This window comes from Amyelois transitella, chromosome 27 (genome assembly GCF_032362555.1).
Source record: "Amyelois transitella isolate CPQ chromosome 27, ilAmyTran1.1, whole genome shotgun sequence".
In the NCBI taxonomy this organism is placed as follows: Eukaryota; Metazoa; Arthropoda; class Insecta; order Lepidoptera; family Pyralidae; genus Amyelois; species Amyelois transitella.
Window position 1 is genome coordinate 845612 of NC_083530.1, and position 288358 is coordinate 1133969.

At 36.8% G+C, this 288358-nt stretch overlaps 1 protein-coding gene across 1 annotated transcript; it reads left to right on the forward strand.

The window, feature by feature from the left end:
* The first annotated feature begins 24207 nt into the window (after positions 1–24207).
* Positions 24208–224465, forward strand: LOC106138984 (nephrin). Its single transcript, XM_060951941.1, has 28 exons — positions 24208–24422; positions 38232–38387; positions 45966–46145; positions 119206–119364; positions 134214–134289; positions 140302–140417; positions 153768–153921; positions 171746–171882; positions 183162–183329; positions 184191–184322; positions 198947–199083; positions 199827–199980; positions 200727–200864; positions 201743–201907; positions 202606–202761; positions 203861–203992; positions 204202–204282; positions 204647–204926; positions 205671–205909; positions 206680–206788; positions 207556–207725; positions 209561–209737; positions 210259–210455; positions 210915–211083; positions 211766–211887; positions 220324–220459; positions 221632–221738; positions 222180–224465. The coding sequence occupies exons 1-28, from the start codon at positions 24383–24385 to the stop codon at positions 222423–222425; spliced, it is 4233 nt and encodes a 1410-aa protein (XP_060807924.1). The 5' UTR covers positions 24208–24382; the 3' UTR covers positions 222426–224465.
* Positions 224466–288358: the final 63893 nt, after the last annotated feature.

Here is a 288358-nt window from a genome sequence, read left to right on the forward strand (position 1 = left end):
AAGATAATTATTATCTATACTAATATTATGAAGCTGAAGAGTTGGTTTGTTTGTTAGTTTGAACGCGATAATCTCAGGAACTACTGATTCGAATTGAAAAATTATTTTTGTGTTGATTAGATTATTTATCGAGGAAAGCTTAGGCTTTATAAAATCACGCTGCAACTTAACATTTTCCATTATTTCTTCGCTCCTTATAGTTGCAGCGTAATGTAACATAATCTAAAGCCTACCACGATAAATGGTCTATTCAACACAATTTAAATTTTTCAGTTCGATCCAGTAGTTCCTGAGATTAGCGCGTTCAAACAAACAAACAAACTCTTCAGCTTTATAATATAAGTATAGATTCCTCTGTCTATCCCACAAGGGAAGTCGAGAATATCTGTTTCTATGTGTAACATTAACTTTTTATTGGCCTACCATATACAATTACCAGAGACGGGTCATTATTTCTGCCCGACAGTGTACCTACGCCCTATTGTTCACACCTGCTCCCGCCTGCTTCGGCCGTTACCCGACTTATTATTTAGTTTTTAATTGATGCCCCATTAATTTTTGGGCTTGCACACGTCTAATCGCGTCTCTATCCCTTGCGGGGTAGAGAGAGTCTTGAAAAGTATCATTGGCCACGTTTAGCGGTATGGCCTAGTGATGAAATGAGTTAAAAAAGTTCAAAATTTTTGTTCATTATTATAGGATACTATCATATCGCTTAATAATTGTCAAATCTTTTGGTTTCACAACATTGGTTGACGTCAAATAAATAACTTAAAACTTAAGTTTACTGCCGCTTCCAAGGCGTCAACAGAACAACGCTGTAGAAGCGGTAACAAACTGCACTGCAGCATTTTCTTCAACATTCAACATTCAAATACTTAATAATTCTTTAGCTATATATATTATTTTCAGACTGAAATCGCTCGCGACTCCGCTCGCGTGATAAGTACCTTATGTTCTTCTCAATAGTAACAGACCGCGCTATATTTATGCCGTATGGTATACGGCACTTTTGAATAGAACCACACCATATCTTTCTTATGGCTGTCGTAAAAGGCGACGAAGGGATAGCCTTATAAACATGGGATTCCTCTTGTAGGCGATGTGCTAGAAACCTATTTGAATCCCAATTCTATCATGAAACCTTTCAGGTGACCGTGGCATGCAGTCTTTTTGAGGCTGTTGGCTCTGTTTACCCCGCAAGGGATATAGACGTGACTATATGTATGTTTGTTTATGTATGCAAATTTCATAGAGGTCGGTTCAGTATTTACGGAGATCAAACTTTACAAACAAACAAACAATAGGATTTACAAACTTTAGTCAGTACAGATATAATTCCGAATCCTATGATTCTATTTGATATAACAGCGACTCTCAGTTCTTATCAAAAAACAATCTTTATGAAAAAAGTTTTGACACACAGAAGATTTATTGAGACGATAAAATTAGGGACTCTCAGTTCGTCTGTCTGCTGATTTCTCATATCTAAAGAGCGTTATCTTCCAAGTTATTCGTGGAATATAGGAATTTTTATATCCATCTTTCTAGTAAAGTTCGAAATTGATAATATTCCATAGAGATAGATAGAAATCTATTATATTCTATTCTAGATACATGCAAAGCAAATGGAAAAGGCGACTAAGGGATAGGCTTATAATATAGGGATTCTTCTTTTAGGCGATGGGTTAGCAACCTGTCACTATTTGAATCTCAATTCTATCTTAAAGCCAAATAGCTGAACGTGGCGTGGCCCATCAATCTTTTCAAGACTGTTGGCTCCGTCTACCCCGCAAGGGATATAGACGTGATTAAATGTATGCAAATGGAAAAATAGATGTAAAGGATCAGGTCAAGAGTACCCGAAACCGCCGAGCTTGCATGTAGAGAGTTATGAATGTGGATGAAGTGAAGGAAGTATGCAAAGATCATGGCAAGTGGAAAGATGTAGTCTCTGCCTACCCCTCCGGGTAATGATATAATTGATACCTACTCAAATAGTGACAGGTTGCTAGCCCATCGCCTCACAAAAGAATCCTAAGTTTTTAAGCCTATTGCAACAGCATTTTGTTACAATACATACATATAGTCACGTCTATATCCCTTGCGAGGTAGACAAGAGCCATCAGTCTTGAAAGAGTGAAAGGCCACGTTCAGCTGCTAGCCTTAATGATGGAATTGAGATTTTAATAGCTACAGGTTGCTAGCCCATCGCCTAAAATAAAAATGCCAAGTTTATAAGCCCTTTATATACCTTAGTCGCCTTTTACGACATCCATGGGAAAGAGATGGAGCGGTCCTATTCTCTTTTATATTGGTGCCGAGAACCACACGGCACATTTTGTTACAATAAGGAAGTCAATTTAAAAATGGGATTAAAAATTCCCACAGGATCGCATAATAAGACAGTAACTAATAAGACATAGAGTGACCTAGGAAGTCTGTCCATTGAAATTGAAATGTGTAGTAGGAACACTAGTTATTATGGGCTACGGGCACTTTGATAGAGCATGCAAAGCCGGGGCGGGTCACCTAGTCTATAATTCCCGCCGGATTCTTTCCGCATTCCTCAAGAATGAAGGGAAAAGATGAAACTTACAATTTTATAGTTAGATATTAATTACGTGCCGCGTGGTTCCCGGCGCCAATAGCTAAAAGAATAGGACCACTCCATCTTTTTATCATGGATGTCGTAAAAGGCGACTAAGGGATAGGTTTATATACTTGGGATTCTTCTCTTAGGCGATGGGTTAGCAACCTGTCACTATTTGAATCTCAATTCTATCATTAAGCCAAATAGCTGAACGTGGCAATTCAGTCTATTCGAGACTGTTGGCTCTGTCTACCCCGCAAGGGATATAGACGTGACCATATGTATGTATGTATGTATGAGTCTTTACAAGACTGTTGCCTCTGTCTACCTCGCATAGGATATAGACATGATCATATGTATGTATGTATCAACACAATGACATATTATGACAAACTTTCACATTTACAATATACTCACCGTAACTCAGTCAGTTAGTCAAATTAAAATTAATTTTTTTTATTTATTATTATAGGATTCTTCATATCGCTTAATAATTGTCATATCTTTTGGTTTCACAACATTGGTTGACGTCAAATAAATTACTTAAAACTAAAATTACTGCCGCATCCAAAGGGTCACTGCAGAAGATGCGGTAACAAACTGCACTGCAGCATTATCTTCAACAACGTCAATTTCACATTCATACATACATAAAATCACGCCTCTTTCCCGGAGGAGTAGGCAGAGACTACATCTTTCTACTTGCCACGATCTCTGCATACTTCCTTCGCTTCATCCACATTCATAACTCTCTTCATGCAAGCTCGGCGGTCAATTTCACAATTACATAAAATATATTAGCGTATAAATTATTCAACTAACAATAACAAGTACTTATAATTCATTTGTATTTATTTATTTTTTGCATAAAAATTGATCTGAAAGGTCGCAAAAGCCGTTTATACTTAAACATTCATTAACTATTCAATGTTCTTGCAGAATGCAAAACGATTATTTAAATATGTAACTTACGATGCATTATGTTGTTTTTTCCATGTTACAATTTACAATTGTATATTAGTTGACTAGTTTTCGTACGCGGTTTCTCTTGCTTGTGTGTGACTTAGTAGTACACTGTTCTAAGTACATACATACATACATTTAATCACGTCTATATCCCTTGCGGGGTAGACAGAGCCAACAGTCTTGTAAAGACTAATAGGCCACGTTCAGCTGTTTGGCTTTAAGATGGAATTGAGATTCAAATAGTGACAGGTTGCTAGTCCATCGCCTAAAAGAAGAATACTAAGTTTATAAGCTTATCCCTTAGTCTTTTACGACATCCATGGGAAAGAGATGGAGTGGTCCTATTCTATTTTCTATTCGTGCCGGGAACCACACGGCAACGGCACTGTTCTAAGTATAAACTATATATAAGTACATATATATAAACTAACTAATATAAGTAAACTATATAAACTAAGAAAGTTTCATCCTATAATATTCAACAGATTTTTAGTTAAAATGTGCTAATAGCATATAAAAATATAACAGTGCGAATAGAACCACTCCATATCTTTCCTATGGATGTCATAAAGGACTAAGGGATTCTTCTTTTAGGCGATGGGCTAGCAACCTGTCACTATTTGAATCTCAATTTCTATCATTAAGCCAAACAGCTGACCGTGGCCTATCAGACTTTTTAAGACTTGATTCTACCCCGCAAGCGATATAGACGTGATATGTATGTACACTATTTCACGTCTTTGTCCTTTACGGGGTAGACAGAGCCAAAATTCTCGAAAAGATTGAGACTCAAATAGTGACAGGTTACTAGCCTACGAGAAGAATCCCAACTTACCGAAAAAGTTGACTACTTACAAAATGATGAAATAGCTCCCAAAAACAGCGTTCGGATTCGAACCCATTACGAATGAACAATAGTTGGTGTCTCCCACGGTAGTCACAAGACCACTGACCCATGGCTTTGAGTCATCGTCACGGTTCGTAGCTCCTTGTAAGCGGTATAATCTTGAGGGTGAAGTTCTTGGCTAGTGGTACATACATATAAACATACATACATATGGTCACGTCTCCCTTGCGGGGTAGACAGAGCCAACAGTGTCGAAAATGATAGGCCGCGTTGAGATTTAAATAGTGACAGATCACCTAAATGAAGAATCCTGAGTTTATAAGCCTATACCTTAGTCGCCTTTTACGACATCATTAAGGTATTACATTTTATGGTGCAATGATTTAACTACGTTTATATCTACGATCAGATGTATGGCTTCACGATGGAATTGAGATTAAATGTTGACAGGTTGCTAGCCCATCGTCTAAATGAATAATCCCGAGTTTATAAGCCTATCCCTCAATCGCCTTTTACGACATCCATGGGAACGAGACGACGAGTGGTCCTGAAACAAATGGCATAATTCATTTTAATATTCCACATTATCTTGTAAAATAGTGTTAGTATTCTAAATCATTCCTCAGACGATCAACTCTCGGTTTTGTTCCCATTCCCACGGGAGTATTCTAATTAAAACATTAATTACAAGCATCATTTGTTTCCGAGTTCAAAACGCAATAAACAATCTTACTATTTGTAGTCATTTGCAAATTTATTTATTTTTTAAAGAAAAATTTCTTTGTCCTCCGTATATATTTTATTTCATACATAAGTATTATCACGTTTATATCCCTTGCGGGGTAGACAGAGCCAACATTCGTAAAAAGACTAATAGGCCACGTTCAGCTGTTTGGCGTAGTGATAGAATTGGGATTCAAATAGTGACAGGTTGCTAGCCCATCGCCTAATAGAGGAATCCCAAGTTTATAAGCCTATCCCTTAGTCGCGTTTTACGACATCCATGGGAAAGAGATGGAGTGGTCCTACTCTTTTTTGTAATGGTGCCGGGAACCACACGGCATATATTTTATTTTTTGACAATATTTCAAGCGCTATAAATTTGAGATTCAAATATAGTAAAAAGCCGCCCATTGCGTAAAAGAAGGATTTTAAGTGAACCATTTCCTTTAATCGACTCTTACGATTTGAGCGAGGAGAGAAGTAGTAATGACTATGGAAATGAGATACAATTACTTGCCAAAACCTGCCTTCATAAGGGCTGCACCAATATTTTTTCACAGACAATGACAAATTATACCCTTCACGACATAGATTATAGTTTCTGACCAGAGATGTAGATTTCGCTAGATACGGCAAGAATTAACTTACTTATATAAATACAAAATATGTCAAGTTCTTCCGTTTATCAATAAATCACGCCTCTTTCCCGGAGGGGTAGGCAGAGACTAAATTTTTCCACTTGCCACGATCCCTGCACACTTCTTTCGCTTCATCCACATTCTCTTCACGCAAGCTCGTCGGTTTCGGGTTATCTTGACTTGACCTTTTGCTAGAACGACTCCGATTTGATTAAGGTACTTACTACAAGGTTTACAAGGCGTTATTTGAGATGAGCGTCTGTGATAAAACGGATAAAATACCCGATTTAAACTGAATGATGACCGTGGTGACACAGGTTCAATTACTTAGGTGTTATGTCCCAATTTTAGAAGCCTATCCCTTGGTCGCCTTTTACGACATCCATGGGAAAGAGATGGATTGGTCCTATTTTTTGTTGTATTGGCGCCGGGAACCACAACGGATTTACAAAATTTAAAAGTATAACATTTAAGTTAACAACATTTAAAAGTAGTCTTTACAAGGATTCGTCTACCTTATAAGTAATAAAAACGTGATTAAATATACAAATATATGTATGTTTACTACATCCACAGATAGATAAGGATTTACTTTGTTTGAAACAAAATAGCTGTTAACACGGTCTACATAATTGTATGTCTATGATTCTGTCTGAATGGACATCGGACTAGGTCAAATTACATGTTACCGTATCCTCCTGGTAATCTGTTTCGGATGTTAAACTAGTATTGAGTATTGAATACATCTTGTAAGATAACATATAAGCGAGGATTCCGTAGAAAAAATATATGTATACGGACTATGACTGTGCCGTGTGGTTCCCGGCACCAGTATAAAAAAAAGAATAGGACCACTCCACCTCTCTCCCATGGATAACGTAAAAGGCGACTAAGGGATAGGCTTACAAACTTGGGATTCTTTTTCAGGTCATGGGCTAGCAACCTGTCACTGTTTGAATCTCAATTCTATCATTAACCCAAATAGCTGAGCGCGGCCTATCAGTCTTTTCAAGACTGTTGTCTCTGTCTACCCCGCAAGGGATATAGACGTGACCATATGTATGTATGTGTGTATACGGACTAATTTTTATAACTCAGATAAAATGTATGAGGACTTCTTTTTACTTCACGCTTTAGTCCCGGTTGCATCCTCACCGCTCTGGAGAGGAGCCCGGGGTATGCCTTTGACCATGGATCCTGGATTGGGTGAGTCAGGTTTTCAGATGAAGCGACTCCCATCTGGTCTCCGCAACCTTCTGCTGGGGAATCTTAACCTGTATTGAATCATGATTACACTTCCAGTTGCCTGATTGTATAGATTTTCTCATATTTTATTTTCTACGCGTAAAAGCGGTATTCTACATACATACATACATACATAACCACGCCTATATCCCTTGCGGGGAAGACAGAGCCAACAGTCTGGAAAAGACTGATAGGCCAGGTTCAGCTGTTTGATTTAGTGATATAATTGAGATTTTAATAATGACAGTTACTAATTTATAAGTCTATCCCTTAGACATCCACGAGAAAGAGATGGAGTGGTCCTATTCCTTTTACCTATTGGTGCCGGGAACCACACGGCTTTCGTGTAAATCTCGTAAATAATTTAAACCTATACCCCTGTCATACCTTTGTCTTACATTCAAAATGAACTATAAATTTTCCCTTCAAATTGAGTACCAAAATCATTATCTTTAATCGTCCACCATTTTCTTACAAAGGAACCCCAAATAATGATTCGCTTGGGACAGAGACAGAAGTAAATCCGTCTCTTTCGCTCACCGGAACTGAAAAAGCCATACTTGAGACGTTTTGCGCAAAATGTTGTATTATGTTTATTTAACCGATGTAAAAAATGGAGGGTATTGGCGAGTCTTTTGATACCTAGTCTAGCTAAAAATAATGTGTTTAACATAGGTGCACATCATTATTCATGACGGGCCAGACAGAGCTAATAGTTTCTCAAATAAGCCGAAGTCAACATTTGGTAAAATAAATAAAATATTGATTTATGATTGTATTTAGATTCAAATGCTATTATTATCCCAAGTTTATAAAGGTTTCCCTTGATTGTTTTTACAATATGCGCGGGAAGAGAAGCGGAAGAGAAGAAGACATGTTAGCGCACCATACCTACGAAGAATCACGTCAATATTAATTACGGGGTAGACAGAGCCAACAGTCTTAAAAAGACAGATAGGCCACGTTCGTTCAGCTGTTCGGCTTGATGATAGAATTGAGATTCAAATAGTAACAGGTTGCTATCCGGTCGCTTAAGAAGAATCCCAAGTTCATAAGCCTATACCTTAGTCGCCTTTTACGACATCCACGGGGAAAGAGCTGGAACACACCATATGTATTTATATATTTAAAGATATGGGTAATTAAGTCACACAAGTGATTCGTAATTAAATTCTAGTTCACAAATGAATCATAACGGAACTACTTTTAAAATAACTTACGATTAGTGATTGTCTTAAAAGCAAAAGTAATTGTGGACCGTTCGAATCCGGCAACGCACCTGCGCAAGCGCATGTATTGCCAGAGACATACATTTAGCTAGACCGAGCATTTTTAACTCTGCCGTGTGGTTCCTAATACTATATACGGAAAAGATATGTAGTGGTCACATAAAGAATGTGACCATTACATGGATGTCGTAAAAGACGACTAAGGGAATGGCTAATAAACTTGAGATTCCTTCTTGTAGGCGATGGCCTAGCACTAAGACAAACAGCTGAATGTGGCCTGTAGCGACATCGTCGTACATACAATCAGCACATAACCAGATAAGGCACACTATAAGATAAAGTTTAGAGATTAAGTTAGATAGCAAAACGCACGTCCTTTATTAGTATATAAGCAACCGATATATGTAAAATAGATACACTTAAAACCATTACGTGTTTCACTACATCTCCTTGCCGGACCATCGGCAAATGGCCTATCAGTCTTTTTAAGGCTGTCAGGCCTGTCTACCCCGCAAGGGATATAGACTTGATTACATGTATGTATGTAGATTAAATTTAATGAATTTCCACGGAAGTGAAGTCGGTCGCGCTCGTAATTTTTGTAAAGAACTTAAACGGCATCATACATACATACATATCATCACGTCTATATCCCTTACGGGGTTGACAGAGCCAACAGTCTTGAAAAGACTGAAAGGCCACTATTATTAATTAGCAATTGATATTCAAATAGTGACAGGTTGCTAGCCCATCGCCAAAAGGAAGAATCCCAAGTTTATAAACCAATCCCTTAGTCGCCTTTTACGACATCCGTGGGGAAGAGTAGTCCTATTCTTTTTTTCTATTGGTGCCGGAAACCACACGGCACAAGTTCGGCAACGGCACCAAAAGCAGCAAAATCTTAACACGCTTGTTTCTCATACGAGATAAGACTTGCGGTATCTAACTTGATCTATGTCTGTGACACCAGCGCATATGCCAGTAGGCCGGTGAAGGGTTAAGTGACATTTTGTCTGTCCTTGTGACGATGAGTCGTCGCTTCGAAACGAAAGTTGTTCGTTTTATTTAATGTGAGGATTATGTTTTAGTCTAAGTTAACTCCTAAACAGAATGAGCTAGCCAAAGTAAGACCTAGGTCTTGTTATAAGATACTAACGTCAACAGTTAACGCCGTGTGGTTCCCGGCACTAATAGGAAAAAAGAATAGGACCTATCCATGTACTTCCCATAAATGTCGTTAATGGTTACTAAAGGATAGGCTTATAAACTTGTGAATCTTGTTTTAGGCGATGGGCTAGCAACCTGTCACTATATGAATTTCAATTCTATCATTAAGCCAAACAGCTGAACGTGGCCCATCAGTTTTTTAAGACTGTTGGCTCTGTCTACCCCGCAAGGGATATAAACGTAATTATGTATATGTGTGTGTACTAACTCAATGAGACAACGAAACATATATAAAAATGAAAAAAATTAATCCCGTGGGAATTACGGGAATTCTCTTTTTGTGCATCTGTAGGAATCGAACCTAAGTAGGTACATGTCGATTGTACATCACTAGACCACATGTTAAACCTTTTTATCAAATTTCCAGATCCATTGATTTGCACGATTTACCAGAGAACCACATGTGCAATCCAGCTCCCAACAACACCCCTCTTTTAAGACGTAGTCACTAAAAGTTTAACCCGAAAATGCATTTGTTTACTTCCAAACTACTGATAAATTACATCCCAATGTAGAAAAAAAAATCGGTAGCCCATAACCCAATTTTTTGTTCACACGATACTTTTTTTGATAACCATTTTTTGATACCCGATACAAACTTTTTGCTGTCACGAAAACGAGTTGTTGCACCTTAATAAATTAACTTTAAGATCGAATTTCGTATGATTTCGAGTTGGGTTATTGAAACATAAGTTGGTACAGACGTTTTCAAGTATATATACTTGTTTGGATGTTGTTTTTTTTTTGTTTGAGACAGGTGTTTTGTGTTCATCTGTCTTTGCCTCGTGGTTTTGGTATACTGAGTGAATTTCAATTTATTCATTATCATTTTCTATTTAACTCCATCTTTTTCCAATGGTTCTCGTAAAAAGCGGTTAACGTAGAGGCTTATAAACTTGGAATTCCTCTTTTAGGCGATGGGCTAGCAACTTGTCACTTTTTGAATCTCAATTCTATCATTTAGCCAAACAGCTGAACGTGGCCGATTAGTGTTTTCAAGACTTTTGGCTCTGTCTACCACGCAAGGTATATAGATAGATGTGATTACATAGGTATATATATGTATTTTCTATTTAACTATAAGGCGAAAGTTTAAGTCAAGAAGTGCCCTTAACTGATGAGTTTGCATGAAAAGATTGATGAGTGTAAATGAAACAAAAGAAACAGCTGAACTTAGTTAGTCTTTAAAAGAATGTTGGCTTTGTCTACCCCGCAAGGGATAAAAACGTGATTGTACGTATTTATGAAGCGACGGAAGTAGGTACTACATATCATGGTCGTGGCACATGAAAAGATGTATTCTCTGCCTACCCCTCCTGGAAAAATGGCGTAATTTTATGTGTTATCCTTCTATCGACCCGGTTGTGCCTTATGGAGAGGACGCCCAAGGTTCTACTAGATTATAAAAAAATATTCCCTTGGTGCCCTCTTACGATGTCGACAAGATAGTTGGTTGTGTGATAGTTTTATTACGAAGTGTTACATGCCAATAGCCTTTAAAAATACCTTAATATTTAACAAATTATTAGAATAAGCATGTTTAATGTTAAGACTCATCCCTTGGCGTAAATTAAGGGACCTAGGTTAACTAAGCCTGTCGGTCTTTCTATACTGCTGGCTCTGTCTACCCCGCAAGGGATATTACACGTGATTAAGTATATGAATAAATTAAAGGTTAAGTAAAAAGGTCAGAATGATCAAGTGAAGGATGACTTTAGTGAATACTAATAGGTTAATTAAGTTGAGTAGGTACGCAAGAAATATCCACCTGATAAATTATCGATATTCTATCCCAACCATAAAAAAGTTATCGTTAAAAAAAAAACAAATTCCATAGAGACAAAGTACCAGAAAAGTAAATGAAGGGTTAACCTGTATCGCATTCCAAATAGCTGGCCGGCAAAAAAGAAAAAAAAAAGAAAATTCGAGCGTTCGAATTTCAAACGCGGCGACGCAACCCTCGCCTCGCCACGCTCACGCAAGTTCTGGGGAACCGGGAATCGCTGTAGTGATCAGGCCCTCCGCGCAGCCTCTACCCCTCCACCACACCCTGTCAGATCGCTCGTGGCATCCGCGCTGTGTAGACGTGCGTCGCGCTACTAAACCCACACACCTGTGGCATTTTCGCCCCGCGAAAAGGACAGCCTCTGTGCGTATCACGCTGTCCCGTTCCAATTCGTGCGTTCGATTTTTGTTTTTGTTTTTTCGCAATTGACAGGATTACAGTGGGATAGTGATGTGCTAGTGAGTGTTTGTTTTTTTTTTTTTGGTTTTTTGGTTTTTTATGAATGAAAACCTGTTTGCGCCGGACGCGCTCTGAATCGTGGAACCAGTCGCCAAAATAACCGATTTCCTCCGATACCCGTTTCGTGGGATTATTTTCACATCCGTTGATCTTTTAATGAGAGCTGGATAAGGTTTGCTACCGTTTTTTTTTATGATGCAAAGGAACCATAATATTTCTAACACCCGTTTCCATTTTTACGAGTGTAAGATAAATTTTCCCGTGACAATAGAATAGGTTGATATTGCGCGATGAAAAATATTATTCCAAACTAACGTTTGCCCGCTAATTTCTTATGTGAAGTATTTTTTTTTTTTGGTAGTTAGTTACCTACATGAATAAATAGTGCCGCAGGACAAAGCATTATAAGGGTTAAAAAACTAGCAGATTTTTAATTTGAATCAAAAATTAATAAAATTTCAAATTTTTAGTTTTTGCATAAAATGAAAAAAAGCACAGTCTTTATCCCTTACGGGGCAGACAGTGCCTTTTTACACAGTGACATTAATCTGGATGGCATAATAATTAAAGGAGTTGTGATTCAGACAGACAAACATGTGGACAGAACAAAATACTAATAATAATTTTACCCTTAGGGCATTTTTCTTTCAAAAGGCACCAATATTGTTTTTGTTCATATCCTTAATGCCTACAAAAGACACACTCATTACATTTTTTTCTATGGAAAAATCTGCAATGCAGTAATTTTTACGCGTGTAACTAATTAGGTGTTTTGAAAATTTCATTTTTCTACAAGAAACTTATCATATTTAATTTTATGTGTGCACCCGTATGTGAGGGCTAGTCGCTTCTCCCGCGCATCGTAAAAGTCAATAAAGGGATTTCCAATGATTTACTTAAAATATATAAGCGTTTTTTGTTCTAAATTTGGGATTTGACTTTAACGCCATGAATAACCAACCCGTTCGTAAAATCTTAACTTATTTTCAGGCTCTGTCAATGCCGTTCCTAATTTGAAGACGTTCACTTTACCGTAAGCTTCACAAAATTTAGGAAAACGTTATAATTATATCACCTTGTAGGTACCTACATTATGACTTAAAGATCCATAAATTAAATACAAAAAAAATTGACTACGCAGCTATTCTACTGCTATTTAAAAAGAAGAAATCTAGCTTTGTCCCTTGCTCGACTTACACGATCTTGCGCGGGAAAAGCTATTTTAGCGCTGAGTGTTCTTTTTTCGCTCCCACATCAAAGTGCAATTGTTTTAAACGCACATGTAACGTCTTTATCCCTTACGGGGTAGACAAAGTGGCAAAATTTACGTTGTTTATGTAAGTTTCATACATATCACAATTCCATCATTAAGCCATCCAGTTGAACGCCTTCGAATCATATAACTATAAGAGTCCATCTACACCGTTATTAATAAAGATGTCTCAAAAAAGAAAACCTGCATAAATTATATAGTTAAGGCAACAAGGTTTATATCCCTTGTGGGGTAGACAGAGCCAACGGTCTTGTAAAGACTGATACGCCACGTTCAGCTATTTACCTTAAGATAGAATTGAGATTCAAATAGTGACAGGTTGCTAGCCCAACGCCTAAAAGAAGAATCTCAAGTTTATAAAAGCCTATCCCTTTTACGACGTCCATGGGAGAGAGATGCGAGTGGTCCTATTCTTTTTTCTATTGGTGCCGGGAACCACACGGCACTTACCTTACTCAATACTTACCTAATAAATTTTATAAATTCGATGAGGGTAGTTTTAATTTTAATCGCTGGCGTTGCATTATACTTTTTATAAATTGATCGAATGACCAGGGCATGATGAGATTCATATAATGGACAGGTTGCTAGCCGGTCGCCTACAAGATGAATCCCAAATTTATAAACCTATACCTTAGTCGCATTTTACGACAAGAAATGAAGTCGTCCTGTTCTCCTTTTTCTATCGGTGCCGAGAACCACACGGCAATAAAAGTTTTTTTTTTCCAAAATCTCTTTAATTTTCATTCACTGTTAATGATGATGCATGCATTTATTTATTAATTTTACTGAAACTTGTAAAAGGAAGGTAATGTTCTATGAAGTAAAACTGCACTTATTCTTAATAATCACTGCACTTATATATTTGGACTTATTGACATATAATATGTTGTATACATTACAAAATACGGACTTAAACATTTGTACTCAGCTGTATTTAAAAAACGTAGTTCCCGCGTCATTCTCTTTCTTTTTTGTTTAATTTATTTTTTTATAGGTGGCCAGTTTTAACCTATTTTAATCTATTGCTTATTCAAAGAGGTTGCGTTATTGTATTTTCACACACTTACTCAACTTACTATAAGGTGTTATCACCATCAAAATATTATATATACACTAGAGGCCGCCCGCGACTTCGTCCGCATGGAAACCCTATCAATCCCGCGGGAACTCTGGGATAAAAATAGCCTATGTGTTATTCTGGGTCTTCAGCTACCTACATACCAAATTTCATGGTAATCGGTTCAGTAGTTTTTGCGTGAAAGAGTAACAAACATCCATACAAACTTTCGCCTTTATAATAGTAGTAGGATATATTATACTCGCAAACCCATTCATGGTATGGCCATTGGCCATTCACACGGCCAAGTCGAGTCTGACCGGTCGAAGCGGTACAAATGCAGCATCCGGTGTAAATCTATACAGGTTATATTCTCAGCTTCGAAATAATGGCATTGAATATTGAAGGTATTGAACGAACTAGCTTTTGACCGTTTTTCCACATACATCTCGTCTATATCCCTTGCGGGGTAGATAAAGTCGACGTTGTTAAAAAGACTGATAGGCACGCTCAGCTGTTTGGCTTAATGATAGAATTGGGATTATGTGTTTTTCCCGGCACCAATAGAAAAAAGAATAGGACCGCTCCATTTCATTTGTCGTAAAAAGCGAGTAAGGGATAAGCTTTTTTTATTTTTTCACATACATATACACAATCACGTCGTTATGCCTTGCGGGGTAGACAAAGTCAACATTATTGAAATGGACCACGTTCAGCTGTATGGCTTTATGATGGAATTGAGATTCAAGTAGTGACAGGTTGCTAGCCCATCGCCTAAAAGAAGAATTCCATGTCAATAAGCCTATCCCTTAGTCGTCATTATTTTGAAGCAAACACAGGACAGTTTAGAAAAAAACGTGAAACTGTCCCTAATCGGTTACGTCTGCCGAAAAATATTTAAATTCCGGATGTCTGTCGTGAAAATGATACCTACAGGAATCTTTTATCTGTCACAGTGACAATTTTAGAAAACACAAATGTGAAACCTGTCAATATTTGAATTTCAATTCTATTATCAAGCTAATCCGCTATACGTGGCCTTCAGTATTTTCAAGACTGTTTGCTCTGTCTATCCCGCAATGTATAAAGACGTGATTATAAGTATATGTATGTATGTTGTAGAAGTTGTTGCAAAAGTAGTTGCATGCAAAAGCTAGTTATCTATACTAATATTATAAAGTTGAAGAGTCTGTTTGTTTGTATGAAAGCGCTAATCTCAGAAACTACTGGTTCGAATTGAAAAAATCTTTTTGTGATGAAAAGACCATTTATCGAGGAAGGCTTTAGTGTTTATGACATCACGCTGCAACTATAAGGAGCCCGAGAAATAATGGAAAATGGGGAAAATTATTCATCCTTGAAGGCTTCAATGATGCCCATAATAACTATTCCACGCGGACGAAGTCGCGGGCACAGCTAGTAGAATAAATGTATTCGACGATTCCATCCTGATAAAATTTCCAATACGTGGGCGTATACTTTATCTCCAAACATTTGTTTTATACCAAATGTAGGTACGTCTCACTATCAAATTACGGAGACATCACGATTTTAGTCAAATTTCATTACATTGTTTATTGGACAAATTACACAGATTGAGTTAGCCTCGAAGTGAGTTCGAGACATGTGTTACGAGATACTAACTCAACGATACTATATTTTATAATAAATACTTATATAGATAAACATCCAAGACCCAGGCCAATCCGAAAAAGTTCTTTTCTCATCATGCCCTGGCTGAGATTCGAATTCGGGACCTCCGGTGTCACAGACAAGCGTACTACAAAATTGACCACGCCATTACTTTCCCATGGATGTCGTTAAAGGCGACTAAGTGATAGGCTTATAAAAGGATTCTTATATGGGCGATAGGCCAGCAATCTGTCTCTATTTATTTGAATCTCATTCTATTATTAAGCCAAACAGCTGAACATGACCTATTAGTACTTTCGACACTGTTGGCTCTGTCTACCCCGTCAAGGATATAGACGTGATTATATGTATGTATGTACATATACAGACAAAATCATAACCTCCTTTGCGCTTCGTCGTAGTCGGGTAAGCAAAATAGATAATTTTTAAGCGTGTCATCGAGTGAATCTAGATTCTAAGTGGCGTTTTATTTTAGGATATAAAGACCAACGGACGAACATATAAATAAACAGCGCGTGGTACCGAAAATCGGGACTAAGTTCAATAACTTAATTACGTATGTCATTTAATATTATAAAGTTTCCATATTTTCTCTATACTTATATGTAAATGTATGTCTGAATGTATGCGCTAATCACGGAAAATTGTAGACGGATTTTGTTCCTGAAATGAAAAGAGGATTTATTAGGATTTTTTTTATTATATCCATAAATTCTAAATATAAATATCTTTATTTAGGATAAAAATTTAGCATTTAGAAATATTATTTCTTATTAGTGCCGTGTGGTTCCCTGCACCAATACAAAAAAGAATAGGACCACTCCATTTCGTCCCCATGGATGTCGTAAAAGGCGACTAAGGGATAGGCTTAAAAACTTGGGATTCTAATTTTAGGCGGTGGGCTAGCAACCTTTCACAATTTGAACCACAATTCTATTATAAAACCAAACAGCTGAACGTGGCCTATCAGTCTTTTTAAAGCTGTTGGCTCTGTCTAACCCACAAGACGTGATTGTATGTATGTATGTAGAAATATTAGAAAGACCTGTATACAATACACAAGCCAAGACGTGTTTAAAGCCATTTGAAACGCCCTGTATTTTGATACCCCACGTAGAAACAATATGTCGTGCATATACCCAACAGATGGCGGTATTTATAATATACTTTTTGTTTATGATTTTGCGAATAACATTAGTGTGAAAGTCGCAATAATATAACAGTAGAAATGTCATATTCTGTAAGCGTCGTAGGTCGAATGTGTAAAGTGCCTGGTTAAAATGCGTGTTGGGTATTAAAGAACAGGTTCAAATCCCACCTGGGCGATATACCAATGACTATTTCGAAGTTATGTACATTAGTTTGAATACTAACCGATGCCCTTATACGTACATACATATAATAACGTCTATATCCCTTGCGCGGTAGACAGAGCCAACAGTCTTGAAAAGACTGAAAGGCCACGCACAGCTATTTGGCTTAATGATAGAATTGAGATTCAAATAGTGACAGGTCGCTAGCCCATCGCCAAAAAAAGAATCTCAAGTTTGTAATTCTATCCCTTAGTCGCCTTTTACGACATCCATGGGAAAGAGACGGAGTGATCCTATTCTTTTTTGTAATGGTGCCGGGAACTACACGGCACTGCCGGGAACCACACGCAACAAAAACTAACTTCAACGTTCCTATTTTATAAGGGAGAAAGCGAGAAAAGGCTTTAATGAGAAACTGACGGACAGACAACGCACAGTCTTTAATAAATAAATAAATAAATAAATAAATAAATATATACGGGACAAATTACACTGATTGAGTTAGCCTCGAAGTAAGTTCGAAACTTGTGTTACGAGATACTAACTCAACGATACTATATTTTATAATAAATACTTATATAGATAAACATCCAAGACCCAGGCCAATCAGAAAAAGTTCTTTTCTCATCATGCCCTGACCGGGATTCGAACCCGGGACCTCCGGTGTCGCAGACAAGCGTGCTACCGCTGAGCCACAGAGGCCGTTTAAATAAACATACATACATAAAATCACGCTTTTTCTCGGAGAGGTAGGGTAGAGACTACATCTTTCCACTTGCCATGATCACTGCATACTTCTTTCGCTTCGTCCACATTCAAAACTCTTGACTGTCGGGTACTCTTGACCTGACCTTTGACAATCGTACATATCTGTCTAACAATTAGCTTCGTCTACCCCGCAAAGCATTAGGACGTCATAATATGTGTATGTTTGTTCAGTAATTTTTTTTTTCGAAATGCAATAATGTTCGTTTTGCTCAGTAAAAATAATCATAAAACCACATCTGTCGCACATATGTTATGTTTCTCACGCGTCGGTTATTTATGTTTGTTTGTCTGTATGGTTCATGGGCGGTTCGCGACACATACACACACATAAAATCACGCCTCTCTCCCGGCGGGGTAGACAGAGCCAACAGTCGTAAAAAGACTGATAGGCCACGTTCAGCTGTTTGGCTTAATGATAGAATTGAGATTCAAATAGTGACAGGTTGCTAGCCCATCGCCTAAAAGAAGAATCACAAGTTTATAAGCCTATCCCTTAGTCGCCTTTTACGACATCCATGAGGAAGAGATGGAGTGGCCCTATTCTTTTTTCTAATGGTGCCGGGAACCACACACACACAATAAAATCACGCCTCTTTCCCGGCGGGGTAGACAGAGCCAACAGTATCAAAAAGAATGGCTTTGCGATAAAATTGAGATATGAAAGGCGACTTAAGGTTGGGCTTATAAACTTGGGATTCTTCTTTTAGGCGATGGGCTAGCGACCTGTCACTATTTGAATCTCAATTCTACCATTAAGCCAAACAGCCGAACGTGAATTGTCAGTGTTTTCAAGACTGTTGGCTCTGTCTTCCCCGCAAGGGTATATATATGATTGATAAAATATGTCAGACTAAGTTTTATTTTATTCGTCAGTTGTCAGACAATAATTCAGTAACACAAAAATGTACATAAAATCATTCTCTCTTTCCGGAGAGGTAGGCAGAGGTTAAAAAATTCCATTTGTCATTACATTGCATAATTCTTTCGCTTCATCCACTTCCATTTCCCTTTTCATACATACATACATATAGTTACATCTATATCCCTTGCGAGGTAGACAGAGCCTTGAGAAACTGAAAGACCACGGTCAGCTGTTCTCTCATGCAAGCTCGTAGGCTAATGCAAACTAAAAATAAAAATTGTATGAAACCCCATAGCTATACTAATATTATAAAGCTGAAGAGTTTGTTTGTTAGTTTGAACGCGCTAATCTCAGGAATTACTGGTTCGAATTGAATAATTATTTTTGTGTTGAATAGACCATTCATCGAGGAAGGCTTTAGGCTATATAACATCACGCTGCAACTATAAGGAGAAAAAAACGAGGAAAATTATTCATCCTTGAGGGCTTCAATGATGCCCAAAATAACTATTTCACCCGGACGAAGTCGCGGGCACAGCTAGTATGATATAAAACCGTTATTTTCACATAAATATTTTATTTACACACATATAATTTTATACATCTCATAAATTAAACATCCCGTGACAATTCATACTATGTTTTTATTAACATATAAAGTTATTATGTTACGGTTTACTGCCAAATTATAGTTATATGACATTGGTTTTGGCGTTAGTATAGATTATTTTTATACTTAGTAATAAAATCATAACAGATTGATTGTTGATGACCACTTTTGTGCTGGAAAAAATGCTATTTACTAAAATAAATAGCGGGAGCGATGACTCGGCTCGACCGCCATTAAGATATGCTAGCAACCTGTCACTATTTGAATCTCAATTCCATCAAATTCAAATTCAACATTTTTATTCATTATTATAGGATACTTCATATCACTTAATAATTGTCAAAACGTATGGTTTAACAACATTAGTTGACGTCAAATAAATTACTTAAAACTAAGTTTACTGCCGCTTCCAAGGCGTCAGTGCAGAAGAAGCGGTAACAAACTGCACTGCAGCATTTTCTTCAACAACGTAAACTTCACAATATCAATTAAACTTAGAATAGAATGTGGACGAGAGAATACACTGTCATCATACCTTTCACATCTTGAAGCCGTACAGCTGAACGTGGCATATCAGTCTTTTCACGACTTTGCCTGCCTTTGCCTGCCTAAATCAATACTAATATTATAAAGCTGAAGAGTTTGTTTGAACGCGCTAATCTCAGGAACTACAGGTTCGAATTGAAAAATTCTTTTTGCGTCGAATAGACCATTTATCGAGGATGGCTTTAGGCTATATAACATCACGCTGCAACTATAAGGAGCAAAGGAATAATGGAAAATGTGAAAAAAAAAAAGGGGAAAATTATTCATCCTTGAGGGCATCAATGATGCCCTAAATAACTATTCCACGCTGATGAAGTCGCGGGCACAGCTAGAAGGCTTATAAAATTGGATTGGATGTATGTATGTATGTTTTAGCATTAATTAAGAGAAACCAGTTCTACATTCATTCATATTTTTTAAAGAAGACAATGTGAATTCGTCCATGATTTAGATTTAAGAGATCTATATTTGTTAATTGCCGTCCGATGAAAATGCTGCAGTTTAGTTTGTTCCGCCGCTTCTTCTACACATGCGCTTTGGCAGCGGCAGTAGTTATAATTAGATTTAAGTTATGTGACGTCAATAAGTGATACCTTGTATCAAATTTTGAAAATATATCTATTGTATACCTACTACTCTAGCATCACTCCATATCTTTCCCAAGGATGTCGTAAAAGGCGGCTAAAGGATAGGCTTACAAATTTGGGATTATTTTTTAAGCGATGGGCTAGCTACCTGTCTCTAGTTGAATCTCAATTCTATCGTTAAGCCAAATAGCTGAACATGGCCATTCAGTGTTTTCAAGACTGTTGGCTCTGTCTACCCCGCAAGGGATATGTATGCTATACTATTCTAGTACCCACCTACGCCCGTCAACGGATATCCGAAGTTGAAATTTGAAGTAGCCAAAGCCCACTCAGTAGTCATTAAGTTTCTTTTAAACTTGATTTATTGCAACATACTTACTATATCTTTATATCCCACGCATAACCTAGTTTAGTGCCAGTTTTATGGTACAAATAATGAGCTGTTCAGATTATTGCGTATATCATCGTATTTTTCGTGCCGTGTGGTTCCCGGCACTAATGCAAATAAGAATAGGATCACTCCATCTCTTTCCCATGGATGTCGTAAAGAGCGACTAAGGGATAGGCTTACAAACTTGGGATTCTTTTTTTAGGCGATGGGCTAGCAACCTGTCAATATTTGGATCTCAATTCTATCATTAAGCCAAATAGCAGAACGTGGCCTATCAGTCTTTCCAAGATTGTTGGCTCTGTCTACCCCGCAAGGGATATCGACGTGGACATATGTATGTATGGATCACGTTTTTTTTATACATACATACACATTATCACGTCTATATCCCTTGCGGGGTAGACAGAGCCAACAGTCTTGATAATACTGAAAGGCCACGTTCAGCTGTTTGACTTACTGATAGAATTGAGATTCATATAAAGTGACAGGTTGCTAGCCCATCGCCTAAAAAAGAATCCCAAGTTTGTAAGCCCTTGTATCCCTTAGTCGCCTTTTACGACATCCATGGGAAAGAGATGGAGTAGACATATTCTTTTTTGTATTGGTGCCAGGAACCACACGGCACCACGCATAGAATTGAGATTCATATAAAGTGACATGTTGCTAGCCCCTCGCCGAAAGGAAGAATTCCAAGTTTACAAGCCTATCTCTTTGACGCCTTTTATGACATACAAACGAACGAGATGGAGTGATCCTATTCTTTTTTTTTATTTTATCGGAGCCGGGAACCACACGGCACAATAAAGTCTGTTCAAAAACAATTTTTTTTTTGGATACTAACTACTTCTAATTTCCATTTTTATTTTAATTCGCTTATGTTTTGTACCACACACCAAATGATATGTAGGCGTCAGGTTGAAGGCAATTATTTCGTCTCTCTGTCTGTCCGTTTGTGATCTTTGTTTTTCTATATTTTGGCTTTGAGTCATATATACATAAAGCCATATTCTATCATGAAGCCAAACAGCTGAACGTGGCCTATCAGTCTTTCCACGACTGTTGGCTCTGTTTACGCCGCAAGGGATATGACGGGATTTTATGTATGTATATATGTTTGTATGTGTGTCATATATAATAGTGTTAAAATATTCTTTTGTTAAACTTAGTTTCTTATTCACCTTAATCATTGTTTACGATCTACACGAGATCTAAACTCAATAAAAAACCTGTCTGTTTTACTCCCTTGATCATCAGTTAATGGATAAATAATAATTAAATACGTACATATAATCACGGCTATATCCCTTGCGGGGTAGACAGAGCCAACAGTCTTGAATAGACTGATAGGCCACGTTCAGCTGTTTGGTTTAATGATAGAATTAAGACTCAAATAGTGACAGGTTGCTGGCCCATCGTCTTAAAGAATAATCCTAAGTCTATTAACGTATCCCTTAGTCGTCTTTCACAACATCAATTGAAAGATGGAGTGGTCCTATTCTCTTTTTAATTGGTGCCGGGAACCACACGGCAGAATAAAACAAAACTAATATGCGATGAAAATGTACCTACTGAAAAAGTGTAAAAATTCAGAAGCTTAAAATACCATTTCAGTTGACATAAAAAACTTTTAATTTCATCTCGGAATCAAAAAGATACGAAGCCAATTTTTTTTGAGAACATAAAAAGACACATTAATTTAGTAGATAAAACCAGTATTACGAGTGTGAAATAAATTGTGTAACAGAAGTGTAACCGGTTCCGTAGTCTGGTCAAAATCAACATTTTCAAAACAAGAAAAATAATTTAAATGAATGAATAAATACATTATCAAAAAAAAAATATGAATGAATGAAAAAAGTTAATCATGAAAAATTTAAAGTTGCAGGCTCTGCCTACCCGTAGATATATCTGTGTATGTTTTTTTTATTAACTCGATATGTACGGGTACGACAAAAATATATACGGGACATATTACACCTGTCACTAATTGAATCTCAATTCTTTCATTAAGCCAAACAGCTGAACGTGGCCTATCAGTATTTTCAAGACTGTTGCCTCTGTCTACCCCGCAAGGGATAAAGACGTGATGATATCTATGTATTGTATATAACAACAAAATAATGCAGGCACAAGTTGGCGAAATTAAATAATTAATTAAAGTTAACTGTTTGTACTTTTATTAATTTGCTTCACGGGCCCAGTTCTGTAGTAAAAATCGACATAATATGATCCCTCGCTGCGTCGTAAAAAAATTTTACCCTCTTAATAAATACTGAATGGAAATTTTTATATTGTTACAATTTTACGATATTTTATTTATTTTCGTGAAAATTCGAAACAAAATTCTGCCATTTTGGGGTGGTATTAATGTGTAACTAATTATATTGAGCTACTTTTGTAATGTTTTTAATTTTTCATTCATTTTACATTTATGGTTACAATTTTTTTTTATTTTTGTTAATTTCATTGAAATTCACAAAGTGTGCGTGGTTCCCGGCACGACAGGACTTCTGTCTTTCCTAGGGATTTCGTAAAAGGCGACTAATGGATACGCTCATAAACTTGGGATTCTTTTTTTAGGCGATGGGCTAGCAACCTGTCTCTATTTGAATCTCAAGTCTATAATTTACCCAAATAGCCGAACGAAGCCTATCTGTATTTTCAAGACTGTTGGCGCTGTCTACCCCGCAAGGGATATAGACGTCATATTTTCCCTTAATGCTCACTACGGCTTCTATGAAATAATATGTACTTAAATTTTAGCTTCCTACGAGGTGAATGGACTAAGTTCATGAATTTTTTTCTAAAATTGAAGCATGTTGCAGATAATTAAAAAAAATTAGGTATCTTCTTAATTGAAATAAACATTTTAAAACAAAAAATAAATAAATTAAAATATTTATAAAATCATATTTAAACAACAGTTTGAATTAACTGATTAGACTCGGCTAACTGTTATAAATTTTTTTAAGAAAATAAAATTAATTTTTTTATCGTTAAATCATTTTATTTATGGTTCCTATTGTTTAAATTTTAAATTTAAATATCGACTGGTTCCATGGTTTGAACGTGGGTGTTTTATTACAGTTTAGTATTTAATTATAGATAAGATGTTTTGTATTACAAAACATAAAAGTTTGACACAAAATTTTTTATAAATATTATTCTTTCATAACATCAATTAATTTTATTTTTGTTTAATAGAAATTATAAAAATTACGTATTTTGAATTGGTTTTAGCGATGTTGTTCTTAATGATTATTATTTTTAGAAACACAAATTGAAAAAAGATTTTTTACTCTGTGGATGTTTTTTTTTTTTTGGAGAGCTCAAATTTCTACTGCCTGTTTTAACGAATCTGTATTTTTTTTTTCAGATTAACAACGCATCTACAAACGTATCATGATGATAACCTTATCATAGTGCGTGACAAAGTGACGAATACTAACCGGTGTTGTGTGACGAATTATATTTAAAAAAAAAAAAAAAAAAACAAAATGTTTAGGTGATTGTGACGAATTCTAGATTTAAAAAAAATGTTCAGGTGATCAGAATCTGACGGTTATTGAACTATGTGCAGTGTAGTTTTAGTTCGAAATAGTGAAAATGAGTGTCAACATGTGGAATTTAGTCGCTATATTCAATGGTAAGTTTTTTCAAATATTATTTTCAATTAGTCATGCCGTGTGGTTCACGGCACCTATAGAAAAAAAGAATAGGACCAATTTTTGTAGATTTTTTATTAGAATGAATTTGTTTAACCGAAAAAATAAAGGACCACTCCATCTCTTTCCTGATGTGTGTCGTCAAAGGCGACTAAGGGATAGGCTTATTAACTTAAGATTCTACTTTTAGGCGACGGGCTAGCGACCTGTCACTTTATATGAATCTCAATTCTATCAGATAGCCAAACAGCTGAACGTGACCTATCAGTATTTTCAAGACAGTTGGCTCTGTCTACCCCGCAAGGGATGTAGACGTGATTATATGTTTGTATATTATTTTAACCATCTCACACATAGGTGCTTTTGCATTCCTCTCCAGTTTTTAAGTTGGCTAGTGGTTGAATGCAATATAAATTTCAACTAAACCGCTTGACCGATTTTGATGTAATTTCGTATCATCTGAGGTCAAACACAGATAACTTGTTTCCAGAAATTTGGAGTTTGAGTTTGATACGTGCAAAAGAGGAATCCCAAGTTTATAAGCCTACCCCTAAGGCATATTATAACATTATTACGTATACAAATTAACAAGAAGATATTTTATACTTTGATCTATTTATAATCTGAAGCTTGGGAGGAACTCTAATTTTGATCCGTATAACGTTAATCTTAACCCTTTATATGGCAGAAAATATCGCTACAGAAAATTAATTTAATATTAAAAGGGGGAAGCTTATCAAACAAGGAGAAACAATTCACTGGAGAAGTCATGATCGGAATATATTTTTCATTTTGATTTTGTTTATTTTTTAGTTTTAATGTTTTTCGCCGTGTGGTTCCCGACATTTTAAAATAGGATCACCATATATTTTCCATTGATATCGTAAAATGCGACTAAGGTGAATGTAAATTAATGCTTTATTGTTCACTAAAGGAGTACATTACAAATATAAAACAGTAGTACAGTACAATGGCGGACTTATCCGTAAAGAAAGAAAGAAAGGAAGAAAGAAAAATATTTTATTTGATATTACAAACTTAACTATACTAAGTAACAGGATTTTACAATTTGTGCGTTTTTGTGAATATCAAAAAGTAAGTGGGATCCCTTCCAGCCAACCTGACAATAAGAGGCATACTAAATTGAAAGGCTAATAAACCTAACGAAATAGAAAGGCTTTGAACCTATGCCTGTGCACCTTACCTATTCGACAACCGACGTTTTTTTTTACTGCACTCTCCACTGAGTTATATTCTCCGTGACATTACGCTAACGTTGGGCGAGGCAATTATAATTATCCACCTAATTCTGTGACCCTTTGCTAATCAAAGGGAATACCTCTTTGAAAATTTTGCCGGATTTGCCAAATTTTCGAGTTCCGACCAGGCAGATAGAATTTTGAAGTTTAAAAAAGTTGAAAGTGTGCGATATAATGAAGCTTTGAATACGCAGCTATGATATTTGACGTCTTTAAAAGGTTAGTGTTAGAATTGAGATTCAAATAATGACAGGTTGCTAGCCCATCGCCTTCAAGAAGAATCCCAATTTTATCATTAAGTCATCGTCGCCCGCGCCCTTATACGGGGCAGACCAGCAGAAGGATAATTATTTTTTCTTTAATCCACGTTCTTAGATGATCTTTGATAACCAGATATGAACGTGGATTTCTTCTTTGGTAACCAGTTGCGAACGTGGATTTCTTCTTTGGTAACCAGTTACGAAAATGGAATTCACGAGGCGGTTTTGTATGACCGAATTACTTTTGTTAATGAACTTTTCTTATTCCTGGCTATCGCCCCGGTTGCATCCTCGCCGCTCTGGAGAGGAGCCCGGAGTATGCCTTTGACCATGGGTCCTGGATTGGGTGAGTCAGGTTTTTACAGGAAGCGACTTCCATCAGACCTCCGTAACCTTTGCAATGGAACCTGACCCGTATTGGATCGATGGTTACACATCCACTTGCCTGAATGTGCAGGTTTCCTCACGATGTTTTCCCTCACCGTAAGAGCATCGGTTAGTTAACAAACTAATGTACATTACTTCGAAAATAGTCATTGGTATATGGCCGCAGTGGGATTCGAACCGGTGCCTTTATGCGCCACCGCGTTTTGACCAGACACCTTACCTATTCGACCATCGACGCTCTTGAAAATGAACTTTTCTGATAAACAATTGTTTTCAAGTCAATTAATTAATGTCTTCCTGATTGTTTTATATACAAAATTTAATTAACAGTTCCGATTGAGTTTAAACATTGAATGTTTTTGAATTAAATTTATGATTAATTAAGATAGATCAAGTTTCGTCTTTGGTATTCTAAATGATTCTTACTCAGCTGACTTCCGAGTGCCGTGTGGATACGGGCATTTTAAAATAAGACCACTACATCTATTTTCCGTGGACGTCGTGAAAGGCGACTGAGGGAAAGGCTTATATACTTGGGATTCTTGTTTTAGGCGATGTGCTAGCAACCTGTCACTATTTGAATCTCAATTCTATAATTAAGCCAAACAGCTGAACGTGGCCTATCAGTCTTTTCAAGACTGTTGGCTCTGTCTACCCCGCGAGGGATATATACTTGATTATATGTATGTATATGTTGCAGTCAAAACTCTTAACCAGTCAAAAGTACTTTTGACTAGCAACAAAAAAGCTTTTTGGGTGGTTTACAAAAAAAATACCTAACACTCGAAGGGTGATCGCTCGCTGCGCTCGCGATCACCCTTCGAACCTATCACATGCATGTCGCGTCTGAGAACAATGTCCGAAAAGAATACGACTACTTATTTGTTAGTAAGAGCGCGTACCTGCTTCATGCAGCAACGGTCAAAAGTACTTTTAACTGATTTTGCTAGTCAATAGTACTTTTGACTGGTTAAGTGCTAGTCAATAGTACTTTTGACTGGTTAAGAGTTTTGACTGTGACATATATACTTTAATATCGACATTTCAGTACTATAGTAATACTTTAAGAAGGGAAAGAGGCGTGATTTTATGTATGTATGTTCGTATGTATGTATGTTTGTATGTATGTATGTATGTATGTAGTAATACTTTATAGACACACCGAGACTCGTACGCGATCAATCACAAAGATTTGGTACACAAACGTGTATTTATCACACGTAATTCTTTTATTAATTCCGTTGCCTCTAACAAATGGAATGACTGATCTTTGGCTCCTACTACGGGCTCTCGTTTGGACGCGAGAAATTCGTTCGAGTTCAGTGGCGCCCTCAATTTTGTATTACATACGTATTTACGTAGTTCTGTGTGGTTCCCGGCATCATTAAAAACCACACCATCTTTTTCCCATAGATGTCGTTAAACGCCATTAAGGGATAGGCTTATAAACTTGGGATTCTTCTTTTAGGCGATAGGCTAGCAACCTGTCACTATTAGAATCTGATTTCTATCATTAATCCAAACAGCTACTCGTATCAAGACGTGGCCTATCAGTCTTTTCAAGACTGTTGGCTCTGTCTACCCCGCATAGGATATTGGCTTGATTATTGTGTATGTATGTTCAGATCTTAGGCTTTATGATAGAATTGAGATTCAAATAGCGACAGGTTGCTAGCCCATCGCCTAAAAGATGAATCCCAAATTTACAAGCCTATCCATTAGTCGCCTTTTACGACATCCATCCATCAGCTTTCGCTTCATCCACATTCATAACTCTCTTCATGCAAGCTCGCCGGTATCGGTGGCCTGAGCTTTAGCCAGAACATCTTTCTCCTTCAAGTTTCACTCGAACGAAACTCGATTCGCGAACCATTAGTACCTACATCCACGTCGCATCCGTCATTTTCGCAAAGCTTGCTAATTGATTGTTATTTTTCTTGTTATTAATCGACCGGCATTTCATCTTAACGGATAACCAGGCTCAGTCGGGCTTAGTTCAGCTCAGTTCTTTTATTAAACGCATGAAAAATTGGGACGTTTTTGGACTAAAGTATCACCCTTAATCTTGTTCTGTCACATGAAGGGACTTTCGTCTAACCTCCATCAAGAAAAGAGGAGTATAACTTAGCTTCTTTTTCGTCTAAGTGTCTGTTTAAGTGTGCCGTATGGTTCCCGGCACTTGGATGGATCATGGTTTTTGCAATACGTGAAAGAACTTGTCTTGCCTTTTGGATAGAGAAGGAACAGTCTATTCTAAATTGGAAGGAACCACACGGCAATAATATTTAACGTTATTAATTAATAATTAACAGTGTTGTTTAAATGAATAATTCCTAATTTAAACATACATACATACATAATTATAATCACGTCTATATCCCTTGCTGGAAGACTGATAGGCCACTTTCAGCAGGTAGACAGAGCCAACAGTCTTGACTGATGGGCCACGTTCAGCTATTTGGCTCAATGATAGAATTGAGATTCAAATAGTGACAGGTTGCTAGCCCATCGCCTAAAAGAAGAATCCCAAGGTTTTCAGCCTATTCTCAGTAGCTTTTGACGACATACTCACAAACTTTCGCATTTATAATATTAAGTAGGATTCTTAGCTATCGACCTGTCTTAAACTTCGTTACCTCGGCTCAATACTAAATCCGAGTTATACTCGTAATCTTACTGAGAGGTACTCTCTCCGTTCATTTTGAGGTTTTGGAGATCACTAAATTAGATTTGTATCGACTGACATCTTGTTTGTTATGCTCATGTTTTGGGTGAAATTTCTATTGACGGCCTCTGTGGCGCAGTAGTAGTACGCTTGTCTGTGACACCGGCGGTCCCGGGTTCGAATCCCGGCCAGGGTATGATGAGAAAAGAACTTTTCTGATCGGCTTGGGTCTTGGATGTTTATCTATATAAGTATTTTTTATAAAATATAGTATCGTTGAGTTAGTATCTCGTAACACAAGTCTCGAACTTACTTCGAGGCTAACTCAATCTGTGTAATTTGTCCCGTAGGTATTTATTTAATGAATTTAGTGAGCTTATGAACTATAGGAAAGGCTTATAAACTTGGTTTCTTCTTGAAGGCGATGGGCTAGCAACCAGTTTCAATTTTTTCTCAAACCTATGTTTATGCCAAACAGCTGAACGTGGCCTATCAGTCCTTTTTGAAACTTTTGGCTCTGTATACCCCGCAAGGGAAATAGACGTGATTATATGTATGTATGTTTATATAAACTAGAGATGATTCATTTAAACAACATCTTCTTTAAAATCATATTTTTTTTTGTAATTGGGATTTGGTATTATTTTTTTTCACGTATGGGTTAACAACCTGTCACTATTTGAATCTCAATTCCATCACTAAACCGTACAACTGAATGAGCCTTTTCAGAATTTACTACTGGCTCTTTCAACCCCTTTAGGGATAACACGGTTCTATGATCATTTAGAAAAAGGCGCAACTGAATTGAACCTGTAAACTTCGTAGCATAACGAACAGACACTCAATGTAATCAAATTTAACTCGCGTTAATAACTTTGTCCCAAGATTTTTGACTAAGAAATGGGAGATTTTGAAACGACAGAATTTTTAAGAACTCTTTTAAAGTCCTTTTAGAAAACGTTTAAGACTATATAGTACTTATCAATAATTGTGTTTTGACAACTTCTTTACATAATTAAGTTAATATTTTTTATTATTATCATATTATTATTAAACTATACTTTTTCATAATAAAAAGCGAAACAGCGATAGTTTTTTGAAAACTAACCGATGCTCTTACGGTGAGGGAAAACATCGTGAGGAAACCTGCACATTCAGGCAAATGGATGTGTAACCATGATCGATCCAATACGGGTTAGGTTCCCCTGCAAAGGTTGCGGAGGTCAGACGGGAGTCGCTTCGTGTAAAAACCTGACTCACCCAATCCAGGGTCCATGGTCAAAGGCGTACCCCGGGCTCCTCTCCAGAGTGGTGAGGATGCAACCGGGACTAAAGCCAGGAGATAGAAGCGATAGTTTTTATTTATCTTATACATTTTTAGCCACAAAGATTCTCTCTTAGATTAAGAAAAGAAATCCTGCAAAAGTTGGAAAATTTCGGCCGCTCCGTAATAAGAACAGAATAAAGAACTTTGAAAAAGTTGGAATACGTAAAAACTTTTGAAGTATTAAGCATTTTGATACGTTAATCGCGAGACTGATTATATGTATATAAGTACCTACCTACATACATTACATAAAATCACGCCTTTCTCCCGGAGGGGTAAGGCAGAGACTACAACTTTCCACTTGCCACGATATCTGCATACTTCTTTCGCTTCATCTACATTCATAACTCTCTTCATGCAAGCTCGGCGGTTTCGGGTACTCTTGACGTGACCCTTTACCAGGACGTCCTTAATTTGATCAAGATACGTTCTTCTTAGCCTTCCCTCTCCGATCTTTCTCTCCACACTCTCCTTGTATACAATTTGATTATATATTAAGATATCAATCCAAATATAACCTAAAACATACACATTATCACGTCTATATCCCTTGCGGGGTAGACAGAGCCAACAGTCTTGATAGGCCACGATCAGCTGTTTAGCTTGCTGATAGAATATTGAGATTTATATAAAGCGACAGGTTGCTAGCCCGTTGCCTAAAGGAAAAATCTCAAGTTTATAAGCCTACCCCTTAGTCGCCTTTTACGACATCCATAGGGAAAAAATGGTGATCCTATTAGTTATAGATGAAACATTAGAATGAAATACCAAGTTATGACGGACATCGGTACAGACTATGAATTTCAATGCATAATGTATGAATATCCTACAAGTAATGGCAGCTCCGACTAACGAGTGCAGATGAAAAAAATAAAACCGGTAATTATGAAAACCCGATCCCGCAGGTTGTCTAGTGATGGGACCGATCCGTCTCAATATCGATAATCCCGAATATAATTTAAAAATAAAATTTTTAAATCAATAATTTTTTTGCGTATAGGTATATAAAGTCACGCCTTTTTCCCGTAGGGGTAGGCGGAGACTACATCTTTCCAATTGCCACGGTCTCTAAATACATCTTTTGCTTCATCCACGTTCATGACTCTCTTCGTGAAAGCTCGGCGGTTTCGGGCACTCTTGATCTGATGTTTTCTCAGCAAATATGAATGATATGACGGCCTCTGTGGCGCAGCGGTAATAAGCTTGTCTGTGTCAGCGGAGGTCCCGGGTTCGAAATCCGGCCAGGGCATGATGAGAAACGAACTTTCTCTGATTGGCCTGGGTCTTGGATGTTTATCTATATAGGTATTTTTATATAATATCGTTGAGTTGGTATCTCGTAACACAAGTCTCGAACTTACTGCGAGGCTAACTCAATCTGTGTAATTTGTCACGTATATATATTTATTTATTTATATATATCCAAGCTTTAAACGGCTATACGCTATGAGAAAACGAAAAGAACTTGATCGTAGGTGGTCGAATCGGTAAAGTGTCCGGTTAAAATGTGTGTGGCGCAAAAAGGCACAGGTTCGAATCCCACCTCGGCCAGTACTATTTTAGAAGTTATGTACATAAGTTTGAATACTAACCGATGCTCTTACGATGAGGGAAAACATCGTGAGGAAACCTGCACATTCAGGCAACTGGATGTGTGACCATGATCGATCCAATACAGGTTAGGTTCCCGTGCAAAGGTTGCGGAGGTCAGATGGGAGTCGCTTAAGGGATAGATTAGGTTAGGTAAAAAAAAAATAAATATATATTTATTTCAAAAATAAGGTCAAATATTTCAAAAAAACAATGTTTACATTTTTCGTAGCGTGCGGCGTAGACAGATAAAAGTTAATTTTCAGCATAAGTAGTATTACAGGATTTCGAATAAAGAAAATAATAAAAAAAAAAAAAAACATTGTTTAACCGATTCATTGCGGATGGCACGCCTGCCGTGCCATTACTTTCTTTTACGTGTGGCGTAGGGCGCGGGAGCCGTGTCATTTTTAAATCGATGATAACTCCTTCAAATTAGGTTTTAGGGAGATCTACCCAGAACAAAATTGTCGCTATTTTTCATCTAAATCAAGGTCGTAGCCTTCGTTTCTGGTAATTGTATGATTTTATTAAAAGCAGGTGTAACCAACCTTTTCAGATGCTTAAAATTGCAATTTAATAATACCTAGGCTACATGACTCAATTTTGTTTTGTTTAAATATGGAAACACCTCTAAAAATAAGCCCACTAGTAAAAGAAATACCATGATTACTGAAGAACTCTTTGACATAAAGTCACACTTTTTTGGCGAGTCCAAAACGTTCCATAGAGAAGGCTACCTAGGTGTGACGTCACTTCTAAATAATATGTATTTCGTAGGACACGTGCGTGAACTTTATATGATAACTATGTAAAATATTGTGTTTATGGTATAGGCCTCTTAATAAAAGTTGCTTTGATTTTAATAAGTTACCTTATGATAATACAATTTTTTGCTTTTTCTATAGTTTTAAAATGGACTTGCCCAACTAACTTCAATTCTGAACGGGAATAGTACAATCAACTTAAGCTTAGACAATGTATAAATTTGAACGCGGGCGAATTGCGGGAAAAAAGCTAGTATTTTTAATAAATATATACCTATTAAGTACTAAATCAAACTTGACAGTTTATCATTACGTAGTGTAAATAAGTTGAAATTTCTTGTGAGCAAAACCAAAACAATAATTACAGAACTAACTTAAAACCTCATTTAGTCAAGCCCACATTCCTATAAAACTATTCAAACCATTAGGACTTAAAAATAAGTTCAAAAGGTTTTGCACACCTTCATTAGAAATGTCACTTACCTTCCATTTTCAAAAATACACTTGTTATGCCACTTATAATCACTTGAAACAACGTTTCTGTATGTTCGCGTTAGATTTCGAATGTCAACTAAAAGTATGTAAGCCTAAAACATGTAAAAACTGGTTGAAATACTGTATTCTTTTCCACATGGCTGAAGACACAGGAGGCGTGTCATGTAATCGTATGGCGCTTGACCCGGCAGCCGTGTCACATAGTTTTTGTTGAACGCCATTAGTAAAAGTTTGCAAAATTAGGCATCGCAATGAATCGGTTAACATCAATGACTTCCTCACTAGGCAAGCCTGTGTCGAGGAAATCAAAATTAACAATAATTAAGAGAGACAAACAATAAAGTTTACCCAGCCAGATAAATTAAGTAATTATTGATGATTACACTTTAAAAGTTTTGCTTAAAAAAAAACAGTAGTCTTATAATTAAAGAATTTGTTAACTTTTTAGGTATAAAATTTCTTCCGTTTCATCATAATTTAATGTAGGTTGGGATTCTTTCTGTTCTCCGATAAAATGTCACTTTATATCAATCTCAATTTTAAGCTGAACAGCTGAACGTGGCCTGTCAGTCTTTTCACGACTGATGTCTCTGTCTGTCTAACCCGCAAGGGATATAGACGTGATCATACTCGTATGTATGTATGTATCAATATTAAACATGATACCGATATCTAGTTAAATATTTACACAGAGTTAAGCAATATCCGTACATTATTGTTGGAAGTTGAGAAATTATTTAGGGATTAATAACTATATCAATGTCTCTGAAATACCGGTTAATACCGTTATAATCCCCACTCATCTCCGCACTACGTCGTTATAGATAGGGTACTCTTCGAGTTACTAACTAGTTTTTGCTTACGGATGTACTTGGAATTCGTTAATATATCGCGTCCTTATAGATAGGCTTATAAACTTGGGTTTCTTCACTAGAAACACTCCGTCTCTTTTCCATGGACGTCGTAAAGGCGATTAAGGGATAGGCTTATAAATTTGGGATTCTTAATTCTTGTAGGCGAGGGGCTAGCAACCTGTGATTTTTTTAATCTCAATTCTTTCATAAAGCCAAATAGCTGAACGTGGCCTATCAATGTTTTCTAAACTATTGGCTCTGTCTACCCCGTAATGGATATAGACTCTATGTATGTATGCATGTACGTATTAGGGATTATATTAAGATATTGATATTTTTTTATTATTAAAACAAAAAAAAGCATAATAAAAATAAAACATAAAAAAATTGGACCAACTTTAAATTGAGTACATTTTTGTGATAAATGTCTAATGATATGCCTTTTATTTCAATTTCTTTATGTAGAAATAAACTTCGGTTACAATTAATTACATATATATATTGAAGATGATGCGCGCATATTGATGATTACCACGCTAATATTCCGACATACAAAATTAGTCTGTAATGTTTGCAGACAAAACTCCTTTTAGAATAACTCATCCTATTTCCTTTAACACACACTAACAAACCTTTATATGCTAAACAATCTTCAGCTTAAATTATAAAGTAATTAAGTTGAAAATCGTTCCCAGCTCTATTAAAAATTCATGTCAAAGTTTACAGTGAAAATTCTACCTTAACTGTAATGCATTAGTGTTGAAATTGCTTTGCGCTCATGTAATAGTGTTGTAGGAATGTCGATGGAAACTGGATCGGGATAACCTCTCATTACTTTTGAATTTAGAACGCTTAGTTGCGGTTTGTAAGGGGTAGTGCAGATAGTATACAACGTCATTCAATGTTACCTTGGAATTGAATAAATCTTTATAATTTAATTTTACACAAAACTAATAATCATAGATAGATAGAAAGACTCTTTATTGCACCAAAAGAAATAGAATAACAGAAAAAAAAACACAGGTAATGAGGTACAAACCTGTATCATACATACATACAAAAATATAATCAAGCCTCTTCCCCGGAGGGAAAGGCAAAGACTACATATTCGAATCCAATTATTTTTTTCATTATTAGAGGATACTTCATATAGCTTTATAATTGTCAAACCTTATGGTTTCACAACATTGGTTGACATCAAATAAATTACTTAAAACTAAGTTTACTGCCGCTTCCAAGGCGTCTGAGCAGAAGAAGCGGTAACAAATTGCACTGCAGTATTTTCTTCAACAACGTCAACTTCTCAACTACAGCTTTCTGCTTCCAACGATCTCTGCATAGATAATTATTTCTCTTCATCCACATTCATAACCCTCTTCGTTCAAACTCATCAGCTTAAGTTAACCATCGTTTTTTGTATAAGTTTTTCGAATTATTTGTTAGTTACCAGATGCTTGACAGGTGGACGTTGCCTTTCTCACCATCGCAAGACTGTGGGCTCTGTCCACCCCGCATGGGATATAGACGTGATTATATGTATATGTATGTATGAATGTATGTATGTACATATGTATGTATGTATCTTTGTTATAGAATGTAGCGACATCTGCGGGTATTTCGCGTCTAACATGCGGTATTAATTTTCACGCACTAAGACTATAGTGTCTGTCAAGCGCCTGTCGTGCCATAATTCATGAGCGGAAGCGTTTTGGAGCTATTTTTTTAGACAGTTATATGAAGTTGTGTGCCGTGTGGTTCCCGGCACCAATACCAAAAAAATAGGACGACTCCACCTCTTTCCTATGGATGTCGTAAAAGGCGACTGAGGGATAGGCTTATAAATTGAGACCTTTTTTTGCCGATGGACTAGCAACCTGCCACTATTTGGATCTCAATTCCATTATTTAGCCGAGCAGCTGAACGTGGCCTCAGTCTTTTGAGAGAGAGAGCTATGAATGTGGATGAAGCGAAAGAAGTATGCAGGGATCGTGGCAATTGTGGACTGTTTGGCTTAACCCTTTACAGGACAGAATACTGAACTCAAATTACACAGGGTGACACTCCGGTTTTTCATACAAAAAATCACCACGTCTATAGCAGTACTTATTAAAATGACTACTAAAATATCAATATACGTCTGTAGCTACGGGCATACCCGCTGTACGGATACAACCGGACTGTTATTATAAATAGAAACTTAAACCAACAAGACGGTTAGTTAGCCTCAAAAGGGTCTGTTTCAGTATTTTCTGATGTATCAAATAAACTATCATCGTCGGTATCTTCCGGGGTCGACACATCCTCCAACAGTTTTTTGATTATTCTCTTCGTCTTTATTCATCTATGACAAAAAGTGAACTTGAGCAAATCACACAAATTGAGCTAGCCCCAAAGTAAGTTCGAGATTTGTGTAATGGCATTAGTATCGATACTATATTTTATAACAACATATGTACATATGAATCTTATAAGAATGAGTAAAATACTTACGTTTTCTGTCACAAATTTTTGCGACACTGACTTGATGTTTCAAAGAATGTTCTAGGCGAACTAAACGGCTATTGCCGTGGTGTCACTATATCAACTACTTTTTTGTGGTTCTACACGATGTAAATATGTATGTATTTTAGTTCTTAGATTTGACAGTAACAATGTTTGAATAACTTGTAGATAGACAGTAAATCTTGTTCTTTACAATGATAGTATGAACGTAGCACGGTGCCCACCGTAGCGCTCTTTACGCTATCTTTTAAAACGACTGCGGTGCCCGGGCTGTCAACCTTCTAAGTTTTTAGCACACTGCTATAACCGTACTGTCCTGTAAAGTGTTAATGATAGAATTGAGATTCAAATAGTGACAAGTTGCTAGCATGTCGCCTAAAAGAAGAATCCCAAGTTTATAAGCCTATACCTCAGTCGCCTTTTACAACATTCATGGGAAAGAGAAGGAGTGATCTTATTCTATGTGTATATTCGTTTTTTTTTTTCACATTTTCCATTATTTCTTCGCTCCTTATAGTTGCAGCGTGATGTTATATGTATAGCCTAAAGCCTTCCTCGATAAATGGTCTATTCAACACAAAGGGAATTTATCAATTCGAACCAGTAGTTCCTGATATTAGCGCGTTCAAACAAACAAACTCTTCAGCTTTAAAATATTTGTATAGATTATTATATTAAATTCACCTAAATCGCTATATCTTGTAACCTGATCTCCACCTGATCGTTCGTTCACCTTGTCGCGTCGCCTTACATGAGGACCACTTACACCCACTACCCGACCGTCGTATTAGCCGATGAGAGTCTCGTTTTTAGGGTTCCACACGCAGATATTTCGTGGTGCCGTGTGGTTCCCGGCACTAAAAAAAAAGGAATAGGACTACTCCATTTCTTCTCCATGGGTGTCGTAAAAGGCGATTAAGGGATAGGATTATAAACTTGGGATTCTTCTTTTAGACGATGGGCTAGCAACTTGTCATGTTTTGAATCTCAATTCTATCATCGAGCCAAACAGCTGAGCGTGGCCTATCAGTCTTTTCCAGACTGTTGGTTCTGTCTACTTTTACGACATCCATGTGAAGGAGTTGGCCACTCCAACTCCTATTCTTTTTTTCATATTGGTGCAGGGAACCACACGGCATTACTCATACTAATTACTTGTACCGTATTTAAAGAACCAAATTGTAAAATTTTAAATGTTCTCATACTGAACCATCGTAACATAAATTACGATCAATTTTTTAATAACAAAATAAATATCCGATACCAAACACAAGTCATTGAAACAATTGATTGAGCGCTTTTAGAAATTGCTTTTTTTGTATCATTTTATGTTAGTCCTTGTTCAAATTGATCAATTGAGTGTTGATTATTTCAAACATACATAATATGATCACGTCTATATCGCTTACGGGGCAGACAGAGCCAACAGTCTTGAAAAGACTGACCGTTCAGCTGTTTGGCTTAATGATAGAAATTGACATTCAAATAGTGACGGGACGGCTAGCCCATCGCCTAAAAGAAGAATCCCAAGTTTATAAGCCTATCCCTTAGTCGCCTTTTACGACATCCATGGGAACGAGATGGAGGGGTCCTATTCTTTTTTATATTGGTGCCGGGAACCGCTCGGCAATATGTATGTATGTACGTACAAATTAATGTTAACAACAATATCATCTTGTTACAGTTCTGGTCTGCGTATCGGCTGCCGGTTTCCAGCAGCAGTACTTCAGGACGATGCCGAAGAGTCTGAAGGTGCATGAAGGCGCTGAAGCGGTGCTGGAGTGCGCTGTGGGCAACCTCGCTGGCCAGGTCCAGTGGGCTAAAGATGGATTTGCACTGGGTAAGCTCATACATCATCACTACATAGTATAAAACAAAGTAGCTATTTTAGTCTGTTCGTCTGTATGCTTAAATCTTTAAAATTACGCAACGGATTTTGATGCGGTTTTTTGCACCCGTGCGAAGCCGGGGCGGGTCGCTAGTACATACATAAAATCACGCCTCTTTCCCGGAGGGGTAGGCAGAGACTACCTCTTTCTACTTGCCACGATCTCTGCATACTTCCCTCGCTTCATCCACATTCATAACTCTCTGGATTTGCACTGGGTAAGCTCATTGCCGTTTTTTTTTATCTTCTTTGTTATAGCTTTAAGTTTTTTTTGTCACTAGTTTCAGTCATAAATACAAAGATAAATATCTTTATTGCACCATAAGAGTAAAACATACAAAACAGCACAAAACAGACAGAGATGGTGTTAAATACGGTAAAGCACTCTATAAAAAGTAAAACTTAGGTATGGAAATAAACTGGGGATGCTCTTGGGATGAAGTAAAACTGCACTTTGGTTTAACTTTAAATATGCACTGTAATAAACAACTGAACTTATTAATACAATAATGTTTCAAAACAATTTGATTTGTACTAGATATTGCATTGTAAAAAAGAATCAAATGCACACTTAAAAATTTTCCTTTTTCTTTTTTTGTAACTGGCCAGTTATGACACATTCTGAATAAAATAGAAAAGATGTTGCACAATACAAATTATATTAAACAGATGGTACAAAGGCGGACTTATAGCTAATGCAATCTCATCCAGTCAACCATTTGAAAACTAAATTCAAATAAGTTTGAACAATCGCTATATCCTTTTAAACTGGACCAATTAACCTGCATGACAATTGATATAGAACAATTTGAATTGACCAACTATTGTACGCAGACGAATGTAATACTGATATCTGACCACATGTGATATTTGGTTATTTGTAATGTATTGTATTGTATTCGCTGTAATAATAGCACTCGTATTCAATTTCACTGGCCCAATTCGAAAGTTGTCTGTTTATGTGAGTTTGGTTTAAAATTGATAACGATTTGAACCTGTCACTATTTGAATCTGAATTCCATTACGGGTGATTGAGGCCTTTTTGTTTTTTCAAGGCTCTGTCTCCCTCATGAGGGACAAAGACTTGATTGTAATGTATATATATTTTATACAAATAAGCCGTGTGATTTCCGACACCGATATAAAACATAATAGGACCTAATACATACATACATTTGGTCACGTCTATATCCCTTTCGGGGTAGACAGAGCCAACAGTCTTGAAAAGACTGATAGGTCACGCTCAGCTGTTTGGCCTAATTATAGAATTGAGATTCAAATAGTGACAGGTTGCTAGCCCATCGCCTTAAAAAAAGAATACCAAGTTTGTAAGCCTATCCCTTAGTCGCCTTTTACGACATCCATGGTTAAGAGATGTGGTCCTATTCATTAGGTATATATTGGTGCCGGGAACCACACGGCACATCATTAAACGTCAACTCTATACAGGAATAAAGTTGTATAGAGTTGACGTCTAGCCGTAATAGTATGTGAATTCATGCATAAAATATCATATAGCTATATCATACATAGAATGTTACAAACAGTAGTAAGAGAAACGATATAACGTAATATACATATATACTCCGAATTTACATGTACGCAATGGTGTGTGGTGTGAAATAAAAGATTAAGCGATGTAATTCTTTCTTTATCTACTCGTATACTAATATTATAAAGTTGAAGAGTTTGTTTGTTTGTTTGAACGCGCTAATCTCAGGAACGACTGGTTCGAATTAATAAATTATTTTTGTGTTTAATAGACCATATATCGAGGAAGGCTTTAGGCTATATAACATCACGCTGCAACTATTAGGAGCGAAGAAATAATGGAAAATGTGAAAAAAATCGGGGGAAAAATTATGCATCCTTGAGGGCTTCAATACCAAACTTTAACTGAATATTCTGTGAAAATTTAAAGCGTTAATTTTTAAGTATTTCTTGGTATAGCGGCAATGTTAATTTTTGAAAATTTCAGCTTTCTAGCTATCACGGTTAATGAGATACAGCCAAACATACAGAAAGACAGCGGGGACTCCGAAACGGCTTGACCGATTCTCATGAAATTTTGTGAGCATATTGAGTTGGTCTAAGAATCAGCCAACATCTACCTACATATATTTCACACCCCTTTCAAAGCGGCAGTATAATTAGTTTTGAGTAATTTATTTGACTCCAACCAATGTTGTGAAACCAATAGATATGACAATTATTAAGTGATATGAAGTGTCCCATAATACATATATACATACATAAAACTTGAGACCGAAATCCGCTTACTCCGATGAATCGCGCCAACCCGCCAATGCTCACAGAAACTCAACATCTGTGAATTCGTTGAACCGTAACATTTGCCGAATTGTTGTGTGCCCTAAGTACACTTAGTGTCGCGTGCCATTTTAATATTGACTAGCTGTGCCCGCGACTTCGTCCGCGTGGAATAGTTATTTCGGGCATCATTGAAGCCCTGAAGGTTATGGAATAGGAATAGTTTTTCCCTTCACATTTTCCATTATTTTTTTTTGCTCCTTAAAGTTGCAGCGTGATGTTATATAGCCTAAAGCCTTCCTCGATAAATGGTTTATTCAACGCAAAAAGAATTTTTCAATTCGAATCAGTAGTTCCTGAAATTAGCGCGTTCAAACAAACAAACTCTTCAGCTTTATAATATTAGTATAGATTATACTTACTTGAGCATGAAAATCTATATTACAGTATGTATATGCCGTGCGGTCATCGTCACCAATAGAAAAAATAATAGGCCTGTCCATAGATGTCGTGAAAGCCGATTGAGGGCTCATAAAGTTGAGAAACTTCGTTTAGGCGATGGGCTACTTGACCTGTCACTATTTGAATCTCAATTCTATCATTAAACCAAACAGCTGAACGTGGCCTATTGGTCTTTTCGAGACTGTTGACTTTGTCTACCCAGTAGAGGATATAAACGTGATCATTTCGTGATGTTTTGAAATAAGTCTCACACATCACATCTCTATTTCTTACGAGATACACAGAGCCAATAGTGACAGAAATAGAAGACCACGTTTAGCTAATGATATAATTGAGATTAGCCTCAAGGGGTTAAGTGTTTAGGTAGATTGTAGCTTTTAGACAAATATTTATATATATGATATATATATATTTAAATTTAATTTATTGAAATTTAAAAGTGCCCGCGAAAGCCTAAGTATCGTCTGAATAAAATATGGATTTATTTTTGATATGAGAAACGCGGTAATCCAATTTTTGTGCCACACAACAGCCTTGTTGGTTTTAGTGTATGTGGGATCGCTTATCAAAACAAAAAAAATTGACAGACTTTTTTTTTATTTTAAGATAAGAAACGTGATAATCATGTTCTTGTACCACACCAAAGCTTTGTTTGTTTCAGTGTCTGTATATTCGGTTTAAAAAAAAATAGTGACTTTGACTTATTTTTTTTTTTATTTTGAGGTGAGAAACGCGATAATCCTGTTCTTGTACCACACGAAAGCCTTGTTGGTTGCAATTTCTATGATTCGGTTTAAAAAAAAAAAATTTACTTTGACTTAATTTTTTTTTAATTTTGAGGTGAGAAACGCGATAATCCTGTTCTTGTACCACACTAAAACTTGTTTTTTTTTAATGTCTTTAAATTTGGTTTTAATAAAGTATTGACTGAATCATTTTTTTTTATTTTGAGATAAGAAACGCGATAATCCTATTCTTGTACCACACCAAAGCCTTGTTGGTTTTAGTGTCTGTGAGTTTGGTAAACTGAAAATATCAAACGGTTTTGTTTTGTCAGTAGTTTTAAACTACAATTCTGCTAGAATAGGTATTAACATTTGTGTCTACTCGTGACCTTTGAAACTTTGTCCAAAAAAAAGTTATGTAATTCAAAGGGGCAATGCTGTCAGATTTAGAAGATAGTTCTACCTATCCGTAGACATTTAATACACACATAATTACGTCTATATCCCTTGCGGGGTAGATAGAGCCATCAGTATTAAAAAGACTGATAGGCCACGTTAAGCTTATTAGCTTGGACTGGATAGAATTGAGATTCAATTAGTGACAGGTTGTTAGCCTGTCGCCTAAAATAAGGATTCCCAAGTTTATAAGACTTTTTAAAAATAAATCTATTCTATTCTATTCAAACTGAGTATACATGGCATATTTTGGAAGAAATTTCTTTAGAAATAAGTAATGCTCTTGTACTTAATTTCTCCTCAGTCTGAGTTCTAGTTGAATTTTCCTTATTGTTCATAAAAATATAAATAAAAATCAAAAATTGTTGAGAATAATAGTATCATGCGGGAAGGTCAAGTCAAGAATGCCCTGAATCGGTGAATTGAAATAAAAAAATTAATCAAAAAAGTGGAATGCTGTAGGGATGTCTTCGTAAAAAAATGACGTGATACGTATAGTGTGTAATTATAACAGTTTAACTCATATCTTTTTCGAAAAGTAAACATACATTCATAAAAGAGACGTGCTCTTTCCCGGAGGGGTAGGCAGAGATTTAATAGGATTTATAATCGCTATCGCTTATAACTCGCGCCGGGACCAATCAAACAATCGTTCAATAGGCTGACGTCACGCTCCTCTGAACTGTTAATTCCATAAATTTCAGCTTTGCTTTCAGTAAACACGCTCTGGAAGTTATATCCTACATGACAAAAAAGAGGTTCAAACTTTCAATTCCATCATTAAGCCAAACGTGGCCTATCTTCAAGATTGTTGGCTCTGTCTACCTCTATCATTAAGCCAAATAGTTGAACGTGGCCTATCAGTCCTTTCAACATTATTGGCTCTGTCTACCCCGCGAGGGATATGGACGTGACGGTTTGTACCTATGTATTAATGAAACTTTTAGTGTATTTATAATCGTCACGTGAAATTACACAGACTGACTCGTGAAATATCGCAATAAGGATTTATTAAAATTAAAATTTTCAACGCAAAATCATTTATTGAAATTAGAGAGTAATAAAATTTAAATTAGTTTAGTAACAAAAGAATTAGGTATTGTTTCTCTTCCCGTGCAAAATGTAAATGTCAATCAAAGAAAAGGATTAGAAACTCAAAATTGGGATACCAACCAACTTGGATGTCGTGAAAGGCGACTAAAGGATAGGCTTATAAACTTTTGGCGTGACTTCAAGATTGTTGGGGTATAGACGTGACTATATGAATATGAATGAATGAATTCGTAGATATGTTATTTATACCGTCGCGCTTATTACTTGGGCCATACACCATGAACAGTCCTATGACCCATGCAATGACACGCCTCGCAGTACTCGCTAACTAAATTTAAGTGACAACACATTTTTGTTGTTCCAACATCGTTTTGTTTGTGTTACCTATGAAAAAAAAATTCCGGTCGGGATTTTTAAATTTTGTTCCTGGAAAATATTGGAAATGTTTCATGTTACAATACCAAAATGGAAAGTTTTTTTTTTTTAATTTTGGAATACGTTTTATTATTTGTAATCAGAGCGTGCTGTGATTGGATTTTTAGATTTTAGACGCAGGATTCAATGTCTGCTAAAAGAGAGGTGTAGAAAATGACCGAGTCAGTCTTATATTTGTTAAAACCTACAGGGTTCATGGTATACCCATTATTAAAGTATTTATGACTATTGTAGTAGTTAGAACTGACATGTGCAAAATGATCAATACGTCTATTATATCTTTACTAATATTATAAAGCTGAAGAGTTTGTTTGTTTGTTTAAACGCGCTAACCTCAGGAACTACTGGTTTGAATTGAAAAATTCAATTTGCGTTGAATAGACCATTTAAGGAGGAAGTTTAAACTATTATGTAAGTGTATTGTATGCATACATACAAATAATCACGTCTATATCCATAGCGGGGTAGACAGAGCCACCAGTTTTGAAAAGACTGATAAGCCACGCTCAGCTGTTTGTTATTCAAATAATTGAGATTCAAATAGTGACAGGTTGCTAGCCCATCGCCTAAGAGAAGAATCCCAAGTTTATAAGCCTATCCCTTAATCGCCTTTTACGACATCTGTGGTAAAGAGATGGAGTGGTCCTAATCTTTTTTTTTATGGTAGTTACCGGGAACCACACGGCACTGCCGAGATCTATACGGCAAGTGTATTGTTACCTATTTTACATATTAATATTATTTTTTATTTAATTTTTATCGCACCAACCGTACATCCATCTCCGTTTAGTCCAAAGGTTCGACTGGCAGAGAATCCTACTACTATTATAAAGGCGAAAGTTTGTATGGATGTTTGTTACTCTTTCACGCAAAAACTACTGAACCGATTACCATGACATTTGGTATGTAGGTAGCTGAAGACCCAGAATAACACATAGGCTACTTTTTATCCCGGAGTTCCCGCGGGATTGATAGGGTTTCCATGCGGACGAAGTCGCGGGCGGCCTCTAGTGCTTTATAAAGTCAACCTGTGTCACATTTCAGGTGCACTAAGTTAAAATAAATGATTAAAAAAATATATAATAATGACAAAAATCAGCAAAACATTTCTTCAGCAATATCCAACGGCAACGGCAATAATTCGAATTTACACCGAAAATCGATTACGAAATCGATGCTCGCCAAATCCAATTTTAATCGAATCGATAAAAGAAATCGTGAATGCAACAGAGCGTAGTAAAATAGCGATTAATTGTTATATGATTGAAATAAAAAAATTTGAAATGCAAATTTTATCATCTGCCTATCACTTTGTATACAAGTATTAATTGTTTAAAATCCTACTAATATTATAAATGTGAAAGTTTGTATGTCAGTACTCATGTTTGTTACTCTTTCAAGCAAAAACTACTGTACCGATTACGATGAAATTTGGTATTTAAGTAGCTGAACACCCAGAATAACATATAGGCTATACTTTTAATCCCGGAGTTCCCGCGGGATTTATTCCACGCGTACGAAGTCGCGGGCGGCCTTTATTACATACATATAGTTACATATATCTACGTCTGTCTAGGTCCGAAAATATCATGGCCGGACGTCGTAAAAGACGATTTGGGAGCCAATGGACTAAATTACGAGGACGCCGAAAACCGGACCAAGTGGAGAGAGAAAAGGCGGACCTCGGGCCCCGAAACACATACATACATACATATAATAACGTCTATATCCCTTGCGGGGTAGACAGAGCCTACAGTCTTGTAAAGACTGATAGGCCACGTTAAGCTATTTGGCTTTAAGATAGGATTGAGATTCAAATAGTGACAGGTTGCTAGCCCAAGGCGTAGGAGGAATCTCAAGTTTATAAGCATATCCCTTAGTCGCCTTTTACGACATTTACGGGAAAGAGATGGAGTGATCCTATTCTTTTTATATTTGTGTAAAAGAGTTATAGAAATAATGAGAAAAGAATGTAAAGTTCTACATCTGAATGTAGCCTTCCAGATTTCCATAATCTGTTGGCTCTGTCTAACCCGCAAGGGATATAGACGTGACCATATGTAATGTTTGTATATATGTCTATTGCTCTTAAAAAAAAAAATCTTTTCTAACACCGTACCCCCTTTTCCAGGCTTCTCATCTGTGATCCCGGGGTACCCTCGTTACACCATGTTTGGTGACCGGCGCCATGGGGTCTACAACCTTAGGATAGTCAACGTGAGTCTGGAAGATGACGCCGAGTACCAATGTCAAGTTGGACCGGCGCAGATGCATAAGGTCATCAGAGCGAACGCTACCCTCACTGTTATATGTAAGTATAATTTTGTTTGTTTATTTGTATTATCTCTAATTAACTCCATTTAACTCTATTTTACTCCATGTAACTCCATTTTACTCCGTTTTACTCCATTTTACTCCGTTTTGCTCCATTTTACTCCATGTAACTCCATTTTACTCCACTTCACTCCGTTTAACTAGAGTTAGATCGAGTAAAGACTCAAAGTCAGGAGTCAGGTTTTGACGAAACGAATCCCATCATACCTCCGAAACCATTTCAGGGGAACCTAATTTTTTTTCATGGTTGTTCATGGAATTTTTTATCACTATATTTATAGGAATACCACTCCGTGATTCTCTTACCAAAGCAACCTAATAAGTTAAATTTGTCCCAAAAATTGTCACTTTCACTACACTCCTAAAAGTAATATTCGGACATTTCATAAAAATGACTATTACATTTTATCACTGACCGTTAGGGCTGAAATAAAATTTTATAATTTTCATACGTCGTTTCATAGGGTCGCCCCTTATAAGAGATCTTATTGGAAACGGAACTAAAAATTTGAATAAAGGGCCCGAATGAAATAGTAGCAGGAGTTAGAGTAACTATATGATTACAGAGCGCGCTAAAACATTGATGAATGGAACAGAACAGATATTTTTATACATACATACATACATATAATCACGTCTATATCCCTTACGGGTTAGACAGACCCAACAGTCTCAAAAAAACTGATAGGCCACGTTCAGCTATTTGGCTTAATGATAGAATTGAGATTCAAATAGTGACAGGTTGCTAGCCCATCGCCTAAAAAAAGAATCTCAAGTTTGTAAGCCTATCCCTTAGTCGCCTTTTACGACATCCAAGGGAAAGAGATGGAGTGGTCCTATTCTTTTTTGTATTAATGCCGGGAACCACACCGGTATGTCGGTATTTTTTTTGGGTATTTATTTATTTATCACATAATTGACGTCACATCACTTAAATCTAATTCCAACTGCTACCGCTTCCAAACCGCATGTGTAGAAGAAGCGGCGGAACAAACTACACTGCAGCATTTTCACCGGACGTCACTTTACATATATAGATCTCTTAAATTTAAATCGTGGAGGAATGCACGCACATTGTCTACATTAAAGAAACATAAAAAAAGATGTAACGGATAGTAAATTAAGGTTACCTATTCAATGAAATGGAGATGCGAGAGTTTTTGTTAAATTGCTAAATGATGATTATATTTCATTTCGTTATTATTGTAAATGAAAAAATAATAAAGAAAAATGTATAAGATTATACATAAAGGTAGAATATTATTTACTTATCATTTTGAATTGAAATGAAAAAAAAATCCCATTTTTCGTAATAAATATATTCTATTTTCCTATTTCCTTCGTTGGGTCAACTCTATCTCTGTGCCAAATTTCGTTCAAATCTAAGGTTTAGGCGTGATAGCGTAACAGACAGACATATTTTGCATATTTTAAGGTTATTTAGTCTCACATGAGCGCGCTCTAATAAACACGAAGGAAGCTTTACCTACTCCGTATAGCAAACCTATTACGCTTTAAGTGATGGGACACATAAACTTAGGATTTTATCGATAAAAATTCCATTTCGGCACTGTCGATGCTTGGGTGTTTTTTATGGTTTACGCTCACCTGATGGTAAGATATTGCAAGGTTTATTTTATGGGTTAAGGTTGATTTTATTAATATATATCGTAAAGTGTGGTTCGCGGCACCAATATACAAAAAGAATAGGACCGCTCCATCTCTTTCCCATGGAAGTCGTAAAAGGCGACTAAGGGATAGGCTTACAAACTTGAGATTCTTCGTATACGCGATGGGCTAGTATCACGACTTGAATCTCAATTCTATCATTAAACCTATTAGCTGAACGTGGCCTGTCCGTTAACTGCCTGATATGCTAATAACGACTATTAATTTGACATTATAATATTTGATGTACCTACTTGCAAATTTATATAATTACCTAAAAAAAAAAAGAAAAAAGCAACTGTTATACTTGATTGCGGTTTTGAAAAAAAAACTTTGTCAATTCTTTATAAATAGAATCACGGCTCAATTTAATTGATACTCGTTACTACCATTAAACCCTGCATCAATGTCGACTTAAATCACAAAGATGTGGGTAGACAAAGATACAATCATTTAGACACAGAATTACATCAAGTGTCAAAACGTCACAATTGAAGATAAACCCTTTGAGTACCCTCGAAACCCGTTTGTAAATTTGTTATGGAATTATGTCAATATTAGCTTTCGTCCGTCGCGTCGGTCCAATATACATACATAAAATCACGCCTTTATCCCGGAGGGGTGGGCAGAGACTACACTCTTTCACTTGCCACGATCTCTGCATACTTCCTTGGCTTCGTCCACATTCATAACTCTCTTCATGCAAGCTCGGCGGTTTCGGGTACTCTCGACCTGACCCTTTGCCAGGACGTCCTTAATTTGATCAAGATACAATCGTCTAGGCCTTATCTTACTTGTCTCCCTGTCTCTCTCTCTTTCCCAATTCATACTGGATCATATAAAAGCAAACCGTTGCCTGAATGTGTTTCCGTCTAAGTAAGCAACCAAACTAATGTATATACATGTGGAATAGAATAAAACTAAGTTCTATCACCACATATTAACTTATAAGCGTCTTGTTCCTTTCGTCCTGGCTCGTCAACTCTCTGTAGAGGATCCTGGATATGGTGAGTCAGGTTTTTACACGACGCGTCTCCTATCTGACCTCCGCAGCATTTGCAGGTAAACCTAATCCCGACACTCTAATCATAATATAAGCGTACGAAGTCCGATATCAGACAGAACGTCACACCTTTAGTCGTCTTGTGCTTACCCCGCGCATTATTTACCCTCATCAGGCCTTAAGAACTGCATGAGTTTCAGAATGTCTGCCACGGCCTCTGTGGCTCAGCGGTAGCACGCTTGTCTGTGACACCGGAGGTCCCGGGTTCGAATCCCGGTCAGGGCATGATGAGAAAAGAACTTTTTCTGATTGGCCTGGGTCTTGGATGTTTATCTATATAAGTATTTATTATAAAATATAGTATCGTTGAGTTAATATCTCGTAACACAAGTTTTGAACTTACTTCGAGGCTAACTCAATCAATGTAATTTGTCCCGTATATATTTATATATTTATTTAATGTCACCTGTTGCGAACTGCTGTGAATCACGCTTTATCGACCTATCGACCGCCTATGCTCAACGATGCCTAACCTTTTATCGATATACTGTTTCGCGTCACTAGTTAACCCTTCGCCGCCTATAAAGCAAGCCCCTCCGACCCAGGGTCGCGTAACGCCAACTTTACGCCCCGATACTAAGACACGAGTATTCGCTTAACCTTATCGGCAAATATAAAATGGTTAGCTCCGAATTTGATTATAAATTTTGTTGGGTATTTTTACGCGATCGATAAAATGACCGTGTGGTTCCCGGCACCAATACAAAAAAGAATAGGACCACTCCATTTCTTTCCCATGGATGTCGTAAAAGGCGATTAAGGGATAGGCTTACAAACTTGAGATTATTTTCAGGCTAGCAACCTGTCACAATTTGAATCTCAATTCTATCATTAGGTAAGCCAAATAGCTAAACGTGGCCATTCAGTCTTCTCGAGACTGTTGGCTCTGTCTACCCCGCAAGGGATATAGACGTGACTATATGTACCTATGTATGTATGACGATAAAATAGAGTGTTATGTATTTTTATGCATTATTTCGCTTGACTTCCTAAATGGATAATCTGTTATGCAGTTGCCTGGACCGTATCGTTAATTTATTATTTCCTTGAATAAATTTATTCACATACATACACATATAATCACGTCTATATCCCTTGCGGGGTAGACAGACCCAACAGTCTTGAAAACTTTGAAAGTTCACATTCAGCTGTATGACTTTACGATGGAATTGAGATTCAAATAGGTTGCTAGCCCATCGCCTGTAAGAGGATTCCCAAGTTTATAAACCAATCCCTTATTCCACTTTTACGATATCTATAGTAAAATATCTATAGTAAAATATGGAGTGGTTCTATTCTGTGCTGGAAACCACACGGCCTTTATTGAAATAGCACGTCAGTTTTATTCTACTGTCACTTTACCTTCGGTTAAAGTTTTTGACAAACACACACACATACACACAAATATCTCTCTCTCCTTTACGGGGTAGACGGAGTATTAGACTCTGTCTACCCCGTAAAGGAAAGAGCGTGACATTCCACCTTCCCAGCAAAAAAGAATAAAATATTACACGAAGTCTAATATTGAATTTTATCAATAAGCCAAACAGCTGAACCTATCAGTCTTTTCAAGACTGGTGACTCTGTCTACCCCGCAAGGGATATATACATGATTATATGTATGTACGAAGTCTCCTGATTATAAATCTATTATATCCTGATTATATGTAAAAGGCTAGAATTCTCCACATTTATATACTCACAAAAGAGCTTTGAATAAAAATTCCTGGATCCTTAAAGTAACATAGAAAATATAACTCGGAGAGTATGAACTACTTAGAAAGTCATATAAAAATCTACGCGGAGACTGGCACAAAGTTACCGCTATTGGCGTTAGTTCTGTGCGAATATAAAATGTTAATAGGACAGAGATCAAGTCACGAACACAGATAATAAGACCATTGCCGTGTGGTTGCTGGAACTCGAGAATAATTCATCTCGTCTGTTCACCACGTGTTTGGATTTACTATTTGGTTGACTGGAAGATATAATATAATTTGTTATCACGTCTATATCCCTTGCGGGGTAGACAGAGCCAACGGTCTTTAAAAGACTGTAAGGCCGCGTTCAGCTGTTTGGCTTAATGATAGAATTGAGAATTCAAATAGCGACAGGTTGCTAGCCCATCGCCTAAAAGAGGAATCCCATGTATGTAACTAGAAGAATTCCTAGTAAGGATAAGTCCGCCAATGTTAATATTCGTTAAAATGCAATCATTTTTGTATGTGTAATGAAAAGTTTACAAACAAACTTGGTACAAACAAACTTGGTAACCTGACATTTTGCATGTAAAAAGATTTATACTAGACTAATTTACTTATTTTCTTAGTCGCCTTTTACGACATCCATAGGAAAGAGATGGAGTGGTCTTATTCTTATTTTATTTTGGTGCCGGGCACCACAGGGCATTTTATTAATTGTTGTTCGATCCTTTAAAGTTGCAAGTTTTATTAAAATTCAAAACTTTTATTCATTATTATGGGACACTTCAATATCACTTAATAATTGTCATATCTTTTGGTTTCACAACATTGGTTTACCTCAAATGAATTGCTTAAAACTGAGTTTACTGCCGCTTCCAAAGCGTCAGTGCTGAAGAAGCGGTAACAAACTGCACTGCAGCGTTTTAAATTTTGAGACTTTGAGAACAGCTTTATATCTTGACTATCTATGTTTCCTACACTACATTCGAGTACCGTGGACTTGAAAACTCATTTGATGTTCCTTGGGGATATTTTTATACTACCACGAAATGAGAAAGAATTTACTTGCAATCAGAAATTGTAATCGGCATAAAAAAATTATATATACGGGACAAATTACACAGATTGAGTTAGCCTGGAAGTAAGTTCGAGACTTGTGTTACGAGATACTAACTCAGCGATACTATATTTTATGATAAATACTTATATAGATAAACATCCAAGACCCAGACCAATCAGAGAAAGTTCGTTTCTCATCATGCCCTGGCCGAGATTCGAACCTGGGACTCCGGTATCACAGACAAGCGCACTACCGCTCGCCACAGAGGCCGTCAAATAAGAATAAATAATTAACGATTAACTTTAAATTCGCTTATAGTTCATATCCATACTACATACATAAACACATACAAGAGGAATCTCAAGTTCCAATCAACCCTTAGTCGTCTTTCACGACATCCATGGGAAAGATTTGCTTTGTTTATTAGTGACAAAGGCTACTCTTTTTTATTTTCTATAGTGGCAAAGTCTTCTGCAAAAACTATTTTATTCATTTGACGCAACATGGTATCGTGTGGTTCCTGGCACCAATGGAAAAACCAATAGGACCACTCTATCTCTTTCACATGGATGTCGTAAAAGACGACTAACGGATAGGCTCATATACTTGAGATTCTTCTTTTAGGCGATGTGCTAGCAACCTGTCACTATTTGAATCTCAATTCTATCATTAAGGCCAAACAGCTGAACGCGGCCTTACAGTTACTTGAAGACTATCGGCTCTGTCTACCCCGAAAGGGATATAGACGTGATCATATATGTTGGCGCAATACGAGCGTATAAAAACACCGTTTCAAGATACGATGTTCAACACATTTTGAAAGTTTTCCAGAAACTGTGTTATATTCTTAACACTACACTCGTAACAGTGATATTTCCATCTCTTTCCCTCTTTGGGTGAATCTTTAATAGCTAGTTTAGACAGGGCGAGCTAGCATGCGAGTCACCCTGCCTCTTATAATACATACATTGGCCATGGTCACGTCTATATCCCTTGCGGGGTAGACAGAGACAACAGTCTTGAAAGACTCAAGACTCTTGGCTCTCTCTCAAGACTAATAAAAGAGTAAAGATTTGTGCCGTGTGGTTCCCGGCATCAATAGAGAAAAGAATAGGAGTACTCCATCTCTTTCCCATGGATGTCGTAAAAGGCGACTAAGGGATTGGCTTGCAAACTTGGGATTCTTCTTTTAGGCGATGGGCTAGCAACCTGTCACTATTTGAATCTCAATTCTATCATTAAGCCAAACAGCTGAACGTGGCATTTCAGTCTTTTCAAGACTGTTGGCTCTGTCTACCCCGCAAGTTATATAGATGTGATGATATGTATGAAAAGATTTGTATTTTTATAATTTATTATTATTTATGTACCTACATCAAGAAAAAAAATCAACTAGAACTAAAGTACAGTAATTGGTTTCAGTAGACCCACGACACATTATTGTATGTTTGTAACGAATTTATTCAAAAACTATTGAATTGAATTTGATGAAATTTGTAACAAGGATAGATAAGATCTTTAGGAACAACATAGGGGTTTTTCTTTTTCTGGTAACCGCTATCCAACGTTATAACGTTTAAAAAATTCCAATCCGTTTTTCCAGCAGTAGCTTGCACTGTTTAAACCAGAATTAAGATTACATCTTCCGTCTCGCTCGCACCGCAGCGCAATCTCGCCGGAATATAAAATTTGCAAACGCGAGAAAAGTTATGTTTTTTTTACGTAAGCCCTTCTGAAATATTGATAGGGCGACCTCTGTAGGGGTGCTTGTAATATTTACTACGAAATAATCGTATCGATATATGTAATTAGTACTACATTCATTCATGTTTTTTAAATCAAGACTTGACGGCCTCTGTGGCGCAGCGGTAGTACGCTTGTCTGTGACACTGGAGGGCCCGGGTTCGAATCTCGGTCAGGGCATGATGAGAAAAGAACTTTTTCTGATTGGCCTGGGTCTTGGATGTTTATCTATATAAGTATTTATTAAAAAATATGGTATCGTTGAGTTAGTATCTCGTAACACAAGACTCGAACTTACTTGGAGGCTAACTCAATCTGTGTAATTTGTCCCGTATATATTTATATATATTTATTTATTTAATGTGCATTCGTCCACGATGTAGTTTTAAAAGATCTACTTTTTTGATTGACGTCCGATGAAAATGCTGCAGTGTAGTTTGTTCCGCCGCTTCTTCTACACATGCGCTTTGGAAGCGATAGTAGTTATATTTAGATTTAAGTGATGTGACGTCAATAAGTGATACCTTGTATCCAATTTTGAAAATAAATCTATTCTATTCTAATATTATTTGTAGGGTTATAATTGCATGTTAATTGCATGTATTTTTTACCACATCAAACTACTTTTAGGGAGTGTGATGATGGGACTGGTCGAAAGGAAGTCGGAATGTCGTGTGGTATTGATTGTAAATCGCCTTAATATATAAAACAATCACGTTAAAAATTACAGCAAGACATCGCCAACCCTACCGCTGCCAATAAAAAAGATGTACATCCCGGCGCAGCGTAGGGTTAAAATCTTTACAAAAAAGTTATTGATAACGCGGTGGGGTCAAATGGGACGTAATAAAACTGAGGAGGGTAACCGTTGACAGGGTTAATTTTTAAGGTTTACACCTTCTTTTTTAAAGGCTTTCTGGTTTTTTTTTCTGTACATCTTTGTAGCTTTTGGTATTATAGATAGATATGTTATTGATTTTATACACATACATATGGTCACGTCTATATTCCTTGCAGGGTAGACAGAGCCAACAGTATTGAAAAGACTGAATGGCCACGTTCAGCTATTTGGCTTAATGAAAGAATTGAGATTCAAATAGTGACAGGTTGCTAGCCCATTGCCTAGAAAAAGAATCCCGGGTTAATAAGCCTGTCCTTTAGTCGCCTTTTACGACATCAATGGGAACGAGATGGAGTGGTCCTATTCTTTTTTTTTTATTGGTGCCGGGAACCACACGGCACCGATGCTTTAAAAGCCTTGGATATTTCCAATCATCTCGCTTTACCTCAAGAAATAACTATTTTTGCAATTATTACCATACCTACATAAAATCACGCCTCTTTCCCGGAGGGGTAGGCAGAGACTACCTCTTTCCACTTGCTACGATCTCTGCGTACTTCCTTCGCTTCATCCACATCCATAACTCTCCTCATGCAAACTCGGCGGTTTCGGGTACTTTTGACCTAACCCTTTACCAGGACGTCCTTAATTTGATCGAGATACGTTCGTCTAGGTCTTTTTTTTCATTATTAACATCAATAATTTCAATAAAACCCATTGTGTATCAATTCGGAAACTTCCCATTTCAACGTTTTTTCCCATTTCTAAATACTTCCATAAAATTCGCCCTAAAAAAGTAGGTAATAATAATAAAAATAAAAATAAAAAAAAAAAACAACGACCGCTGCGTTCCATTTTACGTAGCGACACTAACAATAAATAACTTTACAAGGAAACTAAGATTGGGGTTGAACGGGCGGGACGCACCAAATTATAATAACCAAAGCAATCTTGATTTTGTAGCAATATAACCGTTGCCAAATTTCATTCTAGGACCTAAGAGTAACTGTTATAGTTGTAGAGCGATGCTTGATAAGTGCCGTGTGGTTCCCGGCACCAATACAAAAAATAACAGGACCACTCCGTCTTTTTCCCATGGATGTCGTAAAAGGCGACTAAGGGATAGGCTTACAAACTTGGGATTCTTTTTTAGGGCGATGGGCTGGCAACCTGTCGTCACCATTTGAATGTCAATTCTATCATTAAGCCAAATAGCTGAACGTGACCTCTCCTGAATTCAGTCTTTTCAAGACTATTGGCTCTGTCTACCCCGCAAGGGATATAGACGTGACCATTTGTATGTATGTATGCTAAATAATTTTTAAACGTTAATTTCGCCGTATTGTTAATTTAATCTTCATTTATTTTTAGCTTTTAAATGTATTTTGTAGTAGCCTTAAATTATTTTTTTATTTTTTATATAATTCGATCATGCAACCATACAGCTAAACGTGGATTTTCGGTCTTTTCGAGACTGTTGGCTCTGTCTACCACGTAAGGGGAAAAGACGTGATAATATGTAAGTTTGTATGTTAAAATTAGTAAGCAGTGCAGTTATTTGCACGCGCTCTATAGTATTAAAGACAGCTACACTAACCTAATGATATAAACCTGATGCTAGGGTTGCCAAAAGCAAAAACAATAATTTTTGGAAGATATAGGCAACTTGTTATGTGGAAATAATGTTATGTACGTCTTACTTTTATGGAGTTTTAAATTGTATGACAATTATATCTCTTTTGTTTGTTTGTAAGCTCTATATCGCACCCTAGCTGTCGTGCCCGCGACTTCGTCCGCGTGGAATAGTTATTTTGGGCATCATCATTATTCTCCCTGTTTTTTTTCACATTTTCCATTAATTCTTCGCTCTTCAAAGTTGCAGCGTGATGTTATATAGCCTAAAGCTTTCCTCAATAAATTGTCTATTCAACACAAAAATAATTTTTCAATTCGACCCAGTAGTTCCTGAGATTAGCACGTTCAAACAACCAAACAAACTCTTCAGCTTTATAATATTAGTATAAATAAAAATAAATATAACCAATTACAAAACCGTCATTGGATTTAGAAGAATATGTGCAACGGTGGTCTTATTCCAATTGGGACATCTTCCAGTCAGCCAAAGTAATTAGTTAGTTCCGTGAAATTTTACAAAAAGTTTTTTAGCACGATTATCACTTTGTCATAAATAAATAAATATATACGGGACAAATTACACAGATCGAGTTAGCCTCGAAGTAAGTTCGACACTTGTGTTACGAGATACTAACTCAATGATACTATATTTTATTATAAATACTTATATAGATTAACATCCAAGACCCAGGCCAATCAGAAAAAGTTCTTTTCTCATCATGCCCTGGCCGGGATTCGAACCCGGGACCATAATAGTGTGTCGTAATGTTAAAATTTCAAAAATCAATCAATTCAAAACAGGCAAATATGCAGGGACTGTACAATTTGTAAATTACTATATAAAATTACTAAAACTAAATAAAACTTTTTTAGGAAATAAAAAACATAAAAATCAGAGGATTACTTTCAAAAAAAATATTGTTATATACAATTTAAAAGCTCAAAGAATATCTGACAGGTTAATTTTAACTCGTGCTAAAGTATACAAGCGTGGCTTGTTTCAACTAAGATATAAAAGTCCTCTTTTGAGCATTAAAACTTCGACAAAACCAGTCTACTTTGAAAACTTCTGAAGAGCCTTAAGTTAAAATTAACGAAAGCACAGATGTTTAACCACCCTCTAATTCTTTATTAAGAAAATGCGGAAAGGGATTTGGAAAATGAGTTACACACATAATAAATTACTTAAAACTGAGTTTACTTCCGCTTCTTAAGCGTCAGTGCAGAAGAAGCGGTAACAAACTGCACTGCAGCATTTTCTTCTGTATGTCTGTCTGCTCAGATTTGTACATTTTATTTATAACGGTTTCATATCAATCAAGACAGCTGGCCATGTCTACCCCGCATTGGAAATAAACGTGATTATATGAATGAATTAATATTGATCTGAATGGGAGAGTTTTAGAATTATATAATATAATTCTATCCTTACCTTATTTTTAAATTATCTTGTACAATGTTCGTTTTTTTGTGAATGATTCTTTAAACACCAAAGATGGTTGTAATAAAGAGTCAAACAAAAATTTAAAGAATTCCCTAAAAAGGTGTTATTTTTTATGTTATTAGCTTTGGTGCCGTGTGGTTCCCGGCACCAGTACAAAAAAGAATAGGACCACTCAATCTCTTTCCCATGGATGTCGTTAAAGGCGACTAAGGGATAGGCTTACAAACTTGGGATTCCTCATTTAGGCGACAAGCTAGCAACCTGTCACTATTTGAATCTCAATTCTATCATTAAGCCAAACAGCTGAACGTGGCCTATCAGTCATTTCTAGACTGTTGGCTCTGTCTACCTCGCAAGGGATATAGACGTGATTAAATGTATGTACGTTCTAAGTTGTAACCGTTCCTACTATTTCCAAATTGATTTCGCTTTCCAAAGACTATCGCTCTCCGTCAATTGTTTTTTTATCATTATCCTGTCGAAGATTTACTGTAGTAAAAAAGGGGAATTTAAAACTCTTTGCATTTCAATCTGTTTTAGCCGACTTCGAAAATAGGAGGTTCCGTGTTCTACTAAGTATGTTAACATACATACATACAAAACATATAGTCACGTCTATATCCCTTACGGGGTAGACAGAGCCAATCGTCCCGAAAAGTCTGTGTCTCCCATATATTATACTATTAATCGGAAATAAATCTGACATACATGTATACAGATAATCACGTCTACACCCCTTGCGGGGTAAACAGAGCTAATAGTCTTATAAAATAAAGTAAATAAATCGTAATAACTACAAAATAAAATTACTTTTTAAAAAAACTTTAACCCTTTACAGGACAGAATACTGAACTCAAATTACACAGGGTGACACTCCGGTTTTTCATACAAAAAATCACCACGTCTATAGCAGTACTTATTAAAATGACTACTAAAATATCAATATACGTCTGTAGCTACGGGCATACCCGCTGTACGGATACAACCGGACTGTTATTATAAATAGAAACTTAAACCAACAAGACGGTTAGTTAGCCTCAAAAGGGTCTGTTTCAGTATTTTCTGATGTTTCAAATAAACTATCATCGTCGGTATCTTCCGGGGTCGACACATCCTCCAACAGTTTTTTGATTATTCTCTTCGTCTTTATTCATCTATGACAAAAAGTGAACTTGAGCAAATCACACAAATTGAGCTAGCCCCAAAGTAATTTCGAGATTTGTGTAATGGCATTAGTATCGATACTATATTTTATAACAACATATGTACATATGAATCTTATAAGAATGAGTAAAATACTTACGTTTTCTGTCACAAATTTTTGCGACACTGACTTGATGTTTCAAAGAATGTTCTAGGCGAACTAAACGGCTATTGCCGTGGTGTCACTATATCAACTACTTTTTTGTGGTTCTACACGATGTAAATATGTATGTATTTTAGTTCTTAGATTTGACAGTAATAATGTTTGAATAACTTGAAGATAGACAGTAAATCTTGTTCTTTACAATGATAGTATGAACGTAGCACGGTGCCCACCGTAGCGCTCTTTACGCCATCTTTTAAAACGACTGCGATGCCCGGGCTGTCAACCTTCTAAGTTTTTAGCACACTGCTATAACCGTACTGTCCTGTAAAGTGTTAATTAAATTTATAAATTGTTGAAAAAAAATTCTTTCAGATAGGATAGTAACTCTTGATGAACAGTTGCAAAAAATAAATAAAAGAACGAATAACATTTTACGACTGAACCTTAAGAAATCGGGAAAAACAACATATAACTATGAATTATATGATAGAAATAACAACAAAATATATATTCACGCCCAGGACCCGCTATGATGATAATAACATACTTTATATGAGATATAGGTTATATGTCTCTAAACATAACATATATGAGAACTGGACTTAAGTTTGGGGTACACTAAAGCCATACTATACTATTAATTCATTCATTCATATAGTCACGTCTATATCCCTTGCGGGGTAGAAAAATAATTTTTCAATTCGAACCAAATAGTTCCTGAGATTAGCGCGTTCAAACTAACAAACTCTTCAGCTTTATAATATTAGTATAGATATATAAATAAAGTAAATATAACGGGTTAATTTTTTAAGAGGTATAGGATTTGAATTTCGAATAAAAAAAACACAAAAAATTTGAAAAGTTTGATAAAATCATTATTGGAATCGATATAACGATCAATATAATTTAATGTATTTAACAGCAAGACATAGTGAACTGTACTCGTATTATTATTCAACAACTGTAACTTTGCACCTATGTTTGACAAATAAATTGATTGATTGATTGATGATTTCATGCAAATTCTGGCCGGGGCTCCGGTTTGGATGGGCCATTCAAGGCAAGGCCCAATTTCGGCAAACTCTCTCCAATTTATCGGCCGGTATATCACGAATAAATGCATCAATATTGGCTCCCTGTGCATCAATCGTTGCTGGTTCATCCCCGTAGACATAAGCGTTAACATGACCCCACAAGAAATGGTCCAGAGGCGTTAGATCACACGATCTAGTGTACCAATTGACGGGCCCAAAACGTAAGACAAACTGTTTACCGAAGGCGGCTTTCAATTGGAATATTGTTTCGCGTGGCATGTGGCACCGTCTTCTTGAAAACACATGTCCAATTCTTCCATTTTGGCCAAAAAACACAAATCGCCAATCATCCCACGGTAGCGGTATTGGAAGAAGTGCGCGATGCACTCTCTTAACCGAGCGTGCATTTTTATTGTAAAACTAGAGGCCGCCCGCGACTTCGTCCGCATGGAAACCCTATCAATCCCGCGGGAACTCTGGGATAAAAAGTAGCCTATGTGTTATTCTGGGTCTTCAGCTACCTACATACCAAATTTCATGGTAATCGGTTCAGTAGTTTTTGCGTGAAAGAGTAACAAACATCCATACAAACTTTCGCCTTTATAATAGTAGTAGGATTCAATAATTTGCAAGCGTTTTTCGTTAGTAATTCGATTCATGGTTAAATTATAGACCAAACTTAAGAAGTCAGACAATAACAAGACACGATTCACGCATGATCTGTCAAAAACAGTGTATCCAAAAAAGATACTAGCAAAAATATCACCCGTTATAAACATGTACATATATGTAAATAATAAAAAGTATTTAAAAAATATGTAATACTCTTATTATTTATTTGTGGTGAAAATCACTACCAACATAATGATTTTAAATTCAATATTATAATTTCCATTTTTCCATCTTATTTCATTATTGGTTACACACAACGTTATCAATATTAAAAATTACAGATAATTTCAAAATTATTTTCGGTTAAATGAACATCGGTAAGTAATTTAAAATGTTAATTAATATTTTATATTAACGAAAAAAAAAATATTATGTTAAATTCACGTTGGGTTGAGAGTCCTTTCAGATTATTAACGCTTTGTTTAACTCATAAAATATTTCATGAGTAAAATTGTTGGAAATGTGTCTGTTATTTATTTTTTAAGCAATATTTCGCGCTGAATTATAGGAACAATGTTTATTCTACATATTTTTTTAACGGTGTAAAATATGAATTAGTATGGATGGACAGAAAGATAAATGATTATTTCTCATACATTTATTGTGTCCCCAACCTTATAAGATTAATGTAGTTTGAGATATAGAGATACTAACCTACCTATATTATTTATGTTGTGGCGAAGAAAACATATGAGGTCTTGTGATATCTCCTAGAAATTATCACGTTGGTAATGAATTAGATGACTAAGTCTAGCTTAAGGCTAGATCTTATTTTCTTTTGATATGAACAAAATTCAGTACACTCTGTTCATCAATCTATTTAAAATTCCCAATACGTAAAAGAAATATATTTTTTAATATTTAAATTTCATGTAAGTCAATAAACCACTATATTGTATTCTCTCGTCCACATTTATTTTCTAAGTTTGGATAATTGTGACGCTGACGTTGTTGAAGAAAACGCTACAGTGCAGTTTGTTACCGCTTCTTCTGGACAATATGAATAATATAAATAAAATTGACCAACTCATAATGACACAATGAAATAATATTATACTATAAACAGTGACAAGATACTTGCATATATGATACTTAAAGAAGATTTTTGAGTAGTGATTGCAATTTTTGGGTGACGGACTAGAGCAACATTTCATTATACATACATACGTCACGTCTATATAACTTGTGGGGTAGACAGAGCCAACAGTCTTGAAAAGACTGAATGGCCACGTTCAGCTATTTGGCTTAATGATAATATAATTGAGATTCAAATAGTGACAGGTTGCTAACCCAACGTCAAAAAAAGAATCCCAAGTTTTTAAGCCTATCCCATACTCGCCTATTACGACATCCATGGGAAAGAGATGGAGTGGTCCTATTCTTTTTTGTATTGGTGCCGGGAACCACACGGCACCAATACTAAATGGTAGATAGAAAGATAGATAATTCATTTATTTGATTTGCTACACACAATTTACAATTTCATATGTAATACAAATTAATTAGGGTGTGAGTCGCAGCAATACAAAAAGGTCACAACTCAGCGAATTTATTGCTTTAGAGCAATACGCTGATGATGGTATTATTATGGTACATATTGTCTTTTCTATAAAAAAAAAACACCATGAAAACTAACAATAGGAACATTGGTACCGTAGCATGCATTAACATGTCTCCTAAGATTTCCCTGAAGATCCTGGCTGTCATGCTAGACGTTCCTGGAATAAGGAATGTGGGAATAACTAAGACGTTTTTAGTCTGTTCCGTTTCCCAACGGGCGCCGCAGATTGTATACGAATGAAGTCTTTGTTGAAAGATTCTGTTCGAGATGCAATTTTGAATTTGTGCAATGTTCTGGATTTTGTATGCTTTTTTGACAAACTATATTTGTGGTTTTCGTTTTTATTTTTAGCAAATTCCCAGAAAAAATAAAGCCCTTGTTTGATTTCGGACAATTTGTTCATCCAGACATACTTATAATCACGTCTATATCCCTTACGGAGTAGACAGAGCCGACAGTCTTGAAAGGGCTTGAATGCCACGTTCAGCTGTTAGGCTTAATGATAGAATTGAGATTCAAAAAGTGACAGGTTGTTAGCCCATCGCCGAAAACAGGAATCCCAAGTTTATAAGCCCTATCCCTTAGTCGCCTTTAAAGATATCCATGGGAACTAGATGCAGTGGTCCTTTTCTTTTTTTTATTGGTGCCAGGAACACAGGGCACAAATCTGTTTATCCGTTCAAACAAAAATTGGCGAACATTTAAAATTACAATAAATGGGTATCACTCAGATAGGCATGTAAAATCTTCGTGCATACTTTTGAGGTGAATTGATGGCACTTAACATCTGTTTGATCTCACAAAAAGGATCACTTTCGTTAACAAACAAAAACTATTATTTATATTTATTTTCGGACTTATACTTAACTTCTTAAAAAGTGAATTAATAGATATTTTAAAAAGGTAAAATGAGTATGTTTAGAAATTTACTTTATCCAGCTGCATGATATCGCCCAAGAGAACATAGTGGAACAAACAGTTTATTTTTATTTTGTGCAAATTCGTATTACCGAGGCTAAAACACAAACGTCTTGAATAAGAAATTGGAAACCTAATCTTGATAGTTCTTTTACAAATAGAAATCTAGCTTTTCTCTAGCGACTTAATCTAGATTTTGTCCTTATAAAACATATTGTTGATTTAAAATCTTGACTCGAATCAATAACTCACTAAATATAAATATTAAATTATTTGCTATAACAATGAAGGTAAATTATGTTATAGTCGAAGAAGGATTTTTTTAGAAATTCTTTACATGAAGCTCTGCTCAATTTTAGTAGGTACTATTAGGTTAATTCGAACATTATATCAAACCTTTAATACAAACAAACACTTCTATATTCTTATCACGTAACATTTCTTCAAACTATTCTGTCTTCACATCCTTTTAAACCTCTGAAATCCATTGCAAGCAAAGTTTAAACCTTCCGAACTAATGACTTTTGATAATAGCTAAAACGATAAATTCACGTCGAAGTTTCACAAAGACAAAATTTTCTGACATAGAAATAGCGTTCTATACTATCGTCATGCGAAAATATGGCTGGGAACGGGGTGGAACCCTAGGGAATCTCTTGGGAAGCTTATTCGTATCTTCCCAAACATTAATCTTGTTCATTTTGATGCAATGCGAGTGGCAAGTAAGCAATATTGCGAGATATGTTTAGGGTGTCGCTCAGGGTACAATATTAGGACCGCTCTATTTCTGTTTTTGTATTTGACTGACGTTGAACAATTTACTGTTTTGTGGTGTGGTCGGGTTGTACTTATGTTAAACTAATACTTATCGCTTTTATAAAATAGTTTGAATGGAAGTATGTATGTATGAAAATTTATTTTTTATCCCAGTAAAGCACTTTTTTTATTAATTATATTATTAAATGATGAAATTATATCGGTTTTCGTAATAACTTTTCTTTAATTATTTGTGTGTTTGTTTATAAACTCTCCTTATTAGTCCTTTTCGTCTTTCTATTATATATACAATACAATACGATTAAAGAGTTTGTTGCCCTTTTTTAAATATTATTTAGTAAAATTAATTAATAATTTTGTCCTTCTTTTCCAGGTAAGTCACCGATTTCATTTTTAATCAATACTGGATTGTGGTAAGAAATAAAACTTCAATATCGGATTCAAGCATAAGCAGTTAAAAAAAAAAATAATACCAAAATATTCAAACCCACTACATTCTTAGCTACAAATTTAAATAACCGCAAATTTACGGCGAACGCCACAAACATTTCACCAGTTCCCAAATGACATTTTCCTTAGATTTTTTCTTGTCTTTTTGTTGCTATGTCAATTTGTTTTGTTTCTTTGAAAATCAAGGACATAAAAGGGAAGGGTTCCGTCGTATAAACCCTACACTATGATTGTCAATCGACCGAATGGTCCTTTCCAAGGATATAGTAACACAGGGACATAGATAACCAATCATCGTAGATAATGCGTAGTCGGTTCTTTTTGCCGTGTGGTTCCCGGCATCAATACAAAAAGGAATAGGACCACTCTATTTCTTTCCCATTAATGTGGTAAAAGGCGACTAAGGGATAGGCTTACAAACTTAGGATTCTTTTTTAGGCGGTGGGCTAGCAACCTGTCACTATTCGAATCTCAATTCTATCATTAAGCCAATTAGCTGAACATGGCCATTCAGTCTTTTCAAGACTGTTGGCTCTGTCTACCCCGCAAGTGATATATGTATGTTCTTTTAGAAATTTTCTTTAATTTTAGATGTTTCTCAATTGATTATTGTAACGCATCCTCAATGCTTTTATAATGTGATATATAGGATCAAAAGCCACTTATTAGCTTGATAACTTGATCATCCAATTAAAAGACATGCCTTACTTTGATATTAAAATTGCTTGACACATGCGCATTGAGGATGTGTTAAATTAATTAATTTTTATGTGTTATTTTCTTGATGTTATTATCAAAGAACATTGTGTAAGTGGAAACATGTAGTCGCTGCCTACCCTCCGGGAAAGAAGCATGATTTTATGTATGTATGTTATTTTCAACCCAGGAAATACCAAAGTTCCCGTGGGAGCTGTAATGTTTTGTAGGTGGCACAAACTTTTATAAATATACGCAAAATGACATTTTATCATCAGACAGCTTCACATTTCTAATATTAGTTCTTAAGATCATTTTTTTATACAAAAACAAAGACTAGATAAATGTGAGATCTATCCAATTGTTAGTCTATGATCAGAAACCATTCTATTCAGTCCAGTCTGAACACAACAATACTGAGTTTAGTTTCGTTCCTCTTTGTTTGTGGATTGTGTATTTCAAAAATATTGTAGCTTAAAAATTCTGTGCGATAAAGATTTATTCTACGACTTTGGTTTTCAACTGACTTACATACATATGGTCACGTCTATATCCCTTGCGGGGTAGACAGAGCCAACAGTCTTGAAAAGACTGAAATGGCCACGTTCAGCTATTTGGCTTAATGATAGAATTGAGATTCAAATAGTTTTTTTTTTTTTTTTTTTTTACGGGACAAATTACACAGATTGAGTTGGCCTCGAAGTAAGTTCGAGACTTGTGTTACGAGATGCTAACTCAACGATACTATATTTTATAATAAATACTTATATACATAAACATCCAAGACCCAGGCCAATCAGAAAAAGTTCTTTTCTCATCATGCCCTGGCCGGGATTCGAACCCGGGACCTCCGATGTCACAGACAAGCGTATTACCGCTGCGCCACAGAGGCCGTCATAGTGACAGGTTGCTAACCCATCGCCTTAAAAAAGAATCCCAAGTTTGTAAGCATATCCCTCAGTCGCCTTTTACGACATCCATGGGAAAGTAATAAAGTAGTCTAATTCTTTTTTGTATTGGTGCCGGGAACCACACGACACTGAATTTCAACTGACTTTAAATCATGAAGATTTTGTATAGCATTTTTTTTCGTTTGAAATAATGTTTTATTTAGCTGGTCGGTCGGTAATGAGGTCACGATGATTAGAACTTGGAATTTGGAGAACTTAGGTTATACGTAACATAGACGCTGCCTATCTGTCATTATTTGAATTTCAATTCCATCACTAAGCTCTGAAGCTGAACTTGACCTGTCAGTCTTTCGCTGCTTGCTCTGTCTACCCCGCAAAGAAACAACATGTGATTAAATGAATGACTGAATGACAATGAAAAAAACGCTCATTCAGAGGGAGATAACGAAAGTTCAATCCTAACATTAACAAACCACACGATTAAGACTCTGTCTCCGATAACATACAAAGACGTGAGGTACACGAATGAACTGTCAGAGTTACAAACAACAGTTACGACCACGGGAAATAACAGTTTGTATGAGAAACTGTATAACAATAGAAATTTCTTGTGGGAGCGTTTCTAACATACATACAGACAGACAGACATACTTCTATAGTAATCACATTAATTTACTGACGTTCAAAATGGCTGTAACATTTGGAGAATGCGATGAAAATAACGAGGAAGTAATAAGGTTTTTATATAAATTAAGTATGATAATGGGAATAGATTTACGTTTTTCACTATTTAAAACTCAATTCTATCATAAAACCATACAGTCGGCTCTGTCTACCCCGCAAGGGATGCAGACATGACTAAAAGCGTTAAAGAATTACACTCAAATACATACATTTGGTCACGTCTGTATTCCTTGCGGGGTAGACAGAGCCAACAGTCTTGAAAAGACTGAATGGCCACGTTCAGCTATTTGGCTTAATGATAGAATTGAAATTCAAATAGTGACAGGTTGCTAGCCGATAGTCTAAAAAAGGAATCCTAAGTTTCTAAGCCTATCCCTTAGTCACCCTTTACGACATCTGTGGGAAAGAGATGGGAGTGGTCCTATTCTTTTTTGTATTGGTGCCGGGAACCACACGGCACATTACACTCAAATCACTAACCACGTGAATTGAAAAAAAGAGCGTGCTTATCTTAAACCAAACAAGACCGCTTGTCAGTAACAAAGTTAAAAATAACTAATGAGATTTAACAGTAAACAGAGATCAAAGGAGAAAGAAAGGCTAATTAAAAAAGAAAAAAAAAAGAAAAAACCCTGGAAAATGAAATCTGCGCTTATCCAACCGACTCAAATGAAAGGAATGAGTAAATATTGAACTTGAAAGCGAATTAAAATTTGCCAGGGAAATGCGATATAAATGAAATAAGAATCCCAAGTTTATAAGCCTGTTCGTTAGTCGCCTTTTACGACATCCATGAAAAAGAGATGTAGTGGTCTTATTCCACGTAATAGAAGAATCCCAAGTTTATAAGCCTGTTCTTTAGTCGCCTTTTACGACATCCATTGGAAGGAGATGGAGTGGTCGTTTTCTTTTTCCAATTAGTGGCGGGAACCACACGGCAGTCTAGTAATTTATAGGAAAATTTGATTTCCTAAAGTTATTCATTGAACGAACTTGTATGATTTATATTTCAATCTCGTTGGTTTTATATTTACACTAGAGGCCGCCCGCGACTTCGCCCGCATGGAAACCCTATCAATCCCGCGGGAACTCCTGGATAAAAAGTAGCCTATTTTTTATTCTGGGTCTTCAGCTACCTACGTACCAAATTTCATCGTAATCGGTTCAGTAGTTTTTGCGTGAAAGAGTAACAAACATCCATACTGGCATACTCACATACGTTCGCATTTATAATATTAGTGGGATATACAATATGATTTGTAAACGACGTCGTGGTAAAGGGTCAGGTCAAGAGTACCCCATACCGCCGAGCTTGCATGAAGAGAGTTATGAATGTGGATGAAGCGAAGGAAGTATGCAGAGATCGTGGCAAGTGGAAAGACGTAGTCTCTGCCGTACTCTCTCCGGATAAAAAGCATGATTTTATCTATGTATTTATTCATTGAACGAACTTGTATGTTTTATTTTTCAGTCTCGTTATTTATATATTAACATATAACATACAATATGATTTAACATCAGTTTGGAGGCGTCTTAACTCATATCGCCTCGGAAACGGTATGTTAGCACTATATCATACGAAATTTGCATAGACCAGTCTGTGAAATACGTTTTGAACATATTTATAATTTACTAGCTGTCCCGGCAAAAGAACAGAATAGAATAGATTTATTTTCAAAATTGGATACAATAAGTATATATACACATATATAAGAATACGACCACTCCATCTCTTTCCCATGGATGTTGTAAAAGGCGACTAAGGGATAGGCTTACAAACTTGGGATTCTTTTTTAGGCGATGGGCTAGCAACCTGTCACTATTTGAATCTCAATTCTATCATTAAGCCAAATAGCTGAACGTGGCCATTCAGTCTTTTCAAGACTGTTGGTTCTGTCTACCCAGCAAGGAATAAAGACGTGACCATATGTATGTATGTAAAAAAAACTGTTTTGCCTCATCTCAATTCTTCAATATGTTCATCCAACTAAACCGTTTAGTTTTTTTTTTATTATTGTATGAAAGATCTTACAAAACATTAAGTAGGTATTATCTTAGCATAGCGAAACCACTAAGGTTTGAGTTAGAACCTCGCTTTTACGAATGCGGGTTAAAACATCACGAAAGCACTTAACCGACAGAAATGCTAATGTTTCGAAGACAGTAAGGAACTGTAGGAATAGTTTTGCGTAATTTTATTCTCCTGAATCCGTTTGTTCAAGTTGAATGACTGTTTGTTTGTTTGGTAATATCATTATTGCGTAGAAATAAAGATATTGTTTTGTTTCGTTAAACGGTTGAGTAAGATAAGGACAAATATATCTTCTTCTTGCTCTGTCCCGGTTCCATCTTCACCACTCTGCAGAGGAGCCTGAGTGACGCCTCTTGTGGGCTAGACAGAGCCAAGACTGAATGGCCACGTTCAGCTATTTGGCTTAATGATAGAATTGAGATTCAAATAGTGATAGGTTGCTAGTCCATCGCCTAAAAAAAATTCCAAGTTTGTAAGCCTATCCCTTAGTCGCCTTTTACGACATCCATGGGAAAGAGATGGAGTGGTCCTATTCTTTTTTGTATTGGTGCCGGGAACCACACGGCAAACTAAAACTTAAACTTCATTGCACAAAATACAAATGTATAGCACAATTGGCGGACTTAATGCTGGAAGCATTATCTACCAGTCAACCATTGGGTCTGACAGAGAACTTTATGTGGGGTCAAACTAAATAAATATGATATTTATACCTACACAAAGTATAAAATAAAATAATTATAATATAGTCTGAAGAGTTTGTTTGTTTGAACGCGCTAATCTCAGGAACTTCTGGTTCGAGTTGAAAAATTCTTTTTGTGTTGAATAGACCATTTATCGAGAAAGACTTTAGGCTATATAACATCACGCTGCAACTATTAGGAGCGAAGAAATAATAGAAAATGTTAAAAAAACGGGGGAAATTATTAATTCTTGAGGGCTTCAATGATGCCCAAAATAACTATTCCACGCGGACTAAGTCGCGTAGTACAGAATAAAATGTAATGCTTCGATCCCGGATCAAATAAAAATGAGAACCACCCTTTTCTAGTCGGTCAAACCGCCCCCTGTCATCTTAAAACCTGTCTCATCGAAGAGCAACCCCAAAATTTAATCAAATCTGAGGCGAGCTCAGAAAAATGCTAATTTCGGGATGAATTTATAGATAAATGTCAAGTTTTTTTTTTGTGGAAAGATATTTTGTTTGAGATATTGTAATTTTTAAATGAGAAGTCATATTTTTTTGCATGGCGGTTTTCGAAAATCGATTTCAGTTCAATTTAGGTACCTACCTCAATGGAAATACTATCTTACGGTGAGGGAAAACATCGCGAGGAAACCTGCACATTCAGGCAACTGGATGTGTGACCATGATCGATCCAATACGGGTTAGGTTCCCTTGCAAAGGTTGCGGAGGTCAGACGGGAGTCGCTTCGTGTAAAAACCTGACTCACCCAATCTATGATCCATGGTCCGTGGATTCATGGTCAAAGGCATACACCAGGCTCCTCTCAGAGTGGTGAGGATGCACTTGGGAGTGAAAAACCAGGAGGAAAAAGACCTCAAACAGAAATACGGAATGTTTTACTTCCTTTTCAGTCTATCATTTTGTCAAAAACTCGTAAATTAAACTTGAGATTCTTTTTTTAGGCGATGGCCTAGCAACCTGTCACTATTTGAATCTCAATTACATCATCAAGCCAAAAAGCTGAACGTATCTTATCAGTGTTTTCGAGACTGTTGTCTCTGTCTACCACGCAAGGGATATAGACGTGATTATATATATGTATGTATGTATGTGTGTACTCGTAAAGATATTGAGTCAAAATATGTTAATAAATAAGTACTTAAAGTTTCCAATCATAATAATGTTCATCATAATGGGATTATTCATTTCATTCATTCATACAATCACGTCTATATCCCTTGCGGGTAGACAGAGCCAACAGTCTTGAAAGACCGACAGGCCAAGTTCAGATGTTAGGCTAACGGGGATAACTTAACGGGATTATAAATAAAAAAAATAACGTTTATTTTTAGATTTTACAAGGAAAATTAAATCCAAGCGGGATATTTTCTAAGAACTTTGATCTATTCAAAGTATTATTATCCTTAAAAAAATCCTTAAAAAGTCTTCCATTAGAATAGAGAAGAATAGATTTATTTTCAAAATTGGATACAAGGTACCACTTATTGACGTCACATCACTTCAATCTAATTATAACTACTACCGCTTCCGTAGCGTATGTGTAGAAGAAGCGGCGGAACAAACTACACGGCAGCATTTTCATCGGACGTCAATTTACAAATAAAGATCTTTTAAATCTAAATCGTGGATGAATGAACATTGTCTACATCAAAAAACAGAATGAAATGAATATTTGTGCATACCTTCATATAAAAATAATATCTTTTTTTACTCAATCGATACGCCATTCGAGACCAACCCACGCTTGACAGGAGTTTCATCATTTCAATTATAAATTAAATTTATTTTTCAATACTAATATTATAAATTGGAGTCAGGATTTTACACAAAGCGACACCCATCTGATCTTCGTAATATATATACATTTAATCACGTCTATATCCCTTGCGGGGTAGACAGAGACAACGGTCTTGAAAAGACTGATAGGCCACATTAAGCTATTTGGCTTCATGATAGAATTGAGATTCAAACAGTGACAGGTTGCTAGCCCGTCACCTAAAAGGAGAAAGGATAAAAACGTTATTATGACTTACAGACCGATTAAAGAACATAGAAAAAAAAAGTATGGAACACTCATAATTAATTTTCGTTCAAGTTATTTTTTTTTCATGCGAATTCAATTTGAGACTTTTTGGGGTAAAAATAATCACCATGCCTCATGGGAGAATTTATAGGGATGAATTTCCGGGACCCAGTTTAAAAGGAACCTTTAAAATAAACGGCATTGCCGTGTGGTTCCCGGCATCAATAGGAAAAAGAATAGGACCACTCCATCTCTTTCCTATGGATGTCATTTAAGGCGACTAAGGGGTAGGCTTACTCGTATAAACATGGGATGCTTTTAGGCGATGAGCTAGCAACCTGTCAATATTTGAATCTCAATTCTATCTTAAAGCCAAATAGCTGAACGTGGCCTATCAGTCTTTTCGAGACTGTTAGCTCTGTATACCCCGCAACGGATATAGACGTGATTATATGTATGTATGTATGTTTAAAATATATATAACAACTCCTCTTTTCACAAACGCTACCTCTTTCCACTTGCCACGATCTCTGCACGCTTCTTTCGCTTCATCCACATTCATAACTTTCTTCATGCAAGCTCGGCGGTTTCGGGTACTCTTGACCTGACCTGCCACCAAAAAGTTCTGGACCCGATCAAGGTACCTTCAGACCTACCAACTCGAGTATTCACACTCTTTTTGCATACATACATAAATACAGTCACGCCTATATCCCAGGGTAGACAGAGCCAACAGTCTTGAAAAGACTGAAAGGCCACGTTCAGAAGTATGACTTGATGATGGAATTCTGATAATAATATTTGAATGTCAATTCTATCATAACGTAGGCCATGTTATGATGACAGACAGGTTCCGTCTACTCCGTAAGGGAATAGGACGTGATTGTACGTATGTATGTGAAATGAACATTCACACACTCATAATGCCATCTTGAAACATACAAACACATACTTAAACTTCCGTGTAAGGTTATTTTTTATAGGCGCGAATAAAAGAAAATTGCTCCACCTATATCTCCCTTTATTGTCCTTTACGAGTTCCTGAAATTACATAAGAAATAAAAATGTATTTGGTGATTCTGTATTAAAGTGAAAAAATGAATTGAATTAATATGGTTCCGTAGTAAAAGTTTATTTTAGTAAATCAGGTTTTAAAATCGATTATTTCTTTAGACTACATAAAGTCTCTGACGGCTTCTGTGGCGCAGCGGTAGTGCGCATGTCTGTCACACAGCAGGCCGTAGGATTGAATCCCGGCAAAAGTCACGATGAGAAACGAACTTTTTCTGATTAATTTGCGTCTTGGATATTTATCTATATATTTATATCTCGAACTTTCTTTAAGGTTAACACAAACTGCATCCCGTATACATATATCTTTATAAGTTAAATCGTTTAAACCATACATACACACATAAAATCACGTCATTATCCCTTACGGGGTAGAGAGAGCCGACAGACTTTTAAAGGCTAGATACCACGTTCAACTGTATGGCATAAAGATGGAATCGAGATTCAAATAGTGACACGTTGCTAGCCCATCGCCTAAAAAAGAATCCCAAGTTTGTAAGCCTATCCCTTAGTCGCCTTTTACGACAGCCATGGGAAAAACAGTGGTTCTATTTCAAAGTGCTAGTAACCAAACAACACTGATTTTCGATTCGTTTTAAAAAAACAATGAAATCGTATTTCACCTACGGAACCCCAAAACTAAGGGTTGAAAATGTTTTATTGCCCGATTCAGATTTTTATAAAAGCAGTAATACCGTTTAGCAATAGCACCTGCCACTTCTATTTCAAAAGCGGTTTTATGTCTTTGTCAGTTTGGGATTTTCCAAATTGAAAATGTATTAGTGAATGAAAGCAAGAGAAATATATTTTTCGTGCCGTGTGGTTCCCGGCACCAATACAAAAAAGAATAGGACCACTCTATCTCTTTCCCATGGATGTCGTAAAAGGCGACAACTGGGAATTCTCATTAAAGCAAATCCCTAGGGTAAAAAAAAGTAAAAAAAAAAAGTAAATATAGATCAAATAACATAATTACGCACACAAATTGATGAGGAGCTGTGACCCAATAAATTTCTAATCCTATGCATATAAAATGTGACCATGCTGACATATGTACAGTAAATTAAGAATTAGGTTTGATAAGGGTTAACAAAGAGCTCGTTAATATGCCGAAGGGTTTAACACTTCGGATGCTCGGTTAAAGTCACCGTTTTTTTTAAATGTTATTTTACTTAGTAAAATACCTTATTTCGCTTTTTCCTTCATGTATTTATACATATCATTACGGGGTAGACGATCTCGAAATGACTCAAGGATAACAATGATGTCATTATTATTATAGATGCTATAAACATATTCATTTATATAAACATGTTAAATATTCCATGCGGAGTAGACAGAGCCAACAGTCTTGAAAAGACTGGTAGGTCACGTTCAGATGTTTGAGTTTATGATAGAATTGAGATTTAAATAGTGACAAAAAGAATCGCAAGTCCTTAGTCGTCTTTTACGACATCCATGGGATAGAAATGGAGTGATCCTAAATTAAAACAAATGTCTGTTATTACGAGACGCCTTGAAAGCTTATCTCTAAGAATATTCTTACAAAATAATAAAATTAAACACATAAACGTGTTCATTTGTTATATATATTTATGATATTACATTTCGGCGTGATGTGTATAATTTGTCAGCGTGTGGGGGAGGGGGGGGGGGGGGGGGGGTTGGTACAGGTATTGCAAGGGGTAATAAGGTATGAAATAAGAATATGTGTCAGAGCGTCGGTGTTCAAATCTGTGAGATGTACGGTTAAAATGTGTGACGTGTAGAAAGGCACAAGGTTCAAATCCCACCTCTGCTATGTACCAATGACTATTTTGCAAAGTTACGTACATTAGTTTGAATATAACCGATGTTTTAACGGTTAGGGAGGATATAGTGAGGAAACCTACACGTTCAGGCAATTGGATGTATAAAAATAGATCCAATTCGAGTTAGGTTTACCTGCAAAGGTTGCGGAGGTCAGACGGGAGTCGCTTCGTGTAAAAATCTGACTCACCTAATCCAGGTTCTCAGTCAAAAGTGGACCCCGGGCTTCATTTTAGTGGAACTATGATAAATAAATAAATATATACGGGACAAATAGTTTGACACAGATTGAGTTAGCCTCGAAGTAAGTTCGAGACTTGTGTTACGAGATACTAACTCAACGATACTATATTTTATAATAAATACTTATATAGATAAACATCCAATACACAGGCCAATCAGAGAAAGTTCATTTCTCATCATGCCCTGGCCGGGATTCGAACCCGAGACCTCCGGTGTCACAGACAAGCGCACTACCGCTGCGCCACAGAGGCCGTCATGATGATGATTTAAGACAATAAAAATTCCACAATGATTTCGTAAATCGATAACGCAATAACAGAATAACAATTTCACTTAAATACCGTAAAATTACCGTAAGATTTGTAATCGATTACATGCGATTACCGATTCTGTTTTATTCGATTTCTTGAGAATAGTTTTATGTATGACGTCGTAATACAGAATACCAGCCGTGCCGTGTGGTTCCCGGCACCATTGGAAGAAAGAATACATAGGACCAATCCATCTCTTTCCCGAAATTGTTTAAGGCGACTAAGGGAGAGGCTAATAAACTTGTGTTTCTTCTTTTAGGCGATGGGCTAGCTTACCTGTCACTATTTGAATCTCAATTCTATCATAAAGTAAAACAGCTGTGGCCTTTCAGTCATTTCGAGATTGTGAGCTCTGTCTTCCCCGTTAAGGACAAAGACGTGATCATGTATTTATGATAAGAAAGTCTGAGAGTCAAACATGAATAGTCATATCCATCATCAACACCCTTATCTTCGATAAGGGAGTTAAATGAAAAATCTTCCATTAATCTACTTTAATACTCTCATACACTCTTATGTATTGTGTTCCTGTATAGATTTTTCTTGATAAAAATATTTGTATAGGTACGTATTCAGTCTTTGTAAGAGGCCTTTTGTATGAGAAATAAAGACTCCCGTCCTATTGCGTGCTATTTTTGATGGTGAAACGTACTGATAAGGCCCTTCTCACGCGACGCCGCAAAAACATACATACACACATACATATAGTCGCGTCTATATCCCTTGGGTAGACAGAGCTTTGAAGAAACTGACGGGCCACGTTCAGCTTTTTGGCTCGATGATAGAATTGAGATTCAAATAGTGACAGGTTGCTAGCCCATCGCCTGAAAGAAGAATCCCAAGTTTATAAGCCTAGCCACAAAAAGTTGTTTATTTTTCTTGCTGTTAGAGCATTTAATATTTTTTTTTATTAACATAGTGAATGTAAAAAACATACATATAATTAAATCTGTATCTCTTGCGAGGTAGAGAAAGTCAGGTCTCAGAAAGAGAATAGAAAATACGCATAATTAAATATTCGATTATTTCTCTTCAAAAATAATCTAATATTGAATTTGAAAAAAAGAAAACCTTTATTTCAATATCTTTTACCTTTTTTACCTTAAAAATGGACTATTAACAGAGTTGTGTGACAAAGACCTTATGTATAGATATGGGGAAGCGTAAAAATGCTGTTCTTGGAAATTCTGTTATGTTACATTGATGACATGCCTGCGGATTTTATATTGTTAGAATTTATTCCTTGATGATGTTTTATGTATAAACACATTAAGTGCATTGATCAAATCAGGTATAGGACCTTTTGCCAGACAAAAGGTCAGGTCAAGTGTACCCGAAACCGACGAAATTGAAGAGTCATATGAATGTGGATGAAGCGAAAGAAGTATGCAAAGATAATGGCTAGTGGAAAGATGTAGTCTCTGCCCACCCCTACGGGTAAAAGGCGTGACTTTATTTGAGTACGTATAAAACACTTAAGAATAGATCCACTTCATGTCAATCCCATGAATGCCATAAAGGGCGACTAAGGAAATCTACAACGATAGTGGCAAGTAGAAAGATATAGTCTCTGCCTACCCCTCCGGGTAAAAGTCTTTATCCCTTGCGGGGTAGACAGAGCCAAAATTCTTGAAAGGACTGATAGGCTGATAGGCGGGTTTTTAGCTTGATGATAGAATTGAGATTCAAGTAGTGACAGGTTGCTACCCCATCGCCTAAAAGAAGACGGGAACCACACGGCACAACGTTTTCTTTCAAATATGTATGCGTACTCGTATAAGATATAGGTAGATATATAATACGTTCACCCTTAAACGTATCATACGGCAAGATTCACCAAAATATTGTAATACATAAATGACAGCACTTTTGTTGCCGAATGTACACATGGACGACGCCCCAAATACGGCCATGAGGACAGTCACGAGCGAAAGTGCTTTTGATGTAACTTTTTTAATTTTTATTTACATACCCGCAACGCAAGGGATATAGGCGTGACCACATGTATGTACATACAGATATAGACAGAGCCAACAGTCTTGAAAACACTGAATGGCCACGTTCAGCTTTTTGGCTTAATGGATTCAAATAGTGACAGGTTGTTAGCCCATCCATTCCATTATTTCTTCGCTCCTAATAGTTGCAGCGTGATGTTATGATAGCCTTAAGCCTTCCTCGATAAATGGTCTATATAACACAAAAATAAATTTTTCAATTCGAACCAGTAGTTCCTGAGATTAGCGCGTTCAAACAAACAAACAAATTCTTCAGCTTGATATAATTAAGTATACTTAGATAAAGTAAATAAGTAAAAATTTTGTATTAATAAACAAGCACTTTTCTTCTCGTCTGTACTCAAAAAGACGGCCATTTTGCTTCTAACTCGCAATGGAGGCGATGGCAAGCAATTTTCTTTCTAAGCGTCTTCCTACTACTAAATTTTGATGTTATATGTTACTAGCCATAACCCGCAGCTTCGCCCGCGTAAAATTAGCGCCATCTACAACATAAATACGTAGAATCACGTCTATATCCCTTGCGGGGTAGACAGCAGTCTTAAAAAGACTAATAGGCCACGTTCAGCTGCTTGGCATTATGATAGAATTGTGATTAAAAAAAATGACAGGTTGCTAGCAAATCGCCTAAAAGAAGAATCTCAAGTTTGTAAGCCTATCCCTTAGTCGCCTTTTACGACATCCAAGGGATAGAGATGGATTGATCCTTTTCTATTTACTATTGGTGCCGGGAACCACACGGCCAAAAAAATACGCGTAACAAGATGTCAACGACATTAAATTAAATATCAAATGGTGTGTTTCGTTAACAGTAAAAGGCGACTAAGGGATAGACTCACAAACTTGGGATTCTTTTTTTAGGCGATGGGCTAGCAACCTGTCACTATTTGAATCTCAATTCTATCATTATGCCAAATAGCTGAACGTGGCCTATCAGTTTTTTCAAAACTGTTGGCTCTGTCTACCCCACAACGTGACCATATGTATGTATGTATGTTTCGTTAAATTACACTTTTATTACTGTCCCAGTGAAATTTACGGAACGTCAAGTGTGATAATAAGTTAAAAACTAAGGTTCCGTAGATAATGTGATGACGTAAAACTCTTCCGTCAATGAATGCTATACAGGCGTGTCTAACAGGCAAGTCGCAGGCCTAACCGCTGTGTCTAGAAATCTTTAAATGTAGCATCTAAGTGAAATTGCATACATACATACATACAAAGATACATACATACACACATACATACAACCATACGTACAGACATACATACATACATATAATAACGTCTATATCCCTTGCGGGGTAGATAAAGACAAGAGTCTTGAAATACTGATAAGCATCGTTCATTTGGCTTGATGATATGTAGAATTGAGATTCAAATAGTGACAGGTAGCTAGCCGATCGCCTAAAAGAAGAATCCCAAGTTTATAAGCCTATCCTTTAGTCGCATTTTACGACATCCATGGGAATGAGACGCAGTGGTCCTGTTCTTTTTTTTATTGGTACCGGGAACCACACGGCACATAAGTAGTATGAAGTATTTATCTCATATAGTATATTGAGTTTAATGTAGTTATAAAAATTTACCAAACGCACCCCTAAAATAGTTAAAAAGTGCTGCTTTTACGTGAGCCGAGAATTCCCCTGCCCGCCCAGGCGCGTCTTTTAATCTGCGATATTGCAGACTGACAATTTGAAACTCACATCGTCCGTCTCTTTCACGCTGCGAACGAAAAGTTTGTGCGTCTCGCTCTGTAGTCTGTTTTTTGTTTCGTTAGATATTTATGTTGAAAAGTAGTGTACAATATATGTATAAAATCACGCCTTTTTCCCGGTGGAGTAGGCAGAGACTTCATCTTTCCAATAGTGTACAAATGTGGAGTTTAAAAAAAATACATATAATCATGTCTATATCCCTTGCGGGGTACATTGAGCTAAGGGTCTTGAAAAGACTGAATGGCCACGTTCAGCTGTTTGGCTTAATGATAGAATTGAGATTTAAATAGTGACAGGTTGCTAGCCCATTGCCTTAAAGTTAATAAACCTATCCCTCAATCGCTTGATGGAGTGGTCCTATTCTATTTTCTATTAGCGCCGGGAACCACACTGCACTGAAGTACCTAGTAGGTATTCATGTACATGAAGAAAATTTCTAAATTAATTCTAGTATAATTCGATTATCTATACTAATATTTTAAAGCTGAAGAGTTTGTTTGAATACGCTAATCTCAAGAACTACTGGTTCAAATTGAAAAATTATTTTTGCGTTGAATAGACCATTTATCGAGGAAGGCTTAAGACTTTATAACACCACGCTTCAACTATAAGGAGCAAAGAAATAACGGAAAATGTGAAAAAAAAACGGGGAAAATTATTCAACCTTGAGAGCTTATTATGATGCCCAAAATAACTATTAGACACAGCTAGTCTATTATATGTATATTGAAAACTACTAATACAAATTTTGTCGTATAATCGAACTGAACCGAAAATTTTTCCGAGCCAAAACTTTGACTGAACTAAAAAAAGGGGGTAAGACCTAATCCTGATGCTTGCCAAGTCGAGTTTTCGGAACGACATGTAAATCTCTATTTATTTTACACTAGCATTTAACCGCAGCTTCGCTCGCGTGAATTAAGCGCCACATTTTTTTGTTATCTAAGGGGAACTCCTTTTTACCCGTGAAAGCGACGAATTTGACGCCATGGTTCCTGGCACCAATAAAAAAAGAAATAGGACCATTCCATCTGGTTCCCATGGATGTCGTAAAAGGCGACTAAGGGATAGGCTTATAAAAGGGCTAGCAACTTGTCACTATTTGAATCTCAATTCTATTATCAAGCCAAAAAGCTGAACGTGGCCTTTCAGTCTTTTCAAGACCCTTAGCTCAATGTACCCCGCAAGGGATATAGACGTGATTATACATATTTTTTTTAAACTCCACATTTGTACACTATTGGAAAGATGGAGTCTTTTCAAGACTGTTGGCTCTGTCTACTCCGCAAGGGATATAGACGTGATTATATGTACATATGTATGTATGATTAACGCAAGTTGTGAGCCTATCCCTTATTCGCTTTTTACGACATCAATGGGAAAGAGATGCAGTGGTCCTATTCTTTTTTGTATTGGTGCCGGGAACCACACGGCATGCATATATATATATACGTATATATGTTGTGAAATATTAAACCTACATAATAACAGAATTATCACAACAAAAACATATAAACATTTACGCTTAAATGTATCCCTAGTTACAAGAGAATTTTAACAAATGTTACTACAGCTTAAAAAATGTTTTAATTGTACGTACCTCATAACTTTCAAATGACACCCCGGAGCCTTGTCCACAAACTAACTAACAGTTTAAACCCTTGTTGTCATGAGGGACGATTTAACTAGAACTATAATGTACAAAGTTTAGTTTTTACATTCTGACAATGTAACATAGCTAACGTTTTGTTTTATTACTTTGGCGTTAGTGTAACCGGTTTTTTTTTACGATTTAGGACAAATAGTGTTGTAATTTGTGAGGTTATATGAATAAATAAAAAAAAAAACTAGAAATATGAGAAATTTTGAAAAAAAAAATGTTTAGATAAATGTTTACATACATAGAGTCACGTCTATATCCCTTGCGGGGTAGACAGAGCCAAGAGTCTTCAAAAGGCTGAAACGCCACGTTCAGCTGTTTGGCTAAATGTTATAATTGAGATTCAAATAGTGACTGGTTGCTAGCCAATCGCCTAAAAAGAGAATCCCAAGTTTATAAGCCTATCCCTTAGTCGCTTTTTACGACATCCATGGGAAAGAGATGAAGTGAACAAGAATGAAATTCTTCACGAAAAGATTGACGAATGTAGATGAAATAATATGTAGTATGCAATGGTAGTCTGATTTTAAACTTTTGCGTTGCATTTTACTATTTATAAATAATACAGATAGTAAATGTTCAGCCAAATAGCTGAACGTGGCCTTTCAATCTTTTCAAGACTGTTGGCTCTGTCTACCCCGTAAGGGATATAGACGTGATGATATGTATGTATGTATGTACAGATATTAAACACGCATGTAACGTACCTTTATTTTATTCCGATCGTTTCGAATCAAGTTACAATTATCCGTTGTCACAGAGTGACTGACCGACTTCATTAATTAAGCAAAATAATTGAATGTGTGGTTCCCGGTATCAATATAAAGAATACACTCTATCTCTTTCCCATGGATGTCGTTAAAGGCGACTAAGGGGTAGGCTTATAAATTTGGAATTATTTTTTTAGGTGACAGGCTAGCTACTTGAATCTCAATTCTATCATAAAGCCAAACAGCTGAACGTGGCCTATCAGTCTTCTCAAGACTGTAGGCTCTTTCAACCCCGCAAGGGATATAGACGTGATTAATTATGTATATATATATGTATGTATTTTTGATGTGTATATGTTGTTTTGAAAAAAACACTGTACCATTTGTAATGAACGAAAACGTTCACAAAAGTACATAAAAACGAAAGTTATTAACTAAATGCATGTGTAAGTGATAAAAAACGGAATTACATGCATCATAAAAATAAACGTGTAATTTTCCAAACGCCTGTGCGCTATGGTACTTAGTCAGGCAACGGAGCGAAAAATAACCGGTTAAAGTTAGTTATTAACTAGTTAATACTGTTATAACGTGTTAATCACTAGTTTTGAAAAATGATTTAAGTAATTGATATATTTGGTTTTGAAAGAAATTTTTCTTTGGATATATTATCTATATTTTGTAATTTTTTTATACACTTATAAATAAAATATAATCATTAGTGATAAATTATTGATAAATACAATTAATCTATACTTATATTATAAAGCTGAAGAGTTGTTTGTTTGAACGCTCTAATCTCAGGAACTACTGGTTCGAATTGAAAAATACATTACAAAAAAAAAGTACATAAATAAAAACATACAAGATACATAATATACATTATAAATACATAGAATATCAAATTAGTATGACCCATTATTGATCAGCCGAAGAAAGAACCCCTTCACAGCATGTTTGAACGCAAAACGACTAGGAGCTCTCCTGATAATATCAGGAATCAGGTGATAAGCCTATGTGTTACCCTTAATACATACATAGGTACATACATATAATCACGTCTATATGTGGATGTCGTAAAAGGTGACTAAGGGATATTTAATGCTAATATAAAATTAGGATTTTTGTAGGCAATGGGCTAGCATACATATAATCACATCTATATCCCTCGCGGGGTAGACATAGCCAACAGTCTTGCAAAGACTGATAGGCCACGTTCAGCTATTTGGCTTCAAGATAGAATTGAGATTCAAATAGTGACAGGTTGCTAGCCCATCGTCTAAAACAGAATCCCAAGTTTGTAAGCTTATCCCTAAGTCGCCTTTTACGACATCCATGGGAGAGAGATGGGGTGGTCCTATTCTTTTTTGTATTGGTGCCGGGAACCACACGGCACAGCACGTTACCCTTAATAGAACACTCATCTAGCGTTTTATACATTTCAAACAAAACCAGACAAGGAAGCTAGTATTACTTAGTACATTATTTCACCCGGAACACCCGTCAGGCTGTTATTTATTTATTTAAACTTTATTGCACAAAAAAACAAAAATGTACAAAAGGCGGACTTAATGCCGTTTGGCATTCTCTACCAGTCAACCATCTGACCAAACAGAAAAAAAACTTTTGGTTGGTGGTGCGATAAAGTGCACATGCATACTGACAAAATACATACATTACAAAAAAAAAAATATGCGTAAATACATACAAGATATACATACATAATATACACTATAAATACATATACATACATAAAATATATAATTAGGATGACCCATCATAAATCTGCCGAAGAAAGAACCCCTTCACAGCATGTTTGAACGCAGAGCGACTAGGAGCTCTCCTAATCATTTCAGGAAGAGCATTCCAGAGCCTTATAGCCTGAACCTGGAAAGATTTCTCCAAAAAGTAGACCGGAACAGAGGAGTACGCAGAGTCAGGTTGTCTGAAGAGCGAAGAGAACGGGAATGGGTGGAACTCAGAAGCGGGAATTTAGATTTTAAGTAAAGAGGAGAGTGAGCATCATTGAGTAGAGAGTACAACAAACAAAGAATTCTGGCTTTACGACGTTCAGGAATAGGAAGCCATGATAACTGCGAACGAAAAGAAGAAATATGATCGTATTTACGGATATTAAAAATAAAGCGAATACAGTTGTTGGCTAATCTGTCGAGTTTAATGAGAAGGACTTGAGTAAGATCGCAGTAACACACGTCGGCATAATCAATAGTAGGAATGACTAAGGATTGGACGAGGGAGATTTTGGTTCTCAGAGGAAGGAAGTTCTTTAGTCTATAACTGTTATCAGCCGGAAGATGGTGCTATCAAAATGAAACGTGTTTTTTTTTTTTGGAAATCGCGAATGAGTTTAATATCTTACATAACATTTCTTGGCCAAGAATTACGGCGTGGTTCCCGGCACCAATAAATAAAAGAATAGGACTGCTACATCTCGTAATCGATGTCGTAAAAGGCGACTATGGGATGGGCTTACAAACTTGGGATTCTTCATTTAGGCGATGGGCTAGCCTATTTGCATTATTTGAATCTCAATTCTATTATGAAACCTAACAGCTGAATGAAGTCTAGGATCTATATGTGTCTACGCCGCAAGGGATACAGACGTGATTATATATGTGTATGTATTTATAATATAATATAGCATCGTTGAGTTAGTATCTCGTAACACAAGTCTCGAACTAACTTCAAAGCTATTTATTTATTTATTTAATTAAATACACAGTACGTATATCTATTAAGATTTACATCTTTGACCCTTGAAAGCTTTTGAGCATGTTTTGACTCTGTTTTGATTCTGCAAATTCTGTAACAATGTAAAATTATAATTACAATAGTTATCTGATGAGGTTGGATGAGGAGGGAGGATCTGTTTGTTGGGTAAATCTAAAACGTTATTATTATATAACAATGAAAGGCTTGTCACGCTTAGGACTTTAGCAAATATACTATGTATACATACAATATAATCACGTCTATATCCCTTGCGGGGTAGACAGAGCCAACAGTCTTAAAAAGACTAAAAGGCCACGCTCAGCTGTTTGGCTTAATGATTGAATTGAGATTCAAATAGTGACAAGTTGCTAGGCCGTCGCCTCAAAGTAGAATCCCTAGTCTTAGCCTATCCCTTAGTCGCCGTTTACGACATCCACGGGTAAAGATATGGATCTTCTATTCTTATTTTAATTGGTGCCGTGAACGTGGGGTTACAATTATACATACATACATACATACATAAAATCACGCCTCTTTCCCGGAGGGGTAGGCAGAGACAATTATATAGGAAATATTTTTTTTTTCATAATCAGTTTGTATTTTTGTATGTTTATATCGTCTCGCGATACATAACTATCAAATTAACGCCTAGTGTAGTCTCTCTAATTAATGAAAACATAATTATACGGTAACCGAAGCTCGGTTAAAGTTGAATGGCACACAATTTAATGGCTTGCAATGAATTAGCTATCCTTTGCTTACGGTGCAAGTGATAAAATATAGGCGTTTTTGAATTGAAACTCCTCAGTGTAATATACATATATATAATCACGTTTATTACCCTTTCGGGGTAGACAGAGCCAACAGTCTTGTAAAGACTGATAGGCCACGGTCAGCTCAAATTAAAATTCTAAATTTTTATTCATTATAATAGGATACTTCATATCATGTTAATAAAAGAACCATAAATATGGAAATGAAAGGTTTAAGGAATAGGGGAAGACCGAAAAAGTGATGGATGGACGGCGTAAAGGATAGTATGAGGAGAAAGGGAGTGACCAGTGGGATGGCAATAGACAGAAGTAATTGGAAAAAACTTACATACTGTGCCGACCCCGCGTAGAAAGTGGGAAAAGGTATCGACGAAGAAGAAGATAGGATACTTCATATCGCTTAATAATTGTCAAATCTTTCGGTTTCACAACATTGGTTGACGTCAAACAAATTACTTAAAACTTAAGTTTACTGCCGCTTCCAAGGCGTCAGTGCAGAAGGAGCGGTAACAAACTGCACTGCAGCATTTTCTTCAACAACGTCAAATTTGCAGCTGTTTGGCTTTTAACCTCGTTAAAATTCTACCTACTACCGCTTCCAAAGCGCATGTGTTGAAGAAGCGGCGGAACAAACTACACTGCAGCATTTTCATCGGACGTCATATCTATATATATATATATATATATAGTAATAATATATATATATATAATAACTAGCTGTCCCGGCAAACGTTGTTTTGCCATATAAATAATTTCTAGTTAAAAAAAAATGTTAAGGGTGGACAACCCTTAACACTTAGGGGTATGAAAAATAGATGTTAGCCGATTCTCAGACCTACTGAATATGCATGCAAAATTTGGTTAAAATCGGTAAAGCCGTTTCGGAGGAGTACGGAGACAAACATTGTGACACGAGAATTTTATATATAAGATAGATAATCAGTTAAGCCTAACTCTTTTGACTTGTACCACAGTCCAAGTTATTTAATTATATGAAAACTGATACCAGTGGTTACCACAATGACATGGGTTGGAATAAATTGCAATTAATATGTGTATATGACATTCACTGTTATCAAAGTATATTAAACTAGAGGCCGCCCGCTACTTCGTCCGCGTGGAATACTTATTTTGGGCATCATTGAAGCCCTCAAGGATGAATAATTTTACCCGTTTTTTTTTTTCACATATTCCATTATTTCTTTGCTCCTTATAGTTGCAGCGTAATGTTATATAGCCTAAAGCCTTCCTTAATAAATGGTCTATACATAAAGAATTTTTCAATTCGAACGAGTAGTTCCTGAGATTAGCGCGTTCAAACAAACAAACTCTTCAGCTTTAATATTAGTATAGATTTCAGCCCGCAATTTCGTTCGCGTAGAATGAATAAGTACCATATGCCAATTTGGCGCAGAAATTTTCATTTACAGACGATTTTCATCTTTTTCAAAGGTTCAATGGTCAAATTTTTGAGTTCATGTATTACATGCATTAGCAAATTAGCAAAAAATATATTTTTTAATTTTTAAATGACAAGTTCATGGAGAGAGTTATGAATGTGGATAAAGCGAAAGACGAATGTAGGGAACGTGGCAAGTGGAAAGATTTAATCTCTGCCTACCTCTCGGAAAATATGTTTGTATGTATGTACGGATGTACATACATTCATACACTTTTGTACTTTTGTAAAGAAAATGTTTGAAATGAGTGAGTGGTTTGTTGCTATACATACATACAAACATTTTTATACATACATATGTATGTATGTTTTCACCCACTCATTTCAAACATTTTCTTCACAAAAGCGTTGCCCTTTCTTCGTTCCGTTCTATTTTTGAACACCCCTTATTATTATGTTTACACGTGTTAGGACCCTTAAAAAAATAAAGTATATAAATTCATTATTCACACAGATTATTATTTTGGTGAATTTTGACGTCATTTTCTTTGTAAACGGAACACGTTACACAGATTGAGTCAGCCTTGAAGTAAGTTCTAGACTTTACGAGATACTAACTCAACGATAATATATTATGTATATGAATGAAGCGAAGGAAATATGCAGAGATCGTGGCAAGTGGAAAGAGGTAGTCTCTGCCTACCCCTCCGGGAAAGAGGCGTAATTTTATGTATGTATGTATGTATTATGATAAATTCATATATAGACAGTTTTTAAAATTATACATGCATACAAATACACGTCTTTATCCCTTAAGGGGTAGGCAGTGACTTAAAAAAATATTGACAGGTTTCTAGCTAATTGCCTACAGAAAGATTCACGAGTTTATTTCAATTATTATAATTCAAGTAAATAAAAGGTACCGTGTGGTTTCCAGTCCTTTAAAATAAGACCCTTCAACCATTTCCCATGGATGTCGTAAAAGGCGAGTAAGGAATAGGCTCATTGAAAAAATAAAAAACAAAAACTGTTACAATTTGATCTGTCATTGAGCCATGCAGCTTAACGTGGCCTTCCAGTCTTTATGTAATTGTTAGCTCTGTCTACACCGTATACGAGAAAGACGTATTTATTATATATAAAAAAAACATTTTTTTATTTACTCCACCATAACTTTACGAAAATTCAATTTATTCCTAAATAGACCTCATTCGAAGTTAACAAAACAAGGTGAGCGGGCAACACCTGGCCCAAAAAAAAAAAACAAAAAGAAGCCAATTCCCGCCAATAATCATTATTCACGGAATCACCCAGGGGCGAAAAAGGAAAGTTCTCAAAAACAAACCTAACAGATTGATGGGTTTGTACTAACGTGCATAAAGTTATTGGAGTGATACGGGTGATATGTTTGGCGAGCTGTTGCTCACACATATATATTTTTTATGTTACTTAAACTTGTGCCGTGTGGTTCCCGGCACCTATAGAAAAAGGAATAGAACCACTCCATCTCTTTTCCATGGATGTCGTAAAAGGCGACTTAGGGATTGGCTTATAAACCTGGGATTCTTCTTTTAGGCATTGGGCTAGCAACCTGTCACTATTTGAATCTCAATTCTATCATCAAGCCAAACAGCTGAACGTGGCCTATCAGTTCTTTCAAGACTGTTAGCTCTGTCGACCCCGCAAGAAATGTACTTGTATGTATGGAATGTACTTGAATATTAGTATAACGAGATCGGAGTAAAAGCAATGTTTTTTCAAAATGAAGCATCGTTGGGTATTGTAAATATTTTGTGACATTGACACACTCAGCCAAACACCTAGCCTGGCGAAAGATCTTCCCTTTGGTGGCGGTCGAGCCGAATCATAGCTCCCGCTACAATTTCAAACGAACATGCTCGGTTTCCCAAAATCATTTAGCTCTCCGTTCTACAAGTGCGTGTGTCACAATATCAAAGCATTTGAACAAAGCCAACGGATACTTTGTACTAACAAAGAATTCCGATTTATCAATCAATATCGTCGGCTTACAAGTTTAGTAATTCCGCCATTTGGGCGCGGATCCTTGGCAGAAGTTTTACAAATCTATTTTCGGATATCTATAAGGCGATATCTTCGAGTTAACTAGCTTTTGTCCTGGGGTTTCACTCCCGTGGGATTTTGAAGATGTATACTTACATACATACATATAATCATGTCTATTCCCCTGCGTGGTAGACAGAGCCAACAGTCTTGAAGAAAACTGATAGGCCACGTTCAGCTGTTTGGCTTAATGATAGAATTGAGATTCAAACAGCGACAGGTTGCTAGTCAATAGCCTGAAACAAGAATCCCAGGAAGCGTATCCCTTAGTCGCCTTTTGCGACATCCATGGGAAAGAGATGGATTGATCCTATTCTTCTTCCATTGGTGCCGGGAACCACGCGACACAGAACAGGAACAGAGATACTGAGAGGATTTAAATCAACAGAAATTGAACCTGTGACCTGTCAGTTAACGAAACCTTACCCCAATATTATTGTTAGATGTGATTTATATGATTACAAAAGAGATAGTTTAATACAAAGAACAAAATCGCTTCAGTCATCGAAAAACTTGAAAGCAATCTCATTTATTCCCAAAAGCCGGGTGTGTTCGCTTTGTGACTCATTCGTTCGACCCTAAGCTTTTAATATGTTACGTACATATAGTCACGTTTATATCCCTTGCGGGGTAGAAAGCCTACCTCGTAAGGGACACAGATTATATGTATGTATTTGAACCGTTCGAACTCCGATCCACTTGGGTGACTACGTCATAGATACATACATACATATAGTCAAGTTTATATCTCTCGCGGGGTAGACAGAGCCAACAGTCTTGAAAAGACTGACAGGCCACGTTCAGCTGTTTGGCTCACTGATAGAATTGATATTCAAATAGTGACAGGTTGCTAGCCCATCTTCTACAAGGGGAATTCATTTATTTAAAACTTTATTGTACAAAAACAATGTACAAAAGGCGGACCTAATGCCATTTGGCATTCTCCATCAGTCTATTAGATGACCAAACAGAAAAACTTTAAGTTGGTGGGAACCATAAGTTTATAAGCTTTCATTTTATAACGGTAATAATAACACATATACATATATACATATGGTCACGTCTATATCCTTTGCGGGGTAGACAGAGCCAACAGTCTTGAAAAGACTGATAGGCCACGTTCAGCTGTTTGGCTTTCTGATGGAATTGAGATTCAAATAGTGACAGGTTGCTAGCCCATCGCCTAAAAGGAAAATCTCAAGTTTATAAGCCTATCCCTTAGTCGCCGTTTACGACATCCATGGGAACGAGATGGAGTGGTCCTATTCTTTTTTTTTATTGGTGCCGGGAACCACACGGCACTAATGACACAAGTGAGACAAATATAAAGGAACAATAAGGAACAAAACAAAAGTCGTAATCTAACAATTTCGTGATTGGATTAAATCCATACGAACATAGGGAATGAATCTAAACGGATTGAGTTCTTTGTAAACAGTTTTCAGGTTTCAGCATTTGTACGTAGCGAGTCCATTTTGGGACGATTTATGGAACTTCTAGGTTTTTTTTTTATCTGCGCATCTTCGTCCGCGTGAATTAGGCGCCATGTTGAAAAAGCGACGAATTTGCTGTCATGTGCAAAAAACTAAATATCGCTCCTATTAAAAGAAACGAATTAAGGCCCATCTACTCAAGAATACAAGTTTAACGGGAACTATAGTTTTACCGGGATGAAAGTCCACTCCGTCTTTCGCCATGGACGTCGTAAATGGCGACTAAGGGATAGGCTTATAAACTTGGGATTCTACTTATAGCCATCACAATTTGAATCTCAATTCTATCATCAATCCAAACAGCTGGACGTGGCTTTTCAGTCCGTTTAAGACTGTTAACTCTGTCTACCCCGCAAGGGATATAGCTATATGCATGTTAATTTAATGAACATAAAAGTTTCAGAAGCTCATTATACTTGTCACTCATTAGAGCATATTTTAAATGCTCTCCCTACGTGACTACCGAGAGATAGCTTAATTAACGTCATATCCATAACTGTGCCGTAAGCACTGTGAGTGCCGTGTGGTTCCCGGCACCAATAGAAACAAGAATAGGACCACTCCAACTCTTTCTCATAGATGTCGTAATAGGCGACTAAGGGATAGGCTTATAAACTTGAGATTCTTCATTTAGGCGACGGGCTAGCAACCTGTCACTTTATATGAATCTCAATTCTATCAGTAAGAGAAACAGCTGAACGTGGCCTATCAGTATTTTCAAGACTGTTGGCTCTGTCTACCCCGCAACGGTTGTAGACGTGATTATATGTATGTATGTATGAGTGTGGAGGGAAAGGTCGGAGTGGGAAGACCTAGACGAACGTATCTTGATCAAATTAAGGACGTCCTAGAAGAAGTAAGAAGAGAATTAAATTATGAATGCGGATGAAGCGAAGGAAGTATGCAGAGATCGTGGCAAGTGGAAAGGGGTAGTCTCTGCCTACCCCTCCGGGAAAGAGGAGTATGTATGTATGTACATGACTTGCTTCCATGCTGGTCTTGTAACGAATAAATATACCTTACGGGGTAGACAGAATCATTAATCGGTGCATGCCCCCGGTCTTCATATTTGGACCACTTCAGGGTTTACCAAGTTATTAGCTAGCTCCTCAGGCGGCTTCTAGTGTCTATCGCTAAAACCACGACCTCTTACGACTTTTAAAACTAATTCTAATAAAGAACTGATTAAATAAATCTATACCTACTAATATTACGAGTATAAAGCTGAAGAGTTTGTTTCTTTGTTTGTTTGAACGCGCTAATCTCAGGAACTACTGTTTCAAATTGAAAAATTCTTTTTGCGTTAAATACACCATGTACCGAGGAAGGCTTTAAGCTATATAAAATCACGCTGCAATTATTAGGAGCAAAGAAATAATGGAAAATGTGATAAAAAAATACGGGGAAAATTATTCATCCTTGAGGGCTTCAGACGAAGTTGCGGGCACAGCTAGTATAAATATGTATACGGGACAAATTACACAAATTAAGTTCGAGAATTGTGTTACGAGATACTAACTCAACGATACAATATTTTATAATAAATACTTATATAGATAAACATTCAAGACCCATCAGAAAAAGTTCTTTTTCTCATCATGCTCTGACTGGGATTCGAACCCGGGACCTCCGGTGTCACAGACAAGCGTACTACCACTGCGCCACAGAATCCGTCAAGATTGTCTTTATACTATCAATTTTTTTAATTATCTCACCTCTCTCACGCGCAATGTTGTCAAGTTATAAGCAATAGCATAAAAACGACCTAATTAAATAGTTTTTGAACGACAAAATAAACCGAATTCAACGTGTGTCAGCTCCGAAACTAGTGTGTGAGTGTTATTAAAAAAGTTTCGGCGTCGTTATACAATTTTAGTTCCTCCATTGTGCAATAGGATTTTGATGGATTATAATTCAAATTCAAAATGTTATGGGACATTTCGACATTATATGACAGAGCGTCGGTGTTCGAGTCGGTAAGATGCCGGCTAAATGCGTGTGGCGCAAAAAGGCGCAGGTTCGAATCCCACAAAAACAATTTAACAAAAAATTTAACAAATGAAGGCTATGTGCATTCATACACGGCCTCACTGTCGTGGCCTATCTGTCTTTCAAGGCTGCTGCCTCTGTCTACCCCGCAAAGGATATAGACGTAATTATATGTATGTAATTCCGAGATCAAACATAGATATAAATTTCTTTTTATGATCTAGAAATGCTGTTTGTCTAATTAGGTTAATTAGTTTGTATAATTTTGTTCAATTCAGACGCGATGATTAATAAATTAGAACACGTATATGATAAAAAATATTTAAAAAAAAAACTCCTAATTCATTACGAAATGAGTGAAATTCTAAACGAAAACAAACAAAAAGTTAATTAAAGATTATCATCGGAGGTTGGTGCGTAAATTTTAATGTTTGCCGCTTATAAATTATGTGAATTTCAACCTACGTGCTTTGAGAATAAGTATTATAATTGTACATGTGGTATTGTAGACATAGACCATATAGGTAATTGCTGTTTTCTAGAGATATAGATTCCTAGAATTGCCATACATACTTCATTCATTCATTCATATAATCACGTTTATGTCCCTTGCGGGGAAGACAGAGCCAGCAGTCTACTGATGGGCCACGTTCAACTGTTAGGCTTAACGATAGAATTGAGTAAAAGGGGACTAAGGGATATGCTTATTAACTTGGGATTCTTCTTTTAGGGGATGGGCTAGCAACCTGTCACTATTTGAATCTCAATCCTATTATTGAGCTATACAGCTGAACGTGGCCATTTAGATTTTTCGGAACTGTCGACTCCGTCTACCCCGTAAGCGCCTAGAGACACGATTATATGTACATAAGTCGCTTTTTACGACACTTACCGAAAAGAGAAACAGCCGTTGCAGTTTTTATCGCGCGAAAATATATCGCTGTCCCGTTTCACGTCATAATAAAAAGCGAAACAGAGTTAGTTTATCTCGAAACTACTAGAAAACTTTCATCCTACTAATATTGTTAATGAGAAAGTTTGTGAGCATGTCAGTATGGATGTTTGTTACTCTTTCACGCAAAAACTACTGAACAGATTACGATGAAATTTGTTACGTAGAAAGCTGAAGACCCAGAATAACATATAGGCTACTTTTTATCCCTGAGTTCCCGCGGGATTGATTCCACGCGGACGAAGTCGCGGGCGGCCTCTAGTAAACTTCATAGAGGTCAGCTGTCCTATTGTAAAGCCACTAAACCACACGGCACATCTAGTTCATCACTCTATATCTATGTAACGTTAACAACACTTGTTTATTACGGGCATAATTCTCTAGGCTTAATAAGTACCAACATGAATATACTCAACGGCCCACACATCATCATTACTCAACAAAGAGCAACGATATTGACATACATATAGTCACGTCTATATCCCTTGCGGGATAGACAGAGCCGACAGCCTTGAAAAGACTGGAAGGCCACGCTCGGCTTCTTGGCTAAGTGATAAAATTGAGATTCAAATAGTGACAGGTTGCTATCCCATCGCCTAAAAGATTGGCTTAATGGATAGAATTCAGATTCAAATAGGAATCCCAAGTATATAAGCCTATTCCTTTCTATTACCGCATATATGTACTTGATTATGAGTGCTTTACGAAAATGTCATAACTAGTTGATTATTATGTGTGTTTTTATTAATATTTTTCACATATTTTTTTTTTCTTTTACAGGTAAGTACTCGACAACAACGCATACAGATAACTGGTAATTAATTCAATGTTGTGAAAAATTAAAACAAAAAAAATGATAAAGAACATAGATCTTATGATTGATTATATAAATTAGTACCCGGTTGACCGAGCTTTGCTCGGTCTACCAGAGATGGCGCTGATATAGTTTCTTAAAACGCGGTTTTTAAAATGTTTATATAGGTATCTTGGGAACCGAGCTTTTCTCGAACCTAGGACTTGATAAATCGATTTTTTAAGCCGAAAAGCCATTTCCGAGATCCTGATTGTATATATACAAGAATTGCTCGTTATTATCTATCTAATATATTTATAGTAATATATTTATATTAGATAGATAATAATTTTCTTGGTTACACATCCAAAAAGCTTAATGTGCAGGTTCCCTCACAGTATTTTCGCTCATCGTAAGAACATCTGTTGGTATTCAAACTAATATATGAATAACTAAATATATATGTAAATACAGAACAGATTACACTGATTGAGTAAGCTTCGAAGTAAGTTCTAGACTCGTGTTACGCGATACTATATTTTTAAAAATAAATACTCGTACTTATCTATACTATTATAATAAAGCTGAAGAGTTTGTTTGTTTGAACGCGCTAATCTCAGGAACAACTGGTTCGAAATGAACAATTTTTGTGATTATTAAGTGATAATTTCACGAATGTGTTATTTGCTGTAAAGCTGAATTAATAAACACATAAACAAATATAAATCATCATATATCTATTGTGCTTATTCCCAAAGTCGACTTTTACGACATCCCTTGTAGTTGTCCAATTCCAAAGCGAACACCAACCAACATTGTCACATTGAATAAAAGTCTTTAACCTCAATTATATACTTTCTTACTTGGTATTCTATTCTATCATCCAATACTTCAGATACTCTGAATAACTTGAGGCATGTTTATAGAATATTAAGAGGGTGAATTCCCTCCCCTTTTTGGGTAAAGGTCACAGTACTAAGGTTTAGATACAACGGTATTTATTACCCTAAAAGTAAATTACATACATACACTCCATCTTTGACGTGGATGTCGTAAAAGGCGATTGAGGAATAGGCTTATATACTTGGGATTACTATTTTGGGTGATGGGCTAACCTGTTACTATTTGAATCTTAATTCTATCAGTAAGCATCCAAGCGGGATCTTTTAGTATTTTGATGATTGTCGGCTCTGTCTATCCCGCTAGGTATATATACGTGATTATTTGTATTCCTGTATTACTATAATTAATCAAGATTATGAAATAGTACTTACTTTTTACAGAAGGTAATTAAAAAGTCGTAAAAAAATTAAAAATAAACAGACACATGTTATAAATTTTTAAAAATTATGATTTTTTTGTTCATATTTGCAAAATAACCATCCAGCTCCAATGAAATTTTACATACATACATATGGTCACGTCTATATCCCTTGCGGGGTAGACAGAGCCAACAGTCTTGAAAAGACTGAATGGCCACCTTCAGCTATTCGGCTTAATGATAGAATTGTGATTTAAATAGAGACAGGTTGCTGCCCCACGCCTAAAAAGAATCTCAAGTTTGTAAGCCTATCCCTTAGTCGTCTTTTACGACATCCATAGGAAAGAGATGGAGTGGTCCTATTCTATTTTGTATTGGTGCCGGGAACCACACGGCACAAATGAAATTTTACGAACAAAAATTGTAACTACTTTTTATAAAAAATAAAATTCCGCATTCGGAGCATAAAGTAAGCATACAAATTTAAATACCTACTTGTTAAGAAACAAGACATACTGATAAAATTTCTCATTATTTCAGTTCTAGATCTTGATAGGAATTCCTTCGCCCAAATTTCGGGAACTTACCCCAAATTCAAATTGACTCCATTCTTTACTAGTGACGTACCACGTTATCGATAATGAAAAGATTTTAAAAATCTTGAATCATAATTATTTTATGCGATACTTAAGTTAAAAACTTTGTCGTACACTTGACATTCGGGTGTACGTGTAGGTATTATTTTTCATATACATACATATATATAATAACGTCTATGTCCCTTGCGGGGTAGACAGAGCCATCAGCTCTAAAAAGACTGATAAGCCACGTTCAGCTTTTTGGCTAAACGATGAATTGAGACTCAAATAGTGACAGGTTGTTAGCACATCGCCAAAAAAAAATCCCAATTTTTTTTTTGTTTTAATCGACTATTACCTACTACATCCATGGGGACGACACGGAGTGATCCTATTCTTTTCTTTTATTGGTAGCGGGAACCACACGTCACATTTTTATACTAAGAGGACTCTTTGTAAGAATTGAACTTCCTTATCATCAACACTTATGTTTTGAAAAGCGGCAGCGGTTGACATACGTATTTAGTAATAATACAATATGTATTTTATATTTTCTGTTGTTCTAAGGAAAAACTGAGACAAAAAACCACGACGCGCCTTAAAAGTTCTTAAATTTTACATGTCGATATTTAAACTGTCGACATGATAGTACCCCAACACTACCGCACATCTCCGAACTTCTGATAATATATCTTTGCAGAAAGGTGTTATATATCTTATTAAAGTTAGATACGGGTCGTAATGGAAAGTTTGACCAATATATTATAAAGTCAATCAAAAACTTACACATGCGACGTCTTTATCCGTTACGGAGTAGACAGAGCCAATTCTTACTAAAACCAGGTTTAGAGTTCGCTAAAACGGCGAGTTTGCGAAGCAAAAGAATTACCTATTTCTTGAATTGAATTTTTATTAATTGGTGCCGTGTGGTTCCCGGCATAAATATATACATACATATTTCTAATTTTTAATATCTTAATCCCTTGCCGTGTGGTTCCCGGCACCAATACAAAAAAGAATAGGACCACTCCATCACTTTCCCATGGATGTCGGAAAAGGCGACTCAGAGATAGGCTTACAAACTTGGGATTCTTGTTTAGGCAATGTGTTAGAAACCTGTCACTAATTGAATCTCAATTATATCATTAAGCTAAATAGCTGAACGTGACTTATCAGTCTTTTCAAGACTGTTGGCTCTGTCTACCCGCAAGGGATATAGACGTGACCATATGTATGTATGTTTAATCCCTTTTTTGACCCAACGCATAATCCCTTAACTTCTCCAAATATAATATGTTACAACTGAAAGGTATATCTCTAATTAGTGTGTATATCAACTCGACTTGAGTATAATATATTATATATACTCAAGGGTATAATATCATATAAGGAAACATGTTTTTCTATTTAATTAACTACTAAATATAAGTTCATTCATACATTCATATGATCACGTTTATATCCCTTGCGGGTTAGGCAGAGCCAGCAGTCTTAAAAGAGTGATAGGCCACGTTCAGCCGTTAGACTTAATGACGGAATTGAGATTCAAATAGTGACAGGTTGCTAGCCCATCGTCTCCAAGAAGAATACCAAATTTATTAGCCTATCCCTTAGTCGCCTTTTACGAAATCCGTGGGAAAGAGATGGAGTGGTCCTATTCTTTTTTATATCACACTGTCCTGTCTACCCCGCAAGGGGTATAGACGTGATAGTACGTGTGTAATGTTAATATTATTTTTAACAACGTGTATTATTTTCATTATAAAATACAGCTTATGTTTTTAAATAAATAAAGTGATCGTGGAATCAACCGGCCGTGTAACTTATGACTTTGTACGGAATCTGTGGTTTTCTGCAAATGGTTTACAGGGTAGGCTGTTATTTAAAATAAAAATTAATTGTGCCGTGTGGTTCCCGGCACCAATAGATAAAAAGAATAGGACCACTCCATCTCTCTCCCATGGATGTCGTAAAATGCGACTAAAGGGTAGGCTTAGAAACTTGCGATTCTTTTTTTAGGCGATGGACTAGCAACCTGTCACTATTTGAATCTCAATTCTATTTTAAAGCCAAATATCTGAACGTGGCCATTCAGCCTTTTCAAGACTGTTGGCTCTGTCTACCCCGCAAGGGATATAGACGTGATTATATGTATGTATTAATTGATATAGCAAATCAAATGAATCCTTTTTCGTCATAACATAAAGTAACTAATCCTAAGAACAAACTCGTAGACCGCTAGGCCGATAAAACACATTTATCTAACCACTGCGCCATAAGGAAGTTTAATAACCGAGTTTTACACGTTAATCAAAATAATAAACAAAATAATGAAATAATGTAAAATTTTATCCATTTTTGGATAGGAAATTAAATCTTATGTATAAAATTCTCGTGTCACAATGTTTGTCTCCGTACTCCTCCGAAACGGCTTTACCGATTTTAACCAAATTTTGCATGCATATTCAGTAGGTCTAAGAATCGGCTAACATCTTTTTTTCATATCCCTTAGTGATCTTTTTTTTTCTAGAAATTACTTAAAATTTATTTATATGGCAAAACAACGTTTGACGGGACAGCTAGTCTTATATATAAAATTCTCGTGTCACAATGTTCGTTCACGTAATGCTCCGAAACGGTTTGACCGATTCTCATTAAATTTTGTGAACATATTGAGTCTTAGAATCAGCCATCAATTTTTCATACCACTCAAAGATAAGGGTTGTCCACCCTTAACATTCTTTTTAACTAGAAAATAACTTAAAAATTATATATTATTTAAACAACGTTTGCCGGGACAGCTTTGTTGTCTATAAATTTTTCAAAACTGTTTTCAAACACTGACAACCCTATATCTAACGGGGCGAATGGGCGAAAGGGAGAGAAATCAGTACGTTTTCTTTACCACACCGCCCGTCTAATATATTCAGTGTTCAGTACGTATAAATCAGATGGTTTCGTTTTACCCCTCCGGCTGGTTTGTTCCGTATGGACCTTTGGTTTCGACCCAGCTGTCGTATTTCTTGAGTTAGATTTTCCAAAATGTGTAATAGCTGAACGTGGCCATTCAGTCTTTTCAAATTTGTTGGCTTTGTCAACCCCGCAAGGGATGTAGACGTGACCATATGTATGTATGTGTATATTGAGATGTTAGTACTTTAGTCACCATTAAGGAACAGATTTGAAATTATTGACTAATTTTCCGTACCTAATAGCACCTTTTCCCGTTTTCTTATGATTTAGGAAGATACAGACACTGTTAAACAAAATGCCGTAGTGCAGTTTGTTACCTCTTCTTCTGGATTGACGCTTTGGAAGCGGCAGTAAACTAAGCTTAAAGTAGTTTATTCTACCAATTTTGTGAAATCAAAAGATGTGGCAATTATTATGCAATTATGATGGCCAAAATGTCCTGTAACAAAAAAAAAAAATATATATATTACTGTTAAACAATCTTCAAAGCCTATACAACTTTCTACATTTTCATTCAATCTTTTTCCTCGTTTAAAAATCTAAAAGTCGTACATTTTGAAGATTTTATTTGTACTTGCATTTCATTTCATCTCCATTCGCAAATTCAAAGTCATTAAAAGTCAAGGTTATTTTAAGGGTCTATTGTATAAACGCAAAGAGAACACACCAATTCAGATAATGGCCTGAGGAACCCTGATTTTATTGCCATATACGTTTTTCGTTCAATTATGCGATAGGGAATTGTAACGGGTTATTTGTGAGTATAGCGGCGCCGGCCGATAACGCGGGTTAAGCAACGTTACGAGTAACCAACTCGGGATGGTCGCCGTTTTTCTCCTGTTATTTTTTTCTTCTGATTTTTGCAATAGTCCATATTGAGTAGTGGATTTGGTGGGTCAGGTTTTTACACGAAGCGACTCCCGTCTGACCTCCGTAACTTTGCAGGGAAACCCATACCGACTAATAAAATATAAATTCGAAAGTACTTAAGTCAGATTGTTTTTTGGTCTTATTAAAAATATGGAAGTTTGTTACTCTTTCACGCAAAAACTACTGAACCGATAACGATGAAATTTAGTATGTACATACATAGGTACACATAATATACATACAGAGGTACATACATAGGTATACATAAAATCACGCCTCTTTCCCGGAGGGGTAGGCAGAGACTACCTCTTTCCATTTGCCACGATTTCTGCATACTTCCTTCGCTTCATCCACATTCATAACTCCCTTCATGCAAGCTCGGCGGTTTCGGGTACTTTTGACCTGACCCTTTACCAGGACGTCCTTAATTTAGTATGTAGGTAACTGAAAACCCAAAATAACATATATGCTACTTTTTATCCCGGAGTTCCCGCGGGATTGATAGGGTTTCCATGCGGACGAAGTCGCGGGTGGCCTCTAGTATTCAATAATAACGTGACGTGCTATTTTTATATATATGTATATATATATTTTGGTCGCAGAATAATCAAAGATCTTCTTTGTCAGTCGTAATTCAACTCCGACATTCCCTTTTATCCATAATTTAAGTTGGAGCAGGAAATTGGTTATTTATAAACCAGGAACGAGCGTTTGGAAAATTTATTATTTTCATTAACGACTTCTTACTATTGTCTATCTTATATATAAAAAAATTTCGTGACACAATGTTTGTCTCCGTACTCCTCCGAAACGGCTTTACCGATTTTAACCAAATTTTGCATGCATATTCAGTAGGTCTGAGAATCGGCTAACATCTTATTTTTCATACCCCTAAGTGTCAAGGGTTGTCCACCCTTAACATTTTTTTAACTAGAAATAACTTAAAACTTATTTATATGGCAAAACAACGTTTGCCGGGACAGCTAGTATTATATATATATATCTAAATATTGTGTGACAGACATGGTTAAGTTTTTAGTACCTATTTTTACAACCGCGTTCAAAAGAAAAAGGGGGGGTTCTCAATTAGAACTACATATATGTATGTATGTCTACGATTATCTCGCGTGATGGAACTATATGTATGTATGTTTGTCCGCGATTATATCGCGTTACGTTGAACCGATTTTGATACAGTTTTTGGAGAAAAATTTGTTACATTCAGGAGTTGGTTGTAGTTTAACCGACTTCACAAAAGGAGGTTATTTATTGAACACTGTTCTCTTTTTACAAAGGTAACAGTATTTGGAGGGATTGCACAAAAATCCCGAAGCTTGCATGAAGAGAGTTATGAATTTGGATGAAGCGATAGAAGTATGCAAAGATCGTGGCAAGTGGCTTCCAAAATAACCAGTCACTATTTGAATTTCAATTCTATTATTAATCTGAGCAGTTGAACGTGGCCTTTCGGTATTTTGATGACTGTTGGCTCTGTCCACCCCGCGGGGATGTAGACTTAATTATATGTTATGTTATGTAAAATCTGAACAATCGCTTCTCATATTTCAACCAAAAGTCAAAAGTTCAAACCCATTGGCGAATTCGAATAACTTTTATCACGCAATTTATTATTAACTAACATAATAAACGTTATCTTTATAATTTATACATAATAATAAAATAATAAATTAGATTATTACGGCGACCCCCATAATAATATATAATTTATGATACTGTTCCAATAAAATTCGTGAGATAGCGTTACATTTCGTGCCGTGTGGTTCCCGCCGATTCAGAATTTACTCAAGTAAATATGTAAAAGGTGACTAAGGGAATAGGATCACAACCATCTAGGGCAAGCTATCATGCTGGTCGGGTAGCGAAGAAAAAACGGCGTCTGCCAGCTGCTACGTAAAAGTCTATCAAGGGAAAGGGAATAAAGTTCTTTTAGGCGATGGGCTAGCAACCTGTCACTCTTTGAAACACAATTTCATCATTTAGCCAAACAGTAGGTACAATCTTATGGCGGCCGCCATAATGAGCCGATTTTGCGTTAAAATAACTAAGAACACAAAATAATTAATCAAAAAAATAAGAAAAATACTTAATCGAAAACGTTCACAAGCTACAACGACACAGACTACCACACAATATCAGACATACAAGACAAACTTAGAACATCCCTACAGAAGCAGTATCTATAAAAAATATAAGAAAATGTACTTTTTTTTTAAACAGATTATGTAATGGATTCCAAATAAATTTATATATACGGGACAAATAACACTGATTGAGTTAGCCTCGAAGTAAGTTCGAGACTTGTGTTACGAGATACTAACTCAACGTTACTGTATTTTATATTAAATACTTACCTATATTGATAAACATACAACAGGCCAAACAGAGAAAGTTTATTTCTCATCATGCCCTGGCCGGGATTCGAACCCGGGCCCTCCGGTGTCACAGACAAGCGTACTACCGCTGCGCCACAGAGGCCGTCAAATGAACTTCATATCCATAGATATTACTCTTTTTTGTTCAATTTACAATGTATCTTCATTTCTATTCCTTATAGACTCTATGTTATAGTCAACCGCAGGGTTGACACATTCATTTTCAGAAGATGTCTTCTAAACTCTAAGGAACCTTAAATTAAAGCTGTTTTTATATAACTTCATACATATTTACATACATATGTATATCACGTTTTAATTCCTTGCGGGGTAGACAGAGCCAACTTTCTCGCAAAGAAAGGCCATGTTCAACTGTAGGTATTGCTTAAACATGGATTTGAACCTGTGCCTTTCTTATTAGACCACCCACCTTACTTATTAGATCACCGACGCTTTTTCGTATTCAAAAATTTATGAAAAGAGCTAATTATAGAGCAAGTAAGAACAAAAAGTGCCGTGTGGTTCCCGGCACTAATACCAAAAAAGAATGGGACCACTCCATCTCCTTCCCATGGATGTCGTAAAAGGCGACCAAGGGAAATGATAACAAACTTGGGATTCTATTTTTTAGGCGATGGGCTAGCAACCTGTCACTATTTGAATCTCAATTCTATCATTAAGCCAAATAGCTGAACGTGGCCATTCAGTCTTTCAAGACTGTTGGCTCTGTCTACCCCGCAAGAGACATATAAATGATTATGTGTGTCTACCCCACAAGGAATATAGACGTGACCATATGTATGTATGTAAGTTCAAAAAATTGGGATAGTCTGATCATTTTATAAGCACACGTTACTATCTTTATTTGTATTACTAAATAATTCTTTTTGAGGGCCGGGTAAAAACTTAGTTCACGTAGGATCCATCATCTCGGTGATGTAGTGTTCCCGCGGGAATCGGGCGGACTTGGCCGGGATTGCGGTCCAAATTGAAAGGTATCCCCGGGTCCCGCGGGACCTTGGGAGCGGATCCTCATGTGCGGAATGGATAAGTGTTTTTTGTGGGCTCACAATTTTTATTTAAGATTTCAACTGATATTTTAAATGCGTTAGTAAGTTTTTGTACGCAATCAATAAGCAAATAATTTAATGGTAACATTAATTATATTATATTTAATGGTAATATTAAATCCTACTAATATTATAAATGCGAAAGTTTGCGAGTATGTCAGGATGTCATTATGGATGTTTGTTACACTTTCACGCAAAAACTACTGAACCGATCACGATGAATTCATTCGTCTTCGTGCATTCGTCCACAAATTTGTCAAATCTTTTTTTTAACGAATCGAATTTACTTTTTACACCGTATATTAGTAATCAATTCTGTTGACACGAAAACTAAGAAACTACACAATACTTAAAGCCATACAAACAAGAAAATAAGGTCTATTATTGCTGCAGAATATAAACATAGTGATTTCACATACTAAGATATCATAACAGTGTTGATAATACAAGAAATACCACTTACAGCGGCGGGATCTTTCCTGAATAATATAGCGAATTCTGTATTTGAGGCTGTCGCTCTGTCATAAGCGGAGCGGGCAGCGGTTTGAAAAGAACTCTACTCGTCGATAAATCGAAACAAACGGGCAGCGGTTTCAAATATCCTGTTAAATTCATCGAATATAAAAAAAATACGCTAATAGTAATGATGCTTTTGAAATTAGAACGAAAGGGACATTAGTTTTTTTTTTTGCCAAATGAAAATTACTGGCTTAGTAGAATTGCTTGGCAAGGCACCCCGTGATGTACTTAAATATTCGTTACATGCAAGTAAGGATTATACCTTAGTTGCCTTTATATGACAAGGCTTTCCTTGTTTTGGAATTCCTCTTGTAGGCGACGGGATAGCGTGTTTAAAACCGCTCCGCGCGTGTTTAAAACCGCTCCGCGCGTGACCAAGCCCTGACCTTACGCTACCCCATTCGAAAACATAATAATACGTCATATTTATCTATGCGGTTAGGGAAATTCTTGGCGTTCCATTTTTATTCGAAATATTTGTAGGGCTTTGTTCGCTCAGTAATAACGGAAGACTATTGTGTATGCAACTATAATATTTATATACTAGCTGTCCCGGCAAACATACATACATATGGTCGTGTCTATATCCATTGCGGGGTAGACAGAGCCAAAAGATTTTCTGAAAATTCCCACGGAAGCAGAATTGTGCCGCGTGGTTCCCGGCACCAATACAAAAAATAATAGGACCACTCCATCTCTTTCCCATAAATGGCGCAAAAGGCGACTAAGGGATAGGCTTTCAAACTTGGACCTGTCACTATTTGAATCTCAATTCTATCATTAAGCCAAATAGCTGAACGTGGCCATTCAGTCATTTCAAGACTGTTGGTTCCGTCTTCCCCGTAAGGGATATAGACGTGACCATATGTATGTATGTAAGCAGAATCTTAATCGAAAACTAGTCTCAGTAAATGATTTCGCAAACCCAGCACAGTCCGTAAATAAACTATCTCGGTAATGGTTAAATCAGAAATGAACCTTCCTTAAGAGGTGTGTTTACAAAGGAAGGAAACCAAATAAAGCGTGGTGTACATGTGTGTAAAAGGAGCGTTTACACGCGACGACACGACGTGTATCCTAATACCTACGTACGTAATTCAAATTAATCTGAATTCTATTAATTAAATCTCAATTCTATCATTAAGCCAAATAGCTGAACGTGGCCATTCAGTCTTTTTAAGACTGTTGGCTCTGTCTAGCCCACAAGGGATATAGACGTGACCATATGTAGGTATGTATGTTTTATAAATTAGGTATCTTCAAAAATGTAGCTAGAGCGATGATTCGGGCTCTGATATTTATAAATAGTACTAGCTGTCCCGGAAAACGTTTTGCCATATAAATATTTTTTAAGTAATTTCTAATAAATTTTTTTTAAGTATGGTCAACCTTTATTACTAAGAGTATGAAAAATAGATGTTGGCCGATTCTCAGACCTACTCAATATGCTCACAAAATTTAATGACAGCTTTTTACGACATCGATGGGATGGAGTGGTCCTATTTCTGTTTTAATTGTGTCCGGGAACCACACAGCAAAAATATTAGGTTATAAATTGACGGCTTCTGTGGCGCAGTAGTACGCTTGTCTGTGACCCCGGAGGTCCCGGGTTCGAATCCCGGCCAGGGCATGATGAGGAAAGAACTTTTTCTGATTGGCCTGGGTCTTGGATGTTTATCTATATAGGTAAGTATTTATTATAAAAAAAATAGTATCGTTGAGTTAGTATCTCGTAACACTAGTCTAGAACTTACTTTGTCCCGTATATATTTATTTATTTAATAATTCATCCTTATATTAACATAAGTTTAGGATATTATTAATAATCCAACCCGATCACGTATCGTATAAACCGCCCTCCGAAAACCAAAATAAACATTGATATATTCACTGATGCAGAATATACTATACTATGTTTCGTTGCGTTGCTCTTACTTTATGTGTATGTTTAGGCCATGTTTACTATACATATAGATAGATATATTTACTATATTAATAAATTTATACGTATCGATTAATAAACTTGAGAAGGCCTTGCAACCTGTCGCTATTAGAATCTCTATTCCATTATTCCAGTAAGGCACCGAATCCTCGGGACGCAGCTAGTGATACATACAGTCACGTCTTTATCCCTTACGGGGTAGATAGAGCCAACAGTCACACTTAGACTGAAAGGCTACGTTTTGAAAATGAAAATGACTTCGCCTAAAAGAAAAATCGCAAGATTATTAGCTTATCCACCAATGGCCTTTTACGAATTTAATTATACGATTAGTGATCCCAATATAATGTTCCGGGAATCACGCGGCAGTAATAACAAAAAAAAAAATATGAAAATTCCCACGGGAAGAGAACAAACAGCAATTTTATCTAAGAAAGAATGAAGTAATTAACAGTTTTAATTTTGAAACAGCAATTAAAAAAAAAGGTGGCACGTCAACAAATGAAATTACCTAATTTGAATGAATTAAGGAAGTTTCATTACACTTAAAGCTTATTTTCTTTTCAAATTGTCTGTTTTTCCGTTATTTAATAGATATAGTAATTTTAATATACAAGCTACCCACCCCGGGTTCGCGCGGGTAGCATTTATAGATAAACCTTCCTTAGAAAATCCTCCTTTTAACATTTCAAACGGGAACATAATCGGTCCACAACTTTCCGAGTTCAGCGTTTACATACATACAGACGAAAAAAATACTTTATAATACGCAGTAATTTTCGGAATAAATCTGACTCAAAATTATTGGCAATTTTGACTTAAAAAGTAATGGATTTGGTATTGTTGATTTAAATACATACATACATACATAACATCACATCTCCACCCTTTATGGGATAGACAGAGACAACGAAGTCTTGAAAAGTCTGTAAGGCTATGTTCAACTGTTTGGATTAATGATAGAGTTAAGATTCAAAGAGTTACAGGTTGCTATCACATCGCCTGCAAGAAGAATTCCAAGTTTATTTTTATTAGTTGTCACTATTTGAATCTCAATTCTATCATAAAGCCTAACAGCTGACTTTGGCCTGTCAGTGCTTCAAGACTGCTAGCTCTGTCTACCCCACAAGGGTTATAGACATGACTAGACTATACGAATAAAAAACAACAAACAAACAAACTAATACACAATAAAATCTAATGAAATCAACATAACATCCTATAGTACGTGATGCTTACAATAATTGTTCCTGATGTTTTGAATGAATAAAAATTATTTAAAACAATTGATTTTCAACTCTATCCAATGGTCATTAGGGTTAGGGTGAGTGCAAAGTGGAGTGGCCGTCATCAGACCCCTCGAATGTATTGTGTGTGGTACAAGTTTTAAGAGATTAGCTCATTGATTGTAATTCGGATTTCTATGGTTTAATATTATTTCAGCTTTTACGCGCAGCATCGTCCGTGTAAATTTAACGCCATTCATTAAACAACGACGATACATACATACATATGATCACGTCTATATCCCCTGCGGGGTAGACAGAGCCAACAGTCTTGAAAAGAGTCATCGGCCACGCTCAACTACCTGGCTCAATGATAGAATTGAGATTCATATATAGTGACAGGTTGCTAGCTAGTCGCCTAAAAGAAGAATCCCAAGTGAATAAGCCTATCCCTTAGTCGCTTTTTACGTCATCCATGGCAAAGAGCTGGAGTAATCCCATTCTTTTTTTATACTGGTGCCGGGAACCACACGGCACTTGTTCGGGTTTACTCACCCTTCAATATATATTTCAATAAAACGCTACCGCTCATGACTTGGTACAAAATGATTCCACTGAAATCCCCGATATTCGGCACTCTAATTGCAGAGAACGTGCCTTTAATAGCATTTGCTTATATTAAACTAGCGTCCGCACTCGGTTCCATCCCGCTTAGATTGATTTAGGTTGATATTTGTGAATTTAGTTTATTTGATAAACGTTACATACATATGTATAATCACGTTTATATCCCTTGCGGGGCAGACAGAGCCGACAGTCCTGAAAATCGGCGATCAGTTATTTGGCTTAAAGAAAGAATTAAGATTCAAATAGTGACAGGTTGCTAGCCCATTTATAAGCCTATCCCTTAGTCGCCTTTTACGACATCCATGGGAAAGAGATGGAGTGGTCCTAGCCTTTTTTGTATTGGCGCCGGAAACCACACGGCACATTCATTCATTCATGTGTTTTAATGTAGACCATGTACATTCGTCCAAAATTTAGGTTTAAGAGATCTACTCGTATATTAGTAAATTGACGTGAAAATGCTGCAGTGTAGTTTGTTCCGCCGCTACTTCTACACATGCGGTTTGGAAGCGGTAGTAGTTATAATTAGATTAAAGTGGTATGACGTCAATAAGTGATATATTGTACCTATCCAATTTTTAAAATAAATCTATTCAATTCTATCCTTTTACTTAGTGAACCAACTATGATTCAAGATCGATTAGCTATTTCCATTGACAGTTCCAGATATAGACGTGACCATATGTACATATATATTCTGTATGTATTTTATTATGTTCAAACATTTATTTATCTCGCTCTGCGCCAACGCCGATCTCCTGTTTGGTTTCCTTCCACCCAAAGGTTGACTGGAAGAGATTGCTTTAGCGATAAGTCCGCCTTTGTACCATCTATATATATCTGCTTTGTGTTGTTTTGTATGTTTTACTCTTATGGTGCAATAAAGAGTTTTATCTATCTATCTATCTACATATGTATGTACGATGAATGAATGAAAACTAATCCAGAAATCACACGCTATAGCTTGTCACTTAATCCAAATCCGTGCCATTTGAATCGCGACATTTTCCGCCCTTTAATGGCGCCATACGCGCTCCTAATTGTGCGAACCTAGTTTTAGAGCAACGGGTTAAATTTTAATTCGAAAACAAAGGATCGCTTAACGTTTTAATCGGTAATTGATTTCGTTGCTGGTGTGAAATGTTTGCGTTAGGGTCGTTTTTTGATTCGCTCATTGTTTAACCAGATGTCGTTAATTTGTATGATGGCTGCGACTCGTGAGCTCTGTCTACCTCGCAAGTATCGTATGTATATCGGTCTTAAATGAATTCACTGGTAGCTCAATTTAATCTATACTAATATTATAAAGCTGAAGAATTTGTTTGATTAACGGCGCTAAACTCAGGAACTACAAGTTCGAATTGAAAAATTTGTTTTGCGTTGAATAGACCATTTATCGAGGAAGGCTTTAGACTTTACAACATCACACTGCAACTATGTATAAGGAGCAAAGAAATAATGAAAAATGTGAAATAAAACGGGGAAAATTATTCATCCTTGAGGGCTTCAATGATGTCCAATATAACATTCCACGCGGACGAATTCGCGGGCACAGCTAGTGCTTGTATATGTATGTATGTATGTATGTATCGAACCCTTATGTCTCAGAACACTACTGTACAGATACCGAATTCAATAACGACCAGCCTCATATCTCTCAGTTCTCAAATTAAGCTACTATAAATCAGTTTTGATCGTTCAATTATAAAATGACCGCTGCTACGGACAAGATCCGTATATAAATTATGACGATATCCGCTTGGTTCAAGGCATAAGATGTAGCGGATCATCTTTCACTTTTTTGACACCCATGGTAAATAGAAGTATTGGTCCTATTCGTTTTTCATTGATACCGGTAACCACACGGCAATGCTTACTTACAATCACATCTATATCCCCTACGGGGTAGACAGAGCCGACTATCTCGAAGAGACTGAAATGGCGCGTTCAGCATTGGCATTTGGCATTCAAATAGTGACAGGATATCGCCTACAAGAAGAATCTCAAGTAGGTCCTAATAATATCGAGCTTCCTTACTTAGTGAGAGAAGTAGACTAAAGGAGACACAAGCTGATATAGGGTCTCCGGGCGCTGAAGACGAGCGCGTGACGTCACAAGCAAGATTTTTACACGAAGCGACTCCCATCTGATCTCTAGTTTCTTCCAACTTGCACCACACACAAATGCAGTCACAATGCGTTCGTTACGGCCAGTTTTGGAGAAACGCCAGCGACGTACAGACAGACTGGAATACGTACCGTACGTTATAGCATAATGATAAATTGATTTCAGTATTTTCGAGTTACTAACCACTAGCTGTTGCCCGCGGCTTCGTTCGCTGGGAAAGTTCACTTACGTCTCAATACAAAAAAAAACTAACTCAGATGTATGTATGTGCTACTAAGTATATTAGAATTAATAATATTATCTTTGCATACGCAGTGAATAAAGTTCCATTTACATATACAGAATGAAGATACAACAAACAATTAACTAAATCTATACTATAATAATATAAAGCTGAAGAGTTTGTTGAGTTGTACGCGCTAATCTCAGGAACTACTGGTCCGAATTGAAAAATTCTTTTTGCGTCGAATAGACCATTTATCGAGGAAGGCTTTAGGCTATATAACATCACGTTGCAACTATGTATAAGGAGCGAAGAAATAATTGAAAATTTGAAAAAAACGGGGATAATTATTCATTAATGAAGCCCATAAGAACTTTTCCACGCTTATAATATTAGTCGAGATATGGACAAACGCCAGTTACGATTATTTTATATATAGTTATATGGATTACAGCTTCACCCAAGACAATGACAAGTCTATTGGGTAACTTTCTGAGGTGACCTGTCCTGAACAAACATAACTTCTTTGTTTGAGGGGAAAAAATTCGAGGCGAAAATAGACTCGGGAAATTCGGGAGTTAAACAATTCTTGAGACGCAAAATGTATATATGCCTCTACCCTCAGGGATAGGCAGAGAAACTTTCTACAGTCCTTAACTTTTTTTACCCGTCACCCTTGCATGTTTCTGTTTCTTTTTTATAAATACATACATTTAATCACGTCTATATCCCTTGCGGGGTAGACAGAGCCAACATTCTTGAAAAGACTATCTGTATTTGAATATCGATTCTATCATTAAGCCAAACAGCTGCGCGTGATTTTTATAAAATATAGAATAGAAGTACTATAGATGTCGTCCCATGGATGTTGTAAAAGACGACTAAGGAAATAGAAGTACAATCATCCAGTGGTTCCATGCTGGTAGCGAGTAAAACATAGTTGTAGCTGCTTCCCTTCCCGTGCAGATTGTAAAAGCCCATCAAGGGAAAGGCTAATAAACATTACCTATTTTTGGCGATAGGCTAGAAATTGGCAAACGTAACTATTTAAATATCAATTTGCTTGGCCTGTTGGATCTGTCTACCTCGTAAGGGATAAAAAGGTGATTAATATAAGTATGTCGGTATTAACTTTACGACCAAATATAACTTACGAAATTATACAAGTTTACTCTTTAGACAAAATATAAAAAAAATAATTTACTTTTTATGTAGATAGTAAAAAAAAATAACTATTGCAATTGCGAGCCAGGAAAAGCGGTTTCGCGCAACATTAAACGTATAAAAATTAGTTTGTCCCGAGGATTCATATTGAATAACATTTCTGTATTTGTGTTCTTGCCAATTGCATAAAATAAAAAGGGTATAGAAGTGTCACTGTTAAAATTGTCAAATATACATACATACATACATACATATAATCACTTCTATATCCCTTGCGGTCCCCAACAGTCTTAAAAAGACTGATAGGCCACGTTCAGCTATTTAGGTTTTAAGATAGAATTGATATTCAAATAGTGACAGGTTGCTAGCCCATCGCCTGAATGAAAAATCCCAAGTTTGTAAGCCTATATTGCCAAGTTACATTGTCAAAAAATGCCAAAAAAAAATATATATATTTTTTAATTCTATTCTATGTTTTTATCATCATGAAACAAAATCATTTAATTGAAAAAAATCATTAAATTAAAGATTGGTTAGTAGCTAAACTTATTAAGAATTATGGAATCTATTAATTTACGAGTATATTTTATTGTTTTCGCGTAGCTTTAAATTAATGTAAAAAAAATATTTTTTATTTAAAAAATAAAATATATCAAAATTACTTACACTGCTCTAGAGACCTTTATTTATTAAAACTTTTGTAACAACTATGTTATACATCTATACAATTTTTATTTTACATCAATTCTGGGCAGATATGCATCAAAGCTATACTATGTTGGCATTCCGCCCTGGGTATTGTTGAAATCCGAATGTTTTTTTTTTTAATTCTGCAATGGATTTGGCGTGGGACAAAGTTGGTTATCGATTTTTGCGATTTCCGAGTTGCGCGCTTTTGAATTTGCGAATTTTACCGTTACATACATACATACATATTATCACGCCTATATCTATTAGGTACAGGGTAGATATGAACATACAAAAATACATATCATTTCATTTCATTAGTAATGTTGATGTGCATAAGATGTCACAAACAAATAAAATTTACAATTCAAACATTAAATTGGATGTCGTAAAAGGCGACTAAGGGATAGGCTAATAAGCCTGGGATTCCTCATGCAGGCGATGGACTAGCAACCTGTCATTATTTGAATATAAATTCCATTATAAAGCCATACAGCTGAACGTGGCCTTTCAGTGTTTTCGAGACAGTTGGCTCTGTCTATCCCGCAAGGGATATAGACGTGACAATATGTGTGTATGTACAATCGATTGTATCATCTATCTATCTTCCATAACTGATAATTAAAAAAACAACTTTAACTGGTCGAAACATTTAGATTGTCACAATTAAATTAAGATACACGTTAAATTCCACAGTGCCGTGTGGTTCCCGGCAGCATTACAAAAAAGAATAGGACCACTCCATCTCTTTCCTACGGAAGTCGTAAAAGGCGACTAAGGGATAGGCTTATAAACTTGGGATTCCTCTTTTAGGCGATGGGCTAGCAACCTGTCACTATTTGAATCTCAATTCTATCACTAAGCCAAACAGCTGAGCGTGGCCTAACAGTCTTTTCAAGACTGGTGGCTCTGTCTACCCCGCTAGGGATATAGACGTGATCATATGTATGTATGTATGTACACGTTAAATTTAATTAAAAACAAACTTAAAGTGAATTAATGTAATTAAATTCTACACGGACAATGTTTCATTTATAGGGAAACTCGTTCAGCAGTAAACATTGTACTATTTACTACAATGAAAAGCCCATTACTCCTGTTTCTATTGAAATAGTCCTCATTTTAAACAAAACATACATAGGTACATACATATTATACTCTTGGGATTCTTCTTTTAGGCGATGGGCTAGCAACCTGTCACTATTTGAATCTCAATTCTATGATACACCCAAAGAACTGAACGTGTGATCAGTCTTATCAAGACTGTTGGCCCCGTATTCCCCGCAAGGGATATAGAAGTGACCATATGTATGTGTGTATGTTTACATCATCAAGTCAAAGAACTGAGCGTGGCATATCAGACTGTTGGCCCTGTCTTCCCCGCAAGGGATATAGACATGACCATATGTATGTATACATCATCAAGTCAAAGAGCTGAGCGTAGCATATCAGTCTTTTCAAGACTGTTGGCTCTGTCTACTCCATATACTGTCATATAGTCACGTCTCTATCATTTGCGGGGTAGATATAGCTAACAGTTTTGAAAAGTGTGAAAGGCCACGCTCAATGACGACGATTCAAATAGTGACACGATGCTAACCGATCGCCTACAAGATGAATTTAAAGTTTATTAGCATTTCCCTTAGTCACCTTTTACGATATCCATGGAAATGATATCGATGATGTTTCTCAAGATTCTTTATTTCTCTTCTAAGCTCTTCCTGCATCTAGATTTTAACAAATCTCGCTCAGACAATGTCCATTCACACTTTATATTTTTACAAATCATTCTGTCTCGCTTTCACTAAGTACGTTTCATTTCATTCATATACTATGCTAAAATAACGTTCAAATCAAAACTTTTATTCATTTTTATGGAACATTTCAACATCAATTAATAATTGTCATACCTTTTGGTTTTACAACATTGGTTGACGTCAAATAAATTACTTAAAACTAAGTTCACTGCCGCTTCCAAAGCGTCAGTGCAGAAGAAGACGTTACAAACTACACCGCAGCATTTTCATGATCCCTTACATACCCATTGAAATTGATAATTAACATTTTACAATACAAATTTATAATACTTTCCGACTTGCAGACACAAAGCTGCGCCCGTCAAAGTTGTAACACCCTCTTTTAAAACAAACGGGCCCAAAAACGAGAAATCGTTGGTTACGTCCCTTTGTCTGTATGTTTGTTCGGCGACGCCGCCGCAACACTGTTTGGTTTGGTCCCCTATTGAGTCGGTAATTGCATATTTACATACATACATACATAAAATCACGCCTCTTTCCCGGAGGGGTAGGCAGAGACTACCTCTTTCCACTTGCCACGATCTCTGCATACTTCTTTCGCTTCGTCCACATTCATAACTCTCTTCATACAAGCTCGGCGGTTTCGGGTACTTTTGACCTGACCCTTTACCAGGACGTCCTTAATTTGATCAAGATACGTTCGTCTAGGTCTTCCCACTCCGACCTTTCCCACCACACTCTCCTTGTATATCTGCTTAGTCAACCTGCTTTCATTCATCCTCTCCACATGACCGAACCATCTTAACATACCCTTTTCTATTCCTGTAACTACATCTTATATCATTGCATATTTCAAACTTCTATTTTAGTAGTTTTACCATCAAACTAGACTACGCACCTGTCTCCGCCCGCGTGGAACGAGAGGTCTTGCAATTGTTTTCTTTTGTGGGAATTTTGGGAAAATGTCCTATTTCTGTTCTATCATAAAGTGCCGTGTGGTTCCCGGCACCAATAGAAAAAAGAATAGGACCACATCCCTTGGTTGTCGTAAAAGGCGACTAAGGGGTAGGCTTATAAACTTGGGATTCTCCTTTTAGGCGATGGGCTAGCAACCTGTCACTATTTGAATCTCAATTCTATCTTAAACAAAACCTCATCAATGTCAATAAAGAAATACCACGTAGTTCACTAAGGAGCCTTTTTAATTAGACTCTGTCTTATCACAGTTTGGCAGGAGTTGAAAAAGTCAATAATTGCCTAAGGCCAAGTGGCGAAATGTTGGTATGTGTTTATTCACAAGCGAAGCGGGTTCAGTAATAGAGCGGTTTTTGTAATTTACTTGGAGCATCTTCTTAGTGTAAGTGTTGGTCACGTCTGTCGTATATATAATGTAAGTTTTATTTATTATTATAATTAACTAGCTGTGCCTGCGACTTCGTCCGCGCGGAATAGTTATTTTGGGCATCATTGAAGCCCTCAATGATGAATTATTTTCCCCGATTTTTTCACAGTTTCCATTATTTCTTTGCTCCTTATAGTTGCAGCGTGATGTTATATAGCCTAAAGTCTTTCTCGATAAATGGTCTATTCAACACAAAAATAATTTTACAATTCGAACCTCAGCTTTTCTAGTAACAAGCAACCAAATCTTAATTAGTCTTGGTATCTTCCCCTAACCTTGCCTTCATACATATTCACAGTCACTTCTATATCTCATGCGGGTTAAATAGAGCCAATTATCTTGAAATTTCTGATAGACCACGTACAGCTATGCTGGCTTAATGATAGAATTGAGATTCAAATAGTGACAGGTTGCTAGCCCATCGCCAGTTAAGAGAAATACTAAGTATATAAGCCTATCCCTTAACCGCCTTTTACGACATTCATGGGCAAGATTTGGTGGTTTTATTCTCAAATACCGAAAACGGCAAGGCTAACTACCTCTAAATTTTAATCGAATAATCGCTTTCGCTTATGACTATAGCGGCACCCTACTTAAGTTTTAGTAATTCTATTACTATCCCGTACTCTTACTATCTATTTTGAGAACCCTTCTTTTTTATTCGACCGCTCCAAATGTGTTTAAGAATTTATTGGGCGAGAGCGACCAATTTTCAGGCTTTCAAAAGAACGCATCCTTAGTTAGTGAGTCCATCTCTTTTCTATAGACGCCGTAAGAAACGACTAAGGGTGTCGGTGGTTGAACTTTTATAGTACCCGAATAAACAACCGGGGGGCACAAGTTCAAATTCTGCTGTGACGATGACTTTTATAGAGATACGTACCTATATTAGTTTTATTGCTAACCGATACTTAATAAAATAATCTTATGTATATTTATGGTAAAAAGACTCAATCTATGTAATTTGTCCCGTATATATATTTATTTATTTATATTTAGATAGGTGTTTTTATCGCAAAATTCTCTTAAGGAATTTCAGTATCAATGATTATAATCAAGTTTAAATATCAAAGCACAAACAGAGAGTAATTAAGTTTAACAGAAATCTTTAGCTTAAACTGAGCTTAGAACAATTTGCCTTGCTACAAAATATGCTTATGTAGTGACGTTAAGTGATGAGATATAGCGTGCTAGCTTAGCAAAATTATCTTAAACCAGGTCAATTCAGACATTTGAAGCTATATACACGTCATGTCTATATCCCTAGCGGGGTAGACAGAGCCAACAGTCTTGAAGACTTATATACCTAGTCAAATAGCGACAAATTGCTAGCCTTTGGCCTACAAGAAGAACACACATAAACTATTCCATATCTTTTCCGTAAAATAAGACTAAAGGAACGTCTAATTACCCTAGGATCCTTCTTCTGGTTCCCAGCACCAATAAAAAAAAGAATAGGAACGCTTCGTCTCTTCCCCATGGATGTCGTAAAAGGTGACTAAGGGAAAGGATAAAACTTGATATTCTTCTTTTAGGCGATGGGCTAGCAACCTGTCACTATTTGAATCTCAATTCTCTCATCAAGCCAAACAGCCGAGCGTGGCCCATCAGTCTTTTCAAGACTGTTGGCTCTGTCTACCCCGCAAGGGATATAGACGTGACCATATGTATGTATGTATGTCATAAATATTCAACGCTCACAAAGCGATGTAGACAAGACTGTTAGCTCTGTCTACCCCGCAAGGGTATATAGACGCGATTATATGTATGTATTATCGCTGCCGCTTATGACACACGCCAACCGTAACTTGATACAGCAGTCAAGCCACTACGTTCCGCTCCCCTGACTCACAAAGGCTCGCTTTGTTGCGGCCAGGCGTTGTCAACTTTCGGCCCTATAGAGTTTTTGTTGCCTTAATTGCGGAGGTTGGACTATCTAGATCGCAAAATGACTGGATTATTCTGTTGATAGGCTTACAAACTTGGGATTCTTTTTTAGGCGATGGGTTGGAAACCTGTCACTATTTGAATCTCAGTTCTATCATTAAGCCAAACAACGAACGTGGCCATTCAGTATTTTCAAGACTGTTGGCTCTGTCTACCCCGCAAGGGATATAGACGTGACCATAATGTAAATCATATTATATATATGTAAATCATAAGATGTATTTTATTGATAAAATGATATAAAATAATTAAAAAAAAAAAAAATTAAATGTCAATATTTCTATCATTTCAAAGCCAGCCATGATCATGATTATAAGCGCACCCAGAACTCTTCAGAGACGGAAATTAATACGATTTTTGCCATTAAAAATAAAAAATAAAATGAACGATTGACTTATATAATCCTTTGCCCTGAGACCTGTGATAAAAATTAATGAAATAATCCCCCACTGTCCATTTTTCAACGGGACATTAATTTATATAAATAATCCGACGTCTCACCGGCTTATATTTAATTTACGTTTCGCGTTTTATATTAATTAACGGGAATTCAAATTGAATTTATTACTTGGCGATTGTTTTCCCAAATGAAATTAGCCGTGCGGTTCCCGGCACCAATAGAAAAAAGAATAGGACCACTCCATCTCTTTTCCACGGATGTCGTAAAAGGCGACTAAGGGATTTGCTTATAAACTTGGCATTCTTCTTTTAGGCGATTGGCTAGCAACCTGTCACTATTTGAAACTCAATTCAATCATTAAGTCAAACAGTTAAACGTGGCCTTTCGGTCTTTTGATGACTCTTAGCTCTGTCTACCGCGCGGGGGATGTAGAGTTAGACCTATATGTTATGTTATGTCATCTTCATAAACAAGGAAATTTGAAAAAAAAGTGATATTTCTACATATTTCATCATTAATTATATTAATAAATCATTTTCCTTAACGTTTTGTTCTATTTTGTTCAGTAAGCAATTTTTGAAGATCCTTTTAAACTCAAACGAACAACTTTGGGGAGAAAAATTATTAATAGCTCGACGCTGACTAAGGGAAAAACTAAGGGACTACAGTTGGTTTAGATAGTTTAATGGACTAAATTTGAAATTTCAATTTTCTTTTATGTCTTTTGTTGCCGTGCCGTGTGGTTCCCGGCACCAACAGAAAAAAGAATAGGACCACTCCATCTCTCTGCCATGGATGTCGTAAAAGGCGACTAAGGGGTAGGCTTATAAACTTGGGATTCTTCTTTTAGGCGATGGGCTAGCAACCTGTCACTATTTGAACTCAAAATTCTATCATTAACCCAAATAGCTGAATGTGGCCTATCAGTCTTTTCAAGACTGTTGGCTCTGTCTACCCCGCAAGGGATATAGACGTGATTATGTGTGATGTGGTGCCGAGAACCACACGGCAAATAGTGTCATTTACACATCGCACTCCACACATTTCTCTTTATATATTTATTTATACCGCTAAACCACACGGCTTGCATACAAAGTGGATACATCTCAATACTCAATGTTTAGGAGTTCATTAGGAGAAAAACAACAAACAAGTATTCATTCCGATTGATTACTCACTCCGAACGGGAAAGAAAGTTTTTCAAGGGAAAAAAAAAACTAAACGAAATTGTTTCGAGGGAATTGAAATAGAAGGGTTGGAAATGTGAGCTTAACCGACTTGAGAAAAGATAGAAAGACACTTCATGCTCGTGAAAATCTGAAAAGTTTGCCTATCAGTCTTTTCGAGACTGTTGGCTCTGTCTACCCCGCAAGGGATATAGACGTTATTATATGTATATGTATGTACGTACATACATACATACATATGGTCACGTCTATATCCCTTGCGGGGTATACAAAGCCAAAAGTCTTGAAAAGACTGAATGGCCACGGTCAGCTATTTGGCTTAACGATAGAATTGAGATTCAACTAGTGACAGGTTGCTAGCCCATCGCCTAAAAAAGAATCCCAAGTTTGTAAGCCTATCCCTTAGTCGCCTTTTACGACATCCATGGGAAAGAGATGGAGTGGTCCTATTCTTTTTTGTATTGGTGCAGGGAACAACACGGCATATCTATGTATGTATGTATTTATAATATTAGTATAGATGTGATGAAAATTTCACACGATACTCAATAAACCTGATGCATTTCTCACGTAATGCGCGGTGCATGAAAGTGGGTAGCGGGTTCGAATCTATTACTAATTTAAGCCTGGAGTATGTTCCCTGAGGAGATGATAAAATGGAGGAATTGATTTATCCGTGCATCTCAGCCCGGCTTCGATATCTGGATTGTGTTACAATAAGCGCCATCTTTAAAAAGTGACAAATTTTTGCCATCTAAGTACAAAAAAGTGATGAATTTAGCGCCACCTCCAATAGAATACAGGTTTTTCGCGAATCCCTATGGATTTATAGCTTGTATCGGAGTGAAAGAAAATTCCTACATACTTCTTCTGCTGAGGACGGAGCAATTTTACAGCTGGCAGTGGATTATACCACAAGCACCAATGCGATTTAACACCACAATGCATTTATTTTAGAGAAAAAATTGACATTTCACAATGTTACACATTAAAATATTATAGACCAGCTGTGTCCGCAACTTCGTCCGCGTGGAATAGTTATTTTGGGCATCATTCAAGCCCTCAAGAAAGAATAATTTTCCCAGTTTTTGTTTTTTTTACATTTTCCATTATTTCTTGCTCCTTATAGTTGCAGCGTGATGTTATACAGCCTAAAGCCTTGCTCGATAAATGGTCTATTCAACGCAAAAAGACTTTTTTTCCAATTCGAACCAAGTAGTTCTGAGATTAGCGCGTTCAAACAAGCGAACTCTTTAGCTTTATAATATTAGTATAGAGTATAGATAAAATAAAGTTCTATAATTTTGTGTTGCTAGTTGCAACAGGCCCCGATTTAATCAAAATTCATTTCACATTCAAATCATGTTTTTTAATGTACCCACACGATCCAGATTTAAAATCATTATTTGTATATTGACGTCCGTTGAAAATGCTGCAGTATAGTTGGTTTCGCCGTTTCTTTTACACCTGCGCTTTGGCAGCGTTAGTAAATATAATTAAACATGTAAACCATCTAGATTTAAGATCATTACTCGTAAATTTACGTCCGGTAAAAATGCTGCAGCATAGTTTGTTCCGCAGCTCCTTGCGCTTTGGAAACGGTAATAAATATATTATTTTATCCTCGCATTGACATCAATAAGCGATACCAATTGTATCCAATTTTGAAAAGTAATCTGTTTTTCACAATTCTTCAATATTAAGGTGCCGTCTGGTTCCCGGCACCAATACAAAAAAGAATAGGACTACTCCGACTCTTTCCCATGGATGTCGTAAAAGCCGACTAAGGGGTAGGCCTTATAAACTTGGGATTCTTCTTTTAGGCGATGGGCTAGCAACCTGTCACTATTTGAATCTCAATCCTATCTTAAAGCCAAATAGCTGAACGTGGCCTATCAGTCTTTACAAGACTGTAGGCTCTGTCTACCCCGCAAGGGATGTAGACGTGATTGTATGTATGTATGTATGTTCAATATTAAGTAATTTCTTATTGTCCACAGCGCCACCAAAAGCAGTTGAGATAACTGGACACGCTCCGAACTCCAAGATGGAGGTGAAGAAGGATGAGGAAGTCACCTTCGAGTGCCTGGTGAAGGAAGCCAAGCCGGCAGCCAAGATTGTCTGGTACAAAGGCAATGTGGAATTGAAAGGAGATAAAGGTTAGTTCTTCCTTTTTTTTTTTCAATATATATAAATATATATTGATACTTAATGATAGAATTGAGATTAAAATTGTGACAGATTGCTAGCCCATCGCTTTAAAAAAAAGAAGTTTATAAGCCTATCCCTTAGTCGCCTTTTACGACATCCATGGGAACGAGACGGAGTGGTTCCCGGCGCCATAACAAAAAAGAATAGGACCACTCCATCTCTTTCCCCCGGATGTCTTAAAAGGCGACTAAGTGATAGGCTTATAAACTTGGGATTCCTCTTTTAGGCGATGGGCTAGCAACCTGTCACTATTTAAATCTTAATTCTATCACTAAGCCAAACAGCTGAGCGTGGCCTATCAGTCTTATCAAGACTGGTGGCTCTGTGTACCCCGCTAGGGATATAGACGTGATTATATGTATGTATGTATTGTACATTTGTTGACGTCAAAAAGTTACGTACTACGTATATTTATGTATCACAATTACTAAGACAAAATTCTACATAGTTTTATTAACTTTTCCATTACAATATAAAAGAGACCTTACAAAACCAATATATCTTAGAATACTGCCTTAAAACGGATACCTCAGGCGATTTCGCGTTATTAATACCAACATTAATAATATCTAGGCGATCCAGTTTTTTCCAGTTCTCGCCGGTTTCATCCAGTTCCAACCGGATTTCTAGGGTTTTCAACCGCTTTTAACGGCTCGTTAATTCGCCGCGATGAAAAATCGCATTTTAATTTTTGAATCAAAGGTATTATAGTGTTATATGGGTAGGCATTCCCTTATCGGCTTTTACGAGTGTAAACGGTTTATGCGATGAGTTGAATATTACGTTACGCCAATTTTGATGGCTTAAATTTTTTTTGGAAACCGTGACTCAGTTGTAATAAAGTCTCTCAGGTACGCGGTCCAAGATTCAGCTCTGATGAAAAATATTTTCTATTTTGCTTTGTTCTCCTGAATGAAATATCAACGTTACCTACATACATACATATAGTCACGTCTATATCCTTCGCTGGTCAGACAAACAGTCTCGTTAAACTGCAAGGCCACGTTCAGCTGTTTAGCTTAATGATAGAAATGAGATTAAAATAGTGGCAGGTTGCTAGCCCATCGCCTAAAAGAAGAATCCCAAATGTTAAAGCCTATCCCTTAGTCGCCTTTAACGATATGCTTGGGTAAGCGATGGAGTGAGTCATTATTTGGCCTATCAGTCTTTTCAAGATAGTTGGCTCTGTCTACCCCGCGAGGGGTATAGACGTGACTATATGTATGTATGTATTCCTATTCCAAAGTTAACATATTGTTTTGTTATCACAATTATTATTTATCTTGTGATACAAAATTAAATTTATAATTTCCACAAAATTCCAATTTGGTAAAGAGCTTTAAAATGTACCTAATTTTGTGCTTGTTGAGTGTTTAATTTTAGATATTGGATGAAAGAGCTTTTGCAATTTACCGGCCACTCTCTCTTGCCGAATAATACGTAGGTACCTACCTAATTGTCAGCGCGCGAAATTGAAATTTCGTTTTTTGGAATTTGTATAAATGAACTTATTTATTTACTCCATCTCTTTCCCATGGATGTCGTAAAAGGCGACTAAGAGATAGGCTTACAAACCTGGGATATTTTTAGGCGATGGGCGAGCAACCTGTCACTATTTGAATCTCAATAATTGAGATTCAAATCATTAAGCCAAATAGCTTAACGTGGCCATTCAGTCTTATCAAGACTGTTAGCTCTGTCTGCCCCGCAAATGATATAGACGTGACCATATGTATGTATGTATGAACTTATTTACTCAACATGCATACCTACAAACATAAATATAATCATGTCTTTAGGTTTACTGATATGAAAAAATTAAGATTCATATTAAGTGACAGGTTGTAAGCCCGTCGCCTAACAGAAGAATCCCAAGAATCCCTATCCCTTAGTCGCCTTTTACGACAACCATGTGAAAGTGTTGGAGTGGTCCTATTCTTTTTTGTATTGGTGCCGGGAACCACACGCCAATTCATTTGTTATTAGCGCTAAATCCGTCGATTTTTGTACATGGCGTTTAATACGATGCTTTTTTTAAATGGCGGGAACCACACAGCATGGAAGCTTATTTAAACGAATGGCCATTCAGTCTTTTCAAGACTGTTGGCTCTGTCTACCCCGCAAGGGATATAGACGTGACCATATGTATGTATGTATGTCATAAATATTCAACGATCACAAAGCAATGTAGGAATCCACAAGGTACACGGAACTCGAAATCAAGTAGTCACTAACTTTGAAGACCGTATGTCGTTTTCTTGAAACTTATTTAATTAATGGTTCAAATTGCGGTGACCTGATGCGAGTGGCCGATAACAGGGCGTTTCAACATATCGAAGTGGTTTGCGCTTCATTGCAATTATTCACAGCTAGCTGTTGCCCGCGACTTCGTCCGTGTGAATTTCGAATTTTTTGCGCGTTAACTTATTTGCAGGAGAACTCATGAATTGAGTTCGTTCAAATGACGGTTACTTTTTTTTAGTGAACTGATTTTGATGAAACAAAGTGTAAATGTTTTTCTGTGTTAAAATAAAGCAATTGGTGAAAGTTTTAAGTAAATCGGTTCTGTAGTTTCGGAGATAAGCGTGATCATACTTACAGACAGACAAAAAATTAAAAAAAAAATTTTGCTTTCTATTATTCTTTCTAAGTGTCCATTTCATTTCAGTCAAATCCCTCAGACCCCCAAACCACTCCATCCCTTTCCTATGGATGTCGTAAAAGGCGACTAAGGGATAGACTTACAAACTTGGGATTATTTTTTAGGCTTATAAAATACTTGATATCTACATATATATATGTGGGCGTGCGTGTGAAACATTATCCAATTTTATTAATAGTTAGTTGACATTCAACGAATTCAATTAAAACGGCCTATTTCGATTCCCGCCAAGTCCACCCCCCATAATTGGGTACCAGCGACTAATTGGGTGTCATTCTCATCTCTGTTCATTGATTAAGCAAGTTTTCCATTTCAATTATTGTCAAACAATTTGGTCGGGCAGCGGACGTAGTGATGGGCGATAATAATCAATTATTATCGATAGTTTTTAATGAGTTTTAATTAATTTTGTTAGAATTTAATTTTAAAGTAATGTTAACATACATACATAAAAACACGCCTCTTTCCCGGAGGGGTAGGTAATAATGTTAACATTATTTATAATTCGGCAACAATACAAAAAAAAAAGAATAGGACCACTCCATCTCTTTCCCATGGATGTCGTAGAAGGCTACTAAGGGATAGGCTTACAAACTTGGGATTCGTAGTTAAGCGTTGGGATAGCAACCTGTCACTATTTGAATCTCAATTCTATCTTAAAGCCAAATAGTTGAACGTGGCCTATCAGTCTTTTCAAGACTGTTGGCTGTTTCTACCCCGCAAGGGATATAGACGTGACCATATGTACATAGGTACATATGTATGTAGTTTTTAATGAGTTTTAATTAATTTTGTTAGAATTTAATTTTTAGTAATGTTAACATTATATATAATTCGGCAACAATACAAAAAAAAAAGAATAGGACCACTCCATCGAGATGGATTCTTTTTTTTTAATTGGTGCCGGGCACCACACGGCACAAGTATTTATGTATAATTAAGAGGGATTGTCAGATTATTATTCGATTTTACGTGGTTTGTTTATGAAATCTTGTTTACCACCAGACAGGCAAGATTAAACACATTCAAATGAATTTAATAATATTTGATATTTTTTCTTTAATTGAAAGCTTTCTTTACGATCCACGGTAATGTCAGTTATGTCCATTTTGTTTAAAAGGAATAAACTCAAAAACTATTAAACCGATTTTAATGTAATTCGGCATGGAGATAGATTAGACAAACGGGTGCGAAGCTTAGTAGGTATTTAATGAATAGGTCAATAATTCAATTTTGTTATTGTTTTTATAAGTACGATTCTTCTTAAAGGCGATGGGCTAGCAACCTGTCACTATTTGAATTTCAATTCCACAAAGCTGAACGTGGCCTGTCTGTCTTTCAAGGCTGCTTGCTCTGCTTACCCCGCAAGGGATATAGACGTGATTAAATGAATGTGTATGAATAATGATAAAAAAATGTATTTAATCATCAGTTTTCGAATAAATAATTATATCGAATTTTCACAAAAAAAAAATTCCACGGAGTTAACTTTTTCCTGATTGATGACTATTTTCTTCCCCCAATTTCTCATCCTCGATTTTAATCTACACTCGAAAGTTCAGTAGAACATGATAAATAAACATACTTACGGGAAACAGGGTATCATTTACATAAAGTTGTAAATTGCCAAAAGTTCCCCTCGCCACGTGGCCGCCATTTTGTTTTGATACTGAGCTAATATAAATTATAATAAACTTTTACTGTGTAATGATGAGTCTGATATCATCAGGTATATTTCTTACTTGATAATGTACCAAGTTTTTGTACTGATATTTTTATTTATATATATCACATAATATATAGTCACGTCTATATCCCCGGCAGGTTAGACAGAGCCAATTGTCATCAAAAGACTGAAATGTAACATTCAGCTGCTTGGCTTTATAATAGAATTGAGATTCAAATAGTGACAGGTTGCTAGTCCATCGCCTCAAAAAAGGAAAGAGATGGAGTGGTTCTATTCTTTTTCTATTGGTGCCGGGAACCACACGATCATACATATATATGTATATACATTTAGGGTTCCTCACTTAAAAGGTAAAAACGAGACCTTCATGGCTTATGGAGTAGACATAGCTCATGGAGGAGACTAATATTAAAAAATAATAGTTTAAAAAAAACTAAAAAACTACGCTTTATTGCTAATCAAACTAAAAAATAGAAAATAAAATTTAAAGACAAAGGAATTATAAAACAGTAGTAGCAAGTCGAACAATCGGTTATAGTCAATTACCTCCGATTAAAATTATAACAAAATTAAATTTATAAACAAAACAATTGAAATCTGAGTAAAAAGCGTGGGGTGCCTGATGTAGTAAATATTAAAATCATTCTATTAGCATATATTTATGACAAGAGAGTTATGAAAATGAAGTAAAATGCACCCCACGCTTTTTACTCTGATTTAAATTGTTTTGTTTATAAATTTAATTTTGTTATAATTTTAATCGGAGGTAATTGACTATAACCGATTGTTCGACTTGCTACTACTGTTTTATAATTCCTTTGTCTTTAAATTTTATTTTCTATTTTTTAGTATGATTAGCAATAAAGCGTAGTTTTTTAGTTTTTTTTAAACTATTATTTATTTTCTATTTTTTAGTTTGATTAGCAATAAAACGCCTAGTTTTTTTATACAATTATTTTTTGGTAGAAGTGTTAACTTCCTACTACTTCTACTACGCTGTATAACTATCTTACTAGAAATGACTTTCGCAACCATGCGGCCATCGCCGGAGGTTTTCACAACTAACTTTCTTAAAGTTATATGTGGCCTGATTGGATTAAATCTCATAATATTCTCATCATCATGATTCTTTTTTAGGCGATGGGCTAGCAACCTGTCACTATTTGAATCTCAATTCTATCTTAAAGCCCAATAGCTGAAGGTGGCCTATCAGTCTTTACAAGACTGTTGGCTCTGTCTACCCCGCAAGGGATATAGACGTGATTATATGTATGCATGTATGTATGATGATTGTTAAACCCAGTTGAAAAGAATTTTATAGTGATAAATCACTGTTAATAATATTTTTGACTATCCAGCAAACATAACAATTTTCGATTGTGGCCTTGCCAGGAATCAAACCACAAGATTAAGAGGCAGATTGATACAGGAACAAAAATATTTCAAACATACCTCCACTGCCTTTACAACCAGGAACGCAACAATGTTTATCTGAAGACATCGTGGCACTTTTGTAGTAAAATCTGTCTTTCACAAAAACAAACACAAACTTGGGACTCCTATCTCAAATAATCAGGTACTTTTTACAGGAGTCCTATCTCAAAATATCTGCACAACACAGTGAACACAGTCAGAGTCCAATCTCAGATGATAAAATCACACGAATATCCGGAAGAACAAAGCTCGACTCAACGGAAGATTCCAAACTCCAAATAACGACAAGTTATCAGCACAAAACAAAGTGCAAATAGGTAAATACACAGGCACCGGTAAAAAAACAGAAAGAAAGTTTACAGGTGTTAGAATCGAATTCAAAACTTACTGCAAAACTTATTTTACATAAATAAACAAACTGTCACTCATTTTCCAAGCGAGTATTACAGTGTTGCTATTATAAATATGCAAAAGTTACATAATGTTAATTCAAGAATCGCATTAATATGTTAAATACGTATTAAATATCGCAAAGTTCTGTAGGTAGTAACTTTATTCTTGTATTGTTGTAAATTTAGTTGTTCAATTTTCATTTATTACTTTTGTTTTATTACTTATATATTTTTTATTGTTTTAAAATATTCTACTAATTCTACTATTGTTTCTAATGGTAATTCTAAATGGAGCAATGCGATGAAATAAAGAAGCCTCAGGTTAATAGTGACATTATATGGAAATATATTACATCTCTTTTTGACTCATTATACGTCAGAACTTCTTGGTTTCTTGTATGGAGATTACTGGCACTGGTGCTATCTCTGTCTCTCTTACTCTCATACGAAGGATCTAAAAATGAATTTATTAATCCTGGCAGTTTTAATAAGGATAATGAGAAACTCTTATCAAAATATTGCATTGTCATCGGTCCTTGATACGTGTGCAAAGTTTCAAGTTGATCAGACGTTTAGAAATCAGTGAAAATTAAGCTCAAAGATTCCGTTACATACATACATACATACATACATACATACAACCCAAGCTAATAAAAGCGTAGTAAAAAAAAACGTCAAAACATGAAATGAGAAATTTTTCGTTCATAATTTTGGAAGCAATAGGGGGTGTGATAGGAACCTATCACGTGGCGGTCGTGTCAACGTCACTGCGTTATTGGTGCGAGTGAAACCGCAGCGCAAAGATATAGCGCTACTAGATCTTCTATGGCGAGTAACTAGTTTTTTTGCACATACATACATACATGAAAAAACCGCCGAGCTTGCATGAAGAGAGTTATGATTGTGAATGAAGCGAAGGAAGTATGTAGAGATCGTGGCAAGTGGAAAGAGGATGTCTCTGCCTACCCCTCCGGGAAAGAGGCGTGATTTTATGTATGTATGTACATACATACAATCGTGACTATATCCCTTGCGGGCGGTCAGTGACATTTTATATTTTTTAACTATAAATAATAAATAAATATATACGGGACAAATTACCACAGATTGAGTTAGCCTCGTAGTAAGTTCGAGACTTGTGTTACAAAATACTAACTCAAAGATACTATATATTTATAATAAATACTTATATAGATAAACATCTAAGACCCAGGTCAATCGGAGAAAGTTCGTTTCCCATCATGCCCTGGCCGGGATTCGAACCCGGCACAAGTTTGTGACCCGGTTTTGTGAGCATATTGAGCAGGTCTGAGAATCGGCCAAAATCTATTTTTATACCCCTTAGTGATAAGGGTTGTCCACCCTTAACATTTTTTTTTTAACTAGAAATTATTTACATACATACATACATAAACTCACGCCTCTTTCCCGGAGGGGTAGGCAGAGACTACCTCTTTCCACTTGCCACGATCCCTGCATACTTCCTTTGCTTCATCCACATTCATAACTCTGTTCATGCAAGCTCGGCGGTTTCGGGCACTTTTGACCTGACCCTTCACCAGGACGTCCTTAATTTGATCAAGATATGTTCGTCTAGGTCTTCCCACCCCGACCTTTCCCTCCACACTCTCCTTGTATATCTGCTTAGTCAACCTGTTTTCATTCATCCTCTCCACATGACCGAACCATCTCAACATACCCTTTTCTATTCCTGTAACTACATCTTCTTTCACATCACAACATTCCCTTATCACGCTGTTCCTTATCCGGTCACTCAATTTCACACCCAACATACTCCTTAACGCTCTCATTTCCACTGCATTTATTCTGCTTTCGTGCTTCTTTTGCCATACCCAACTTTCACTCCCATACATTAATGTCGGGACCAACACGCCCCTGTGCACAGCCAGTCGAGCCTTTTTGGATAGTTTCTGACTGCTCATAAAGGCATGCAAAGCTCCATTCACCATGTTCCCCGCGTTCACTCTCCTTTCAATATCACTATCACACTTGCCATCTGATGTAAACTTTGATCCTAGATATACAAACTCTTTCACTTGCTCAACTTTTTCTCCTCCAATCAAAATATTACATGCTGTCATTTCTTTCTCCATTTCAAAAACCAGTGTTTTAGTTTTACTTACGTTCACTTTCATTCCTTTCTCTTTTAAAGCTTCATGCATACAGTTTACCATCTCCTGTAACTCCTCCTAAATTATTTATATGTCAAAACAACGTTTGTCGGGGCAGCTAGTGTACATGTAAAATATACACGTAAAATATTATAAATTATTACTCGTTCTTATAAAAAAATAAGGCACATCCAGTAGCAATAAATCCGCGATAGCGTAGTGAGGCGACAAACGAATATCGACAGCTAATATTTTATGCCGGTGCCGAAAACCCCACCACGATATTTTTCTATTAATATTATCTGAAACTTTCCTTAAGTTTTGACGGTTTTGGACAGATAACTTGCGAATAGTTTTATTCTTAAATATTTAGTTCTGTGAGATTTTGAGGTGGCAAAAGTTTTGTTGGAATTCGGAAAGTGGTTTCACAGAATTTGTCATACGTATATGTGAGTTACATACTAGCTCAACGTATATATTAGTTTAATGGAATCGACTAACGTATATCTGGTTTGTAAATGAAGGTTTCTTTTTTTCAGTAAATAACAACGTAGGATTTGAAATATAGGATAGACTTTTTTATAAAGTAAACATCATTGATCGAAGCACTCTTGCACAAAGAAAACAAGACTTGTCATTACATATACTAGTTCTAAATTCATTCATGTTTTTTACTGTAGACAATGTGCATTCGTCCATGATTTAGTTTTAAGAGATTTAATTTTGTATATTGACGTCCGATGAAAATGCTGCAGTGTAGTTTGTTCCGCCGCTTCTTCTACACATGCGCTTTGGAAGCGGTAGTAGTTATAATTAGATTTAAGTGATATGACGTCAATAAGTGATACCTTGTATCCAATTTTGAAAATAAATCTATTCTATTCTACACACGTACATACATCACGCCTGTCTCTGGGATCCACGCGGCCCATTTTTAACATCATGACAAAAATATACAATAAATTATTAATAAGGCCGCACGAAAACTTCTAAAACTCGAAAGCGACCTGCATCCGACACCTTTCTGCCATTTTAAAATGACAACTTCGTCAAAAATTCCACATCTCTAACGTTGTAGCGTGCCGTCTCCCCTGAATATACACTCTGTGTTCCATATACGTAAGCAGATTGACTAAGCAGATATACAAGGAGAGTGTGGAGGGAAAGCTCGGAGTGGGAAGACCTAGACGAACGTATCTTGATCAAATTAAGGACGTCCTGGTAAAGGGTCAGGTCAAGAGTGCCCGAAACCGCCGAGCTTGCATGAAGAGAGTTATGAATGTGGATGAAGCGAAGGAAGTATGCAGAGATCGTGGCAAGTGGAAAGAGGTAGTCTCTGCCTACCCCTCCAGGAAAGAGGCGTGATTTTATGTATGTATAATAACCATCCCTAATAATGTATGGGTTCTACATTTACTAAAGATTACGATTATATGGAACCTGCTGTTTTATAACTTCCGTGTGAGACCGGTTCTGTAATGGCGATATGTATTTTAATGCGAGTGCTCGAGTCTTTAAGTGGATGTAATAAGTGTGGTATTAAAAATGGTATGCAGTGCTATTGCAAGATGGAATGCTGTGAATTCTTTGCCATTTTCTATTACATACATGCATACATATAATCACGTCTGTATCCCTTGCGGGGTAGACAGAGCCAACGGTCTTATAAAGACAAATTAGCCACGTTCAGCTGTTTGGCTTGATGATAGAATTGAGATTCGAATAGTGACAGGTTGCTAGCCTGTCGCCCAAAAAATGAATCCCAAGTTTATAAGCCATCCCTAAGTCGCCTTTTACGACTTCCATGGGAAAGAGATAGAGTGAGCCTATTCTTTTTTATATTGGTGCCGGGAACCACACGGCATGAATTGGATAAATACGTGATTATATGTGTGCCCCAGACTGTCAAAAAATTACACCTTTCTTTTTTTGGCAGAAGGTTAAATACTAAACTCATAACTGAACCCTAAAAGGACAGCTAATTAACGCCATCTGCTAACAATCTGCAGATTACCAAGTTTCTAAGAAGCGTATTTACATGTAGTAAGATAAAATTTTATTGACGCCATTTTGAATATTTTCACTGACAGAGTACGGTACCTACTTATAACCTTAAAGATGATTTTAATTAGTGTATTTATAAATTGTGGGGGGATGATTTTGTTCTCTGTTAAGTGGTGTTTCCTGTAACTAGGTTTCAGGTTCGAGTCCTGGTCAAGTCATAGTTAGAAGAAATTCAAATAAAAATTTTTTATTCATTAGTATAAGACACTACATATCAGTTATTAATTGTCATATCTTTTGGTTTCACAACATTGGTTGACGACAAATAAATTAACTACTTAAAACTAAGTTTCCTGCCGCTTCCAAAGCGTCAGTGCAGAAGAAGCGGTAACAATCTGCACTGCAGCATTTTCTTCAACAACGTCAACTTCACAACTATTCAGACTTAGAATAGAAATGTGGACGAGATAGTAGCATTATTTATTTCTATTTATTGATAATTCACGGTTTCTTTTAGTTATACTAACAGCCCCTAAAATTAACTATTAATATTTATAAAAACAAACATACCTACAGCGCAAATCGTACAATGCTCATTCAAAATAAACTACCCGTTCCAACTCGAATTCTGAATTGTATACTAGCAAGGGTCATTTTATGAAGAGCTCTCGAATCAAGTAGGTTTTCAATGTGAAATGTTGGTATTTATATTCGTAATCCCTAATTGATTGTAGTTCATAAAAACAGTTGTGTTTTGTTTTTACGCAAATTTATTTTATTTATTTACGCCAGCCGCTTTATATAAATACAACTGAATAGTAGTTCCAATTCAGTACATACATACATACATATGGTCACGTCTATATCCCTTGTGGGGTAGACAGAGCCAACAGTCTTGAAAAGACTGATAGTTAAAAATGAGACCAATCCATCTCTTTTAATGAATACCGTTTGAGGCGACTAAAGGGTAGGCTAAAAAACTTGAGATTCTTCTTTTAGGCGATGGGCTGAACGTGGCCATCTAGTCTTTTTAAGACTGTTGGCTCTATCTACCCCGCGAGGGATATAGACGTGATTATATGTATGTACATATGTGTGAAATGAAGACACTGACTAATTGACTTACATATTAACTCACATTCCAAACCACAAGGCATTTTCTGTTCATATTATTGAAGTCCACCCCGTGAATGGAAAAGATGTGAAGATATAAATAAATATATATACGGGACGAATTACACAGATTGAGTTAGCCTCGAAGTGAGTTCGAGACTTGTGTTACGAGATACTAACTCAACGATACTATATATTATCTATACTAATATTATAAAGCTGAAGAGTTTGTTTGTATGTTTGAGGGCGCTAATCTCAGGAATTACTGGTTCGAATTGAAATATTCTTTTTGCGTTAAATAGACCATTAATCGAGGAAGGCTTTAGGCTATATAACATCACGCTGCAACTATAAGGAGAAAAGAAATCATGGAATATGTGAAAAAAACGGGGAAAATTATTCATCCTTGAGGACTTCAATGATGCCCAATATAACTTTTCCACGCGGACGAAGTCGCAGGCACAGCTAGTAATAAATACTTATATAGATAAACATCCAAGACACAAGCAAATATATGTATATGTGTATCAATACCAGTTATAAACCCGTAAAATACTTTTTAAGGAAAATTTCCTTCGCACAAATTTTCCCGAGGGAATTTATAGAGAGAATTTATAGAATCCCTTAAAAGGGCGTGAAAAGGTACCCTTAGGGTAGGGAATACCGCTTGATATTTCAGAAATGTAAATGATTTTTCTCAATAATACTAACCGATGTTCTTATAGTGAGGGGAAACATCTTGAGGAAACCTGCACATTCAGGTAAATGGATGTGTAACATACATATATACGTATGGCCACGTCTATATCCCTTGCGGGGTAGACAGAGCCAACAGTCTTGAAAACAACAGAGGCCGTCAAATTACTACATTACTTTTTCATATCACTCAATACTCATTCAAATAGCGACAGGTTGCTAGCCCATCGCCTAAAAGAAGAATCCCAAGTGTATAAACTTATCACTTAGCTGCGTTCCACGACATTCATGTGAAAGAGAGATGCGTGTAGTCCTATTCTTGTTTCTATTAGTGAAACATGACACCAAAATATAGTTTTGCAAAGGAACCTAATCCGTATTGGATCCATGGTTAAACATCCATGGATGTCTTAAAAGGCGACTAAAAGATTGGCTTACGGGTTCCTTTTTAGGCGATGAGCTAGCAGCCTTGAATCTCAATTCTATCATTAAGCCAAATAGCTGAACGTGGCCATTCAGTCTTTTCAAGACTGTTGGCTCTGTCTACCTCGCAAGAGATATAGACGTGACATAGGTCGATGAGACTCCAATTTATTAAAAAATGATTAAATCTCGAGATACCAATCTTCGGATCTAAAACAAGCAATTAACAACATGTCAAAAATCCATCAAGTTCTCGTGAAAATGACGAACTTATTAAATTTCATGTCTTCAACAGATTAACCAGGGATGTATACAAACATTTTGAAGTTTATAACTCGTTTTTATTCAGCACTAGCGACCCGCCCCGGCTTCGCACGGGTGCAAAATTATAAATGTTATTATACATAAAAACCTTCCTCTTGCATCACTCTAACTGTTACAAAAAACCGCATCAAAATCCGTTGCGTAATATTAAAGATTTAAGCATACAGACAAACAGACTAAAATAGCGACTTTGTTTTATACTATGTAGTGACTAGCGACCCGCCCCGGCTTCGCACGGGTGCAAAATTCGGAAAAAAATATACATATAAATCTTCCTCTTGAATCAAGATGGAATACCCATGGATGTCGTAAAAGGCGACTAAGGATAGGCTTACAAACTTGGTAGGTATTCTTTTTTTTTAGGCGATGGGCTAGCAACCTGTCACTATTTGAATCTCAATTCTATCATTAAGCCAAACAGCTGAACGTGGCCTATCAGTCTTTTCAAGACTGTTGGCTCCGTTGTGACATTGTGACCAGTATGTATGTATGTACATACATACATATGGTCACGTCCATATCCCTTGAGGGTTAGACAGAGCCAACAGTGTTGAAAAGACTGAATGGCCACCTTCAGCTATTTTCCTTAAAGATAGAATTGAGATTTAAATAGTGGCAGGTTGCTAGCCCATCGCCTAAAAAAGAATCCCAAGTTTGTAAGCCTATCCCTTAGTCGCCTTTTACGACTTTCACGGGAAAGAGATGGAGTGGTCCTATTATTTTTTGTATTGATGCCGGCACCGGCACCTAGATAAACATCCAAGACCCAGGCCAATCAGAGAAAGTTCATTTCTCATCATGCCCTGGCCGGGATTCGAACCCGGGACATGATGTGTCACAGACAAGCGCACTACCGCTGCGACACAGGCCGACACAGTGAGAGAGTAGGAAGTATATCAAGAGATCGTGGCCATTAAGAAGATAAAGTCTCTGCCCACCCCACCGGGAACAAGACGTAAGTGCACGTTGTAAAGCAAATCGCCGAATTTAAGATTTTAATGTACTCTAGAGATGTCTACGCCGATTATAGTAATTTCACTATGTAAATTCACCTTTATACTGAGACGCTTTGTAAGATCGTTAGGTTTAACCCCCCAAACGAATAGAGGGGTGTTATTTACTGAAGCCGTATGCCGTGTGGTTCCTGGCAGCAATACAAAAAATAATAGGACCACTCCATCTCTTTCCCATGGATGTCGTTAAAGGCGACTAAGGGATAGGCTTATAAAATTGCGATCCTTTTTTTAGGCGACGGTCTAGCAACCTGTCACTATTTGGATCTCAATTCCATCATTAAGCCGAGCAGCTGAACGTGGCCTTTCAGTCTTTTCGGGACTATTGACTCTGTCTACCCCGTAAGGGATATAGACGTGACTGTATGTATGTATGTTATTTACTGACATATCTCACCGAGATCAAGGTGCCGTGTGGTTTCCGGCATATTTGAATAGGAAAACTCAATTTCTTTTTCATGGATGTCGTAAAAGGCGACTAAGAAAATAGGTACGCACCGAAGAAAAAACTGTGAGAGCTGCTTCTCTTTCCGTGAAAGTCGATGAAGGGATAGGCTAATAAACTTGGGATTCTTCTTTTAGGCGATGGGCTAGCAACCTGTCACTGTTTGAATCTCAATTATATCGTTAAGCCAAACAGCTGAACGTGGCCTATCAGTTTTTTTAAGACTGTTGGCTCTGTCTACCCCGCAAGGGATAAAGACGTGATTATATGTATGTATGTATGTATGTTATATCGTTAAGCCATACAGCTGAACGTTTCGGTCTTTCAAGACTATTTTGGCTCTATTTAACCCGTAAGGGATAGAGACGTGATTGTATTCAACCTAACATACACTTACTTACATATTTGTAGATACAAATACGGGTGAAATAATTGTTTACATAACCTTCATTTCTTTTATTTTTTGTTTCAGTTGCACACGAGCGAGTGAAAGAGATAGAAGGTCCAAATGGAAATCCCAAATCGACCAGATATACAACAATCTCAAGGTATGTATTTATATTTATGTGCCGTGTCATGTGGTTCCCGGCACCAATACAAAATAGGACCACTCGATCTCTTTCCCATGGATGTCGTAAAAGGCGACTAAAGGATATGCTCATAAACTTGGGATTCTTTTTTAGGCGATGGGTTAGCAACCTGTCACTATTTGAATCTCAATTCCATCATGAAGCCATACAGCTGAATGTAGCCATTCAGTTTTTTCGAGACTATTGGCTCTGTCTATCGTGCAAGGAATATAGACGTGACTATATGAATGTATAAGGAATGTGGATATGAATTAATGACGGCTATGTTCAGTTCAAATGTCAAACTTTTGTTCCGCCGCTTCTTCTACACATGCGCATAATTAGATTTAAGTTATGTGACGTCAATAAGTGTTACATACAAACCTACATAAAAATCACGCCTCTTTCCCGGAGGGGTAGGCAGAGACTACCTCTTTCCACTTGCCACGATCTCTGCACACTTCCTTCGCTTCATCCACATTCATCTCTCTTCATGCAAGCTTCATCTCTCTTCGGCGGTTTCGGGTACTTTTGACCTGACCCTTTAATAAGTGATACCTTGTATCCAATTTTAAAAATAAATGTATTCTATTCTATCATAAGATTGATAAATACATAACCGGGCTCCTGAGCTGACGTCGGATTCGATCCTCTATACTACCTCAAACGATTCTGCCAATTTAACCACTACACCACAAGTTAGATACGCATACATTCTCGCACACCCGTCAAAAGTTCACAATGTCCGTCCGTAGCACACAAATCTAATATTCAAAACTTTGGACGTTCCACAAAAGCAATTTATTAACTCATGCGCATAGGAAATTACATACTTCATACAAAGTTGTCTTCAATTTTAAACGTTAGCACTTTGACACGTTTCGCGAGTGTGTAAATTATATGGTAGAACAGATAGTTACCTTTTCATATTATCAACCTTGACCATATTTTAAACATGACATTTGTTGTTCCCGGCATTGCCGTGTGGTTCCCGGCACCTATAAAAAAAAAGGACCACTACTCTGGACCAAAAATATACATACATACATATAGTCACATCTATAAGCCTTGCGGGGTAGACAGAGCCAACAGTCTTGAAAAGACTGAAAGGCCACGTTGAGTTTTTTTTGGCTTAATGATAGAATTGAGATTCAAATAGTGACAGGTTGCTAGCCCATCGCCTAAAAGAAGACTCCAAAGTTTAGTGAAAAATTTTCACCTTTCTTGCTATCACTGTTCATGAGATACAAGCCCGGTGACAGGTTACGAGACAGACAGCGGATGTTTTGTAATTGGGGTTCCAATTTTACCTTTTAGGCACCCTAAAATTAAATTGCTCAAGATAACATATCTGTACAAACTATATTTTAATCATTCAAAAGATGTTTCAAATTCAGAATTGAGTTGAAGAGTGTACTCTCTTCAACTCAATTCTGAATTAAACACTATTAAGTATTTGATTGTTGACGTTATAAGCGTACATACGTGCATACATAAAATCACGCCTCTTTCCCGGAGGGGTAGGCAGAGACTACCTCTTTCCACTTGCCACGATCTCTGCATACTTCCTTCGCTTCATTCATAACGTTTTAAGCGTAGAAACGGATTATCTTTTTAAAGTGACCAACACTACAGTTACGTTCTTACATATATATGGTCACGTCTATATCCCTTTCGGGGTAGACAGAGCCAAAAGTCTTGACAATACTGATAGGCCACGTTCAGCTATTAGGCTTGATGATAGAATTGAGAATCAAATAATGATAGTGAGGTTTCTAGCCCATCGCCTAAAAGAAGAATTCCAAGTTTATAAGCCTATCCCTTAGTCGCCTTTTACGACATCCATGGGAATGGGATTTGATACAATACAACAAATAAATAAATAAACTTCATATTAACGATGCCTGACTGTTTGACAAAATGGTACGTTTCTTTTTTTACCAATAAAATACGTACCTCAACTTTGGACCCAAAAGTCATATAAGAGGGGATTATTCTTTCCCCCCCCACCCCCACGTCACTCAAAGTGACAACATTCAAGATTTTCTCATGAATACACATTTACATTTGGATTTGAAGAATAAATTAAAGTGCCGTGTGGTTCCCGACACTAATGGAAAAAACAAGCTGACTGTGCTGTGACAAAAACAAGCTGTGAGCTTAACTTTTATAGCCTCAAGTTGTGCATTTATTACATTACTAGAGGCCGCTCGCGACTTCGTCCGCATGGAAACCCTATCAATCCCGCGAGAACTCCGGGATAAAAAGTAGCCTATGTGTTATTCTGGGTCTTCAGCTACCTACTTACCAAATTTCATCGTAATCGGTTCGGTAGTTTTTACGTGAAAGCGTAACAAACATCCATACTGACATACTCACAAACTTTCGCATTTATAATATTAGTGTAATTGGTTTATTCTATAAATTTTACCACATAATTTTATGGACCAATGATCTGTCAATCAAAATAAATGGTATAACCTTTGAACTATTAATCATTTCGCTCACTAGCGATTTTTACTGGCTTTTGCTTGTGCTGTATCAATACAAAAATATTATGTTCCTTGCAAGCAGGTTGACTAAGCAAATGTATAAGGAGAGTGTGGATGAAAAGATTGAAGTGGGAAGGCCTAGTCGAATGTACTTTTACCGCCGAGCTTGCATGAAGAGAGTTATGAATGTGGATGAAGCGAAAGAAGTGTGCAGGGATCGTGGCGTGTGGAAAGATGTAGTCTCTGCCTACCCCTCCGGGAAAAAGGCGTGAATTTATATATTTGTATGTAGGTATATGTAATTCATGTTACTCCCGCGTACATTATTGTACATACATATATGATAATTTGAAGAAGGCTTCATTCAGTAATGAAAAATTCATTCAGTCATTCATATAATCACGTCTATATCCCATGCGGGGAAGACAGAACAAACAATCTTGTAAGACTGATAGGCCACGTTCAGCTGTAAGGCTTAATTATAGAATTGAGATTCAAATAGTGACAGGTTGCTAGCCCATCTTTCATCATCTTTTAGTCGCCTATTTCGACATCCATGGGAAACAGATGGAGTGGTCTTATTTTTTTTTTTATATTGGTGCCGGGAACCACACGGCACAGCATTCTCAATCTATTGGAAGTCTCTCCCTTAGTCGCCTTTTCCGACATCAATGGGAAAGAGATGGAGTGGTCCTATTCTTTTTTTATATCGGTGCCGGGAACCACACGGCTCACTTTAAAAATATCATAAATTATTCTAGCTAGGTAGCCCGTATAACGGAACGAATGAAATATCAAGTATTTATTTACTTATCCATGCGACATTAACGCGTTCTGAGCGTTATAAAGCTCGTGTCACACCGGCTCGGAAATTTAAACAAAATAAGCTGTGTTCACGTTAGCTTATGACGCTATGAAACTTCAAAATAACTATGTAAAAGTCGCGTTTCAGCTTGTTAAAGTTGTGAACTTTTAATAACATTAAACGTAAGCTATAATGCAGCTTAAGCTTCGAGAATGTTGGCTCTGTCTACTCTTTAAGGGATGAAGATGATTATAAAGAATAGGACCACTGCATCTCTTTCACATGGATGTCGTAAAAAGGAGACTAAGGCAGAGGCTTATTTTGAGATTCTTCTTTTAGGCGATAGGCTAGCAACCTGTTACTATTTGAATCTCAATTCTTTCTTTAAGCCAAATAGCTGAACGTGGCCTATCAGTCTTTTCAAGACTTTTGGCTCCGTCTACCCCGCAGATATAGACGTGATTATATGTATGAATGGCAAAAGGTCAGATCAAGAGTAACTGAAACCGTCGAGCTTGCACGAAGACTTAATTAATGTTAAGTACTTTTTGAGTTAATCCGTTACAAACATACAAAAAATTCAAAATATTTTTTTTTTATTCGTGTGGATAAACGGCCAACTAAAACTAGTTTAAAAATAACGGCGTTAGCAGAATCATCGGACAAAAAGTCTGACAAACTTACAAACAAACTAAATAAATAAATCTCCGTGCGTATCATTGTTGGCAACACCAATTTGGGAGTTTTCGCCGGCTGTCATATGTCTGTGACGGCGGCGGTGTAGGGTTGCCATTACTTTAAAAAAAAATAACTCATATTTCTTTTTTTTTTAAACAAGACGCCGAACTAACATTTTATATAACCCAGGACCAAACGATATTGTACAACACTGTAGTTCGGTCGTACGTGTAAAGCATACAAACAAACACTCAATTCGATTGGTAAAATCTATAATTAGGATTATTACATTTTTCTATTTATTTATAAAGACTAAAGGTATTAAGTGCCGTGTGGTAACCGGCACCAATAAAAAAAGAATAGGACCACTCCTTCTCTTTCCCATGGATGTCGTAAAAGGCGATTAAGGGATAGGCTTATAAACTTGGGATTCTTCTTTTAGGCGATGGGCTAGCAACCTGTCACTAAATGAATCTCAATCCCATCATTAGGCCAAACGTGAACCTGAACGTGGCCGGTATTTCAAGACAGCAGACTCTGTCTACCCCGCAAGGGATATAGACGTGATTATATGAATGAAAGATGCAATGCGAATGTTTAAAATTAGTTATTCCATTTTTGAGAGTACCCGAAACCGCCGAGCTTCCATGAAGAGAGTTATGAATGTGGATGAAGCGAAGGAAGTATGCAGAGATCTTTGCAAGAGGAAAGATGTAGTCTCTGCCTACCCCTCCGTGAGAGAGGCGTGATTTTATGTATGTATGTATTCCATTTTTCTTCAGCATATCAATCTGCTGAAATTCTGCGTAACTTTTTACACGCTAAACTGTACAAATCTTGGTAATATCACGCGTGTGGCAACCCTGAGTTGAGTCAACAGAAAAGTTTAGGAGGTTTTGACTCGACTCGAATTAAATATGGCTCTGGTGAACGAATTTTTGACAGACTTCAAAGAGCCGTTTGTGTTTAATGTGAATTATGTTACTCTCACCCGAGACTTCGCTTCCGTGGAATTTTTTTTTAAAAGCGTATCCTTTGTTAGTGAAAGTAGAGTGATAGATAAATAAATATAGATGCGGCAAATTACACTGATTATGTTAGCCTCGAAGTAAGTTCGAGACTTTTGTTACGAGATACTAACTCAACGATACTATATTTTATAATAAACACTTATATAGATAAACATTTGAGACACGATGAGGGTCCAATAAAAAAAATTAACACTCAATTTCGTTCCGTCGTAAAGGGCGACTAAATGATAGGCTTACAAAAGAATAGGACCACTCCTTCTCTTTCCCATGGATGTCTTAAAAGGCGATTAAGGAATAGGCTTACAAACTTGGGATTCATCTTTTAGACGATAAACTAGCAACCTGTCACTATTTGAATTTCATTTCCATCATGAAGCCGTACAGCTCAATGTGTCCTATGTTAAAGCCAAATAGCTGAACGTGGCCTATCAGTCTTTACAAGACTCTTGGCTCTGTCTACCCCGCAAGGGATATAGACGTGATTATATGTATGTATGTATGTATGTGTCCTATCAGTCTTTCCAAGACTGTTGGCTCTGTTTACCCCGCAAGACGAAACTACTACATACATACATACATAAAATCACGCCTCTTTCCCGGAGGGGTAGGCAGAGATTACCTCTATCCACTTGCCACGATCTCTGCATATTTCCTTCGCTTCATCCACATTCATAACTCTCTTCATGCAAGCTCGGCGGTTTCGGTTACTTTTGACCTGACCCTTGACCACGAAACTATTATATGTACGTACTAGAGGCCGCCCGCGACTTCGTCCGCATGGAAACCCTATCAATCCCGCGGGAACTCTGGGATAAAAAATAGCCTATGTGTTATTCTGGGTCTTCAGCTACCTACATACCAAATTTCATGGTAATCGGTTCAGTAGTTTTTGCGTGAAAGAGTAACAAACATCCATACATCCATACAAACTTTCGCCTTTATAATAGTAGTAGGATGTATGTTAATTCATGATCTTTTGTTCCAGTGTTCGCTTCGTAGCGACTTCAGATGACGATTACGCCGACTTCACGTGCGAAGCGAGGCATGACGCTTTACAGAGAGATAACCCGATGCGAAGCACAGTTCAGCTGAGCGTGTTATGTAAGTACCTATTATTTTACTCATTTCTTTATACCACAGATTACTTCCTTCTCTTCTACTTCTTCTTTAGATTGAGAATGCTGTGCCGTGCGGTTCCCGGCACTAATGTAATAAAGAATAGGACCACTCCATCTCTTTCCCATTGATGTCGTAAAAAGCGACTAAGGGATAGACTTCCAATAGATTGAGAATGTTGTGCCGTGTGGTTCCCGGCACTAATGTAATAAAGAATAGGACTACTCCATCTCTTTCCCATTGATGTCGTAAAAGGCGACTAAGGGATAGACTTCCAATAGATTGAGAATGCTGTGCCGTGTGGTTCCCGGCACCAATGTAATAAAGCATAGGACAACTCCATCTCTTTCCCATTGATGTCGTAAAAGGCGACTAAGGGATAGGCTTATTAAATTGGGATTCTTCTTTTAGGCGGTGGGCTAGCAACTTGTCACTATCTGAATCTCAATTCTATCATTGAGCCTAACAGCTGAATGTGGCCAATATTTCAAGACTGCTGGCTCTGTCTACCCCGCAAGGGATATAGACGTGATTATATGTAGGAATGTCAAAGCTTCTATGATTTTAGCTGGATGTTGATGAGTCAGTCACCCTTGTTCTTTTAGAAACATAGATTTTTTTAACTTTATTTTTTATTTAAATTAAATAGAATTTTCATAACAGTTAGTCTTCTGACCATTGGCTCCGTCTACCCCGCAACAGATATTGACGTTATATATTTTTTTCCGTATAAGCATATGCTCAACACACATACTAAATGTATAAAAACAATTTCAATGAACATATTGAGATAAAATTCTAATGGCGGATTATTACCTACCCAAAAAAAAGGTAAGAGTCCTTTCAAGATAAACCACCCACCTCATTAATGTCTGGGCTTTTTACGGTAACGATGTAAAACTCTTAACCCCACTCCGCGACGTCGGGTAATTGAGTGAGATATTGACATAGTATAGGTAAGACAGAAAGTCATCTTTAATTGTTGGTAGCACCAAATTATTATAACGACAAATAAAAATGCCGTGTGGTTCCCGGCACCGATAGAAAAAAGAATTGGACCACTCCATATCTTTCCCGTGGATGTCGTAATAGGCGACTAAGGGAATTCTAATAAACTTCAGATTTTAAGGTAAGACAGAAATTCATTTTTAATTGTGGGTAGCACTTAATTACTATAACGACAACCAAAAGTGCCATGTGGTTCCCGACACCAATAAGAAAATAGAATTATACCCCTCCATCTTTTTCCCGTAGATGTCGTAAAAAGTGACTTAGGGAAATATGTACTTATAAACTTGGGTTCTCCTTTTAGGCGGTCGGCTAGCAACCTGTCACTATTTGAATCTCAATTCTATCATCAAGCCAAACAGCTGAACGTGGCCTATTGGTCTTTTCGAGACTGTTGGTGCAACGGCACGAATAGAAAGTTTGTTAGTGAAACATTTAGACAACATAAATATATTTATTATTAAACAACGCTTTATTTTATTATTTAAGCTGAACGTGGCCGATCACTCTTTTCAAGACTGTTGGCTCTGTCTACCCCACAAGGGATATAGACGTGACCATATGTATGTATGTATGTATTATTAAACAAAAATATGTGAGATAACCTTCTGTTCTTAAAGTTTCTATGATAAAACCTTACTTAAGACGCTTAAAGGTACTTTATATGATACGTGATAATCCATTTCAATTGAGAGCGTTGGTGGTCGAATTGGTAAGGTGGCCGGTTAAAATGCGTGATGCGCAGAAAGGCACAGGTTCGAATCCCACCTCGGCCATGTACCAATGACTATTTTCAAAGTTATGTACGTTAGTTTGAACACAGATGCTCTTACGGTGAGGGAAAACATCGTGAGGAAACCTGCACATTCAGGCAACTGGATGTGTAACCATGATCGATCCAATACGGGTTAGGTTTACCTGCAAAGGTTGCGGAGGTCAGACGGGAGTCGCTTCGTGTAAAAATCTGACTCACCCAATCCAGGATCTATGATCAAAGGCATACCCCCGACTCCTCTCCAGAGTGATGAAGAAAAAGTGGTTCAAATGTTACCAATGACTATTTTCGAAGTTATGTATGTTAGTTTGAATACAGATGCTCTTACGGTGTGGGAAAACATCGTGTGTTATCATCAACAATGTGCAGGTTGCACATTGCTGGGCCTTCAGCTACCCACATACCAAATTTCATCGTAATCGGTTCAGTAGTTTTTGCGTGTAAGAGTAACAAACATCCATACTGACATCCTGATATACAAACTTTCGCATTTATAATTTCAGTAGGATGGATTGATTGAGTGCCGTGTGGTTCCCGGCACCAATACAAAAAAGAATAGGACCACTCCATCTCTTTCCCATGGATGTCGTAAAAGGCGACTAAGGGATAGGCTTACAAACTTGGGATTCTTCTTTAGACGATGGGCTGGACGATGACAATGGTAGTTGAAGACCCAGAATAACATATTGACAGGGTTTCCATGCGGACGAAGTCGCGGGCGGCGTCTAGTGTACGTATAAAGCTCCACCAATATCCACCTCCCTCAAAAGCAAACACAGCGCTTTCATGAATTATTAACTGCCTTACGGCAATGTTTATTTTGTCAGGCTATTGACTATGCCCTGGGCCGATTTAATTGCACTGACATAAAACGTTCCGTGGAAATTGTTAATTTTCGATCCATACATACATATGGTCACGTCTATATCCCTTGCGGGGTAGACAGAGCCAACAGTCTTGAAAAGACTAAATGGCCACGTTCAGCTTAATGATAGAATTGAGATTCAAATAGTGACAGGTTGCTAGCCCATCGCCTAAAAAAGAATCCCAAGTTTGTAAGCCTATCCCTTAGTCGCCTTTTACAACATCCATGGGAAAGAGATGGAGTGGTCCTATTCTTTTTTGTATTGGTGGCGGGAACCACACGGCAAACAGCACAGTAATGAAATATATTCTCAAAAAGATATTAATGTATTTACACAATTGTATAAATGTGTCGTGTGATTCCCGACATTTGAGTAGAGGACCACTCCATCTATTTCTCATGGATGTTGTTGAATGCGACTAAGAATAGGCTAGTTAACTTAAGATTCTCCTTCTAGGCGATGGGCTAGCAACCCTAGCAAAGCTAGCAACTACAGCTGAACGCGGCCGTTCACTCTTCGTGAGACTGTAAGCTCTGTCTGTCCCGTAAAGGATAAAGACCTGTTTGTATGTTTCCACGAGCATCCCTGGTGCCCTTCGCTGTTTGTTTTGTCGACTGCATTGACGGGACCTGGCGAAATTGATTGCAAAGTTACATAGACATAGTTCTGAATAGATCACGCATTTTATTTTACCTGTCTGTCTTTTTTGTATATTGTGCCTATAAAAAAGAATAGGACCACTCCATCTCTTTCCCATGGATGTAGTAAAAGCCGACTAAGGGATAGGCATACAACCTTGCGTTTCTTTTTTTGGGCGATGGGTTAGCAATCTGTCACTATTTGAATCTCAATTCTATCATTAAGCCAAATAGCTGAACGTGGCTATTCAGTCTTTTCAAGACTGTTGGCTCTGTCTACCCCGCAAGGGATATAGACGTGACCATATGTATGTCTGTATAAAAAAAATCAATATTTTCCACCCACTGTGAGCGAAGTACATCTCTTATGGCGTGAACGTTTCGAAAAGTTGACAATTCGCCCGCAGGCCAGATTTTTGTGGGCGAGATATTCCTTAATACCACTCCATCTCTTTCCCATGGATTTCGTAAAAGGCGACTGAGAAATAGACTCGCGCACTAAGGGTTCCGTGCATCACTTTCTTTTATCTTCGTCGTTACTTTTTCTCACTTTCTACGTGGGATCGGCACAGAATGTTAGTTTTTTCCAATCACTTCTGTCAATTGCCAATTGTTAATCCTAACATCACTTTAATTTTTCCTGGCCAGGGCATGATGAGAAAAGAACTTTTTCTGATTGGCCTGGGTCTTGAATGTTTATCTATATAAGTATTTATTATTAAATATAGTATCGTTGAGTTAGTATCTCGTAAAACAAGTCTCGAACTTACTTCGAGGCTAATTCAATCAGTGTAATTTGTCCCGTAGGTATATATTTATATTTATTTATTTATTTTTTCAATATTGGTTTAGGCGTTTGTCTTCCATCTCACCTTGATGGTGAGTGACATAAAGTATCCTATAATAATGAATAAAAATTTTGAATTTGAATTTGAGTTCTTTCCATTCTTGCAGTATCTATTCGTTTGTATGTCTACGGTATCTAACTATGTTTTCGGAGGCCTTCAAAGCTAAAAGCTTTGAGAGGTAGCACAAACTCACGTCCAGCTGTGAGTGGTCAATACGTGATAGTTTCTTTTCGAAGTTAAAAAAGGTATTCAGTTAAGTTGATTTATATTTTTTAACTCATTCTCTTTCCCATTGATGTCGTAAAAGGCGACCAAAGGATAGGCTTATAAGCTTGGAATTTTTCTTTTATGCGACGGGCTAGCAATCTGTCACTATTTGTATCTCAATTCTATCATCAGGCCAAAAAGCTGAACGTGGCCTATCAGTCTTTTTAAGAATGTGGCTCTGTCTACCCCGCAAGGGGTATAAACGCGACTATATGTATGTATGTTTTTTAACAATAATTATATCCCTCACGGGGTAGACAGAGCGAACAGGTCACGTTCACTTGGATTAATTTGGTCTGAGATATTTTCATGCCGTTGCCTAATTCAGTTTCACAAATAAATCGACACGTGCGCCGACCCCCGGAACGTTGATATTTTCGTAATAGTTTCATCAAATTGTGCTAAGCCCCCACGCTGAGTTGGACGCTTCGAGGGAGTCCTATATTTGTGTCATTTAGAAAATTGTCTATGATATTCGTGAATGGATATTTTTTTTATTTCTGATGTATTATATTAGATATCTAGTGTTTTCTTTGCTAATGGATTTGTTATTTTGTTAGGACGAATGGGCAGTAATAATAGATGATACTAGCGACCCGCCCCGGCTTCGCGCAAGTTTCACTTGAGATTTTCAGATTCAAATAGTGACAGGTTGCTAGCCCATCGTCAAAAAAAAGAATCCTTAAATAAGGACACCATTCACTCTTGCCTTGAAAATCACCAAGTTGTATATAACATACATATAATCACGTCTATAAATTGTAAACCTGGTAAATGGAAGAGCGGGATCTTTTGGCACAACCCTGTCCCTTAGTCGCCTTTTACGACATCCATGGGAAAGAGATGGGGTGGTCTTATACCTACTTTTTTTGTATTGGTGCCGGGAACCACACGGCTTATTATTATCATTATAGTGTAGGCAACCTTCTTGCTAGACGCCTATAGCAACGGTTGCCATGGTGTTGTTAGTGATTTATGTCAAAAATAATTTTTATTGTAGGTAAAAGCTTCTCAATTTTTATGTTCATAATATAGTTATTTTTAAACTGATTATTTTCTCCTCTTTTCTCATTCTTTCTTCTGTAGGAATAGATAACTTTAATAACTATACTTCCTACAATAGTATCCTTAATCCATGGGAAAGAGATGGGATGGTCTTATACTTTTCTTTTTGTATTGGTGCCGGGGACCACACGGCTTATCATTATCATTATAGTATCCTAAATTATCACTCAAGCAAAGTCGTACGCTGAAGCCAGTCTTGTATACAGTGACAGATTGCTAGCCAGAAAAGAATATTTCGTGCTAAAATTAATTAGACAACAATAGGACGTGAACAAAACCTATCTAATTACGTATTTCTGAAAGCTTCGGGCTCGCATTGTGTTGGTATCACATAATAAATCTTTATTTTCTTAGCCCCTATACTAAGGTTTCGGTAGGGCGGGGAAATTGACGATAATATGTTGCGATAGTTTAATAGAATAGAATAGATTTATTTTCAAAATTGGATACAAGGTATCATTTATTGACGTCACATCACTTAAATCTAATTATAACTACTACCGCTTCCAAAGCGCATGTGTAGAAGAGGCGGCGAAGAAGCTACACTGCATCATTTTCCTCGGACGTCAATTTACAAATATAGATCTCTTAAATCTAAATCATGGACGAATGCACAGTATGAAATGAATAATATAGTCAAGTATGAAAAAGTGCCGGCACCATTACAAAAAGGAATAGGACCACTACATCACTTCCTCATGGATGTCGTGAAAAGCGACTAAGGGATAGGCTGATAAGCTTGGGATTATTTTTTTGGGCGATGGGCTAGCAACCTGTCACTATTTGAATCTCAATTCTATCAACAATAATTTTTCTTGCCTGATCCTCCATATTTCTTACGATTCATCCAAATTCATAACTGTCTTCATGAATATTCTTTTTTGTTGGATAGTTTTGACATGAACTACAAACAATCATAACAAACTTAGAACAAGCATTAAACATCGAATCAAAATATCGATATCGAGCACTTCTCTTCCCATCCCTACAAGGCTTTGCGATCAAAAATAAACAGGTTTTGTTTTAAAATAAATATACAATATTTTATATAACACAAGACGTTATAATAATATTTTTCAGGGTTATTATACCGCTTTAAAAACAAAAGAAATTTACCCTCTGGTATTTTTAAGTACCACACTTTTGTAATTTTTAACTCAATTTTAATTTTTATTTAGTTGTTTTAAAACGGGTCACTTGGGTTTTTGTTGGCAACGTACATACATATAATCACGTCTTTATTCCTTGCGGGGTAGATAGAGCCAACGATCTTGAAAAGACTGATTGGCCACGTTCAGCTGTTAGGCTTAATGATGGAATTGAGATTCAAATAGTGACAGGTTGCTAGACAATCGCTTAAAAGAGGAATCCTAAGTATATAATAAGCCTATCCCTAAGTCGCCTTTTACGACATCAACGGGAAAGAGATGGGGTGGTCCTATTCTCTTTTCTGTTGGTCCCGGGAACCACACGGCACGTCACCTGTACTTAATATTTGTGTAAAATCTTAAATTTCCACTTGTGACATTGAATTAAATAAATCTGAAATCTATTTTAAATTAACGTAGGAATTTAAATTTGGCGGGAACGCTAAGAACATCGAAAAATCAAAATGGCGGGTCATGAATTATTAATTACATTCGATTGATGCTCGAGTTGTTTGTTTATCAGCTTCGAGACTTTACATAGAGCTTTAAGCTTGTAGGTAAGAAGACAGAATAAGCATTAACGCATAATTATTGAATACTAGTTTGAACATATAATTTATATTGTAACAAAACTTGTGCCGTGTGGTTACCGGCACAAATAAAAAAAATAGGATTACTCCATATCTTCCCCAAGTTTGTCGTTAAGGGCGACTAAAGGATTGGTTTATAAACTTGGGTTTCTTCTTTTAGGCGATGGGCTAGTACCTTGTCACTTAATTACAGCATTAAGCATAACTACCTGGGCCCCGTCTACCCCATAAGAGATAAAGACGTGACTATGTGTGTATGTATGTTTTTGACTGCCTATCGCCTAAAAAAGGGTCAAAGTCAATTATATCTATATATATACATATATATAAAATTGACATGATTGCACATAGTATGTTTTTCTCTACAAACCAACTTTGGAGTAATATACATACATATATAATACTAGCTGTCCCGGCAAACGTTGTTTTGCCATATAAATATTTTTTTAATAATTTCTAGTTAAAAAATGTTAAGGGTGGACTACTACCCTTATTACTAAGGTGTATGAAAAATAGATGTTGGCCGATTCTCAGATATAATCAATATGCTCACAAAATTTCATGAGAATCGGTCAAGTTAATGCTTATCTACCAGTCAACCATTGGGTCTGACAGAGCACTTTATGTGAAGAATTTTATATGTAAGATTAAATTATTGATGATTAAATTTCCATATAATGTTACAAAGGAATTCCGAATGTATCGTGGGTAATTAAGTTTCTGAAGATATTCGTATACGAACATGTGACAATAGTAGGTATGCGAAAGCAATTAAGATGGCGTTGTAGCGTGCGAGCGAGAGGGAATTCCGACCGCCTGTTACACAGTAGCGTAATTCTATAGTTTGAAGCTGTTTAATATGCTCACTATTATTTTGGTTTTCTATTTAATAACTGTGGTTTTTTAAGTGAGCTAATGGAATCGGTATAATTTAAAAGGGTAACTTAAGAATATGACTTTTCCGTGGATGTCGTAAGGGCGACTAAGGGAATTGCTCGTAACATAGCTCATACTAAGAATTTCTATTGTGCCGTGTGGTTCCTGGCACCGATAGAAAAAAAGAACAGGACCACTGCATCTCTTTCTCATGAATGTCGTTAAAGGTGACTAAGAAATAGGCTTAAAAACTTAGGATCCTTCTTTTAGGCGACGGGCTGACAACCTGTCATTTTATATGAATCTCAATTCTATTAGTAAGCCAAACAGCTGAACGTGGCCGATCATTATTTTCAAGAACTACTGGTTCGAATTGAAAAATTATTTCTGCGTTGAACAGACCATTTATCGAGGAAGGCTTTAGGCTATATAACATCACGCTGCAACTAAAAGGAGCAAAGAAATGTGTGAAAAAAAAACGGGGGAAATTATTCATCCTTGAATCCTTGAGAGCTTCAATGATGACTAAAATAACTATTTCATGCGGACGAAGTCGCGGGCACAGCTAGTTTTTTTTTTGTTACGGGACAAATTACACAGATTGAGTTAGCTTCGAAGTAAGTTTGAAACTTGTGTTACGAGATGCTAACTCAACGATAATATATTTTGTAATAAATACTTGTATAGACAAACATCCAAGACCCAGGCCAATCAGAGAAAGTTCGTTTCTCATCATGCCCTGACCGGGATTCGAACCCGGGACCTCCAGAGTCACAGACAAGCGTATTACCGCTGCGCCACAGAGGCTGTCTCCGTAGTAGTAGAGGTCGTAGTTAAATCCTACTACTATTATAAAGGCGAAAGTTTGTATGGATGTATGGATGTTTGTTACTCTTTCACGCAAAAACTACTGAACCGATTACCATGAAATTTGGTATGTAGGTAGCTGAAGACCCAGAATAACACATAGGCTACTTTTTATCCCAGAGTTCCCGCGGGATTGATAGGGTTTCCATGCGGACGAAGTCGCGGGCGGCCTCTAGTAAATAAATATATACAGGACAAATTACACTGTTGTTAATATATACGTACATTCGCGTCTCCCATTTCTATGTAACAGTCGGCCCCGACCTCTGCTGAGTTGAAAAACAAGTAGCACATGCTGAAAGTTTTATTATTATTGAAGATTTACAATGTTCACACTTCGCCGTTGTATGTATGTATGTAAATATGAATGGATAACGCTTATTGCAACTACATTGTGTCGAGTTTTCTTTGAGTTTTTTCGTTGAGACTTGTACACTTTTTGTAGATCGTTTTTTTTTCTTTTTTCATTTTTGGATATTGATATTTGCATTCATTTATTTGCAAACTAGCTGTTGCCCGCGACTTCGTACGCGTGGAAGAGCAGCAAATCCCACAGGAATAATAGTCTTTGTGGCATTTATGAAAAGTACCCGACGTCATTCTGCAGACTGTTCTTAGTCCACGCAAATAATAAACCACGCAAGCCTCTTCTATGCAGCGTCATGTTTTGCACATCATGTCTCGCGGGTGAATTTTATATCGGTGTTATTTTTAAATTGTTATATTTTCTAAGATGTTCATTGAAATTAAGTGATGTCAAATACAATTTTGTTCACAATTAAATACTCTAAATCAACAATACATTTATTTGGACTAAGCGAAGGTACGATGGTCTTGAAATTAGGATAGGCTTATAAACATGGGATTCCTCTTGAAGGCGATGGGCTAGCAACCTGTCACTATTTAAATCTCAATTCTATCATAAAACCATACAGCTGAGCGATGCCTTTCAGTCTTTTCAAGGCTTGTTCCTGTCTGCACATATAGTCACGTCTATATCCTTTACGGGGTAGACAGAGCCAACAGTTTTCTAAAAACTGATAGGCCAAAGATAGAATTGAGATCCGTTCAGGTTGCTACTCCATCGCCTAAAAAAATAATCGCAAGTTTATAAGCCTATCCCTTAGTCGCCTTTTACGACATCAAAGGGAAAAAGTTGGTCCTATTCTTTTTTGAATTGGTGCCGTGTGGTTCCCGATATTATTTACAATAAATATATATATATATATATATATAGTTGTCGGTATGTTCATTTTGTAGTGTCCATTATTACACGGTTCATATATTTTGACTGCCCAAACGTATTTTTATAGCGGAATAAACGGAATTCCGTTTGTTTTTCCTTTATTGTTATTTTACGATAAAGGTTTTGCTCGGACGAGTAAGTTATATGAAGGTTATATGACAGAGCCTAGCGAGGGCATCCAGTGAGTACTCATCAACTTGAGATCGAAAATACATCATTTTTGTACGTATGTATGTTTGTAACGCGATAACTTTCGAACTGTTGGTCTGATTATGATAAAATATGTTGTTCCTCGTGGCTTTAGTCCAGGTTGCTTTCTCACCACTAGGGATGTAAATCGGTAATTTTACCGAGATATAAGCAGTTTTTAATTGAAAACAATAAAAAATGTCAAATGTCTGAATGATTAATTTAATAATATGTTTATTGAATTAATAAACAAATTAAATTCTAAATGTCGTAAGCTTGGACGTAAAAAAAAATCGCGTCGTAAGTCACTCGTAATTTTACCGTAATATATATAAATCACCGTAAAATACGCGTATTTTACCGATGATTTCAGTAAAATTACGTAATTTTAAAACCCTACTCACCACTCTCTGGAGAGGAGCCCGGGGTACGCCTTTGACCATGGATCCTGTACTGGGTGAGGCAGATTTTTACACGAAGCGAGTGTAACCACGATCCAATATAATAATTTAAAAACAATATAAATCAGGTTCCTCTGCAAAGGTTGCGGAGGTCAGACGGTTGTCGCTTCGTGTGAAGACCTGACTTACCTTATGGTGGTCATAGACGAACCCTGGACTCAGAGAAGATGCAGTTTTGATTAACGTCTGAAGTATAATTATACATACATACATAAAATCACGCCTCTTTCCCGGAGGGGTAGGCAGAGACTACCTCTTTCCACTTGCCACGATCTCTGCATACTTCTTTCGCTTCATCTACGTTCATAACTTTATGCAAGCTCAGCGGTTTAGGGTACTTTTAACCTGACCTTTTACCAGGACGTCCTTAATTTGATCAAGATACGTTCGTCTAGGTTTTTCCAACTCCGACCTTTCCTTCACACTCTCCTTGTATATCTGCTTAGTCAACCTGCTTTCATTTATCCTCTCCACATGACCGAACCATCTTAACATACCCTTTTCTATTCCTGTAACTACAGCTTCTTTCACGTCACAATCAATTATAATTATAGGTTAAAGTTTTTAATAAAAAAATTAAAAAAATAAATTTTCTTATCACTAAGCACCCCAAAGGTTAATGAACTTTAAAAGCAATCTCTTTGTACAGTCATTTGGAAAAGTGTTTAACGTTTTCACTGTGGCGGAATTTTTCTTATGAGATCTCTCCCTTTGAAATGAGAGGCTAATAAATTGGGTTCGTAATTTAAAATATTAAAACGCGTTTTATTTTTTTTTTTTTGAGTTTGCTCTTTTGCCGCTAAATGGGAAGGATTTGTTTGAGTTTTGTGCTCGAGTGTACTTTGGGGGCGGACTTTTATTATTTTTCGAGCTGAAAATACCTGGTTTTTTAAATTTTGTACTTGAATAGATGTGGTGTGAATTTTTGAAATGCAATTTTTATATGAAGCTTCGTAGGTACGTTATTTTTCGTTCGTTATTTTTAGTATATGAACCCGATACGAGTTACGAATTACGAGTAAAAATAACATTTGAACAGTTGATTATTCAAACACAAGTATGCAAGGGGAGTGTGAATGGGAAGTGCCGTGTGGTTCTCGGCACCAATAAAAATAAAGAATAGGACCACACCACCACTACATGTAACGGATTGCGCTAAGTGTGTAAGGCAAACAGGCCTGATTTTATATATGAATTTGTACATACATATAATTACGTCTATATCCCTTGCGGGTAAGACAGAGCCAACAGTCCCGAAAAGACGAAAGCCACGTCCAGCTGTTTGGCTTAATGATAGAATACATACATACATATTATCACATCTATATCCCTCGCGGGGTAGACAGAGCCAACAGTCTTAAAAAGACTGATAGGCCACGTTCAGCTGTTTGGCTTAATGATGCTAATTGAGTAAATAATTGGGTTAGTAGTCGATTGGCACGAAAATTATTCGCACGACCGTGCGAATCGTCCCCTTTCAATAAAAATATTTTTTTAGTAGGCGATTCGCACGGATTTATTTAAATTTCGTGCGAATCGACCCCTTCAAGAATTAGTTGTATGCGATTCGCACACACCTATTTTTTATAGAAAAGTTTCAAGAAAAAGTACAGTCACGTACAAAATGCTTTCTTTTAATACAGGACACAAACGATTTTTAAGGAAATCAAGGTATTATATTTTACATAATTCACAATTTAAATAACTTAAAACCATAATTATAACCAAGATTACAATTAAAATCACAGTTAGTACGATTTATAATTAAATATTTGGTATTGCATTTTTATAGGTAAAATTAAATTTGTCTTAACTACAAAAATTTCGCAATTATAGGATCACTTAAAATCTTGCGGTTTGCGGTACTTTACTTAAAAAACATGCCATTTAAAACTGCCTTTGTTTAATGTTCTAATATATCAATTTATTAAATCTTACCTCTTAACTAGTATTTTGTGCCTGACTGCGATGCCAATAGAGAATTATTTCATTTTAATATTAATATTCTAGTATATTGTACATGACTGTACTTTTCGATAAAAAATAGGTGTGTGCGAATCGCATACTACTAATTCTTGAAGGGGTCGATTCGCACGCAATTTAAATACATCCGTGCGAATCGCCTACTAAAAAAATATTTTTACTGAAAGGGGACGATTCGCACGATCGTGCGAATAATTTTCGTGCCAATCGATTACTAACCCAAATAATTCAAATAGTGACAGATTGCTAGCCTGTCGCCTAAAAGAAGAATCCCAAGTTTATAAGCCTTTCCCTTAGTCGCCTTTTACGACATCCATAGGAAAGAGATGGAGTGGTCCTATTCTTTTTCCTATTGGTGCCGGGAACCACACGGCAATAGAATTGAGATTCAAATTATATACATATATTTATTTATTTAAATATTTGATCGTGCAAGAAATAAAAGTAGTTTATTTTTTTAATTTATTTTTTTATGTTAGTATTGATTATCTTATTATAATTGTTTCAGATCCCCCTGGGGCCCCGTACATAGAAGGCTACGCAGACGGGGAGACGGTCAGGCGTGGACAGAGTCTCGAATTGGTCTGCCGCAGCCGGGGCGGGAACCCACCAGCTCAGCTTATATGGTACAAGAATGGAGAGCAGATTAGAATGGCATACAGGTATTTTTGAATTTGTTATTTTTATATTAAATAAATATATGTATACGGGACAAATTACACAGATCGAGTTAGCCTCGAAGTAAGTTCGAGACTTGTGTTACGAAATACTAACTCAACGATACTATATTTTATAATAAATACTCATATAGATGAACATCCAAGACCCAGGCCAATCAGAAAAAGTTCAAAAGCGTCAGTGCAGCAGAAGCGGTAACAAACTGCACTGCAGCACTTTCTTCAACAACGCCAACTTCACACTAAACAAACTCTTTCCTGAAAACTTCATCAAAATCGGTTCAGCTAAACGCGAGATAACCGCGGAAAAACATACATATATGCATACAGGTCAAACCGGGACTCACCTTTTTTTTTGAAGATGGTTAAAAAAAGCAACAAATGACAAAAGATCTGAGGGAATTGTGATTTCTTAGAATCTTCTTAAGGGGGTGTGGGGGGGTAAAAGACACCCCCCATTCGGGATCGTATTAAGCTGGCAACAGATAGGGCGTATGTTGCCATGATTTATATAGGCTGCAGTCTAGTGTTGTGACAATGTCGATGGATTTTGTCGATAAAATTTTATCGACATTAGAAATCATCGGGAATTGTTATTTTTTATTATTTTGGTGAAGCCATGAAATTTACATACTTATCACATATTTATCCCTTGCGGGGTAGACAGAGCCAATAGTCTCCAAAATACAAGGCCATGTTCAGGTGGATAGCTCTTGCGGGGATTGTGACAAGTGAAATGGTTATCCATGTATGTATAAATTTTGAGGTGATAATTGGTAACAGTGTGCGATGACATTATTTGGTAAAAGATTGGCGTGGAAATTAAAAAATGTAATTTAAAAAAAATTGCTGTCTCTGTCTACCCCGCAAGGGATATTAACGTGATCATATGAATGAATTAATGACAAATAAAAAATTGCTTATATACTTTTAAAATAATATAACACACATAATAAATCCTTATTTGTTCTTAAAATAATCATCGAAGTATTATTAAAGAAAAAAAAATTTAATATCCTACCAATATTATAAATGCGAAACTTTGTATGTCAGAATGTCAGTATGTATGTTTGTTACTCTTTCACGCAAAAACTACTGAACCGATTACGATGAAATTAGGTATGTAGGTAGCTGAACACCCAGAATAACATATAGGCTACTTTTTACCCAGGAGTTCCTGCGGTATTGATTCCACGCGGACGAAGTCGCGGGCGGCCTCTAGTATCTCATAAATTATGAAAAAAAAAATTATTTCGACTCAAATGAAAATCAAAAAGAATTGGAATCACGACATGTTCAGAGACTTATTCTTGATCTAAAACCTATCTTATCTAAGCAAATTCAATATGTCTTACATCAAATAAACGCTACAAGACAATGCCGTTGTAAACAGCATTATCGTAACCCCTACAAAAACAATCAATACTTATAAATTCGAAAGTAAGTTCGTTTGTTTGTTGTCTCTTCACGCGTTATCTTTTGAACCAATGTTCTTGAAATTTTGCGTTTATATAATTGAGAGTCTGGAAAAGGTAAAAGCAGGTTGACTTAGTATACAAGGAGAGTGTGGAGAGAAAGGTCGGAGTGGGAAGGCCTAGACGAACGCATCTATATTAAGGACGTCCTGGCAAAGGGTCAGGTCAAAAGTAACCGAAATGAATGGAGTTATGAATGTGGATGAAGCGAAAGAAGTACCTATGCGGAGTTTGTGGGCAAGTGTAAAAAAAATGTGTCATGATAAAAGTAGTCTTACATAAATAAATTCAATTTCAGTTACTTCATATAAACGCGACGAGACGATTGTAAATCATATTATCTAAACCCCTAACAAAACAATTATCAAATATCTGACATATTCGATCAGGTATCCAAGCGATTCAACGCCATCTATAATTCAAAAGGCGAGATTCCATATTGTCAATGGCGAGCCGTAGTAAAGACTGCTAAGAAAGAGAATTTCATGATTTATCAATTTCTTGATCAAAACTAACGCCTCGGATAATTTTTAAACGAGTATAGCCTGTTATCGATTGTATTATAATATACTTTACGTACAAACATACATATAATCACGTCCATATCCCTTGCGGGGTAGACAGAGCCAACAGTCTTGTAATGACTGGAAGGCCACGTTCAACTGAATGGCCTAGTGAGAGAATTTAAATTCAAATTGTGACAGGATTCTAGCCCATCGCCTGAAAGAAGGTGAACAAGTTTGTAAGCCTATCCCTTAGTCGCCTTTTCTACATCCATGGGGAAGAGATGGAGTGGTCCTGTTATTTCTATTGGTGCCGGGAACTACATGTCATATCTATTATATTAGTCTATTTTTTTCATAATTTTTGAGTGAACAAATAAAAATATTATTTTTTTTCCAATTTCAAAAAAAGAAAACCGTCCAATTAATCTTTAAAAATATCGATAGTTTTGATACGCATTCATTTGTACTACACTTGTAAAAATTGTATTAAGACACGGCCTCGGGCGGCGGCTGATTTACGAGGGCCACTAACTGCACCCGGCTAGTGATGGGACGCGATTATCGATAATCGAGTTAAATTTGTCGCGGAACGGATGTATGGAATGAAAATTTGTTTGTTCGTTGAATATTGGCACAAAGATGTTCGGATTGCCGCGCTTCCGTTTGTTAATGTCCAATTAAATAAATAAATATAAAAATATACGGGACAAATTACACAGATTGAGTTAGCATCGATGTAAGTTCGAGACTTGTGTTACGAGATACTAACTCAACGATACTATATTTTATAATAAATTACTTATATAGATAAACCCAGGCCAATCAGAAAAAGTTTTTTTCCCATCATGCCCTGGCTGGGATTCGAAGCCGGGACCTCCGGTGTCACAGCCAAGCGTACTACCGCTGCGCCACAGAGGCCGTCAAAATTCAATTAATTCATTATTATGGGACACTTCATATCACTTAATAATTGTCATATTTACTGGTTTCACAACATTGGTTGGCGTCAAATGAATTATTCAAAACTAAGTTTACTGCCGCTTTCTAAGCGTGAGTGCAGAAGAAGCGGTAACAAACTGCACTGCAGCATTTTCTCAACTTCACAACTATACAAACTTAGAATAGAAATGTGGATGAGATTTGTGTGTAATAAACTTGTGTATATTTTTATTACACGATTCAGCAACTTGTCAACATATCTGAGTCTTATCATCATGTCATCCGCCTAAATAAGGAATTGATTACTTGTTACTGTTGGCTCTGACTGCTCCGTAAGTGATGAAGACGTCATATATTTCAGTAAAAGCACATGTTTATTGAATATAATCGATATGCGATAATTATTAAAACTTATTCATGTATAAATTTATACGGTTATTGATATTTGATTGAAATATAAGGTTTCGCGTATTGCGAATGAAAATGTTGCGTCGATTCAAATATATATGTAGAATTGGGCGTAAATCTGTCTTTCAACAAGTGAATCCTATTTAATTGTAAGATATCAAATTTGAGGGCCGAGTGGTTCCCGGCACTAATAAAAAAATCCATTCTTTTTTCAAATGGTGCCGGGAACTACACTTATGGCTTGCATTTCATACATACATACATATGTTCACGTCTATATCCCTTGCGGGGTAGACAGAGCCAACAGTCTTGAAAAGACTGAATGGCCACGTTCAGCTATTTGGCTTAATGATAGAATTAAGATTCAAATAGTGACGGGTTGCTAGCCCATCGCCTAAAAGAAGAATCCCAAGTTTATAAGCCTATCCCTTAGTCGCCTTTTACGACATCCATGGGAAAGAGATGGAGTGGTCCTATTCTTTTTTCTAATGGTGCCGGGCACCACACGACGACATAAATATTTTTTCAAGCGTTATGTTTCTGATATCTCGTTTCGCGATGACGCCGAAATAACAACTTGTCAGTTTGTCAGTCAATAGGTCTTGTCCGAGCTTGAAACTTTGGAAAAATAATCCTTTTCATATCTTCGATAAACACACATGTCACGTCTTAATCGTTTACGGCATAGACAGAGCCAATAACAGCGTCGATCGCCACGTTAAGCCGGATGGTTTACTAAATGGAATTGAATCGAAAATTTTAATGTTATATTTTAATTCATGCCGAAAATATCACGTCTTTATCCTTTACGGGGTTGACAGAGCCAACTGAAAGGCTTCGCTTGAAAAACTGAAAGTTTGGCTGATTTTAAATTTTCAGTATAAAGGCTTTTAATATAGAATGCCGTGTGGTTCCCGGCACTGATATAAAAAAGAATAGGACCACTCCGTCTCTTTCCGATGGATGTCGTAAAAGGCGACTAAGGCATAGCCTTGTAAACTTGAGATGCTTCTTTTAGGCGATGGGCTGGCAACCTGTCACTCGTTAAATCTCAATTCTATCAATAAGCCAAACAGCTGAACATAGCCTTTTAATCTTTTCGAGACTGTTGGCTCTGTCTACTCCGCAAGGGATATGGACGTGATTATAAATGTATGTAATGTAGAACCCACAGAAATACACAGGCTTAGAAAGGAACCTTAGAGATTATGATTATTTATTGTTGAATCATAACATTATATCTAAACAGATACCGTGAGATGAAATTTACATTTTTTTTTAATTTAAGTTCTCAGGAATTCGCGTTTTATTAAAAATATTAATATTAATTTCACAAGAATTCCAGCTCTATTGCGACAGGAAAAAATTAACATTTAATTATTTTGATCTCGTAATAACCGTTTTTAATAATAGGATGACTTGTGTTAATTTTTATTAATGTTACGAAATAAGTATGCGGGGATCGTGACAAGTGGATTCTACCTATTTTTTAGGAAAAGAGAAGTAATTGTGTACGCAAAAATTGACAAATAAAATTGGCTTACAAACTTGGGATTCTTCTTTTAGGCGATGGGCTAGCAACCTGTCACTATTTGAATCTCAATTCTATCATTAAGCCAAATAGCTGAACGTGGCCATTCAGTCTTTTCAAGACTGTTGGCTCTGTCTACCCCGCAAGGAATATAGACGTCACAATATGTATGTATGTCTTTTTAAAAAACACTCAAACCATTGTTTTCCCCATTTTTGACCGAAGCAACCTCTGCAGTTATCAGTGTGGCCAACATAGAGTTTAGTGATGCGTAACATCACAATTTATCGATATCGATAAAATACGAACGTGTAATGTCCGACAATAGACCTGACTTGTTTACGACCTAACATTGTTCGTGTTACGCCACTGCCGAAAATAAAAGGTGTTGTGTTTTGACGATTTACCTTATTTTAATCTTTTTAATGTCTTCTATGTTTGTTTTAATATTGACTGACCGACATATTGATATTTATTGACCGTCATATCAACGAACAGCTTTACACATAATCACGTCTGTACCCCGTCTGGGGTTGACAGAGCCAACAGTCTTGAAAAGACTGACAGACAACGTTCAGCTATTAGGGCTTAATGATAGAATTGAGATACAAATAGTGACAGGTTGCTAGCTCATCGCCTAAAAGAAGAATCCAAAGTTTGTAAGCCTATCCCTTAGTCGCCTTTTACGACGTCCATGGGAAAGAGTCGGAGTGGTTCTTTTCTTTTGTTTTTTATTGGTGCCGTGAACCACACGGCACTTCGGATGAAATTGAAAATATTTAATAGAAAATATGGATTAGTTGAGCATTGAGATTCAAATAGTGACAGTTAGCTAGAACGTCGTCGCCTGAAAGAAAATGTGTTTAAAAAAAAATTGGAACTTCAGTGGTTAAAATCATACATACATACATATGGTCACGTCTATATCCCTTGCGGGGTAGACAGAGCCAACAGTCTTGAAAAGACTGAATGGCCACGTTCAGCTATTTGGCTTAATGATATAATTGAGATTCAAATAGCGACAGGTTGCTAACCCATCGCCTAAAAAAGAATCCCAAGTTTGTGTATGTATCCCTTAGTCGCCATTTACGACATCCATGGGAAAGAGATGGAGTGGTCCTATTATTTATTTTTGTATTGGTACCGGGAACCACACGGCTCTGTTAAAATCATAATACATCTTTTTTCGTGCAATCGGACAGTCGTACAAAAACAGAAAGAAGATTTGATAACACGTTATCATTCACAAAAGACTATGATAAATGATGTTGGCGAGGTCGAGGAGGCGAGCGGATATCCGTATCCGGATATTACAAGTGAAAACTTTTTTTACCCCCGTCACAAATGAGATGTTTTGTTGTCGGCCCTTGCGGCTTGGCCTGTACATACATACATGCATAAAATCACGCCTCTTTCCCGGAGGGGTAGGCAGAGACTACCTCTTTCCACTTGCCACGATCTCTGCATACTTCATTCGCTTCATCCACATTCAAAACTCTCTTCATACAAGCTCGGCGGTTTCGGGTACTTTTGCCTGTATCTGAGATTTAAGGTCCCGGGTTCGAATCCCGACCGAAAAACGCACTTTTCGTGATTGGCCTGGGTCTTTAATTTATTCTAAAACTAATATTTGCATTCAGTTCTGCCCGCGTAAATCAGAAAAAGTTGGTAATTTCCGTCATATAATTACGGGAAATCCTCATTTAGTTATATCACATATTCATTTATTTCAAAAATAATAATACATTATGTCCAAATTTTATAAAAAAGACAATAATGAATGCTCCTGTATATAATTTTGTGTACATCAATAAATAAATAAATAATGCCTCTGACTAAGATCCTAGATTTGGTAAGTCAGATCATATATATATATATATATATATATGTGTATATATTACACAGATGGTGTTAGCCTCAAAGTAAGTTCGAGACTTGTGTCACGAGATACTAACTAAACGATACAATATTTTATAATCAATACTTTCTAACATCTAAAACTTAACTCAATCTGAAAAAGTTAATTTTCTAACATGCCCTGGCCGGGATTCGAATCCAAAACCTGTGTCACAGACAAACGCACTACCTCTGCGCCACAGAGTCCGCCTGACCTTCGTGACCTGAACAAAACCTAAACCTTTTTGAAGGTCACATGAATGTGCAGGTTTCCTCACGACACAACCTTCAATATGCAATAACAATATATAGAAAATGATTCGACAAACTTCACCAAAAACGATAGAGGCGGCATGGCAACGTGGGGTGTGGTACAAGTGATAAGAAAACGCGATTATTGAAGGTCATTATAAAAAATTATATACATAAATATGGTCAACCCTATCTTAAAGCCAAATAGCTGAACGTGGCCTATCAGTCTTTGCGAGACTGTGGGCTCTGTCTACCCCGCGAGGGATATAGGCGTGATTATATGTATGTATGTATAAATATGGTCACGTCTATATCCTTTGCGGGGTAGACAGGGCCAACAGTCTTGAAAAGACTGAATGGCCACGTTCAGCTATTTGGCTTAATGATAGAATTGAGATTCAAATAGTGACAGGTTGCTAGCCCATCGCCTAAAAAATAATTCCGTGTAAGTTCAAACTTTGAATATCATTAATTCACAGAAAAATAAAAATCATAAAACAAATAAGTAGAGTAAGAGTAGGCATAGACTACATCATTCCACTTGCCACGATCTCTGCATACTTCTTTCGTTTCATCCACATTCATCACTCTCTTCATGGTAGGCTCGTCGTTAACTTTTATCTATTTCCACATATTGTTTGTTAGTTTGTTTTTTTGTAATATCTTTATTGAATAGAAATTTACACAGTAACAAGAATATAGTAAGTACATAGTTATAAAAGAAACAAAACATATTGTTTCATAAGCTTTTAAATTGCGTCTTACTTAAACGGAGGCGCTCTTAGAATCGAGTGTTTTTCTTTATAAGGTCCCTTTGTCAACTAAACCAAGATATATTTTATTGGTATATACATATAGACTATTGTTTATCGTCAAATAACGTCAATAATCTACATACATACACGTTATCACGTTTATATCCCTTGCGGGGTAGACAGAGCCAACAGTCTTTGAAAGACTGATTGACAACATTCAGCTGTATGGCTTAATGATAGAATTGAGATTCAAATAGTGACAGGTTGCTAGCCTATCGCTTAAAAGAAAAATCCCAAGTTAATAAGTCAACTTTTACGACATCCAAGAGATGGAGAGGTCCTTGTCTTTTTCTATGGGTGCCGGGAACCACACGGCACCATATGACATCTTACACTTAAAAAGCAAGTCTGAAGATCCTTTTAACGTCGAGTCTTAACATAGGTACCTACTTATAACATGTTACTTCGTAAACCACAGATTTGTACATTGACGTCCGATGAAAATGCTGCAGTGTAGTTTGTTCCGCCGCTTCTTCTACACATGCGCTTCGGAAGCGGTAGTAGTGATACCTTGTATCCAATTTTGAAAATAAATCTTGTCTATTCTATTCTATTCTACAGACTTCTAGAATAACAATGCAACAATTCGACAAAGCTATTACAGATTCAGTTACAAGCCATCTGAGCTATTATTCCGAGCCTGACGTCAGACATTGTTACGATAATATTGACGTTTCCGTTCCGATCCGACCGGCGGCGCCAAGTTTGCTAATTTGAAAACTTACTTGTTACGCGTAGCTTGAATTGAGGATTTAAAAACTCTATGGTCTTGAATGTGTTTAGGTATTAGACTATATTGTGCCGTGTGGTTCCCGGCAGCAATACAAAAAAGAATAGGACCACTCCATCTCTTTCCACTGGATGTCGTAAAAGCCGACTAAGGGGTAGGCTTACAAACTTGGGTGTCTTTTTTAGGCGATGGGTTAGCAACCTGTCACTATTTAATCTCAATTCTATCATTAAGCCAAATAGCTGAACGTGGCCCTTCAGTCTTTTGAAGAATATGGCTCTGTCTACCCCGCAAGGGATATAGCCGTGACCATATGTATGTACGTATTAGACTATAAACAAGGCAATGAAAATTTTGAAGAAACAATTCCTGAAAAATGCCGTGTGGTTCCAGGCACCAATATGTTTGAACTACTTCTGACACTGATAAAATGCCAGAATTAGTTTAATTTTTATTATTTCTCCTCTTAGATTTCACGGGTCTATACACCCCGGATTTTTGAGAGGCTTGCGTGGGGATATAAATCCAAAACGTAGAGGCCCTTTGGAGAAGTTGATGTTATGTTGTTCTCCTGCCAAAACCCGTTCCCGGGCATATCAATAGACGATATTATTATGTCCATGAACAGGTTTATTATTATTATCAACCGGTGTTTCAGAAATTGCATACATACACACATACATATAATCACGTCTATATCCTTCGCGTGGTAGACATAGCCAACAGTCTTGAAAAGACTAAATGGCCACGTTCAGCTATTTGGCTTAATGATAGAATTGAGGTTCAAATAGTGACAAGTTGCTAGCCCATCGCCTAAAAGAAGAATCCCAAGTTTATAAGCCTATCACTTAGTCGCCTTTCACGACGTCCATGGGAAAGAGAAGGGGTGGTCCTATTCTTTTTTCTATTAGTGCCGGGAACCACACGGCACAACACCAGCTAGAATGAATGAAGAGTGACGATGACACATCATTCACGCGGCAATCCTCTTCTGTCGGTCACAAAACTCGTGTTATTCCTCCATTACAAAACATTCTCCGTTGTGCCCGCAAAACTACAAAAGATGAAGCAAGGTCGTCCCATTTCATTCAAAGCGACCATTAATCAATCTATCGTTAGGGCACCGGTTTTTGGACAAGTTTTTGTCCCAAAAGACGACGAGTTTTTGAAGTTCCCAACTCTTGGTAACACGCAAGTGTTGGTTTATATTTTCCTTAGTAGGGATGTATAATGGATTAGTTTTGTATGAGTGATAATTAAAGTTTCATTATTTTTCGTTTTTAACTTCGTGTGGTTCCCGGCACCAATTAAAAAAAAAGGAATAGGACCACTCCATCTCTTTCCCATGGATGTCGTAAAAGGCGACTAAGGGGTAGGCTTATAAACTTGGGATTCTCCTTTTAGGCGATGGGCTGGCAACCTGTCACTATTTGAATCCCAATTCTATCTCAAAACCAGATAGCTGAATGTGGCCTATCAATCTTTTCAAGACTGTTGGCTCTGTCTACCCTGCGAGGGATAGACGTGATTATATGTATGTATGTTCTAGCTCGTTCTGGTAGAAGTCTTGCACAATTGACTGATCGAGTTACTGACTGACTCAGACGAGAAACTTAAATACTAACATGTTTATTTCTAATAGAAAAGATTTATTTTCAAAATTGGACACAAGGTATCACTTATTGTCGTCAGATCACTTAAATCCAATTATAACTATTGCCGCTTCCAAAGTGCTTGTGAAGAAGAAGCGGCTGAACAAACTACATTGCAGCATTTTCACCGGACGTCAATTTACAAATATAGATCTCTGAAATCTTAATCGTGTACGAATTCACATTGTCCACATTAAAAAAACATGAATGAATGTAAAACTAAAAATACGAATATTTCGTCAAATCCTACTAATAATATAAATGCGAAAGTTTGTATGTCAGTATGGATGTTTGTTACTCTTTCACGCAAAAACTACTGAACCGATTGCGATGAAATTTGGTATGTAATGTAGGTAGCTGAAGACCTAGAATAACATCTAGGCTACATATAGGATTTTATCCCGTAGTTCCCGCGGGATTGATTGTTTTGTTATGATAAGGGTTCTCTATTAATTAATAAAGGTATACAATGAAAACATCCATTACACTAATTTATGTTCTAGATGCATTAAAAAAATGACTTACAAAAGACATTCCGGACATTCACGACGGAATTATCTCCTTAAAGCAGTTTAGTCTTAAAAACATTTACCCAGCGAGATTAAGCAATAAATAACGCCTGAGAAAATTTAGAGAGAAATTTATAATGACGTGGCCCAATTGTTAAGATGTAGCGGGAACGTTGTTTGTTTTTGTACACGTGGTCGCGTTTGTGAAGTATAATTTTCTAAGTTTATACATACATACATATAGTCACGTCTATATCCCTTAAGGGGTAGACAAAGCCAACAGTCCCGAAAAGACTGAATGACCACTTTCAGCTGCTCGGCTTGATGATGGAATTGAGATCCAAATAGTGACAGGTTGCTAGCCCATCGCCTAAAAAAAGGATCGCAATTTTATAAGCCTATCCCTTAGTCGCTTTTAATGGCATCCATGGGAAAGAGATGGAGTGGTCCTATTCTTTTTGTTTGTGCCGGGAACCACACGGCACCAAAACAAGTTCTAAGTTTATTACGCTCTATACATGTATATACACACAGATAATAGTATATCTATGTTGGGTAATAAATGAATAATCATGAATATCAATTTACGCTGTAGTGCCGTGTGGTTCCTGGCACCAATACAAAAAGAATAGGACCACTCCATCTCTTTCCCATGGATGTCGTAAAAGGCGACTGAGGGATAGGCTTACAAACTTGGGATTCTTTTTTATGCGATGGGCTAGCAACCTGTCACTATTTGAATCACAATTCTATCATTAATCCAAATAGCTGAACGTGGCCATTCAGTCTTTTTAAGACTGTTGGCTCTGTCTACCCCGCAAGGGATATAGACGTGACCATATGTATGTATGAACGTATCAATTTACGCTAACCCCAAAAAATTTTAACAGAGGGAATAACTCGCAAATATGACAGATATAACATACATTTATGAAATTCAAGAGGCTGTTGCAATGACGGAGGTGTCCAATAAAAATGAATTGTTTGGTAATTTCCTGTAGAGTTAAGTCCAAAGCAAAATAGAATTTTAAATAATTTACCTTGAGTTTAACTTTTTCTTTTTTTAAACTCAAATTTTAATCACACCAGAAATAATCACTTTTTAATCCGTTAAAAAATATCGAGGTTTCTAAAAACGCGACCGCTCGTAAACTAACCCACACTTTTATGGTTTCCACTGCATCTTCTGCCCCTCTTTTTGATTTATTTTATAGTGACTTCACTAACTGCCCGGGAATAATGTCCGAGCGGCCATAACTGAAGGTACGTGCTAGAAGTTGGACGTTTATAAATAAATATAAATATATACGGGACAAATTACACAGATTGAGTTAGCCTCGAAGTAGGTTCGAGACTTGTGTTACGAGATACTAACTCATCGATACTATATTTTATGATAAATACTTATATAGATAAACATCCAAGACCTAGGCCAATCAGAAAAAGTTCTTTTCTCATCATGCCCTGGCCGGGATTCGAACCCGAGACCTCCGGTGTCACAGACAAGCGCACTACCGCTGCGCCACAGAGGCCGTCAAATGTTTTTACACTAGCTTTTTACACTACACTGATTTTTGTCATTTATTCTTCCTCCCGGCTTTAGTCCCGGTTGCATCCTCACCACTCTGGAGGGGAGCCCGGGGTACGCCTTTGACCGTGGATCCTGGATTGGGTGAGTCAGGTTTTTACACGAAGCGACTACCGTCTGATCTCCGCAAACTTTGCAGGTGAACCGTATTGGGTCGATTTTTGTTATTTATTGTCTGTATTGTAGTATGATGCCGTGTGATTTCCGGCACATGGGAATAGAACTATAGCTTTTACATGGATATCGTTAAAGGCGACTTAGGGATAGGCTTATTAACTTGGTACTCCTCTCGTAGGCGATGGGCTGGCAATCTGTCACTATATGAATCTCAATTCTGTCATGAAGTCTTACAGCTGTATGTGACCTTTCCGTCTTTTCGAGACTGTTGGCTCTGTCAACCCAGCAAGGGATGTAGACGTATGAGTGTAGGTAGAGGAACCAAGAGATTTTTAAGTAATAGTGCCAGTAGAAATTCATTGTCTTACGAGTAAAAATTGTCTATGGAACTTCTAAGATTTATTCGTTAATTTAGTGTATTGATTTTATGTACCAATATACACAAAAATCACATATTTCTGATAACAGTAAATTAATAATTTATTTACTGGTTGCAAACTGTAAATAAAAATAAAAATTATTTAAAGTAAAGAAAGAAAGAGGCGTGATTTTATGTTATGTTTCATGTTATTATTTGAAGTATTTATTGAAAGTTGGCAACCGGTAATAATAACCTCTTATATTCTTAGTACTCATCAGAAATTTACCTACAAACGTTTTGAATCATTACGAATATTTTAATGCCCCTAATTGGTCAAACGTAGAGAATTGAGAAATTCATTAGGAAATAATTCTACAATACAATTTAAAAGTACTTGTGGACCTTTTAAGCTTAATTAAAAGGATTCGTTTGTGTTTCAATATGTTTATTTTCAATTCAAAAGATGTTTTGTAATTTTGAATTGTAAAGCTTACGCCTTAATTGGAATGATTTTGAAAAATTCTATATTTCTCGTATTTTTTACATATAATCACGTCTATATCCCTTGCGGGGTAGACAAAGCCAACAGTCTCGTAAAGACTAGCTATTTGACTTTAAAATAGAATTGTGATTTGTCGGCCTCTGTGGCGCAGCGGTAGTACGCTTGTCTGTGACACCGGAGGTCCCGGGTTTGAATCCCGGCCAGGGCATGATGAGAAAAGAACTTTTTCTGATTGCCCTGGGTCTTGGATGTTTATCTATATAAGTATTTATTATAAAGTATAGAATCGTTGAGTTAGTATCTCGTAACACAAGTTTCCAACTTACTTCGAGGCTAACTCAATCAGTGTAATTTGTCCCATATATATTTATTTATTTATTTAAATAGTGTCACTATTTGCCTAGCCATCGCCTAAAAAAGAATCCCAAGTTTGTAAGCCTATCCATTAGTCGCCTTTTACAACATCCATGGAGGAGAGATCGAGTGGCCCTATTCTTTTTTTGTTTTGGTGCCGGGAAAGCCGCTTTTAATAGATCCTAAACTTAAATACAAAAGAAAACGCTATTTGAATACGTTTTCCTGTAAACAATCACGGTATAGCTTATCGCTCGCAGTCAAGCCTCAGCCTTACAGACCCTTGTTAAAATTTCTATTTCCTCCTTTCAAAACACACCCGCCCCAGAAATCGAATCTTGACCCCGCCGACTTTGAGTATGTAGTCATTCAACCTTGCGAGAAAGTTCAATTCTTTATTTTCTTTTACAATTTTTTTTTTTAGATTTTTATTTTGATTTTTTCGTCACCTATTGTTAGAATCGGCCTTTTTTTTTACAAAAATGTATATAAATAAATAAGTAGTTATGCTGTAATCTCTGCCCACCCCTGCGGGAAGTAGGCGTGCTTTTATGTGTCAATTTAAAATGCAATAAGGGAGCCATTTTGTATTTTTTTTCTTTTTTCATAAAAAAGACGTAGGTATAATAGGTAACTTTCCCACGAGATGCAATTAGATTGAGCAAGTTAAAAAAAAAGGTAATGAAAATTCCTGACCATTAATGGATCGGTATTAAATTCTCCTGACTATCCCTGAGTATGGTCGTTCTTTTTGTAAGTAGATTTTTTTTTCAAGCGCTCTTGCAATTAGTTTGACACTAGCTTTCGTTTAAGACTTCTCTCCTGTGGTAGATTTGCTTTATGTCACTATTTGAATCTCAATTCTATCAATTGAGATTCAAATAGTGACAGGTCGCTAGACCATCGCGTAAAAGAATAATCCCAAGTTCATAAGCGTATCTCTTAGTCGCCTTTTACGACATCCATGGAGAAACAGATGGACTGGTCCTATTCTTTTTTCTATTGGCGCCTGGAACCACACGACTCAATAGAAATTCTTAGTATGAGCTATTCCCTTAGTCACCTTTACGACATCCACGGAAAAGTCGTATTCTTAAGTTACACTTTTATATTATACCGATTCCATTAGCTCACTAAAAAGCCACAGTTATTAAATAGAAAACCAAAACAATAGTGAGCATATTAAACAGCTTCTAATAACGGTAAAAACCGCACGGGTTTAACCCTAGATACGCCACTGGTTTTAAATATACCGAGTAAACGGAAATTATTCATCGCAGTTTGGAAGTTTTGAAGTAGCTACGGTTATTACATTGGTACAGTCGCTGGCCTAGATGCAAGCCAACAAGTTACGCCAGCGAAATATAGAATAGAATAGATTCATTTTCAAAATTGGATACAATGTATCACTTATTAACGTCACATCACTTAAATCTTATTATAACTATTACAGTTTGCAAAGCTCATGTGTAGAAGAAGCGGCGGTACAAACTACACTGCAATGAGTAATATGTCTATTTAAAACATTTTTAATATAATTTTACTAATATCTTAGTCAACAGACAGAGCCAGCAGTCTTTGCAGACTGACAGGCCACGTTCAGCTGTTAAGCTTAATGATAGAATTGAGATTCAAATAGTGACAGGTTGCTTGCCCATCGCCTGAAGTAATCACCTCAGTATGGTACAAAATAAATATGGAGGCAAATATTAGGAAGAATGAAGATAATACTGGCCCAACTATTGGCTCAATGTGCAACAAGGGATATAATATTTACAGCCGTAGAAGAAAGGGGTTAAGCGCTTTTTAGTGTAGCAAAGTTTTATATCTCCTTTTTTTGAAATAATCGCTTTCAGTGTTAAATATTAGTTACGTGAAGTACATACATTGACATTTTAACATAAATGCACATATAATCACGTCTCTTTTCTTTACGGGGTAGACAGTGCCAACAGTCTTGGAAAGACGATGAAGAAGAAATGATGGAATTTACGAGTTGCTAGCCCATCAGCTAAAAGAAAAACTCTTAGTTTATTGACCGTACAAGACTTACTTGTACACCAAATTAGGAAATTAAAAGCTTTTATAAATAAATAAAAAGCTTTTATAAATAAAAATTTGTATTTCTATAAAGCTGTAAATTATTAAGTTCACACGAATAAAAGAGAAAGAAGCATGTAAGAAAGAGACGTAGGTATTATCTAACATCACAAGTCCAAGTAATCTTACACTTTTACGGATGAAGGATTTTTGTCCTTGTGGTCATCGACCATGCTGGAAAAAACATGTTTTCCCACGATGAACCAATGGAAAACACACATTTATATTCATAAAATCACGCTTCTCTCCCAGAGGGGTAGACAGAGACCCCGTCTTTCCACTAGCCACGATCTCTGCTTACTTCTTTCGTTTCTAAATGCCGTGTGGTTCCCGGCACCAATAGAAAAACGATAGGACCACTCCATCTCTCTCCCATGGATGTCGTAAAAGGCGACTAAGGGGTAGGCTTATAAACTTAGGATTCTTTTAGGCGATGGGCTAGCAACCTGTCACTATTTGAATCTCAATTCTATCTTAAAGCCAAATAGCTGAACGAGGCCTATCAGTCTTTACAAGACTGTTGGCTCTGTCTACCCCACGAGGGATTTAGACGTGATTATATGTATTTTCTTTCGTTTCATCCACATTCATGCAAGCTCGTCTGTTTAGGGTACTCTTGACCTGACTTTTTACAAAATCCTTACCGTCCTCTTTTTACAAAGTTCTTTTTTTCAAAAGACCTTTTTTACGGAATTCTCCGTTTAGGTTGAAGATTAAAAAAAATAAGTTTGTTTATGGCTTATCAAAAAATCCGATGGTAAAAAGGGCGCGATCCGAAATCTCGAGAAACTTGAAAACAATCTACCGATTCCAAAGTTTGCCTTTAGTCCCCCTTCCCTTACTCGTCGTGAATCCGTAAATATATTTAGGGATTCGTTGTGAAATAACAAAAAAACTCACGACGATGTTATTGCCGTGTGGTTCCTGGCAGCAATAGAAAAAAGAATTGGACCACTCGCATCTGTTTCACATGGATGTCGTTAAAGGCTACTAAGTGATAAACTTGGTATTCCTCTTTTAGGCGATGGACTAGAAAAGACTTGAAAAGACTGAATGGCCACGTTCAGCTATTTGGCTTAACGATAGAACTGAGATTCAACTAGTGACAGGTTGCTAGCCCATCGCCTAAAAAATAATCCCAAGTTTGTAATCCTATTTACCCTTAGTCGCCTTTTACGACATCCATGGGAAAAAGATGGAGTGGTCCTATACTTTTTTGTATTGGTGCCGGGAACCACACGGCACCATAAGATACAGAACCTTGCGCTTATTTCGTCACGCGCTTGACCAATTTTGCGTCTTTAATTCCCTCGGATTCCAGTATTTTGATCGCGAAATTCAGTGTTTGCGTTTAGAATTTTTGAGCCGAAACTGCTCGGCGTGTTTCAAAGGGAATATTTTATTCTGTGAAAAACGTAGTACGGAATTTCAATGTTAATTTTTGCTTGTAAAAATGGAATTGTAGGTATGCATGTTGAAGATGTTAAAGTGAATTAGTTTTTGTGTCATAAGTGACGTTGATTTATTCCTAATGCAGTAAATGAAGGTTCTTTGTTAAGGGAGATATCAACAATGTAGTTATAATAATTAGATTTAAGTGATGTGACGTCAATAAGAGATACTTTGTACCCAATTTTGAATACAAATCTATTCTATTCGACATACATACATAAAATCACGCCTCTTTCCCGGAGGGGTAGGCAGAGACTACCTCTTTCCACTTGCCACGATCTTTGCATACTTCCTTCGCTTCATCAACATTCGTAACTCTTTTCATGCAAGCTCGGCGGTTTCGGATATCACGTTAACAGTGGACTTATCAAAATAAATGTTCTAATGTGCTTTACACAACATTATCTTTCCTATAATTGTCGTAAAAGGCGACTAAGGTAAAATCTAATAAACTTACGATTCTATTAGACGATGGGCTAACAACCTATCATTATTTGAATGTCAATTCCATCATCAGGCCATACTGCTGAACCCTCTAGTCTTTGCGAGGCTCTTGTCTACCCCGTAAGGGATAAAGACGTGTTTTTATATACTTACGTATGACATATTTCTTTTGTTTCAGAACGAGCGGGCGTATGTCAGAAAACGTCCTATCCTTCAAAGCGGACGCCTCGGACAATAAGGCCCGTTACACATGCGAGGCCAAAAATGTCATGATCAACTACACTCTGAAGGCTGAGATCGACCTTACAGTATTATGTAAGTATTTATATAACAATCTATTCTTCAATATTCTTATAAAAATAAAAATGAAAAAAATTAAAATTAAAATGAAATTATTTTTATAAAAAGAATATTTTATTTATTCTTTTTTTTATTTCCGCCTCTTCATGATTAATCTACTCGATCAACGTTAATGAAAGTTAGAGTACCTACTAAATAGAATACAATATATCTTTCATCTCTGAGAAATATTCTATTCTCATGGCACTAAACATACATATTGATGGGTTTAGCTGTACGCAAAGGTTAGTGTCGTAATTGAAAGGCAGGTTGAACCAAGACCAATTTGTTTATTCAATACCCACAAATAAATGACATGCACCAATAATAATCACAACATCTTTCCCTCACAAAAAAAATTAACAGAAAAAAAAAATTAAAATAATTTGTTATGTTATGAGTCAGCAACTTAAACAATAATATACATAGAGAAAAAAAAAACAAGAAAAATAAACATATAACCGACTTCAATACTACATACCTTAATATATATATATTATATATCTAGATTAATGTATATTTTTACAGTTTTTTATAAAGGCTAATCTTATCATTGTAATTTTTATGGGATCACCGCTGATATATATAAGCCCTTTTAAACAAAAATATATTAATCGAAAATTTGGAAAAAAAAATGACTAAGAAAATTGGTGAACATACATACAAAAATAAAAATACTTACATACATTTAATTTTATGAAGTCGGACAATTAACAATAACAGCTTGGGTGAAGTAACATAGTACAATCTTTTATACCAATTTTATACAATTCTAATTTTAAGCTCAGATTGCATTATGATTTATTTTTCCCTATTTAGTTTGGCAATAATAGTGCGGGCCGCCTCAGCCGCCGGTCTGCGCGCGCGATCTAACCGGCCTTTCAAAATATCACCCCGGGAGTCCTCAGAGAGACGCGACCCATCCCCGCTGGTTAAAACAAACGTAGGATCATCTGCGTTGTCCTCACTTTCGGCCATGGACCAATCCTCTTCCTCGTAATGTTCTTGCTCCTCGGGCGTATATTGGGATGGAGAAGAAAGAGCTGCCTCCACATTAATTAAATGGCGTCTATTTCTTCTGTACCGCTTTCCTGTTGAGTCTATTACGAAGTAGGAGCGTGGTTGTGGCGCCCGCGCCTGGACGCGCGCGTGCTTCCTGTCTCCGGCGTCCACCATCACCACACGTTGCCCAGCCCGCAGCTCCGGCAACGCTCGTGCTCGTTTATCATAGTGCTGTTTGTCGCGGGCTTGCTTGCTTGTGATAGCCTTATAATCGTCACGGTTGTCACGGCTGGGTTGCAGTTTACAGTCGTGAGATGGGAGCCTGGAATTAAGCCTGCGTCCCATAAGTAACTGAGATGGTGAGCTAATTCCATCCCTGGGAGTTGTTCTAAGGTTTAGCAACCCTAAATAGAAATCAGAACCAGATGACAAAGATTTGGTTAACATATTTTTAACTATGTGTACTGCCTTCTCACTTCGTCCATTTGATACCGGATATTTCGGCGAACTCGTAACATGTTTGAACCCCCATTGCTTACTAAATGTAGCAAATTCCTTCGAGGCATACGCTGGCCCATTATCAGTTATCAGTTCCTGTGGGATGCCGTGCCTTGCAAATTGATCCTTCATCGCTGTTATGACTGTCTTGCTAGTAATGTTCAGCAGTGGACAAACTTCGATATAATTCGAAAAATAGTCGACTAAGATTAAAAAATACTTGTTACCGTTCTGAAATATGTCCGAGCCTATTTTAGCCCACGGCAGGCTCGGGATAGGATGTGGCAAGAGCGGTTCCCGCGCGGGCCGCGCCACCCTCTCGGCGCACGTCGCACAGCGGCGTACTGCACTCTCGATGTCTCGAGACATCCCTGGCCAGAACATCACATCCCGCGCATGCCGTTTGCATCTATCTATACCCATATGCCCATCGTGAACTCGCTTTACCATTTCGTACCTTAACTTAAATGGAATATAAACCAAATTATCTTTAAATATTATACCATCGACATATTCAAAACTTTCCTTATACGACCACTGCTCTTTTACTCTTTCATCCACTTCATACTTATAATTTGGCCAGCCATTTTTTATATATCTTATAATTAACTGACATTCTTCATCTTTCATTGTATGCTCCTTTATCATACTCAATTTACTGTCACTAAACCTAACATTTTCTATAAGAAAACATGATTGCTCCGAAATTTCATCACTTACTTTTTGTTGTAACTGTTCAGGTAAAGGTGCCCTCGAAAGGGTGTCTGCAACGAACATATATTTTCCAGGTTTATACGTAACCTTGAAATCGTATCCCTGTATACGTAACATCATGCGCTGCAGTCTGGCTGGAACGGAATCCAACGCCTTATGAAATAGCGTTTCCAATGGCTTGTGATCCGTCTCCACTGTGACATCTTTACGGCCATAAACATATTGGTGAAATCGTTCGAGCGCAAACACGATCGCCAACAGCTCTTTTTCAATTTGAGCATACCTGCATTGCGTGTCGGTGAGTGTGGATGACGCATACTCGACCGGCCGGCCGCCCTGCATGAGCACTGCGCCGAGCGCGCGAGAGCTCGCGTCTACTGATAACAGCACCGGCTCGCGCGCAGAATACAAAGCCAGTACAGGCGCGGCGCACACTGACTCTTTTAAACGCCGCACGGTCGCTTCATGTACTTCGTCCCAATTCCATACAGAGTCTTTTTTCAAAAGGATACGTAGAGGAGCCGCTATCTCTGAATAATGTGGTATAAATTTTGATAAATAATTTACCATGCCCAAAAAACGCTCTAATGAACTCCTGTCTTGCGGATTCGGCATGTCACGAATTGCCTTAAGTTTACTTTCATCTATTTGCATACCTTTGGAGCTAAAGGTATGTCCAAGGTAAGTTACCGTTTGAACACAAAATTCACATTTTTCTTTATTAAATTTAATACCAGCATCACGTGCCCTATTTAATAAAAGCTTAAGCCTCTCGTCATGTTCTGAAATTGAAGACCCCCAAACTATGACATCATCAACAAATGAATCTACGCCCTCTAAGCCCTCTAATATTTGACGTATTTTTTGATGAAAAACTTCAGATGCACAGTTTATACCATAAGGTAAACGTAGATACTGGTATCTGCCATATGGTGTTCCAAACGTACATAAATCAGCGCTATCATCATCTAACTGAACCATCCAAAATCCAGATCGAGCGTCTAATTTACTAAAATACCTAGCTCCTTCTAATTTAGTCGCGATATCAGTGAGCGTCGGCAACGGGTAGTGTGCGCGTCGCACGGCCCTATTAAGCGGCCGCGGGTCGAGGCACACTCGAATGCTGCCATCTTTTTTCGCCGCCACTACGATTGCATTCACCCACGGGGTCGGGTGCGTCACTCTTCTAATAACGCCTAGATTTTCCATTCGATCTAATTCGATTCGTAACTTATCTCGTACGCCCACGGGTATTTTTCTAACGGGACAGACTGACGGCTGCGCGCCCGGAATTGTTACTATTTTGTATTTGCCAGGCAACTTTCCCAAACCTTTGAAAATATCATCATACTGGTTAATATCTATTGAATATAAACGTTTTATTAAGCCTAGTTGTTCACAAGAAAATTTGCCCAGCACATTTTGACAGTCGTGTTCAGAAATTATGAAACGTAATTTATACACTTTATTTTTATAAAACCAATTGATGTAACATGATCCAACAATAGGAATAAAATTGCCACAAAACGATAAAGCTCTCGTATTATCTGATGTTAACTCTGATAAGTTCAAACCCAATTTACAATATGTTTTCAAGGACATTACATTTAAATCCGAACCAGTATCTAGCTTAAATCTTTCTTTTAAATCACTACCATATAAAAATAAAGTCTCATACCATTTGTGGCTGTCCATACCGTCACCGAAATTGTCGACCGTGGAGACGTAGTACAAATCTGAATCGTCAGTTGATAACTCTTCCTCAATTTGGTATACTCTGCTCTTTAACTTAGGACATGCACTTTTAAAATGTCCCCGTTCACTGCACCAAAAACATTGAGCATTTCTAGCCGCACACTTATAGTCTCCGTCACACTGATCCTTCATGCAAGCCCGACACGCACTCCTAGAAGCTGCCCCGCGTCGGCCGCCTGCAGTGGCCGCTCCCCGAGCGCCGGCCGCACGGAGCTGGCCCCGCGGCCGCGGCCGGCCCCAGCCGCCACGCGCCGCTCGCGACGGTCCGCCTGCGCCGCCGTACACCACGTCCACGGCTGCCGACGACGCGCCCCCGTCGGTTACCGCCTTGGTTCCTTCTATCTGCCGTTTTTCCTCTGTAGACATCTCACTAGCTTGACAAATCTTCACAGCTCGTGCGAGGGTCAGATCCTCAGCTCTCAGTAATCGATCACGTATTTTTCCATCGGTGACCCCGCAAACAACACGATCGCGTATCAGACCTTCTTCGAGATGCTCGAATTCACAATGCTGCGAAAGTATTTTCAATGCTGTGACGTACTCATCGACAGATTCACCATTTTCTTGATTTCTTGTAAAAAATTTGAAACGAGCCATGGTAGTATTTTGTTTCGTACCGAAATGCTCATTAAATTTGCTGACCAACTTGTCGAAATTCTCCCGATCAGTCTCCTTTTCGAATTTAAACGTAGTATATACGTCGTAACCTTCTGAGCCTATCAGGTTAATGAGGAGACTGGCTTGTACATCTGTCGGTTCTTTATAGACTCCCGAGGCCTTCAGGAACACCAAAAACTGCTTGTACCATTTTCGCCACGCGTCAGCGCGGTTTGCCGGCCCGCCCTCTAGGCATAATTCCGATGGCGGACGCGCGTGTTCCATAGTAATAATAAAACACTATCACTTTTTCTACGTACGAACACTTAATTTTAGCTTAAAGTCGACTTTTTATACCGAAAATTAATTATTTTAGACGACACCTGACACCATGTCGTAATTGAAAGGCAGGTTGAACCAAGACCAATTTGTTTATTCAATACCCACAAATAAATGACATGCACCAATAATAATCACAACAGTTAGTACCATTTAACTAGGTAAAAAACCAGAAATTCCTGCCAAACGTAGAACTGAAACTGTCCTGTAACATGCTACAACGTGGAACGAAGAGATGCGTAGAAAAAAAAATGGCGACTATGAACATGTGAAATAAAATAATGAACCTAATTAAATAACGACTTTATTTCAAGCATATTAAAGTTGTAATCCAAAATCTAAATGGCTCTTGCTATCTCGCTCTAAATAGTACAATTGCTGACAGTTCAGTTACCGGTTTCAAATTGCGCGCTCTAATTGGCTAAACCGCTCGAATGTTTTCGCGCCATAAAAAAATTTGACATCTGTCAACAGTGTAGTAATAATTTTAATTAGCATTTTGTTAATTTAGCAACATTCTATAAAATTCTCGTGTCACAATGTTCGTTCCCGTACTCCTCCGAGAAACGGCTCGACCGATTCTCATGAAATTTTGTGAGTGTATTGATTAGTTCCGAGAATCGGCCAACATCTGTTTTTCATACCCCTAAGTGATTGACCAACCTTAACTTTTTTTTTTAACTAGAAATTACTCTAAAATTATTTATATGGCAAAGCAACGTTTGCCGGCACAGCTAGTTCTTATAAAACGGGGTGAGCTAAATAAAACCGTTTAATAAACATACGAATATTCCTGGATGTAGTAATGATATGTTACTCTAACTCGCATAAACACAGTATTTTGCCAAACAACTTACTCTTTGAACCTGTCTTTGACAAGAGTATCTTTCAAAGGGACACCCAAAAAGCACAGTTCTACGTTAAGATTGTGGTTTAAGTGAAAAGATGACGGCGTGGATTTAAACCCATTTCCAAAATAATATGAATTAAACATACATACATACGCCTGAATGGCCACGTTCAGCTATTTGGCTTAATGATAGAATTGAGATTCAAATAGTGACAGGTTGCAAGCCCATCGCCTAATAGAGAATCCCAAGTTTATATCCCTAAGTCGCCTTTTACGACAGTCCTATTCTTTTCTCTGTTGTTGCCGTGTGGTTCCCCACTAAATAAATCTATACTAATATTATAATGATCAAGAGTTTGATTGTTTGTTTGAACGCGCTAATCTATATTAACATCATGCTGCAACTATAAGGAGAAAAGAAATAATGAAATATATGAAAAATACGGGGAAAATATCATCCTTGAGGGCTTCAATGATGCCCAAAGTCACTATTCCACGCGGACAAAGTCGCGGGCACAGCTAGTGAAATATATATATTTTTTTAAATCCAATCTATCTTCAACTGTTACTTATGTGGATGAAGCGAAGGAAATATGCAGAGATCGTGCCAAGTTGAAAGAGGTAGTCTCTGCCTACCCCTCCGGGAAAGAGGCGTGATTTTATGTATGTATGTTACTAATCTTGTGACTTGTACCACACATTATCGACGCAGCGGTCCGCGTCTCATTGTTTATTTACCAAGTCAGGGTAAGATAGGGCACCCTCCCATCGGCGTGGGCTCTCAGCCGAAACGGATTTTTTTAACGGAATTCCCTGGGTAAATAAATATAATAGATTAGAATACGAACGTATCGTGTCGTGTGGTTCTTGGCACCAATAGGAAAAATAATAGGACCACCCCATCTCTTTCCCATGGCTGTCGTAAATGGCGAGTAAGGGATAGGCATATAAACCCGAGATTCTTCTTGTAGGCGATTGGCTGGCAACCTATCACTATTTGAATCTCAATTCTATCATTAAGCCAAATAGCTGAACGTGGCCTGTCAGTCTTAACAAGACTGTTGGCTCTGTCTACCCCGCAAGGGATATAGACGTGATTATTAATATGTATGTATGTATCTATGTGATTTGGGTGTGTATTATTCAGATGAACGTGGCCACTCAGTTTTTTCGAGACTATTCACATTGTCTGTCCCGTAAGGGATGAAAACGTGTTTGTATGTACCTATATATATATATATATATGTCTCGTACGGGACCTTAAAAAGGGCTGATTGCTTGATACAAAGCCCTTCCAATTCACTGATCCTGGGCCAATCTCTGTACTAGACATCTCAAAGACTTCAATTAGGAATTTGTCCCAAATATATGTATGACTAACTGTTACCCGCGTTTTTATTCGCGAATATTTTCAATTTATTTTAAAAATGCGGAAGTAATTTTGTTTGTTTGTTTGTTACCTTGTCACTTTTGGTTATCTATTGAATTCATCTTTTTGATATATCACGTTTGTATAATTAAGAGACTGGGCTTATAACCTTGGAATTCTTCTTTTAGACGATGGGCTAGCGACCTGTCATTATTTGAATCTCAATTCCATCATTGAGACATTTAGCTGAACGCGTTCAGTCTTTTCTGTTGGCTCTGTCTAACCCTCAATGGATAAAGTCGTGATTAATAATTATGTGTGTATCCATGTTTATTATGATAAATACATATATATATATATATATATACGGGACAAATTACATAGATTGAGTTAACCTCGTAGTAAGTTCGAGACTTGTGTTACGAGATACTAACTCAACGATACTATATTTTATAATAAATACTTAAATAGATAAATAAACATCCAAAACCCAGGCCAATCAGAAAAAGTTCTTTTCTCGTCATGCCCTGGCCTGGATTCGAACCCGGGACCTCGGGAAAATAGTATTTTTATGTTTTATTTTAGTAAAAAATATGACATTGTCGAGTTTCAAGAAAAAGATGACTTTTTTAAAATGACGTAATTGCGCAGACAATACCAATCTCACGAAAGCCATTCGACCATCTGAATGATTAATAAATTACCAGACACCTACATAAACGGCCAATCCGACTGAGTGGCAGCGACACCATTTTACAAAGTTGGAATTCAAATATACGAATCGATGACATAGACCGATATAGATACCGCAATAGCACCCAATAGTTTGACGTGTCTGATCTTTTTTTGTGGGATGACGGTTAAAACTATAGCCTATCACTACTTCTTTAAACATACACACATAAAATCAAACTTTTTTTCCCGGGTGGGTTCTACTTATATCAAAATACACTATTATACAAGTACTATACAATAATTTTATGTTAATAGAAAGAAGGATTTTTTTTTTTACAACGTGTTTAATAAAAATATTTTGAACTTTTGAATTCCTTGATATTTCTGTACGAAACAATTTTATGTAATTTCTTTTGTATTTGATGAGTAAGTTGGAAATCATCCGCACTATTATGTAGGTTTAATAATAACCACATTACAGGCAGTGACAATTTGATGGACATGTTTTTTTCACTTTTTGAATTAAATATAATCTAGGCGTTAAGTATGTAAAATACATACATATAGTCGCGTCTAAATCCCTTATGGAGTAGACAGAGTCAACAGTTTTGCAGAGACCGGAAGGCCACGGCCATCTGTCTGGCTGAATGTTAAAATTGAAGTAAGCTTGTGACTATTTGAATGTCGATTATATCATTAAGACAAACAGCTGAACGTGGCCTCTCCGTCTTTAATAACACTGTTAACCCTGTCTACCCCACAAGGGATATAGACGTGACTGTATGTATGTATGTTGAGTAAAATTATTCAATTTTATAACTTTTTATATGTTAAGCTAAATATTACCGGAATGTTACTGACTTTTACAATTTATTCAAACCTCTAAAAAGTTTTAAAAAATATCTATGACTATGCTCTATCTAGAAATATTTTTATGTCTGTGAAACGGATGGAAATCCATTGGCGATGCGGCAGCGAAACTTTTACTTGGAAGTTTTGGTGGAATGTCTAGTTGTTTCACGTTCATCGATTTATTTGTTTTAAAACTTAGAAGGCAAATTTGAGGTGTACATTTTATTTTGTTTTCGAACTGTACTGGATACTTTTGACCTAGTTCGGTTTGTTGAATAGCGTCAAATTTTATATCTATACTAATATTATAAAGCTGAAGAGTTTGTTTGTTTGTTTGAACGCGCTAATCTCAGGAACTACTGGTTCGAATTGAAAAATTCTTTTTGCGTTGAATAGACCATTTATCGAGGAAGACTTTAGGCTATATATTACACCACGCTGCAACTATAAGGTGCAAAAAAATAATGAAAAATGTAAAAAAAACGGGGAAAACTATTCTACCTTGAGGGCTTCAATTATGCCCAAAATAACTATTTCACGCGGACGAAGTCGCGGGCGCAGCTAGTCATAAAATATAAAGCTTCATTACTCTTTCGAAGCATCAGTTACAGAAGAAAGCCATCAATTCATTTTATCGTATTTCCAATAAAATAAAAAGTAAAAAGAAAAAAAAATAACAAGCCAATGAATCGCGAAGTATATGTCGCAGGCGATAACGGTAAAACGAACTTTCCACGAAACGTCCAAACTCCGAGCGCGTCAATACAGTTTAAGAATTAAAAACTTTCCGTTATAAATGTCAAAGTTTGCCGATGGATTGAGACGGCTTAACTTTGGACTTGTTCGTGTGTATTTTTTTTTATATTATATTTCATCACACCTTTAAATGTAACAGGAAAATATTGTTGCCGTGGCGTTTTTGTCGACGTATTTTGACAGGTCAGGAAATGTAGCGGGACCTCAAAGCCCTCAAAGATGAATAATTTTCCCCGTTCTTTTTTTTTTCAAATTTTCCATTATTTCTTTGCTCCTTATAGTTGCAGCGTGATGTTATATAGCCTATAAGCCTTCCTTGATAAATGGTCTATTCAACGCAAAAATAATTTTTCAATTCGAACCGGTAGTTCCTGAGATTAGCGCGTTCAAACAAACAAACTCTTGAGCTTTATAATATTAGTATAGATTAAGCTTGTTTGTTGTATTGAATAAATAAATAAATAGGGAAAAAGTTTTTTTTAGAATATTTGACAGACAACTAATATAACAAAAGTTTACGCGTTTTTCCCGAACTGGTAGGCAGACATTACATTTTCCATTAAACTCGTTCCATTTTTTCTATCATCCACTTTCATCAATCCTTTTCTTAAGCAATCTAATCAGTTCAAAGTACCCTTGATAAAATTTGATCCACAAAAAAATATAAGAGACTTATAGTACTTACGAGTATCATTAATTACCGAACTGCTTATAGACTAAATTAGACCTAGGTCTAATATAGACCTAGTCTTATTTACATCATTGTTATTCGCCTTTCAGACACCCTTGTTGTTCCAAAATAATTTACAAACAAGATCAGTTTAATCCAAATTATTTATTACTTTAAGAGCACTATCTTTCATCTCAAGAAAAATAACGCAAAATATTGTTTTAATGAAACAATATTAATTTACAATATTTTATAATAATTTGTACAGTGTCGTTTTTAGCACTAAATAATATGACCACTCCATCCTATTCTCATTGATATGGTAAAAGGTGACTAAAGAAATAGGCACATTATCTAATGCAGCATTTAACCTGATCCAACATACATACGTCACATACGGTCACGTCTATCTCCCTTGCGGGGTAAACAGAGCCAACAGTCTTGAAAAAACTGAATGGCCACGTTCAGCTATTTGGCTTTATGATAGAATTGAGATTCAAATAGTGACAGGTTGCTAGCCCATCGCCCTAAAAAAGAAGACCAAGTTTGTAAGCCTATCCCTTAGTCGCCTTTTACGACATCCATGGAAAAGAGATGGAGTGGTCCTATGCTAAAGCACAGAACCACAAGGCACCTTTCTTTGGCCAGTCCATCTAAAACCAGATGTCTATGTAAATTACTTTACTTATATTAGATTTGACTTAAATTCAAATTTTGGTAACCATTATGTTTTTACATTGAATTAATTAGATATTGACGCTTTGTTCGTTTGACTGAAATGACTGAAATTCTAGGAATTACTTAAATTCAGACTATCTGAAATTTTAAGAATATAATACCTAAAATTTCAGATAGATAAATTTTAATCTACCGCAGAAAAACGGAGTGTTATTACCTTCGTACGGGTTTATTGTCCCTTTTTGTATACATACATATAATCACGTCTGTAGCCCTTACAGGGTAGACAGAGCCTTGAAAACACTAAAAAGGCCAAGTTCAGCTGTTTAAATTAAGATTCAAATAGTGACAGTTTGCTAGCCCATCGCCTGAAAGAAGAATCCCAAGTTTATCTTCCCTTAGTCGCTTTTTACAACATCACATGGGACTGATACTATTCTTAAGTGCCTAAAACCACACGGCACTCAGCTATATAATAATGATTCTTTCTTTTGTTCCAGTCGCACCTTCCCACGTGACCATATCAGGGCCTACTGAAGCTAGAGTCGGTGACCCAGTGCCTCTGACCTGCAGTACCGCCCCCTCCAACCCAGCGGCCGAGGTCAAATGGCTGGTGTCAGGGAAACATCATAAAGAGACCACTGAGAAGACGGCTATTTCACCTGAAGGTTAATGCATACATATACTCACGTCTATATCCCTCGCGGGGTAGACAGAGCCAGTCTTGAAAGACGGATAGGCCACGTTCAGCTGTTCGGCTTAATGATAGAATTGAGATTAATAACAACCTTTTAATTTTAATTTACAACCTTTCACTATTTCAAACACATTTCTATCATTAAGCTGAACGTAGGCTATCAGTCTTTCAAGACTGCTCTGTCTACCCCGCAAGGGATATAGACGTGATTATATAAATGAATGAATGAATTATAGTATGTTAAATTAACAACACTTTCAGCTATACATACATACATAAAATCACGCCTTTTCCCGGAGGGGTAGGCAGAGACTACATCTTTCCACTTGCCACGATCTCTGCATACTTCCTTCGCTTCATCCACATTCGTAACTCTCTTCATGCAAGCTCGGCGGTCTCGGGTACTCATGACCTGACTTTTTGCCATAAGAAAGAAAGACGCTAGAAGGCAGTTAGCATGAAGAATATTTAAATTAACTTTTTCCAAGTGTTAGTATCGAAAATTGACCCGACCTTTTGCTGAGGACGTCCTGGTCCTTAATTTGATCAAGACACGTATATTTTCAGCTATTCATTCATTCATTTCATTCATTCAGTCTATATCCCTTACGGGACAGACTGACCGAACAGTCTTGAAAAGACTGATGGGCCACGTTCAGCTATCATTAGACATATTTTAAATTTTTGATCAAGACACGTATATTTTCAGCTATTCATTCATTCATTCACAAAATCACGTCTATATCCCTTACGGGGCAGACAGAGCGAACAGTCTTTTCATGATGGGCCACGTTCAGCCATGTTTAGACTTATTTTTAATTTTCATTTACAGGTGGATGGATTACGACATCTAATATAACAGTAACGGTGGAGCCGAATAGGAGGGCTGTCACTGTAGTCTGTCACGGAATCAACGCTCAGCTGACTGAGAATGTAGTCGCTTCGCATACTATCAATGTTCTGTGTGAGTAACTACTTGTTTTATGCGTATAACATACATACATACATACATATATACATACCTACATACATACATATATACATACCTACATACCTACATACATACATTCCTACATACATACATAAAAATCACGCCTCTTTCCCGGAGGGGTAGGCAGAGACTACCTCTTTCCACTTGCCAAGATCTCTGCATACTTCCTTCGCTTCATCCCCATTCATAACTCTCTTTATGCAAGCTCGGCGGTTTCGAGGTTACATACATATATTGGTGCCAGGAACCACACGGCACTATATATAGATCTCCTTTTATTTATTATTTAGTGTAATAATGATTTTATTTACAATACACACAAAAATCACATAAGTATTTCTGATAAAAAGTAAATTAATAAATTTATTTTCTGGTTGCAAACTGTAAATAAAATTAAAATTATTAAAAGTATTTATTGACAGTTAAATTATTTTATACATACATACACATGGTGACGTCTATATCCCTTGCGGGGTAGACAGGGCCAACAGTCTTGAAAAGACTGATAGGCCACGTTAAGCTTTTTGGCTTGATGATGGAATTGAGATTCAAGTAGTGACAGGTTGCTAGCCCATCGCCTAAAAGAAGAATCCCAAGTTTATAAGCCTATCCCCTAGCATATCACTATTTGAATCTAAATTCTATCATCAAGCCAAACAGCTGAACGTGGCCTATCATCCTTTCAAAACTGCATACCCCGCAAGGGATATAGACGTGATCATATGTATGTATGTATGTACTAACGTGATTTTTCTAAAAATTACCTCCGTGTTCCAATCGTGCACCTATCAACCTATCAAACGCAGGTTTAGCTCAGAAATTCTATTTACTCCATACAAATATAGCGGGAAAGAGGTTTTGTACATCAAAATCTGCGGTATTTATTTATGTATTTTAAGTAGGTTTCGGGGGAAATTCTAACAACATCAACATACATGTAATCATGTCCTTTATCCGTTACAGGGTAGACAGAGAATTTAATTTAGTAACGATTGACTAACCACGTTAAGGATTTTATAAATAACTAGCTGTGCCCGCGACTTCGTCCGCGTGGAATAGTTATTTTGGGCATCATATTTATTTTTGCAAACATCCTCCTCGGCTTTATCAATTATAGCTGCTAATTGTTATGCGACTTGGCGACGACTTGGCCCACATCATTACCCGCGACCGAACGGAGACCGTATATATGCGTTTAGGGTGAGAGGTTGTGCGTTTGTGTCTTTGTTTGTGCAAACCAATGTTGCATATATCTCCAAAACTACTGGTCCGATTTTAATGCGGTTTTCACTACTGGATTTAGATTTGATTGGTGCATGTTCTTAGATAGGTGTTACGGTAACAAATCACCAGGATGCGCTGCAGTATACAATTGTTTACATAAATGAATGTATCTCCAAAACCACGGGTTCAATTTGAATGCAGTTTTCACTGCTACATACAAAGGAAGTATTATAAGTAGAATGATACCTATCTATATGTAGGAAGTAGGATAGAGCAGGGCGATCGAAAGATGCGGGGTGAGGGGGGCGGTCAGGCGTATTAGAAAGAACGCTGGTTCGCCGTATTAAATGTTTCGCTGCAAATTGCTTATAACGACTATATCTCAAAACCTATTCGTCTGATTTATATACTGTAAATGGCAATTTTAGTCTACATGAAAAGCCAAAAGTAATAAACATATTTATTTGGATAAGGATTAATACTGAATTAAAGAAAATTGGTTTCAAAATAACTTATGTTTATAATGAAAAAATAATCTTAAAAAATGAACATAAAAGTGGTTATTGTAAGTAAACCTTAAGAGATAGATATATGCTCTCGCAGACTTTTTTGTGGCAAAAAATGAGTACTTCACATCTTTAGTACATTGTTTTACTATATCTTTGTTGGTTTGCGCAGCGTTCGCGTGGAAAGCTCGCAGATGGCCGACTCATTCAACTTTCACCTGCATTGTTGACGTTTCCCGTAGGAAATCCGGGATAAAATGTAGCCTATAGCCTTCCTCGATAAATAGACTATCTAACAGTGAAAGAATTTTTCAAATCGGTTCAGTAGTTTCTGAGATTAGCGCGTTTAAACAAACAAACAAAACAAACTCTTCAGCTTTATAATATTAGTATAGATGAACTGAAATTCAAATAGTGAAAAGTAAGTTGCTGGAATTCTAATAAATTTAATATTATTTAGAGGACGTAGTAGGCGACGGGTTATCGGCCTGTCACTATTTGAATTACAACCCCATCATTAAGCCATTCGGTCAGTCTTGTTGAGACTATCAGCGCTGTCTACATACATAAAATCACGCCTCTTTCCCGGAGGAGTAGGCAGAGACTGCCTCTTTCTACTTGCCACGATCTCTGCATACTTCCTTCGCTTCATCCACATTCATAACTCTCTACATGCAAGCTCGACGGTTTCGGGTACTTTTGACCTGACCCTTTACCAGGACGTCCTTAGTTTGAGCGCTGTCTACCTCGTAAGATATAAAGACGTGACATGTGTGAGTGTACATGAATGGATGGAGCTCATACAACAAACGTACTATCACGTTAAATTTGACATAATCTTTGGATATCCGCCAAGAAACCTCCGCCCGCCTTATCGTCCAAATATGATAACTTAGGTTAGCACATTGATAACTTATTCACGTAGAACATATAATATTTCTCTCCTTACGAATTCATTCATGTTTTTTTTAATGTAGACAATGTGCATTCGTCCATGATTAGATTTAAGAGATTTTTATTTGCAAATTGAAGTCCGAAGAAAATGCTGCAGTGTAGTTTGTTCCGCGGCTTCTTCTATACATGCGCTTTGGAAGCGGTAGTGGTTACAATTAGATTTAAGTGATGTGACGCCAGTAAGTGATACCTTGTATCCAATTTTGAAAATAAATCTATTTTATTCTATTCTAATTATTTGAAAGAAAATATACATACATACACACATACATATTGTCACGTCTATGTCCCTTGCGGGGCAGACAGAGCCGACAGTCTTGAAAGGCGACGTTCAGCCGTATAGCTTAATGATTCAAATAGTGACAGGTAGCCCATCGCCTACAAAAGAGTCCCAGGATTACTTACTCGTATAGTCGCCTCTAAGACATTATTTATATAGAATATACCCACAGATTATGATAACAGTAATTAATTTTATCCAAAGCATACACTACATACCTAGGTTAAAACAAAAAAAATAATTGTATTAAAAGTTACCTCAAATGAGCTTTATTCTTATCTGTTTAAAATTATGGTCAATTAGATGAGAGATGTATTTTTTGTTCTCCTCTATCTCTCTCTCTCTCTAATTGGTGTAATTTGAAAGAGATGGAGGGTTACGGAAAACTTTGAAGTAATGTTTTTTCATCTGAAACTACTTAGTTTTTAGTTCCACCATGTTTTTTAATTAGAATCTTAATTCTATCATTAAGCCAAACAGCTGAACGTGTCCTATCACTATTAAGACTGTTGGCTCTGTCTACCCCGAAAGGTATATAGACGTGATTATATGTACGCATGTATGTATGTTCTAAATTTAGTTTAAATTGTATTCATAGTTTTGCTAAACTTCTAATAGCTTTGATTTAAATTCAAGATGGACGACTTCGTATCATCAATACTGATTAATATGTACATTTATCATGCATAACATACAACCATGTAGTCAAGAAACTTAATTATCATGGTGGGGAATATTAAGTACATATAGTCACGTCTATATCCCTTTCGGGGTAGACAGAGCCAACAGTCATGTAAAGACTGAAAGGCCACGTTCAACTGTTTGGTTTAATGATAGTATTGAGATTCAAATAGTGAGATGTTGCTAGCCCATTGCCTAAAAGTAGAATCCCAAGTTCAGCCTATCCCTTCGTCGCCTTTTACGACATCCATGGGAAAGAGATGGAGTAGTCCTACCCCGCAAGGGATATAGACGTGATGATATGTATGTATGTATGTACGTTCGTCTAAGCCTTCCCGCTCCGACCTTCCCCTCCACACTCTCCTTTTCATTCTGAAAATAAATCTATTCTATTCTATTCTATCAACCTATCTCGCTCTGCTGTCTATTCTCAAAATTCAAATTCAAAATTTTTATTCATTACTATAGGATACTATATATCGCTTAATAATTGTCAAAGCTTTATTCTAATTTAACAACATTGGTTGACGTCAAATAAATTACTTAAAAACTAAGTTCACTGCCGCTTCCAAGGCAGAAGGTCAGTGCAGAAGAAGCGGTAACAAACTGCACTGCAACATTTTCTTCAACAACGTCAACTTCACAATATTAATTAATTAAACTTAGAATAGAATGTGGACTCTGATGTCTATTCACGTATAAGTTATCAATGCCGCCATTGACGCCGTCTCATCTACTATCCAATCACGTACCGACCCTTACATGGAGTTAGTAAGACATTACCCCGGAATATCGACGAGTTTGATAGACCGCTTTAATAAGTCGTCTGATGAACTTGTTTATTTAGAATTTTAACCGACTTCGGGAGAGTTAGGTTATGTTTTTCGATAGGGTTCATATAAAAATTGCCGTGTGTTTCTCGGTACCAATGAAAAAAGAATAGGACCACTCCATCTTTTTCCCATGGATGTCGCAAAAGGTGATTAAGAGATAGGCTTAAAAACTTGGGATTCTTTATTTAGGCGATGGGCTAGCAACCTGTCACTATTTGAATCTCAATTGTATCATTAAGCCAAATAGCTGAACGTGGCCATTCAGTCTTTTCAAGACTGTTGGCTCTGTCTACCCCGCAAGAGATACAGACGTGACCATATGTATGTATGTATGTCATATAAAAAATAGATATCTTCAATATTTGAAAAACATACATACATACAACTGGTAGAGAAATACCAAACGGCATTAAGTCCGCCTTTTGTAAATTTTTTTTGTGCAATGAAGTTTTCAATCGATTTTGTATTGACTTCACATCACCTTAAATCTAATTATAACTACTGCCGCTTCCAAAGCGCATGTGCATAAGAAGCGGCGGAACAAACTACACTGTAGCATTTTCATCGGACGTCAATATACAAATATAGATCTCTTAAATCTAAATCATGGACGAATGCACATTGTCTACATTAAAACAAAACATGAATATATGATATAAAAGCAAAGTCGCACGTTGTAGCTAGTTATTTATGTGAAGTTTCGCATTGCACATCCACTTTTAATCTGTGGCGACGCCATGTTGTATATCCGCACAGTAAATATGATAATTCAGGCGGACATCCGGCGTTGTCTCCTGTTAAAACTGCCTCGAATATCATATCTAGTTTAATGCTGTTTTTCGCAATATAAAAGTATCAGGATGACACTTTTTTTTTAAATCGCCTGGTTTTGTGTGGTTCTTGCTACTTTGGAAAGGGACTTTCCCATGGATGTCGTAAAAGACGACTATGAGAAAAGATAATCTTTCACCTTAGCGATCATCTTTAGTTTTCCATGTGGTTCCCAGTGCCAAAAGAAAGAAATAATAGGACAACTCCATCTCTATTCAATGGTGTCGTAAAAGGCGATTAAGGGAAAGGCCTATAAATTTGGGAGTCTTCTTTTAGGCGACGGGCTAACAACCTGTCACTATTTGAATCTCAATTCCATTAAGTAGCAACACAGCTGAACGTGACCTTTCAGTGTTTTCAAGACTGTTGGCTCTGTCTACCCCGCAAGGGATATATACGTGTAATATACGTATGTAAGTACGTTGTAACGTCAATTTGTATCTCACAACCCGTAAATGCTAGGGTCTAATCAAAGCCGGGCCTAATTCAATTCAGAAATTAGGATCTGCCCGCAAAACGCTTTGAGCGGGCCATATGACTGGCTTGTACTTGTGCAAACTTATCTGATGGACATTAATCATGTCTTGGGAACACGGCGCCGGGCATAAGAGGAAGCGGGCGAAGCGATCTTATCGATATATTTTCTTTCACATCTCGTATCGATAAAATCCTATCATTAAAGAGCGTCACTATTTGAATCTCAATTACATCATGAAGACTCGAAAATACTTAAATGCCACGTATACGAGTACGTATACGTGGCATTTAAGTATTTTCGAGACTAGAGCCAACAGTCTCGGCAAGACTGGAAGGCTATGTGTAACCATATAATCACGTCTATATCCCTTGCGGGGTAGACAGAGCCAACAGTCTCGTGAAGACTGACAGGCCACGTTCAGCTGTTTGGCTTAATAAAAGAATTGAGATTCAAATAGTGACAGGTTGCTAGCCCATCACCTAAACGGAGAATCCCAAATTTATAACCCTATCCCTTAGTCGCCTTTTACGATATCCATGGAAAAGAGATACGGGTGGTCCTATTCTTTATTTATATTTTTTTGGCACCGGGAACCACACGACAAAACTAAAGATAAATAAATGAATAAATATATACGGGACAAATTACACAGATTGAGTTAGCCTCGTAGTAAGTTCGAGACTTGTGTTACGAGATACTAACTCGACGATACTATATTTTATAATAAACTAGCGACCCGCCCCGGCTTCGCACGGGCGTAAAATTAAAAATGTTATTACCTTTACATAAAAACCTTCCTATTGAATCACTCTACCTGTTACAAAAAACCGCATCAAAATCCGTTGCGTAATTTTAAAGATTTAAGCATACAGACAAACAGACTAAAATAGCGACTTTGTTTTATACTATGTAATGATACTTATATAGATAAACATCCAAGACCCAGGCCAATCGGAGAAAGTTCGTTTCGATTATCGTTGAGATCGTTGAACGTTGAAATGATCGCTATGAGTCCGTTAATTGGGCCAATTCCCAAGGGCTGCCTTGAAGTGACGCGGCAGATCCCCTATTCAGGGGTACTGAAGACGGCATGATAATATTTTAAACGCATTGGATATTGTGCTAAGAAGTTTTTGTGTTCCCCCCCCCCTGCCCCCTGCCCCCTGCCCCCTCAATTGTCGGGGATTTCATTCGGTTTTTGCCGATTCAAAAGCAGGTTCCCATTCGTCTCTTTCGCTTCCGTTTTACGAGATTTTTCTTTTATTTTTCTATTTTATGTCTTGCATGAATACTCGGCTTGGTTGATGTTTTATACGTACTAAAATAAAAGTGCAATAATCAATTGCGTACGTAATAGATATAATTGAAAATTTTACCCGACAAAATTTTTACTTATAACACATCTCTTGTGATCTGATCATATTAGGGATTTCCTGGCAAAGGGGCAGGTAAAGTACTCGAGCTTGCATGAAGAGAGTTATGAATGTGGATGAAGCGAAGGAAGTATGCAGAGATCGTGGCAAGCGAATGGATGTAGTCTCAGCCTACCCCTCCGGGAAAAAGACGTGATTTTATGTATGTATGTATACATTTAATCACGTCTATATCCCTTGGGGGAAAGTCAGAGCCAACAGTCTTGAAACGACTGATAGGCCACTCTCAGCTATTTGGCTTTATGATAGAATTGAGATTCAAATAGTGGCAGGTTGCTAGCCCGTCGCCTAAAAGAAGAATCCCAAATTTATAGGCCAATTCCTTAGTCGCCTTTTACGACATCCATGGGAAAGAGATGGGAGTAGTCCTATTCTTTTTTTTCTGTAGGTGCTGGGAAGCACATTGTTGAATGTTTAGAGATTAATGTTCCTTTTTTTGTTTTATTAGTGTTTTGTATCAGTAAGGTTGTTGACCATTTTTTCCATATATGGCATTATTTATTGTTAAGGGTTGATGGTCTTCCAAATTAAATAAATAAAATGAATGCATCAATTGTATGCCAATAGTAATTTGTCGCATTACTTGTAACGGAACGTGCGACGTTAGAGGAGTCATAGGTTCTCAAACTTTGATGAATCATTAAAAAATGGTATTAAATTCATCAAGAAAATCATTAAAAAAAGGTACTAAGATAATGTATTCCTAGTGTTATGTTTTAGTCCCGGTTGCATCCTTACCTCTGTAAAGCGGAGCCCGGGGTATGCCTTTGACGATGGACCCTGGATTGGGTGAGTCAGGTTTTCACACGAAGCGACTCCCGTCTGACCTCCGCAACCTTCGCAGGTAAACCTAACCCGTATTGGATCCATGGTTACACGTCCACTCACCTTAAGAGCATCGGTTAGTATTCAAACTAATGTCATATCATCTAGTAAAAAAAATACAACTAGAACTGAGGAGATACTTGGTACCGTGTGGTTCCCGGCACCATTAAAAATAAAGAATAGGACAACTCCATCTCGTTCCCATGGATGTTGTAAAAGGCGACTAAGGGATAGGCTTATAAACTTGGGATTCTTCTTGTAGGTGATGGGCTAGCAACCTGTCAATATTTGAGTTTTAGTTCTATTATATTATATCAAGCCAAAAAGCTGAACGTGGCTTATCAGTCTTTTCAAGACTGGTGGCTCTGTCTACCCCGCAAGGGATAAAGACGTGACTATATGTATGTATGTTTGTAGAAACTTGGTGCATTACTAATTTCTAAAGAAATTTCTTCGAAGAGGTCCAATTATGTAATTTTTCTTGTCAAAAGATAATGTATTAAATCTTTTTCTAGATTTGCAAATGATTTAAACGAAACTAGAACCAAATAAGTCGATATTATAATATTTTTAAACAAATTTACGTCTGAATAACAGAGTTCACAAAATCAAATAGCCGAGTTCTGTCCCAAAAGTGTCACTTAAAAATCTATCAATTAGAAACGTTCATTGGTAATAATTTATCTTCATAATCGGGTCGCAGGGGGGTGATTGAAATCATTCCCAAATTGATTGATTACTGATGGTTTTGAAGGGTATTACATTGAATTGTATGTATGGAGGCGACGAATGGCGACCTTAAATGATTATATTAAAACTAGCTGTGCCCGCGACTTAGTCCGCGAGGAATAGTTATTTTTGGCCATCATTGAAGCCCTCAAAGATGAATAATTTTCCCCGTGGTTATTTTTCACATTTTCATTATTCTTCGCTCCTAATAGTTGAAGCGTGATGTTATATAGCCTAAAGCCTTCCTCGATAAATGGTCTATTCAACACAACAAATAATTTTTCGATTCGAACCAGTAGTTCCTGAGATTAGCGCGTTCAAACAAAAAAACAAACTCTTCAGCTTTATAATATTAGTATAGATACCCGTAATCGCCGAGCGTGCATGAAGAGCGTTATGAATGTGAATGAAGTGTGCAGAGATCGTGGCGAGTGGAAAAATGTAGACTCTGCCTACCCCTCCAGGAAAAGGGCGTGATTTTCTGTATGTATGTACGTATTAAAATAATTCTCAATCTCAACTCTAAATTTTACATTACAATTCGTTCGACGCGAACGTTTAACTCGCGAACGCATTTATTTTAGAAAACAGTGAATATCTGAAGTCGCCTTTTACGACATCCATTATCAGGTCGCATTCTAAATTTCCGGGAGCCACACGGCACATTTTGCGAATTTAATAAAATAAAGGCTTGTCAATTCTTGTTGTTTTACCTCATTGGTTATCTGGCTTAAAGGTGAAAGTGGTATTTTGGATTCAGGTAAAATTATTAACGGTTTATGAATAATAGGCGAATCCTGTGAGGCATTGGAAATGGTAAATCGAATATAGTTGTGGGCAATAGATTGATGGGTTTATAATAATAGAGAATTTACGATTAATAATAGATAGTTATCGTGTGCCGTGTCAGCCGTATGGTTCCCGGCACCACTATAAAAAAGAATAGGACCACTTCATCTCTTTCCCATTGATGTCGTAAAAGGCGACTAAGGGATAGGCTTACAAACTTGGGATACTTTTTAGGCGATACAATAGGCGGACTTAATGCTAGTAGCATTTTTTTACAGTCTACCACTAATTACCAGTAATTTTCTTCATAATAAATGAGAATTATCTATTACATACATACATATGGTCACGTCTATATCCCTTGCGGGGAAGACAGAGCCAACAGTCTTGAAAAGACTTATAGGCCACGTTCAGCTGTTCGGCTTAATGATATAAATGAGATTCAAATAGTAACAGATTGCTAGCCCATCGCCTAAAAGTTGAATCCTAAGTTTATAAGCCTATACCTTAGTTGCCTTTTACGAAATCCATGAGAACGAAATGAAGTGGTACTCTTCTTTTTTTTAAATGCCGGGAACCACACGGCACTACCAATTTATACCACCCAAATCAAATCCACTTACATTCCGTGGGCTCACTAACCCTTTAAGCCAAAAACTGTTTCAGTCCTTTCTCAAAAAGCGGCCTTTACAACTATTTCAATATAACTCTTATCGTTCACGCGAGCATCCAACCTTAACATTTCGTAAATACCGTGGTCACCTTTTAACCGACTGCTCATTTGAGTGAGTGTTAAGTTTTCCGTGTTAATGAAATAAATAAATATATACGGGACATCTGGACAAATAACACAATTGGCCGAGTTTGAATCCCGGCCAGGGCATGATGAGAAACGAACTTTCTCTGATTGGCCTGGGTCTTGGATGTTTATCCATATAAGTATTTATTACCCAAATATCAGAACGTAGCCATTCAGTCTTTTCAAGACTGTTGGCTCTGTCTACCCCGCAAGGGATATAGACGTGACCATATGTATGTATTTAATTTATTATAAAACATAGTATCGATGAGTTAGTATCTCCTAACACAAGTTTCGAACTACTTCGAGGCTAACTCAATCTGTGTAATTTGTCCTGTATATATTTATTTATTGAGTTAGCCTTTGAAATTCCAAATATAAACTATAAGCCTATTAAGTTGGAACTAGTAAAGTTTGAAGACCACTGCCCACTATTAGAATAGTAATGATAGCAAAACAGTAATAGCTCTCTGATTGAGCTTTTTGCTGACAATACCGTTGACGCAATGATAGAACTGTTTGAGAAACCGTGTATTGTGTTTGCGATTGTGTTAATGTTTTAACCCCCGATCGAAAATGAGGTGTGTGCGGTACAGGAATCAGAGTATAAGTGAGTTGGAAGAAAATTAATATGCTGTGAAAATATCATAATTATTACATACATACATATAATCACGTCTATATCCCTTGCGGGGTAGACAGAGCCAACAGTTTTGAATAGACTGAAAGGCCACGTTCAGCTATTTGGCTTTTTGATGGAATTGAGATTCAAATAGTGACAGGTTGCTAGCCTATCGCCTAAAAGAAAAATCCCAAGTTTATAAACCAATCCCTTAATCGCCTTTTACGACACACATGAGGATAAAAAAGAACAGTCCTATTCCTTGATACGTTTTTTACGACATACCTACATGAGGTCAAAAAATGATGCGGCTTTATTATTTGATACGTGTTACATAATAATATGTATGTATATCATGGCAAATAAACATTCTTAAAACCAAATTGAATTTCTCAATACGATCACCTACTACCGTTCAGCCAATTATAATTCGAGGTCACGTGTGACGTGTGGTTCCCAGCATCAATACAAAAAAAGAATAGGACCACTCCATCTCTTTCCCATGGATGTCGTGAATGGCGACTAAGGGATAGGGTTACAAACTTGGGATTCTCTTTTAGGCGATGCGCTAGCGACCTGTCACTAATTGAATCTCAATTCTATCATTAAGCCAAATAGCTGAACGTGGCCATACAGTCTTTTCAAGACTTTTGGCTCTGTCTACCCCGCAAGGGATATAGACGTGACTATATTTATGTATGTATGTACCTATGTATGTGGACTAAGTACAGTCTGGAGAATGAAATGCTTTTCGTAAATGCCACAAAGACTATTATAATTCCTGTGGGATTTGCGACTCTTCCACGCGTACGAAGTCGCGGGCAACAGCTAGTATGTATATAAAGGCAAATAAACATTCTTAAAACCAAATTGAATTTCTCAATACGATCACCTACTACCGTTCAGCCAATTATAATATGAAATTCGAGGTCGCGACAGGAAATTGCTTACACACGGCGGGACGTACTCCCGTGATAGGGTAACGGGAACGTGACGGGAATACCGCGATATCATGTCACAGATTATATTTAGCAACATACATATTGTATTTTGAAGTATTTATCTGTAGACAACCTTCTTTGTATACGCCATAGCAACGGTTGCCATGATGTTGTTTATTAGAGACTAGCTGTGCCCGCGACTTCGTTCGCGTGGAATAGTTTTTTGGGCATCATTCAAGCTCTCAAGGATGAATAATTTTCCCCGTTTTTTTCACATTTTCCATTATTTCTTCGCTCCTAATAGTTGCAGCGTGATATTATATAGCACTAGCTGTGCCCGCGACTTCGTCCGCGTGGAATAGTTATTTTGGGCATCATATTTATTTTTGCAGGCGGTCACGCGTATTAGAAAGAACGCTAGTTCGCCGCAAATTGCTTATAACGACTATATCTCAAAACCTATTCGTCTGATTTATATACTGTAAATGGCAATTTTAGTCTACATGAAAAGCCGAAAGTAATAAACATATTTATTTGGATAAGGATTAATACTGAATTAAAGAAAATTGGTTTCAAAATAACTTATGTTTATAATGAAAAAATAATCTTAAAAAATGAACATAAAAGTGGTTATTGTAAGTAAACCTTAAGAGATAGATATATGCTCTCGCGGACTTTTTTGTGGCAAAAAATGAGTACTTCACATCTTTAGTACATTGTTTTACTATATCTTTGTTGGTTTGCGCAGCGTTCGCGTGGAAAGCTCGCAGATGGCCGACTCATTCAACTTTCACCTGCATTGTAAACGTCAACAATAGGAAACCCGTAAGAAATCCGGGATAAAATGAAGCCTATAGCCTTCCTCGATAAATAGACTATCTAACAGTGAAAGAATTATTCAAATCGGTTCAGTAGTTTCTGAGATTAGCGCGTTTAAACAAACAAACAAACAAACAAACAAACAAACAAAACAAACTCTTCAGCTTTATAATATTAGTATAGATATGTCAAAAAAATTTTTTTTTTTTTAAATTTATCTCACAATATTTTTAAATATATCTAGTACATATAATTATAATGACACTGATAAAAACCACAGAGGTTTGTCCACAGTGTTAACATCAACTTCAGTATAAAATATTTTGTATCAATCACATAATTGTTAATTAAAAGACCAAAAATAGGAACCACGTCTTGTCAGTCAGTTAGTGTCCGTTTTTAGTTAGACATACATACATACATACATATCGTCACGTCTATATCCCTTGCGGGGTAGACAGAGCCAACAGTCTTGAAGACTGAATGGCCACGTTCAGCTATTTGGCTTAACGATAGAATTGAGATTCAACTACTGACAGGTTGCTAGCCCATCGCCTAAAAAAGAATCCCAAGTTTGTAAGCCTATCCCTTAGTCGCCTTTTACGATATCCATGGGAAAGATATGGAGTGGTCCTATTCTTTTTTGTATTGGTGCCGGGAGCCACACGGCACGTTTTTAGTTAGATATGATATTTTTTAACTGTACACTCAACAACACATCAACTCATCCATATTCACTGCAAATTCACCTCTATTCCCGCTTCATATAGTTCCATAACGGGAGAACTATATGCGGTTTATTGTAACTATAGAGAAACTTTAGACACTTAACACAATTATTATGTCCCAAGCAATTATAATACATGACGTCAATGACTAAGGGTAGTTAAAATAATGGTTCAACTGCACGGTTATTTATTATTTTTCTAGTTAATAGTTTATTTTTATTCAGTCTTATTAATGTGCCGTTAATTAATGTCTTATTAGTGCCGTGTGGTTCCCGGCACCAATACAAAAGAGAATATGACTACTATTTCCCTTTGATGTCGTAAAAGGCGACTAAGGGCTTACAAACTTGGGATTCCTTTTTTAGGCGATGGGCTAGCAACCTGTCACTATTTAAATCTCAATTCTATCGTTAAGCCAAATAGCTGAGTGTGGCTTATCAGTCTTTTCAAGACTGTTGGCTCTGTCTACCCCGCAAGGGATATAGACGTGACCATATGTATGTATGTATGTATAGCGAAACTTTAGACACTTAACACGATTATTATGTCCCAAGCAATTATAATACATGACGTTAATGACTAAGGGTAGTTAAAATAATGGTTCAACTGTACGGTTAAATATAATTGGGTGGGACACTGTTATTTGTCAGTTTAACCGACCCGGTCTTAGATTAACCGGTTTGTTATTAACTTGTTTCTTATCAATGTTAGTTTGTTTGTGCATTATTTTTTTAGTTAATTGTGTAATTTTATTCACAACTAGCTGTGCCCGCGACTTCTTCCGTGTGGGATAGTTATTTTGGTCATCATAGAAGCTCTCAAGGATAAATAATTTTCCCCGTTTTTTTCACATATTCCATAATATCGATTCAAAAATGACGAAGTTCCATACAAACTTGCACCCTCTATTTCATCCCCTTGGGATAGAATTTCAGGATAAAAAGTAGCCTATATTCTAATACATACATACATACATAAAATCACGCCTCTTTCCCGGAGGGGTAGGCATAGACTACCTCTTTCCACTTGCCACGATCTCTGCACACTTCCTTCGCTTCATCCACATTCATTACTCTCTTCATATAGGTACATAAGTATTAATCAAACCCTTGTCTTCTTCAACAGATCCACCATCAGCTCCGATGATAACTGGGTATGTGCCTGGAAGTATCCTCGCTGCCGGCACGGTTCAGAAGCTGTCCTGCATATCATCAGGTGGAAACCCGCTGGCAACTTTGACCTGGTTCAAGAACGATAAGAAGGTTAGTGTCTACTCTGACTATTATGTTTATTTATACATCCTACTACTATTATAAAGGCGAAAGTTTGTATGGATGTTTGTTACTCTTTCACGCAAAAACTACTGAACCGATTACCATGAAATTTGGTATGTAGGTAGCTGAAGACCCAGAATAACACATAGGTTTTTTATCCCAGAGTTCCCGCGGGATTGATAGGGTTTCCATGCGGACGAAGTCGCGGGCGGCCTCTAGTACATACATATAATCACGTCTATATCCCTTGCGGGGTAGACGGAGCCAACAGTCTTGTAAAGATTAATAGGCCACGTTCAGCTGTTTGGCTTTAAGATAGAATTGAGATTCAAATAGTGACAGGTTGCTGGCCCATCGCCTAAAAGAAGAATCCCAAGTTTATAAGCCTACCCCTTAGTCGCCTTTTACGACATCCATGGGAGAGAGATGGAGTGTTCCTATTCTTTTTTCTGTTGGTGATCATGAAAATCAATAAAAATTAATTTTTGACATATCTATCTCTAACAAACAACATCATGGCAACCGTTTCTATGGCGTATACCAAAAAGGTTGCCTACATACATACACAAAATCACGCCTCTTCCCCGGAGGGGTAGGCAGAGACTACCTCTTTCCACTTGCCGCGATCTCTGCATACTTCATCCACATTCATAACTCTCTTCATGCAAGCTATATCTGAAATTCTGGAAAACTGATTGCCTACAATTGTTATATTTCTACCTCCCCAACAGATACACTCGCTGACGAAAAGAACGGACAAGTCAGTGTCTGCAGAGATCTCAATCCTGACAAACGTGACTGACAATCAGGCGCAGTACAAATGCGAAGCGACGAACAGCGCAACAGAAATACCACTATCGGAAAATGTTACCCTCAATGTGCACTGTAAGTTTTCTTTCTTCTTACATACATACATATACATGTAATCACGTCTATTTCCGTTGCGGGGTAGACAGAGCCAATAGTCTTGAAAAGACTGATAGGCTACGTTCAGCTATTTGGCTTCAGAGATTCAACTAGTGACAGGTTGCTAGCCCATCGCCTAAAAAAGAATCCCAAGTTTGTAAGCCTATCGCTTAGTCGCCTTTTACGACATCCATGGGAAAGAGATGGAGTGGTCCTATTCTTTTTTGTATTGGCGCTGGGAGCCACACGGCACTACATACAAACATATACATGTAATCACGTCTATATCCCTTGCGGGGTAGACAGTGCCAATAGCTTTTTGGCGAGATGATAGAATTGTGATTCAAATAGTGACAGGACAATAAGTGCAACTTTGTATCCAATTTTGAAAATGAATCTATTCTATTCAAGTCTTGAACTTACTTCGTGGCTAGCTTAATTTGTGTAAATTATCCCGTAATATATATTTATCATGGACTGATGCGGAGCGCCCCGCTGACTCGGGCACTGGCCACTCTCAACGAAATAGCTGGGAGAATAGATATTTTTCATTGTTCTCTGAGCGAGTTTACAAGAACTACGATATTTGTTCTATGTTGTAATTGTTAATATTGTGTAAGAATTTAATGTATAAGTTGCTTTGTCTATCGCATTGGTTTTTATAACTGTAATGATAGGATAAGTTTTGATGAAATAAATAAATAAATAAATCATTTTTTCAACAGTCGCACCGGAAACGGTTAAAGTTCGCGCCGAACCTGAGGAACTCAAGCCGGGAATCGAAGCGACACTACACTGTGACGCCGCCTCGAGCAATCCGCCCGCTGTGCTATCGTGGTGGCGGGATGGTATACCAGTTCAAGGTACAGTAGAACTCCAATTATCCGAATTAATGGGGACCGGGACCCATTCGGATAATCAAATATTCGGATAATCGGATTTTTTTTTTAAAAATTGCCATTGGTGAGAATAAAAGCTACGTTTTGATGTTGCACTATTTTTTTATTGAATTAAATGAAAGAAACATGAAATTTTCACATGTTTTAAATATAAATAAAATGTAATTATGTACAAGTTTAGAAATAAAAATCATTGTTTTTTTAAACATCTCCGTCAATGTAAGCTGTATTGCGGTCTTCAACCGTTTTCGGATTGATTGATTTGATTCGGATAATCGGCGATTCGGATAGTCGGAGTTCGGATAATTGGAGTTTTACTGTATTTACATTTCTCCACCATAACCTGTCGTGATTTTGTGTTCACAAGATTCAGGATTCGATTCCTAATCAGGGTTTATTGGTTGCATTTTCCCTTTATTACTTACTAGCTGTTGCCCGCGACTTCGTCCGCGTAAATTTCGTTTTTTTCCGCGTAAACTCATGCCTTGAGTTCATTCAAATGACGATAACTTTTATTTTGGTGAACCGATTTTGATGAAACAAACTTTAAATGTTTTTCTGAGTTAAAACAAAACAATCGGTGAAAGTTTTAAGTTAATCGGTTCAGTACTTTCGGAGATAAGCGTGATCATACATACAGACAGAAAGACAGACAAAAAAAATTTTCTTTCTATTATTCATTCTAAGTGTCCCTCTATCCATTTCAATCAAAAATACTAAATGTACAGACAAAATTTTTTACTGTTTTATCATATGTACCTACAGATTATATATCGACTATATTATGAAAGTAGTACCTGGTTTACCGAGTTGCCCTTTATTACTCATAACTTTTGTTCCAGGACTTCCAATGCAAACCAAGCCGGGTCTCCACGGCGGTACAGTCTCCACCATAGAACTGAAATTGAACATAAAGAAGGACATGAACAACGCTGTTTATACATGCCAAGCTATGAACGAAGCTCTCCAAAGGAGCGTACATGACGCTTTGACTCTCAAAGTGCTGTGTAAGTGAAATGTAATACTGACTTGTAAATAACTAGAGGCCGCTCGCGACTTCGTCCGCGTGGAATCAATCCCGCGGGAACTCCGGGATAAAAAGAATAGCCTTTGTGTTATTCTGGGTCTTCGGCTACTAACATATCGAATTTCACCGTAATCGGTTCTGTAGTTTTTGCGTGAAAGAGTAACAAACATCCATACTGACATCCTGACATACAAACTTTCGCATTTATAATATTACTAGCTGTGCACGCGACTCCTTCCGCGTGGAATAGTTATTTTGGGCATTATTGAAGCCCTCAAGGATGAATAATTTTCCCCGATTTTTTTCACATTCTCTATTTTTCTTCGCTCCTAATAGTTGCAGCGTGATGTTATATATTATAACCTAAAGCCTTCCTCGGTAAATGGTCCATTCAACACAAAAATATTTTTTCAATTCGAACCAGTAGTTCCTGAGATTAGCGCGTTCAAACAAACAAACAAACAAACTCTTCAGCTTTATAATATTAGTATAGATTAGTAGCAGAACGTGGCCATTCAGTATTTTCAAGACTGTTGGCTCCACCTCGCAAGGGATAAAGACGTGACCATACGCATGTTTGTATGTATTTTCCGTACTGTCTACCCCGCAAGAGACATAGACGTGACCATATGTATGTATGTATGTACCACAAATTTTAACATATAATTTTGTTTTCAGACGCACCAGTTTTCGAAGAGATGATCCAACCTATAGTGGGCACGGAGAACGAGCCTCTCATCATCGTGATGAAGGCAGACGGGAATCCTGGTAGTATCACGTACACGTGGACTAAAGACGGGGCGCCTATCCCGCAGTCGTCATACGGCGGTGCAAGTGAGTTACCACTCGAGACATTGTGAATAATGAATTACATAAAATTCAAAATTTTAATTCATTACATTTATTTTTGGTTTTGGTTTCACAACATTAAATTAATACAGCTATACCTACGTGTTAAGACTTCCCGATTCCCGAACAAGATCCCTTTTTGGGTAGACAGAGTCAACAGTTTCGGGACGCGACGCGATAATATGTATGTTTATTTGTACTTTTAAAACTTGGAAATCAAAGAAAAAATGACAAAATATTTATTACATCATAAAGCCATACAGCTTTACGTGTTAGGTAAGTCTTCCCGAGACTGTTGACTCTGTCTACCCAACAAGGGAAATAGACGCGATAAAACGTATGTTTATTTGTACTTTTAAAACTTGGAAATCAAAGAAAAATATCAAAATATTTATCGTGAAAATAACGCTTAGTATACTAAAGCCGATGTTTTTTCTACAAAACACTCGTGAGACAATCTGGAAATCGTGAAATAAGTAAGCATGAGTGATGTCGTCTCGTCCTATGTCAATACTGGCTTTGATTGGAAGCAAATAAATTATGTTTATAACCTTTGGATCTATGTTTGAACTTCTAAGGCACATTTTTTGGACGAATCTTAATCGGCAAAAGTACCTACTTACGAGTATATTGCTATAAAATTTCTGTAACAGATTTATTTTATAAAAAAATAAAATAAAAATTATTCTAATTTTAATTAAAATACATGTTATCTATACTAATATTATAAAGCTGAAGAGTTTGTTTGTTTGAACGCGCTTATCTCAGAACTACTGGTTTTAATTGAAAAAATATTTTTGTTTATCTTATTATATATATATCCTTTATCCTTGAGGGCTTCAATGATGCCTAAAATAACAATTCTACGCGGACGAAGTCGCGGGCACATCTAGTCTCTTATAAACTTTAGATTCCTCTTATAAGCGATGGGCTACCAACCTGTCACTATTTGAATCTCAATTCCATCATGAAGCCAAACATCTGAACGTGGCCTTTCAGTCTTTTCAAGACTGTTGACTCTGTTCCCCCGCAAGAGATATATGTATGTATTGTATATATAACCAAAATTCCCCTTTGTTCATAGATGACAGAATAATATCCGAAGGCAACATGTTAAATGTAACCAAAGTATCAAGAAATGATGCTGGAGTATACACGTGCGAAGCTGTCAACTCTCAAGGAGCTGCGATCCACAACGTCACTATAGCTGTTAATTGTAAGTATATACACCTATCAGTCTTTTCAAGACTTGTTTCTGTCTACCCCGCAAGGGATATAGACGTGATTATATTTATGTATGTATATTAATGTATCTAAAGTTAGTATATCCGGAAGCAGTTTAGAGCCACTGAATTGTTAATTCCGTCTTAATTCCGAGACTTGTATTAATAATGTATCTTTCTAAAAATATTGCTATTGTTTCAGATCCTGCTAGTGTTAAATCTGTTGAGCAAACGAGTATCAAAAATCCCGATGAAGACGTTGTATTATCTTGCAGTGCAACTGGTAAGTCAGTTAGTCATAAAAACAAAAGTCAAGTTTAAAAAAAACTTCAATCAATACACCGCGCTTTGTTGTTCCCGGCACAAATAGAAAAAAATTTGGATCAATCCATTTCTTTCCCATGTGATGTCGTAAAAGGCGATTAAGAGATAGGCTTATAAACTTGGGATCTTTTGGGCGATGGGCTAGCAACCTGTCACTGATTGAATCTCAATTCTTTTATTAAGCCAAACAGCTGAATGTGGCCTTTCAATATTTTTAAAACTGTTGGCTCTGTCTTCCGCGCGAGGCGAGACGTGATTGTATGTATTCAACACAAAAGTAACATTAAAATTCAGTGTATCACAATCAAGAGTTTCAATTTCAGGCAATCCTCTATCAAAAGAACATATTAAATGGATCAGAGAAGGATATGATACAGAATCAAAAACCACTTTTGATCCTAACACCCTGACCAGTTATCTAACAGTACCTAAAGCTAATAAAGACGACGTTGGTAAATTCAAATGCGAAGTGTACAACGGTTTAGGCGATAGAGACAGTAAGGAAGTTATGTTGGTAGTGAAATTCAAACCGGCAATGGATAATTCACCGAAAATAGCGAAATCAGCGTCAAATGTAGGCCACGTGGCGCGTTTGATTTGCAAGTAAGTAATAATTGTTATGAGAATATAATTATTTTCAATAATAGATAGATGCCGTGTGGTTCCCGGCACCAATACAAAAATTAAATAGGACCACTCCATCTCTTTCTCGTGGATGTGGTAAAAGGCGACTGAGGAATAGGCTTATAAACTAGGGATTCTATTTGAATCTCAATTCTATCATTGAGCCAAAAAGCTGAACGTGGCCATTAAATCTTTTCAAGACTGTTGGCTCTGTCTACCCCGCAAGGGATATAAATGTTACCATATGTATGTATAGATAAACATCTAAGAACCAGGCCAATCAGAAAAGTTCTTTTCTCATCATGCCTTGGCCGGTATTCGAACCCGGGACCTCCGGTGTCACAGACAGGCGTACAACCGCTGCGCCACAGAGGTCTTAAAAATTATATTATTTTGTTTTTTTTTTATAAATATTATGAGAAAATGTACGCGTTTGGTATTTTTACATTTTCCATGTTATTGTTAAAAATAATCTCTTTATCGACAATCGATTCCCACAAATTTCTTTCACTCTTTTTAATTGAAGGGACATTTTGAAAGTTTCAAAACATTTTAATTAATCAATTGGTGTAGGTAGTTTTATTACAAAACTCATTACATCTTTATCTTACCACAACACTTACCTATACTTACACTGGTACCAGTAATATCTCAAAAAAATATTCACCCCAACTTCAAAACAGTCCAAAAAACTTATCACCTAATCAATCTTATCTGTTTCAGATGCAAAGCCGTTCCGGCACCAAGTTTCACTTGGTCCAAAAACGGAATGAAACTCCCAGTGAATACTTCAACAAAATACTTCGCCGAGTACTATAAATCTAATGATACAATCACTTATACTTCAGTTTTGCTGATAAACGATGTGACTACATCTGATTATGGTACTTTTGAGTGTGGCGCTAGAAATGAGTTAGGGTTTAGTACGACTTCGGTTCGATTGGACGTCACTAGTGCGCCGGGTAAGTTTTAATTCCAATTTATTTATGTATCTATGTAAATCAAGGAAAAAGTAAGAATAGAACTTTAACTAAAGAGAGATTTAGTACAAGAGTACTACTTATTTGTAGATATATCTTCCAGTAGGCCCACGACAGGAAAGTGTAAAGAAAGGCTATCTATACTAATATTATAAAGCTGAAAAGTTTATTTGTTTGTTTGTACGCGCTAATCTCAGGAACTGCTGATTCGAATTGAAAAATTCTTTTTGTGTTGAATAGACCATTTATCGAGGTAGGCTTCAGGCTACATAACATCACGCTGCAATTTTTAGGAGCGAAGAAATAATGTAAAATGTGAAGAAGAAAACGGGGAAAATTATTTATCCTTGAGGGCTTCAATGATGCCCAAAATAACTATTCCACACCGGACGAAGTCGCGGGCACAGCTAGTTTATTGATATATTTATGAACATCTTGTAAAAAGTAAGAATAGAACTTAAACTAAAGAGAGATTTGGTACAAGGGCACCGATTACGATGAAATTTGGTATGTAGGTAGCTGAATACCCCGAATAACATATAGACATACTTACTTTTTATCCCGGAGTTTCCCGCGGGATTGTTAAGTTATGAAAGGGTATTTTTGTGAGAAGCTAATTTGTTTGAAATAAATTCTTAATTAAATGGGTGTACGGGATATTACTATAACAGGGTTTCCACGCGGACTATTCTACGGGCGGTCTCTAGTGTTAATATAATTTTTCTTGTTACTTTTAATAACATATATTTCAGATCAAGTTATATCGATGAGTGTAACGAACGTGACGCACAATTCTGTGACACTGGAGTGGGCGCCTGGATTCGACGGAGGTTTGACATCTTGGTACCGTATAAGATATAGGTAAGAGTCATTATTATTAGTTTTATATTTAGGCCAATTTGTAGATTTATCTTTCAGTTTTCTCTAATTAGTTTTATTTGGATTTTTTTTTGTAGGTAAATAAGTTATTTGAAAAAGATTCATTATTATATTATACTTCGGTACTATTTCACTGTCATATTTTTTATTACTTTCACTTCATCACTTAAATTTGTTATATTACTCATACATACATACATACATACATAAAATCAAGCCTTCCCGGGAGGGGCAGGCGGAGACTACATCTTTCCACTTGCCACGCTCTCTGCACACTTCCTTCGCTTCATCCACATTCATAACTCTCTTCATGCAAGCTAGGCGGTATTGTCATTTATTTTCTTACCCTTTCCTCTTACTACCCCTTATTTCATTTAATAACATCGGGACCTACCTCTTTACATACAGACATACATATAATTACGCCTCTTTCCCGGAGGGGTAGGCAGAGACTACTTCTTTCTATCATTAAAATATCGCTCTTCATCTGTCTACATGTCTCTCACTATTTTCACGCATCTCGGTCAAATTTACATCCATATTATCACGTCTATATCCTTTGCTGGATAGACAGAGCCTAAAGTCTCGAAAAGACTGATAGGTCACGTTCAGCTGTTTGGCTTAATGATAGAATTGAGATTCAAACGGTGACAAGTTGCTAGCCCATCGCCTAAAAGTGGAATCCCAAGCCTATCCCTTAGTCGGCTTTTACGACATCCCGAGATATTAATCAATCTATTGAATTCCAGGAAAATATACGACGAAGCGTACCGTTACGAAGATGTTATACCAAGAGATGCGACCACGTTTACTATTACGAATCTAGAGAAGAATACAGACTATGTTTTCTCCGTCATGGCTATAAACAAAATTGGACAGAGCAAATATCGGCCTGACGACACGAAGGCTACAACATTGAGTGAGTACATACATACATACATATGGTCACGTCTATATCCCTTGCGGGGTAGACAGAGCCAACAGGCTTGAAAAGACTGAATGGCCACGTTCAGCTGTTCGGTTTAATGATAGAATTGAGATTCAAATAGTAATAGGTTGCTCGCCCATCGCCTAAATAAAGAATCTCAAGTTTGTAAGCCTATCCCTTAGGCGCCTTATACGACATCAATGGGAAAGAGATGGAGTGGTCCTATTCTTTTTTGTATTGGTGCCGGGAACCACACGGTTGAGTGAGTACTTGAAACATTATATTTACCTATTTAAAAGAATATAATTCCTAATCTTACTTACGTTTTTGGCGTATTGAGATCATAATCACAAAAAGAAATTTGTTTAGAAAAAAATTTCAATGGAATTTCTTCAAAGTATTTATTTTTAGTATTTCCTTGAGTGTATAAATATTGTACATCAAAATTCACCTTTATATACAAGAGTCAAAGGTCCATTGTCGGCCTCTGTGGCGCAGCGGTAGTACGCTTGTCTGTGACACCGGAGGTCCCGGGTTCGAATCCCGGCCAGGGCGTGATGAGAAAAGAACTTTTTCTGATTGCCCTGGGTCTTGGATGTTTATCTATATAAGTATTTATTATAAAATATAGTATCGTTGAGTTAGTATCTCGTAACACAAGTCTCGAACTTACTTCGAGGCTAACTCAATCAGTGTAATTTGTCCCGTATATATTTATTTATTTATTTATATTTATATTTAAAACCACAGTTTTGAATTGGGCGAGTCAGGTTTTTACACGAAGCGACTCCCGTCTGACCTCCGCAACCTTAGCAGTCACCTAACTTGGATCATAGTCACATCCTTTTACAAGGTTTCCTCACGATGTTTTCCTCAATATTGTCTTATAAGGAATTTACATACATATATACATACATATGGTCACGGCTATATCCCTTCTGGGGTAGACTGGGCCAACAGTCTTGAAAAGACTGATAGGCCAGCCTCAGCTATTTGGTTTAATGATAGAATTGAGATTCAAATAGTGACAGGTTGCTAGCCCATCGCCTAAAAAAAAAGAATCCCAAGTTTGTAAACCTATACCTTAGTCGCCTTTTACGACATCCATAGGAAAGAGATGGAGTGGTCTTATTTTAAAAAATTATAAGGAATTTACAACGCAATATTATAAAACACCAATTTTATTCCACGCTGCCATGTAGACTTTATACCAACTTCAGTACAATCAAGCTCAGAAGAGTTCAACTCATATAATGTGCCTGGTGTTTTTATAATTACCGGTACAATTGTTGGTACAGCACTTATTCTCTTGAATGTACTGTTGATTGGATTTTGTCTGCATCGAAGGACCAATAAAAGGATTAGAGGTTTGATATATTTAAATGTGATTTGTTTTTTTTTTGTTGTAGTTTAGCTAAGGCTGATTTTTCTCTAGACAGATATATTTTACGGTTTTATTTGGCGCGTATTTCAATTCGGATTAATTCAGACTAATTGAATTATTCAGCGACTAATTTGGACATGTGAAAGTTTAGGAAGTTAATTCTATTACACTCGTCTGAATTACTTAGTTACTAAATAATTTAGGACGTCTGATGTTGTCAAGTCGAATATCAAAAGCAATATATATTTCGGCGTTTTTCTTTAGCATTTAAACCAAAATTATGACTGTTTATTGAAATATTAGCCTTCAATATGGATTTGTAAAATTTCAAAAACTATTTTGGCTCTATGGTTGCGTGTTCCCGATGCCATATTTCAAATCCTTTCCCGCGCTTGCTTTGTCTTTTTTTTTTTTGCTGATTTTTTTTTTTAATTTCCATTAGACGCACCTACGTCGGAGGTGGGAGAACTGAATGTAGTTCCAACAGAACTAGTTGAAACAGCCGACGTTTCTCGCCCTGTGATTGTGTACGTGTCAATAACTAGCATCGTATTGATTTTGGTTAACGCCGCTTTGGTAGCCTGTTTTGTTTTTAAGAGACGCTCGAGAAGGCTGAAAGGTGAGGTTTTTTTTTTTTTTTTTTGCGTTTTGTTTTCGGCTTGTATTAAATGTTTTTTTTTTATTGTTGTTTATGTTTGTGTATATTTACATACATGTAGTCATGTGTATATCTGAAATATCTTGAAAAGACTGATCGGCCACGTTCAGCTGTTTGGCTTAATGATAGAATTGAGATTCAAATAGTGACATGTTCCTAGCTTATCGCCTAAAAGAAGAAGTTTATTTATTTAATCAGCAGTTATTTCAAGGCGGTATCAAATGTTTTCAAATTTATATGCCATAAATATTACCTAGATTTGTGACGTATGACCAATTAATAATTATTTTACAATTTATAAAAAATAAAAACTGGAAAAAATTACTGTTAACAATTTATTTTAAAAAATCATCACTTAAAAAATAAATTTATATTATAGTTTTCATTTTTAATATAAAATTATAATAATAAAAAAATTTAAACCAAAAAAAAAATAAAAACAAAAAAATTAAAAACATAATTTTTTTTTTTTTTTTAATCAGAACAAGCGGGCCAGTCTTCCAAATCGGCCACGATTGAAATGTACGCGCCCTCGTCATACAACGACACCATGACCGGAGAGACCCTCAGTTCAGTCTCTGAGAAGTCCGAAACTTACTCACAGGACGACGGGGATGATAGGCCTCCGCCCCCGATACCTGAAGTGCCCAGCATGGCTAATAGGCATATGTTAAGTCAGGTGAGTTAATTATACAATTTTAAGAGATAAAGAAAGGTAATTAAATATCTTTCTTAAAAAAAATTGTCTTATAATGATGTTATAGACTAACTTAACACAACGATTTGTTTCTTTTATAACTATGTACTTACTATTTTTTTTTGTTACTGTGTAAATTTCTATGCAATAAAGTTATTACAAACAAACAACTTTAATATAAAATAGGCTTGCAATTATTCCATTCCACAAGTTAAAGATATCTATGGCAGTTAATTCAAGCGGTCGGTCTCGAAAATGTTGTCTCTCCTCTCGTCTTGCTTAATTATATTTAAACTTATCAACTTACTAATTTATTTTCTTTAAATTGTCACCGAACCACATTATATTCAAATTAATTTATAGAAAAAAAACAATTAAAAAAAAAGTAAAAAAAAACTATTTTTTGTCAAGTATCTAAATTTTTTTTCTTTTGCTCAACAGCAAACCGAGACCTACCTCATTGACGAGCAGGGCATGGTAATGCCCCCTCCCCTCGACTATCCGCCGCCAAACTACGCTGTTTACGAGGGTGGTGACCACGCAAGAACGTTGCCGCACCCACACAGACATAAAGATATTTCTGGACACAACACGTTGGGAAGGAGCGCTGGTAGGTTAAACTTTTTAATAGTGTCGTTGTAACGGAAAACGAAGTAATTAATTGTGCAACGTAATTAATTATTAAATGATGTTCGAAATGTCTTATAATGTTAAATAAATATGTTGAATTTAAATTAGACACTGTGACCACATTGACCAACCCTAGCAAATACCGTATCTATTTTCTTCCATCAGGAAAAAGTTAAGGATCCTTTCGGGCGCAGCAATCAAAGAAGAGCTAACTTGTCAGATTTAAATAAGTCTATGCAAATGTAAAAATTATACCTACGGTAAAAGTTGAAAAGTGTGTGTTTTTTATGAAACAACAGATGTATGCAAAGGTCGTGATCAGTGAAAAGATGTATTTTCTGCTTACCCACGTTATAAAAATCAATAAAAGTCTACCGACAGCGATATCCAGTAAATTTCTCTGAACTTATTGGAGTATTGACCGCGTTGTAGTTCCACCTATATTCGCTAGATGGCGTTATTATGTGATTTTACCGATTGATATGTACTGATGTAAAAATATTTTCGACTGGAATAAACGTGGAGACGGCGACTCCACGCCTTTTTTTCTGCACCTTAAACCTAGAAACACCTACGTAACCCCAAGATATTGCATGTCATTTCTTCATTGCTTTGGCATAATGTTAAACATAGTAAACTATATTTCGTCTCCCTTGCTACAGGTAAACAAAACTATGCGCCGGCGCCGAGCCCGATGCCTCCTCTAGACGGTTCCTACTACAACATGTCATCAGACCGCTACCTATCCTACCCGCCGATCATCTCAGAGTATTTGCATCAACAGGTCAGTTTGAATTTCATCTTCTTACGGAAGCTGGCGATTATCAAGGCTACTTACAGTCTCGAGATAGCTATTCGGAACAATGATGTGGTATTGATGTGGAATCACTGACGGAAATCAGCAAGTCAATACCTCCATCATCGGTTCAGCATCGACCTGGTTTTCTTTTGCCATCAATTTTGTCCTGAATGATAGTTTGAAAGAGTCTGCACTTATTACAGTCATGGATCGTTTTGCGTGTGATAAATATTTATCCAAATTCTTCAATATCAAATTCTTGTCCCTGCGAATTGCGCGTTAAACACGAACTTACTCTTTTTTCTGTATAATTTATTTTAAAAAATCAAGAATTTAAGTTAACTCTTTTTTACTAACCTTGTTTAAAGTGATTTTCTTTTTTTACGTTTTCATGAATAAATAAATAAAAACGGGACAAATTACACAGATTGAGTTAGTCCCGAAGTAAGTTCGAGACTTGTGTTAAAATAAAATAAATAAAATAAAAAAGCCTTTTATTAAATAAATAAATTTCTCATTTCATGCTACATTATTTGTTTAGTTTCATGCAATTCATTGATTCTTATTCATTTCGCATTCAAATTATAAAAGTATGTTAATTAAGTATTTTCAATTTATGGATTTATATTAATTTCATTATCAGTTTGTTATTTATTTATTTATATTAATTTTTTGTTTTTTTTTTTTGAATGAGAACCCCTCTCTAGGGTAAAGGCCTCCTCCATTTGTAACCAGTTCTTTCTGTCTTTTGCCTTGTTGTACCAGTTTTCTCCTGCTTTTCCTTTTATGTCATCGACCCATCTTTGTTGTGGTTTTCCCCTTCTTCTCTTTCCTACAGGTCCCTTCCACACTACGACTCGTTTCGTCCACCTTCCGTCTGTAGTTCTGGCCAAATGTCCTGCCCATTTCCATTTTAATTTCATGGAGTGGTGTAGGAAGTCTATCAGTTTCGTTTTCCGTCTAATTAAGCTGTTCCTAATTTTTTGTATTCTTCGTATTTTTAAAATTGATCTTTCCATGGCCGATTGACATATTCTTATTTTTTCTTTTACCTTTTTCGTGTATGTCCAAGTTTGTGCGCCATAGGTGAGACAGGGAAGAATTACGCCATCTATTACTTTCTTTTTCAGAGCAAGCGGCAGGTCCCCTTTTAATATTTCCTTATGGCTCCAGAATTTTTGCCAAGATGCGTTTATTCTTCTAGATATCTCTCCCATATTGCTGTTGGCGTGAAATGAAACTTGTTTTCCAAGGTAGATGTACGTATCCACATATTCTAGACTCACGTTACCGAGTTTTATAGGTGACTTTGCGGAGTTGGTCATAACTTTGGTTTTTTGCAAGTTCATTTCTAGTCCCACTCGTGAGCTTTGTTGGTGAAGAGTCTGTATCATTTTCTCTAGTTGGTGGCTTGATTCTGAGAACAGTACTATGTCGTCAGCAAAACGTAACTGCGTTAAGTTGTTGTTCTGTATTTTTAAACCAAGGCCTCTCCAATCTAGTTTTTTAAATATTGTATCCAACACAGCAATAAAAAGCTTCGGAGAGAGAGGGTCGCCTTGTTTTACTCCTCTATTTATTTTTATTTCTGGGCCACACGTCTCTAAGCTAACTCTACTTGTACTATTCTCGTAGATGAAGCGTATTATATTACAATATCGTTCGTCTATTTCATTCTCTTTCAATGTCTGCCAGATAGAGGTATGTGAGATAGAGTCAAATGCCTTTTGATAGTCAATAAAGGCAAGGTAGAGAGGTCTTCGAAATTCTCTATACTTCTCTATTATGCTGTCAAGGACTTGAATGTGGTCAACTGTTGAGAAACCTTTGCGAAAACCTGCCTGCTCTACTGGTTGATTATTGTCAATTTTTGTTGATATTCGACTTAGGAGACATGATGAGAACAATTTATATAAGCACTGCAGCAAACTGATAGGTCTATAGTTGGCTATGTCCTTCGGGTCACCTTTCTTGTACAGTAAAATAATTTTTGACTTTGTCCATTGTTCTGGAACTCTTTGTTCTTTATTTATAATATTGAAAAGTACTGTTATTATGGGAACCAGCAGCTTTCCAGCTACTTTTATTGCTTCATTTGGTATACCGTCCGGGCCTGGGCTTTTTTCTGGTTTTAATTTTTCTATTTGTTCTTTTATTTCGTCTTCTTGCCAGTCTGTTTTTGGTTCTCTCTGCGAGTAAAAATGAATTTCTTCCAAGTCTTCATGTTCTGAATTTATACTATAAAGATTTTTGTAAAAATTAGTTGCTATTTCAAGTATATTATCTCTGTTGTTCGTGCAAGTAGAGTCTCGAGTCAAGCTGGGTATCCATGTTTTGTGTGTGCGGAGTTCCTTGTATGCGCGTTTGCAACTTCCGCTCGTATATAGATGCTTCTCGATTGTCCTTAATCTGTAGTTATTATAGTCTTTTCTAATACTTTTGTTTGCTTTTTTGTAGAGTTCGCTAAGCTTCTTCTTGTCTACGCATGTCTTGGATTTAGAATTTTGCAGTTGGTGTCGTTGTCTTATCAGTTTCAATGTTTCCTCAGTAAGAATATGATTAACATTTCTTTTGTTGTCGATTTTTTCAATTTTCATGCTATCTTGTATACATTTTTCAAGTTCGTTATAGAGAGTCTGAGACGAGCATGCTGGACCCAGGTTAATTTTTTTAACGTTGTCTTTAAGATTTTCCAGGTAGGGACATATTTCACTTGGATTTTTGAGTGCAATGGTAGCTTTTTTGTATTTTATACGGCTTCTTTTCATTGGTGTGAGTAGAACTTTTGATCTAACCAATCTGTGGTCTGATGGAAACATAACTTTATTTAAGACATGCACATCTTGGAATCGGTTGGGAAAATTTGTAAGTATAAAATCTATTTCGTTTTTCGTTTGCTTATCAGGAGAGTGCCAGGTCCATTTTTGATTCTTTTTTTTCTTGAAAAAAGTATTCATAATGTGTAGATTGTACTCTTGTGCATAGTTTATCAATTTTTCTCCTCTAGGACTTCGTTTTCCATAACCAAATTCTCCAATATGTTTGCATTTTTCGTGATTTTTTTTTCCTATTTTTGCGTTAAAATCGCCCATCACTATTATATTTCTACCTGGTATTTCATGAGCTTCATGAAGAGTGCTGTACAATTTTTCTATTTCTGACTCGTCGGACTCTTCAACCGGTGCATACACTTGAATAATGGAGATTTTCATTGTATTTATCTCTAAATCTAGTATAGCCACTCTTTCTGACAGTCCTCTGAAATTTTTAATGTAGGGTTTTAATTCTTTTTTTATAAGAAAGCCGACTCCATAATGTCCCTTAGTCTCACCGTAGTAGCATAGTATAAATTCTTTATGTTCTTCTATGCTGCTACCCAATCTTCTCACTTCTGACAGTCCGATAATATCGTATTTAATATTTTTTAATGCATTTGTAAGTTCAATTAGCTTCATATGGCTTGCCAGTGATCTCACGTTGTAAGTGCCAATATATAAAGTATATGGATTTTTCCTTTTACACGCAGTGGTTTTAGGTATTGTTGGAGGGTTGTAGTCAAAAGAAAAACTATTGTTGTTTTTCTTCCCCGCGTTGACCGGCCGTGTTGGGTGGTTTGTTAGAGAGGGTTCCGTTGGTTGCTATGTTCTTGGTGTTGGAGCTTGACTTTTCGTAGAGCTTAAACTTGTTTCTGGTGTTTTCTGTGGTTTCAGAAAAGCTGTAATTTGTGTTTTGTTTTTCTTTGTTGTTTGGTTAACATAATTATCTTCTTTTGAGACTTGTGTTACGAAATACTAACTCAACGATATTTTATATTATATTATATTATATTATATTATATTATATTATATTATATTATATTATATATGTAAAGTTTTCTTTTCTCGACCTCCGAGTCGGTTTCTTGTCGAATTCCCGTCCTGAAGCCTTCAGGAAGAGGGAGATTCGACGTCCCCTTCAATAAACATAGTGTTCCCTAAAACTTTACTCAACAAAGCGACTGTGTGTAGTGCTGCTTGTTTCTGCATTATGGTAATGTCTATGTTGGAGTTTAAGCTGTCACAGTACTGTCGCAGGTTCTTTGCTATTACTCCTGTTGCTCCGATTACTATGGGTGTTATTACTGTTTTGGTGTTCCATAATCTAGTTATCTCTGTTTTGAGTAGGTGATATTTGCTGAGTTTTTCTATTTCTTTTGCTCCTATATTATAGTCTGACGGTACTGTGATGTCTATAAGATGTGTAGTCTTGTTGTGTTTGTCAATGTATATTATGTCCGGTCTATTGTGTGTTACTGTCCTATCTGTTTGTACTGGCATCTCCCACATTAGCTTCGCCTCTTCATTCTCTATGACTCTTGGTTGTTTTAATTCCTCTTTCCACCAGAATTGAGAAACTTGGAAATTATGTTTCTTTGCTAATGTCCAGAAAACATACTGAACTAAGTTGTTGTGTCTTTTAACGTAATAGCTACCAGCCAGTTTTTCACAACCTGATATAAGATGTTGGGTGGTTTCATCTTTTTCGGAACATAAACGACATTTGCCGTCTACGGGTTTTTTCATTATGTCTCTTTCGTGCTGTCTGGTAGCAACAGCTTGATCCTGTATGGCGAATATTGACGAAACTAATGTAGAGGATACTTGTTGCTTCTTTATCCATGCAAATGAGAGTTCCCGATCAATATTTGGTTTTTCGAGTATCGCTTTGTAGAACTGCCCATGGAGCGGCTTTGATTTCCAGGTATTGAGTCGTGTCTTCAGTGTAGCTGCTTTGAGTTCAGTGTCAGTGTAAGTATTATTTTCGTGTAACCCTATTTCATGTAAGTTATTCTTAGCTTCTTTATGTATTGAGTAGTTAGATCTTTTTCTATCATGCTGTACTATTGCAGTTATTAGATAATCGCTTTCCTTCTCTAAATATTGTTTATATTTTATTATTTGTGTTTTATATAATGTTTCTATATTAATTAGACCTCTCCCTCCCTCATCCATAGGTATATAAAGTCTTTCTACTTCTGCTTTCTGTTGATGTATTTTGTTAAGTGCTAGTAATTTTCTTGTTTTAACATCTATTTTTTTTAGGTCATTATTTTTGTAATTAACTATTCCGAATGAGTATAATAGTACTGGAACTGCGTATGTGTTTATTGCACGAGATAAATTTTTAGCGTTAAGGTGTGTGTGTGTAAGTCTTTTAACTCGCTTAAAATATTCTTTCTGTATTTGTTCTCTAAGTTTTTGATGGTCTACGCTTCCTCCTTCATTCATACCTAAATATTTGTATTTTTCACTGTCTTTTAGATGTTCAAAGACTTCTCCGCTTAACAATACATGGCCTTTTCCTTGGCATCCTGTCCTTCGTCCGCCTTGTAAATGTAACACGTTGCATTTATTTAAACCGAAATTCATGCCTATGTCCTTTGTGAAAATTTCGGTACTATCTATCAGGATTCTCAGGTTACTTTGGTTATTTGCGTATAGTTTAAGATCGTCCATGTAAAGCAAATGATTTATCCATACACTATCCTTGAGTTTGTATCCTTTTCCATTGTACTTATATAAAATTTGTGAGAGTGGGTTGATTCCTAAACAAAAGAGTAGGGGAGACAATGAGTCACCTTGGAATATTCCGCGGCGAATAAAAATCGGTTCGGTAGTTACTGAAGTTCCTACTCCTCGGGCTGTCATTATAACTTTCCATTTAGGCATGACTAAAGTAAGAAAGTTTTTAATATATTTTGGACATTTATACAGATCTAATGTGTGTAGTAACCACTCGTGAGATATGCTGTCGAATGCCTTCTGATAGTCTACCCACGCCATGCTTAGGTTCTTTTGTGCGTGGTGGGCATCTTCTAGTATAGCCTTATTAACCATCAGGTGGTCTTTACAACCACGGGCGCGTCGTCTGCATCCTCTCTGCTCAGGAGCGATTATGTTATTCCGGTCACAGTGTAGGTATAGTTCATTAGCTAAAATGGACGTAAGGAGTTTATACATATTCGGAAGACATGCTATTGGTCGCCAATTCTTTGGGTCTTCAGTGTTCTCATTTTTAGGTATCAGTATTACTTGTCCAGTTGTAAACCAGTCGTCTACTTCTTCTAGACCTTTAATAATTCGGGTGTATAATTTAGCTAGAGGAGTGTGTGTGCTAGTTAAATATTTCAAATAATAATTTTGTATCTTATCTATTCCCGGTGTTTTCCAATTGTGCAACCTTCTTGTAGCATCTCTAACCTGTTCTGTTGTGATTTCTTCTGTTTCACTATCTTGTGTTACGTTTTCATGTATTTCTGTTATTTCAGATATCCATTGGGCTTGTTTATTGTAAGATATTGGCTGCGATAATATAGGTGACCAAAAATTTTCTATTTCTTGTTTAGCTGGTATTTTATTCGGCAATTGTTGTTTCTCTGTAACGTTTCTGTAGAGTTTGTGTTCGTTATCATGAAACATTTTATTTTGTACTTGTTTGTTGTTCATATCTTCATAACGTTTAATCCTACCTGCTAGTGCTTTAATTTTCTGTTTCAGTGTTTCTTTTACATTTTCGCGGTCAAAATCTGTAAAAATTCTGTATTTGTCATAAAGCTTGTTCTTTATATTGATCATTCTACGCGTGTTAACTCCCTTTTCTATTTCAACTAAACGTCCTAATTCCTTTCTAAATACTTCTATCTTGTTGACTATTCTTCTTTTCCAGGGTGGGTCGCGTCGCGGTTTTAGTTTGGTTGTAATCGTGTATGGTTTTTGGTTATTGGCTATTACTAATGTTTTTGCTGTAGCATATATGATGTCATTTGTATATCGGAGTGAAAGGTGTGTTTGGAAAAGATTAGGTAGATATCTATTTAATTTGTGTAGGTTCAAAAGGAACTGTTTGTTTATTTTTGGTTTAGGTAAAACTAGACGATCTGTTATATTTATTTCTTTAGTTTCGGCAATATTATTTAATAAGTCTACTATCAATGGGTCTTCAAAATTTTCTGTATCTGTTGTGTAAAGAGAGTTTCCTAGCGGGATTGATGCATGTACCTGATGCGGAGAATGACCATGAAGTGATGTCTGAGTGATTTGTGTAATTGGTGTTGGTGAAGGAGTAGTCGGTGTTGAGTTATTTAGTTGTGAAGGTGTGTCTGAAACTGTACTAATGTTTTGTGTGTTGACGTGTGATGTTGATTGTTCGGCTTTTTGCTGTAGCTCACTAAGAATTTCTAATGATAATGTGTTATGTTTAATTACTGTTCTTGCCTGATTAGATAATGTATTGCCATTAAATTTATGAATTTTGGGGTTATTCGGGTTACGTTGTTTGAATAGTTTTTCAAGTCGAGTAATATATCCAGATCCATCTATTTTTGCTTTGTAGTAACAATACATAAGCTCTCTTAGTTCGTCTTCCATCCATTTTTTTCTTGTGTCATGACTGCTGCTGGTTAGTTCAGGTACTCTATCTATTTGTTCATTTTGGTTAGTGTGTCCTGTAACTGTCTGTTCTATAGAGAGAGTGGTTATGCTTGAAGTTGCTGGGGATTGTGTGAGTGTGTCAGAATCTAAAATTTGTAAATGATGTTGGGTATTTTCTGCACTGCTTTGTATTTGTTTCAAAATGTTGTCATTAAATCTCTTTTGTCTAATTATACTGCGGACTTGGTTGGATAATGAGTTACCGGTGAATTTGTGTATTTTGGGATTGTTAGGATTTCTTTCTTTGAATATTTTTTCAAGTCTGTTGATGTAACCTGCTCCACCGGCTTTCGCCTGATAATAAGCAAATAAAAGTTCTTTTAATTCTTCGTCTGACCACTTTTTCCTGGAATCCATACTTGAAAAATCTGTTGGTGTGGTAGACTCCGACGTACCGGCATCACTAATTGGATCTGAATCCTCGTGTTGCAAAGTAGGGTCGGCATTCCGGATAAGTTCGGCTGTGGTTTCTTCGGGTTGTTCCCCCCCGACCCCCGCCCGCCTGCTCAGCTGAGGGTCACTGACGGTCCACATGCTGTCACGTCCAGCGTCAGCTCCAGACGTGCCCCGGCGGCCCCCGGGAAGCGGCCCTATACGTTCACTTCTTAAATTTCTTCTCATTTTTTAAAATGGTTTCCATTGCCTCGTTAGCCAGGTAAGTTTCGATTGTACCCGTTGCCCGCCCCCCACGTGGACTAGATGTTAAAGCCCGGACGATGAGGTTGTATTGGGGGGCATATTATATTTATTATATTATATTATATTATATTTTATAATAATAATAAATACTTATATAGGTAAACATCCAAGACCCAGGCCAATTAGAAAAAGCTCTTTTGTCATCATGCCCTGACCAGGATTCGAACCCAGGACTTCCGGTGTCACAAACAAGCGTACTACCGCTGCGCCACAGAGGCCGTCTGTAAAACTTTATAATTTTTGTACCCAACAGCAAACCGGCCGCACTCCGACTCCCCCGCAGCAATATGGCGCCCAGCCCCTGGTCAAACCTCACCTCATGAACGGGGGGGTCGCGGGAGGATCACCATCACATGTAGCCAGCCCCCCGCTGAACTACGGAATGGATGGTAAGTTTTATTTACAGCGCCATCTAGTGACATTGAGTTTACGAATGGGTAAAACAGATTAATGTACAACACCATCTAGCGGCAAAATTTTATTTTTTATCTAGACAATTATTATGGAATTTAATTGTTAAGTTAACGAAAATGCTGCTTGTTATCGCTTCTCCCGAACTTAACTTACTTTAAGTAATTTTTTCGACTTCAACCAATGTTGTGAAACCAAAAGATATATGACAATTATTAAGTGATGTTGAAGTATATAATAAAACTATAACCGAACTTTGTCTGTACATTGAAGATATTTCAGAAAAAAATGATAAGGGGTCTTTTTAGGGTCAATAGAAGCTAAAACAATTTTTTTTTTAATTCTTGTAATTAATAAAAGTTTAATAAAGAACATAATTTTTTGTACAAAATACACATTGAATATCAAGATAGGATCTACCAGTTTATGTTAAAATCATTTGATTTCAACATAATACTGGCAGATAAAAAAATTAATTTACAATTAATTATAAAAAAAAATATCGCTACACTAAAGACCAATTACTGTAATGACAATCAAATATTAATTTATCAATTAATTGTCTCTGAATTCTACAAACCGAATCACAAATGCTGCGTGACGGCTACAAAGTGAATACTATATCACTCCACGCGTCGGGTTTCGCTCAAATTGGTGTATTAATCCAGGTTACATGCAATTGGGATAGATATATGTATGTATATAATTTATTACATTACATTTTACAAACATACATATATACATCAAATCACGCCTCTTTCCCGGAGGGGTAGCAGAGACTACCTCTTTCCACTTGCCACGATCTCTGCATACTTCTTTCGCTTCATCCACATTCATTCATAACTCTCTTCATGCAAGCTCGGCGGTTTCGGGTACTTACATATACCTGTATTACATAATTAAAAAATAGTAAATTAAAACTTGATCATGTCAAATAAATATGAATATATATACGGGACAAATAACACTGATTGTGTTAGCCTCGAAGTAAGTTCGAGACTTGTGTTAGGAGGTACTAACTCAACGATACTTTATTTTATAATGAATACTTATATAGATAAACATCCAAAACCCAGAACAGTCAGAGAAAGGCCGTCAAGTCGTTGGTGGAATTAATAAATTTGTTTGTTTTTATTTATTTGTTTGTTAGGTATGGATAGGCAGTCTGCAGGAGGTACATTGAGGCGTCAAAGGCTAGACAAGATGGCGGTCCCACCGCCGGATGTAACAGTTTTACATCAGGGTAATTGTCAACAGGTAATTTATTGTTTACTAGACGTTTTCCTAGAAGTTCGCTCCCACGGGATATTATCGGAGAAGATAAAGGTTGTATTTATGTGTGCCAAATATCATCAACATCGGTCTGAAGTTTTATAATCGATAATACGAAGGTAGATATGACTTAATGATGGTAGCGAGATTCGAATAGTGACAGGTTGCTAGCACATCGTCTTAAAGTAGAATCCCAAGTTTATTAGCCAGCCTTTCCATTTAGTCGCCTTTTACGACATCCATGGGAATGAGACAGAGTGTTCCTATTCTTCTTTTTATTGGTCCCGGGCACCACATGGCACTATAATTTAAGGAGTGAGATTAATGAAAATTAAAACAAAAGAAAAGAAATCAACATCTTTTTTTATTTATCTAACCATAACCTTATAATTAATCGTCAAATAACTTATGAACATTTTGTTACAGCACCTACCACAAACGCCATCCGTGAAACAGCCGCAATCCATCCTCAAAGACCCTTCACGGCACAAATACAACCAATACGGTAGTCCAGTCTCCTCCAGTACTCCTCAAAGTAACTCGAGCCAAATCCTGACAGTCCAGAATCTTCCCAACGACATCCCACAATACGGGACTATAAGGAAAGACAAGAAACAAAACGTAACAATAGATGAATCATTCAACAAGCGAAACGAAACGCACGTAGTGTAAAAAGACAGTCATTAGATAGATATGAAATTGACTTAATGTGATATGGTGTAGTTAGTGAAGTGACATTGAAACTAAATAGTGATTAAAGTGAAGACAATCGACTTGTGAGTGATGGTAAAAGTGTTGTAACTTATAGTGAAGGTAACTAAATTAGAGGAATGATAATGGAAACAAATGAAGACTTACTTTCTGTTCATTTTTTTGTTGAGGTACGTGAACAGTTTATCTCTGGTGTTCGATTCTCGGTCAGGTCATGGTGTCTGATCGGCCAATCCTTCCGAATGATTCACAATTATTTTTTTCAAGTGATATGATGCTTATAAATGATAAGTACCTTTATAATTTTATGAAAAGCTCAATTTGTGTGGTTTTTCTAATAATTATTTGCGAATACAGATCGAATTAATTTTAATTATCAACATTTCATGATTTAATTATGTCAAACACTCAATTGACAAGTTTGATAATAATCTGTATAGTAAAATTATCAAGTTTCTAACGTTTTCAAATAGACTATAGAATTCATAAACCCACTAAACAGGTTCGTGTAAAATCGATGTAACATCTCCATTCAGACGTAAAACAGACGAGGTTATGAGAGTTCAAAATACAAATTCAGCTAGAATTGTTGCGACGCCGACTATTTTGATATTGAATTGTTTATCGACAATTTCTGAGTTATGTTTATCGAATTCGAATAATGAATTCCAGTCGATTTGAGATTGAGAACATAATTTTGAGACAATCAAAAGCTGTAAGTCCGTTTGTTAAGTGTCACAAAGAAGGTTATTAATCACGTGATCGATTCGGCCAATAGCATTGTACTATAGATGCAATAGACAATTTGATTGGCGGAATTGAAGTCACGTGGTTTGTGGTTGATCTTGTTTTAAATATAACTGGCTATGGAAGGAATCATAATGGATTTCCTTATTATAATTGTATTACAGTGTGTGTACATATAAAATATGTGTGTTGTTATGTCAGTGAATGCGTACACGCAACTAAAAGGGCCTAACTGGCCACAAGTCATAGTACTTAGACTATACTAAGCCTAAGTAGCTAAGGCCAAGGTTGTCTAAACGACTGAATTATCGTATAGGTTATAACGTCCAAAAAGACACTAGGAAAATACATTTTTAATTGTCCAAATGTAATAAAATCATTTTAGGTATAGTTAAATTTATTAATATAATTTTCTTCTAAATCGATTCCAGAACGGATCTCTTTTAATTAAGTTTTTAATGGAAATTATGAAATTTCAATTATATTGGGTGATTATAAATGTGCCCTGTGGTTATAGAGACGATTGTTTTGTAAAGTCCAAGTTGAAATGCATTTATTGTTAATATAAATATTGTTTTCAACAAACACGATTGTTAAAGGCGTGCCAAAGTTTTTCTTACTAAAAACTTTATACTATATTTCTTAGAAAGTTCTATATTGGTGAGTCGAGTTTTTTTGAGGTGAGCGGCCAAAGGGAGGGATGAACTGAAGTAATTTGCAAAACTGTCGGTATTTATACTATTCATTGCATCAAATACAAATACGTTATTTGATATAAATGCGGTACAATTATAGGTGTTACAAAGCATATACATTTCGCGCATTTAACCAGTCATGGCATGCAAAAATACAAAAAAATTTAATTATCTCTTTATTTAAAAATTAAAAGTTATTTTTTAAGCGATTAAAAATTCATTGATGGTTTTTTTAATGGAATTATTTCAGGATTGACAAATTAAAATTTTTCAAGAAATCTGAATTACTACGTCAAGAAGATTACGATTTATAGTGTTTTTTTAAAGGTTGTTGTTAATGTTATCGATAATTTGACGCCACAACACTATTTCTCCGCCCCTTGCTCGCTAGCTTCACTCGACTTATCCTGTTTACCTATAATCAAATTGTTCCATTTTTGTATTACACTCTTCTTTGTTATTCTTATTTTATATTCCTTGCGCAAAAAGACTTGGTCATACTGGAAGCTTACACACTTTTAAAATACATGTTTAAATTCTTTTTTAAGGTATTAATATATTTATTATAATATATTATAATATATTTATTCACACAACCAGAGCATAATTTTGTAATTTGTACAAATATTTTATTATAAGTTTTTTTTGCTGCAATTTTGACTTAATGTAAATAAATGAAAAAATAATACTCGAATCGCAACTGACAATAATATAAGTTTTTTTTTAATTATTAATTATTTTATAATTTATATCCCTCGTGAATAGTACTGTACATAAATTATTAATAATTGTAATTTACATTAATAGCTTTTCTACTCAAAAAATAATCGGTTTTAATACAGATACCAAAGTTTTATTAATTTTATTTTTTAAGTTAAGTGAGTCACTTACTTTTTTTTTATTTCTTTTTTTTACAAATTTGTAACATTTTTCTTTGTGGATGTAATGTTAATATTATTGACTGATTGAAACATTAATAATGATTTAGTTGATTTTCTGAAAAATAATCGAAAATCCATCCATTGAAGAAATACGATTTTATATTTACAGAAATGTTCCATTGTTGTTACATTTCGAATTTAAATAAAAATCTAATAATAATATTTTTTTGTTTTATTTTATTTCACCTTTTTTTTTCATTTCCATATTTAAATACTTATTAAAACATATCAATTCGATCTCATTTTGCCAAATTTCTGAGAAATCAATTTTTTAAAAGAAAATAAACTTACAAAGTGCCAAAAGTAGTATTTTTTTGTGCAAAATTAAATTATTAGATAGTTTAAAAAAAAAAACATTGTAGCTGTGTTATACGTCCTTCTACATTAAATTAAATAGTTATATTTCAAACCGTGCCTTATATTTTATGCCATTTTGGGGGTAAATATCACTTAAATTATTGCCAACTTAGTATAAATTAAATAAAAAAACGAAATTTCTAGATGTAAGATTTTCTTTTTTTTATTTCTTAAATCCTTGAAATTTTGCTGAATATGAACAATTGTAGAAATTTTCTTTTTGCAATTTTGAAATAAAACTCTCATATAATAATAAATAATCGTTAGTTATGATGGTATATTACTATTATATTTAAAGACTGATTTTAGGATTGATTAGAAACAAGCGAAAAATTCATCAAAGTGATGAAAATTTGACTTCTACTTTTGTTTTTCTTAAGATTCTGCAAAAAAAAAAATAAACAAAAACTTCATGAATTTATATTTATAAAAATCTATCCATCCTAGGAATTTTTATTGTATCTTTTTTTTTATACCAAATCTCCTCCAAAGAAAAAATAAATGCTCTTCTTACGCCGTGCCAGAAATTTATAAAAGTAATAAATTATTGTAAGTTAAGTTTTCTTTACTTTGGTGACTTTACACATGTTCTCCTATTAAAACTTTTAATATTTTTATGCTGTAAATAGCTCTCTTTGAAAGTCTACAATTGTCTGGATTGGAGCAAAAATAGTTATTAAATTAGGTTTTTATATTTGTTGCTATTGATAGCCTTACGAGGTATAATTCGTTTAATTTTTCTTATTAAAAAAATAACAAGAGCTTGTCATTTAGAAATAAGGGCTATCTGAGGTTCAAAGAATATAGTCAATATAAGGTAATGTTAATTAAAAAATGTCAATGTTAAATAATTTAGGATGGTTTTAAATTATAAAGTGTAAAAATCGTTTTTGTTTTCAATAAATTAAAAATAATAAATTTATTTGTATAGTCATACTGTGCGCAGCATTCAATTCATTACACAGAAATTAAATTTTATACATAACTAGCTGTGCCCGCGTCTTCGTCCGCGTGGAATAGTTATTTTGGGCTTCATTAAAGCCCTCAAGGATGAATAATTTTCCCCGATTTTTTCACATTCTCCATTATTTCTTCACTCGAAATATATAAATCTAAATCATAATAAAAATCGTAATCATAGTTGGACACTAGAAATGTTATTATACTATAGGAATGTGACTTGGCTTTGCATTGCACGTTATTTTCAACGCAGATGTCAAATGAATCTGAGAATTTGATGTAAATGGTAATGATTGTGTAAAAACCATCACTTGGATCATCAAATTCACTAACTTACGACTTCTCTAGGCTAATATAATTCTGACTGGCCACAGGCAGATTTTGTTTTAAAACCAGCCACTCACTTGTGAGCGCAGCGTAGGAAAAACTAATCACTGGTGGTCCTAAGCCATTATTAAGATTTCGCGAAGCATTTGAATGCACGCTCCATCAAATCAAAGTCTGAGGGCTTGTGGTCAGCGCTGGACTTTTTGCGACTGAGAGAAGAGACATTATAAAAAACTAATGTATAAAATAGTCATGCCTAAGTAATAATAAATATTTTAAAACAGCCATGATGAAGTGTAAATTGACCCAATGTAAAATTTCCACCTATCAAATTCAATTTATAATACGTAACCAATTAAATATAAATCGTAAAAAAAAAGTATTTCTTATTATGAAAACTTTGAAAAAATAACAAAATATTCATAAAATAAAAAAAAAATCATACATTTATCAAAAAAATATTTTTAATTAATTTTTTATAGAAACACAAATAAAATATATGTAAGAATGCTGCGCTAGTATTTATAGTAATTTATTATTGTTGATAGATATTAGTAAATGTTTGGTTATATTGACATGTTGAAGCTAATTAGATGATTATACAAACAATTATTTGTCTTTTTTTGTGTTACGTACCTTCTTACCGATGTTCTTAAGATAAGGAAACACATTGTGAAGAAACCTGCACATTCAGGCAACTGATTGTGTAAACATGATTCAAGCTGGCTAAGATTCCTCTTAGTAAATATAATAATTATTAATAATAATTTATTGAGGTCAGATGGCGTTTGCCTTATTACGAGTATACATCGTCTATTTTCCTCATAATCCGTTAAAGCAAATTTTTGGGTTTAACTCAAGCTGTGTAATCTTAATTTATCTTCTATAATTATATTAATTTACTTTATTTAACCGATTGTAAGCTTTCGCGTTTCATTATACTATTTATTAATACTACAGTTGTATATTTTACCTCTGACGTTTCGAATTATGTTACAATAATCTATGGTCAGCGAGCGATCACGGAATTTAGTCGCTCAGTGATAAAATAAAGGTACGTTAATACATGTAGTATTTATAAATATTATATCTATTATATTATATAAATTGTATATTATTTTTTAAAAAAGTATTGTTTAAAATATTATTAGAGTAAAAATTACATATACTGTTCGTTTTAAACATGACAATATAACCAAATAAAGTCTCATTCCATTCTCATTGTAAATTTTTGCCCACGTGTTAAGGAAATAAGGTTGTAAATTAAATAATTCCAAATGTGACTTTGATATTACAGCTCATGATGTGTAATCAGCATAAATTAAAGCGTATATGTTAAAAATAATATATATTGGTTTTATTGTTTTTTTGTTAGTTTAAGAATAAAGTGTTTTTTTATTTTATACAATTGCCAGTACCTTTTTTCTATTTGTGCCGTGTGGTCCCCGGCACCAATAGAAAAAAAGAATAGAACCACTCCGTGGATGTCGTAAAAGGCGACTAAGGGACAGGCTAGCAACCTGCCTGTCACTATTTGAATCTTAATTCTATCCTTAAGCCAAACAGCTGAACGTGGCCTATCAGACTTTTTAAGACTGTTGGCTCTGTCTACCCCGCAAGGGATATAGATGTGATTATATGTATGTATGTATACCAGTACTTTACTGGAAGTATTTGAATCCTACACACACACACGCGCATAAATAATAGAGAAATTTGTTTCTGCCTTCGCGGAACTTTATACGAAATTTAAAAAAACATATAGCCTATGTTATACTAAAAGGTTTGTCTCTCTCTCTCTAGCAAATATCATATAAATCGGTCAAATCGTTTTTGATGTTACAAAAAATAAAATATCTTTGTATAATATTAGTATATGCCTTATTTAAGGTCGTAAAACCAATAAGAAAAATAAAATAATTATAAAAGCATTTTTAACTTTAGAATTAAGTACCAACTAAGGAAAATACCTACCACATTTTTTTATCAAAATTCAGCCAGTGTTATCGTTAAAATCACGGTTCATCGAAATTTATCGCGAAAATATGAACTTTTTTTTTTTGACAAATTCGATAATTTGTTAAAAGCCTTTGCCTGTGATCAATCTATTATACGCTTCGGCGATTCAACTACAACATTTAGCTTTTAAGCAAGTTACAGAGTTAATTTACAAATTAAAAAATGTATGGAAATTGCCCTAAAACGCATCATCCCCCGCGGGGAATACAGAACTAAAAACCTTAAAAAGACTGATATGCCACGTTCAGCTATTTGGCTTAATTATATACCTAATTTAGATTCAAATAATGACAGGTTGCTAGCCCATCACCCATAAGGAGAATCTCATAGGCCTATATCTTTTACGACATCCACGGGAAAGAGATGAAGTGGTCCTATTCTTTTTTCTGTTGGTGCCGTGGTGGACCACACGGCAAACACACGGCTGGAGAAGGTTTATTTCTATAAATACTACCCGTGCCGTAAATACATACATACATTATAATCACGGGAAAGGTCGGAGTGGGAAGACCTAGACGAACGTATCTTGATCAAATTAAAGACGTCTTGGTAAAGGGTCAGGTCAAGAGTACCCGAAACCGCCGAGCTTGCATGAAGAGAGTTATGAATGTGGATAAAGCGAAGGAAGTATGCAGAGATCGTGGCAAGTGGAAAGAGGTAGTCTCTGCCTACCCCTCCGGGAAAGAGGCGTGATTTTTATGTATGTATGTATATAATCACGTCTATATCCCTTGCGGGGTAGACAGAGCCAACAGTCTTGCACCGTTGCCGTGGTGGAACACACGGCACTTCTTTCTGTAACCTCATTTTTGTATACATTTGGCGAGTCGCTGAGTTTCGAAGCACCGGATAAACTAATAATGGAAGAGGTTGCGACTAGATTTAGTATCTGCAATTTAATTAATTTGGAGTAATTTGGTTTTAAGAGTAAAAATCTGAGAGAGATTTGTTTCCATAAAAAACCGCATGTGGCGAGTAACACTGACGTCAAACGACATCAGCCAATCACAGTGAGAATAAGACTCGGCCGTCGTCGATGTCGTAAAAGGCGACTAAGGGGTAGGCTTATAAACTTGGGATTCTTCTTTTAGGCGATGTGCTAGCAATCTGCCACTATTTGAATCCCAATTCTGTCATTAAGCCAAACAGCTGAACGTGGCCCATCAGTTATTTCAAGACTGTTAGGTCTGTCTACCCCGCAAGGGATATAGACGTAATTAGGTATATGTATGTATGATTATATCTATACTAATATTATAAATCTGAAGAGTTTGTTTGAAAGCGCTAATCTCAGGAACTACTGGTTCAAATGGAAAATTTTTTTTGTGTTCAATAGACCATTTATCGAGGAAGGCTTTAGGCTATAAAACATCACGCTGCAACTATAAGAAGCGAAGAAATAATGAAAAATGTAAAAAACAACGGGTAAAATTATTCATCCTTGAGGGCTTCAATGATGCCCAAAATAACTATTCCACGCGTAAAGAGTCGCGGACTCATCTATCTAATTTATAAACTTTCATTTATGTTCTAGTTTTAAGTTCTAGTAAGTGCCGTGTGGTTCCAGGCACCATTACAAAAAAAAATAGGACCACTCCATCTCTTTCCCGTGGATGTCGTAAAAGGCGACTAAGGGATAGGCTTACAAACTTGGGATTCTTTTTTAGGCAATGTACTAGCGACCTGTCACTATTTGGATCTCAATTCTATCATTAAGCCAAACAGCTGAACGTGGGCATTGAGTCTTTTCAAGACTGTTAGGTCTGTCTACCCCGCAAGAGATATAGACGTGACCATATGTATATATGTATTTTAAGTTCTAAGCATACTCTGGTGACAGCTTGTTATAAATATAAGTAGTTATATTAAAACATACCGTGTCGCGCCATTAACATATCTATACGAACTTGTTCGTAGCGTTTGTGATGGTCTGAGTTATAAACTTACTAGCTTTTACCGTATGCTACGCCCGCGTGAATATAGCGCCAGCAACAAAAAAGCGACGAAATTAACGCCACCTACGAAAAAAAAACAGATTTTTCGTATAGTAACCGCTATGTTTTTCTCTAAACGCACCTGGCTTTTATCCTGTTTGAGTTTTACATACATATTACCACATCTTTATTCCTTACGGGGCAGACTGAGCCAACAGTCTTGAAAAGACTGATAGGCCACGTTCAGCTTTTTGGCTTAATGATAGAATTGAGATTCAAATAGTGACAGGTTGCTAGCCCATCGCCTTATTCCAATTTTATAAGCCTGCCCCTTAATCGCCTTCTACGACATCCGTGGGAAAGAGATGGAGTGATCCTATTCTTTTTCTATTGGTGCCGGGAACCACACGGTAAACAGTCTCATATGTATGTTTGCGCCGTATAGTTTTACTTAGTCAAAATCTTTCGCAGAATCTTATGAATTGTACCACATGTGTTTAGAAGTCTGCATTTGACGGGATCACTGCATTCAGCACAGGTTCAGATTCGCAATGCTACTGGAAATTAACGCCTGGAGCGGTATACGAGTGACTGACTGACTGAGTTGATGGCACGATCCGTGGAATTCTAGTTAGTATATGTATATACTTACTAACTGTTGCCCGCGACTTCGTCCGCATGGTGGATGCTGTGAGTGGGTTTTCAATTTAAATTAATCAATTATTTTTACCTCTTCTCCCTTTTTTCGTAATCAAAAGGAGCATAGTTTTACCTCTCAGGGTCAACTCAAAATCTATACACAATTTCATCAAAATCGAATCAGTTTTTCAGGCGTGAAAGACAGACTGTATTCGATAAACTTAATCATTTAATAACTAAACTTTACATTAATTACATTAGGTACTCCTATTTTTGTTGGGGGTCAAAGCGGGCTTTAAACTAGTCAATTAATCAATTTAGCAAAAAACCCCATCCAGTTCAAACTAGAATTAAACTTCTCAAAACGATTTTCAGCAGTGAAATTACGAAATTCCCAGTCTCAAGTTTTTGAAGTTTGGTGAAACGTAGACGGCGTTAAGTTTCTTAGTTAGCTGTAGTTTTGTGGTCGACTCACACGGGGCATTACTATTTACCACTACTTATCATTCATTCGTTCGTTCGTTCATTCATTCTTTCTTTCATTCATTAATAAAATTACGTCTATATGCCGGTAGACAGAGCCAGCAGTCTTTAAAGACAGACAGCCAACGTTAGACTCGCGGGGTAGACAGAACCAACAGTCCCGTAAAGACTGACAGCCCACGTTAGCTGTAAGGCTAAATGATAGAATTGAGACTCAAATAGTTAAAGGTTGGTAGCCCATCGCCTTAAAGAAGAATCCCAAGTTTATAAGCCTACCCCTTAGTCGCCTTTTACGACATCCATGGGAAAGAGGTGGAGTGGTCCTATTCTTTTTTCTATTGGTGCCGGGAACCACACGGCATTTATTTGTCACCAACGGTTTTTGCTTGAAAAAAGAAAACAGCTCGCGTGAGTCGCACTTAACGGCTTAAATCAAAATTTCGCATATCTTATCCAATTTGAAATTTAAAATTCATACTTATTCATTGTCGTAAGATCCGTTTGACTTCTCTATTGAGAGCACTTGACTTCGTCCAACTTTGGCAAATGAATCTTTGGCGTTAACTATGATAGTATTAGTTAAAACTCTGATATTCATGTTGATTCTTCTTCCTCCTGGCTTTAGTCCCGGTTGCATCCTCACCACTCTGGAGAGGAGCCCGGGGTATGACTTTGACCATGGACTCTAGATTGGTGAATCAGGTTTTTACACGAAGCGACTCCCATCTGACCTCCGCAACCTTTACATGTTAAGCTTACCCGTATTGGATCGATCATGGTTACACATTCAGTTTCCTGAAAAATGTAATATTATTTATTTAAACTTACATACATACATACATATGGTCACGTCTGTATCCCTTGTGGGCTAGACAGAGCCAACAGTCTTGAAAAGACTGATGGGCCACGCTCAGCTACATATTTGGCTTAATGATAGAATTGAGATTCAAATAGTGATAGGTTGCTAGCCCATCGCCTAAAAAAGAATTTCAAGTTTGTAAGCCTATCCCTTAGTCGCCTTTTACGACATCCATGGGAAAGAGATGGAGTGGTCCTATTCTTTTTTGGATTGGTGCCGGGAACCACACGGCACTTATTTAAACTTCATTGCACAAAATAAAAATGTATAGCAAAATTGGCGGACTTAATGCTGGAAGCATTATCTACCAGTCAACCATTGGGTCTGACAGAGAACTTTATGTGGGGTCAAATTAAATAAATATATTTATGCCTGCACAAAAAATAAAAACTAAAATAATTATAATAAACGTACATAAAAACTACAATAAATTAACAATATACCTACATAAATAGTGCACTATCACTTTAGTCTTAAACTATTCTGAATTCTTCGAACCAATATGGCTGAATCTATACGGAATGCTAATTCAGAATTTCCTGAGGGTATGTAATAGGGATTCGTATAAAAAATATTTCGTTTATCGAGGTTGGCTGACCTCCGGCCGCCATATTGTTTCACATAAAGAAGGAATCTTAAACTAAGCTGTAGCGTTCGCAAATAAAAGTGCTGAGTAAATCTAGAAAATTTCCATTAATTTCATTAAAATATAACTTAAATGGATTATCTTATCATTAAACTGTGTGGTTTCCGGCACCAATACAAAAAATAATAGGACCACTCCATCTCTTTTCCATGGATGTTTTAAAAGGCGACTAAGGGATAGTCTTATTCTTTTTTGTTGGCGATGGGCTAGCAACCTGTCACTATTTGAATGTCAATTTTATCATTAAGCTAAATAGCTGAACGTGGCCATTCAGTCTTTTGCAAGACTGTTGACTCTGTCTACCCCGCAAGGGATATAGACGTGACCATATGTATGTATGTATCTTATCATTAAATTTTGCTAGCTTTACATTAAAATACATTAATATATATAATATATATATAATATAATATATATTTATATACGGGACAAATTACACAGATTGAGTTAGCCTCGATGTAAGTTCGAGACTTGTGTTACGAGATACTCACTCAACGATACTGTATTTTATAATAAATATTTATAAAGATAAACATCCAAGACCCAGGCCAATCAGATTCACCTATTAAGTCCTTTCTCATTTTGCCCTGGTCGGGATTCGAACCCGAGACCAAATGTGACACAGCCAAGCGCACTACCTACTGCGCCAAAGAGGCCGTCAAAATATAACAACGTCTTTATCCCTCACGGGGTAGACAGATCCAAGAATCTTAAAAAGACTGAAAGGTTCAGATGGATGGGCTCGTAATAATATTGATATGGCTGGTTGCTAGCCCATCACCAACAAGAAGAATCCCAAGTTTATTAGCCTATACCTTAGCCGCATTTCACGACATCCATGGGAAAGATATGGAGTGTTTCTATTCTTTAGTGCCAAAAACCATATAAAAAAAATCAAAACTTTTATTCATTATTATAGGATACCGAATCGCTTAATAATTGTCAAAACGTATGGTTTAACAACATTGATTGACGTCAAAAAAATTACTTAAAACCAAGTTTACTGCCGCTTCCAAGGCGTCAGTGCAGAAGAAGCGGTAACAAACTGCACTGCAGCATTTTCTTCAACAACGTCAACTTCACAATATCAATTAAACTTAGAATAGAATGTGGACAACCTATCACTATTTGAATCTCAAATCTCAAAACGTTCCCATGGATGTCGTAAAAGGCGACTAAAGGATAGGCTTAGTAACTTGGGATTCTTCTTTTAGGCGATGGGCTAGCAACTTGTCGCTATTTGAATTTCAATCCTATATAAATTAAGCCAAATAACTGAATGTAGCCATTCAGTCTTTTAAAGACTTTTGGCTCTGTCTACCCCACAAGGGATATAGACGTGACCATATGTATGTATGTATCTTATCATTAAATTTTGCTAGCTTTACATTAAAATACATATATGGGGAGATATGGGGTGGTCCTAATCTTTAGTGCCAAAAACCATACGGTACTGAAGAATAAATAATCGTATCGTGGAACAAAATACATTTATTTTTCTGCTGACGCTCCTCGTATTTCAACGAAGATCAGGTCCTTTGAAATATCGAGGAATCGGGAGCTTATTGGATCCTCCGAGATCTTATTCCTCAAAATATATAACGAATTAAACGCATATTATTGCTGCTTTGCAAGGCAGAGTGAGACGGAAGGAAATTCATATCCGACTAACTTACTAACTACTAAAGAATCCAAAACCCTTAACAAATCCAGAATTTTGTCTGGATTACAGATAAAAGTCTGGATTTGTTAAGGGTTTTGGATTCTTCTTCTCCTAGGATCACTCCACCTTTTCCGACGTAAAGTCGACTAAGGGTGTTGCTAATAAACTTGTAATTCTTATTTTAGACGATGGGCTAGCAACCTGTCACTATTTGAATCTCAATTCTATCTTAAAGCCAAATAGTTTAACGTGGCCTATCAGTCTTTACGGGACTGTTGGCTCTGTCTACTATAGACAGATATATAGACGTGACTATAAAATTGCCATTATGGTATAAAAATAGTGTGATAAAAAGCCTATTTCCGGCCCTGTTAATTCGACTTAATTTATTGGGAACGATTGCGAATATATTAGTCAGGGAGGCGGCGCGAAAAACTCCGCTGATTTATACCGTGTGGTCGACTTTATAGTCTAGGAGATAGCGGACTTAAATATTTAATAAAAAAAACTTTATGGTCTACCCTCTCTTAGACTTTACGGCATCCACGGGAAAAAGATGGAGTGGTCCTATTCTGAAGTGTCGACAACCATTTTTGAGCATTAGGATATGTTAGGTTTTTACACGAAGCGACATCCGTCTGATCTCCGCAACCTTTGCAGGGGAATAACCTATCTGGGATCACGGATTACACATATATAATTTTTCTATTAGAACCAGTAGTTCTTGACATTAGCAACAAGCGTTCAAACAAACAAACAAACTCGTCAGCTTTATGATATTAGTATAGATTTATTTTCAAAATTGGATACAAGGTATAACATAATGACGTCAACGTAAGTTAAAATCACCTTCAATAAGTGACTAGCTCCCGGACTATACGCCACCCAATCGCAGTACAGTTATCCGCGCCGACGCTTCTTCCGAACGTAATTCAGTGGATTGTGGTTCAACCAACTCTATTCTAATGTTTAACTACTGGATTCACGATTGAAGTTCCAAGTTTTAACTTACATATATACATCTGGTCACGTCTATATCCCTTGCGGGGTAGACAGCGCCAACAAACATTGCCTTATTTAAGTTCTCGTTTTTATCGTGACGAGTTCTGAAACCTGAAACTCATGATTTAGAGGTAAAAGTTTGGACTTTCAAAAAAGGTGTTAGTTAAACAAAACATATAATTTGTTACAATTTTCTATTTAAATCATTTCTTAATAAAAACTTCACAAATCATTCTGCTGCAGTATAGACATTTATTGTTGTATGTATACTCCAGTTCGTAAACGTACCTGAAACAAAAAATAATTAATTGATTATCCCAACCATAAAAATAACGATTGCGATCATATAAAACAAAAAAAAAACAAAAAAATTAGTTTATTCATCTCTGTGGGACATTTGGAATAACACTCATACAGAACGCCTCTTTCCCGGAGGGGTAGGTAGAGACTACATCCACTTACCACGATCCCTGGAAAACTTGTTTCGCATTATCCAAATTCATTATTGACAATAACTAATTCAAACAGCTGGTTTGATTTTTATGAATTTAAAAAAGGACCTCCTGATAAAGGGTCAGGTCATAAGTACCCGAAACCGCCGAGCTTGCATGAAGAGAGTTATGAATGTGGATGAAGCGAAGGAAGTGTGCAGAGATCGCGGCAAGTGGAAAGAGGTAGTCTCTGCCTACCCCTCCGGGAAAGAGGCGTGATTTTACGTATGTATAAAAAAAAGTGTATAATATGATGCTTGTTGTGCCGAGTGGTAACCGGCACCAATAGAAAAAAGAATAGGGCCACTCCGACTCTTTCCCATGGATATCGTAAAAGGCGACTAAGTTGGGATTCTTCATCGAGGCGATGGGCTAGCAACCTGTCACTATGTCAATCTCAATTCTATTCATTAAGCAAAACAGCTGAACGACGCCTATCAGTCTTTTCAAGACTGTCGGCTCTGTTTACCCCGCAGGGGATATAGACGTGATTATAATGTATGTATTTAGGATACTTACTGCCCAGGCGCATGGGCTGCCTTAGTCAAAATCCATCCGAATCTGTCTAAATCAAGGTCCTTGACATAGTAGTTACCCTGAAACATACATAATTACATATAATCACGTCTATATCCCTTGCGGGGTAGACAGAGCCAACAGTCTTGAAAAGACTGATAGGCCACGTTCAGCTATTTGGCTTCAAGATAGAATTGAGATTCAAATAGTGACAGGTTGCTAGCCCATCGCCTAAAATAAGAATCCCAAGTTTATAAGCCTACCTCTTAGTCGCCTTTTACGACATCCATGGAAAAGAGATGGAGTGGTTCTATTCTTTTTTGTATTGGCGCCGGTAACCACACGGCAATTAATGTAAGCTATGTATAGTTTTAAACCAGTTTTTTGAGAGGCTATAATATTCTGTTACCTGTTTTACCATACAGTTCTTGTCAATATATTCCTTAAATGCTTTTATTATTTGAAATGTAAGTGGATGTTTGCATGACATATCGTCTGTATTAAAAATCAGTTTTAATTTATCACTATTCGTGACTTGGAACACTCTTAGACATATCTGAAATCATTAGGAAGGAACACATAAAAAAACTGTAATGTACCGATATCTGTTTTCAAAAGATATACATACATATGATCACGTCTATATCCCCTGCGATGTAGACAGAGCCAACAGTCTTGAAAGTACTGATAGGCCATGTTCAGCTAATTTGGCTTAATGATAGTATTGAGATTCAAATAGTGTCAGGTTGCTAGCCCATCGCTTAAAAAAGAATCCCAAGTTTGAAAAGATATTGCACAAAAATTCTATATACATACATTTAATCAAGCCCTTATATATATTATATCCCTTGCGAGGTAGACAGAGCCATCTCATCCCATGAATATCGTAAAAGGCGACTAATGAATAGGCTAGTAAACTTGGGATTCTTCTTTTAGGCGATGGGCTATCAACCTGTCACTATTTGAATCTCAATTCTATCACTAAGCCTAACATCTAAACGTGGCCCGTAAGCCTTTCAAGACTGCTGGTTCTGCCTTACCCGTAAAGGATATAAACGTGATCAATGTACGAATGAATGAATTACTAACATTCAAAGGCCCAAATGATCTAGATACATTATAGCTAACATCTATTAAAGAGTTATGTTTTCCGATCGTTCGGATTTCGGAGTGAACTGAAAATGGACTGTTTCTGTCCATCGTGTGGACAGGGTTTGGACGAGAGACGACACTGGTCAACATCACGCCTAATTTCACCTGTAAAAGATAAGAATTTTTTCATAAAAATTGTGAGATTATAAAATAGAATCGAATAAATTAGATTTATTCTCAAAATTGGATACAAGGTATCACTTATTGACGTCACATCACTTAAATCTAATTATAACTACCACCGTTTCCAAAGCGCATGTGCAGAAATAGCGGCGAAACAAACTACACTGCAGCGTTTTCATCGGACGTCAATTTCTCTTAAATCTGACACATGTGGACATTAAACAAAATGAATGAATGTAGAACTAATTATATCAATACGAAACAAACTTGGGATTCTTCTTTTAGGCGATGGGCTAACAACCTGTCACTATATGAATCTCAGTTCCATTGCTAACTCATCCAATACTAAATGATATATTGATATTAACGTTTACTTTATTTATTGTAGTTTTTATGTACGTACCTATGTTTATTATAATTTGGATTTTGTGTCTTTTATGACCCCACATAAAGCTCTCTGTCAGACCCAATGGTTGACTGGTAAAAAATGCTTCTAGCATTAAGTCCGTCAATTGTGCTATACTATATTTGTATTTTGTTGAATGAAGTTTTAATAAATAAATAACATTACTTTCTTCAGGAAACTGAATGTGTAACCATGATCGATCCATTACGGGTTAGATTTACCTGCAAAGGTTGCGGAGGTCATACGGGAGTCGCTTCGTGTAAAAACCTGACTCACCCAATCCAGGATCCATGGTCAAAGGCATACCCCGGGCTCCTCTCCAGAGAGGTGAGGATGTAACCGGGACTAAAGCCAGGAGGAAGAAGATTCATTTTGCCAGGTATCTTTTTGGTCTACCTAGACTTTAAGCTCGGTAATCTATTTTTACAAGTAGTTCCCGGTAACAATAAACATATGATGAAATAACAAATGTTCTCATGAATTACTTTGGCTATTAACTTTTTAGGTATTTGCTTTGTTTCTTACATACATACCCACATATAATCACGTCTATATCCCTTGCTGGGAAGACGGAGCCAACAGTCTTTTCAAGACTGATTCGGCTTTTTGGCTTGATGATAGAATTGAGATTCAAATAGTGACAGGTTGCTAGCCTATCGCCTAAAAAAATAATCGCAAGTTTGTTTCTTTTTAATTTGTTTCATACAAAAAAAAAAAAAATAATAATTTTAACACTTACTTTACCCGCAGATGTTACATTGAAACAAATGAGTAATAACGTCAAATATTTCACCATCATTTTAACTTCAATTCAACTTATGTAAGTCTTTAACCGACTTGTAAATAAAAATGTGTCTATTTTCTTCGTTATATATTTTTAGTAACCGTGCCGTGTGCCGTGTGGTTCCCGGCACCAATACAAAAAAGAATAGGACCACTCCATCTCTTTCCCATGGATGTCGTAAAAGTCGACTAAGGGATAGGCTTACAAACTTGAGATTCCTTTTTTTAGGCGATGGGCTAGCAACCTGTCACTATTTGAATCTCAATTCTATCATCAAGCCAAAAAGCTGAACGTGGCCTATCAGTCTTTTCGAGACTGTTGGCTCTGTCTACCCCGCAAGGGATATAGACGTGATTATATGTATGTATGGTTGTATTTTTAGTAGGAACCACAAAATTACAAGGTCTATTGTTTTTCTAAACTCCGTACCCAGCAGATATATCTTCTTTATAATTTTTAACTTTAAATGTGTGGTAAGCACACTATACATACATACATATAATCACGTCTATATCCCTTGCTGGGTAGACAGAGCCAACAGTCTGGAAAAGCGCACTATTTCAACCTCGTTCCCACTTTTTATTACTAGTCGGTAATCTATTTTTAGTGAACTAATTCGTCCTGTCTCTTGTTATCGACTAATGTCTATATTTGAAAAATAAACTGGCCGCAAATGATTACGATACGGGACATTAACTTTAAGATCTGATGATAATGATACGATTGAGGTAGTCAGGGTGTTTCAATCAATGTATGTATATGTACATACATACATAATATGGTCACGTCTATATCCCTTGTGGGGTAGACAGGGCCAACAGTCTTGGAAAGACTGATAGGCCACGCTCAGCTATTTGGCTCAATGATAGAATTTAGATTCAAATAGTGACAGGTTGCTAGCCCATCGCCTAAAAAAGAATCCCAAGTTTGTAAGCCTGTCCCTTAGTCGCCTTTTACGACATCCATGGGAAAGAGATGGAGTCGTTCTATTCTTTTTTGTACTGTTGCCGGGAACCACACGGCACCAGTACAAATATGTATATGTATGTATGTACCTAGGTATATACGGAACAAATTACACAGATTGAGTTAACCTCGAAGTAAGTTCGAGACTTGTGTTACGAGATACTAACTCAACGATACTATATTTTATAATATATACTTACATAGATAAACATCCGAGACCCAGGCCAATCAGAAAAAGTTCTTTTCTCCTCATGCCCTGGCAGGGATTCGAACCCGGGACCTCCGGTGTCGCAGACAAGCGAACTACCGCTGCACGTCAATGATGAAATTGAGATTCAAATAGTGACAGGTTGCTAGCCCATCGCCCATAAAAAAAAGAATCCCAAGTTAATAAGCCTACCCCTTAGTCGCCTTTTACGATATCCATGGAAAAGATTTAGTCTTTGCAAGAGTGTTGGCTCTGTCTACCCCTGTCTATACAAGGGATAAAGACGTGATTATATGCATGTATGTCTAGTGTGTTTACCACACGTTTAAAGTGCAAAATATAAATATGATATGATATAATATCCATTTGCAAGACAGTTGGCTCTGTCTACCCCGCAAGGGATATAGACGTGACCATATGTATGTATGTATGTATCATATCATACGTACAAGATGATATGTAAGTGCCCATGTAAAATTAAAATAAAAACACATTTTTTTCCAGTGATAATCAAGTGTTAATTTGTTTCCTCTCTATTACTTGGCAATTAAAAGCAAAGCATTCTACGGTGCCTTGTGAATGTGACAGTTCCAATTCGTATGAATATCTGAAACAAATATTGATAAACAATTTTGTAAAATTTCTTCCGAATAGACCATCTACAATAAGTATATATTTACTAGAGGCCGCTGCGACTTCGTTCGCGTGGAAACCCTATCATAACTTAACAATCAATGCCGCGGGAACTCCGGTATTAAAAGTAGCCTGTATGATATTCTGGGTCTTCAGCTTCTACCTACATACCAAATTTCATCGTAATCGGTTCAGTAGATTTTGCGTGAAAGAATAACAAACATCCATACTGACATCCTGACATACTCACAAACTTTCGCATTTATAATATTAGTAGGAAGTAGGATATATCACCCGTGAGGAGAGATCAATATTGGAGCGGTATGGCAGTGCATAAATATCGTTGAACATATTTACCTAAACATATATGCTTATACTTACATAAATAAACATGCAACAAAAATAAAATAAATTACAATAATAAACTTGTAGTGACAGGCCCATCGGCTAAAATAATCTCAAGTTTATAAGCCTATCCTTTAGTCGCCGTTTACGACATCCATGGGAAAGAGATGGAGTCGTCCTATGTTTTTTCTATTGGTGTGCCGGGAACCACACGGCACTTTGTATTGGTGCCGGAAACCACACGGCACTTCTATTGGTGCCGGGAACCACACGGCAACGTACACTTACATTCCGGCTGTTGTTATTGTTCTTTGCAGTACACCAGAGAAATTGTCAACATTGATGTCTTCCATTTTGAATGTACCCTGAAAATATATTCTGTCATAATTTATTCAAGTATTTCAGGTTCGAATCCTCGGCCGTGCACCTGCCAATGACTGTTTTTTAAAGTTAATACATACATACATATGGTCACGTCTATAACCATTGCAGGGTAGACAGAGCCAACAGTCTTGAAAAGACTGAATGGCCACGTTCAGCTATTTGGCTTAATGATAGAATTGAGATTCAAATACCGACAGGTTGCTAGCTAGTTTGTAAGCCTGTCCCTTAGTCGCCTTTTACGACATCCATGGGAAAGACATGGAGTGTTCCTATTCTTTTTTCTATTGGTGCCGGTAACCACACGGCACTTTCAAAGTTAATGTACATTAGTTTGTATACTAACCGATGCTCTTACGGAAACATCGGACTTAATGCCGTTTGGCATTCTCTACAAGTCTATTAATATTAGTTGAGATGAGTAACATAAATATAAATAATAAAAAAATATATATACGGGACAAATTACACAGATTGAGTAAGCCTCGATGTAAGTTCGAGACTTGTGTTACGAGATACTAACTCAACGATACTATCTATATTTTATAATAAATACTTATATAGATAAACGTCCAAGACCCAGGCCGATCAGAGAAAGTTCGTTTCTCATCATGCCCTGACCGGGATTCGAACCCGGGACCTCCGGTGTCACAGACAAGCGTATTACCGCTGCGCCACAGAGGCCGTCGAATAGGTGCCGTGTGGTTCCCGGTAGGTAATACTACAACAAAGGACCACTCCATCTGTTTCCCATGGATTTCGTTAAAAGCGACTAAGGGATATGCTTATAAACTTGGTATTGGGGGATTAAGAAAAACAGCTGAATGTGGCCTGTCAGTCTTTTCAAGACTGTTGACTCTGTCTACCCCGCAAGGGTTATAGACGTGATCGTAGTACGTTGGGATGAGCAACTTACCGGTATTGTATAACAAGTTTCAGTCATCATTTTGTCCAATTTCAGCAGTATCCTCATTCGCATCATGAAAGAATGTGCGCATGATGCTCTGTCTACCTTGTAGATGAGGTCTTTCACAGAATTCTGTTTCACTATGTAGCTACGACAGGATAGCTGAAATTATCTATACATATAATAAAACAGTAAAAAATATTTTGTCTGTACATTTAGTATTTTTGACTGAAACGGATAGAGGGACATTTAGAATGAATAATAGAAAGCAAAAAATTTTTTTTTATTTTTTTGTCTTTCTATCTGTCTGTCTGTATGTATGATCACGCTTATCTCCGAAAGTACTGAACCGATTTTTTTAAAACCTATTGCACCAATTGCTTTGTTTTAACTCAAAAAAACATTTAAAGTTTGTTTCATCAAAATCGGTCACTTAAAAAAAAAGTTATCGTCATATCGTCGAATGAACTCAAGGCGTGAGTTTGCCTGCAAATAAGTTAACGCGGAAAAATTCGAAATTTACGCGGACGAAGTCGCGGGCAACAGCTAGTAATAAATAAATAAATTACACACATTAAGCTAGGCATACCATTTCTATTTGAATCTCAATTCCATCACTTTATATCCAGGATAAAGGAAGTATGCAGGGATCGTGGCAAGTGGAAAGAGGTAGTGTCTGCCCACCCCTCCGGGAAGGAGGCGTGATTTTATGTATGTATGTATGTAAATTAAAAAAAAATTGTGAATAAGAAAATCCTTACGAACAAAGGCCCAATCTTCTTCATATTTCTAACTTCCATGTCCAATAAAGAAACTTCTCTGCTGATTCTTTTTATTGTATTTTTGACCGTCATGGGGTGACTGGGGTCAATTCTGTTCAAAGGAACGTTGCATTTTGATACGGATATTAGTTTTAATTGGTAGCGAAATGCCTGAAATAAAATGTGTTTAATAACTTTAAAAACCTACAGACATACATACAATCACGTCTTTGTCCCTTGCGGGGTAGTCAGAGCCAACAATCTTGAAAAGACTGATAGGTCACGTTCAGCTGTTTGGCTCAATGATAGAATTGAGATACAAATAGTGACAGGTTGCTAGCTCATCGCCTAAAAAAGGATCCCAAGTTTATATATAAGCCTATCCTTTAGTCGCTTTTGACGACATCCATGGGAACGAGATGGAATGGTCATATTCTTTTTTTTATTGGTGCCGGGATCCACACGGTACAAAACCTTTTAAAAACCTTTAATATTTATATATAAATATTGTGCACTTATCTACGATTCAGATTTAAGAAATCTATATTTGTATACAAGCCATGCGCTTCGGCAGCATTAATATCTTTGATATCGCGATTTAACATATGCGCTTTGAGATGCCGCCATAAACATTTAGCTGCTATTGGTTGAGCGCATCGTTTACTTTGCCGTGATTGGCTGAAGGCGTGTGACGTCATTGATGTCGCCACAGAGATATTTCCCCCTGCCTCATAGTCTCATTGAGTTGTCCCAAGCGGGATGACTTGGTCACAATAGTCCCGTGGGTCATCGTCTTCATACATACCTACATAAAATCACGCCTCTCTCCCGGAGGGGTAGGCAGAGACTACCTCTTTCCACTTGCCACGATCTCTGCATACTTCCCTCGCTTCATCCACATTCATAAATCGTCTAATCATCAAGAATTCCCTCCTCTCACAGTTCCTTACCTCAATGCTTTTATTCCAAACAGATTTTATTATATTATTAGTGACGTTAACACAAGATGTGTTGCTTCCAAAGCTGATGCTGCAAGGCGCTTGAAAAGCATGGCTTTCTTTTGAGTTTCCGAGCTGCAAAGAAAAAGATACCAATATTATAAAGCTGAAGAGTTTGTTTGTTTGAACGCGCTAATCTCAGGAATTACGGGATCGAATTGAAAAATCCTTTATGCGTTGAATTAACCATTCATCGAGGAAGGCTTTAGGCTATATAACATCACGCTGCAACAATAAGGAGCAAAGAAATAATGGAATATGTGAAAAAAACGGGGAAAATTATTCATCCTTGAGGGCTTCAATGATGACCAAAATAACTGTTCCACGCGGACGAAGTTGCGGGCACAGCTAGTAATACATATTCATATTGACGTCCCTAATTTATATCCCTAACGGCGTAGGCAGAGCCGGCAGTCTCGCAAAGACAGAAAAACCGAGTTCAGCTGTATGACTTAATGGTGGAATTATGATTCAAATAAAAAGCTAGGTTACCATAACTTTGGTTAGGTGCCTTGTGGTTCCCGGCACCAATACAAAAAAGGAATAGGATCACTCCATCTCTTCCCCATGGATGTCGTAAAAGGCGACTAAGGGATAGGCTTGAAAACCTGAGATTCTTCTTTTAAGCGATGGGATAGCAACCTGTCACTATTTGAATGTCAATGCCACCATTAAGCCAAACAGCTGAACGTGGCCAATCAGTCTTCTAAGACTGTTGGCTCTGTCTACCCCGCATGGGATATAGACGTGAATATATGTATGTATGTACGGTTAGAATCCCTGCCCACGCCGTGCCGTCTGATAAAGGGGTGTACTAAGATAGATTTTCCTTCAACTCCCACGGGAACTGAAATAAACGGAATTACTAGTACCCGTAGTAGATTATTAGTGCCGTGTGGTTCCCGGCAGAGCCGTGTGGTTCCCGGCACCAAAAAAAGGATAGGACCACTCCATCTCTTTGCCATGGATGTCGTTAAAGGCGACTAAGGGATAGGCTTACAAACTTGGGATTCTTTTTTAGGCGATGGGCTAGCAACCTGTCACTATTTGAATCTCAATTCTATCATTAAGCCAAATAGCTGAACGTGGTCATTCAGTCTTTTCAAGACTGTTGGCTGTGTCTACCCCGCAATGGATATAGACGTGACCATAAGTATGTATGTATGTATTTAGTACCCACCGCCAAAAAAGAGAACGTCACAAGGTACACGAACGAAGTGAGGATGGTTTTGTGACAAAACATTATGTCTAAACAATATTTGGGCGAGTGAAGGCGAGCGAGGTTGGTAATAGGAGGTAATGACATGGAATAGTCGCTGGACGGACTTAGGTCTATAAAATTTATTTATTTTTTTACTAACCTGAGCTAGTTCATCTTATAAAAACAGTGGTAAGAGTGTAAAAAGCATTAATTGATTGGCCACATTCAGCATACATACATACATATGGTCACGTCTATATCCATTGCGGGGTAGACAGAGCCGACAGTCTTGAAAAGACTGAATGGCATATTCAGCTATTTGGCTGAATTATAGAATTAAGATTCGAATAGTGACAGGTTGCTAACCCATTGCCTAAAAAAGAATCCCAAGTTTGTTAGCCTATCCCTTAGTCGCCTTTTACGACAACCATGGTAAAGAGATGGAGAGTGTATCGGTACCGGGAACCACACGGCAACAAACATACATACGAAAAGAAATGTTATTTAGCCCAACTGGTATGCCTCGATGCGGCCCTGGCTTAAATTAGGATGCCATTAGTACAGTTTTGCGAGAACTGACGTACAAATTGTTATTTAAATAGCCTTACGCAAAAATAAAGGATAACCTTAGATTTAATATGGCATTAGACGCCGGCGGCTCCACCCGCGTGAAACAAAACTCCCGTAATTCCCATTCCCGCCGGAATATAAAGAAGTTGTCACTTAGTGAATGAATAGTTGAAATTACATCCCGACTAATACAGTAATACCCCGACTTACGCTACCCCGTTTTACGCGAATTCGGAGATACGCGGTTTTTCAATTTTGTTTGCCGCGCACATCGGCTCTCGCTCCGCCCACTCAGTGTTCAATTTGGGACAGGTTTAAACATGTTCCGCGTGCTATTGTTTTACAGGCAAGTGCGTTTTACTTATAATCTCTAATTATGTCTAGGAAATGAACCAGGGAGTCATTAAAACATTTAAAACTTACTACACAAGGCGGTCATTTGCACATCTACATGAAACTTTAAGACAGAACAAAAAGCTTTCTGTTAGATTTTAGGAAGCAATTCAATGTTTTAGATGTTGTAAGAATTACATATTGTACAATCTTGGAATGAGGTTTTACAAAAAACTCTCAGTGGTGTCTGGAAAAACCTGTGTCCATTTTTTTTCATCTCTGAAACCCAAGGAGACACCATTTCAGATCCTGAACAAATCGATAGCATAATAGAAGTTGTTGATATCGCCAAGCTATATCGCCATTAACAGAAGGACTCAATTCAATTGAAAAGGGGTTACAAAGTTAAGAAAAAATTGATTGTAATGAAGAACGCGTTTCTACAAAAAACGAGGAATAAAAAAAATACTGGTATGCTTCGAGGAAATTATACTTACGTGAAAAGAAGAAAAATTTTACTCGTTAGAATATATGAAGCCTTCGACATCAAAATAACTTTGGTTTTGCTTACTTTATTCATAACAATGTTTTTTTTATTATCCTACACTATATTTAACATTTTTCTTCTAAATTATTGTTTTCTTTACACTCTGGTCCCGATTAAACAAACTTTATATGTATTTATATGCAACGTTGAACCCCGACTTACGCGAATCAACCGCTCGGACCCACCTACCGCGTAAGTCCGGGGTATTACTGTATTACAAATGTGAAAGTAAATAAGCCGTCTGGCTCTCGGCAACAATGAAAAAGAGACTAGGACCACTCCATCTCTTGTCATGGATGTCGTATAAGGCGACTAAGGGATAGGCTCACAAACTGGAGATTCTTTTTTAGGCGATGAGCTAGCAACCTGTCACTACTTGAATCTCAATTCTATCATTAAGCCAAATAGCTGAGCGTAGCCTATCAGTCTTTTCAAGACTGTTGGCTCTGTCTACCCCACAAGAGATATAGACGTGACCATATGTATTATGAATTAGACGCCGTTAATTCCAATTCCCGCGGGAATATAAAGAATATGCCAAATTTCAAGCCTTCAATTTTGCCAGCGATTTAGGCAACGCGTTGGATGTCCGTCATTCAGTGAGAGAATAGTTGAAATTACATGCATTTATTATGTCTATGTATATCCATTGCGGAGTAGACAGAGCCAACAGTTTTAAAAATACTGATAGGCCACGATCAGCTGTTTGGCTTACTGATAGAATTGAGAACTATCAGTGCAATCCTATCCAAGCCTATAAGAACAATCCTAAGTTATTATCTATCCCTTAGTCACCTTTTACGACAACAAAGTTGGAGTGGTCCTATTCTTTTTTCTATTGGTGCCGGGAACCACACGGCATGTAGGTACATATCTTGAAAAAATACATACATTCATAAATTCACGCCTCTTTCCCGGAGGGGTAGGCAGAGACTACCTCTTTCCACTTGCCACGATCTCTGCATACTTCCTTCGCTTCATCCACATTCATAACTCTCTTCATGCAAGCTCGGCGGTTTTGGGTACTTTTGACCTGACCCTTTATCAGGACGTCCTTAATTTGATCAAGATACGTTCGTCTAGGTCTTCCCACCCCGACCTTTCCCTCCACACTCTCCTTGTATATCTTGAAAAAATATTAGTAATTTAGCACCAAAGAAACCCATTAATCAGAGTAGGTATGATGATAACGTTTGGCAGAAGTCATTAGGTCACAATGGTCGGTGGCTGGCGCTCCGCCAATGTGACGCAGAGTTTTATTGTCGCCCGCCTGTGAATTTTCAACGGAATTATAGCTCGAAGTTCGATAGGAGGATATTTTTGGTGGAAGGCTGTGGAGTCGCCTTTTGATTTTAGTTGTTTTTTTTTGTTTATTTCCAGTTTTACATATAGTCACGTCTATATCCCTTGCGGGGTAGACAGAGGCAACAGTATTGAAAAGACTGATAGGCCACGTTCAGCTGTTTGGCTTGTTGATAGAATTGAGACCCAAATAGTGACAGGTTGCTAGCCCATCGTCTAAAAGAAGAATCCCAAGTTTAAACGCCTGTCCCTTAGTCGCCTTTTACAACATCCATGGGAACGAGATGAAGTGGTCCTATTATTTTTTCTATTGGTGCGGGAAACACACGGCATGTACAGTACAAATCTTAAAAAATATTAGTAATTTAGCACCAAAGAAACCCATTAATCAGAGTAGGTATGATGATAACGTTTGGCAGAAGTCATTAGGTCACAATGGTCGGTGGCTGGCGCTCCGCCAATGTGACGCAGAGTTTTATTGTCGCCCGCCTGTGAATTTTCAGCGGAATTATAGCTCGGAGTTCGATAGGACGATATTTTTGGCGCAAAGCTGTGGAGTCGCCTTTTGATTTTAGTTGTTTTTTTTTTTTGGTTTATTTCCAGTTTTACATATAGTCACGTCTATATCCCTTGCGGGGTAGACAGGGCCAACAGTCCCAAAAAGACTGATAGGCCACGTTCAGCTGTTTGGCTTGATGATAGAATTGAGATTCAAATAGTGACAGGTTGCTAGCGCATCGCCTAAAAGAAGATTCCCAAGTTTAGTCGCCTTTTACGACATCCATGGGAACGAGATGGAGTTGTCCTATTCTTTTTTTTTATTGGTGCCGGGAACCACACTGCTATTTTAATTAAAGTAGACGAATTTTAAGGGGAACGTTAAAACCTTTAAAGGGAAGGCCTAGATGAATCTTGACCGAAATAAAGTCATGAGTACTTTGAACCCACAAGACTGTATGACTGTATGACTGACTGTTTGACTGACTGTATGTATTTTGAATTTGAAAGGATTCCAGGCATCACACCTAGCCTGGCGGAAGATCTTCCCTTTGGTGGCGGTCGAGCCGAATCATCGCTCCCGCTACAACATTATGGCCAACTCCTTCAAGATTACACCTCTTTTCCTGTGAAGTCGGCAGAGATTAATCACTTACTTTTTACGTAAAAGGCGTCTAAGGGATTGGCTTACAAACTTACTATTTGAATCTCAATTCTATCACTAAGCCAAATAGCTGAACGTGGCCATTCAGTCATTTCAAGACTGTTGGCTCTATCTACCCTACAAGGTTGTAGACGTGACGTGACGTAGGTATGTAAATAAAAAAACTGACATAGAGAACAACGGGCCTGTTATTTAAAAAACATACATACATACGGTCACGTCTATATCCCTTGCGGGGCTTATTATATATATTATATATACATATATATATATATATATAGGACAAATTACACAGATTGAGTTAGCCTCGAAGTAAGTTCGAAACTTGTGTTACGAGATACTAACTCAACAATACTATATTTTATAATAAATACTTATATAGATAATCATCCAATACCCAGACCAATCAGAGAAAGTTCGTTTCTCATCATGCCCTGACCGGGATTCGAACCCGGGACCTCCGGTGACACAGACAAGCGAACTACCGCTGCGCCACAGAGGCCGTCAAATATATATATGAGTTATAAAAATAAATCATTAACCACTCCACACATTCCTCTGTTCTATTGTTTGAAGTGTAAGTAATTAAAACGCAGGTAGGTACCCCCGCATTATTAGTTCCGTAGCGGACTCGCTCCAATATAGATTATACGTTCTGACTTATCTACTCTAAGAGCCATTGTCAGTTCTATCCCATTATTTAACTCTGTGGTGTTTGATCGTGATTCATTTGGAAAATTCAAATGAATTTTGTGATGCTAACAACTTTTTAGCATCAATAATAATATTGATACCTTTTTGACTTTGACCGAATGATGCTGACTGATCAAAAGGCCATATTTGTGCATGAAAATACATAGCTACGTACATATAATCGCGTCTTTATCCGTTGCGGGGTAGACAGAGCTAACAGACTTGAAAAGACTGATAGGCCACGTTCAACTGTTCGGTTTAGTGATAGAATTGAGAATACAATAGTGACAGGTTGCTAGCCCATCGCCTAAAATCTCCTTTTAAAATCACCAAGTACAATGGCCGTTTCTTTAGTCGCATTTTACAACATCCATGGGAAATACACGGAGTCGTCCTTTCCCAAAGTGTCTGGAACCATACAACTGGCAACAAAACAAAACATACATATAAATATATAGTCACGTCTATATCCCTTGCGGGGTAGACAAGGCCGACAGTCCTGAGGAGACTGACAGGCCACGTTCAGCTGTTTGGCTTTATGATAGAATTGAGATTCAAATAGTGAAAGGTTGCTAGCCCATCGCCTAAAATAAGAATCCCAAGTTTAAAAGCCCATCCCTTAGTCGCCTCTTATGACATCCACGGGAAATGAGATGGAGTGGCCCTATTCTTTTTTATATTGGTGCCGGGTACCACACGGCATTGTGTGTTTCTTGCTAGTTTAGAATAGGATTTTCCCATGAATATGGTAAAAGACGACTAAAGGAAAAGATAATCTTTCCCCTTAGCTATCATCTTTAATTTTCCGTGTGGTTCCCAGACAAACAAACAAAACATTGAAGCAAATATTCCCTTGCGTTAAACGAAACAAAACGATTATCCATCATAAAAGGCCACTCGAATAACCGCTCGAGTGAAATCCATCGATATTTTCCACTTCAAAGGAGGAAAAATAAAGATATAATCTCATTTTACATAGTTCCTAAGCCTACAAAGGGGCATTGGGATACTGGAAACCGGATGAAACTGGATATAACCGGATAAGACTGGAAAACGTAAAATAATATTTGCACAGATACATATATGACTGTGTTTGTATTGACGTCGCTTACAAGCGATGCGTGGCCCGGGTCTTGGATGTTTATACACATAAATACATACACATGGTCACGTCTATATCCCTTGCGGGGCAGACAGAGCCAATGGTCTTGAAACTCTTCAGCTTTATAATATTAGTATATATAACCTGTGGCGACATCGATGGCACAAGTCGCGAAAAAACGCTATCAGTCAGAAACAGCGAAAAGTCTAAATCGCGCAAGCAAAGATTCTACGGATTGGAGCATATATACAACTTCCGACACATCATCGTCTGTCGCGTGGTTCCCCAGGCATCACACCTAGCCTGGCGGAAGATCTTCCCTTTGGTGGCGGTCGCTCCCACTACAAACCCGTAGGCTAAAAATTATGGAATACTAGAGGCCGCCCGCGACTTCGTCCGCATGGAAACCCTATCAATCCCGCGGGAACTCCGGGATAAAAGTAGCCAATATGTTATGCTGGGTCTTCAGCTACTTACATACCAAATTTCATCGTAATCGGTTCAGTAGTTTTTGCGTGAAAGAGTAACAAACATCCACACTGACATCCTGACATACTCACAAACTTTCGCATTTATAATAATACGAGTAGGATAGTATTATGCTACGCAGCTGAACGCGGCGTTTTAGACTTTTCAAGACTGTTAGAATAGAATAGAATAGATTTATATTCAAAATTGGATACAAGGTACCACTTATTGACGTCACATCACTTAAATCTAATTATAACTACTACCGCTTCCAAAGCGCATGTGTAGAAGAAGCGGCGGAACAAACTACACTGCAGCATTTTCATCGGACGTCAATATACAAATATAGATCTCTTAAATCTAAATCATGGACGAATGCACATTGTCTACATTAAAAAACATGAATGAATGTAGAACTAGTTCTTTCAACACGAATATTTCGTCAAGCTGAGCAACTGTTAGCTGACTCTAAACCAGAAGGGAATAAAGCCGTAACATCCCTCTTATTGCATCGTGGGCTAAAAATAAGGTAATATCGTCCGAAGTGATACAATCTACGCTTCAAAGCATCTCACATTGCGTCCAATAAAATATTATATCGCGCTAAAAGCCGTTTGAGAACTCTGCGGCCATTCGTAATTGCATTTCGGCGAGCAAGGGCGAAGATTAGTACATACATACATATAATCACGTCTATATTCCTTGCGGGGTAGACAGAGCCAACAGTCTTGAAAAGACTGATAGGCCACGTTCAGCTGTTTGGCTTAATGATATAATTGAGATTAAAATAGTGACAGGTTGCTAGCCCATCGCCTAAAAAAGAATCACAAGTTTGTAAGCCTATCCCTTAGTCGCCTTTTACGACATCCATGGGACAGAGATGGAGTGGTCTTATTCTTTTTAGTATCGGTGCCGGGGACCACATGGCTCTATTCTATTATATTTTATTTTATATTTTATGAGAAAAAGAACTTTATCTGATTGGCCTGGGTCTTGGATGTTTATCTAATATAAGTATTTATTATAAAATATAGTATCGTTGAGTTAGTATCTCGTAACACAAGTCTCGAACTTACTTCGAGGCTAACTCAATCAGTGTAATTTGTCCCGTATATATTTATTTATTTATATTTTATATTCTAAACGGAGCGGCACGATGTCACATCTGTATATTCGTTAATTTACGTCGGCCACGTGTGTTGTATTCTGATACCAAACGATTTATTTCTTCATAAAAGAAAAGTAATTTGCTTATTTTGTGTATACAAGAGGAAATCGTGCCGTGCGGTTCCCGGCACCAATAAAAAAAATAATAGTTTAAAAAAAACTAAAAAACTACGCTTTTATTGCTAATCAAACTAAAAAATAGAAAATAAAAATTAATGACAAAGGAATTATAAAACAGTAGTAGCAAGTCGAACAATCAGTTATAGTCAATTACCTCCGATTAAAATTATAACAAAATTAAATTTATAAACAAAACAATTTAAATCAGAGTAAAAAGCGTGGGGTGCCTGATGTAGTAAATATTAAAATCATTCTATTAGCATATATTTATGACAAGAGAGTTATGAAAATGAAGTAAAATGCACCCCACGCTTTTTACTCTGATTTAAATTGTTTTGTTTATAAATTTAATTTTGTTATAATTTTAATCGGAGGTAATTGACTATAACTGATTGTTCGACTTGCTACTACTGTTTTATAATTCCTTTGTCATTAATTTTTATTTTCTATTTTTTAGTTTGATTAGCAATAAAAGCGTAGTTTTTTAGTTTTTTTTAAACTATTATTTATTTTCTATTTTTTAGTTCAAATAGCAATAAAATGCGTAGTTTTTTAGTTTTTTTATACAATTATTTTTTGGAAGTTAACACTTCTAGTATAACTATCATACTAGAAAAGACTTGCAACCATGCGCCCATCGCCGGAGGTTTTCACAACTAACTTTCTTAAAGTTATATGTGGCCTGATTGGATTAAATCTCATAATATTCTCATAATGATGATTCTTTTTTAGGCGATGGGCTTGCAACCTGTCACTATTTGAATCTCAATTCTATCTTACAGCCAAATAGCTGAACGTGGCCTATCAGTCTTTACAAGACTGTTGGCTCTGTCTACCCCGCAAGGGATATAGACGTGATTATATGTATGTATGATGATTGTTAAACCCAGTTGAAAAGAATTTTATAGTGATAAATCACTGTTAATAATATTTTTGACTATCCAGCAAACATAATAATTTTCGATTGTGGCCTTGCCAGGAATCAAACCACAAGATTAAGAGGCAGATTGATACAGGAACAAAAATATTTCAAACATACCTCCACTGCCTTTACAACCAGGAACGCAACAATGTTTATCTGAAGACATCGTGGCACTTTCGTTGTAAAACTGTCTTTCACAAAAACAAACACAAACTTGGGACTCCTATCTCAAATAATCAGGTACTTTTTACAGGAGTCCTATCTCAAAATATCTGCACAACACAGTGAACACAGTCAGAGTCCAATCTCAGATGATAAAATCACACGAATATCCGGAAGAACAAAGCTCGACTCAACGGAAGATTCCAAACTACAAATAACGACAAGTTATCAGCACAAAACAAAGTGCAAATAGGTAAATACACAGGCACCGGTATAAAAAAAACAGAAAGAAAGTTTACAGGTTTTCTAATCGAATTCAAAACAAAACTTACTGCAAAACTTATTTGACATAAATAAACTGTCAGTGTCACTCATGTCTTAAACGAGTATTACAGTGTTGCTATTATAAATAGGCAAAAGATACCTAATGTTAATTCAAGAATTGCATTAATATGTTAAATACGTATTAAATATCGCAAAGTTCTGTAGGTAGTAACTTTATTCTTGTATTGTTGTAAATTTAGTTGTTCAATTTTCATTTATTACTTTTGTTTTATTACTTATATATTTTTTATTGTTTTAAAATATTCTACTAATTCTACTATTGTTTCTAATGGTAATTCTAAATGGAGCGATGCGATGAAATAAAAAAGCCTCACGTTAATAGTAACATTATATGGAAATATATTACATCTCTTTTTGGACTCCTTATACGTCAGAACTTCTTGGTTTCTTGTATGGAGATTACTGGCACTGGTGCTATCTCTGTCTCTCTTACTCTCATACGAAGGATCTAAAAATGAATTTATTAATCCTGGCAGTTTTAATAAGGATAATGAGAAACTCTTATCAAAATATTGCATTGTCATCGGTCCTTGATACGTGTGCAAAGTTTCAAGTTGATCAGACGTTTAGAAATCAGTGAAAATTAAGCTCAAAGATTCCGTTACATACATACATACATACATACATACATACATACAACCCAAGCTAATAAAAGCGTAGTAAAAAAGAATAGTACCAATCCGTCTCATTCTCATGGATGTCGTAAAAGACGGTAACCCGCAAGGGATATTGACGTTATAATATGTATGTATGTAAGAGAAATCCCAACAAATATTATTAATTCAAACGTTTATTTGCCTGTTTGTTTGTTTGTTCCCTCTTTAAGGGTAATCTATATTAATTCCCGTTACTCAGTTCCGGCCATTCCCGTTCTCTTCGCTCTTCAGACAACCTGAGTCTGCGTACTCCTCTGTTCCGGTCTCCTTTTTTGGACAAATCTTTCCAGGTTCAGGCTGTAAGCCTCTGGAATGCTCTTCCTGAAATGATCAGGAGAGCTCCTAGTCGCTCTGCGTTCAAACATGCTGTGAAGGGGTTCTTCCTTCGGCAGAATAATGGGTCATCCTAATTTGATATTTTATGTATGAATATGTATGTATGTATACATATTCATACATAAAATATCAAAGGAAGTATGCAGGGATCGTGGCAAGTGGAAAGAGGTAGTCTCTGCCTACCCCTCGGGGAAAGAGGCGTGAGTTTATGTATGTATGTATGTATGTATGAATATATATTTTATCTGTTGTTATGTATTTATTGCATTTTGTTTATAATGAATGCATTTTGCAGTATGCATGTGCAATTTATCGCACCACCAATTGAAAGTTTTTCTGTTTGGTCAGCTGGTTGACTGGTAGAGAATGCCAAACGGCATTAAGTCCGCCTTTTGTACATTATTTTGTGCAATGTGCAGATTTCTTTACGATGTTTCCCCTCACCGTAAGAGCATCGGTTAGTATTCAAACTTATGTACATAACTTCAAAATAATCATTGGTATGACAGCCAGGGTGGGATTCGAACCTGCGCCCTTTTTGCGCCACACACATTTTAGCCGGACACCTTACCAATTCGACCACCTACGCTCTTATTAAGGCTGTAGAAAACGAAGTCTATAATAATGTTTTCCCGAACTTATCAAAGAGAAAATCTCAATAACAGCTGATCTGTCAAATATGAGGAAAATTTTTCGTAGCAAATTCGTATGTTGCAGGCAGTGTGTCGAATCAGATTTTAATACATATATACATACATATCATCACGTCTATATCCCTTGCGGGGTAGACAGAGCCAACAGACTTGAAAAGACTGAAAGGCCACGTTGAGCTGTTAAGCCAAACAGCTGAACATGGCCTTTCAGTCTTTTCAAGATTTCTAACTCTGTCTACCCCGCAAGGGATATAGACGTGATTATATGAATGAATGAATGTACCAAATAAACAATTCTTTCTTTTTTTTCACTAAGTTTTTTTACTAGATAATAAAAAAACGTAGCCTATATCAGTCTTTTAAGATTTCCATGTCAAACCCGCAAGTGATATAGACGTGATTATATGAATTATTGAATGTACCAAATAAACAATTCTTTCTTTTTTTTCACTAAGTTTTTTTACTAGATAATAAAAAGACACGGCTTATCAGTCTTTCAAGACTACCGTATCTGTGTACCCCGCAAGGGATATAGACATGATTATATGAACTAATGATTGATACTTTTCCATACCGCCGTTTTACCTAAAAACAAGTTACGTCCCGTAACATAACTCGAGAGGATCCGACCGAGTGAATAAATCCAATTCGATATCTACTTACATTATGCTTCATAATCAAAGTTGGTTGACTTCTTTGACTAAGAATTAACAAGATTTTGCCGGCGGCTATCCTCACGTATATAAGCCATTACACTCTTGAGCGATAGTTGAGAATTATGTTTATACATACATACATATGGTCACGTCTATATCCCTTGCGGGGTAGACAGGCTTAACAGTCTTGAAAAGACTGAATGGCCACGTTCAGCTATTTGGCTTAATTATGGAATTTAGATTCAAATAGTGACAAGTTAGCTAGGCCATCGCCTACAAAAGAATTCCAAGTTTATAAGCCTATCCCTTACTCGCCTTTTACGACATCCATGGAAAAGAGATGGATTGGTCCTATTCTACAAAAGAATACAGGTTTTTCGCAAATCCCACGGGAACTTTTCTTTTTACCGGGATGAAATTAACCGTTTTTCCTTCAGCAAACTCTTAGTCTCTATATATGCAATTTCAAGAAGATTAGTTCAGAAGATAACTCGTGAAGAGGTAACAAACATACAAATAGATAAACTCACTTTCGCATTCATAATATTAGTTCATGTATTCTTTAATCTTCTTTCATTCAGGCTCTCGCAAGCAATAAAAGACGTGACTTATTAAGAGCCTAAGTATTATATGTATGTCACGCTAAGTGACAAGTGAAAACCGTCTTTAAAGTCCCAGGATTTTAATCTGCGAGTTAAGAATAATCCTTAAATCTTACAATATGAAATTACTTGTTTAATTCTGGTTTTAAAGGCCTGCATGTGATTCCTTAAGCGTTGTCACTGAACTCGAAAATTTAGATGCGGTATTATAAATTTAATGACACGTAACACAAACTACGCTTATATCCCTTGCGGGGTAGACATAGCCGACAGTCATCAAAAGACTGAAAGGCCTGGATCAGCTGTTAGGATTAATGATAGAATTGAGATTCAAATAGTGACAGGTCCCAAGTATATAAGCCTATCGTTTAGTCGCCTTTTACGATTCCCATGGGAAACAGATGGTCACTCCATCTCTTCATCGACTGGATACAAGGTATCACCTTATTGACGTCACATCGCTTAAATCCAATTATAACTACTACCGCTTCCAATGCGCACGTGTAGAAGAAGCGGTGGAACAAACTGCAGCATTTTCGCCGGTCGTCAATTTACAAATATAGATCTCTTAAATCTTAATCGTGGGCGAATGCACATTGTCTGTCACTTATACTTGACATTTATCAAACTAACATAAAAATAATCTACTTAAATTCACGAGATAGTTACTCTGAATGAGTAAAGTCAAGTCCTAAGTTTTAATTGAAAAGATCACTAAATTGTGTGTTAAAAAGAAAATTACCACATCCAAAAAAAATCCGACATTAAATTACATCATTTGCAGACCATCTCCTTCATATTCCCGCGTCCTTATTCCCTTTGAATACAGTTCAAAATGGCGTCTCACCTAGCTTTATGAAGTGGGTATCCAAGTTATTTATGCTTCGTATTTAATAGGGTCTCAGGCTCAGTCTTTTGTTGGAATCATGGTTGTGGCGTGATGGATAGCCTATTGTACTTTCGACGCCGCGACCCGCTTTTTTTAATTATGAGAGATCTTTAGTTTTTCTGATGATTAAAAGGAAATTTTACAATCGTCGGCCTTTGCAGCGCAGCGGTAGTACGCTTGTCTGTGACACCAGAGGTCCCGGGTTCGAATCCCGGCCAGGGCATGATGAGAAAATAACTTTTTCTGATTGCCCTGGGAATTGGATGTTTATCTATATAAGTATATTAGAAAATATAGTATCATTGAGTTAGTATCTCGTAACACAAGTCTCGAACTTACATCGAGGCTAACTCAATCAGTGTAATCTGTCCCGTATATATTTATTATTTATAAAAAGCCTATAACAGCTCAAACAAAGTATGAACGCAAATAAGCCAAGTTCTGAACTATGCTGAGACCCCGACGTCGCTTGTATAAGTTCTGCGTCTTAAATGTTTAGCCGTAAACAGAAGTTTGTGGTCGGAAATGATAATTTATTAAATAGACTTACGATATTAGTGCCGTGTGGTTCCCGGCACCAATACAAAAAAGAATAGGACCACTCCATCTCTTTCCAATGGATGTCGTAAAAGGCGACTAAGGGATAGGCTTACAAACTTGGGATTCTTTTTTAGGCGATGGGCTAGCAACCTGTCAATAGTTGAATCTCAATTCTATTGTTAAGCCAAATAGCTGAACGTGGCCATTCAGTCTTTTCAAGACTGTTGGCTCTGTCTACCCCGCAAGGAATATAGACATGACCATATGTATGTATGTATGTATGTACTTACGATATCAAACTCAAATCAAAAGAAATAAGAATATATTCATTTCTGAACTGAAGTTACCAAAAATGTGTTGCGTGTTTAGGTTTAAATTTTAAATTTTTATTCATTGCTAAGGGACATTTCATATCTTTTGGTTGACGTCGAATAAATTACTTAAAATTAAGTTTACTGCCGCTTCCAATGCGTCAGTGCAGAAGAAGCGGTGACAAACTGCATTGTAGCATTTTATTCAATCACGTCATCTTCACAATTTACCCAAACTTAGAATTGGAATAGAAATGTAGACCAGAGAATACATTGTTATGATGAATTGGTTTAACTAAAATTTATATAATAAAACAATTTGTTTCCGGCACCAAAAGAAAAAAGAATAGAACCACTCCATCTCTTTCGAAAAGGGCAACTAAGGGATAGGATAGGAATTGAATCTTAGTTCTACATTCATTCATGTTTCTTAATGTAGACAATGTGCATTCGTCCACGATTTAGATTTAAGAGATCTATATTTGTAAATTGACGTCTGATGAAAATGCTGCAATGTAGTTTGTTCCGCCGCTTCTTCTACACATGCGCTTTGGAAGCGGTAGTAGTTATAATTAGATTTAAGTTATGTGACGTCAATAAGTGATACCTTGTATCCAATTTTGAAAATAAATCTATTCTAAATTCTTTAATTAAGCAAGCGGCTGAGGGTGGCTTTTCCGTCTTTTGACGACTGTTTGGCTCAGTCTACCCCGCAAGGGATATAGACGTTATTATATGTTATGTTTAAAGTGATAAAGTTTTATCTAAATACGAAGTGGTCATTGCATTAAATAAACCTGCAAAATTAAACTTTAAACAACCACTGCTCGACTTGAGTTTGTACTGGATACAAGTTCCACCGAGGAGTTGCAGGTCAGGAAATATTTAAACTTTTACTTGTTAACACCGACATTATGTGGAAAAGAAAAACTTTTCTGATTGGCCTGCGTCTTAGATGTTTATCTATATAAGTATTTTTTATAAAACATAGTACCGTTGAGTTAGTATCTCGTAACACAAGTCTCGAACTTACTTCGAGGCTAACTCAATCTGTGTAATTTGTCCCGTGCCGTTTGGTTCCCGGCACCAATACAAAAAAGAATAGGACCACTCCATCTCTTTTCCATTGATGTCGTAAAAGGCGACTAAGGGATAGGCTTACAAATTTGGGATTCTTTTTTAGGCGATGGGCTAGCAACCTGTCACTATTTGAATCTCAATTCTATCATAAAGCCAAATAGCTGAACGTGGCCATTCAGTTTTTTCAAGACTGTTGGCTCTGTCTACCCCGCAAGGGATACAGACGTGACCATATGTATGTATGTATGTACTAGTTAACACCGACATTATGTGGAAAAGAAAAACTTGTGTGTAGCGAAAGAAAACGGTGAGGTAAGTGATGTATTCTGGACGAGAAATAGTCAGCTAGGAACATACCAAGTAAAATTCTTGATGCGTAATAGTATTGAATAAATTTAACGCCACCTACACGCGCGAATTTTACTCCACCTAAAAAAAATACCTATAGGTTTTTCGCAAAGCAATTTTGGATGTTTATCTATAGGGGTATTTTTTATAAAATACTAGCGACCCGCCACGGCTTCGCACGGGTGCAAAATTCGGAAAAAATTATACATAAAAACCTTCCTCTTGAATCACTCTACCTGTTACAAAAAACCGCATCAAAATCCGTTGCGTAATTTTAAAGATTTAAGCATACAGACAAACAGACTAAAATAGCGACTTTGTTTTATACTATGTAGTGATGGTATCGTTGAGTTAGTACGAGTATCTCGTGACACAAGTCAGTACAGACACAAGTAAGTTCGATACTTCGAGGCTAACTCACTCTGTGTAATTTGTCCCGTATATATTTATTATTATTTAGATAGATAGAAGGAATACTTAATAAATAAATGAAAGTCAAGATTGACCATCGTGTGGCGGGGAAACCGTTGTATCAAAGAAACTGTTTAAAATTCAACAAGATTGGAATTACAAATTATTCGTGGCTGTGTCGAGGAAAAATTGTGACGAAATGTTGGAAAATAATTCAATCTTGCTTTTTGTTCTTTATTTTTTGACTTTGACTCTGGTATTTAAAGAGAGGTGTTAGTTGGTATGTGTTTTATCTCCCAGTTACATCCTCATTTCTCTGGAAGGAGCCATGGATTCCCCCTTGACAATGATACATACATATAATCACGTCTTTATCCCTTGCGGGGTAGACAGAGCCAACTTCACGAAAAGTCGTCTTGAAAAGTCTGATAGGCCACGTTTAGCTGTTTGGCTTAATGATAGAATTGAGATTCTAATAGTGACAGGTTGCTAGCTAATCGCCTTAAAGAAGAATCCCATGTTTAAAAGTCCTTAGTCGGCTTTTACGACAACCATGGGAAAGAGATGGAGTGGTCCTATTCATTTTCTATTGGTGCCGGGAACCACACGGTACTATGATTCTAGACCGAAATAAGAATTTAGGAAATGTTTTTTTATATGGAGTTAGATCCCACTAACACAACCTTTACAGGGGGAACCCGTATCAGATCATGATAAAAGCTGCTAGATAAATGTGCTATTCCCTTAGTCGTTTATTACGACGTCCGTGCCGTGTGGTTCCCGGCACCAATACAAAAATAATTAGGACCGCTCCATCTCGTACCCATGGATGTCGTAAAAGACGACTAAGGGATAGGCTTATAAACTTGGGATTCTTCTTTTAAGCGATGGGCTAGCAACCTGTCACTATTTGAATCTGAATTCCATCATAAAGCCAAACAGCTGAACGTGGCCTATCAATCTTTTCAAGACTGTTGGCTCTGTCTACCCCGCAAGGGATATAGACGTGATTATATGTATGTATGTATGTAAACTGAGCTTGGTCGAAATTAATATTATGCAAATGGCGTCTGCAAAGATTCTCTTAGTTATAAGAACGAGTTTTTAAAGTCGACTACGCGTAGCTACGAATGGTCTACGAGCCGTCTACGAGGCTACGAATTGTCTACGACAAAATTTGAACGATCTTATAGTGTGATTATTTTCTTAACATATTGGTCTACTAGCTGTGCCCCCGACTTCGTCCGCGTGGAATCATTCCCGCGGGGATAAAAAGTAGCCTATATGTTATTCTGGATCTTCAGCTACATTCAAGAATTCAAGAAATTTCATCGTAATCGGTTCAGTAGTGTTTGCGTGAAAGAGTAACAAACATCCATACTGACATACTCACAAACTTTCGCATTTATGATATAAGTAGGATTTTGATGGTGTGAAAATTTCATAATTCTTTTCATTTCTTAAATTTACATAAATACGAAAGTTTAAACTATACTCTTTCCTGCATAATGTTGCAAAATATAAGAATTGCAGAAATGGTACATACAGATATACATACATTTTGTCACATTTATATCCCTTGCAGGGCAGACAGACCCAAATTGATAGCCTAAAGCCTTCCTCGATAAAAGGTCTATTCAACGCAAAACTAATTTTTCAATTCGTACCAGTAGTTCCTGAGATTAGCGCGTTCAAACAAACAACCTCTTCAGCTTTATAATATGAAAGTATAAATGATATTCGTATTGAAAACATTAATTTTGTCAATTCTTTTTTACAGTTTTTCATGTGTTACCTTTCTATAAACTATTTATTTTGCAAATAATTTATATTTCAGTGTGAATGCAAATAACAAGTGTTAATTTGTAAGTTCTTTTGTTACTCGGTAACTTCTGACAAATGAATTTTGTTTATTCATAGCGTATATTTAAGTGGAGATTAATTTTGAGGTGAGACATTTAAATATAAAAAAGAGATACCGTGTGGTTCCCGGCACCTATAGAAAACAGAATAGGACTACTCCATCTCTTTTCCATGGATGTCGTCGACTAAGGGATTGGCTTATATACTTGGAATTCTTCTTTTAGGCGATGGGCTAGCAACCTGTCACTATTTGAATCTCAATTCTATCATTAAGCCAAATAGCTGAACGTGGCCATTCAGTCTTTTCAAGGTTGCTTTGGCTCTGTCTACCCCGCAAGGGATATAGATGTAATGATATGTATGTTGTATTCGTTTACTTATTAGTTTTTGCCCACGACTTTGCTTGCGATGATTTTATTTTACCTTTGAACTTATATTATATAAATATTATTTGAATAAAGCGTAATTATCAATTTAGTTATCTCCTCTTCTTTTTATTTTTCATATATTTTCAATAAACCGAATTTAATATACGTTTGTTGGTGTTTTAACTAACCTAAAATTGTTTATGATCCATCAAATTTAAGGTTGGCCGTGGTCACTGCCTACCTATCCTTAAAAGGGGCGTAATATGTGAGGTTGTCATTAATTTTATTAAAATCGGTCCAGTCTTGAAATTGTAAAAGATATTCACATTTATAATATAAGTTGGTAGCGATGTATCAAGCGAAGGATATATACCCTTGCGGGGTAGACAGAGCCAACAGTCATGAAAAGACTGAAAGGCCACGTTCAGCTGTTTGGTTTAATGATAGATTTGTAACAAGTACGTAGTACGCTTGTCTGTGACACCGGAGGTCCCGGGTTCGAATCCCGGCATGATGAGAAAAGAACTTTTTCTCATTGGCCTGGGTCTTGGATGTTTATCAACAAAAGTATTCATTATAAAATATAGTATCGTTGAGTTAGTATCTCGTAACACAAGTCTCGAACTTACTTCGGGGCTAACTCAATCTGTGTTATTTGTTATTTATTTACACATGTATATCGGCTTTATAACTCATTCCCCACTTAATTTACATGTAACAGAGCAAATACGTCCATCTAAGCAGAGTATACACGCGCGCGTTTCGGGAATCGGCTTATGCGGCACTAAATTGTTAGAAACATCTTGTAAACACACGGCAACGTGTTCTGAATGAACACGCCGCGGTTTTATTTCTGGGTTTTTATCGGCGTGTGGTGTGCCGTGTGGTTCCCGGCACCAATACAAAAAGAATGGGACCACTCCGTCTCTTTCCCATGGATGTCGTAAATGGCGACTAAGGGATAGGCTTACATACTTGGGATTTAGGCGATGGGCTAGCAACCTGTCACTATTTGAATCTCAATTCTATCTTAAAGCCAAATAGCTGAACGTGGCCTATCAGTCTTTACAAGACTGTTGGCTCTGTCTACCCCGCAAGGGATATAGACGTGATTATATGTATGTATATATGTATGTTTTTCCCGACTGCGGTCTGCCTGGCCGGAGACACCTGGGAGCTGCTTATGAAGCAGGAGTAGGATGACCAAGTCACAGGTATAAGAACTGAATACAAGCGTGGTTATGGACCAATGATTTGCAGTGGAATTTATCATTCCCCCCTCAAAGGGAACATCTTTGTGTTATGCCTGGGGAACCGCACGACAGACGGTGAGTCGGGAGATTTGTATTTTTGCTCCAATGTGTAAAATATATACGAATAAAAAATGCCCGCTGCTTTCCTCCCATAGATTGTAAAAATCTTGGCTTGTGTTAAAAGATTCGTCTTTTAATTAAAAGACGGCCACAGTGGTGTAGTAAGCTTGTCTGTGACACCGGAGGTCCCGGGTTCGAATCCCGGCCAGGGCATGATGAGTACCGAACTTGCTCTGATTTATCTATCTAAGTATTTATTATAAAATATAGTAACGTCGAGTTAGTATCTCGTAACACAAGTCTTGAACTTACTTCGTGGCTAACTCAATCTGTGTAATTTATCGCATATATATTTATTTGTTTAACGTTTCATAGCAAAATACATTCCCGTATGTCCCCAACCAAATGACGGATCCGTTTTGCGACCCGTAAATTTCAGCTGCGCCCCGCCAAATGAATTGTAACTGATAATTTACTGCGGTGTGGAAATACGCAAAACTTTATTGACAGCTCTTATATATTTCTGCTAGCCTGGTACTTGTGGAGATAAGAACGGTTACTTTGTTCATATTCATATTATCACGTGCCGTGCCGTGTGGTTCCCGGCACCAATAGAAAAAGAATAGGACCACTCCATCTCTCTCCCATGGATGTCGTAAGAGGCGACTAAGGGGTAGGCTTATGAACTTGGGATTCTTCTTTTCGGCGATGGGCTAGCAACCTGTCACCATTTGACAATATTCTATCGTCTTTAAAGACTGCTCGGCGCGGACGAAGTCGCGGGCACAGCTAGTAGACGTATAAAAATCCAGACTCGTTTTAAAATTTGGTTAAAAACACCATTCTCCAACCAGCTGCGATACAAAACTTCGAAATGACAAATGGTTGGAACAATTAAGGAAATATTGTAATAAATTAATTTATAAAACTCCAACGTTAAGTTTGTAGGAGTACAATCAATCTCCGATTCGTTAATGTTTTTTTGTCAAAGGATAAACGTTGTTTTTTTTTATATATTTTATACATACATACATACATATGGTCACGTCTATATCCCTAGCGGGGTAGACAGAGCCACCAGTCTTGTAAAGACTGACAGGCCACGCTCAGCTGTTTGGCTTAATGATAGAATTGAGATTCAAATAGTGACAGGTTGCTAGCCCATCGCCTAAAAGAAGAATCCCAAGTTTATAAGCCTATCCCTTAGTCGCCTTTTACGACATCCATGGGAAAGAGAAGGAGTGGTCCTATTCTTTTTTCTAATGGTGCCGGGAACCACACGACAACTATTTATATTTTATATGTATTTATTTAGTTGGATTGAAACAAGAAAAGCACACGTGGTAGTACTTGGTGTAGTACGCTTGTCTGTGACACCGGAGGTCCCGGGTTCGAATCCCGGCCAGGGCATGATGAGAAAAGAACTTTTTCTAAATGGCGTGGATCTTGGATGTTTATCTATATAAGTAGGTATTTATTATAAATTAAAGTATCGTTGAGTTAATATCTCGTAACACAAGTCTCGAACTTACTTCGAGGCTAACTGAATCTGCGTAATTTGTCCCGTATATATTTATTTATTAATTGTTTCGTGTTATTGCGACATCTATACACGCAACAAGTCACAAAAACAAAATCACGCGACGCTATTAGTCGAAAACAGCGAAAAGTCTAAATCGCGCAAGCAAAGATTCCACGGATTGGAGCTATATATACAACCTCCGACACAACATCGTCTGTCGTGCGGTTCCCCAGGCATCACACCTAGCCTGGCGGAAAATCTTCCCTTTGTGACGGTCGAGTCCGATTTGGCACAGCCGTGTGGTTCCTGGCACCAATTGGAAAAAAGAATAGGACCACTCTATCTCTTTCCTCTAACGGCAATACAATTATTAAAATTTCAAAAATATTTGAATGTTTTCACGAAATTAAATTACTATCACAGTTATTGTATTTATTAATAGGTACAATTAAATTGTAATTATCATTCCGCAAAATTTAATTTTGGTTTCATTAATTTTATTAACGAATGCTTGCTGGTAACTAAAATATTTATTAACTAGCTTTCCGCCCGCGGCTTCGCCCACGTGTAATTCGGTTATATATAGCGTTTTTTAATGATCTCGACAGGGCTTTTTCTTCCACAGGCTGAAATCTTGTTACAACTGGAATTAAATATAGCCTGTGTTACTCAGGGATGATGTAGCTTTCTAATGGTGAATGTTTGAAATCGATTCAGTAGTTTCGGAGTTTATCGATTACATGTGTAAACAAACAAACATATAAAAAAATAGATTGTTCCTCTTTATAATATTAGTATACATACAAATCTATATAGAAAAAGTAAAGCGAGACAAAATCATCGTCTCAAAAGAAAAAAAAAACAGGATTTATAGGACGAAGAGGCCTTACAGGATTTCCTTCTGTTTAAGTATTTGCGTCTGATAGTCATCATCCCATGTGAATGAGCTGATGATGGAAGGTACAACTCCTCAACGGTTAGGAGTTGAAAGAAAATTCTTACGAAGTTATACGTACATGTGAGGCTATTAGGTTGACCTGATAATAAAAAGTAAATCTCATTAACGTTAAGAATTTAGGTGAAAATGGATGCGGACAAATTTCGTCTCTTCACTTGTTTCCTTTTAGCTGTTTGTATGGGTAGTGTTAACACAAAATAGGGATTTAAAGGCGTGATGTTATTAATGTTATGGATGTATGTACATAATTATGTATGTTATTATGTATGTTAAAGAGACGACTGAAAGTTGTCATACAAAGTCTTTTTTTTTAAGGATGGGAAATCTACAAATGACCTCTCCCGCTCTGGGTGGAATGGAAGGGAGTGTCAGACTTTTACTGACTAAAACCCACCTCGTTCCTTCAGTTGCCCTTTGCGTTCCGGGGCCACGGTATCTCGTTAGAACTTTCCCGCAGCCCCGGCTCAGTTTATCCCGTTTCCCCCCCTTGGGGGTTGACATTTCAAAAATCCCCTCTTAGTGCTCACTTATGTTACTAAAGGAACCTCTGTTCAAAATCTCAGACTCCTATACCGAGCGGTTTCGGCTGTGCGTTAATAAATCAGTCACCCAATCGCACCCCCTAAATCACGATTGGAGGGTAGTTTGAAAAAACTTATAATGTCAAACATATTTACTTGCCTATGTACGTGTTCATGCCAAGTTTCAAGTTTATAAACCCAAGGAATAATATTTTTCATAGAAACGTTTTTACCCCTTTTCCCCCCCTTGGGGGTTGAATTTCCAAAAATCCTTTCTTAGTGCTCCCCTACATATCCCAAGGAACCTACATTCCAAATTTCAGCTGTCTACGACCAGTAGTTTCGACTGTGCGTTGTCTGTCAGTCAGTCACTCAGTAACGGAAGAGTTTTATATTTTATTAATTAATTAATTAATTAATAGGTTATTTCAAATGAGCTATAACGGATTAGGTTCCCCTCAAATTTAGCGGAGGTCAGACGGGAGTCGCGTAATGTATAAAACCTGACTCTGGGTGAGTCAGGAGCCTTGGTCAAACCAACCCCCCCCCCCCCCCCCCCGGGGTCCTCTCCAGAGTGGTGAGGATGCAACCTGGACTAAAGGACTAAAGCCAGGAGGAAGAACAAGAAGGATATTAAAGCACTAGCCGTGCCCGCAACTTCGGTCCGCGTGGAATACTTATTTTGGGCATCATTGAAGCCCTCAAGTATTGATAATTTTCCCCGATTTTTTCACATTCTCCATTATTTCTTCGCTCCTAATAGTTGCAGCGTGATGTTGTATAGATAAATGGTCTATCCAAAAAAAAAAAAAAATTTCAATTCGAACCAGTACTTCCCGAGATTAGCGCGTTCAAACAAACAGAGTTTCTTTGTTCAGCTTTATAATATTAGTATAGATGTACATATTAGTAAAGGAAACATTTTTAGATACTTCTACGGGAATGAAGTCTCTTAATTCATGTAACCAAAGCCGATAACCTCCTCTTTTTGTCGTGGGTTAATTAACGAGTGAAAGAGTTCACATTGTCGCAATTTCTGGATTAAAGTAACGCATCGTCTGATTGTGACATTTGGTGTAAAATATAAGAGCGTAGCGATTAATATGTAGGGGGAACGATGATTCGGCTCGACCGCCACCAAAGGGTCATTCTAGGTCCTAGAATACCTAATTATTCTATTTGCATCATTGAAGCCCTCAAGGATGTATAATTTTCCCCGTTTTTTGCACATTTTCCATTATTCCTTCGCTCTTCATAGTTGCAGCGTGACGTTATAAGCCTTCCTCGATAAATGATCTATTCAACACAAAAATAATTTTTCAATTCGAATTCGAACCAGTAGTTCCTGAGGTTAGCGCGTTCAAAAAACAAACAAACAAACTCTTCAGCTTTACAATATTAGTATAGATATAGTACTTTCAATTTGATTATTTCTCTCCTCTTTTCTCTTTCTACATATGTTCTGTAGTGAATAACTAACTTTGTGACTATACTTCCTACAATGTTTAATTAACTACCTAACTAACTGAAAACGATTAAACATTCTTTTAACTTGTACCACACGAAAAACCACAAGGGTGAACGTACAAACAGCTCATACATTGATTAACTCCTGCGCCATTTTGAGGTCCCTGCTGAGGATATTACCTTCAAAAATTGGTTATAAAAAGCCTTTGTTGTTGTTATTTTGACGATATTGTTTTATTTTTTAAAAATTTATATCTAGCTAGTAAAAAGCTTTTACTTTTTAAAAGCGACGAATTTAGTTTTAACGCCATCTAAAAAAAAATCGACGAAATTATCATCACCTACGTAAAGCTACAAATTTAACGCCACCTATATAATGCGACGTATTTACTTTAACACCATCTAATAAAAAATCGACGAAATGCTGCGAATCAAACGCTACCTACAGAAAGCGACAAATTTAGCGCCACCTACATAAAAATAAAGTTTTCTTGCAAATCCTACGGGAACTAATTATTTTTTTTCTCTAGGGTTATTTATTTATATACGTGATATATCAAGAATTCAGTAGGTAACCCGTAAAGGGTAAACAAATAAACTCAGTATCGCATTTATAATGTTACTAGCTGTGCCCGCGACTTTGTCCGCGTGGAATAGTTATTTGGGCATCATATTTATTTTTGCAAACATCCTCCTCGGCTTTATAGCGGGCGGTCACGCGTATTAGAAAGAACGCTGGTTCGCCGTATTAAATGTTTCGCTGCAAATTGCTTATAACGACCATATCTCAAAACCTATTCGTCTGATTTATATACTGTAAATGGCAATTTTAGTCTACATGAAAAGCCGAAAGTAATAAACATATTTATTTGGATAAGGATTAATACTGAATTAAAGAAAATTGGTTTCAAAGTAACTTATGTTTATAATGACAAAATAATCTTAAAAAATGAACATAAAAGTGGTTATTGTAAGTAAACCTTAAGAGATAGATATATGCTCTCGCGGACTTTTTTGTGGCAAAAAATGAGTACTTCACATCTTTAGTACATTGTTTTACTATATCTTTGTTGGTTTGCGCAGCGTTCGCGTGGAAAGCTCGCAGATGGCCGACTCATTCAACTTTCACCTGCATTGTTGACGTTTCCCGTAGGAAATCCGGGATAAAATGTAGCCTATAGCCTTCCTCGATAAATAGACTATCTAACAGTGAAAGAATTATTCAAATCGGTTCAGTAGTTTCTGAGATTAGCGCGTTTAAACAAACAAACAAACAAACAAAACAAACTCTTCAGCTTTATAATATTAGTATAGATTCTGAATACGCCCGCGTCATAAGTTCCATAAGGTATGTCCTTTCGTACTACACTATATGTATGCAAAATTCATGAAGATCGGTTCAGTAGCTTTTACATACATACACATACTAACGTCTATATCGACGGGTAGACAGAGCCAACAAACAGTCTTGAAAAGACTGTGAGTCCACCTTCAGCTATTTGGTTTAATGATAGAATTGAGATTTAAATAGTGAAAGGGTGCTTATCGCCTAAAAGCAAGAATCCCAAGTTTATGAGCCTATCCCTTAATCGCCTTTTACGACATTCACGAGAAATAGTTGGAGTGGTATTATTCTTTTTTGTTTTAGCGCTGGGAACCACACGGAATTTTTAACTTTTAAGAGTTGCATTATTAATTAGTATACGAAATTATAAAATTAATTAGAAGTATGGATGGATATAATTTTTTTCTCTAAATCCACGGGTACGTAATATGTAGTAGTAGTCTGCAAAGTGCTGGAAACCGCACGACACGCTTTGATCATTTATCGACAGTATAGGACATGAATTATTAAGAAAAATGCAAATTTTGGAAATAAAAATCCAAATTCAGGAAAATTAATACAACATCCATATATACATATAAAAAAAATCGGATCTCTGTAAAGTCGGTTTGCTGACAATAGATGAACGTGACAACGTCTTAAGAAAATACTGATACACCACATTCACTTTTCAATGCACTTTATACTCGACCAAAACATGTAAATGTACTATAGTATAGCAACTTTCCACGCAGACGCATCGCTTACTCAAGTAGGAGAGAGACGGATGTCGAACGCTGCCAAACGCGAAGGCCGATTGTGCCTCTTTGTCGCTCATTCCGCGCTCTCGCTTGCACTTCAAGCCTTACGTGGAACGCCTCAGAGCGAGGTAACGCCGCATGAGTCATGTTTTTTCGTGCGTGCAGCCGGCTCAATTGAATTATAAGACGTTGTCACGTCAAAAAGGCGGGCGGAGTTTTACTAAACGGCAAAATGAAGCATCAATATTATGCCCACTGTATATAATGTGTATATATATATACGCCTCACACACACACACTCTCACCAAAAGTGTGACAGTCGACCGCCATTATGTCACAGATGCGTAATACATTTATCTCATGAAATACTCGTATTATGTTATTTTATATATTTATTTTATCTTTATTTATTTGACGAAATATTCGTATTGAAATAACCAGTTCTACTCTAGAGATTTATATTTGTATTATTATATGTACGCTATTACGATTCTTCACTTTTATTAAGCCACACTGTGTCCGCCTTTTTTTACACGTCTATGACAACGAATCTTTTTTCTCGAATCTCGAAAAGAAAACATATCATATATAATCACGTCTATATCCCTTGCGGGGTAGACAGAGCCAACAGTATTGAAAAGACGGATAGGCCACGTTCAGCTGTTTGGGTTAATGATAGAATTTAGGTTCAAATAGTGACAGGTTGCTAGCCCATCGCCTAAAAGAAGAATCCCAAGTTTATAAGGCTACCCCTTAGTCGCCTTTTACGACATCCATGGGAGAGAGATGGAGTGGTCCTATTCTTTTTCTGTTGGTGCCGGGGACCACACGGCTCGAAAAGAAAACTTTGGAATAAACTGCCCCTTCTTATAAAATTGTCCCCTTCTTCTAATTCCTTCAAAAATAGGCTTAATAAATTCTTTCTCGAGTCTTTAATTGGTAAAGAAGTTAATTTAGAATACATACATGTTTATACATTTATATTATTTATATATTTGTATTGTACGTATATAATTGTTAAGTCTTAATCATAATACCTACTCGTAAAATAACTGTTGTTCACCCTTGCCTCAATTTTGTATATGATCCTCTTATTGTCAATTTGGCTGGAAGAGATCCCACTTAGGGATAAGCCCGCCTTTGTACTGTACTGTTTTTTATTTGTAATGTACTCCTTTAGTGAACAATAAAGCTTTTACTTACTTACTACAACAATTATTAAAAAAAAATTAAAGATGCCAGCTACTTTATCCAAACAGTTCACATAATCTGTTATATAAACCTCTGGACCCAACAAATATTGTGTGTGCGAATCACAGGTGAATCCCAAGGGCAATGTATTATCATCATATTGATACTCATTGTCCCATAGACTAGGAGAAAAATATTTTTTAGTCAATGTAAAAAATAAGGAATAATTTTTTTTGTCAATGTAAGTGCCGTGTGGTTCCCGGCACCAATACAAAAAAAAAGAATAGGACCACTCCATCTCTTTTACATGGATGTCGTAAAAGGCGACTAAGGGATAGGCTTATAAACTTGGGATTCTTCTTTTAGGCGATGGGCTAGCAACCTGTCACTATTTGAATCTCAATTCTATCATTAAGCCAAATAGCTGAACGTGGCCTATCAGTCTTTACAAGACTGTTGGTTCTGTCTATCCCGCAAGGGATAAAGACGTGATAATATGTATATGTATGTATGTTTTTCCTCACCTAAGAGCATTTACGGTTAGTTTGAATACTAACTCAAACTAATGCACATAACTTTGAAAATAGACATAGGTAAATGGCCGAGGTGGGATTCGAACCTGTGCCTTCCTGCGCATCACGCAATGAACCGGGCACCTTACCAATTCGACCACCTATGTTCGTACTAATAACGTAGAATTGCCTAGTCCTAATCCTACTACTATTATAAAGGCGAAAGTTTGTATGGATGTTTGTTACTCTTTCACGCAAAAACTACTGAACCGATTACCATGAAATTTGGTATGTAGGTAGCTGACGACCCAGAATAACACATAGGCTACTTTTTATCCCAGAGTTCCCGCGGGATTGATAGGGTTTCCATGCGGACGAAGTCGCGGGCGGCCTCTAGTAATATTATAAATGCGAAAGTTTGTGAGTATGTCAGGATGTCAGTATGGATGTTTGTTACTCTTTCACGCAAAAACTACTGGACCGATTACTATGAAATTTGGTATATAGGTAGCTGAAGACCCAGAATTACATATAGGCTACTTATCCCGGAATTCCTGCGGGATTGATAGGGTTTCCATGCGGACGAAGTCGCGGGCGGCCTCTAGTAGTAAATAAATGGGAGAATGGAACCAACTATTTCATAATCCCAATCTGAAACTCCTTTCATATATCTATCTTTAACCGACTTCAAATCAGCTAATCAACCGATAATACTTTATCACAGAGCGAAGAAAGTCTTTTATTTTACCTCAAAAAACTCATTTGACAAACTCAAACATAAATTCGCTTGCACACATTCGCCTACATACGACACAGCAAAAAAAGACAAATGAATACAAAATACGCGAAAGCGAAAGCAATTCATACATAACACACCCTTAAATCCCTGAATGGCGTACCTAACGCGCTCATTTCGCCCAAAAAAAGAAAATAACCTAAAAATATAATATTGTGCGCGAAAATCTCGCCTGTTTGTAAAAAAAAACACAAATATTTGACGCGCGCTCTTCGACTAGCGTGATATGGTGCGTTCGCACACGGTATGAAGGCCGGTTTACACTGTACGATATAAAAATAAATAATAAAAATAGCCATTATGTATTTCTATTACGGGGTATGTGCCGTGTGGTTCCCGGCACCAATAGACAAAAGAATAGGACCACTCCATCTATTTCCCATGGATGTCGTAAAAGGCGACTAAGGGATAGGCTTATATAATTGGGATTAACTTTTAGGCGATGGGCTTACAACCTGTCACTATTTGAATCTCAATTCTATCATTAAGCCAACCGGCTGAACGTGGCCTGTCAGTCTTTTCAAGACTGTTGGCTCTGTCTTCCCTGCGAGGGATATAGACGTGACCATATTTATGTATTATTGCTGCTTTACAAAAGTGTGGTTCACATAATTTGTTTCCGTTGCACGACAGCTTATACTTGCACTCATGGGTAGGGTTTTATGAGTCGATAATAGTCCATATTAATATATTGACATATGTACATACAATAGTTATGCCGTGTGGTTCCCGGCACCAATACAAAATAGAATAGGACTACTCCATCTCTTTCCCATGGATGTCGTAAAAGGCGACTAAGGGATAGGCTTATAAAATTGCGATCCTTTTTTTAGGCGATGGGCTAACAACCTGTCACTATTTGGATCTCAATTCCATCATTAAGCCGAGCAGCTGAATGTGGCCATTCAGTCTTTTCGGGACTATTGGCTCCGTCTACCCCGTAAGGGATATATACGTGACTATATGTATGTATATAATGTATGATAATAGTCAAATTACCCTTTTCAAAACGTTTTGGCCCGATATTTTCTCCGCAACCAGATCACACGACTCGAATTCAATGCGATATTGGAAGCGAACAAAAGATTCATACACAATGCTCATCAAACAAAATGCAATTTTAATTCTTATAGTTAGAGATAAAATATTAAAACTGCCATACTTTCCATCTTAAAAAACTAAAAGCAAAAAATTAATTCCACGTCTAAAAAGTCGAACACAAAACCTCGTGTTCGATATTTTGCGAAGTCTTCATGTATAAACGCACCTTAAAGATGAAAAGTCAGCGTATTCCCAAAATTGGTCGTCTTCAGACTACGATGTGTGAAAATTTGATGGCGCCCTGTAGTATTACGTTATAACAATACCTACCTGACCTTACCGATTGTAAATTTTTATTGCTTAGCGAAAATTGGCAATTTGTAAATAGACAAAAATGTCGTATTAAATATTACTAGTTTTCTAAGAGCCGTGTGGTTCCCGGCACCAATACAAAAAGAATAGGACCACTCCATCTTTTTCCCCATGTATGTCGAAAAGGCGACTAAGGGATTATTTTCGGGCTAGCAACCTGTCACTATTTGAATACCAATTGTATCGTTAAGCCCAACAGCTGAACGTGGCCTTTCAGTCTTTTCAAGACTGTTGGCTCTGTCTACCCCGCAAGGGATATAGACGTGACCATATGTATGTATGTACTTTTCTTAATAGCAAACGAAGTGAAACATTATGAACGGAATGGTTGACTGGTAGATAATGCTCATAGCATTAACTTCGCCAATTGTGCTATACATTTGTATTTTGTGCAATGAAGTTTAAATAAGTGCCGTGTGGTTCCTGACATAATTATAAAATAAGAATAGGACCACTCCATCTCTTTCCCCATGGATGTCGTAAAAGGTGACTAAGGGATGGGCTTACAAGCTTGGGATTATTTTTAGGCAATGGGCTAGCAACCTGTCACTATTTGAATCCCAATTCTATCGTTAAGCCAAACAGCTGAACGTGGCCTATCAGTTTTTCAAGACTGTTGGCTCTGTTTACCCCGCAAGTACGTTAAAAATTAACGTTCGCCGTGTTTACCCTGTATATGTATACTTTTTGTTTCACACAGGACAGGTGGACTGATGTAACAGTTAGACAAACTAATGTCCGTTTTATTGGTGTTTTGTACGTGAGTTTGTTACGAACAGAGAAATCTATGGAGATTATATTATACTGTAATAAAACACACAAAGGTTTGTTTGTTTGTTTTACACAGTCACAAGAAAAAGTGCCGTGTGGTTCCCGGCACCAATACAAAAAAGAATAGAACCACTTCGTTTCTTTCCCATGGATATCGTAAAAGGCGACTAAGGGATAGGCTCACAAACTTGGGATTCTTTTTAGGCGATGGGCTAGCAACATGTTACTATTCGAATCTCAATTCTATAATTAAGCCAAGTAGCTGAACGTGGCCATTCAGTCTTTTCCAGACTGTTGGCTCTGTCTACCCCGCAAGGGATATAGACGTGACCATATGTATGTATTATATACTGTAGTAAAACACACAAAGGTTTGTTTGTTTGTTTGTAATATCTTTATTGCATAGAAATTAACACAGTAACAAGAAAATAGTAAATACATAGTTATAAAAGAAACAAATCACTTGCAATGGCGGACTTATCCCATGAAGGGATCTCTTCCAGTCAACCGGCAAACAATGAAGGAAATAGATAATTCATAAGGTTGTCTGCTTAACCTTATTTTAGACTGTTAGATAATGAATGCTATTTATCATTTATGCATACATACATACATACATATAATCACGTCTATATCCCTTGCGGGGTAGACAGAGGCAACAGTCTTGAAAAGACTGTCAGCTGTTTGGCTTAATGATAGAATTGAGATTCAAATTTGAACGTGACAATGTCTTAACAAAACATTGATGGAATGGTAGCATTTTTCAAAATAATTTTTTAATTTCATTTGTATGTACATATATAGAGAAAGTGGTATACGCTGCCGAACGCGAAGGCCGATTGTTCCTCTTTGTCGCTCGTTCCGCGCTCTCGCTTGCACTTCAAGCCTTACATGGAACGCCTCAGATCGAGGTAACGCCGCATGAAGCATGTTTTTTCATGCGTGCAGCCGGCTCAAGGAAATTATAAGACAGTGTCACGTCAAAATTTTTTTTCAAATCTATTCCACTCAACAGATTTCTCTGTCCCGACCGAGTCTAAACAGTGACTTATCGACACAAACATTAGTCACCTGACATTACTATCTTTCTACGTAGGCTTTCAGACAATTTGGGCGTTGAAGTCTTTCTGGGAAATATTTATTGAACAACAAACTTCACCCGCAGATGCGCCCGCGCAAACTCCACGTGCAAAAATCTGCGAATTTAGCTCAACCTACAAAAAACAATATCTTAAGCGTCGCCTACACGTGCAAATTAAGCGCTTAAACTGTAGTTTTGAACGTTTTTTCTCATACATACATATAATCACGTCTATATCCCATACGGGGTAGACACAGCCAACAGTCTTGAAAAGACTGATGGGCCACGTTCAGCTGTTCGTCTCAATGATAGAATGGAGATTCAAACAATGACAGGTTGAAGAACCCCAAGTTTATAAGCCTTTCCATTAGTCGCCTTTAACCACATCCATGGGCGCAAGATGGAGTGGTCCTATACATACATACATACATAAAATCACGCCTCTTTCCCGGAGGGGTAGGCAGAGACTACCTCTTTCCACTTGCCACGATCTCTACATACTTCCATCGCTTCATCCACATTCATAACTCTCTTCATGCAAGCTCGGCGGTTTCGGGTACTTTTGACCTGACCCTTTACCAGGACGTACTTAATTTGATCAAGATACGTTCGTCTACGTCTTCCCACGTGGTCCTATTCTTATTTTTATTAGTGCCGGGAACCACACGGCACTATTATTAGTTGAAGTAGGTAGTATTTAATTTAATAACATTCTTGTCTCATGTCTCCCGCTGAAACCGCAGCTCTGCACTTTATCGTTGAGAAGTAACCTTAATAACATCATGTCTTACTGTCCACTAGTGACGGGAAAAGGTCGATAGAAAAAAAATATTTTTAAATTTCATTCATCTATACTTATAATATTATAAATCTGAAAAGTTTGTTCGTTTGTTTGAACGCGCTAATCTCAGAAACTACTGGTTTGATTTTAAACATTCTTTTTGCGTTGAATAGACCATTTATCGAGGAAGGGTATTAGGCTATATAACATCACGCTGCAACTATAAGAAGCAAAGAAATAATGGAAAGTGTGAAAAAATCTGGGAAATTTATTCATCCTCGAGGGCTTCAATGATGCCCAAAATAACTATTCCACGCTGACGAAGTTGCGAGCACAGCTATTTTATTCATATAATCACGTTTATATCCCTTGCAGGGTCACGTTCAGCTATTATGACAGAATTGAGATTCAAATAGTGACAGGTTGCTAACCCATCGCCTAAAAGAAGAATCCCAAGTATATAAGCCGTTCTCTAGTCGCCTATTATGACAATGAAGAGATGGAGTCCTTTTCAATATCGGTGCCGGGAACCACACGGCACTTTAAACGTGCAGGGACTTGCAAATGTATAGACGTATTTGTTCCTATTTAAAATATTGGAAAGAGAATTATCTGAGGAAGGTTCATATCTATAAATGTTACCTGTGCGAGGCCGCTTTCGGTCGCTAGATACTCGTATAAAAAATTTGGAAATATAATTTATCGTATGCCTTTGCATGCCTTTATGAGCAGTCAGAAACTATCCAAAAAGGCTCGGCTGGCTGTGCATAGGGGCGTGTTGGTCCCGACATTAATGTATGGGAGTGAAAGTTGGGTATGGCAAAAGAAGCACGAAAGCAGAATAAATGCTGTGAAAATGAGAGCGTTAAGGAGTGAAATTGAGTGACCGGATAAGGAACAGCGTGATAAGGGAATGTTGTGATGTGAAAGAAGATGACCGTTTGATCAAATTAAGGACGTCCTGGTAAAGGGTCAGGTCAAAAGTACCCGAAACCGCCGAGCTTGCATGAAGAGAGTTATGAATGTGGATGAAGCGAAGGAAATATGCAGAGATCGTGGCAAGTGAAAAGAGGTAGTCTCTGCCTACCCCTCCGGGAGAGAGGCGTGATGTTATGTATGTATGTAATTTATCGATATAACCGTTCCCCATCACTAGTTGTTAACCAATGCCGGACTATATTGTCTAGGCAATCATTCGACTTTTATTGAGAAAATAGTTAAGTACCATACAATAAAACTTTATACTGAAAACTCATGTTACCACGATACAGAAAATATGGAATTTAATTTATAAGAAGTCCTAGGTTCGAATCGCAATATTATTATTTTTTTTACCGTGTGTTAGTGTGCCGTGTGGGTTTCGGCACTTTAGAATTGGACCCCTATTCCGACACACCGATTCTCATGGATGTCGTAAAAGCCGATAAAGGGAATAAGCGCTCTTTATTTAATGCAAGTTTCCATACTGGCCTACTACTCTTCCCATGCAAATTGTAAAAGTTTATCAAGGGAAAGGCTAATAAAGCGTCTTTACCTTTTAGGAACGAAATACCTTATTTATGTATTTTGTTTGTAATGTATGTATTTTGCCGTGTGGTTGCCGGCACCAATACGAAAAGAATAGGACCACTCCATCTCGTTCCCATGGATGTCGTGAAAGGCGACTAAGGGATAGGCTTTTAAACTTGGGATTCTTTTTTTACGCGATGTGCTGGGAACCTATCAGCATTTGGGTCTCAATTCTATCATCAAGTCAAAAAGCTGAACGTGGCCTTTCAGTCTTTTTGGGGCTGTTGGCTCTGTCTACCCCGCAAGGAATATAGACGTGACTATATTTATGTACGAGTATGTATGTAAAGTTTTAAATAAATAAACGCTAAAAAACTAACGTAACAATATTTCGAAACTGGCAACACATGCGTAAAACAGTTTTCAACTCAATTCTGGTGAGCGCAGATTAAAAACCAAAACTTTCATAAACAAATGACTCGCATTTAAAAAAAAGTATAAAAAAAAATTATATTTGTATATGAACAATTTCGAGTTATGAAATATGAATGAAAAGTTTCAGGCATTAAAAGTTTGTGTTCGCATAAAGATATACCATTGGTTTGATAAACTCGATGTAAACTCATTTTGTAAGCGCCAATATAGTTACCTATACTAGAAGAAGCCAGCGACTTCGTCCGCGTAAAACGACAAATCACATGTTCAATTTAAATCGTACCTCGGCCAATGGCCCGGACATTAGTTTGAGTGCTAACTTCTTACGTTGAGGAAGAACAACGTGCACATTCAGACAACTGGACGTGCAACCATCTATACTAATATTATTAAGCTGAAGAGTTTGTTTGTTTGTTTGTTTGAACGCGCTAATCTCAGGAACCAGAAGGGTTCCACTTGCAAAATTCTTTTTGCGTTGAATAAAACCATTTATCGAGGAAGGCTTTAGGCTATATAACATCACGCTGCAACTATAAAAAGCAAAGAAATAATGGAAAATGTAAAAAAACGGGGAACATTATTCATCTTTGAGGGCTACAATGATGCCCAAAATAACTATCCCACGTGGACGAAGTTGCGGGCACCGTTAGTTGCAGCGTAATGTTTTATAACCTAAAACCTTCCTCGATAAATGGTCTAATCAACGCAAATAGAATTTTTCAATTCGAACCAGTAGTTCCTGAGATTAGTGCGTAAAAAAACAAATATACTCTTCAGCTTCATAATATTAGTATAGATAGAAGAAAAAAGAATCGAGTTACAACGGTAAATACAACCAAATGTCCGGACATTACGGTCGCATGTGTCCATCAGATTGTCCTTTAGCGGCTCCCCCAACTTTTTGGTCCGCACGCTTTGTAATTCATAAAATTATACTCTCCAGTTCAGCCGGTAACAGTCGCTCATTTTACGCTCACGGAAAAAATAAATAGAAACTAGAAACTAAATTGAAAACATTTCATGTGAAATAAATGTGCACAGATTGTGCTACATATTCCAGAATTAAATTCGAGTTTGGTGTTATGGGATACTGACTCAACGATTTTGCGTACATACATATAATCACGTCTATATCCATTGCGGGGTGGACGGATCCATCGGCCTTGAAAAGACTGATAGTCCACGTTCAGCTGTTTGGCTTAGTGATAGAATTGAGATTCATTATTGACAGGTTGCTAGCCCGTCGCCTGAAATAACGATTATTTTATACTAGAGGCCGCCCGCGACTTCGTCCGCGTGGAATCATTCCCGCGGGGACTCCGGGATAAAAAGAATAGCCTATATGTTATTCTGGATCTTCAGCTACCTACATACCAAATTTCATCGTAATCGGTTCAGTAGTTTTTGCGTGAAAGAGTAACAAACATCCATACTGACATCCTCACATACTCACAAACTTTCGCATTTATAATATTAGTAGGATAGATACACTAGCGACCCGCCCCGACTTTGCACGGGTAGGATATTTATACATATAAACCTACAAATTTAATCATATTATCTTTTTAAAAATCTGCATTAAAATAGATAGATAGATAAAACTCTTTATTGCACCATAAGAGTATAAACATACAAAACAGCGTACGTGCGCAAACATAAAAAAATACGTTGTGTTTCAAGTTTCTTACTTTTAAGTTTTAAGATTTTCAACATAGGCATAGAAATTGCTCATATATGTATATCTCGTATATTTTCTGTTTTTCTATTTCTTATGGTGCAATAAAGAGTCTATCTATCTATCTCTTAATATAACATAAAGCTTTCAAATTTTTTTTTTAATGTTATAATTGCAGATGCGAGGTCTATCCAGATCTATCTCTTTGACTCATACCTGTTTCCTCTCATGATTGATAGCTACTCGAGTTGCTATTCGGATATCTCCTATCTATAAAATCGATACACGCCGGCAGCTGACGTAGCAATTAATCGATTCTTATTAGTTGATATCAGGTTGGTGGTTTAGATTTCAGTAGACTTAGTATTGACCTCTCCATCTTTGTATCGATGACGTAAGAGGAAGCTAAAGGATGGTCGAGCTGTAATCTATTTTAGAGATTTTAGTTATGCTTTTATAAGTAACGATAATTAAGAATTTAATATATACTAATATTATAAAGCTGAAGAGTTTGTTTGTTTGAACGCACTTATCTCAGGGAGTACTGGTTGGAATTGAAAAATTCTTTTTGTGTTGAATAGACCATTTATCGAGGAAGGCTTTTGGCTATATAACATCACGCTGCAACTATAAGGAGCGAAGAAATAATGAAAAATGCGAAAAAAACGGGTTAAATTATTCATCCTTGAGGGCTTCAATTATGCCCAAACTAACTATTCTTGTCTTATCACTGACCGTACGCAAAATCTACGCGAACATACATTTTATAACAACACCTCCATTTTTATTTGGGCCTTGAACAATTCCCTAGACCCCATCAGGTGGATGAAAATAAAAGTAATCGCATACATTTTTTCTACCTCTCCACGTCTGCGCGCCAGGTAGGGTAATTTGTGGACTGAAAACGGAGTTATCATCGCACTTGTATAGAGTGCGCAATGGTCCAATTGGTGCCGTGCGGTTCCCAGCTCTTTAGAACAATCATAGCCGTGTGGTTCCCGGCACCAATACAAAAAAGAATAGGACCACTCCATCTCTTTCCCATGGATGTCGTAAAAGGCGACTAAGGGATAGGCTTACAAACTTGGGATTCTCTTTTAGGCGATGGGCTAGCAACCTGTCACTATTCGAATCTCCATTCTATCATTAAGCCAAATAGCTGAACGTGGCCATTCAGTCTTTTCAAGACTGTTGGCTCTGTCTACCCCGCAAGGGATATAGACGTGACCATATGTATAGTAGTTTATAAGCCTATCCCTGTATAATATTATCTATGCTAATATTATAAAGCTGAAAAGTTTGTTTGAACGCGATAATATCAGGAACTGTTGGTTCGAATTGAAAAAATATTTTTGTGTTGAATAGATTTTTGTGTTGAATCTGCCAATCTAAGGTCTGCCGCGCCGATGGATGCATGGCTAGGGGCGAGCCTAGTCTCGAGCGTGCCACTTCCGCCATGGGGTTGGGCGACCCCCAGGTAATGGCTAGCCTTACCCTGGCATGCGGGGCTCTGCTGGGGCGGACAAAATTTTTCCCTAGCGTCTCGTGGGAATCGCATTATGAACCTTAAAAAGCATATAAATGGCGGCGATGGTGTCCGCACCCCATCACGTCTCGTTCCCGGCGGGAGCGGTATGCGGTCTGCTGAAAGCCGCTTTGCGACGATGAATGTAAGAGGAGGAATGAAGGATAAGATTGAGGAAGTATGCCAGATGATGGATGAAAGACGTTTGGATGTGTTGTGCGTGAATGAAACGAAGCGGAAAGGATGCGACGCGACGCAGCACGGCCCTTACACGGCGTATTGGTCTGGAATTTCCAGTACCAGCCGAGGCTGTCAAGGGGTCGGTCTAATTCTTTCTGCACGAATGGCTGAGTGCGTGAATGAGTATGAGTGTGTCAGCCCTCGTCTTCTATGGATTAGGCTGAAAGTTGGAATCACTCGGATCTTCGTTCTAGGTGTTTATGCACCTTGGGATGTGGGTTCGAGGGGTACAACATCAGCAAAAAGCGAAAACGAGGAGTTCTGGAATAGTGTAAGAGAAGTATTGAAAGTTACCAAGCCAAATGAGAAGATTATTATGTTAGGTGATTTTAATGGATGGGTAGGTGTAAAGCGTGATGGATATGAAAAGGTGCTTGGTGCGTTTGGTGACGAAAAGGTGAATGATAATGGAAGAAGTGTATTAGAAATTTGTCTAGAGTGGGATCTTTTTGTGTCGAACTCAATGTTTCAACATAAAGAGATCCACACCTACACAAGAGTGGAAGGTATTTTAAAAAGTATGATAGACTTTGTGATTGTAGATGAAAGATTGAAGAACAAAGTGCTGGATACCCGTGCATATCGCGGTGCTGGCATTGACTCGGACCATTTACTGGTGATATCCCGGATAAGGGGTATCTTCAATCGCTGGCGGCACAGGGTAAGGGAGCAAACCAGCGCTTTGGAAAGAGTAAAAGTAGAAAATTTGCAAGATATGGATGTAGGTAAGAAGTATATTAATAGACTGAAGGATGAATTTGAAGATTTAGAGGAAATGAGCGATATTGAAGATGGATGGAAGGAATTTAAAGAAAGAATTGTGAAAGTAGCTGTTGAAGTGTGTGGTGTAAGTAGAAGAAGGAAAGGAAAAAATCACAAAAATGCGTGGATGAGTAAAGATGTGCAAGAACTGGTGCGATTAAAGAAGAAAGCATGGCTGGATTTGTTAGCAGCAAAAGCTAACTTAAGAATGCAAGAGGTTATAGATGAAGATGTGAATGAAGCACGTAAGGAATATAAGAAAATGAAAGATTTGGTTAAGAAAGCTGTGATTAGAAAGAAAGAAGAGTATAAAGAGGATTTTGATAAAAGGCTATCAGAAGACTTTCAGTCAAATCTGAAAGTATTCTGGAAATCCGTAAGGTCAGCCCGAGGAAATACTATAACCAGAGAGCTGACTAGGATCAGATGCCAGGATGGTAGCGTTGTGAAAGGAGAAGAATGTGTACTAAAGATATGGAAGGACTATTTTGAAAGTTTATTTGAAAAAAAGGAAGGAAATAAGAAAGATTTCTGCTATAGCGAAGAAAAAGAGAATGAGATGGAAGGCGAAATTGAAATGTTCGAAATTGTGGAAGCACTTAAGAGTATGAAAGCGGGAAAGGCTGCTGGGTGTGATAGAGTGTCGGTCGAGATGCTTAAAGCAGGAAAAGGCGTAGTAGCTAATCAGTTGTACTGCCTTTTCAATTTGTGTTGGAGAAGCGGCCGAGTACCAAAAGATTGGTGTAAGGCTGTTATCGTGCCACTTTACAAAGGAAAAGGGTCACTGGTCACACTCAAGCTGGACTGCAAAAATTATCGTGGTATAAGCCTGCTTAGCGTCGTCGGCAAATTGTATGCTAAGGTATTGATTAATAGAGTCAGGAATGAAACTGATGACAAAATATGGGATGCTCAAGCGGGATTTCGAAAGGGAATGGGATGTACTGATCAGGTCTTTTCCTTGCGGTGCATAGCCGAAAAGTTTTTGGCCAAGAGTCAAAAAGTCTATTGCACATTCGTAGATCTGGAAAAGGCCTATGACAGAGTTGAGAGGAATGAATTGTGGTCAGCACTTTCTATGCATGGGGTGAGCAGTCTCTTAATACGAGCACTGAAATCCTTATATGAGGATTCGAGTGCTTGTGTCAGGATTAACGGAGCGCACACTGAGTGGTTTAAGATTGAGAAAGGCGTTAGGCAAGGATGTGTTGCGTCACCGTGGCTGTTCAACCTATTTATGGATAGCTGTTTGACAGATTTGAAAGAGTCTAAAAGTGGATTAAGGATGAATGAGTTACTCGTCAAATGTCTGCTCTATGCCGACGATCAGGTTATACTGGCGTCATCAGCGGAGGAGTTACAGGAGATGGTAAACTGTATGCATGAAGCTTTAAAAGAGAAAGGAATGAAAGTGAACGTAAGTAAAACTAAAACACTGGTTTTTGAAATGGAGAAAGAAATGACAGCATGTAATATTTTGATTGGAGGAGAAAAAGTGGAGCAAGTGAAAGAGTTTGTATATCTAGGATCAAAGTTTACATCAGATGGCAAGTATGATAGTGATATTGAAAGGAGAGTGAACGTGGGGAACATGGTGAATGGAGCTTTGCATGCCTTTATGAGCAGTCAGAAACTATCCAAAAAGGCTCGACTGGCTGTGCACAGGGGCGTGTTGGTCCCGACATTAATGTATGGGAGTGAAAGTTGGGTATGGCAAAAGAAGCATGAAAGCAGAATAAATGCAGTGGAAATGAGAGCGTTAAGGAGTATGATGGGTGTGAAATTGAGTGACAGGATAAGGAACAGCGTGATAAGGGAATGTTGTGATGTGAAAGAAGATGTAGTTACAGGAATAGAAAAGGGTATGTTAAGATGGTTCGGTCGTGTGGAGAGGATGAATGAAAGCAGGTTGACTAAGCAGATATACAAGGAGAGTGTGGAGGGAAAGGTCGGAGTGGGAAGACCTAGACGAACGTATCTTGATCAAATTAAGAACGTTCTGGTAAAGGGTCAGGTCAAAAGTACCCGAAACCGCCGAGCTTGTATGAAGAGAGTTATGAATGTGGACGAAGCGAAAGAAGTATGCAGAGATCGTGGCAAGTGGAAAGAGGTAGTCTCTGCCTACCCCTCCGGGAAAGAGGCGTGATTTTATGTATGTATGTATGTATGTATGTATGTGTTGAATAGACCATTTATCGAGGAAGACTTTAGGCTATACATACCTTTAACATCACGCTGCAACTATTACGAGCGAAGAAATAATGGAGAATGTGAAACAATCGAGTTAAATCATTTCCAATGATGCCCAAAATAACTATTCCACGCGGACGAAGTCGCAGCCTCAGCTAGTATGTGAAATAAATCACAGTACGCACTCTTATAACAAAAACCTATACTTACTCAACAGCCGAAATAAATTCGGCGTGATGGGCTAAAATAAATTCAGCCCATAACTCGATTTAGTTGATTTAAAACAGAGCCTGTTTTTGGCTGCACCTTGACGTATGATCGGCGTAACATTTGCATTCCCCGTGATGTATTGGGGGTTTTTTCGGCCGGCCGCGTTTACACCGACGCGTAACATTTAGATTCGACGATACGGTCCATTGGCGTGACGTACAAACTATTGATTAATGTTGAGCTTTTAGTAGGTGACAATATTATGATAAAATGGATTGTTAAATAGTATTGTTCAACATATATACCATTTTCTGTAAATTTTACAATTAAAATTGCTGTATTGTAAGAATAGGACCACTCCATCCCTTTCCCATGGATGTCGTAAAAGGCGACTAAGGGATAGGCTTACAAAGTTGGGATTCTTTTTTAGGCAATGGGTTAGCAACCTGTCACTATTTGAATCCCAATTCTATCATTAAGCCAAATAGGATAGGATATTGACGTGATATTATGTATATATTGGTAACATTACTACTACAACGGGATAATGCATAAGCTTTCTATATACATACATATGGTCACGTCTATATCCCTTGCGGGGTAAACAGAGCCAACAGTCTTGAAAAGACTGAATGGCCACGTTAAGCTATTTGGCTTATAATGATAGAATTGAGATTCAAATAGTGACAGGTTGCTAGCCCATCGCCTAAAAAAGAATCCTATACTTTCTATATATATATGTATATATATATTTTGTTACATTACGGTGTAACACTCACGCGCATTTTTTCTAAATTGCCAGCGGTGATAGGCTGGGTATATCACGACATAGTGATATACGGACAAACATCTGATTCGCTTAGTTTTCCTACTTTATTCCACGTGTGATATATGAATTACATAATACAAAATATGATTGCGAAACGCGGTGACTGGAAATATGTTTTTTTTTTTTTTTCATTTTGTTTTCTGCCGTGTGGTTCCCGGCACCAATACAAAAAAGAATAGGACCACTCCATCTCTTTCCCATGGATGTCGTAAAAGCCGACTAAGGGGTAGGCTTATAAACTTGGGATTCTTCTTTTAGGCGATGGACTAGCAACCTGTCACTATTTGAATCTCAATCCTATCTTAAAGGCAAATAGCTGATCGTGGTCTATCAGTCTTTACAAGACTGTAGGCTCTGTCTACCCTGCAAGGGATATAGACGTGATTATATGTATGTATGTATGTATTTGTTTTCTGCAAGAGTAAAACAAAGAGAACTTAAAAATTGAAAATAAAAAAAAACAAATCTTTTATTCATTATTATGGGACACTTCATAATCTATACTAATATTAAAAAGCTGAAGGGTTTGTTTGTTTGTTTGAACGCGCTAATCTCAGGAACTACTGGTTCGAATTGAAAAATTATTTTTGCGTTGAATAGACCATTTATTGAGAAAGGCTTTAAGCTATATAACATTACCCTGCAACTATAAGGAGCGAATAAATAATGGAAAATGTAAAAAAATCGGGGAAAATTATTGAGGGCTTCATAGATGCCTAAAATAACTATTCCACGCGGACGAAGTCGCGGGCACAGCTAGTCACTTAATAAATGTCATATCTTTTGGTTTCACAACATTGGTTGACGTCAAATAAATTACTTAAAACTAAGTTAACTGTCGCTTCCGAAGCGTCAGTGCAGAAGAAGCGGTAACTAACTGCACTGCAGCATTTTCTTCAACAACGTCAACTTTACAACTATCCAAACTTAGAATAGAAATGTTAATTCGTTAACCGCCGTATGAGGCGTAATAATCCGATTAAACTACACTGCAACATTTTCACAGAACGTCAATTTAAAAATATACTTAAATCTCTTAACTCTTAATCGTTGAGGAAATAAACACGTCTTTATCCCTAACGAAGCCTACAGAGTCTTGAAAAGACTGAAAGGCGGCATTACGCTGTATGGATTGAGATTCGAATTGTGACAGGTTGCTCGCCCATCGCCTAAAAGGTGAATCCCAATTTTATAATCAAAATTTTTGTTGCTACCAGATCAGCAAAGAAGCTTGGAATATATGCATATGCCCTTAGTCGCCTTTTAATACATGGGTAACAGATAAACTGGTCCAATTCTGTTAATGTTGATACATACATACATACATATGGTCACGTCCATATCCCATGCGGGGTAGA

Excerpts from the sequence above, each read along its gene's own strand:
- LOC106138984 (XM_060951941.1), top strand. The coding sequence starts at position 24,383 with ATGAGTGTCAACATGTGGAATTTAGTCGCTATATTCAATG. Across the intron at positions 201,908-202,605 it reads TTTGACTCTCAAAGTGCTGT|ACGCACCAGTTTTCGAAGAG; the intron begins GTAAGTGAAATG and ends TTTTGTTTTCAG. Across the intron at positions 209,738-210,258 it reads ACGCTCGAGAAGGCTGAAAG|AACAAGCGGGCCAGTCTTCC; the intron begins GTGAGGTTTTTT and ends TTTTTTAATCAG.